The sequence below is a fragment of the Balaenoptera ricei genome, chromosome 1 (genome assembly GCF_028023285.1).
Source record: "Balaenoptera ricei isolate mBalRic1 chromosome 1, mBalRic1.hap2, whole genome shotgun sequence".
Classification (NCBI taxonomy): domain Eukaryota; kingdom Metazoa; phylum Chordata; class Mammalia; order Artiodactyla; family Balaenopteridae; genus Balaenoptera; species Balaenoptera ricei.
Window position 1 is genome coordinate 21283039 of NC_082639.1, and position 261959 is coordinate 21544997.

General features: G+C 47.5%; 8 protein-coding genes across 22 annotated transcripts; 4 read left to right on the forward strand and 4 right to left on the reverse strand.

The window, feature by feature from the left end:
* The first annotated feature begins 17620 nt into the window (after positions 1 to 17620).
* Positions 17621 to 86064, forward strand: WDTC1 (WD and tetratricopeptide repeats 1). 4 transcript variants are annotated; one of them, XM_059916338.1, is made up of 17 exons: positions 17621 to 18021; positions 19903 to 19962; positions 34907 to 35054; positions 36456 to 36539; positions 65582 to 65628; positions 66073 to 66184; positions 68942 to 69132; positions 71583 to 71765; positions 72925 to 73019; positions 73428 to 73543; positions 74861 to 74936; positions 75525 to 75633; positions 76426 to 76599; positions 79680 to 79915; positions 81365 to 81545; positions 82487 to 82679; positions 84075 to 86064. In XM_059916338.1, exons 3-17 carry the CDS (start codon positions 35007 to 35009, stop codon positions 84270 to 84272), a joined length of 2043 nt encoding a protein of 680 aa, XP_059772321.1. In that variant the 5' UTR covers positions 17621 to 18021; positions 19903 to 19962; positions 34907 to 35006; the 3' UTR covers positions 84273 to 86064. The 4 variants fall into 4 exon arrangements, with proteins under 4 accessions (XP_059772321.1, XP_059772330.1, XP_059772312.1 ...); XM_059916347.1 differs by having other exon boundaries at positions 19903 to 19957; XM_059916329.1 differs by lacking the exon at positions 19903 to 19962.
* Positions 86065 to 94826: 8762 nt separating this feature from the next.
* Positions 94827 to 107415, forward strand: TMEM222 (transmembrane protein 222). Of its 2 annotated transcripts, none has more exons than XM_059916367.1 (6): positions 94827 to 95075; positions 101961 to 102045; positions 103338 to 103369; positions 104875 to 104971; positions 105057 to 105187; positions 106322 to 107415. In XM_059916367.1, exons 1-6 carry the CDS (start codon positions 94879 to 94881, stop codon positions 106407 to 106409), a joined length of 630 nt encoding a protein of 209 aa, XP_059772350.1. In that variant the 5' UTR covers positions 94827 to 94878; the 3' UTR covers positions 106410 to 107415. The 2 variants fall into 2 exon arrangements, with proteins under 2 accessions (XP_059772350.1, XP_059772356.1); XM_059916373.1 differs by having other exon boundaries at positions 105057 to 105178.
* A 3611-nt stretch (positions 107416 to 111026) lies between these two features.
* On the forward strand, positions 111027 to 119521 carry SYTL1 (synaptotagmin like 1). 4 transcript variants are annotated; one of them, XM_059896096.1, is made up of 16 exons: positions 112320 to 112334; positions 112679 to 112805; positions 113337 to 113565; positions 114536 to 114684; positions 114907 to 114979; positions 115061 to 115106; positions 115524 to 115596; positions 115822 to 115925; positions 116080 to 116193; positions 116439 to 116605; positions 116878 to 116974; positions 117315 to 117473; positions 117763 to 117841; positions 117965 to 118064; positions 118873 to 119078; positions 119287 to 119521. In XM_059896096.1, exons 3-16 carry the CDS (start codon positions 113375 to 113377, stop codon positions 119424 to 119426), a joined length of 1698 nt encoding a protein of 565 aa, XP_059752079.1. In that variant the 5' UTR covers positions 112320 to 112334; positions 112679 to 112805; positions 113337 to 113374; the 3' UTR covers positions 119427 to 119521. The 4 variants fall into 4 exon arrangements, with proteins under 4 accessions (XP_059752052.1, XP_059752060.1, XP_059752069.1 ...); XM_059896069.1 differs by lacking the exons at positions 112320 to 112334; positions 112679 to 112805 and adding an exon at positions 111027 to 111150; XM_059896077.1 differs by lacking the exon at positions 112679 to 112805 and having other exon boundaries at positions 112291 to 112334.
* A 154-nt stretch (positions 119522 to 119675) lies between these two features.
* MAP3K6 (mitogen-activated protein kinase kinase kinase 6) lies at positions 119676 to 129237 on the reverse strand. 3 transcript variants are annotated; one of them, XM_059896119.1, is made up of 28 exons: positions 129169 to 129237; positions 129057 to 129080; positions 128591 to 128781; positions 128306 to 128474; positions 127820 to 127926; positions 127227 to 127397; positions 127014 to 127126; positions 126458 to 126617; positions 126089 to 126251; positions 125893 to 126012; positions 125734 to 125783; positions 125549 to 125644; positions 125315 to 125393; positions 125090 to 125223; positions 124566 to 124693; positions 124187 to 124323; positions 123753 to 123858; positions 123107 to 123264; positions 122811 to 123003; positions 122567 to 122705; positions 122114 to 122273; positions 121769 to 121945; positions 121384 to 121489; positions 120943 to 121114; positions 120744 to 120856; positions 120583 to 120644; positions 120216 to 120292; positions 119676 to 119993 (listed from the first exon to the last, which is right to left on the reverse strand). In XM_059896119.1, exons 1-28 carry the CDS (start codon positions 129226 to 129228, stop codon positions 119903 to 119905), a joined length of 3456 nt encoding a protein of 1151 aa, XP_059752102.1. In that variant the 5' UTR covers positions 129229 to 129237; the 3' UTR covers positions 119676 to 119902. The 3 variants fall into 3 exon arrangements, with proteins under 3 accessions (XP_059752102.1, XP_059752092.1, XP_059752110.1); XM_059896109.1 differs by having other exon boundaries at positions 125306 to 125393; XM_059896127.1 differs by lacking the exons at positions 119676 to 119993; positions 120216 to 120292; positions 120583 to 120644; positions 120744 to 120856; positions 120943 to 121114 and having other exon boundaries at positions 121453 to 121521; positions 125306 to 125393.
* A 3166-nt stretch (positions 129238 to 132403) lies between these two features.
* Positions 132404 to 137046, reverse strand: FCN3 (ficolin 3). Its single transcript, XM_059921485.1, is given in 9 exon segments — positions 132404 to 132645; positions 133655 to 133691; positions 133693 to 133790; positions 133897 to 134026; positions 135134 to 135261; positions 135484 to 135516; positions 135745 to 135789; positions 136136 to 136231; positions 137019 to 137046. Coding segments are annotated over 9 exon segments (837 nt in total).
* A 2657-nt stretch (positions 137047 to 139703) lies between these two features.
* On the reverse strand, positions 139704 to 143734 carry CD164L2 (CD164 molecule like 2). 3 transcript variants are annotated; one of them, XM_059896147.1, is made up of 6 exons: positions 143572 to 143734; positions 142950 to 143117; positions 142778 to 142849; positions 142246 to 142290; positions 140539 to 140683; positions 139704 to 139978 (listed from the first exon to the last, which is right to left on the reverse strand). In XM_059896147.1, the coding sequence occupies exons 1-6, from the start codon at positions 143657 to 143659 to the stop codon at positions 139972 to 139974; spliced, it is 525 nt and encodes a 174-aa protein (XP_059752130.1). In that variant the 5' UTR covers positions 143660 to 143734; the 3' UTR covers positions 139704 to 139971. The 3 variants fall into 3 exon arrangements, with proteins under 3 accessions (XP_059752130.1, XP_059752122.1, XP_059752139.1); XM_059896139.1 differs by lacking the exon at positions 139704 to 139978 and adding an exon at positions 140166 to 140260; XM_059896156.1 differs by lacking the exon at positions 139704 to 139978 and having other exon boundaries at positions 140535 to 140683.
* A 6652-nt stretch (positions 143735 to 150386) lies between these two features.
* Positions 150387 to 152521, forward strand: GPR3 (G protein-coupled receptor 3). Its single transcript, XM_059896168.1, has 2 exons — positions 150387 to 150467; positions 151524 to 152521. Exon 2 carries the CDS (start codon positions 151529 to 151531, stop codon positions 152519 to 152521), a length of 993 nt encoding a protein of 330 aa, XP_059752151.1. The 5' UTR covers positions 150387 to 150467; positions 151524 to 151528.
* Positions 152522 to 160546: 8025 nt separating this feature from the next.
* On the reverse strand, positions 160547 to 231836 carry WASF2 (WASP family member 2). Of its 4 annotated transcripts, XM_059916395.1 has the most exons (10): positions 231668 to 231836; positions 231375 to 231488; positions 181841 to 182013; positions 174793 to 174927; positions 174113 to 174266; positions 171881 to 171998; positions 170727 to 170857; positions 167830 to 167985; positions 165549 to 166063; positions 160547 to 164588 (listed from the first exon to the last, which is right to left on the reverse strand). In XM_059916395.1, the coding sequence occupies exons 3-10, from the start codon at positions 181968 to 181970 to the stop codon at positions 164431 to 164433; spliced, it is 1497 nt and encodes a 498-aa protein (XP_059772378.1). In that variant the 5' UTR covers positions 181971 to 182013; positions 231375 to 231488; positions 231668 to 231836; the 3' UTR covers positions 160547 to 164430. The 4 variants fall into 4 exon arrangements, with proteins under 4 accessions (XP_059772378.1, XP_059772368.1, XP_059772392.1 ...); XM_059916385.1 differs by lacking the exon at positions 231375 to 231488; XM_059916409.1 differs by lacking the exons at positions 231375 to 231488; positions 231668 to 231836 and adding an exon at positions 194478 to 194567.
* Between the last annotated feature and the right edge of the window lie 30123 nt (positions 231837 to 261959).

Sequence of the window (261959 nt, forward strand, 5' to 3'; positions counted from 1 at the left end):
GTGGGATCTTTCATTGTGGTGCACGGGCTTCTCTAGTTGCAGCACACGGGATTCTCTCTAGTTGTGGCACGCGGGCTCAGTAGTTGCGACGGCGGGCTTAGTTGCCCAGCGACATGTGGGATCTTCGTTCCCCGACCAGGGATGGAACCCGCGTCCCCTGCATTGGAAGGCAGATTCTTAACAATTGGACCACCAGGGAAGTCCTGCAATTATTTTTTAAAGAGATTGAAAATAAGGAAAATGTCTTTTCTGTTTATTTTTCCCATTTTCAATACTCCTCATTTCTTTGTGCAGATCCACTTTCTCTCTGGTATCATACTCTTCCTGCCTGAAGAACTTCCATTATCTTTTCTCATTGTTAGGTCTGCTGACTATGGATTTCCCCAGCTTTTGTTTGTTGCCCCCTCAGCTTTCAGCCACCCCTGCACCCCTGCAACACAGCGGGGGTTCTTCTCCATGCTCTCACCCCTCTCCTTGTGGCAGCCTGCTGGTGCTTGTTACTTGATGCTATGCTGATCACGGTGGCAAGACGTGGGGTGGGTTTCTCTGTTGTCCTGATCCAGCCTCAGTCTTAGGCAAGCTCTATGCATCTGGGCCTCAGCTGGAGCCTTCTCACCATCCCTGTCCCTCCTCCTCGTGGCACTCAAATTCTGCCTTGTGTTTTTGGTTGGTCTGCAGTGTCAGCAGACCTCAGATTGGTGTTGCTGGTAGGATCCTGGGCCTGAGCTGGTTTCTAGCCCCTCCTGGAAAGATAGAGGGTTTCTGCTTCTACTCTTCCCCCACCTGCAGCGGGGCCTTGCTTGTGTCATGGGGTGAGAGTGTTTCCTACATACCCACCACTCCAGGCAGATGGGCTTTGCTGCTATTCCTCCTGCAGAAGCAATAGATCTTTGCTGGGAGAAACACGGGCATGAGAGGGTCTTCTTCCCCTACCCCAGAGGCTTAAGGATTTGCTTTACTGAAAAGAAGGAAGCGTCTGGAAAACTGGAAGGGACTTTATGTCCATCCTTCAGCAGCAGCCAATTACCTCCTGCACACCTATGCAATGAGGGGACTCTCTGGTCTCCTGCTCTGCCTCCAATCTTTCTTGTGAGCACCCACTGGAGGCCCGTGGAAAAGAACCTGGAGTGAGTGCAAACTCCTCTTGTGTCTGGGCCCCAATCCATACCACACTGATATGCTAGCCCACACATGGTCTTTAAAAATTTGTCAAAATTTTAGCTAATTTCTTCTTACCAGCTTCTCTGGCAGCCACCTCTTTCTCTTGTGCGTTGACAAAGGTGACACACTCTCTGTGTCCTAGCTCACCTTTGAGAGGCTTCTCGCTCTTTGGAGTTCGATTGACTTGGTTACTTTACAGCCTGAGCTCTCTGATGGGCTGGAGAAATATCATGACATTGTAGATTACCCATCTTTTTCTCCTTATTAAGGTGGGAGTGATGTTCTTTGCCACGTTCTTCATCCAAAGTAGAAGTAAAAGCCTGTGGAATTTCTTGAAACTTACCTTTTGTTACTGAACAACACTGGCAACAGTAAAGGATTTACGCAGTAAATCAAGACTACTCTGGTGACAATGCAGTACCCCACACAGGAATGTTGCCAAAATTAATTCCTGAACCCTTAAGGGTAGGTCCAACTTTGCTGCATGCCCAGTGTTTGTGCCAGGCACTGTGGGGCAAAATATCTGTTGATTCATTCAATAAGTATTTACTGAGAGCATCCTGTGAACAGGTATCCACCAGGTTACTTAATGGAGATTCTGCAGAATCCTGGTCCTGGCCTTCATAGGGCTCACAGTATAGTGAAAGTCGATACTGAAAAAAATCATGGCAGGTGTGGCAAGTGCCACAAAAGAGGAAGTAGGCGATGCTATGGGAGATCATGACCAGTGATCTAACCTAGTCCTGTCCAGGGAAGCATTTCAGATGAGGGCTGGAGGGTCAGTAGAAGTTAGCCAGGCAAAGAGAGAAGGTATTCTAGTTACTGTGGGTGCATATCAAATTCCCCCAAATCTTATTGGCATTTATTATGATCACAAGTTCCCTGTGTCAGGAGTTCAGACAAGGCACCATAGGATGGCCTGTCTCTACACCGGTGTCTGGGGCCTCAGTTGGAAGACTTAAAGGCGGAGGTCTGTAATCACCTAAAAGTTTGATTACTCACTTGTCTGGTGGTTGATGCAGGCTATAGGCCAGAGGCCTCAGCTCCCCTCCACATGGGCCTCTTCAAGTGGTCTCTCCACATGGGCCAGTTTGGGCTTCCTCAGGTTCCAAGGGCAAACATCCCAAGAAAGAGAGCCAGGCAAAAGCAACACCATCTTTTATGATCCAACTTCAGAAGTCACTCAACATCACTTCTACTCTGTTTTATTTGTTGAAGCGGTCAAAAAATCCCACTCCACTTCAAGGGAAGGGGAAATAGACTCCCATCTCTTGATGGGGGATGGCAAAGTTCTAGAAGAGCATGTGGGACAAGAAATATTGCTATGGACATTTTTGAAAAACACAGTCTGCCCCGGTGGGAAGAGTGTTTCACTTGAGAGAATCCTTGAACAAAAATCTTCCGGTGGAAGAAGGCAGAGCCCATCTGAGGACAAAAAAAGCCTGGCATGTAGCCAAGAGAAGGAGACTAGTATGATGTCTAAGCGGTCAAAAACCAAAGTCCTCATCCTTGCCCTTGAGGAGTTTGTCATCTTAACAGCCATAGTGCCTCCCTTCTGTCTAGTGCTCTACAATCAGCAAAGCAGCACCTCAGTTATTTCCTCATTTGTTTCAAGCAGCCATCCTGTGAGGGATATATTATTAGCCCTATTGTGCAGATGGAGAAACTAAGCATCAGTTGAGGTGAAGTGGAAGGCAACACAGGAGGGTCAGGTATACTCAGTGATTTTAGTTGACACATGGATAAACATTTTAGATGTTAGTAGCTAACATCCATTTTCATAGAAAAATATGTCTAAGACATCAAACTCATCGTTTCAATGATATTATAGCTTGGGACAAATTAAAGAAGGGAATTGATTTAAAGTGGATTTAAGGGAAACTCTTAAATGAATAACAGTATAGAAGGTTTGTGAATATGGTAATAACGATAAAGATGGAAGGTAAATGAGGAGAGTTTGAGAAATACCAGCAAAGGAGTAGGTGTGTTGGATCTGTCTGGAGTCAGATCAAATCCTGGCCAACTCCAAGAGCAAAAAAAAAAAGTCCCAAAAGAGAGCCGGGTAAATTATTTAGCGTCCCTCTGCCTCAGTTTTCTCATTTTAAAAATGAAAATAATCATATGACTTCTCTTCATAGGAATGTCATGAAGAGTAAATTAGTTAATATTTGTAAAGTGCTTAGAAGAATTCCTGACATTTAGTAAGTGCTGTATGAGTATTTATTAAATAACTAAATTAAATCAACTTATTTAAGCATAAAAGGGAATGTATTGGCTCTTGTAACCAAAGAGTTCTTTGGTGTCTGTTTGTCTTCAGTCTGGATCCAGGGGCTCAAAGTGTATCATTAGTTCTCTCTCTCTCTTGCTCCCTCTCTCTCTTTCTCCCTCTCCCTCCCTTACTTCTCCCTCTTGCTCCACATCTCAGCTCCACTGTGCTCTGTCTTGACTCATCTCCGGGTGATCTCCCACCCAGTGTTGGCAAGGTAACCACTGGCAGCTCCAGGGTTAGAGGAGCCTGACATAGCTAACAGCTATCAGTCCAGAGGAAAGAGGCACCTCCTTTCCGCTGCTGTAGGAAAAGCCCCTTTATTAGTTCTGATTGGTCCTACTTGGGTCACATGACCACACCTCAGCTGATCACTGTGGCCCATAGGGAGGACTACTTGGGCCAGTTTAGTTACAAATGCAGCCCTGACCCCAAGAGATGGAGCAAGTTTCCCCAAAGCCTTAGACTAAATGTGTGGGAGGGGTGGTTCTCTAAGGAAAATCCAGTGTTCTTCAAAGAAGAGAAGGGATTAGATATTGGAAGGGCAAACAAGCAAACAAAAAGTCTTCCATACTAAGTTAGCTTGTAAATTAAAGTTGCCAGGCCTCAGTTTCCATGTATGTCAAATGAGTACAATATAAGACACTGCCCACTGGGAATTCCCTGGCAGTCCATTGGTTAGGACTCAGCGCTTTCACTGCCTGGCTTGGGTTCAATCCCTGGTCGGGGAAATAAGATCCCACAAGCCTCGCAGCGCAGCAATAAAAAAAAAAAAAAAATTCCCTCAGAATAAAGTCATGGTAAGGGTTAAATGACATAAACATTTAATAAAGCTTAGCACCATACTAGTCATACAGTAAGCACTCAATAAATATTAGTTATTATTAATAATACCCATGTCACAGAGTTAGTAATGATAGAGCTGGGAATTACACCTATATTTTTTGATTTTAAAGGCTACTGATCTTTATACATTTCAATCAGTTTTTTATAACAGCAAACCCTCTTATCTCTGTAGTATTTTACAGTATACAAAGAGACTTCACCTACATTTTTCTTACTTGATCCTCACAACAACATGTTTGCCCTGTACAAATGTTTCACAGTTGGAGAACTGGAAGCTTGAAGAACAACACATTCACTCCATTCACTTCCTCAGCAAATATTAAGTGTACACCACGTTCTGTTGAGAGAGACCTCTCCTAACGCTCCAGCTTTCTTCTGTATTTACAATGAAGAGAAGTGTTTTTCAAGTTGCAGCTCATTCTCCATTAGTGGGTCATGAAATCAATTTAGTGAACTGTTACCAGCATTTTAATTTTTTAAATGAAATAGAAAACACTGAGTGCATCCCAAAGAGTGAGCCAGAGTTTGTGAAACTCTCATTCAATTACACATCTGCGTATATATGTGGATATTGGACTATGATGAAAAAAGGAGGTTCCTCTGTGAGACCTTGTTTAAAAAGTTTGGGGCTTCCCTGGTGGCGCAGTGGTTGAGAATCCGCCTGCCAATGCAGGGGACACGGGTTCGAGCCCTGGTCTGGGAGGATCCCACATGCCGCGGAGCAACTAGGCCCATGAGCCACAACTACTGAGCCTGCGCGTCTGGAGCCTGTGCTCCGCAACAAGACCACGATAATGAGAGGCCCGCGCACCGCGATGAAGAGTGGCCCCCACTTGCCGCAACTATAGAAAGCCCTCGTACAGAAATTAAGACCCAACACAGCCATAAATAAATAAATAAATAAATTTTTAAAAAAAGTTTGAAAGCCATTGAGCAACAGAGGACCTCAAACTTTTTGACCCTAGGACTCCTTTACAACCTTAAAGATTATTGAGAACCTCAGAAAAATTTTGTTTTTGTAGGTTATATCTATTGATATTTACCATATTAGAAAATAAAACTGAGAAAAATATAAATCACAGGAATACACAGTGGAAAAGGCAGGTAACTTTTTTGCACTGTTATGGATATTACTTTGAATTTGCAGACCCCCTGAAAGGGTCGTGAGGACTGGTCTACAAGATATATGTTTAAATGTTTCTGCCAAATTCTAACTCACCCTTTCCAAAACACACTCATTATTTAATCAATAGATCTTCCCAGGGTGACTGTTTAGTCATTGGCACTACTCTCCTTCAGTGATCCAGGATTCAAACTAAGGATTCTGGGTTTTGGGGGTTTGTTGTTGTTTTTTGTTTGTTTGTTTGTCTGTTTGTTTTTGCCATGCCTCGTGGCTTGTGGGATTTTAGTTCCCGGACCAGCCATCAAACCCCGGCTCTCGACAGTGAAAGCGTGGAGTCCTAACCATTGGACCACCAAGGAATTCCTTAAGGATTCTGTTTGAGCTCTGTTTTCTTCATCCATCAGACATCTACCTCTCTTCTCTCTTCCAGGTGGACCTGGAATTATTATTTGGGAGGTAGTGTAATGATTAAGATCACAGGTTGCAGTTACACAGACCTTGCTGTAGAACTTTGGGCAAGTTACTCATGCATGTGCAAAATTCAGAAGTACTGCAAGATAGAGAATAAAAAGTAAACCTCCTTCCCTCCCCTATCCCAGAGCCATCTTGTCACTCACCTTGGAGGTAGCCATTTCTCGAATATCAGCTCTCAGAGTTTCTAATTTCATGTCATCCCTTAATTTTTCTGTCTGTCAAACTCCAGGCTCACCTTGAACCCCTCCTTGGCTCTCCCCCAACAAAACAAAATCGGAAGGAGCTTTCCTGTTGGCAAACTCTGCAAAAACCTCTACAAACTTACCAAATGTATTGCTTTGAACATAGACACATTTATCTTTCTCACTGTATTTTGAGTGAATAGAACAATCCCTTTTGCCTTTGTAAGCCTGATGTCTACCCAGTTCAATGCTTAATGCAGTATGAGTGTTCAGTGAATCTCTGATGACTGAATGTATTTCCCCTGATCAAGAATTTTCAAAGACTATGCAGTGCCTGTGGGGATATAGGCTAACCTCCTCATATGGACTTCCCAATTTTCTCCATTAGATCTCGAATTCCCTATCCAAACTTGTCCCCTAGGAAATTTGGCTGTAGCCAAGATAGTCTCCTAATTAGAGCCAGTCTGCCAAACTCTGTCCTACTGTTAGGGCTTTGTTTGTGCTGTTGACCATCAGCTGAAATTCTGAAATCAAAAATATATTTTCTAGGAACAAGAAGTATATCTAGGGCTTCCCTGGTGGCACAGTGGTTGGGAATCCTCCTGCCAATGAAGGGGACATGGGTTCGGGCCCTGGTCTGGGAAGATCCCACATGCCGCAGAGCAACTAAGCCCATATGCCACAACTACTGAGCCTGCGCTCTGGAGCCCGCAAGCCATAACTACTGAAGCCCGCGCACCTAGAGCCCATGCTCTGCAACAAGAGAAGCCACCGCAATGAGAGGCCTGCGCACCGCAATGAAGAGTAGCCCCCGCTCGCCGCAACTAGAGAGGGCACGTGCACAGCAACGAAGACCCAACACAGCCAAAAATAAATAAATAAAATTAATTAATTAATTTTTTTAAAAAGAAATATATCTATTTACTTAATATGTAAATGTTTAATATTTCTCACAAGAAATTGTCTGGTTTGGAAAGTTGCATGATATCAGTCTTATTGCAACATTGTTTAAAAACAGCAAAAGGATCCCATTCCTGGGAGAAAACCATGATCTGAAAGGATACATGGACTCCAATGTTTATTGCATCGCTGTTTACAATAGACAAGGCATGGAAGCACCCTAAATGTCCATCAACAGATGAATGGATAAAGAAAATGTACATATATACAATGGAATATTACTCAGCCATTAAAAAGAATGAAATAATGCCATTTGCAGCAACATGGTTGGACCTGGAGATTATCATACTAAGTGAAGTAAGTCAGACAGAGAAAGACAAATATCATATGATATCACTTATATGTGGAATCTAAAAAAAATGATATAAATGAACTTATTTACAAAACAGACTCACAGACATAGAAAACAAACTTTTGGTTACCAAAGGGGAAAGGTGGGAGGGAGGGATAAATTGGGAGTTTGGGACTGACATATACACACTACTATATTTAAAATTGATAACCAACAAGGACCTACTGTTAGCACACGGAACTCTGCTCAATATTTTGTAATAACCTAAATGGGAAAAGAATTTGAAAAAGAATAGGTACATGCATATGTATAACTGAATCACTTTGCTATACACCTGAAAGTAACACAACATTGTAAATCAACTATAGTCCAATATAACATAAAAAAATTTTTTAAAGAATTTTTAAAAATTTAAAAAAACAGCAAAAGACATTGGAAATACCCTAAATGTTTATCAATATAGGAATGGTTACTCAGTGACATACTATACAGCTGTTAAATGAGCTAGATCTAAGTATGTTAATCTGAATAAATTTTAGATAGAATCTTACTGCATGCCAGGCTTCTTTCTACAGTGTTATGTTCCTGACGTTCATCTAGGTTGTTGCTTATGGGAGTAGTTTGCTCCTTCTCCTTGCTATATAGTGTTCCACTGTATGAATACATACATTTTACTATTGATGACTGTTTGGGTTGTTTCCATTTTTCCATTGTTATGATTTTGTTGGCTGTTATGAATATTCTTGAGCATAACTTATGCACATATGTTCACAATCCACCTAGAGTGGAGGATATGCATGTATGTTCAGCTTTACTCGATACTGTCGAATCGATTTCCAAAGTGGTTGTACCATTTTACATTTCTACCAATAATGAATAAACAGTCCAGTTGATTCACACCCTCACCAAAACTTAGTAATGTTGGGAATTCCCTGGCTGTCTAGTGGTTAGGACTCCGCCCTTCCACTGCAAGGGGCATGGGTTTGATCCCTGGTCTGGGAACTAAGATCCCACAAGAAGTGTGGTGTGGCAAAAAATAAATAAGTAAAATAAAATAAAATTTTTTAAAAAGTAAAAAACCTTGGTAATGTCAATATTTTAAATTTTAACCATTTTTGCGGGTAAGTGGTGAGATCTCATGAAGTTTTTATTTTCATTTCCCTGATGACTGAGGTTCAGCAACTTTTCATGTTTAATGGTCATGTGAGTTTTCTCTTTCATTATGCATCTCTTCAACCATCTTGTCTTTTTTTTTCTGACTATGCCACATGGCTTGTGGCCCCTGCTGTGGAAGTGCAGAGTCCTAACCAGTGGACCTCCAGGGAAGTCCCACATCTTGTCTATTTTTACCTTACCCATTATTTTAAAGGTCATCTGTCCTTTCTTATTAGTTTATAAAAATTATTTTATATATCTGAACCAAGCCCTTTTCATTTATATATGTTGCATATATCTTCTCTCTCTTTGTAGTTTGTCATTTAATTTTAGTAGTATGTGAGTTTGCCCATGCTTCCCTACCTTGGTCAGCATCAAAATGCAATTTGAAAAAAACACAAACTTTTGCCCAAAGGTATCTCATTGTTATTTTTTAATAAATGGACTTTATTTTTTAGAGCAGTTTTAGGTTTATAGAAAATTGAGCAGATAGTACAGAGAGGCCCATAAACCCCCTTAACACCCCCCCATTCGCCTATTATTAATACCTTGCGTTAGTGTAGTACATTTGTTACAAATGAACCAATATTGATACATTAACTAAGGCCCATAGTTTATATAAGATTCATTCTTTGTGTTGTATAGCAATAGGGGTTTTGATAAATACATAATGTCGGACTTCCCTGGTGGCGCAGTGGTTAAGAATCCGCCTGCCAATGCAGGTGACAAGGGTTCGAGTCCTGGTCCTGGAAGATCCCACATGCCGCGGAGCAACTAAGCCCATGCGCCACAACTACCGAGCCTGCGCTCTGGAACCCGCGAGCCACAACGACTGAAGCCTGTGCGCCTAGAGACTGTGCTCCGCAACAAGAGAAGCCACCACAATGAGAAGCCTGCGCACCACAACAAAGAGTAGCCCCTACTCACCACAACTAGAGAAAGTCCGCGTGCAGCAACGAAGACCCAATGCAGCCAAAAATAAATAAATTACATTTTAAAAAATACATAATGTCATATATCCACCTTTACAGTATCATATAGAATGGTTTCACTGCTCTAAAAATCCTATTTCATCCCTCCCTTCCTCCTTCCTCCTCAAATTCCTGCTAACCACTGATCTTTTTATTGTTGCTGTAGTTTTGCTTCTTCTAGCACATCATATAGCTGGAATCATATAATATGTAGCCTGGCTTCTTTCACTAAGTAATATGCATTTGTTTCCTTCATGTATTTTTGTGGCTTGATGGTTCCTTTCTCTTATCACTGATTAATATTCCATTGTACAGATTTACCACAGCTTGTTTATCCACTCACCTGTTGTATTTATTTACTTATTTTTTAAAATAAATTTATTTGTTTTTGGCTGCATTGGGTCTTCGTTGTGGTGTGCGGGCTTCTCATTGTGGTGGCTTCTCTTGCTGCGGAGCACAGTCTCTAGGCGCACAGGCTTCAGTAGTTGTGGCTCGCGGGCTCTAGAGCGCAGGCTCGGTAGTTGTGGCGCATGGGCTTAGGTGCTCCGCGGCACGTGGGATCTTCCCGGACCAAGGCTCGAACCCCTGTCCCCTGCATTGGCAGGCAGATTCTTAACCACTGTGCCACCAGGGAAGTTCCTCTACTCACCTTTTGAAGGACATCTTGGTTGCTTCCAGTTCTTGGCAATTATGAATTAAATTGCTGTAAACATCTGTGTGCAGGTTTTTGTGTGGACATAAGTTTTCAACTCATTTAGGTGAATACCTAGGAGTGCAGTCACAGGATCATATATGGTAAGACAGTTTAGCTTTGTAAGAAACCACCAGACTGTCTTCCAAAGTGGTTGTGCCATTTTACATTCCCATCAACAATGAATGAGAGTTACTGTTGCTCCATCCATATCCTCACCAGCATTTGGTACTGTTAGTTTTTTGGATTTTAGCCATTCTAATAGGTATGTAGCGGTATCTTGTTGTTTTAAGTTGCATTTATCTAATAACATCTAATTATTACTTGAGCATCTTTTCATATACTTCTTTGATACCTGTATATCTTCCTTGGCAAGATGTCCAGGTCTTTGTCCATTTTTAAATTGGGTTGTTTGTTTTCTTATGGTTGAGTTTTAAGAGATCATTGTATATTTTGAATACAAGTCCACTACCTGATACCTGTTTCGCAAATATTTTTTCCCCAGTCTGTGGCTTATCTTTTTATCCTCTTAAGTGTCTTTGCAGAGCAGATTTTGTTGTTGTTTTTTAATTTTTTGGCCGCACCATGCAGCATGTGCGATCTTAGTTCCCCTACCAGGGTTCGAACCAGTGCCCCCTGCAGTGGGAGCATGGAGTCTTAACCACTGGACTGCCAGGGAAGTCCCCAGATGGTTTTATTTTATTTGTTTACGTGTTTTTTTTTTTAAACATCTTTATTGGAGTATAATTGCTTTACAATGGTGTGTTAGTTTCTGCTTTATAACAAAGTGAATCAGTTATACATATACATATGTTCCCATATGTGGACCATTTTTAAAGTCTTTATTGAATTTGTTACAATATTGCTTCTGTTTTATGTTTTGGGTTTTTGGCCCCAAGGCACGTGGGATCTTAACTTCCTGACCAGGCATCTAACCCGCACCCCCTGCTTTGGAAGGTGAAGTCTTAACCACTGGACTGCCAGGGAAGTCCCACCAGATGGTTTTAATGAGGTCCAGGTTACCAATTTTTTCTTTCATGGATCTGAAAACTCATCACCCAATTCAGGGTCACCTAAATTTTCTCCTTTGTTATCTTCTAGAAGTTTTATAGTTTCATGTTTTATATTTAGGCCTATGATCCATTATAAGTTAATATTTATGAAAGATGTAAGGTCAGTGTCTAGATTTTTTTCTCTTTTTTTGTATGTGGATGTCCAGCTATTCCAACAGATTATATTCAAAATATTACCTTTTCTCCATTGAATAGTCTTTACTCCTTTGTCAACGATCAGTTGACAATATTTGTGCAGGTCTATTTCTGAGTTCTCTATTCTGTTCCATTGATCTATTTGTCTCTTCTTTCATTAATATCACACTGTTTTGGTTATTGTAGCTTTATAATAAATCTTGAAGTTTGGTAGCATCAATCCTCTGATTCATTGGTGTTTAAACTTTTTTTTTACTTTTTACGTTTACATTTTATTTTTTTTTAGTTGAAGTATAATTGACTTATAATATTATATTAGTTTTAGGTGTACAAGTTAGTAATTAAATATTTTCATACATTACAAAATGATCACCACTTTTGGTGTTTAAAATTTGAATTTCATAATTTCAATGTGTTCCACATGTATACTGTTAAGTTCAACTTGTAACTCTTGTCAAGTAGATGGTGGCATTTCATATACTCTATTTACAGAGGCATAAAGAGCCTAAGTAATCTGTTCATCCAACAGGTCACAGAGCCTTGGCTTTTCAGTGCCTGGGTGCACTAACCTGTTCCCTGGGGAAAAAAACCTTCTCTACTGTCTACAAGGTTAACAACTACTCCTTGTTATACATTAAAACACTGGAATTCTATTTGATCTGTCTTTTGTGAGTTTGATTAGCAAAAGTCATTGCCCTAATTTTGACTGATACCAGGAACCCTGGCACCATTGAGAGTCTAACTGTATAGAACTGGGCTTGGCCCCTGGACTCTGAGTTCTGCCCAAAACTATCACCTTGAAAGTTTCTACAGCAGATACTCCTGGCTGGCTAGCCCCAAATCCATTCACTAATCTCTTTTCCTTTACCTCTTCTTGCAATACAGAGGCTGGACATGCTAAATAATTGTCTTCTGGAATTTTCCAAACCTACCTTGTAGGTAGTTATAAGACATAGTTCTGGCAAGTGAGATATAAGCAGAAATCCTTTGGGAGCTTCTAAAAAGCTTTTGCTTTTTTCATAAAAGACAGCTAGTGCTGTTTCCTTTTCCCCTATTCCTCTTGCCTTGAACATAGATATGATGCTTGGTGCTGCAGCAGCCATTTTGTTAATACATTGAAAAACTAAAACCGAGGCTGCTGGAGCAGAAAAAATAGAAACAAATTATGTTGAACAGCTGAACTAATTACAACAGTCACCTACCTCAGGACTTCTTGTTATGTGAGAAAACTCGACTTCATGTGTTAAAGCCACTGCTGGCCAAGTTATTTATTACTGGCTGCTAAAACAGTCTCAATCAATCTGCTAACTATTCTCGTGGGGCCATCATTGCCTAGACATTTCTTTTGGATGCTTCTTTTGGAAATGTCATAGGATTCTTTGACATAGTCTCTTGAATGTCCCCTTTAGTGGCAATCTCTGTCCCTTTTTTGGCTGGATTAGAAAGAAATGGAGATATCTCATTTAGGAAAGTGGGGACATGAGAGCTGTATTCATTATCTAAAGCTTTTTTAAGAGCAAAAGAGATTATTTTGACGGTCACTCCTGCTCTTACCAAACTGACCCAAGCCTTTACAATTTACACAAGTATCACCTCATTTAATACACAAAATCTATGTTGCCACGGAGAACAGAATTGAGACAAATAAGTGGAAGTAAGAACTTTATTACAAAGAAGAACTTTCTAATGATCAGAATAATGCAAACAAGGAAATGTGTTGCCCTGTGAGAGGGAGAATTGCTCTCCTGGGGAGGGCTGAGCAGAAAGCTGAGGATGCTGAGCAGGGAAGCAGATTAGGGCCCTCTTGACTCTAAGATTCAGACCCAAACTTGGGGCATGAGATTGGCTAATTCTTTCTTAGTCTAGCTAAGCAGGGTTTTAAAGAAGGAACAGAAGATCAATACGATAAATGGGAGGAGAATGATTCCAAGTGGAAGGAATAGTTTGAACACAGGTTCAGTGTGCTCAAGACAAGTTGGGATAGTCTTTTTTTTTTTTTTTGGCTACGTTGGGTCTTCATTGCTGCATGCGGGCTTTCTCTAGTTGCGGCAAATGGGTTACTCTTCGTTGCGATCAGTGGGCTTCTCATTGCGGTGGCTTCTCTTGTTGCAGAGCACGGGCTCTAGGCGCGCCGGCTTCAGTAGTTGTGGCACACGGGCTCAGTAGTTGTGGCTCACGGGCTTAGTTGCTCGTTGGCATGTGGGATCTTCCTGGACCAGGGCTCAAACCTGTGTCCCCTGCATTGGCAGGTGGATTCCTAAGAGTTGGGATACTCTTTTTTTTTTTTTTGGGATACTCTTGATGAACCAGTCGGACAGGAGTGGACAGTTTGGGCCCTTGAGGATTTGTGACTTTAGGCAAGTCACCAGACTGTTCTAAACCAGTTTTCTCTTTGGTAAAATGAAGGGACTAACTGAAATCAGTTGGTCTCAACTTTTCTCACAGTGACCTAGAGTGTACTCCCAAAGGCTTTGCGACCACAAGTCCTAAAGAAAATACAATGAGGGAATACATTTTTAAAAAATATTTAGGGGCTTCCCTGGTGGCGCAGTGGTTGAGAGTCTGCCTGCTAATGCAGGGGACACGGGTTCGAGCCCTGGGCTGGGAAGATCCCACATGCCGCGGAGCAACTAGGCCCGTGAGCCACAATGACTGAGCCTGCGCGTCTGGAGCCTGTGCTCCGCAACAAGAGAGGGCGCGATAGTGAAGAGGCCCGCGCACCGCGATGAAGAGTGGCCCCCACTTGCCGCAACTAGAGAAAGCCCTCGCACAGAAACTAAGACCTAACACAGCCAAAAATAAATATTAAATAAATAAAAAAGAAAAAAGAAAAGAAGACAATTAAAATATATATATATATATTTAATTACAAACTACCTCAAACATTCCGAAAAGTATGATAATAATATAACCACGAAGATAAAAGTGAATGTTTAATATTTTGCTATGTTTACTATTGATTTCTTTTTAAAGAACTATGTTACCACTATAGCTAAAACCCCATCGCTCATCTCTTTTTTCTTCCTTTTTCTCAGAGGTAACCACTTTCCCAAATTGCTATGTGTTTTTCCCATTTAAGTTTTTGTACTTTTATTTCATATAAAAGCATCTATAATATGTGGTATTTTTGTGTTGTTTTACATCAATATCATACTGAATAGATCATTTTTCAACTTCCTTTTTTCCACTGCTTATTATGTTTTTAAGATTTATCTATCTTGATAGCATGTAAATCACTGAATTGGTTGTGTAGTACTTCATGGTACAAACAAACCACAATTCACCCATCCATTCCCCTACAGAGGACAGTTAGGTTGTTCTGACTCTTTTTGCTATTGTGACAGAGTTGGAAGACATATCCTTGCCCATGTTTTCCTGTGCACATGGGCAACAGTTCCTCTAAAATATCAGAAGTTAAGTTGCTGGGTTGTAAAATATGAGCATCTTCAATTTCAGGTTGAATATACCCCCTTTTGTCCAGGAGTCCAATCAGGAAGTGAAAATAGTGGTGTCAGTGAGTATCTCTGTAGAGCTGATCAGCTGGAGCATCATCTGATGCTTTTAGGAGAGGAAAAAAAAACAAGCTGCATTCACTGCCACAAGACTTATTTGAATAATCTTTGTCTACTTCCAAAACCCAAATCATAGAATATTAGAATTCGTCACTTAATTAAATATCTATATAATACAATAATTCCTTCTAGAGTGTCCTGGACAGATGATTATACATCCTATACCTGAATACTACCAAAGACAGAGAGCTCAAAACTTCCCAAGTAGCTCAGCTCTAATGGTTAGAAAGTTCTCTCTTGAACTGATCTGAAAACACCTATGGCTGGGAGGGGGTCTCATTCTGAATTAAACCCCTCTGTGATTCTCTGTTTCTTCTATGTAAAATGAGAGTAAGAATAATACTTATCTCATAAGGTAGCAGTGAGAATCAAATAAGTTAGTGTGTGTTTGAATGTATATATGTGTGTGTACATAGATAAATGCATATATATACATATATGTATGCATATACATATGTGTACATAGATATATGTATATATGTATATGTATGTATACATATGCAATATATAAACATGTCATATATACATATATATTCATAGATGTAGAAAAGAAAAAGAGTACATGAGAGAACAAGTGAGCTCCTTGTAGAAAATAATTACTAATAGATGTAGCTATTATTAATATTCTTCTTCTTGCCGTCATCCACTCTCTACCAACAAAATTTCTTTCTGACAACAAATATTTACCGAGTGTCTGCTGTGTGCCAAAGACTGTGCTAAGAGTCACAGAAACATCAACCACACTTCCCTGTCGGTATTTCTAAGGTCATCTGTGACATTGCCAGCATAGAACAAGGGTTTAAAATGGGGATTCTGGATTCAAATAATCTGGGTTTTAATCCCAACTGTACTAGCTATGTGATTTGTGAGAGTATTGCTTAATTCACTGATAAGCACTTATCTCCCATGGTAAATGTTCAATAAGTGTTAGCAATTATTCAGTTGAATTGACCCAATGTTTCAGCCTGAACCTGGGGAGTCACGGATAGATGATCTCAAAGCTTTCTTCCAGTCCCAAAGTTTATAGTTTTTTAAATTCAGTGGAACATATATCTGTAGGAGAGAGATCAGGAGAAATAAACCATAACATTTTTAGGAGAAAGGCATTTCACAAAGCTGAATTTACAAGTGTAGGCCCTAACTCCTCCAAGTGGGGAGAAATCACACTTAGGGAGCTTACACACTAATTCAACTCTTTTTTTTTTTTTTTTTTACTAGGATTGTTTTTTGTTTTTTTTATAAATTTACTTATTTATTTTTGGCTGCATTGGGTCTTCGTTGCTGCCTGTGGGGGTCACTCTTTGTTGTGGTGCACAGGCTTCTCATTGCGGTGGCTTCTCTTGTTGTGGAGCACAGGCTCTAGGCACATGAGCTTCAGTAGTTGTGGCACACGGGCTTAGTTGCTCCATGGCATGTGGGATCTTCCCTGACCAGGGATTGAACCCGTGTCCCCTGCACTGGCAGACAGATTCTTAACCACTGTGCCACCAGGGAAGTCCCACTAATTCAACTCTTGATGTAAGCAGAAGCAAGAAAAAACAAGCAACTCATGGAGTGATAAACATGGGACAAACACTATAAATGCTAAGTATGTGTATACAGTTCTTCCTGAGGGTAGGTGCTGCCTGGTTCTCACGGGAGGGACAGGTAATGCTCAAAAGCTCAGATTCTAGAGTCAGGCAGATAGGGGTTTGAATCTCAGATTGGTTCCTTATCAGCTATGTGACCCTGGGCAAGTTGCTTTTTAACTCTTTTATGCCTCAGCTTCCTCTACAGCAAAAACAGACATAGTAAAAGGAACTGTACTCAGTACAGTGCTGACATAGTAAGTACACGCTCAACAAAAGCAAATTATGGTTATTATCTGACAGATGACACCCTGTGGGTGAGCGACAAGTTTCCATTCTCAGAAGATGACCTTGTCTTCCTTTGCTGACTTGAGGCTCTTCATGGGTGGGGCCCGGTCTCTACCTACAGAAGTTAGGCATGATGACTCCCTTGTGACCTTGGGAACTTCCTTAGAGAGGAAGTGTCTCCTGCATCAGACTAGGGACTCAACAAGGCTGGAACGGCCTCTTTTTCAGAGGTGGGACCAGCATTCTCAGATGGACCTTTCTCCCAACAAACTGAGTGTTCCCAGAGTGTGTGTGTGGCTGGCTCCCCTCCAGGCCACCCGGTGTAGACTGATTACCTTTTATGCTCTTCCTTCAGGCCGGGCAGCCAAAAGTGAGGAATGTACCACTTCAGCAGCCCCCCAGAGCAGGAAGAAGTAAGGTGAGACTTGGCTCTGGGGTGGCCCTGGGGCCCCAGCCTGAAGAGTCCCGCAATTAACGGGCTCTGAGGGAGTCTTGAGGAGGCTCTTAGGAGACTGTGTCGGGCTCTGGGGGCAATGGGTGAGGGGAGTGTCCCAGAAGCGACAGGAGGGAGCATTTTACGCGCATATAGGGTGGAAGGTGCGTCCGGGTAACTAATGGCAACTGGGCGGGGTGAGCCCGCGCTGCGGGAGCTCTTCGACGGAGAAAAACTACGACTCCCAGGTTGCTCCAGGCTTAGCCCGGCTTTTCCGCCCGCCCACTGGCTGCCGGTCTGGCGAGCGGCGAAGCGGATTGGCCGCGGCCGTGCGGGGCTCCCCAACTAGCAGGTTAGTGGGCGCCGCCGGCAGCAGACGTTGACCAGGAGCGGGGGGTGGAGGGGCCCCTGATCGCCATTCTGGAAACGGCCGGGCGCTGTCTCTGTAGCGTAGCCGCTGGCTGTGAGGCGCGGGGCGGGGGCGGAGACTGCGTGGCGCAGGCGCGGTGCTGGGCTTCTCCTGGGTCCCCAGACAGCTGGAGGAGATAAACAGAGGAGGAGGAGGGAGGGGAGTGCGTGTGTGAGAGCGCGCGAGGGAGTGTGAGTGTGTGTGAGCGCGGGTGTGAGGCGGTGCGCAGGGGCGGGCGGAGGCGCTGTCCGGCCCCGGCCAGGCGCCAGGCCGGGAGCATGGGAAGGGGCTAGAGCTGCCTGGGCCCCCCAGCCCCCTCCCCGGGATCCGCGCCCCCCCTCCGGGGAGAGGGGCCGGGCCCCCCGGACGGACATGGGCTCCTGAAGTTGCGCCGCCACCGGTCCTGGGAAGAGGCCTGACAGGTACGGGTAGCCGCCGCCCCCTGCTCTCCTCGGGCGCCGAGGCGAGGACCGGCTCCGGCAGCCTCGGCACACGGGCCGCCAGCTCTGGGCCGGCCCGAGCCCTGCCGGCCCGGGGGCCTGAACCCGTCCGCCTGAGGGCTCCGGGGTGTCCCGAGAAGGGGCAGGCCTCGCCGGGTCGGAGGGCAGAGTGGGCCGGGGGCGGGGTGGGGACGGAGGGCTGGCAGGGACGTGGGGGGAAGGCTCTGGGAGTTCGGGGAGGTTCTTCCGAGGGAGAGGTGGAAGTCGTCCCATCACGGGACTTTTTTGCGGAGTTTTTGTTTGACATCTGATCTGGCGCGGGTCTCAGGAAGAAGGGGGCAGGTGGAAGTGTCGGGAGGGCAACGTTGACCTGACCTGCTATCTCTTAGTTTCCATCTCTGTGTGTGTGTGTGTGTGTGTGTGTGTGTCCGTCCCCGTGTCCAGTCCAGGCTTCTGGCAGCCGCAGATGCCTTCAGTGGCCCATGCTGGCACCAAGCTGAACTCTGCCGAGGTGTTTCCACCAGGCGACTGTAGCGCCCGTACAAAGGGCCTTTACTTGGGAACTGGCTATTCAGTACCCACTTCAAAGGGCAAATGGGAAGTGTGGAGTAGGAGAGAGACTGCGACCCAGCAGGATCCAATTCTCGTTGCTGAAAGCTGCAGTGAGACGCCCCCTTGCCAGCCAGGTTGAATTCACGTAGTGCCCTCTGGCTCTCTCTTCTGCAGGTGTACTACTAGGGTCTCTAGAAAAGAGGCATCGGGATTTATGACTAATGTCTAACAACCTAATTTGACTATTTCCTCCAAAGGCCTTTCCTTCTATGACTTTCTTTAACTTCCTGAGGTAGTGGTAAAGCAACTTTAAAAAGTTTTCCTCTCAAGTTAGTGAGTTTAAAAGCCTGGTAAGGTGGATGTAGCTTCCCCATTCTTCCCAAAGATGGGGTAGATGATCAGGGCAAAGTGGCAGTTAAGTCTTCCCTTTTAATAAAGCCTGAAACAGTTTTGAGAAAAAGATTATTCTGAGGTCACCTCCTGACTCAAAGGCATTATGAAATCCCCACCTAGGGCACAGGTATGCCCAGTGGCCTCACTAAGCTTTTCTGTACATTGCAGTCCTCCTTGAGTAGCCAGTCTCTGTTCACTAAGTTGAAGGAACTACTAAAGGCTATTTTTGGTTTGAATTCTGGCTGCTTCTTCTTTGTAATTATATTTTTAAAGGGATTGAATTGAATCTTGGCTATTGAGCATAGTGATAACCAGATCCTCTATCACAGGCCAAGGAGTAATTAGTAGGGCTCCTTTGGGCCGAGTCTAAGACTAACAATGGATTTTTTCATTGCAGTTTGTTGTATTTCATCGGCAGGTGGGAAACAACCTTTTCTGCCATAGTTTGTGATCATGATGCTTAATTCTGGAGTCCAGCTATCCTTCCCTCTTAACCTATTTGGGGGCACTTATGTTCAAGTCACATCCCACTTTGTAGAAGCAGTGCTTTGAGTCAACTCTGAAGGATAACTGAACAACAATTCATATTTCTGCCTGGGACTCCTTCCCTTGGGGTCACTGAAGGAAAGAGAATATGTGTAGTGATTGTGGTGATGGTGTTAACATTGACGATTTGCCAGTTTTGAGTTTTAAAGTTGTCAAACAGCTGACAGTTTTTCTAGCTGGTAAGAACTCATGGGACATCCTGTGGAGGGTATTTTCACGCATGTGGGCTTCAGAATCTGGAAGGTTACAACTGAAGAAGCCCCCTGCTAAAATCTGTGGCTCTTGAGGGGCTAACTGCTGGGAAGACCCAAAACTGTGACTTTAATTATTCTTCAATTATTTTTAATTTTCTTCTCTCCTTTTTGAATTAAGGAGTATAGCCCACGTGTGCAGTCCTGGGTCTCAGAGAGGGAGTCATAGACAACGTGTAAGGTGATGATACTTAACCTTTTCTTTTGGGCCCCTGGTTTAATGATCTATTCTGTTTCCTTTCTTCTTTTATCCTTACCTTTCCAGATTCTCCACTGCATCTTTGGGCTGCCAAACCCATATAATTCTTAGGCTGTGCTTTCTTCTCAGCTGTCTAATAAGCTCTTCAAAAACCCAAGCCCTGACAGTTGCGTCAGAAACCAGTCCCTTAGTGTTACGTTTAATTCTGGCTAATTTACTTTGAGGGATATTTACTAATTGGAATACATTCTAAAAAGTGACTGACATTTATTGAGGGCCTGGTATATGTCACGCTCTGTGCTAGGTAGTGTTCTTACTTTATCTAATTTAACCTTCATGACTACCATGTGAAGTGAAAGTTTTTCCTATTATACATATGAAGACACAGGTTCAGAGAGGTAGAATAACTTGCTTAAGGTCACACAGCTAGTTAAGTGAAAGGATCAGAATTCAGACCCAGGTCTGTCTCCTCAGGGACTGTGACACTTGAGCAAGAGCTGAAAGGACCAAAGCTAAGAGCCTGGGGGAACACATACTTGAAGAACTGTCTTTGGAAAGGGAACTGGACTTTCTCTGTGTGATTCTGCAAGGCAGCACTAGGATCAAAGGATGGAAATTCCAAGAGGGTGGATATTGGCTTGACAGGAGAGAATTTGGCTTTCTAAAAACAAAATGGGCTGCCTTGTGGGGGAGTGAGTTACCCATCATTGGAGGTATTCAAGAAGAGGCTTTGCCACGTCTTATCAGGGATACGGTAGAGGAGTTCATACTTATGTAGTTAAATTGGGCTGTTTTTTTTTTTATTTTAAACTCTGTTATTATATAAAAATTATATCAAATTCCTGTCATTTTGATCTGTAAAAAACTAATATGTATTGAATACTTACTTTGTGCCTGGCACTTGCTGAACACTTTTCCTACAATATTTCATTTAATCTTCAGAAGTCCCCTGAGGTAAGTATTATCACTATTCCCACTTTACAAATGAGGAAACTGAGGGTCCAGAAAGTTGAAAAATACGCTGGAGGTTACACAGCTAGTAGTAGTAGGGCTGATATTTGAACCTATGTCTGCACCTTCTTAGCTGTGTAACCTGGAGTAAAGCATGTGTTCTCTCTGAGCTATACTTTCCTCATATGTGAAATGAGCACCTACCTTACAGTGGGTATATAAGTACTAAATGATGTAATACGTGCTTTTCACTAGATCTCATCTTTTGCCCCCGAGAGCCTGGGTTTGGGGGTAAAGGGATGCCACTTTGGTTTCTTCAGGTTGAATTCAGGCCTGACTGAAACCCTGAGAGTTCTGGAGTTCATTCTTGGTGCTATTAGTAACAACTGCTGACTCCACAAAGGGCTTTGTGGCATTAGTAACTAATACCTTAAAAACTTGAGGCCTGAATAAGAGGAGTATTCAGCCAACAGGTTGGAGTATTGAAGGCAGTGTCAGAAGCTGTGTGGAAAGAAAATTCTCACCCTATTGTAGAATCAGATTCAGGGATCACTGTTTGCATTTTTATATTTAATGTCTTACTTTAGGATGAACAAGGTCACAACTGCTAGAGCTGTGACAGAGCTGGATACCAAGAATAATAACCCTTAATCCTCCCTGTAGCCATCTGGGGAGGTATTAACCCCATTTTCTTGGGGAAGGGGGCAGAGCAGGATCAGTCCTTGCCCAGGTAGCTATCTACAAGCTCTCTAGAGGCAGTGTTAGGATCAGGACCTTGGTAAAATTTTGTCCTTGTTCATAAGCCCCAGATTCTATTTTCAGAAAGCATAAAACTGCTTATTCCCGAACCTTTTAGAGAGCCTTTATCAGAATGGGAGGCAGGCGTTTCTGGTCTGGGAGCTTCATCAGTTGAGGCCTGAGTGTTTGGGTGCCAGTGGCGTACCTGGTTCCCTCTTGAGTCAGACATCTGGATGTCACACAGCTGCAAATGAATCAGAAAGGAAGCATTTCCAAATTGATTGGCTTAGTTTTCCTTGACCTTTCTGCTAGGAGTAAAGTTAGAGGGCGAAACTTAAAAGGCTTTCCTGTGAAAGGTACTTTGAGTTGTGGCAGGATTTGGAAAGATGCAAGTTAAAGGCAAAATGCAAGACTGTGGATGCTCTTGAATACAGTGAGAAAGGATAGCATCATCAGAATATGCTTCCATTTCTCTTTCTGTTCCCTTCCATTACCTTAGGGTAATTGTGACCCTAGGAGAAGGCAGATAAATTATCTATGATCACTGAAAAGCAAAGCTCTGAAAACATCAGGAAAATTTTTCACAAAACCCAGATCGTGATATAGAACTATACAGGCAGAGAAGACATCAAGGTGAGTTTTCATCCAGAGCCTCCCACAAGTGAAGCATTTCTTAGGATGGCCTTCCACAGAGAAAGCTTCAGTCAGCCCCATATGGAATCATTTAAGCCAGGAGCCTCAAAGATGGCAGAGGACTTTTCCAAAGATGCTTTGCCGATGGGCTTGTCCTACCATCCACACCTTTCTCAGATGATGTCCTTGTGCCAACTTAGTTCATGACCCTGAAATGCAATCTTTAAATTTGTGTTTGAGCCCGGCAGAGTCAAGGTGATTTTGATTCCTTAGCCTAACCCTAAGAAACGGTAAGAGACAAAGTTTCTATTGGGGAAGACTGCTTGGATGTGGTTTGATTAAAGATAATAGTAGTAACTCTTTTTTAGTGGCCAACAGCCTGGGTCCTGGAGTTAAGCTATCTAGTTTGACTCTTCATTTAATTACTGTAACTTTGGGCAAGTTAACTTCTCCATGCCTCATCCTTCATCTATAAAATGAGGATAATAGTAGTACCTGTCTCACAGGGCTGTTATGAGGAGTCTGTCAGATAACACTTGTAAAATGTTTAGAATGTTCAATAAGTATTATTTACTACGCTCAGTGTCAAGGCATTTTACATACGTGGCTCTTCCATTCCTCATCAGTCTGTGAAGGTAGGCTTTATCATCCCTGTTATTTTTTAAATTTATTTATTTACTTATTTATTTATTTTTGGCTGCGCTGGGTCTTAGTTGTGGCACGCAAGATCTTCATTGCAGCATGTTTAGTTGAGGCATGCGGGATCTTTAGTTGTGGCATGCAGACTCTTAGTTGCGGCATGCATGTGGGATCTAGTTCCCCTACCAGGGATCAAACTTGGGCCCCCTGCATTGGGAGCGTGGAGTCTTACCCACTGGACCACCAGGGAAGTCCTATCATCTCTGTTTTATAGATTGGGAAACTGAGGTTTAGAAATGCTGTCACACAGAAAGTAGGTGGCAGAACTGGATTGAACTTTAGGTCTGTCAGACTCCACAGCCCAACTCTTTTTATTTTATTATATTAGTTCCAATTACCTTTATGCATTGGAAGTGCTTTTTTTTTCCTATAGGATTGCTTCCGTAGGAAAACCATCGCAAATAGAGTGAAAGGAAACTTGCATACATCTTTTGCATAATTCAGAATGTTGAAAGGGGGTCAGCTGTCACTCAGTGGGAGCACCTCCCTGCAGTGGTAGGCAACAAGTCCAGAGGAAGGAGAATACAGATGACCTGGGTTCCATCTCCACTCTACTGCTACCTAGCAGTGTGTCCTTAGAATTATGGGATAAGGGCATTGGAACGGGTTTTGCAGCTCATCTCAGAGTCTACCTCTCATTTTACAGATGGGTAAATAGGCTGAGGGAATGAAATGTCATACTCAGAGTCACACAGCCAGTTAGAGGCAGATCTTGGCCTGGAGCACAAGACCCTAATCCCGGTTTAGTGCTTCTTCCTCAGTACCATATAGCATTGTGCTTCAGTTCTCCCTCGTTAAATGGGGATGATAATAACTTTCTAGCTTCCTCACAAGATTGTTGTGAAGTTCAAATGAAAAGCATGAACAAAAGCATTCTGATAGGTATAAAACACTGTTTGTATGCAAGGTAGTCATGCTGTGATTCATTCAGCAAGTATTTATTGGTACCTGCTAAGCCTACATCACTCCGTGGGGACCCAGGAGGATCAGTAGATGAATCAGGTAAAGAGCTGGCCCTCAGGATGCTTTTAGTCTTTTAAGGAAAAGAAGCCACATAAATAACTACTGTTCAAGTTAGGAGACAGATAAAGGAAAGAGTGAGAACTAAATTTTCTTTTCATAAGTTGTCATTTTGAGGTAGAGAAAAGAAGAAAGGGTTTTGGGACTTTTCCTCCTTTACAATTGAGATATAATTTACTTACCATAAAACCTACCCTCTTAATGTGTGCAAATCTGCACTTTTTAATATATTCACAAAGTTGTGCAATGATCACCAATATCTAATTCTGGAACATTTTCATCACCCCCCAAAAGAAACCCATACCCTTTAGCTATCACTGCCTACCCCCCAATCATCCCATCTTCTCCCTCAACACTAGACAACCACTAATCTACTTTCTGTCTCTATAGCTTTTTCTATTCTTGACATTTCATATAAATGGATTCGTACAATATGTGGCCTTTTGGGACTGGCTTCTTTCCCTTAACATAATGTTTTCAAGTTTCATCCATGTTATAGCATGAATCAGTACTTCATTCCTTTTTATGGAAGAATAATATTCCATATATGGATATACCACATTTTATTTATCCATTGATGGACATTTGAGTTGTTTCTACTTTGGGGATATTATAAACAATGCTGCTATGAGTGTTCATGTACAAGTTTTCATGTGGACATAGGTTTTCATTTCTCTTGGGTATATACCTAGGAGTAGAATTTCTGGGTCATATGGTCACTCTAACTTTAACTTTTTGAGAGGAGGCTTTTCTTAAATGACTTTTTCTTATTGAAAATAATCCTGTCACTCACACTTAGTATTTACAGTGTGCCAGTTATCCCATGTAATCCTCACAACAGTCCTGAGGTAGGTACAATCATTCTCTCTGTGTAACAGTTGAAAAAATAGCCAGTGTTTCTTGAATTATCACATGCCAGGTGTTGTGCTAAGTGTTTTACAATGCATTACCTCATTAATGCTCCCAGTAACCCTGTGAGATAGATATTATTACATATGCGATAGATATTATTACATATGCCTATATAGCAGGTAAAAACAAAAATAAAACAAAAAAACCCAGGAGCTTAAAAGTAAACAGTTTTGCCCAAGAACACAACCTAGTGTGTGGTAGAGCCAGATTCAAACTCAAGTTTCTTTCCATCCAAAGCTAGTTTCTAATGACTATTTCCACATTAACACAAAACAATAAAAGTTTACAGTAGAATACTTGGAAAATACACAGGAACAGAAAGAAAAATATATCGCCTGTTGTCCTACCAGAGACATGACCACTGGCTAACAATTTTTGTGCATATCCTTCTTGTTATAGCATTACATATGTACATTTTTTGGTTTGTATTTTTTCCCCCAAGGCTGGGATGGCTATATATATGTCTTAAACCTGATTTTTAAACTAAAATGATTAATGGTTTTTCCATTTCATTAAGCAGTCTTCCATGTTTTGAATGACTCTATAATAGGAAAAAAAGTGGGTTTTTTTGTTTTTTGGGTTTTTTTTTGCCACATCACGAGGCTCGTGGGAACTTTGTTCCCCAACCAGGAATCGAACCCGGTCCCCCGGCAGTAGAAGCGTGGAATCCTAACCACTGGACAGCCAGGGAATTCCCGGAAAGAAAGATTTTTAAAAGGGCTTTATTAGAATTCCAAATGTATACAAAGTAAACAGAAGAGTATAATAAACCGCCATGTACTCATCATCCTATCTCAATAACTGTCAACATCCTGCCATTCTTGTTTCACCTATACCTCCCCTGCTTTCCACCCACCCATTCTATTTTTTAGGTAAAATTTACAAACATGAAAACACACTAATCTTGATTGTATAATTTTAACAAATGGACATACCCATGTGAACATACCTCCAATATCCATGAAATCATACTCCCATCAATATATAGAGAGCCTTCTGTCACTCTAGAAAGTTCTCAGATGTCCTTTTCTTGCCAATCTCCACACCCCCAGGCAACACTTCTGATTTTTTTTTAACTGTACTTTGCCTGTTTTAGAACTTCATATAGATGGAATCATACAGTATGTAGTTTATGTCTGGCTTCTGTTGCTCAGAATCTAAGAGATTCTTCCATGTTGTTGCCTGTATTAGTAGTCCCTTTTTTTTTTTTAATATAATAACTTTGTTGGGATATAATCCATATGCCATATAATTCATGCATTTAAAGTATACAATTCATTGGTTTTTAGTAGACTCACAGATGTGCAACAATCACCACAGTCAGTTTTAGAACATACTTATCACCTCAAGAAGAAACTCCGAACCACGGTGAAATACCACTTCACATCCACGAAGGTGGCTATGATTTAAAAAAAAAAACAAGTGTTGGTGAGGGTGTGGAGAAAGTGGGACCCTTATACATTGGCTGGTGAGACTGTAAAATGGTGCAGCTACTATGGAAAACAGTCTGGCGATTCCTCAAATAGTTAAACATAGAATTACCATATGACCCAGCAATTCCACTCCTAGGTATATACCCAAAAGAACTGCAAACAAGTACTCAAACAGAGACTTGTACGTGAATGTTTATAGCAGCACTATTCACAATGGATGAATGGATAAACACAATGTGGCATAGCAGTGCAATGGAATAGTACTCAGCCATAAAAAGGAACTAAGTACTGATACGTGCTGCAACATGGATGAACCTCAAAACATTATAATACGTGAAAGAGGCCAGACACAAAAAGGCCACATATTGTAGGATTCCATTTATGTGAAAAACCTAGAATAGATAAATCCATAGATACAGAAAGTAAATTAGTATTTGCCAGGTGCTGGGGGGAGGAGGGAATAGGGAATGACTGCTTAATGGGTATGAGGTTTTCTTTTGGGTTGATGGAAATGTTTTGGAATTAGCTAGAGGGGGTGGTCCCACAACATTGTGAATGTAGTAAATACCACTGAATTGTACACTTTAAATGATTAATTTTATGTTACGTGAGTTTCAATTCAGTTAAAAAAAAAAAAAGGAAACATATCCTTTAGTTATCACCCTTCTACCTCCTGTCCCCTCCAGCCTCAAGAAATCACAAATGTACTTCCTATTTCTATAGATTTGCCTATTCTGGGCTTTTTATATAAATGGACTTACATGGTATGTGGGCTTCTTTCACTTAGCATAATGTCTTCAAGTTTCATCCATGTTGTAGCCATGTCTCAGTACTTCATTCCTTTTTCTGGCCAAATAACATTCGATTGTATGGATAAACCACATTTTGTTTATCCATTGATCAGTTGGTGGACATTTCGGTGGTTTCTACCTTTTACCTATTGTGAATAATGTTACTATATGCATTCTTGTACACGTTTTCTTATGGAGTTTCTTTGTTTTTAACAAAGTCTCTTTTTTCCTTCTGATCTTGCATTTCAAAGCTAGCAGAGGTGATAAAGACATCCTAGTCTCTGTGCCCCACCATCCGCAGTGGAATCCTCAATGTCAGCTTTGTCTCTCTGGTAGGGAATGAAATATGGAAGAAATGTAACCATGCCAGTGAGTATAGGTAACAGGAGTTATCAGATCTTAGTAGAATTCAGGTTTGGTGGAAGTCTATTAATCACCTACCACGATCCAGGTATATATTTTGTACTTTCATATATATTTCATCATTTATTCCTCACAAAGATCCATTGAAGTAGGTTAGTATCCCTATTTTACAAATGAGGAAATTGAAACTCAGGTTAAGTAACTTGCACAACTACGGGGCTGAAATTCAGGCCCAGGTGCCTAAGTATTTCAAGTCTGCTTCTCTTTCTGCTGCGTTAACCAGAGCCTAAACAAGGACTATGGCACACCTGAAATGGGTGGTTCCTCATGTTTGTTTGGATATTACCAATTCAGTCCTTGGTTCCAGATGAGTAATCTTCTCCAGATGTACTTTTTTCTAGGGTTTGTTAACCTTAGGCTCTTATATTACTGGTACGCTTTTCATTTTGAAGTATGAGATTAATTCCTCTAAATTTAACTGTTAGTTGAATTTTATTAGCTTCCTTTGTAACTATATAAAGATGTGCTCATTGAAGAAAGTTTCCCAGTAGCCTAAGTTAAAAGTTTGTGGTTAATCATTAGAGAAACGCAAATCAAAACTACAATGAGATATCATCTCACACCGGTCAGAATGCCCATCATCAAAAAATCTAGAAACAATAAATGCTGGAGAGGGTGTGGAGAAAAGGAACACTCTTGCACTGTTGGTGGGAATGTAAATTGATACAGCCACTATGGAGAACAGTATGGAGGTTCCTTAAAAAACTAAACATAGAACTACCATACGACCCAGCAATCCCACTACTGGGCACATACCCTGAGAAAACCATAATTCAAAAAGAGTCATGTACCAAAATGTTCATTGCAGCTCTATTTACAATAGCCGGGACATGGAAACAACCTAAGTGTCCATCAACACATGAATGGATAAAGAAGATGTGGCACATATATACAATGGAATATTACTCCGCCATAAAAAGAAACAAAATTGAGTTATTTGTAGTGAGATGGATGGAGTTAGAGTCTGTCATACAGAGTGAAGTAAGTCAGAAAGAGAAAAACAAATACCGTATGCTAACACATATATATGGAATCTAAGAAGAAAAAAAAAAAAGTCGTGAAGAACCTAGCAGCAAGATGGGAATAAAGACACAGACCTACTAGAGAATGGACTTGAGGATATGGGGAGGGGGAAGGGTGGGCTGTGACAAAGTGAGAGAGTGGCATGGACATATATATACACTACCAAATGTAAAATAGATAGCTAGTGGGAAGCAGCCGCATAGCACAGGGAGATCAGCTCGGTGCTTTGTGACCACCTGGAGGGGTGGGATAGGGAGGGTGGGAGGGAGGGAGACGCAAGAGGGAAGAGATATGGGAACATATGTATATGTATAACTGACTCACTTGGTTATAAAGCAGAAACTAACACACCATTGTAAAGCAATTATACTCCAATAAAGATGTTAAAAAAAAAAAGAAAGTTTGTGGAAGGGATGGTGTTAAGTTCTAGGCATTTTAGAGCTCTGGGAATAGAATACCTTTTAGAAGGTGTAACATCTGCATAGCAACTCATATTTTCTTTATAACATTAAATCATATCTTTTCCTTTGTGCCTTAGGTATTTTTATATTTCTCATATTCCTGACTCCTAGAAACTGGCTTCCTTCTTCCTCTTTTCCATTGAATATCAGCTAGAGTTTGCCTGAAATATCCTGAATTACAAGTAAATGCCATTCCTAAACCTTTGTATTCTAGCTAGAGGAAGTTTTTATTGAGCTTTCACGTTCTGCCAACAAATTAGCCCTCAGTGTTATTAGAGCTTTAAGTGTGAAAATCAGGGTTTATTCATTAACTGTGCTATCCTTAGGATGAAGAAGATACATTAAAAGTTGCTTGTTGTCTGGGAATTCCCTGGTGCTCCAGTGGTTAGGACTCGGCACTTTTCACTGTGGTGGCCAGGGTTCAATTCCTGGTTGGGAAACTAAGATCTCGCAAGCCATGTGACTCAGCCAAAAAAAGAAAGTTGCTTGTTGTCTGTTAAAGTCCTTATTCTTCATTAGTGATTTCCCAGTTGTCTGTCTAGCTCTACTGTTATATGTTTAGTTTGTTTCCCCTACTGTCATTTTTGTGCTCTCTTCTAAGATGTGTGAATAAATGAGTATAAATAAAATTTAATTTATTATTCCATGTTGTTCCTTCTGAATTTACTGTCCTAGCTATTCATTTTGGTGTTTTGGTTAAATTAGCCTTTTTCAGTCACTCTTTGGAGCTCTGATTACAGTAGCCTTGGTGCCATTGATATACAATTAATGACAACTATATTGTGTGCTCTTGAAGAGACGGGTCTGTGTTCGGCTTGTTCTTTGCTGTATTTTCAAAGTTTAGCACAGTGCCTGGCAAAATAGGCATTGAAGTTTTTACCTTACGGATTCCTTTTTTTTTTTTTTTTTTTTTAATTTGGCTGCATCGGGTCTTAGTTGAGGCATGTGAACTCTTCCTTGCGGCATGCGAACTTTCAGTTGTGGCATGCGAACTTTCAGTTGCGGCATGCGAACTTTCAGTTGCGGCATGTGGGATCCAGTTCCCTGATCAGGGATTGAACCCGGGCCCCCTGCATTGGGAGCTCAGAGTCTTAGCCACTGGACCACCAGGGAAGTCCCCACCTTATGGATTCTTGAAGTCACTTATTTCCGTCTTTTTGCCCCTCAGCAGAACTGAGCATTATGTAATTTGCATGCATACTGCACCAGAGATAGAAATCCCCTTGTTGTAATCTTTTCTAGTGTTTAATCATATATAATATATATAACTTCCTTTTGCCAATTCCAGTCTTTCATTCGTATCATTTCATATCTATGAGTTCTTTACTCTGTAGAATTGACTATTTCCTAACCTTCCTTAAAATAATGCTTTTAAAATTTGACCATGATTAAATCTCCTAATATTCAAATAACTTTTATTTATTGCTCTGATTATTTGTATTTGAGAGACTTTGGACTGAAGTGTGAAACTAGTTATGCCCCCTGTACATTTGAGCATATTTCTCTCCTGAGGTGAGCCTTTCAAATAATCTCTGCTTAGAAGTGTTTCCAGTTATGCTTGTCTGCCTCTAAAAGTTTGTGGAAAGGCACTGTTGCCCTTACGAGAGGAGAGGGTGGGTTGTGCTCCAGAATGAGCTATCTGCCAGTGTGCTATCATTTCTTCTCAGGATGGGAATGGAAATGTTTACCAAAATACCAACTGAGCAGTAGTTGTGTTAAATTTGACATTTTGGGCTTTAAACCTCTGCCTACCAGTCTGATATTGTTTTAAATCCCAGTTTCCATTTTACCATTTACCTGAATTGTAATGGTTTTTGCTTGCCTGGTTTCTCTGCTTTTACCTCCCTTGTTCCTTTTAGTATTTCCAAGCCACACACCAATATTAGCTAAAGTCCCTTGCCTTTTTTTTTTTTTTTCTTTCTTTTTTTTTTGGCCTTGCCATGCGGCTTGTGGGATCTTAGTTCCCCCACCAGGGATTGAACCCGTGCTCTCGGCAGTGAAAGCGCCGAGTCCTAACCGCTGGACTGCCAAGGAATTCCCTAAAGTTCCTTGCGTTTGATTCTTTGCTTTCTTAGTATAGGTACTGTATCTTTCATCTCATTATTCCCCTGTGTCAAGCACAGTGCTTGGTGCTTGGTAAAAACTCAGTTTATGTTTTAGGAAAAATAATGAATGAGTAGTGACAAATTAGTTGGCTCTTTTGGGGATTCTCGTAGTGATCATTACTCTAGGAAATTACATACCGTAGTAATTTATTCATATATACGTAGTAATTCAGAGTATCCATACAGTTCTGGGTTTGAGTCCCGGCTCCACCTCCAGTTTATTAGCTGTGTGACATTGTGAAAATTGTCTCACATCTATGACTCTATTTCTTCATCTATAAAATGATAGTAGCATCTACCATACAAGCTTTTTGAACTAATCTTAGCACTAGTTGTCTCTCTCCTCAGAAGTGTATCCCTCTAGTTCTTTGCGATTTCTTGTCATTCACGGTTCAACTTAAATGTCATCTTCTCAGAGAGCCCCTCTGTATCAGGCAGGATTTGTAGTTGTAAGCAGCAGAAACCAATGCTAGCTGATTCTTGAAAGGATATTAGGGAAACTCACAAAATATCAGGGAAGGCCGCAGAGCAGGCTTGAAGAATGGGCTGGAACAAGGGAAACTGGTTAGCATCCAGGACCCACAGCCAGAATTATTAACGGAACCAGTCCATGAGGTCACTGCTGCCACTTATATAGCTTACACCACCACCAGCTGACTGGACCTTAATGGCAATTATAGCACCTCTTTTTGCCAGCATGGACTCTCCATGGTCCTCTGATTCGTTGACAGCAGATCCCAATTAAGGTCTGGGGCTCATGTGTCTGTTGGCATAGCCTGGGCCGTATGCACACACTCTAGGTGTAAGGGAGCCTCAGAAAGAGAATCTTGTCTCCACCATTCTCACTTCATAGTGAGAGGGCGCTCTGCCTCCCGCCAGACTCGTTAGATGGGGAGTTCCCAAAATACAGGAAGGGAGTTCACATGCTGAGCAGCCAGAAAACTCCAAAATACACTATATTTTCTTTGACCTCAAGTCTAAAAGTAGCCCATCAATCACTCTCTGATCAACTTGTTTTATTTTCATCATAGCTCTTTTCACTACTGGATATATTCTTATTTTATTTGTATTATTATTTGTTATCTATCCCCTCCTGCTAGAATATAGGTACCATGAGAGTAAGGAACTTGCCTATTTTGTTCACTGCTGTATCTCCTGGGCCCGGAATAGTACCTGGCATATAGTAGAAGCTTCTTGTGTTCACCTGTTAAATGAATAAATTAATGAATGAATAAATATAAAGCACTTAGCACAATTCCTGGTACATAGTAAGTACATAATATTTGGCAACTTACTATTTCTTAGCAGATAAAAGTATTTATATTCTTTTCAAAATAAAATTAAAGAAAAAACTTTATACTTACATTATTTTATTTGACCTTCCCAGTAATCTTCCAAGGAAAAGGTGTTGGGAGTAAAAAATGAGCCTTTTTCTGGTGAAGCATGCATGGCCCATTCAGTGTTTGTTCCAATGCTTCCTGTGCCTGTGAGTGACCCGAATGAGGGCCTACTTAGAGAGGTTAAGAGACTTGACCAAGGCCACATCACTGGTCTTACTTTATATCAGATATACTCACTGACTTTGGTGTTTTCCATTGTAATAAGCCTCACCCCATATTATTGGTGATTGTGGGGCAATTACTGTTATTGTTTTGGCTTTGACCATTATATCGCAAATCATAGCCATAAACACAATTGCAGGCCAATGCTTAATTTATGTCAGTTTGTTCAAATTCATAATTTTAATTTGATGGCCAAGGGCCCCTGGAAAAGCCATTGTGGAATTGTAGTTCTCAGATGGCATCCCTGAATGTTCTTGGTGCTTGTAGGTTTTGTGAGCCTAAATAGTGCCAGTGACTTCCATATATCCCTGTTAATGCTCCCTAAGATGCAATGCTGGGTGGCTTCCACACTGTAAGGGAAGGTTCTTGCCCTTTTAAGAGCTTTTAATCCCAAAATAGACCATGGAGGCATAAGCCCCAAAGAACTCGAGCTGAATGGGAACATCTAATCAGGCAGCAAGTTTTTTATAGTCCCACTGTGTGCTTAGCACTAAAGGAAAAATAAATCTGCAATAACATAGTGTTTTATAAATAGAGTCTCCTTTTGTGGTTAAATGCCAAAAGGAAAGGAAGGAGTCTGCTCACAGCTCAGGTGGAGAAGGTTTGGTTTTCGGAGGGTGTGCTAGGAATCTGCAGGAGGCCAGCTGGAGGAAAGCCAGGACCAGGAGATCCAGAAGTGGCCTCGGGAGGTCCTGCTGACTTGGGAGGATTGGCAGAGAGGCCTGATGGGCCTTACAAGCCATCATTAGAGGGCCATCATGGAGAAGGAAGACTAGACCTCCTGTGTGACTCCAGAGGTAGAAACAGGACCAAAAGGTGGACATAACAAGAGGCAGAACTTTCTTTTAAAACATAGTGGTTTAAAATGTAAAATAGATAGCTAGTGGGAAGCAGCCGCATAGCACAGGGAGATCAGCTAGGTGCTTTGTGACCACCTGGAGAGGTGGGATAGGGAGGGTGGGAGGGAGGGAGACGCAAGAGGGAAGAGATATGGGAACATATGTATATGTATAACTGATTCACTTTGTTATAAAGCAGAAACTAACACACCATTGTAAAGGAATTACACTCCAATAAAGATGTTAAAAAAAAACCAAAAAAACAGTGGTTTATGTTTTTCTCTAGTGGGTTTTTTTTTCTGATTGTAAAATAAAATTAATGTGCTTTTATAGAAAAAATTTGAAAACATCAAAAAGTAGAAGGAAAAAATCAGTCATACTATTTATTATCCAAAGATGGCAATTGTTATTTTTTATATTTCCTTTTTTAAACATAGCTGTGATAATAGTGTTTACTGCAAAAGCAAAATATAAACATTTGACATGATGTAAGCATTTTTCCTTCATAAGTAGCATTTCTAATGCTACATAATATCATATGGCTATACATTATTTACCCATTCCTCTATCATTGGAAACTTGGGTGGTTTTATTTTTTTTGCTTTTACGAACTCTGTGATGAATATGCTTCAGTATGGAACTTTTTTATTTCTCATATTTTGTGCTTTCTTATGGCAAATTATCAGAAATGAGATGACTAGGTCTTTCTAACAGAGTTGTATGATAAAGGAATAGTTTGCTTAAGAAGTTCTGAGTCTGAAAGCCTACATATCAGGGTATTGAAGAAGGATTTCTTTATGTTTGACATGGTCACCATTACATTTCCTGTCCGCTCTTTTATTCTGTGCATCTGTTAGAGGGTTGAATATTCTGTTTGTGATACTGATTTGGTTTTGGGGAGAGCCAAGCTGAAGGTCAAGGATTTTGAAGCATAATTAAAAGTTTCAGACTGGTTGCCACAGATGCATGCTGAGCAAGTGAAACTTGACATCCTTCTTGCTGTATGCCTTGTTCTTACTTTGGGATGTGCTTCCATCTTCCTTCATACTCATGTCCACACACACACACCCATTTTCTAGAGAAGCACACATGACTGACTCCTTCAGTGTTTGTTCCAGTACTTCCTGTGGCTGTGAATCATTGTCTCTCCACCCCCCAACCCCCTTCACCCTCCAGAGGTTCTTCAACACTATGGAGCAGGGCCAGCACACCATGTCATAAATCACAGGCAATAGCCAGTTTACTGGGTGGGCTGGTGGGCTATTTTAGGGGTGGAATCAGGGCCCTGAAGCCACCTTACTCCATCCTCCAAGGTTTGATGATTTTTTCCCCCCAGGTAATTAAATGTGTGTCTTGTGGACCTGGGCTTGGCTGGAATGCTCAAGGGTCCTGAAGATCCTTCTATAGCTTCCTTCTGTTGAATCCTTTAAGAGAAGATGGCAAAAGTCAACATAACTAGAGACCTCATCTGTAGGCAGATAAAGGTAAGCAACCCAGACCTATGAACCAGAGCATGAGGTCCTTTTTCCCCACAGATTCATGTTATAGCTGAATAAACTGAGGACTAGAGTCTGTGACTTGCCTGAAATCACATAACTAATTAGTGGCAGACACAGGACTAGAACCAAGGTCTCTTGACTCTGATCTTCTTTTATCCAAGAACATGGAATCATGGAGACTCCTCTATCCAAGCACTTGTACCTGGGCTGCTGAGATTGATGGAGTCTGGTGAAGGAGGGGAGCATGTACGTGCACATCTGTGGAGGAGGCGGGGTGTGCAGCAGAAGTAAATAGAGCTTCTTCATGTTGCTCTGGCTGCTCAGTTGTACATATAACAGAACCTGGGGGAGTCTTAATCCCAGTTTAGCTTAGACTCTTTCTTCTCTTCTTCGAGGGTCTCCTATACCAAAGCCTGCACCTTTTCTCTGCAGTTTGTACCTGGAAGACACTCCAGTACTGTGAGATGAATAGATGACTGGGCAGTCAAGCTCATTTAGTGAGGTAGCCCAGGCTTTGTCAGCGAAGCCCTCAGTAAAGGAGCACAGGTGTTTAATGGAGGAGATTCAACCAAGACAAGATGTGCTTTTGAAGTAAGAACCCCAGGCTGGGGTCAGGAACTTAATCTCACCACTGCCCTAATTAACTACCTATAAGACTTTAGTCACTTTACCTTTGTGTGCCTCAGTTTTCTGTTGTTAAATGATAATAATGTCTGTCTGCCTGCAGGCTGATCTTGAGAATGAAATCCGAAAGAACCTGAGAAAGTTCTTTGTAAAAGTTAAGTGCCAAAAATCTTTTAAAAATTAAGTGGCATGCAGCATAAGCTGTGGTCACCATCCAGAAGGATTGAGTGTATGCCTCTACATGAGCCATGTACCTGGTTCACGTTAGTCTGTGTTTTGTATATTTTCCCCTGCATCCCTAAATCCTTTTGCAGCTTTGTCCATTTGTGGGGGTTTTTGTGTGTGATTTCATTAGGCTGAGTGGCCCCAAGGGCAAGGACCAATTCCTAGAGGCACAGAATCATAGAATTGGAGGGACCATGCAAGTTATTTTTCTCCTTTATATATACCCCACAATATGTGTCCTAAAGATGATGCCCACCTTGTCTAACCTAAATATGGAAACATTCCCTATTTGTTGTTTCAATTTTTTTTTTTTTTTGGTAACCCAACAATTACAACTTAGTCCTTAATTATATCCTCTCTTCTATCGACATTATTCTCTAATCCCTGCCCAAGTATACTGTAAGCTCCTGCAGGCCAATTTCTTGTTCTCTTTTCTAGCTCCTGTGGGGCCCAGCACAATGCTGCATATGTAACAGGAACATAGTAAATCATGTTAAATTGAATCAATGAATCTATGAGTTTGTTTCTGTTCCCCAGGAGCGGGGTGCCCTGAGCTTTGAGCGGCGCTACCATGTCACTGACCCCTTTATCAGACGGCTGGGCCTGGAAGCAGAGCTGCAGGTAAGAGATCCAATTTGCACCCTAGATACAGATGACTGGCTCTCCATTCTCTGCCTGCAGAGAATCCTCTTTGCACTATTCAAGGCATAAACAGTTTTTCTCTGCAAGTCATACCTGAAGGTTACCTCTCCTTTACAGCGGTTTTATTAGGCACATAAATCTGAATCAAGATTAGTGATTGACATGGTCACACACAAATTGTTTTTTCGTCATATTATTTCCTTTGTGCTTGGAAAAAGACTATTGAATTTCATAACACTGTTTTTACTATTGGCTTGGACAATAAAGATTCTTACCTTTGTATAGGAATTTAGAGTTTACAAAGTGTTTTCACACACACACACACACACACACACACACACACACTTGGATTTTAGCTTCAAAGAAATGCTGTGGGTGGTATATAGGAAATAGGTATTTAAAAAAAAAAAAAAAGGTTTAGAAAAACCAAGCACCTTGTCCAGTGTTGTCCTGTCCAATCCATGGGGAGTCAGGCCTACAGTCCAGATGTTCAGCTTTTTAGTTCTGTCTGACACAGAAATACTCCACAATGTTAGCTCCATTCCCTTTCCTTCCTCAAGACCGTGTTTTGAATCCAACTTTTAGCTGTCCTATCCAACTTAGTGTCATCTGCAGGTTGAATAAGAATTCTCTTTGGTTCCTTCACGTTTGTTTGTAAGTAATTATGTTGATCTTAGAAAAAGACTAGAAAGAAATTCATTGCCTACTAACAGTGTTATCTTGAGTTAATGAAATTATAGATGATTGTTATTGCTTTATTTTCATTATAAACTTTTATCCATTATAAAATATAACTACATTAATAGTAATATGGAAAAGATAAGTAAAAATTACTTGTTATTCCCACCTCCCTAGTATAATTACTATGTATATACTTCCTTTTATCTTTTGCATATTTTTACATAATTGTAATCATACTTTACATTGAATTTTGTATCTTTTCTATAATAATCCTTTTCTCCATGTTACCAAGTGGTCTTCACAACTTTCACTTAAAATTTTTTTTCTGACTATATAAGTAGTAAATATCATAGTAGAAAATATGGAATCGACAGAAAAATATAGAGAAGAAAACAAAATCACTTTTAATTCTACCATCCAGAGATAAACATTGTTAATGTTTGGTATATTACTTTCATGTATTATGAAGCAGAATGCTAGTTAAGAGATGGGCATTAGCGCTGAATAAATTTAGTTTCAAGACCTATCTTCTCTACAGCTATATAGCCTTGTTCAAGTTACCCTTAGTTTCCTGATCTGTAAAATGGATCAATAACTGAGAATTGTTGTGATGATTAAATGAGATGATTTTTGAAGTGCTTAATACAATGCCTGGATCATATAAGCTAGTTCAGTAAATAACAATTATTATTATGTCTTCCAGTTTTTTTCATGCTTATGTAATTTTTTTCTGCAAAGTGGAGCTCATACCATTTACACAGTTTGCTAAACCCTTTTATACTTTTATGTCATTATTGTTTCCCCATACCTCTAAAAAGTCTTTGAAAACATGATTTTGTAAATATATTGTATTATTTATCCTTTACTCTATTTTTTTGAATTTCTTTCCATATTTCCTTGAAAAATAAAGTACATGCCTTTAGTGCAGTTGGAGGTGGGGCATGGAAGGTTTTACCTCCAAGGGGACATTTGGCAATGTCCAAACAGTTTTGGCTGTGAAAACTGAAAGGGTACTACTGGCATATAATTAATAGAGTATAGGGATGCTGCTAAACATTCTATAATCATAGTACAACAAAGAATGTGCAACAAAGAATTATGCAAAGCCCAATGCCAATAATGCCAAGGTTGAGAAACCCTGCTCTGGTGGATGCTGAGTAGACTGTTCTGGCTGGTCTTCTCCTTTTAGCTGTGCCTCCACCCAACCCATATTGTCTCTACTATCTCTTCCTGGTTTTATAACTTTGTCCACAACAGACTTGGAAACCTCTGTGAACACAAAACAGGATTCTAGCTATTATTTCCAAAGATTTGGCACTCAAATACAAAAATATGTTAAGGTGGATGAACTGTCTGAATTTGCACTTGGCTGAAGGCCACCTTGGCCGGGACCTATAGTAACAGTGCACAATATGAAGGAATGCCCACAGGTTTAGATGTTAAAACAAAGGCCTAGTTTGGACTTCCCTAGTGGCGCAGTGGTTAAGAATCCGCCTGCCAATGCACGGGACCCAGGTTCGAGCCCTGGTCCAGGAAGATCCCACATGCTGTGGAGCATCTAAGCCAGTGTGCCACAACTACTGAGCCTGTGTTTTAGAGCCCGCGAGCCACAACTACTGAGCCCGTGCACGTAGAACCCATGCTCCGCAACAAGAGAAGCCACCGCATTGAGAAGCCCACGCACCGCTACGAAGAGTAACCCCCACTCGCCACAACTAGAGAAAGCCCACGCACAGCAACAAAGACCCAACACAGCCAAAAATAAATAAATGAAATTAAAAAAAAAAAGAAAGACCTAGTTTAAATCCCAGCTTTGCCACCTGTGAGGCTTAGAGAAGTGAGAGCAGATGGAAAGAAGACTGGGAGAAAAATAGGTTTGTGAGAGAATCGGGGTTGGACCTGTAAAGTTTGAAAGCCTGTTGGATAGCTTTGTGGAGATGTCAGGTAGGCAGTTGATGGTCCTAATCAGGGGAGAGCTCTGGACTATAGGGAGAAATCCGGAGACTTCAGCAATCCACGGAGCCTTAGAGAATAGGGTCCAAGACCTAGCTCTGGAGATACTCCAGCTTTCAGAAATTGATTACAAGCTAAGGAGATAAAAAAAAGTTAACCACGAAAGAGAGTCAGTGAAGTAGAACGGAAACAAAACCAGGAGAGTGTAAGGAGAGTATTTCAAGAAAGGAGTGGTCAGTTCTACTCAGTGCTTCTGAGAGGTTGAATAAGTGAGGACAAAACAGTGACTGTGGTCTTGACTAGAGCAGTTTTATTGGAGTGGTGAGAATAGATACTAAATTGGAGGGGTTGAGAAGTGAATTGGAGGTGAAGGAGTACAACAGCAAGTAGACAACTCTCTATTTAAAAAAAATTTTTTAGAGAATTCCCTGGCAGTCCAGTGTTTAAGACTCGGCGCTTTCACTGCATCAGCCTGGGTTTGATCCCTGGTTGGGAAACTAAGATCCCACAAGCCACACGGTGCAGGAAAAAAAGAAAAATTTTTTTAAAGAGGGTGATGAAAATTTATTTATCTATTTAGTCAGTTATTACAAACTTTTCCCCTAGATGAAAGGAAAGATAGGATGTAAGCAGTAAAAAGGGTAAACTGTTGCAGGAAGGGGGACCCCTTCCAGGGCCCGAGAGTGGGGTCTTATCTAACACTCAGAAATGAATTGTCCAAGGAGACACACATGCTGACAAAGCAAGAGACTTTGTATTGGGAAGGGGTGCCTGGGTGGAGAGCAGTAGGGTAAGGGAACCCAGGAGAATTGCTCTGCCACGTGGCTCACAGTCTCAGGTTTTATGGTGTTGGGTTAGTTTCCAGGTTGTCTCTGGCCAATCATTCTGACTCAGGGTCCTTCCTGGTGGTGTGAGCATCACTCAGCCAAGATGGGTTCCAGCGTGAAGGATTCTGCGAGGTTGGTAGGACATATGGACTGGCGTCTCCTCTCTCCTTTTGACTTCTCCCGAATTCTTCCAGTTGGTGGTAGCTTGTTCCATGTTCTTTACCAGGATCTCCTGCTGTAAGATAAGTCATACAGGTGGTTACTGTTGCCCCTGGCCAGGGTGGGTGGTTTCGGTCAGTGATTCCCCTAACAAAACTGTAAAAGATACCTTCTCTTGCTTTTCTACATCTACTTCTCACCTTTCTTTCTTCGGCTAACTACCTGGGCAGCTGACTTGCACAGATGTATCAATAGTCTCTCTTGTCATCTATCTTCTTGTTGGCTTTAACCAATGAGGAATCATTTCAGGAGATTGGAAGAAGAAGGACAGCTTTTTTTATTCCCCTCACTGCCATCCTTCAGAATCACTTTATTTTGTTTTTGTTTTTGTTTTCCAGCTTTATTGAGTTGTGTTGACAGTTCTTGAAAGACCTTGTTTACAAAAGGAAGCAGAGAAATGGGGCAGTAGCTGGAGGGGCCTTTGGGATCAAAGGAGGGATTTGTAAGAATGGGAAGAAATACTAGAGGTTGTTTGTATGTTGATGAGAGAGAAAGTGGTTGCTGATAAAGGATTAGGACAGAATAACTGAAGGAGCCACATCCTAGGGAAGGTTGGAGGGGATAGGATTTAGAGTTGAAGCAGAGGGCTTGGCCTTTGATAAGTGCGAAGACATTTCTGTCATTGTTACAGGGTCTAGTAGGTTTGGCGAAAAAAGAAGCAGAGACTGGGATAAAAACTGGAAAGTCATCATAATAGTCTATAGTAGCAGTTCTCAAAGTGTGGTCTGCAGACCCCTGGGGATCCCCATGACCTCTTCAAGGGAATTCATGAGGTCAAAACTACTTTCATAGTAATACTAAGACATTATTTGCAAAACAAAACTAAAAAAAAAATAATAATAATTCGTTTAAAAATTTGCGAAAAAAAAAGTGGTAAAACTACTGTTATTTTAGCGTGAATCAAGGCAAGTAGCATCAAAGTCATTGAATTATTTACCCCATGCATTTGCAGTGACCCCCCCCCCCAAAAAAGCCAGTCTTACTTAAAATGTCCTTGATTTTTACATCAATAAAATAATACAAAAAAACTTATTAATTTTAAATTTCAACCCTTAAATACAGATCTCTTCAGTATTCTGTATTATGAGGTGGGAAGAATCCATAAAGTACTGCTGCTGCATGCTGAACTCTGACAGTTGTCTTGAGGAAAAGCACTTGTTCAGTTGTTTTGAGTTGCAAGCTCAACTGGACATTTTTTTCATGGAACACCATCTGAAAGAATGGCTAGCAGATGAAAACTGGTTATTCAAGTATGGGTATTTGGCAGACATTTTCTTTGAAATGAATGAAGTAACCTATCACTTCAAGAAGAACAACTGACAGTATTTGTTGCCAAGGATAAAATTTGAGCTTTAAAGCAAAGAAAAAAAAAAAGAATATAGGAAAACTTGTATCTCCCACCATGAGCTTGATAGCCTCTCAGTACTTCTTAAAAGTCTTTTTGATGAGATCTGTAGTGATATTAACAAATGTCAACTTTATTTTATTGTTCAAATTGAGTGAGTCCTTTTTTTTTAAAATAAATTTATTTATTTGTTTGTTTATTTATTTATTTATTTTTGGCCGCATTAGGTCTTCATTGCTGCACGTGGGCTTTGTTTAGTTGCATCCAGCAGGGGCTACTCTTTGCTGTGGTGCGCGGGCTTCTCATTGCGGTGGCTTCTCTTGTTGCGGAGCACAGGCTCTAGGTGCGCAGGCTTCAGTAGTTGTGGCACACAGGCTCAGTAGTTGTGGCTCACGGGCTCTAGAGCGCAGGCTTAGTAGTTGTGGCGCACGGGCTTAGTTGCTCCGTGGCATGTGGGATCTTCCCGGACCAGGGCTCGAACCCGTGTCCCCTGCATTGGCAGGCGGATCCTTAACCACTGCGCCTTCAGGGAAGCCCAAGATGTTTCTAATATCTAATTCTTTCATGGCTTCAGAGTATTGTGTTGTATGAGTGTACCATAATTTAAATTGTCGCTGTTGATGGATATGTAGATTACTTACAGTATTTTGTATGTACAGTATTATTCCTTGCAACACCATTTGGCATATGTGGGTGTATATTTTTAGAATAAATACCTACAAATGGAATTAGTAGTCAGAGAGTATATCCATCTGTGATTTTAATAAATATTAACAAAATTGTCTTTCATGGAGTTTGTACCAATTTATACTCTCATCACACTTCTTCAATCTTAAACATAGTGTTCAACAAACATTTGTTCTCTCCCCAACCCCAACCTCTTCTCCCTCACATGTCCATCATTATTCTGAGAAATTTCACAAATGAGTGAAACATAATGTGCCAGAGAGATCTCAACTTGGCTTCCTAAGAGAAATGTAGTCTAGGCTGATACCTGAAAGATGGATGGGAGGAGCTAGGTAGATTTGGGGGAGATAGGGAGAGAAAAAAATCCTAGGCTGGGGGAATAGCATATGAGTGATGCAAGAGAGAGTAGAGGGTACTTGGCTCAAGAGACAGATGGTCCCAGGATACAAGTGGAAGAAGGGTGATAGGTGAAGTTGATGAGGTTGGGATGTCCATAATGAAGGATGTTGTAAGCTGTGTTGAAGACTGTTGATTTTATCCTTAGGGCAGTGGAGAGCTATCAAGTGGTCTTTACCATGTGAGCAATATGATCACAGTTAAGGTTTTTGTTTTTGTTTTTTTAATTAAAATTGGCTTCAAAATGAAGATTGCAGAAGTTTAAAATGTGGACAGCTAGACCACTTAAGAGATGATGTCAGTGATTCCGGAAGAGGTGATTGATTACTTGAACCTAGATAATGGTAATTTGGATGGAGAGAAGTCAGTGAATTTGAAAGACATTTAAGAGGTAGAATTAACAGAATTCTTAGTGACTGAATGTGCAAAGTTAGGAAAAGAGAGGAGTCAAGGATGAAAGTTAAGTTTCTATTTGGCGGGGTAAATGGTAGTATCATTCACAGAGTTAGGGAGCACTGGAGAAGGAATAAGTTTGAAGGAAAAGATGATAAGCTTGGTTATGGATGTTCCGGAGCTATAGGCCCATGTGTTGTCTAGTGCTTTCTAGTCAGGTAGTTGGAATACTTGGGTCTGAGCTTAGGAATGAGGTACACACTGGAGATGTTGATTTGGGAGCAGTGAGCAGCATATACATTGGAACAATGAAAGTGAGTTGTGATTGCCTTCGAGGAGTGTGTATAGTAGGAAGAAAGCCTAGGATAGAGCCATAAAGAACACCAATATAAGGGCCAGGTGGACAAAGAGTATGCAAAGGGTATCAAGAAAGAGCAACTAGGGCTTCCCTGGTGGCGCAGTGGTTGAGACTCTGCCTGCCAATGCAGGGAACACGGGTTCGAGCCCTGGTCTGGGAAGATCCCACATGCCACGGAGCAACTAGGCCCGTGAGCCACAACTACTGAGCCTGCGCGTCTGGAGCCTGTGCTCCGCAACAAGAGAGGCCGCGACAGTGAGAGGCCCGCGCACCGCGATGAAGAGTGGCCCCCGCTCGCCACAACTAGAGAAAGCCCTCGCACAGAAACGAAGACCCAACACAGCCAAAAATAAATAAATTAATTAATTAATTATTTTTAAAAAAGCATTGTTTAAAAAAAAAAAAAAAAGAGCAACTAGAGGAGTAGGAAGGAAAACAGAGAGGGTCATGCCACAGAACCCAGAAGAAGAAAGTTTCATTGAAGACGAAGTGGTCAGCACTATCAAATACCACTGGGGACCAAGTAAGATAAGGACTGAGAAGTGTCCCTTTGATTTAGGGCAAGGAAGCCATCATGGTCACCATGGCAAGGGCCATTTTTGTGGTATAGTTAGAAGTGGGTTGAGGAATTATTGGGAAGTGAGGAAGTAAAAATACCCAGTATAGACTACTCTTTCAGTATGGTTATGAAGGGGAAGAGAACTGGAAGGCCACAGCTAGATGTGGATTTGGCATCAAGGGAGGACTTTTTTTTTTTTTTTTTTTTTTTTTTTTTTTTTTTTTTAATTTTTTGGCTGCATTGGGTCCTTGCTGCTGCGTGCGGGCCTTCTCCAGTTGTGTTGAGCAGGGGCCGCTCCTCGTTGCGGTGCTCAGGCCTCCCACTACAGTGGCCTCTCCTGCTGCGGAGCCAGGCCCCAGGCATGCAGGCTTCAGCAGTTGTAGCACGCGGGCTCAGCAGCTGTGGCTCACGTGCTCTAGAGCACAGGCTCAGCAGTTGTGGCACACGGGCCCAGTCGCTCCGCGGCATGTGGGATCCTCCCAGACCAGGGCTCGAACCCGCGTCCCCCGCATCGGCAGGCGGACTCTCAACCACTGCGCCACCAGGGAAGCCCAAGGGAGGACTTTTTAGATTAGAGAAACTTGAGCATGTTTAATCCCAAGGGGAAAGAATCAGTAGAGAAAGGGAAAGTTGAAGATACAGGAAAGCTAAAAGATTATGTGGGGTTCGGATTTTGTCAGATGAAGGTTGCAAGAGAATGACTGTAGTAATGAATCATGGAGTTTTAGGGGGATGAGAAGGAAGTAAAGACATGAGGTAGCATGTAAGGAGAGAACAGAGTGACTGACTGGACTTGGAGGACTTGTTGAGGATAAGAATCATTGAGGAATGATATATATTGTCTTTTTTCACTTAACTAATATATCTTGAAAATCACTCATCAGTTCATAGAGTTCTTTTTTTTTTTGGCCTCGCTGCACAGTTTGTGGGATCTTAGTTCCCTGACCAGGGATAGGACCCAGGCCCACAGCAGTGAAAGCGCTGAGTCCTAACCACTGGACCACCAGGGAATTCTCCACAGAGTTCTTTTTCACAGCTGCATAGTAGTCTAGTGTGTAAATAAAACAAGATTAATCAGTGAATTTCCCATGTATGGGCTCTTAGAGTTGTTTCTAATAATTTGTAATTACAATGCCATAATGAATAACCTTGTACCATATGTATTTTAGTATTGCTAGAGATATATCTTCAGGGTAAAAACCTAGAAGTGGGAGTGCTGGCCAAAGAGTAAATGTATATATGTGGTTTTGTTAGATATTGCCAAATTTCCCTCCGTGGGAGTTGCACCATTTTGCCTTCCTGGTAGCAATGCCTGAGAGTGCCTGTTTCTCCACAGCTCACCGACAGACTAGGGGGTTAAGCTTTTGAATTTTTTTACCATTCTAAAAGATGAAAAATGGTATCTCAGTAGAGTTTTAAATTACATTTCTCTTATGAGTGAAATAGAATATCTTTTTCATATATTTAAGGGCTGTTTTAATATAATTTTGCCAAGTTTGGTGTAACAAAGGAGGGAGAGTAAGAATTTATATATGTACCTGCATATTTTTACAAGCACAAGCATAGAATGGATAAGCAGAAACTAATGAAGTTGGTCACCTCTAGGGGATAGAAGGCATAAAGTGGAGAGGTAGAGAAAAGGGAATAACCCTTTTGGACCTTTTTGTAGAGTTTTTAATTTTATAACCACTTTGAGGTTTTACACATTCAAAAAGTAAAATTAAGTCAGCAGAGATGGGGAAAGGGATGCCACCTAACTCAAGTGATTTTCGACACAGTACTTTGACTATAAATACTCTTTGTATGTATTTTAAAGACAAGCTAAAGAAATCTTGATTGAACTCTAGTTAGTAAATTTGTCATTTGTAGTGGTATTCCTATAGCAATTCTGTAACTATCAGTATTTTGTGTGTGTTGTAGAATTGAGCAAATGAGTAAATATGTCAGTGTTGTTGGGATAAATTTATCAGTTAATATATAATAAATATAATATTTATAATATTGGTATAATATACCAATGTTGTTCCCTTCTCACTATGGGAGAAGGGAAATTCAGATATGGAATAGGCAAAAGAAGAACTCTGAGGTATTGGATTGGAATTAGTAGTATCTGTATGAATTCATGGTTGTTTGTTTGTTTGTTTTGGCTGTGCCACATGGCTTGTGGGATCTTAGTTCCCCGACCAGGGATTGAACGTGGGCCCCAGCAGTGAAAGCGCCAAGTCCTAACCAATGGACCGCCAGGGGATTCCTGAATTCATGGTTTAAAAATACATATATTTTAATATAAATTTTTATATTATTTCCAGCTCTGTCTTCTGAAAGGGTCCAGAAGCAATGATACCTCAATAGCCATGAGTTACTGGTTTCTAAATATCATTCCCCACTAGAAAGAACCAGGGGTCCTTGGAGGAATAACTGATTCAGGTCTGGGACAGCGAGTGTACGAGATGAGCCTACAACATCCTGTGGCAGAAGATCAACAGAAAGTAAAGAAATAAAAATGACAGGAACATATCATAAGGACACAGAAGCCAGCTTGAAAGGCATGCTACTGGCCAAACCCATGACAAGTCGAGCATCAGGATGAATAATGACAATAATGAATTAAAACCCACTGAATAAAAAAATACCTGATTTTGCACTGGTAAGAGAGAGAGGGCGAGAAAGAAGGAGGGTGGGTGGGCGGAGAGAGAAAAGCACTTCATTCTAGTAGATTGATGACCACTAAATGAAGAAATGATAAAGTTGGAAAAAATCACCATTTTATAACTGTCACACCACATCATACCAGTAATTGATTCAGGCAAGAATAATCAATGAATGATTGAACCATTGGGTGAAAACTTGACGGTGGACAGGATGTTTGCACAATGTAGAAGTATTTCCTCACAGATAGCAAAGGGGAAAATAGTAACATTAGAGTGGAGAAACCTGGTAGATACCACCTTAACATCAAGTGACACCTGATAGTGTACACTGAGGAGGACACAAAATCACCTAGGTGGTATTTCTGTCAAAATGCATTATCTAAAACTAATCACGAGGAAATAATCAGACAAATCCAAACTGAGAGACATTTCTCCAGAACAGCTGACATATTCTTCAGAAATGTCAATGTCATAAAAAACAAAGGACTGAGGAACTGTTCCAGATTAAAGGAGACTGAAAAGAAAATGACAACTAAATGCAGTGTGTGATCCTGGATTGGATCCTAGATCAGCAAAATCAAAGGGATAATATTGGGACAGTTGGTGAAATGTGAATATAGACTGTATATTGAATAATAATTGTCAGTGTCAAATTTCCTGACACTGAGATTTAAGTATGTAAAGGGTCCTGAAGTCTGTAACTTATTCTCAAATGGTTCAGGAAAAAAGTGTGTGTGTGTGTGTGTAGAGAGAGAGAGAGAGAAAGAGGAGAAGGATGAGAAAAAGGAATGTTAGCAGTTAATGAAATAGGGGAAAGGTATATATGGGTGTTTTTGTACTATTCTTGTACATTTTTATATGTTTGAAATTGTTTCAAACTAGAGAGTTAAAAATGTTCATTAAGAAAATATAAAGAAGTGTTGTAGTGGCAGCAACTGAGTAAGAGAGCCTGAAGGGAGGTTGAGATTAGAGGATTTAAGTTTAATGTTGATTAGGGTAATTCTAAGGTGTTCTGGTATGTAGACCAAACCACTTCTCTATATTCCTTGGACATCTTTGCTGAGCATTCCACAGCACCCTTTAGTTATATGCACTAGCTCATCTTGTCTCAGTGAGTTTTATTGTCATAACCAGACAGGAGCCAAATATCCTGGGATTTCAGTTTGTGGCCTGCAGTCCTCACTTCGGAGGCAGGGGGTACTTGCTTTCAACATCCCTAGGGTTTTCAAAGTCCACCTTAAAGTTCTAATCTCACTTTGATCCATTCTATTTCTTCCACTTGTGGGATTTCTTGGCATGGTGTTAGGCATTAACACTGAGAGGTAGAGGGAGAGGAAAGTAACCTCACTTTACAAATAAGGAGAGTAAAACAGCACTTCCAAGGTCACATAAGTGGTAGAAATAAGATTAAAAAGATTTATTTCAGGCCTGTCTGGCTTTAGAGTTCACATTCTTTCCAGCTCAACCATGTGTCTACTTTTTTAAAGGGCTTAACAAATAGTTCTTGGCTTGGTGGGTTTATTCTCTTGCCTTATTAGTTTTCTTAATATTGTCCTTAAACAAGTTGAAAACATTATATGTCCCACCTTCACAACTGGCTTGATGGCTTTTTTGTTTCTTGTATAATTTGAGCATAAATTCACTAGAAACAAGTCATATCAAACTAGATTGGTTTTCTTTTTTAATGTAATTAGTATGGTAGACCAGGGCAATTTCGTAGTGTAACCTAATTCTAACAAAGACTTGTCAGAGTTTTATTACAATATCAGTTGAGAGAAGTAAATTAGATAACAAGTTCATCAAATAGCCTGAAAGAAAAAGGTGGAGCAGAGATCTGACTTTGTGAGAGATTTCAAGAGCTATCCTTTAGATCAGGGGTCAGCGAATTATGACTTGCAGGCCAAATCCAACTTGCCACCTGTTTGTTGACTTAGTTTTTTAAGTTCATTTTTATTTTATGTAAGTGTACAATTCAGCATTTTTTTGTTTTTTGTTTTGTTTTAGTATATTCACGAAGTTGTACAACTATCACCATTACCTAACTCCTGACATTTTCATCACCCCAAAATAGAAACCCTTTTAGCAGTTACTCCCCATCCCCTACCCCTGGCTCCACCCCTGGCAACCACTAATCTGTTTTCTGTCTCTATGGATTTTCCTATTCTGGACACTTCATATGAATGGAATCATACAATATGTAGCTTTTTGTATCTGACTTCCTTCACTTAGTATGATAATTTCAAGATTTATCTATGTTGTAGCATGAATCATACTTCATTCCTTTTTATGGCCAAATAACATTCCATTCTGTAGCTATACCACATTTTGTTTATCCACTCATCAGTGGACATTTTGCTTGTTTCCACTTTTTGGCTATTATGAATACTGCTGCTGTGAACAATTTGTGTACAAGATTTTGTATGGACATATATTTTCAGTTCTCTTAGTTATATACCTCAGAGTGGAATTCCTGTGTCATATGGCAACTCTAGGTTTAATTTTTTGAGGAACTGCCAAACTGTTTTTCAAAGTGGCACCACCATTTTACATTCCCACCAGAAATGTACAAGGGTTCCAGTTTCTCCATACCCTTACCAATACTTATTATCTGTCTTTTTTTATTATAGTCATCCTAGTGGGTGTGATGTGGTATTTCATTGTGGTCTTGATTTGCATTTCCCTAATGACTAATGATGTTGAACTTCTTTTCATGTGCTTATTGGCCATTTGTATATCTTCTTCTTTGGAGGAATGTCTATTCAGATCCTTTGCCCATTTTTAAATTGTTATTTATCATTTTATCATTGAGTCATAAGAGTTCTTTGTATGTTCTAGATAATAAACACTTACCAGATATGTGATTTGAAATTTTCTCTCTCATTCTGTGGGTTTTTTCAGTTTCTTGAGAGTGCTTTTGACACACGAATTTTTAATTTTCATGAAGTTCAAATTATTTTTTTTCTTTTGTCACTTATGCTTTTGGTGTCATATTTAAGAAACCATTGCCTAATACAAGGTCACAAAAATTTACACCTGTGTTTTCTTCTAAAAATTTTATAGTTTTAGATCTTATGTGTACATCTTTGATCCATTTTGGGTTAATTTTTATATATGGTGTCACGTAGAGGCCCAGCTTCATTCTTTTGCATGTGCATATTGTTATTACAGCACCATTTGTTGAAAAGACTATTCTTTCTTTCATTGAATTGTCTTGGCACTCTTGTCGGAAATCAGTTAACCTTACATAAATGTAAGGGTTTATTTGTGAACTCGTAACTCTATCCCATTGATCTAAATGTCTGTCCTTTATGTCAGTACCACACTGTTTTGATTACTGTAGCTTTGTAGTAAATTTTGAAATTGGGAAGTGAGTCTTCTAACTTTGTTTTCTTTTTCAAGATTGTTTTGGCTATTTTGGGTCCCTTGCGTTTACATATGAGGTTTATGTTCAGCTTGTGAATTTCTGCAGAGAAGGCAGATGGGATTTCGATAGGGATTGGGTTGAATCTATAGCCACTTATTTTTATAAATAAAATTTTATTGGAACACAGCCACACATTCATTTATGTATTGCCTATGGCTGCCTTAGTAATTCAGCAGCAGAATTGAGTAGTTATAACAGAGACCGTATGGCCTGCAAAGCCCAAAATATTTACTGTCTGGCTCTTTACAGAAAAAGTGCCAACCTCTGCTTGAGATGATGGAGTAAACTTATGCTCTGAAGCACCAGAGGGCAGAACCTGGGAGTCATTCATTAATTCAGTCATATGTTCAAGCATATATTGAGTGCCTACGATATGCCAGAAATGTTCTAGACTCTGGGAGATGAATATAGCAGAAAATAAGACAACATAGTTCCTGGCCTCATGAAGCTTCTTGCTATGGCCTATATGACACCCTTAGAAGATTGCCTCTACTCACCTCCCTGAGCTTATCTTGCCTTACTCTGTCCCTTTTATCACTATGTTCTAGCCACACTGGCCTTCATTCTGTATCTACAGCATACCAAGCCCGTTCCTACCTTTGTACTTTTTCTTTCCTGTGCCTGGCATGCTTCTCCTTCTCAGCATTCAAATTTCTCCTCAAACATAGCTATATCAGAGAGGCTTTCCCTGACCACTGTATCTAAAGTATAACCTTTCACCATGTTTTATTTTCTACATAGCGTTTATCACTATCTGAACTCATTTTATTGATTCCTGTGCTTATTTTTTTTCTCTCCCCCACCACTAGAGTTCTCTCTCTTATTTAGCACTGAAGCCTTTGCATGTATAAGAGTGCCTAGCATATAAAAAATAAAAATAAAATCAGTCAATCAAATAAAAAGATTGAATGAATAAAGAGACTTTGCAGGGATAGACCGCAGATATAGGTCAGCATAAGGAAAAACTTTCTGACATGAGTTATGGTTGTTGACCTGCCCCACTATATTTATACTTAGATTTTTAGCTAGAACATATAGAAGTTGAAATATATTTTAAATCGTTCCTTTTCATGACTTCTAGGAGGATTTTTCCTTCCCCAGTAATCATAGTTCACATCAGGCTATACTATAAGTCTTGAATTATCATGGTGCAAGGGAAAGAACATACTTGGATTTGATTTCCAGTTTTGCTACTCAGCTATCACAGTGCTTTACGACTGTTGAATTGGTTCCCACAACAACCCTATGAGGTTATGTGTATTATCTCCTTTTTTAGAGATATAAAACCTGAAGCACAGAGAGGTTAAAGAACTTGCTCAAGGAAACAGCTTGTGAACATGAAAACACATTAACTGTCCTTTATGGACAGTTTAATGGATTTTGAAGGGTAATTATGTGAAGCAATTAGGACAGGGCCTGACACATAGTTAAGCTAAGTTTTAGTTATTCTTGTTACTCTTACTGCTCCATTTAGTAATTCTAAGGCACACTAAAATTTGAGAAACCATTGAACTAAGTTAAAGAAGCAACAAAAGGATTTTATGGAGATGTCTGGGTATTCAGATCATTCTGCCTTTAAGATAACTGTCAAATTATTAAGTGAATGGAGAGCAAGTGAAGAATTCTCAAGAGTTTTATTTGCATTCAGGACTCACTCCATTCTGTCATATTACAACTATGTAATCTCAATACATGCTAATAAACACGTGTATTGTGAAGTTTAAATGAATCGATATACACAACAGCTTAGCACTTACCCTGGCATTTAGTAGATGCTTAATTAATGTTTGCTGGATTTTCATCTAAATCTTCCTTGCTCAGACTCATACTCACACTATCAAGGAGTTATAGAGAAGCACATGGCCATCTGTTTCCTCTCTTTCCGAGTTGGCATTTCCTGTGGAGGGTCCACTGAACATCTCTAGAGCATTGATCTTTTCAGTGGAACTTCATTATACAAATGTTTAGGTCTGAAGTCAGTGGGTATGTTAAAGATGTATGTGATTTGGGTTGCAGTTAAGAGAGGGCCCTTACATGTATCCATGCAAACTGGGCCACAGTTGTCTCCAGGCTGGACTATGTCCTCAAAGATCATTTAAGCTTGCTCTTAAAGCCTGATGCTCCTGCCTTGTGGGTTTTTTTGGTACCTCTCTCCTTCTTCTGTTATGGTAGACCTTAGTCTCATGTCGCCATAGACATGGACCTGTCTTTGTTTATTCTACTGTCTATTCCCTTTTCTCCCAGTGCCTTATACATAATGGGTGTGGAATAAATGAGTTGTCTGTTTGGTCAGAGCTTAGGGTAGCAATTTAATAGCTGCAGAAATAACCCTTTAGAAAAAGTTAGTAAATAGGAAAGAGTCCAGCTGTTCAAGATGTATATCCTTTGTGAGTATTCTGGCCATGTGGAGGGGTCTTTGAGAGTAGGATCTGGAAGAACACACAGAGGTTGGCAAGAGAAGATACCTGAAGATGAGTTCCACGAATGGGAGCCAGCATTTACAAAAGTGTGCTAGGCACCTTGCATATATTACATCATTTGATCTCCACAGTGATCTTGTCAGGATGACATTATTATCACCTCCATTTCCCAGTGAAATATCTGAGGCTCTGGGAATCTTAAGTGACTGCCCATACACCTAGAAAGAGGCCAAGCTAGAGCTGAACCCAGACTGTTCTTTCACTTTACAATTCTGCCTCATATGTGTGACCCAGCTTCCTCTTGTAAAAGAATTGCTGTAACAATTCTGCCTCATATGCCTCATATGTGTGACCCAGCTTCCTCTTGTAAAAGAATAAATCTGGACAAAAGGATATCCAGTCCTTTGGGTTATGCCAGGATACACATTGGTTGGCAGACTTCCTAGCTCTTTGCTTCTCTTTTCTTATTCCCTTAATGCAATGTGTCCCAACTTTTTCCCTTATCAAGAATGACTTTTATTATTTTTTTCCCTGTAGGTCCTACATTTTGATAGATTGTTGTCTCCTAAATTGTACTAATTAATAATATTTCTTATTTTAATATACTTCTCCACACCGTGACTGCTCAGCAGAGCTCCTGAGTAGCATTGGCTATACCTAACATTACAACACAGATTGTATATATTTCCAGTCAAATGCAAAAAATCATGACTTTGTGCCTAGTCTGGGTTGCCCAGTCACCTGTAAATATTCTTTTCCCACTGGACTTTTAAAATACATCAACTCGGGACTTCCCTGGCGGTCCAGTGGTTAAGAATCTGCGCTTCCAATGCAAGGGGCACGGGTTCGATCTCTGGTCAAGAAACTAAGATCCCACATACCGCATGGCACAGCCAAAAAATAAATAAATAAATAATAAAATAAAATACATCAACTCACCAAAATTGGAACTGATCTAAGTGTACAACACTAAGGTAGAGATGAATATGGTTTAACCTTTGGAGGAATATTCTATAACCATTTGAAGTGATGCTTATGAGATCATAACAACATGGGGAAAGGCTAATGTTGTAAGTTTGGAGAAGAGGAGGAGAAAACAAAACCTCATCAGCTCCTCCAGAGGACAGGAGACGTGTCTGTCTGGCTCAGTTGTGTCTCTCTGATCCAGTACAGTACTGGCAGGCACATAGCAGGTGTTTAAGTTTTGAGGGAAATACCCCGAAATTTAAAAAGGCAAAATGGGGCTTCCCTAGTGGCGCAGTGGTTAAGGATCCGCCTGCCAATGCAGAGAACACAGGTTCGAGCCCTGGTCCGGGAAGATCCCACATGCGCCACAACTACTTAGCCTGCGCTCTAGAGCCCACGTGCCACAACTACTGAAGCCTGCACTCCTAGAGCCCATGCTCCGCAACAAAAGAAACCACCACAATGAGAAGCCCACGCACCGCAACGAAGAATAGCCCCCGCTCGCCACAACTAGAGAAAGCCCGCGCGCAGTAACGAAGACCCTACAACGCAGCCAAAAATAAATAAATAAAATTTTTTTAAAAAGTAGATTGTAAAATAATATTTAAAAATTAATTAATTAATTAATTAATTAAAAAAGCAATATGGCACCATAGTTAAGAGCCAAGCTCTGGAATCTGTCAGACATGAATTCACATTCTTACTATACTGTTTATACAGTATGGGGTATTAACCTTTTCCTCATCTGAAAAATGAGAATAGTGGTGGTGTTTCCATCACAAGGTAGTTGTAAAGTTTACCTCAAAGCATAAATGAAGGGCACAATATTGTTCCTGGTAGATGGTGAGATAGCACTTATTATATATCAGCTACCACTATCACTATTATTATTACTACCTTTTTTCTTCCCTCTCTTTACTGAGGTATGATTTACATGAAAATAAAGTGCATAGGTCTCAAGTGTTGAGTTAGATGAGTTTTGGCACTTGAGTAACTACCACCCACGACAAGATAGAGAATACTTCCATCACCCTGGAAGTTCCCATGGTGCACTTTCCAGTCAACACTCCTACCTCAGAGCAACAACTTTTTGGCTTCTGTCTCCATAGATTAGTTTTGCCTGTTCATATACTTTCTGTAAATGGAATTATATAGTATACATATTTTTGTGTTTGGCTTCTTTTGCTTATCATAACATTTTTTGAGTTTCATCCATGTGGTTGCATGTATCTATGGGTAGTTCCTTTTTATTTCTGAGTAGGATTACACTGTATGAATACACTACTTTTGTGTATTCATTCTCCTGTTGATGATCATTTGGGTTATTTCCAGTGTGGGGCTTTAAAAATTAAAGCATCTATGGATATTCTTATACCAGTCTTTAGGTGGACAAATGTTTTCATTTCCCTTAAGTAAATACCTAAGGAATGGAATTGCTGGGTCATAGGGTAGATATAAGCTTAACTTTATTTATTTATGTATTTATTTATGTATTTATTTTTTTATTTTAAGCTGCGTTGGGTCTTTGTTGTGGTGAGCAGGCTTCTCATTGTGGTGGCTTCTCTTGTTGCAGAGCGCGGGCTCTAGGAGCGTGGGCTTCAGTAGTTGTGTCATGCAGGCTCAGTAGTTGTGGCTCACTGGCTCTAGAGCGCAGGCTCAGTAGTTGTGGCGCACGGGCTTAGTTGCTCCGTGGCATGTGGGATCTTCCAGGACCAGGGATCAAACCCATGTCCCCTGCATTGGCAGGTGGATTCTCAACCACTGCACCACCAGGGAAGCCCATAAGCTTAACTTTGTATCAGACTGACAAACAGTTCTCTAAGGTGATGGCAGCAGTGAGGTCTCTTTTTTTTTTTTTTTTTTTTAATTTATTTTATTTATTTATTTTTGGCTGCACTGGGTCTTTGTTGCTGTGCGCGGGCTTTCTGTAGTTGCGGTGGGCGGGGGCTACTCTTCGTTGTGGTGCACGGGCTTCTCATTGCGGTGGCTTCTCTTGTTGTGGAACATGGGCTCTAGGCACGCGGGCTTCAGTAGTTGTGGCTCGCTGGCTCTAGAGCGCAGGCTCAATAGTTGTGGTGCATGGGCTTCGTTGCTCCGCGGCATGTGGGATTTCCCAGACCAGGGTTCGAACCCGTGTCCCCTGCATTGGCAGGCGGATTCTTAACCACTGTGCCATCAGGGAAGCCGTGAGATCTCTTTTTAATACAGGTGGGAATAAGGGCGACATTTGAGGTAATCCAGCACAGCCAGAGAAATACTTTGGAGTCATATGGACCTGGGTTCCTATCCGGGCTCTGGTGTTTACAATTTGTGTGACCCTGGCTAAGTTATTTAATATCTCTGAGACTTGGTCTCACTTGTAAAAAGGGAGTGATAATGAGATCAGGTGTATTAATAGCTAGTATTCTACCTAGCAGTGGCACGCCAAAGTGGGGGCAGTAGTGCAGACTTGTAAGGGGGTGCATGGTCTGTAAGGAATTTAAAAGCAGTAAGAAAACCACCTAAAAGTCCATTTGCTTTTTATCATCATTCTGCACCTACAATTCTAAGCAGTGTCAGTGGTAAAACGCTTCTCCGTGCCTCCTTTTCCTCCTGTATACCATGCTACCTAGAATTTATAGGAACTTATAATAAATAGTAATTATAATCAATATTTAATAAAGTTAAGCAGGAAGTAAGAGGTTGTAATTTGTAACTTAAGTGAGATTTGTAGCTTTTATTCCAGGTACTTTCTCTGTGCACTTTCTGTTTTCTCCAGATCCCTGGTGTGGAAGGCTCACCCTAAGTAGAAACATTTCCTGGGTTCCAGGGAGGCACACAGAGGTCTATTCCTCTTTAGGAGCCATCTGTAAACAGTCCCTCCTCTCTGTTCCTTTAAAGTTTGAGGTTTTCTCCCCTTTTTACCCAGTGTTTAATTCTGATATGTCATAGGCATATTTTCTTCCATTGTATTTGTCAACGTAATTATAGATCGTGTACCTAATCTAAGCCAGCCTTATTTATCAAGGCCAAAACAAATCCTCTTAAACAGTCTGTGCCTTGTAAATTAGCTTCCCAAACATACATTCTAACTTATGGGGCCCTTTATTAATGTTTTTTGTCAATAGTTACTTTGTATTTATGTAGAATCTGGTTTGGGCTTTCTCTCTACACTTTCTCCAACTTACCTGCCTTTGAGCTATTTTTTACTATGTAAAAATGAATCATAGGTATCATATTTGTCTACTGTGGCCTGTCTTCTGTACTTTGGATGGACTACTGATTTGAGGACAAATACAGTAATTCTGGAAGCATTAATACATTTTTCAGACAGTGCTTAAGAGCCTGAGCTCTTGAGTTAAAATGCTTCCTGATACCACTACTAGCTGTGCCACATTAGCCATGTCTAACATGTGTGTGGGGGGTGTTTATTTGTTTGTTTGTTTACACCACCAAGCAACTCTCTGTTACCAGCTGGGTTCCCTACAGTGTAACTCAATTCTGACAGAATCTACCTGGAGATAGCATCAGATCCCACAGGTTAAGGGCTCAGTCCTACAAGACTGCCCTGCTGTTCCCTACCCCCAACACCTACTTCAGATGCCAGTGGCAAATCCAGGTTGTCATCTGTGCTTTGGACCAACTGGCTATAGATTAGAGGTTCCAAACACCTTCTCCTTCAGTTCAATTAATTTGCTAAAGTGACTCACAGAACTCAGAGAAACATTTTAGTTACTAGATTACCGATTTATTATAAAAGGATATAATTGAGGAGGAGCCAGATAAAAGAGCTGCATAGGGCAAGGTATATGGGAAGGGTGCATAGCTTCTATGCCCTCTCCGAGCATGCCGCTCTCCCCAGATCTCCACATGTGTACCAACACAGAAGCTCTCTGAACCCTGTCCTTTTTGGGTTTTCTTCACATTGGCATGGTTGATTAAATCATTGACCATTGGTGATCAGTTCAACCTCCAGCCCCTCTCCCCTCCCTGGAAGTCAGGGAGGTGGGACTGAAAGTTCCCGCCCTCCAATCATGTGTTTGGTTCTCCATCCTTAGGTGCTTTCCAAAAATCACTTCATTAACATAAACCTCAGGTGTTAGTTGAAAGAGGTTTGTTATGAATATCATGAAACCTTTATCACTCTTATTACTTAGGAAATTCCAAGGGTTTTAGGAACTCTGTGCCAGAAGTAAGGATGAAGACTAAATATATCTTTTTTAAGTATAAATAAGTATATATAAATCACAGTATCGCAGCAGATTACCTAACCTCTCTGAGCGTTGTTTTCCTTATCCATGAAATGAGTAATGATACCTGTTTCTTTTTTTTTTTTTTTGAGACATTCACATTGTATTTCTAGAATATAGATGATCATTCAAGTTAGAAGTTAGTTAATTTTTTTAAATTTTTTAATTTAATTTAATTTTTTTATACAACAGGTCCTTATTAGTCATCCATTTTATACACATCAGTGTATACATGCCAATCCCAATCGCCCAATTCAGCACACCACCACCCCCACCCCCTGCCACTTTCCCCACTTGGTGTCCATATGTTTGTTCTCTACATCTGTGTCTCAATTTTTGCCCTGCAAACCGATTCATCTGTACCATTTTTCTAGGTTTCACATATATGCGTTAATACGCGATATGTGTTTTTCCCTTTCTGACTTACTTCACTCTGTATGACAGTCTCTAGATCCATCCATGTCTCTACAAATGACCCAATTTCATTCCTTTTTATGGCTGGGTAATATTCCGTTGTATATATGTACCACATCTTCTTTATCCATTCTTCTGTCGATGGGCATTTAGGTTGCTTCCCTGACCTGGCTATTGTAATAGTGCTGCAATGAACAATGGGGTACATGTGTCTTTTTTTTTTTTTTTTTTTTTTGCATGTGTCTTTTTGAATTATGGTTTTCTCTGGGTATATGCCCAGTAGTGGGATTGCTGGGTCATATGTAATTCTATTTTTAGTTTTTTAAGGAATCTCCAAACTGTTCTCCATAGTGGCTGTATTAATTTACATTCCCACCAACAGTGCAAGAGTGTTCCCTTTTCTCCACACCCTCTCCAGCATTCGTTGTTTGTACATTTTCTTATGATGCCCATCCTAACTGGTGTGAGGTGATACCTCATTGTAGTTTCGATTTGCATTTCTCTAATAATTAGTGATGTTGAGCAGCTTTTCATGTGCTTCTTGGCCATCTGTATGTCTATTTAGGTTTTAATATTGAGCTGCATGAGCTGTTTATATATTTTGGAGATTAATCCTTTGTCCGTTGATTCGTTTGCAAATATTTTCTCCCATTTTGAGGGTTCTCTTTTCGTCTTGTTTATGTTTTCCTTTGCTGTGCAAAAGCTTTTAAGTTTCATTAGGTCCCATTTGTTTATTTTTGTTTTTATTTCCATTACTCTAGGAGGTGGATCAAAAAAGATCTTGCTGTGATTTATGTCAAAGAGTGTTCTTCCTATGTTTTCCTCTAAGAGTTTTATAGTGTCCAGTCTTACATTTAGGTCTCTAATCCATATGGAGTTTATTTTTGTGTATGGTGTTAGGGAGTGTTCTAATTTCATTCTTTTACATGTAGCTGTCCAGTTTTCCCAGCACCACTTATTGAAGAGACTGTCTTTTCTCCATTGTATATCTTTGCCTCCTTTGTCATAGATTAGTTGACCATAGGTGCGTGGGTTTATCTCTGGGCTTTCTATCTTGTTCCATTGATCTATGTTTCTGTTTTTGTGCCAGTACCATATTGTCTTGATTACTGTAGCTTTGTAGTATAGTCTGAAGTCAGGGAGTCTGATTCCTCCAGCTCCGTTTCTTTCCCTCAAGACTGCTTTGGCTATTCGGGGTCTTTTGTGTCCCCATACAAATTTTAAGATGATTTGTTCTAGTTCCGTAAAAAATGCCATTGGTAACTTGATGGGGATTGCATTGAATCTGTAGATTGCTTTGGGGAGTATAGTCATTTTCACAGTGTTGATTCTTCCAATCCAAGAACATGGTATATCTCTCCATCTGTTGGTATCAACTTTAATTTCTTTCATCAGTGCCTTATAGTTTTCTGCATACAGGTCTTTTGTCTCCCTAGGTAGGTTTATTCCTAGGTATTTTATTCTTTTTGTTGCAATGGTAAATGGGAGTGTTTCCTTAATTTCTCTTTCAGATTTTTCATCATTAGTGTATAGGAATGCAAGAGATTTCTTTGCATTAATTTTGTATCCTGCAACTTTACCAAATTCATTGATTAGCTCTAGTAGTTTTCTGGTGACATCTTTAGGATTCTCTATGTATAGTATCATGTCATCTGCAAACAGTGACAGTTTTACTTCTTCTTTTCCAATCTGTATTCCTTTTATTTCTTTTTCTTCTCTGATTGCCATGGCTAGGACTTCCAAAACTATGTTGAATAATAGTGGTGAGAGTGGACATCCTTGTCTTGTTCCTGATCTTAGAGGAAATGCTTTCAGTTTTTCGCCATTGAGAATGATGTTTGCTGTGGGTTTGTCATATGTGGCCTTTATTATGTTGAGATAGGTTCCCTCTATGCCCACTTTCTGGAGAGTTCTTATTATATATGGGCGTTGAATTTTGTCACAAGCTTTTTCTGCATCTATTGAGATGATCATATGGTTTTTATTCTTCAATTTGTAAATATGGTGTATCACATTGATTGATTTGCATATATTGAAGAATCCTTGCATCCCTGGGATAAATCCCACTTGATCTGGTGTACGATCCTTTTAATGTGTTGTTGGATTCTGTTTGCTAGTATTTTGTTGAGGATTTTTGCATATATATTCATCAGTGATATTGGTCTGTAATTTTCTTTTTTTGTAGTATCTTTGTCTGGTTTTGGTATCAGGGTGATGGTGGCCTCATAGAATGAGTTTGGGAGTGTTCCTTCCTCTGCAATTTTTTGGAAGAGCTTGAGAAGGATGGGTTGTAGCTCTTCTCTAAATGTTTGATACAATTCACCTGTGAAGCCATCTGGTCCTGGACTTTTGTTTGTTGGAAGATTTTTAATCACAGTTTCAATTTCATTACTTGTGATTGGTCTGTTCATATTTTCTATTTCTTCCTGGTTCAGTCTTGGAAGGTTATACCTTTCTAAGAATTTGTCCATTTCTTCCAGGTTGTCCATTTTATTGGCATAGAGTTGCTTGTAGTAGTCTCTTAGGATGCTTTGTATTTCTGTGGTGTCTGTTGTAACTTCTCCTTTTTCATTTCTAATTTTATGATTTGAGTCCTCTCCCTCTTTTTCTTGATGAGTCTGGCTAATGGCTTATCAATTTTGTTTATCTTCTCAAAGAACCAGCTTTTAATTTTATTGATCTTTGCTATTGTTTTCTTTGTTTCTATTTCATTTATTTCTGCTCTGATCTTTATGATTTCTTTCCTTCTGCTAACTTTGGGTTTTGTTTGTTCTTCTTTCTCTAGTTCCTTTAGGTGTAAGGTTACATTGTTTATTTGAGATTTTTCTTGTTTCTTGAGGTAGGCTTGTATAGCTATAAACTTCCCTCTTAGAACTGTTTTTGCCACATCCCATAGGTTTTGGATTGTCGTGTTTTCATTGTCATTTGTCTCCAGGTATTTTCTGATTTCCTCTTTGATTTCTTCAGTGATCTCTTGGTTATTTAGTAATATATTGTTTAGCCTCCATGTGTTTGTGTTTTTTACGTTTTTTTTCCGTGTAATTGATTTCTAATCTCATAGCATTGTGGTCAGAAAAGATGCTTGATATGATTTCAATTTTTTTAAATTTACTGAGGCTTGATTTGTGACTCAAGATGTGATCTCTCCTGGAGGATGTTCCGTGCGCACTTGAGAAGAAAGTATAATCTGCTGTTTTGGGATGGAATGTCCTATAAATATCAAATAAGTCTATCTGGTCTATTGTGTCATTTAAAGCTTGTGTTTCCATATTAATTTTCTGTTTGGATGGTCTGTCTGTTGGTGTAAGTGAGGTGTTAAAGTCCCCCACTATTATTATGTTACTGTCAATTTCCTCTTTTATAGCTGTTAGCAGTTGCTTTATGTATTGAGGTGCTCCTATGTTGGGTGCATATATATTTATAATTGTTATATCTTCTTCTTGGATTGACCCCTTGATCATTATGTAGTGTCCTTCCTTGTCTCTTGTAACATTCTTTATTTTAAAGTCTATTTTATCTGATATGAGTATTGCTACTGCAGCTTTCTTTTGATTTCCATTTGCATGGAATATCTTTTTCCATCCCCTCACTTTCAGTCTGTATGTGTCCCTAGGTCTAAAGTGGGTCTCTTGTAGACAGCACATATATGGGTCTTATTTTTGTATCCATTCAGCAAGCCTGTGTCTTTTGGTTGGAGCATTTAATCCATTCACGTTTAAGGTAATTATCAATATCTATGTTCCTATTATCATTTTCTTAATTGTTTTCGGTTTGTTTTTGTAGGTCCTTTTCTTCTCTCGTGTTTCCCTCTTCGAGAAGTTCCTTTAGCATTTGTTGTAGACCTGGTTTGGTGGTGCTGAATTCTCTTAACTTTTGCTTGTTTGTAAAGCTTTTGATTTCTCCATCGAATCTGAATGAGATCCTTGCTGGGTAGAGTAATCTTGGTTGTAGGTTCTTCCCTTTCATCACTTTAATATGTCATGCCACTCCCTTCTGGCTTGTAGAGTTTCTGTTGAGAAATCAGCTGTTAACCTTACGGGAGTTCCCTTGGGAACTCCTTATGGGAGTTGTTTTTCCCTTGCTGCTTTCAATAATTTTTCTTTGTCTTTAATTTTTGCAAATTTGATTACTATGTGTCTCGGCGTGTTTCTCCTTGGGTTTATCCTGCCTGGGACTCTCTGCGCTCCCTGGGCTTGGGTGGCTATTTCCTTTCCCATGTTAGGGAAGTTTTTGACTATAATCTCTTCCAATATATTCTCGGGTCCTTTCTCTCTCTCTTCTCCTTCTGGGACCCCTATAAATGTGAATGTTGTTGCATTTAGTGTTGTCCCAGAGGTCTCTTAGGCTGTCTTCATTTCTTTTCATTCTTTTTTCTTTATTCTGTTCCGCAGCAGTGAATTCCACTATTCTGTCTTCCAGGTCACTTATCCGTTCTTCTGCCTCAGTTATTCTGCTGTTGATTCCTTCTAGTGTATTTTTCATTTCAGTTATTGTATTGTTCATCTCTGTTTGTTCTTTAATTCTTCTATATCTTTGTTAAACATTTCTTGCATCTTCTCAATCTTTGCCTCCATTCTTTTTCCGAGGTCCTGGATCATCTTCACTATCATTATTCTGAATTCTTTTTCTGGAAGGTTGCCTATCTCCACTTCATTTAGTTGTTTTTCTGGGGTTTTATCTTGTTCCTTCATCTGGTACATAGCCCTCTGCCTTTTCATCTTGTCTATCTTTCTGTGAATCGATACCTGTTTCTTAAACAAGATAATGGATGTAGAATGCTGTATTAGTTTCCTATTGCTGCCACAACAAATTACCACAAACTTAGTGGCTTAAAACAACACAAATTTATTATCTTACAGTTCTGTAGATCAGAAGTCTGACACGGGTCTCACCAGGCTAAAGTCTTGACAGGGCTATGCTCCTTCTGGAGGCTGTAGAGTAGAATCCGTTTTCTTGCAATTCCCGCTTTCTAGAGATTGCTGTATTTCTTCACTCGTGACCCCCTTCTTCCATCTTCAGAACTGGCAATAGCAGGTCAAGTCCCTTTCACACCTACATCTCTCTACTCTCTGCAGCCAGGAAAGGTTCACTGATTTTTTTTTTTTTTTTTGATGTGGACCATTTTTAAAGTCTTTATTGAATTTGTTACAATATTGCTTCTGTTTTATGTTTTGGTTTTTTGGCCCGAGGTATGTGGGATCTTAGCTCCCTGACCAATGATTGAACCTGCACCCCCTGCGTTGGAAGGCGAAGTCTTAACCACTGGGCTGCCAGGGAAGTCCCAAGGTTCACTGATTTTAAGGACTCGTGTGATTATATTGTGCTCACCTGGATAATCTAGGCTGATCTCCCCACCTCAAGGATTTTAACCTTAATCCCATCTGCAAAGCCCCTTTTGCCACCTACCATAACATATTCATGGGTTCCAGAGGATCAGGACATGGACGTTTGTAAGGGGGCCGTTGTTCTGCCTACCACAAGTGCAAGGTACTGTGCCTCGCTCTTTGTAAACCCTCAGTAAGTGGCGCTCGTTTGAGGCCCTCGGTACTCCGGGAAGTTGCAAGCTGAAGATGTGAGCCCTGGGCACAAGTAATTTAAAGCCTGGTAGGAAAATCAGAGGGGTGAGGACAGAAATGATTCTGATCCAGAGTGACCAGAGTCATGTGTGGGGTTTCCACCAAGTGCTGTGGGAAATTGAGAGGCCTCAGGTCAGTAAGTGGTCTGGCAAGTTTGAACAGAGTGAATGTGTCAATAATGTATTTAAGTGCAGAACCCAGAAAGAAATGAGGATCAACTCAAATGAGAATCTTTATAGGACAACGGGTAAGAAGGAAGGAGAAGGCAGAGGAAAAGCCTCTTCTGCCTAGAGAGTCAGGGAATTAGATTTGTTCATGTCTCTTGATTCTTCCCACTAGTCCCCCTGGACTCACTTTTTCATTATGCAGCAGATATGTGCCAGGCACTGTACCTGGCCTAGGGGATACAGTGAACACAGTACACAGAGGCCACTTCCCTGCAGCTCAGTGTGGTGAAGCAAAATAACCGTGTCAACACAGAGCCATAATACAGTGTGACAGTAGGAGCCCACAGGAAGGATGTGCCTCCTTCCCAGATTTACAGGGTGGGAAAGGCATCTTGAGGGAAGTACCGATAAAAAAGAATGAGTTAATCAGGATGCTCTGGGCCACAGGTAACAGCCCAACTCAAGTGACCTTAAACAATAATGAGCAGACTGGCTCCTGACTGGAAGCCCAGGAGTAGGGTAGGCATCAGGGTTGGTTACTCTGGTCACTTTGACTCCATTTTTCTGTGATTCCCTTGGCTGGGCTTTCCTCTCTCTGTTTATTTCACTCTCAGGCTGGCTACCCTCGTGGTCACAAGTCCAGGAGTCACATTAGGACACCCAGCATCCAGAGAAAGAAAGGCATCTCTTTCATAGACTCTCTCCTGAAAATGAGAAAACTCCTTTTCCACACACTCCCAGCAACTGGTCCCCTTGCATCCGATTGGGGTCACAGGCTCATTTCTGAGCCACTCCCTGTGTCCAAGTGCATGCCATGTCCAATTTGGCTTAGATCTAAGTTCCTGAACCTATCACTGTGGCAAGGACAGTGAACTTACACATGAGCTGATTTGGGCTGGGCAGATAATGAAATGAAAATCAAGGTGCCATTAAGAATGAGGGAGGCTGAGGGAAAGAAAGAACAGAGTGTAGGAATGGAAGTGACTTGTTCTCTCCTTCTCCCATGTAAGACTCGTTTCTGCCACTTCATACCTTCTGCTTTCCATGGATTCTGTTTCCTCTTAATTCTAGCTTTGCCATGACTTCTCTCTGCACATGCTTCCAACTTCAGCATCTGTCATTAACTGCCTCACTTCTCCGTGTCTCTCAGTTCAAATCCCCAAGCTTAATTTACCTCACTATACCAGGCTCCACCTACTTGGAAGTAAGCTGCAGAAGATCTAAATACAAGATTTATTTTGTATACTGCTCTGCCCCCAGCATCTGAACAGTACCTGGCATGCAGTAAGTGCTCGATGAATTAAATATGTGCCAAGTGAAAGGAAGATCAGCCTTCTAGCTAATCGGCTGCCTTTCAGTCAGTTGCTCCTCTGCCAGATTTTCTGTGGCTGAGGGGGTGTCCCTTGAAGGGACTGTTGACATGTCCCCTCTAGTGGTAGGAGCAGAAATTTGTTTGGATATAACTTCTACTACTATTATCCGAACTTCAGTTTACTTTTCTGCAGAATAGGATCAATGAAATCTGCCCTTTATGGCTCAGAGGGGTTCAGTATCAAGTGAGATCATGAATATGAAGGTACTTTATATATTGTAAAATGCCAGGCAGTGTAATTCAATCCTGGTGACTCACATACGCCTGGAAAACACTGATGACGGAAAGGCTATTTTACCTGTTCACTTCCACTTCTTGATGTCGAGTTATCCAGGAGAACCTCTAATTGGCTCTCTTCTTGTCCCTCTCCATTTGCTCCCCCAGGGTCACTCAGGATGTGTCAACTGTCTGGAGTGGAATGAGAAAGGAGAGTAAGTATGAGCTCTGACACCTAGGGGGTGCTGGAGAATGGTATGGGGAGGTTGGGAGAAGGGGACTTTCCTTCCTCTCTGTAGATCTAAGGAAAAGAGTGGACCCAAGAGAGGAGACTGCTGCTCTCTGCTATGTGCTTAAGTTTAGTTCATCATTATCAATACACAGTTAAACAATGAATCCCAGATAGATGGAAAGTTGAATGACCTTCCAAACCCTGTTTTTTTGATAAGCTATTGCATTTAAGGAATGATGAGAAATTCTCAGGACAAAATAGAAGAGAATCAATCACTGTTTACAAGATAACCTTATATTCTGTGACATCTCCTGTTCTTCAGGTTCTGTGTAGCCTAAGTCCTTATCAACTGGGAAACATGGGATAGAGGAAGGGGGGCCCAGGAACTTGAGGAGAGGTCAGAACTGTTCCTTCTCTCTACTTGCAGCTTGCTGGCCTCTGGTTCTGATGACCAGCACACGATTGTGTGGGACCCGCTGCACCATAAGAAGCTGCTTTCCATGCACACGGGACACACTGCAAATATCTTTTCTGTCAAGGTGAGCAGGATAAGCCACAAAGCAAGTGAATGGTGTGACTGGGCTGTGCACATGGTTGTGTTTGCATGTGTGTGTCCCATGTATACCCTGGGGTCACAGACATCTTTGTGATCTGAGCATCTGCTGGTGATTCCTGAAATTCCGTCTCTTTTCCATGCTCTGCTTCTTCTCTTAGAGCCAAGAAGCCAGCTCCAAATGAATTTGTACTTATACGTGAGTGGTGATGATGGGAGGTATGGTTCTGAGCATGAACTTCAGTAGCAGGCAGACCTGCGTTTGACTCCCTTATCTGCTCCTTGGAAGCTGTGTGAACTGGGAAAATCACCTGACCCCTCTGGGCCTGTTTACCCATCTGTAAAAAGGAAGTAGCTAAGGAAAATCCCCCACATTCATGAATAAATGAGTAAATAAATAATTTAACTAAATAAGGAAGTAGCAATCCACAGCGCTGATGTTACAGTTCAATGAGATGATCGATTTAAAAAGCACCTGTCACAGGTGATTTTAGCTGTTCTACTTTTCATAGGAAATGAGTCTGCTGATTGTTGGTGGAGGGGAGTTGAGCTGAGAAGAGGCAGCGGACTTAAAAGACTTCAGACCTCTGAAGACCTGTTATGTGGAAGTGACATGAAACTTGTGCCTCTCGGTCCCAGAGAACAGACCTAGGAATAGTGACTGTTAAGTTTTCAGAAGCAAATGTAGGCCTGATGAAGGAAAGAATTGTCTAATGCTTAGAGATATTTGAAAAAGGTAAAATGGGCCTTCTGAGGACGTAGTAAATGTCCTAGCACTGAGGTATTCCTCATTGGGAACTTCCATCTGCTAGGTTGAAGGCTGAAGGAAATGACCTTTAAGGACTTTCCAGCTCTGAAATTCTGTAATGGATGTATGTGAGAGTGAGGCTGTCCTTTGGAAAGCCTCCCTAATCTAAGAAATATTTTCCTAATTAATATCAAGATGAATTGCAAGATACCTGAAGAAGAAGATAGATTCAAGAGCTCAAAACCAACTTATTTCACTAATCAGAGCTTCTTTCCTAAGCTCTGATTCTCATCTCCTGTTCCAGGGACCAATCCTAGATGAATTTCTGTGATTTGAGAGACAGAACAATGCTGATTCACCTCTTGCATGATGAACAGAGACTGCTTTCCTTCCCTGAAAAGTGTTAGGTCCAGTTTAAATCTGTGGGGTCAGATCTGGGAAAGGGACCTAAGCTATCAGTCTGGTATCATAGAACACAAAATGTTGAGTTCAGAGACCAGAATTGGACAATGACCTTGATACTCCTTAATAGTAAGACCCTGGGCAAGGCACTTATATTCACAGACTCTCAGCCTCCTCTTCTGTTATAAAAAGGTATAGAAAAGGGTTCCTCTCTCTTCTGGTAATAAAACACCACAGATCTATTTATTTAACCCACGAGCTCCCCCTGGTGGCATCTATAGTGTGGAACGAGTATGGCAGTGGCCACAAGCTCTTCCCAAGGGTTCTCCTGTTTATTTCTGTTGCGCGTGGGGTATATGTTGTCTCCAGCCAGGATTAAAGACTACTAGTTGTCCCTAAAAACGATCAAATTCCATCTGTTTCATCTAGCCCTTATCCTGGTGAGCTATTAGAGAAGTGCATGTGGAAAGAGTGAATTGTTAAAGTCAAATGGGACTTTAGCTACTTAAATGCAGGAAAATGTCAACACCCTCTCCCCCACCCTCCCAGATCCCAGCACATTCAGCCTTGTTGTGGGTTGGGAGAAACTTTTCAACTAAGAAAAAAAGATAATTCAATCTTTCAAACTTAAGAAAGGAGAGAAGAACTCAACTAACACCAGACCCGAATATTTTTCTTCCTCAACACTAGGTGATAGAACTGTATACATTTTAAAAATTATTATTAATCAAAGTTATGTTTGTGGCTATTTTGACCTTGCCGTATGTGATCTGGAATATTTTGTTCTCAACTTCATCAGAATGATGGGGTTGTCCTTTTGAATAATGGCCACATAAAGATGTATTCTCGTGATGCTCAGCCCTTCCCCAAGTTCTGACTTTTGAGCCATTTCCAGCACTTGCCATTTTAAGGAGTGCTACTTGGAGCATTTCTGCACAGGTCCCTTTTTTCTTTTAGAATTATTTCTCAGAAGTGGAAGTTTTAGGTCAAAAGATAGAAATAGTTTTTATGTTTCTTACCTATTGCCAGATTGTTCTCCAGAAATATTTGAACCAATTTAAAACACCCACTCCCTTATAACACTAAAAGTCCTTTTCATTTCAAGACTAATTTATTACTTAATCCCCAGGTTATTAAATAGCCATCATGAGGCATATAGGAGTCAGACAAACTTGAGTTTGAATTGACAGTCCTACTGAATGCTAGTGCCGAACCTCAATTTTTATTGGGGTTATTGTTAGTATTAATAAGATAAATTACCTGCTCGATGTCTAGCACATGGTAAATGCTTAGTAAATGGTAACAGCTATGATTATCATCCATTCAGCTCTTACCTGGGGAAGAATCAGAGGAAGAGGTTTCCTTAGGTAGTCCAGGTTGGCATAGGTCAGGACCACTCTGGCAAAATAAAGGTGCACATCCTGATTTTGACCTTTAGGCCTACAGGCTGATGCTCGAGATCCAAAGTTTTCTTGGATGGGCTCGTTTTCTTATCTGATATGGAGAGGGAAAAAAAGGTGCTAACATCCAGGCTAGTCTCCTTCCGTGGCCTAGCCCCACCACCTGCCAACCTCTTCTTCAATCTCTCCCAAGCAGTTCCTGCCTCACGCTGGGGACCGCATCTTGATCACAGGGGCAGCTGACTCCAAGGTGCATGTCCACGACCTGACAGTAAAGGAGACGATCCACATGTTTGGAGACCACACAAACCGGGTGAAACGCATCGCCACGGCGCCTATGTGGCCCAACACATTCTGGAGCGCTGCTGAGGATGGGCTTATCCGGTGAGGGCCTGAGGCAGGGAGTGGGGCCTGTGCCTCCCTGGCTCCCACTCCATGTTGGTTCCCCCTTTCTATCTGCCCTACTGCTTCCTTCCACAGGCCTGGCTCCTTCCCTCCAACAGAGTTCCAGCCTCATTTGTCTGCCCAACACAGTTATCAGTGAACAAACTCCACTGATTTACTTACCCTATTCTTCACCTTCCCCACTTCTTACCCTCTCCTGAGCTTTCTTACCGTCTCCACTGGCTTTCTCACCATCTCAGATGCACAGTCTGCCCCCTCTGGGCTTTCATACTTGCTGTTCCCTCTAACTGGTTTTCTCAGTCCCAGCTCTTTCTCAACTCTTTCTTACCCTAAGGAGACAGCTTAAGAGTCACCTCCCGAGAAGCACCTTCTCTGACCATCCTATCTGAAATAGACACCCCACCATTGTTCTTTGTCTCCGTGCCCTAATTGTATCCTCTATAACTCTCATCACCCTCTATAGTTCTTTTATTTTATTTGCTTGATGGTTTACTTGTTTGTCTGTGTCCCTCACTGAGTCGTAAACTCCCCCAGCATTTTGTCTGTCTTGTCCATCTTGTCCACGTCTTTCTTGTCCTCGGTTGTGTCCCTAGAGCCCAGCACAATACCTGGCACATAGACACACTTGATACACTTCCCTTGAACAGTCGCTCAATGGGCATATTCCTGGGAGGGGGATAGCCAGCCAGAAATGGTTAAGTGGACTCTCCCCCTTTTCACTGGCCTATATCGTCACACCTTTGCCTCTACTTCCCTTCTTCTTAAAATGGTCTCATTGCCTTTCTTTAACTCCTTTCTTCAGATATAACCTTAGAACATTTTCCTTATCTCCGCAATCTGCTTTAATTGCCTTCCTTGAGATACTATGAGACTTTGTGCCCTCTTCCCTGTTACAGAGGAGGAGGGGTATCTAAGTCATGCATGAACTAGAACTCAGACAGATCAAGTCAAGTCCTCCCTCTGTCACTCAGTGTCTGGGGCAAATCACTTCACCCCCCAGACCTCAGTTTCCTCATCTATAAAATGGGAATTATCATAATATCTCTTTTGTTGGCCTGAGCATTAAAATTGAGATAGTGCCCGTAAAACTTTAGCATAGTACTTAGCAGACAGAATGCACTTGGTCGGTGGTGGGTCCAACTGTCTGGTGCGCTGGTTGACCCTGACTGACTAGACTGTGCCAGGGCAGCAGGTAGAGGCTAAGCACCTAGGGCATGGGGCAGGAGCCTAAGCACTTAGGGGCAGGCACAGTCAGGGGAGGAGTCCTAGCAGAAGGTGAACACAAGCTGGCCTTCCAGAATAGACAGGATTTGGATGGGCAAGGAAAAGCAGAGTGGACTCCCCAGCTTGAGCAGAGTTTGTGAAGGCATGGGTAAACGTGCCACATACAGGACACAGTTCTGAGGCTGTAACTGACCCACACTTAGAAAACTGAGGAGCAAGGTTGGAGAGGTATGTGAAATCATGTCTTGAAAACCAGACTGAGTAGTTTGATAGAAGTAAACGAAGAGTAAACTCAAGCTAAAAGTATTGAGGAATCTCTGCAATTTTTTGAGCAAGAAAGTGATGCAACAAAAACAATATTTTAGGAAGAGCAATCGGGTGAGGATGGCTTAGAAAGATAAGTGAACAATGAAGAAATTATTGGAGATGTTTAGGCAGAGGTGGGTGAGCACATGAATGATGCCCTCGCCATTCTCTGGATGTGCCTGTGTCCCAGCATCAAAGCAGTTCCCCAGTAGGAGTGTGCTGACGCTGGGTGGATGTTTTGGCATGACCTTTACCACCCAGATGGGACTTGGGCTTGTCCTGGCAGTTGGTGTTTCTAGGTAGGTCTTAGATGATCTCCAGATTTTCTTTTCTGTCACCTCTATACTTCTTTTGTCTCCTGCAAGAAACTAGATTAAGAATAGAATTATTCTTAATCAAGGAGCAGAGCAGAGCAGTTAAAATGCAGTCTTTCCAGCTCTGCACTGTCTCAGCGCTGCACTTACTGCAGTGTCGTCCAGGCAAGTTATTTAGCTTCCTTGAACTTCTAGTGGTACCTAGGGATGGTGTGAGAATTTATTTAGAGAGTACATGTATAACACTTGGGAACAATACTGGACACAAAGCGATTTCTCACTAAGTGTTAGTAGTCAGTAGTAATAGTACTTAGTAGCAATAATATTGATATCTGTTAAAAAAAAAAGGGTTTAGTAGTATCTACCTTAAATAATTATGTTAGAATAAAACAGAATGTGTGTGAAGCCTACTATAGGTGCCTGGCACACTGGGCACTCAAGAAATGGGAGTAGTTTTTGACATTCTTATTATTTACAAACAGGTTCAAAGCCCCTCCCAATTCCTTTGCATTTGGGCCTTGGCTTCTCCCCTGCCTTCCACCCACAGACACAACCCCCAATCCCTAACTGTGTCCTCTCTCACAGCCAGTATGACCTTCGGGAGAACAGCAAACACTCGGAGGTGCTGATTGACCTGACAGAGTACTGTGGCCAGCTGGTGGAGGCCAAGTGCCTCACCGTCAACCCCCAGGACAACAACTGCCTGGCAGTGGGGGCCAGTGGGCCCTTTGTGAGGCTCTATGACATTCGCATGATCCATAACCACAGGTATGAATAGCGCGGCCTCCCATGGGCAAGGGAACCTGGAACCTGCTGCCCCTTTCCCTCATTGCCATGCCCTCTTCTTTTTGAGGTGGGTTTTTTTTGCTTTTTTTTTTACATTTTTTATTTCTTTAATGTTGTATCTATTTCATTTATTTATTTGTGGCTGCACTGGGTCTTCGTTGCTGCGTGCGGGTTTTCTCTAGTTGCGACGAGTGGGGGCTACTCTTTGTTGCGGTGCGTGGGCTAATTGCGGTGGCTTCTCTTGTTGCGGAGCACAGGCTGTAGGCGCGCGGGTTTCAGTAATTGTGGCACATGGGCTCAGTAGTTGTGGCTCACGGGCTCTAGAGCACAGGCTCAGTAGTTGTGGCGCACGGGCTTAGTTGCTTTGCAGCATGTGGGATCTTCCCGGACCAGGGCTCCAACCCGTGTCCCCTGCATTGGCAGGCAGATTCTTAACCACTGTGCCACCAGGGAAGCGCTGAGGTGGGTTTTTTTAATTTTGTGATTCTTTTTTAAAAAATTTAATCCATGCTTATTTTGGAAAATGTGAAAAGTGTATTAAAGAAATTACCCATACTTCATTACCTGAAAGAAATCACTGTATATAGTATTTTCTGCGTGTTCTTTCACTATGAGTGTATGTACAGTTATAACTTTATACATGTAATTCCTTTATTTGTACATATAAATCTACTTTATTCTTTTTTTTTTTTAAACAAAAGTAGAATATACTCAGAATCTCCACAGAAGTCCCAGACCTGAGCGGCTCCGCCAGCTTGGGTTTTCAGTGGACTCCTGGGACAAGTGCAGAAACTTCTGGCCTGCATTACTTTCATTTGTGGATTTGGGTGACCACTATTGCTCTTCACAAACTGCATGACTTAGGGTGGACCTTGAGCTTTTAGCTTCCTCATCTGTAAAATGGGAGTAAAAGGGTGGCCATGAACCAAGACAAGTAAGCAGGACCTACTTATAGAGCACTGTAATGTATGTGTCCACAGCTGTCTAGTTGGTGGACCTTTGGGGGTGCTGAGATAAGAAAGGTACCTCCTCCTGTATCTCTCCAGGGGTATACACTTGGGTTTTTCTCCAGGAAGTGTGGTATGGTCTAGCCAGGAGTAGTGTTAGGCATTATAATCTATATGGTTTGCCTTCCCACCAGAAAGAGCATGAAGCAGAGCCCTTCAGCAGGTGTGCACACCTTCTGTGACCGGCAGAAGCCCCTTCCGGATGGTGCAGCCCAGTATTACGTAGCAGGTAGGGCTCAGCCCAACTCTGGCCCTAAACTCTTGGCAGGGTGTTGTCTCTGGGGCAGTGCAAGGAGGCAGCATGGCATGGTGACCAAGAGCAAGGGGTTTAGAATCAGGCAGACCTGGGCTTTGATGCTGACTGTCAGTGACCAGCTATCATATAACCTCTGGTAAATTACTTACCCTTGAGGAGTCTTAAATTTCTTTTCTGTAAAATGGGGTTGTAATGACTCAATGAGATAAAGCATATAACACAGTTGGCCCAGTTCATACAGTAAGGGCTCAACACTTGTAGTTGCTTTTCTGATGAAGATGATGGCTATCATCATTGATATGGTTGACTTCTCACAACTCCCTGCCCCTTTTGGGAGGGATTGGAAGCCTCACACTAGGGTAACAGGTCTGTTCCCTGCAGGTCACCTGCCAGTGAAGCTGCCCGACTACAACAACCGTCTGAGAGTGCTGGTTGCCACCTATGTGACCTTCAGCCCCAATGGCACAGAGCTGCTGGTCAACATGGGAGGAGAGCAGGTATGGACGGCTGCCCAACGTGGCTCTGCCCTTCCCCCTCCCACCCTCATATCCATCAGCCAGGGCTGTGTACCCCACAACCCCTGTGATGAGGCAGACAAGAAGCCTCATTGTAAATGACGTTACTGTGAAATGTGGAAGTGCCATGGCATCTTTGGAATTCCTAGAGAGGTGCCCTGGCCTTGAGTGTAAGGTTTAGAACTGACAGACTTGTCTTCAGATGCTGGCCTTTTGTTTACTAGCTGTGTACTGTGACTTTGAACAACTCTCTTCATTTTCCTGAACCTTGGTTTCCTCATCTGCTATTTTCCTAGGAGGAAATCCTGGGGCTCAGAGCATGCAGCCAGGCTGCAGTTTAGGGCCAGCTTTGAGAAGTGTTCTTTGATAACGGCAGGTTGCTAACCCTTCTGTTTACAACCTCTCAGTCAGGATATTTAGTAAGCCTTGCATAAATTCATTTACTCTACAAAGTCACTGAGTACTTACTCTGGGGGTAGCATTATCATAAACACGAGGGAAACAAATGTGAAATATGATCCATCCTAGGCTGATGGGAGTGACATGGCAAGTGAAACCGTTGATGACATTTAAAGTCAAGGTGTGACACAAGAGAAATGGGATGGAGACTAGGTGAGCCCTTGAGTTCAGAAGAGGGCTCTGGCTTCAGATTGCTTAGCCGTCACCTGGCTTAAAGGTAGCATAAAGATGAGTGGCGAGACAGTCTAGCAGAATGGTTTGGAGCCAGACAGACTCGGTTTTGGGTCCTGACTCTGCCACCTGCTGCTTTTATGGCCCTGGATAAATTAATTAAAGTCTAAGCCTACATTTCTTCATCTGTTCAGGGGGTGATGATAATAGTACCTTTTCGTGGGGGGGTTTCTAGGATGAAATGAAAAAAAGCCATATAAAACACTTAGCAGAGGTCCTGGAGCAAAGTAAGAATTCAATAAATGGTAAGTAATAATAGCTAATATTTACTGAGGGAAGTAACTAGCAGTGTTACTTTGGGCAAATTGCTTCTCTGCTCTGAGGCTTCAGTTTTCCCATCTATAACATGAGACCTCTGAGAACCTTGTCGACCTCATAAACATGTGATTCGAAGTAAGGACAGTATTTCAAGCCATCCACCCTAAGGGCCAGGAACTGGCGAGATTTTCCTGCCTGAGGTTTGCTGCATAGAAACACCCCTTCTCCCTCACTTGATGGTTCCCTGCTCAACACTCAGCTGTGCTCCTGAGAGCCACCCAGGCCTCGCTCACAGCCCAGCCACATTCTTGCCTCACAGTGTCCATTCTTTTCTTGACCCCTGCACTCTAGGTCTATTTGTTTGACCTGACTTACAAGCAGCGGCCGTACACCTTCCTCTTGCCTAGAAAATGCCACTCCTCAGGGGGTAAGTTCTCTCTTCGGGTATCCTTTAGGGCATCTCTGCTGGGGAGCATGAGTGTATACTGCCTCTGCTGAGAAGCCTGCCACTTACCTTGTGCTGGCTGTGATCCTGCAAAAGGAGTAGATTCTCTGAAATAACACTGTACAGTAAGAAGGAAGGTAATATTAGGTCAGAGAGGTCTGTCAAAGGGGTTTGCGTCACAGCCCTTTTCACTTCCCTCCGAAAAAGCAGGTTCTTTCCGTGGCTTGGCGCTTGAGGGCCTGAAGTAATTGTCTTTCCCTTCTCGTCCCAGCCCAGTCTCCTCATTGATTTCTTCCTGGGGCCTACAGTTGATTGAGGCACCTCCTCACCCCCCACTCCCATCCCCACCCCCAGCTAATGCCAAGTTGAAGTTATGTCCCTCTTCAGCCAGCAGAGGGCGCACAGGCTTTTCTTTATGTCCTTGCCTGCTTTCTGGGAATAGACCTACCCTGGAGGGCTAGCCCCACAGTGGAACCATCAGACCCTGTGGTGGAAGCTGGAGGGCTGCTGAGGAGAAATGAGGACCTCCTCCTAAGTTGTTGCTGTTCCTTTCTGCCCACCCCCTCTCAGAAGTTCAGAATGGCAAGATGTCCACCAATGGTGTGTCCAACGGTGTGTCCAATGGCCTGCACCTTCACAGCAACGGCTTCCGGCTGCCAGAGAGTAGGGGGCATGTCAGGTGAGGCCAGCCTGACTTTCCCAACCTTCCCAGCCCCAGTTACACCCCCACTGGACTGGAGGGAGGGCACGTCCTGTAAACCTTCCTCCTGACCGCCCCCCAGGCATACACCCCAGAGTCAGGGGACTGGGGCAAAGAGGCTTCTGGACTGTGGCTAGTGGTTCCAGTGCCACTTCTTCCTGGTAGGACTCCAGTCATGCTCAATCTGAAGCTCTGGTCCCTTGATACCAGTAGCTGGCGTCAGGACCCAGGGACTAGCTCCTCTTAGCATTGGGCTCCCTCCTATAAAGCGGTCGCACACAGACGGGCCTCCCCCATTATATTTTCTCCATTCATAGCATCTTCTAGCCTCTGTTCACTGCCAGGCCCTGTGCTGGGCTTTGGATACAGAGGTGCCCAGATCCTCTAGCCCTTGAGAGAAACGTAATTTACCTATAGAGAGATCCATGGGAGGCACTTGGGTGGTAACGAGGTTCGGCTCAGCATGGAGGCTGTAGGTGTCAGCTACTTTCATGCCCAGGAGTTTGATTAAGAATTCCCTTAAACCTGTCCAGGACAGCTTCATTTCTCCCTGGTTTTTTTTTTCCCCACTGGCTCAGAGCATCTGGAATTGTGACCATTACCTATCACAATAACCCAGGCCAAGGATAGGAGTGGTACCCTCTTTTAGATGACAGTGCAGATCCCAGGGACCAGGAAAACCTGAGTGGCCTTCAGGCAGGGCTACAGACTTCCTGAGAGGCTTCTCTGGCCTTCCTTGGTTGGCCTGACTTGGCTCTGCTTCCCGCACAGCCCCCAAGTAGAGCTGCCCCCATACCTGGAGCGTGTGAAACAGCAAGCAAATGAGGCTTTTGCCTGCCAGCAGTGGACCCAGGCCATTCAACTTTACAGCAAGGCCGTGCAGAGGGCCCCTCACAACGCCATGCTCTACGGGAACCGAGCTGCTGCCTACATGAAGCGCAAGTGGTGAGTGGACCTGATGGAAACAAGCTGCTGAGGCATCCATGGAAGGTAGCAGTGACATCCTGCTGCCTCTTAGGGCTTCTTAGGCCCAGGTTTCTCCTCTCCACCTCCAGGTTAGTGGTGGGCAAGTGCCTGACTTATTAGTCAGGAAGCCTCAAACACCAAGAAAGCTCACACTTAAGTGGAACATGTTCACAAGTAGCTTCAACATGGTGCTTTGTTAGAAAGTGTTGTGACCACTGGAAGTAGGAATTGGGAGAATGGTTAATCCCCACTCTTGGAGAATTGCGCCTTGAATTGGACTTTGAAGGAGCAGTAGAATCTTGCTAGATGGAAATGAGGCATTTGGTGAATTCAGTTGGTATCTGTTTGAAATGATTCTGCAGCTCCTTGACCTTGGGGCTTGCTTTCCTATGCTCTTGGACCGTTCGGACCAAACACAAACAAGATCCTAGACATCCGAAGCTGTCTGTGGGTCTTGCTGAGTTGTAGTGGCTGGTGGTAAGGGAGTAGGTCCATATCCTGAAGAACCCTTTATCTTTGGAGACCATCAGGGCCCCTGGCCCCTCTGCCTGCAGCACCAGCAGGCAAGCAGGCAGGCAGACCCCATCCCCCAGCCAGGGCCAGGATGGGAGATGGAGAAAGCTGGGCCCACAGCCATTTCTGCTCCGTCTGGCATCCCTCGGCTCTGCCCAGACAGACAGGCCAGCTGGTGTGCCATCGTCTGGCTGCAACTAGGCAGGCCAGAGGGGGAAGCTTAAGAAACCCACCCAAGTCAGCAGGATGGTGGATGGGGGTTCGGAACGATGCTGCCCCCACGGGCCTTAGCTCAGGCATCAGGAGCTCGCCAAGGGCTCAGATGGCAGCCAACCCCAGGAGACGACAGCTTTGGGGCCATCCTGAGGTGTGTTGCCCCTCTTTCCCAGCAGGTGGGTAGAATGCAGTGGTGTTCAACCAGGCTCTAGGCTAAGAGCTGTCTCATTCCTGCATTCTTGCTAAGAGAGACTGATGATTTCCCAATCCATGGGTACCCTCAACATGTTCTCTGAATTCCTACTATGCACTAGGAACTAGGGACACAAAGTTATGTCACTCTGAGTTCTTGTGCTCCAGAGTGCCCAGTCTCTGGACAGGGGATAAAGATGTGGACATGCTTCATCACCAAAGAGGCAGGAAGCAGTAAGTCTTTGAATGATCAGGTGAAGTGCTGTGGGCATCAAGAAAAGTTAGGTCACTTTAACTGGGGATCAGGGAAGCACCAGGAAGATGTGATGTCTGAATGGGCTTTCAGTGTCAGCAGGCTTAGACGGGAGATGCAAGGAGGAGCGGACTGTGGGGGAAGGACATTCCCAGGGAGATGAAATGGTGTGAACAGAGGCGTGGGGGTGGGGGGCTGACTGAAGAGCTTGTTTGCAGAACAACAAATCCATTTGGCTGGAGCCGAGGGTTCGGGCAGGGACTGGCAGGAGATGAGTCTGTGAGGTAGCCTGGGGCCAGCCTGGGAAGGACTTGGAATGCAGAGCGGTGGCGTTTTGGCCTTGATTCAGTGGACAATGGGCAGCTACTGAAGAGTTTTGAGCAGGAGAGGGCTGTGCTGAGGGCTGTCCTTTCAGGGAGATTGATCTGGCAGTGAGTCTGGATGGGTGAGCCCTGGGGCCAGCCTGCTCTCTCCCCAGCCCCACATGCCTGCCAGTGACCCCTAGAATGTCACATTCTGTCCCGGGCCAGTCTCCCCAGGGCTGCCATCTGCTCCTGGATGCAGTGGGAGCGGCCACCCTCTGGCCCCTGGCTGCTCTCTGGTCTGGCTCTCTCCAGGAGCTCTGAGGGGCACCTTGCAGGCAGCAATTGGGTTTCCAAACAGCGCCTGCTCCTTCGTCCCAGCCACCCGTTCTGACTCAGGCCGTGCCATCGAAGCACTCTGTCTCCTGCCCGCCCCCACCCTGGCTGAGCTGCTTGCTCCTGGTCTGAGCATGGCCGCTCCAAGGACCGGGTGCTTCCTCTGAGTGCTGTAGGAGAAGGAGGGTCGGGAGGATAGCGCCCATGTTGGGCCTGCTCTGGCCCCGTGCAGGGGAGTTGTGAGCTGTGCCTTGGTGGCGGGACCGTCAGCTCCAGGGAGTGCTGCTTAGCACAGTTGGGTCCTAGGCCCCCCTCAACCCAGCAGGAAAACAAAAAACAAAGAAACCCCCACAGCTCCCAAAGGAGAAGTGGCTCCTGTGACCCACCTGGCTCTCCAGATAAGAGGTGGGAACTGGTCTGTGGAGCTGGGGGAAGGTGTATTTTATATTCCGGCACAGGGTGGGAGAAGGAGGGGCTTTTTCTTTGGCCCCTCCCCACCCCCCCCAAAACCATTCCCACTTCCCCATATCCATCCTTTGGGAGTTTGGAGAAGTCCGTGTGGGTGATTTGGAGCTCCTGGTGCATGCCCGCCCCCCGCCATCAGCTTCCAGAGAACTGACTCTGCCAGACTGTCAGGCCCCATCCTCCAGCCCTGGGAGGTAGAGGCCACAGCTGCTGTGGATCAGTCAGCCAGGACAGAGGGGGGTCTGGCTGAGGGCTTGCTGCCTGCTGGTCAGACCCTGAGTCCCCAGCCTGGCACTTCTGGCTTCCCCGGACCACGGAACTGTCCTTGAGGGCCCCCCGCCTTGGACATGGCTTTGAAGGCCAGCCGGGGGGATTTGAGGAGGTGGATAGAGGAAGGGAGAAGGAGAGCTTGGGGAGCCTGAGGCGGGCAAGATGCCAGGCCTTCTGCTGCAGAGCTGCGGGTGCCTGAGGTGAGCGGGTGCGCAGTTGCACTCTGTGTCCAGCAGAGGGCAGCCGGACACTGGTTTTTGCCTCCCACCCACCTCCCACTCTCTACCTACCCTGCCAAGACCTCGGGGCTCCTGGCTTGCCTCCTTAACCTAGTCTGTCTCCTGGGGAGCAAGGCCTGGGCTGAGCCAGGATTCTCTTCATCCCCAAGTACCCTTGCCCTGAGATCTCTCAAAGGTGGGCTGGGGTGGCCACAGGAAGCGCAGGAGACGGAATGGGGACTCCCTGCTTGCCATGTGGCCCCACCTCCAAGCCACATTCCCCTGCCTTCCCAGGGATGGTGACCACTACGATGCCCTGAGGGACTGCCTCAAGGCCATCTCCCTAAACCCGTGCCACCTGAAGGCGCACTTCCGCCTGGCCCGATGCCTCTTTGAGCTCAAGTACGTGGCTGAGGCCCTGGAGTGCCTGGATGATTTCAAAGGGAAGTTCCCGGAGCAGGCCCATAGCAGCGCTTGTGATGCACTGGGACGCGACATCACGGCCGCCCTCTTCTCCAAAAATGATGGTGGTGAGTCGGCACTGAGGAGGGGTTGCTGTCACTCTATCTATTTGAGGTGCTACAATGACATTCTGGAGAGGACATAGTTCTGAGATAGGAGAGGCCTAGGCTCACATACTGATTGAGAAGCCACATGACTTTGAGACAGTCACTTGGTCTCTTTGAGACAAGGATTAGCAATACCATGTTTAAGGCACCTGGTGTTTTCCCCCTGGGACTCAGGATAGGAGTCAGCTGAGCCCAGTGTGCCTCGCAGGTCATTCTCTTCTGCTCACAGACAGGGCCTTGGCCATTCCATTGGGATCTGAGTTCGGGGTAGTTGGCTGGGGTGCATTTGCTCCAGTTTGCATGGGTGCAAAAGAAACAGCAGCACAGGGCAGTAGAAATGCCGTGGGCACAGGTGTGGAGCCTCAGTTCCAATCTCAGCTCTGCCATGTGAAACCGTGTGACCTTGGGCAAAGCACAGCCTCTCCGAACCTGCTGCCTTACTTGCAGAGAGCATTCGAGGCCCTGCCCAGCTCACCTGGGTAGCACTGGAGAGTAAACTAGGTAGTTGTGTGGTCTACAAACATGAGAGGGGAGCTCACTGAGGGCAGACGTGGATCCTCCCTGTCTCCTTTGCAGTTTACTAACCACGGGTTGATTCATTAGTCTGAATAGTGCCAGGCACTGTGCTGGGTCATGGGAATATATCTGGGAACAAGTCAGATGGAATTTCTGTATTCATGAGTCGATAGCCTAGTGAAGGAACCAAGCGATGAAGGAGAAACAAAGAATGCCCTGCGGCCCTGCTAGGGTGCAGGTGTGGTGGGGAGGGCTTGATGGCAGTCTGGGGTTCTTGAGGAAGAGACATTCAGGCTGAGATCTTGAGGATGCGGAGGAAGAGTTAACTAGATGCAGAGTGTAGCTGTGGGAGGTAAAGAGTTCCTGGCAGAGGGACCAGCACGTGCCAAGGCCCTGAAGCAGGCAGGAACAAGGCACTAAGAAGACAGGTATGATTTTACCCAAGGCACTTAACCGATTAGTACCTCATTTGGATCCATGATAACTTGTCTTCTAGAGAGGGAGGGCTTGACCTTACTGCCTTCAGACCTATGGATCTATTTAGAAAAATCACCCCCTCAAGGCTCTCTTGGCAGTGCTTTACCCTCCCCTCCCTGCTTCTCACATCCACAGAAACAGACCTTGGGTCTGTGCATCCTTGGGGCTTCCAGACGTTATTCAGGGACCTAAGCCAAGGCCCTCCTGGCATCAGAGGTCTCCTCTTGAACACCCTCAAGGGCAGGATCCAAAGATGCTTCTTTCTCATAGTTGTTCCCAGTTTTCCAGGGAAGAGGTAGAGACGGGTAGCCCTACATTGCTTACCGCTTGGACAGAAAACAGGGTCAAGGGTGGGGAAAAAATGGGGGAGGCGAGAGAGGGACAGGACTCTCACCTTTCCTTGTTCTGTGCCCTCAGAGGAGAAGAAGGGAGCTGGTGGTGGTGGCAGCGGCCCCGTCCGCCTCCGCAGCACGAGCCGCAAGGACTCCATCTCAGAGGACGAGATGGTGCTGCGGGAGCGAAGCTACGACTATCAGTTCCGCTACTGTGGCCACTGCAATACCACCACGGACATCAAGGAGGCCAATTTCTTTGGCAGGTCTGAGGCCCTGAAAAGGAGGAGGGCACAGCCCAGCTGGCAGCAGGAGGTTGGGGTTGGGGGGGGCGGGGCATGGGGACACAATGCTTTCAGAAAAGTCTCACATCCCAGTTCTGCCTTTGTACCCTTGGGCAAATGGCTTCATCTCTGTGCGTCTCAGTTTCTTCACCTATAAAGTGAAAGCAGCCCTCCCCACTCAAGGGGCCATAACGAGGACTAATGAGGTAATCCAGAAAGCATCCAGCGCAGCACCTGGACTCTTCCTTACCCACACCTCCTGCTCCCTGTGTCCCCATGTGCCAGAGCTTGGTTTCTTTATCTGGATGCTTGGAGCCTTGGGCAAGCACCCTCATAGGCTGTCAGTCTTGGCAATCTTTTTTGCCTAGAACTGTGCCGCCGGTACTGAGGGACCTAGCCCATGTCTCAGACACCATCACCCCCAACCCTCCTTTGCAGATGATGTACTTTCTTTGGGTAGGTGGGATACATGAATGTGAATTAAGAATCTCCATCAAGATCCCTTCTAAATGTCAATGGTGTGTCAGGGGCAGATGTGCTGTAGGATTTTAGGGTCTGGATCCAGGAAGGCTAGGACTACTGAGGGAAGGCTTAGGCAGGAGTGTTCCCAGAGACCTAAGAGATGCACGATCTGGTCCTGCACCCAGGGTGCTTATAATGTACTTCGGGGGAGAGTAAGTAGGAGGGACCTAGGCAGTCCCTGACCCTGAGTTTAAGAGAACAGTTGAACAGTGACACCGCTCTGCAGTGTGGAGAGGATTACCATGTGCATGGGAGTTCCGAGTCAGGTAAAGACCCCAGAGTTCAGGGGGCTGAGTGGCTCCAGACTTCCGTGCTCTCCCTTTCCCTAAGCCATGCAGCCTCTGCTTGAGGCCACAGGGCAGTACCCCACCTGACCTCCCTGCCCTTTGCCCCCCCGCCAGCAACGCTCAATACATCGTCAGTGGCTCTGATGATGGCTCCTTCTTCATCTGGGAAAAGGAGACCACCAACCTGGTCCGCGTGCTCCAGGGGGACGAGTCCATCGTCAACTGCCTGCAGCCGCACCCCAGCTACTGCTTCTTGGCCACCAGCGGCATCGACCCCGTTGTGCGGCTGTGGAACCCCCGGCCAGAGGTGAGGGTGTGGCAAGGTGGCAGATGCCAGACAGGGAGGAAGGTAGGGATGGACCCTATGCGCGGCCTCCAGCTGAGCCCATGCGGGTTGGGAAGGGCAGTGAGTCATACAGAGGCTAGGAGCTGCTCGGATGAGTGAGCTCTCACCCCAGGGCCCCAGGCTGCATCAGGGTGGGAGCTAGCAAGCTCTGAAAGCTCCAGATGAAGTGGGCAATTCCAGGGGCAAGAATTGTCTCCTGCCTTCCAGAGGCATATCCTTGAGCCAGCTGGCAAAGGTGAGACTCACATATGGGAAACAGCAACCAAGGACTGGGTGCGGGAGGGCAGGGAGGGAACCAGGTCAGCTCCAACACCACCTCATGAGAACGGTACCTCAGAGGCTCCCTAGGTACCCTGCCCCTCATATACCACTGCCTTGTGTCCCCCAGAAGCTGTGCAGAGGCCTGTCCCTCAGTCACACGAGAAGTATGTAGGTTTTAGAGTCTGATGGGCCTAAGTTTGAGTCCTGGTCCCTTCACTTACTGCCTGAGGGACTCAACCATCTCTGATCCAGGTTTTTTACCATCTGTACATTGGAATGGGAATGACAGCACCACCTCAGAAGGTTGCTTTGAGGATTAAAGAAGTGATGCCTGTGGTGTGTCCGGCCCACAGGGACACTTAGGACGGTGTGGTAGTCAGTGTGGGTAGGCAGGTGGGCTGGTTCCCCTGCCCTCTGCCCCACCTCCTCCCCCTTCCCAGCTGGCAAAACAGAAGTCAAGAGGTGTGTCTAATTTTCTATGAATTTTAAAGAGAGAAACCCTACAGGACCCTCCCCTGGGGGGAGAGGAAAAGGAGGATAAAGGAATCCTCGTTGGGAGTGGCAACAAAGAGTGGGTGGGGGGAGTTGTATCTGTGCCCCCCTCAGGTATATAGTATGTGTGCCCAGCATATCCTGGTGTGAATCCTCCCTCACTTACGTCCACGTATGCCGCCCCCATATATATAACCCTACGTGGTGTGCTCCCTGTGTATGTCTTGATGTGGTATGTCCTCATCATTTTCCAGCGTGGGGTCTCCAGTGTATACCCTATGTGTATTCCCCCCAGTTTATATCCCAGTGTGTAGTGTCTCCTCCAAGTGTATATTACCACGTGCCCCCCAACCCCAATATGTACAACCCTGTGTGGTGTGTCATCTCCCTCACATACAGCCTGGTTGTGTGTGTGTGTGTACGCATGTGTGTGTGTGTCCCATACATATCCCAGGATGCGTTCCCCTCTACGCATGGACACACATGGATATACCCATATACATCTCCTGGTATGTACATGCCCTCTCCATACGTATAGCTCAGTCTGTGTGTGTGTTTCCCCTGCACATATATCCCAGTAGTATGTGTGCCTCCCCCCCACAGAGTGAAGACCTCACAGGCCGAGTTGTGGAGGACATGGAGGGCGCTTCCCAGGCCAACCAGCGGCGCATGAATGCCGACCCGCTGGAGGTGATGCTGCTCAACATGGGCTATCGGATCACAGGCCTGAGCAGTGCGGGCACTGGGGCGTCTGACGACGAGGACAGCTCCGAGGGCCAGGTGCAGTGCCGGCCCAGCTAGGCCCTCCTCACCCTGGTCCCCAGCCCCTCCTACTGGTTGGGTCCTCCGCCCCGGGCAGGAGGTCGGGGGGTTCTGTTTTGGTTTGTCTTCCCCTTCCCCCCATTTTTTCATTTTCCCTGTTTTGTTTGTTAGTTTGGCATTGGGGGTGGGGATTGCTACAACTTGCTGGCTTTTGGACTTTTGGGCAATTGCCCCTTGACTGGCCCCAGCCCTGAGCAGAAGAGCAGGAGGAGAAGCCCCTCCGTATGCCCCCCACCACCTTGCACTTCCATGTCCCTGGAGGGCTCTGGCCTGCCTCAGGTGGGGAGGCAAGGGCTGAGCTGTCTTCAAGGACTGCCCTACCCTTCAGTTGGCAGCAGAAAGGGGAGTGGAATTCCCAGTCCATAAGGGCTAGCCTTGACCTGTTACCATTCTTGCTTCTGGTGGGCAAGGCTAGCTCCCTCCTGGTCTTCAGGGAAGGTTCTGAAAAAGCATAGGGTGCCCCCTTCTTTGCAGAGCCACTCTGTCAGGGTGGAAACAGAAGTAAGGATGGGAGCCCTGGAGGGGCAAGGTCAAGCCACTGCTTCCTTGCAGTACAGCGTCCCTGCCCTCCTCCCAGGCACTGGCTCTGGGTCCTGCGCCTGCCCTCACTGGCCACCCCTGGGGGCTCAGCCTTTCCCAAGGGCCCTGGCAGTGTGGGGCACACCATTCCCCACCCATCTGTGCCAGCCCTTCTGCACTCTGGAGGGCCACTCTTCCTTCGGCGCTCTTCAGCCTCACTGTGACCTTTCTGCCAGAGCTCCCAGCCAGGCCTCCTCTTGCTGAGATGGCACCTCCCTGCTAGGAGCCTTCCAGGCCCTCTGTGCCCTCCCTCCCATCCCACATGCTGAGCCGCCACAAAGACCAAAGAAGTGATGGCTTTTCTCTGTCCCCTGCTGCTCTGGGGGGAGGGGGTGGGGCTCCTGAGCCACTCGGATGGGGAAGTCCCTAACTCAGCCCCCGCCCTCCTCAGCAGCCTGAGCTTTACACTGGATGCAGCGGTCACCCCACCACTCACCAGACCTCCCTCTTTGCCCCCTTGGCTCTCAGCTCAGGAGCTGCTCCTGGTAGTTGGTTCATCCTTCCTCCCCTCTCCCTCCTCATTCCCCTCAGAGCTCACTTGGCTCCAGCCCTCCAGCTGCAGCCTCTGGGGAGAAGCAGCCTCCCTCCCTCGCTCCCTCCCTCCGCCCTGACTCTGCCAGGTGCCTCCTCTCAGTCAGGCTTCAGAAAAGCCCTGTAGACAGCAGGGCCATGTTAAAAGCTTTTTCACAGTTTTGAGAAGATGAGGGGTGGGAGTGGGGGGTGGTGAGGATAGTGGTGGGGGTCTGGCACCATCTCGTCACTGCTTTAATCCCAGCAACACAGGTGGCAGCCTCTCCCCCTTCCTCTCCACCAGTCCCTCTCCCCACCCCTCTCGTCTAGCTTGGTAATGAAGTGTATTTATTGGTGAAGGAAACAGCTGCTGCTGCTTCTCCTGCTGCTGGGACTTGCTCCCCTGTCTCTTCTCCACGACCTTTCTCCAGCCGGGAGGGGAGAGCAGGAGTACTGGGGCTGGGCCCTGGGGCCCAAGGACTAGCAGGGGCCCCTTTGCTTTCCTGTGTTCGAGCCACCCGCCATTTCCTCTGTCCCTGCCTCCTGCCTGCCCAGCCTGGGCCCTGCCGTGTGGAGAGACACATAAGCCTTACTGTCCTCTGGGGGCAGGAGCCGAGCCTTTTTGTTGCTCCGCTCCCAGGAGAGTGAGGGTGACGCAATTGATTAAAACCATTTTGTTCTAGGTGTGGCTGGTGGCATTTGTGGGGTGCAAATGTGTCTTGGGATCAAAGTGAGAGTATCTCACCTCTGTAGCTCTGTGACTTTGAGTAACCACACCTCTACTGGGTAGAATAAGGCCTGCCTTGGAGGGTCACCAGCCTAGCAGGGCCAAGTGCAGAGCCCGGCACTGGTGGCTGTGATTTGCAATAATAATCAGCTTTCACTCTCTGGGCTGTTTTCTCATCTGTAAAATAAGGAGGTTGAAGTCTTAGCGGTTTTTCAAACTTTTAAAATCACAACCCAAACAAGAAATACACATTTTACACTGTGACCCAAGATACCCACGCTAATTTGTATGTATATACTGAACATAAGTTTTACACAATAGTACGCTTGCTACATGCAATGTGTTCTGTTTACCATTCTATTAAGGAGAAAAAAATGCTGACTATAACCCACTAAGTTGATTTCACAACCTGCAGTTTCTTGATGGGCCCTGGATTAGAGGATTTCTTAGACCAGAGGTTCCCAAACTTTCTCAGCTCACTGAACCATTAGTGTCTCAGTAGTTTTTTCATGGACCCCCTAAGCCAAAAGAAATACCTAACATTTCAATGTGTTAGTTAAGCCTGGATCACTTAAGAAGAATTTATGTCCTACCAGGTTAGTCATTTAAAAAATTAATACATATGTTAGAAGAAACTATTTTTATTTCATTCTTGAATAAGTACAATAACTAATGGAATCTGTGTGCTTGTCGGGTGCTGTAAAACTTGTCAGACTTTGTAATCAGATTGGACCCCACCACCCTCATTTCCTGTTCCACATTGACTTTCATTTGCTTTATATCACAGCAACCGCTAAAAACCCAGCTTCTCAAAGATGACATAATCAAAGGAGTGTAGTGCAATCTAATGATAAAACTCTGAACCACCTTGAGCTAGTAGTTCTCTCGGTAGCCAACAGATGCTTAGTAACTCTAAATTTATAATATCCTACTGTGCTCCTGTGACTTTGCTGTGGCACCCTAAGGTGCGCTGATGCACAGTTTGGGAACTGTGGTTCAGTACTGTGGGAACAATAGTTTCACTAGTGAGATTTTGTGATTATTCTGTTTGTGCACTTGGAGAGAACCAGGCTGAGGCCAGCAGGGTATACTCAGTTTAGTACAGGAGACAGAAAGGGAAGAGGTCCTCTCAGAAGCACAATAGGTGATGTTATGAAGCAGGTGCTTATCATTCCTCTGTGTTCCCAAATTGAAATCTGCAGAAGCTTCTTCAGGACATTTACAGACCAGGCAAGGAAGGGACGGTGTACCAGGCCAAGGGAGTAGGGCATAGTCCCAGGTGCCCTCATGGACCCTGAGTGGTTCAGTTCAGCTGCATTGTAGAGGGTTGGGGTGGCCCATGGACTCCAGGGGCAGCCAAACTGTGGAGGACTCCTGTGCTTGATGAGGGATTGTAGGCTTGATCCTGTAAGCAAGGAGGAGCCATTGGAAGACTTTACGAGGGGCTCCATTCCATTTGGAATTGGTACTTTTTTATTAATAGACTTTTTTTTTTTTAGAGCAGTTTTAGGCTTACAGAATATTGAAAAGATAGTACAGAGAGTCCCATATACCCCTCTCTCCCTGGCTTAGTTTCTCCTATTATTAACATCTTGCATTAGTGTGGTACATTTGTTACAATTAATGAACTGATATTGATACATTATTATTAACTAAAGTCCATAGTTTACATTAGGGTTCATTCTTTGTATTGTACAGTTCTATGGGTTTTGACACACGCATAATGTCCTGTACCCACACTGTCAAAAAATAATTGTAAAAAAAAAAAAAAAAAATTGTACTGCCCTAAAAATCCCGTGCTCCACCTATTCAGCCCTCACCAGCACACACACACACACACACACACACACACACACACTCACAAAAGGGAAGAAGAAAAAAGGTACTAAGTACTTAGGAATAAACCTAGCAAAATATGTACAAGATATTTATGAGGAAAACTATAAAATTCTGATGAAAAAAATCAAAGGAAATCAGAATAAGTGAAGAGATATTCCATGCTCATAAATAGGAAGACTCAATACTTTTTTTTTTTTTTTTTAACTTTTGGTTTTCTTTCTTTCTTTCTTTCTTTCTTTCTTTCTGGCTGTGTTGGGTCTTCGTTTCTGTGCCAGGGCTTTCTCTAGTTGCGGCAAGTGGGGGCCACTCTTCATCACAGTGTGCGGGCCTCTCATTATCGCGGCCTCTCTTGTTGCGGAGCACAGGCTCCAGACGCGCAGGCTCAGTAATTGTGGCTCACGGGCCTAGTTGCTCTGCGGCATGTGGGATCCTCCCAGACCAGGGCTCGAACCCGTGTCCCCTGCATTGGCAGGCAGATTCTCAACCACTGCGCCACCAGGGAAGCCCCTCAATACTATTAAATGTCATTTCTTCCCACCTTGGTCCATAGATTCAATGAAATCTCAATCAAAATCCCAGCAAATTATTTTGTGACTATCAACAGGCTGATTCTAACGTTTATATGGAGAGACAAAGACCCAGAATAGCCAACACAAATAACAAAGAGAAAGAACAATGTCAGAGGACTGACCCTACCCAACCTCAAGACTTATAATAAAGCTACAATAACCAAGACAGTGTGTCATTAGCAAAGGAATAGACAAATCAATGGAATGAATTAGAGAACCCAGAAGTAGATCCACACAAATATAGTCAACTGATCTCTGACAGAAGAGCAGAATCAATTCAGTGGAGAAAGGAAAGTCGTTTCAACAAATAGTGCTGGAAGAACTGGACATCTACATGCAAAAAAAAAAAAAAAAAAATCTAAACACTGACTTTACACCATTCACGAAAATTAACTCAAAATGAATCATAGAACTAACTGTAAAACACAAATCGATAAAACTTCTAGAAGATAACATTGGAGAAAATCTAGGTGACCTTGGGTTCAGCAGTGAGTATTTAGATACAACATAAAAAGCACAACCCATGAAAAAAAAAATTGATAAATTGGACTTCATCAAAAACTTCTGCTCTACGAAATCACTGTTAAGAGAATGAAAAAGACAAGCCAAGGATTGAGAGAAAATGCAAGAATTCTTACAAGTCAACAATATGAAACAAGCAACCCAATTAAAAAATGGGCAAAAGATCTGAATAGTCACCTCACCACAGAGGATATACAGGTGACTAACAAGCACATGAAAGATGACCAGCATTATGTCGCTAGGGAATTACAAATTAAACCAACAATGAGATACCACTCCACACCTATTAGGATGGCGATACCAAATGCTGACAAGGATGTGAAGCAACAGGAACTCATTCATTGCTGGTGAGAATGCAAAATGGTAACAGTCTGGCAGTTTCTTACAAAGTTAGATAGTCTTATCATAGGATCCAGCAATTGCTCTACTTAGAATTTACCCGAATGAGTTGAAAATGTATGTCCATGCACAAACCTGTACATGAATGTTTACAGCAGCTTTATGAATAATTGCCAAAAACGAAGCAACCAAGAAGTCCTTCAGAAAGTGAATGGATAAACAAATGGGTACAGCCATACAGTGGACTATTACTCAGTGAAATGAGCAATCAAGCCACAAAGCCATGGAGGAAACTTAAGTGCATATTGCTTAGTGAAAGAAGCCAATCTGAAAGCCATACCGCATGATTCCAACTATATGACATTCTAGGAAAAGCAAAACTATAGACAGTAAAAAGATCTGTGGTGCTCCATTTTAATGTGTTTCCACATGTGACTCAGCCCTGCTGACAGGGAGCCTGGGGCTCGGTGAGATAAGCCTGCGTAGTGAATATGTAGCAAAACAGACGTTAGAATTGGAACCCGTGTGTTTGTGGTGGGCAGCCAGGGCCCTGTGGCCCTGTGGCCCCAGGGGCCTGCTGCGGGTCTCTGTGCTAAGGAGCATGCTGAAATGCATTTGCAGAACTTAAAAAGTGATGAGAGATCAGCTCAGAGGATCCCAGCCCTGGCTATACATCAGAACCACCCAGGATACTCTAAAAACTACAAATAGGGACAATGAGTTCCAAAGAGGGGCAGGAAGAGGGAATGGACTGCCTAAAACCCAAGTTATTAGAAGCAAAACCAGGACTGGATCTCTAATCTCTGATTCCTGGTCCAGTTCTTTAAGAATCACTTTCTTATTTAATGTCATGATATTTTTTGGGTTCCTATTTGCCTAGCACTGGCTTAATGACAATGCACGCAACAGATTAGTCCCTGCCCTCCTGGTGCCTCCACATTATCTGGAAGATGTGGGTGGCAAATATGGGGGTTGCGCACGGTCCCTGAACGTTAGATTTCACTAGAAATCATGAGCCCTGCCCCATACAGTCTGCCGTGGAGTGCCCCACTGCGTGCCAGGCTCTGTGTCTGATGGACATGATGGCAGGCGTGAGGCACTCTGTTGTTCGGCCATGTTCTGCCTCCTGCACCCAAGCCACTTCTTGATATATGTATAAAATAGGTCCTGGTCCTAGTGATGCCACAGTTTGCACCTTTTTTATGACGATTTACAGAATCTCAGGTCTCGTCCTCATCACTCTTTAATGGCCCTAAAAGGGGTCACCAGCAGAGATAGCCCAGGCTTAAGGTGCAGAACCCCAACTCTATCTAATTTATGCTTAGATCTTGGGAAAGTTCCTGAACCTTTCTGGGCTCATTTTTCTCATTGGGAAAATGGGTGCCATGATACCTGCTCTGGTTATTTCACTGCATTGTAAGAAGGCCCCAAATCACAGTGAGAGGATGCGCATCAAAGTGCTTAAGTGGTTAAGAGTCCTATGATGGTGATGAGTGGTTTTAATTGCTGTAACAGCCAACGCTGAGTGTTCATATTGGGCCAGGAGCTGTTCAGCTATAGCCTATCAAATAAACTTTACAAGAACTTTGCAATTTTCGTTTCCCATTTTAGGGATGAGGAAATTGATGCCCTGGCAGGTTCGGTTACTTTCCTGAGGTCTGACAACCACTGACAAAGCTAAGGGTCAATACTGGGCTTGCCGGCTGACACCTGAGTTCATATACTTAACCATCGTGCTTTACTGCCCACCTGGGTGTAGAACACTTAGATTCTGGTCCTAGCTGTGCTTTCTAATTTCTTGGGTAAGTTTGCCCATCTATAAAATGGAATGGAGAAGAAAGTCGTTTTGTAAAACTCTGATGTCTAAAGGGTCAGAGGGTCTGTTCTCAAATGGTTTCTTGCATTGTATCGGCCCCAGTGGTCCCCTCCCCACCACAGAAAGGTTTGGAACCATCCAGGAAGACAGTTTAGGGCTTAATGAGGGGAATTCAATGGAGCAGAAGCAGAAAGCCTGCAGAAGAGAGGACACACACACATGCACACTGCGTCACACCCAGCAGCTCCTGCAACCTGCACTGTGATGGCCCCAGGCTCAGCCCTGCTTCCCTGGATTATTGATTGAGGTGATGCTTCACCAGAGCCATTAAGGCGACCAATCTATGGTCATCAGATAGCTCTGGTGCCATTCCCTGAGCACTTCCTATCTACCCGGTGCCATTCTGACTACAAGGTCCAGTGGATCCAGTCAGTCCCCTTCTCAAGGAGTTTGCCTCTCCTGGGGAAGACAGACATGTAAACAGCTAATGCTAATGCAAGTACACATGAATATTCAATAGGCAGAAACAGCCTTCGTGCTCTGGGAGCAAAGAGGGAGGATTTGCTGGAAACCTTGAAAGTGGTGTAGAGAGTAGGGGAAGGGTGAGAGTAGGGGAAGGAACTCTGCTGAAGGAACAGTGTGAGCAAAGACATGAGGTATGAAGTGCAGGGCTCTTTCTCTGAAGGGCAAACAGGGCAGTGAGTTTAAATCCAAGCAAGTCCCAAGGGAGACAGAGAGAGATGAGGGTGGAAAAGAAGGTTGGGGGTTGGGGCCAGACCATGGGGGCCTTGAATGCCAGGATGAGGAGTGAGATGGCCTGGGGAAGGAAGTGTGTGAGCCCTGGGGACTTTTACATGGGGCCAATTGAGGGGGTGTCCTGACTCATACCAAGAGAGGACGTGCCCTGAGTTCACCCTTCAAGCAAGCAGCATCTTACCCTTGAAGCTTTCCCAGCTTGACTGCTTCCAGCTCTGCCATCCTTCCCTCCCCCAGCCAGTCCTATAAGTGGATCCAGATGGTCATTCCTATTTTAGGTCGGGGTGTGTGTTGGGGGAGGGGTAGCTATGAGCTCTATCAATCCTTTCCTGAGCTCTGTTAGAGGAGCTTCTTCCAGGACCCTGCTGTGATCCTCTGAGCCTGGAAGGGACTGTTAGTCTTTGATGGAGATTTCCCATCTGTCTGTGGGTGATAGGGGTGGCAGCAGCACAGGAGGCAAGGGCACAGGCCAAGGAAGCTTTAACATTGGGTAAGAGAACCTAGGTGACGTGTACATGTGGGAGGGGGTCCTGTGAACGGGCTGCGAAGGGGAACAAGCCTGGGAGAGAGGCTCCAGAGGAGTCAGAGAAAGAGCTGGCTTCTCCCTCCAGGTACCTGGCCCTCCTCCTGCCCCTGTTTCTGCAGCTGCCTAGGCCAAGGAGCTAGGTCTCTCTGGTCAGACCCTACTGAGCACTGTGCCTACCAACGTCCATGGGTCCCTTAAAACTCTTGGGGCACTGCGAGGTAGCAGCTGACAAGCTAGGTTCCTGCTCTCAGACTGTCTATAGTTAGCATAGGATACATACCAAGTTTATAACTATTTGCCATTCATTCAGTTTAGCAAATATTAAGCAAATGCTATGTGCTAGACACTACTAGGCACTGGGTTTACAAAAGTGAACAAGACAAATACAGTGTCTGCCCTCAAGGAGTTTCCAGCCTAGTAGGGGAGTTCAACAATACACAGCCACAAAGGAAAAGAACAAGGTATTCCAGGGGAGATTCACAGGAGCTTTCCAATTTAGATAGGGAGGCCAAGGAAGAGCTCTCTGAGAAAGTGACATTTAATCTGCAACTTGAAGGATGAATGAAGGTTACCCAGTTTTGGAGGGAGAAAGGGCATTTCAGGCAGAAGGGAACAGAGTGTGCCAAGTCCATGGGGTATACAAGAGCATGGCACATGAGAGGAACTGAAAAGAGGCTGTAGGACAGTGAACAAGTTAAAAAAAAAAAGGGCATGATGCAGGGCCTTGTAAGCATGGTATATTTGTGTTTTATCCAAAGTACAATGGGAAACCACTGAAGGTTGTCAGATTAAATGTGGTACTTGTGTTAGTACAACCAAATTTGTGGCAGGCCCTAAGAAAGACTGACTTTGGTTGTGTATTCATCCCTACAAACAATAAATGTTTAAAGGGCACCCACCAGCCCTTTGCTAGAATTATGGGCTGACAGTGATGGTAGAGGAATGTCTAAGGTATAGACCTTCCTCGGAGACCTTCCTCCAGAAGAGATGAGACAGCTATAGTGATTGAATCAAGATGTGATTTATTCATTCAACAAACAGGTACTGCACACTTAATCTATTCCATACACGTGCCAGATGCTGGGTGTTGCCCATCAAGGATCACACACATGGGTCACAGGAGAGGCATAAACGTACTCAAAGAATTTTGAGTGGGTTAGAATCATTTTCAGCTGTGATATCTGTGAGGCCTTTATAAAACATCCAGTCATTCTGTAAATCAGTAAACATCTAGTGGGCATCTGCTCTGCACTAGGAACAGCGCTAGCTACTGAAATTAAGGACCTTAGAGTTCCATAACAGAGATAGACATACCCCCCAAAAATGCATTAAAATATTAGGTGCTAAAAACAGGAGAGCAGGCTTTCTATAGATGAGTGTTGAGGGGGGGTAATTCAATGGAAGAAAAACCTTCCCAAAAAGGCATAGCTCCCACCTTCCTGAGCGAATTTATCCATACCTCCCAGTAGCATGATTTTTAGCTGCTGCCTTCGTTCTTTGTCCCCCCATTTTCACTTCCCACCCCAGCAGATTCCATTTTCTTTGTCTATCTTGGCATCCGTAAAAAAGCCCAAAGAATCCAAGATTTGAGCCTGGCTTCTTTATATTTATAGTGTGTGATCTCAGACAATTACTTTAACTTCCCTGAGCCTCAGTTTTCCCATTTGTACAATGAAGGGATCGGATCACATCTAAGGCTTGTGATTTACTCCAGCCAAGGTGATATTCACACTCCTGCACACTGCTCTGCAAGGCCCTTTTTTCTTTGCACGGCTGCACGCATTCCTCCACCCCCATCCCCGAGCCACCTGGCAAACATCAAGGCTCAGCTCAAACATCTTCAGGCAAGTTTCCCCTATTTCTACACACACGCCACACATTGTTTTAGTCTATCCTTCCTTTATGCCACCACTACCTCGCAAGAGACCACAGAATGAAAAAGGGAGAGAGACTTGGGTTTGAGTCGTGGCCACTTACCTCACCTCTTAAGCCTCAGTTTCTCACTTGTAACTTGAGGGAAATACCTAAATTCGCATGTCTAAGCAGTTTATGGGGATTCAAAACAATGTATGTCAAGTCAAGTGCGTGGCACCTAAGTCGCGCTCAATAAATGGAGACTGTACCACACCTCTTAGGAGCCCTCAGCGTACTGAATTACAGAGTTCTAGGTCAGTCTCCCGCGCTAGATTGAGCGCTGCCTGAGGGAATCCCTTCCGCTGCGGTTCAGTGCTAGCGCGAACCCCCGAGGCTGGCGGGCGCCGAAGGAGGTGGGTCGGGCCAAGAAGGACGCGGCTCCTATTCCCGGCGGGAAGGCCAAGCCTGGCGGACCCCACCTTCGGGAAGTGACGCCACCGAGCGAGCGGCGCTGGAGCAGGGGCAGGCCGGAGCGGGGCGCGCGCAGCATGGCGGAAGCGGAAGGGAGTTCGCCACTTCTGTTGCCGCCGCCGCTGCCACCCCCGCCCGGGATGGCGGAAGTGGAGGTGCCGACGGCGACCGGGACGGACAAGAAGCAGTTTAGCTGTGCTGGCGGCGGCGTCATGGACGTGGAGCGAAGCCGCTTCCCTTACTGCGTGGTGTGGACGCCCATCCCGGTGCTCACGTGAGTCTCCTCCGGCGTCCGCCCGGGGACGGGGAGAACCGGGCCCGCGCGGCGTCCTCCGGCGGCCTGGGGCCAGCCTCCGGCCCCGACACACAGCAAACCCTTCCCGCGGGTCCGGGGTTCACCAGTACCCCGCCACCCGCGCGGTGCCAGCTCTGCTGGTGAATGGGACAAGCTCCCCTCCCTCATTACACCTGGTCTGATCTGAGAGAAAGACAGTTGTTGACCGCGGACAGGTTCTGAGGCTGGGAAGCTAAGGACCTATGGGCGTACAGAAAAGGGGCCCCTAACTGGGTGTGAGAGAGACATCTTCATTCACTCACTGGCTTATTCATTCGTTAAACAAATGGTTGCTGGTCACTTCCTATACGCAAGACATCCTGCTGGGTCTGGAGGCAAGAGTGGGAGTTTGATTGGGACCACACCGACTCCTGGGTTGTCGTCATTGGAAGGGCCCCCAGAGATCTGGAAGTCCAACCCTTTGTCTCACAGATGAGGCTGAAGATCACACACCATCTCAGCTGCAAAGCGCGTTTAAGTCCCAGGCGGTCTGCCTCCCAGACCAGGGTTCTTTCTATGGCATCAGCTTTTGTCAGAAGAGAAAGCAGGTGCACCAATACTGCTGGCGCCTTTTAGCAAGGAGCTTGGGGACAGGGAGGGGGGAGTAGTGAGCTGGTTTGCCCTCGTGCTTCAGCCTTGACAGCTGATAATAAGCACTCCTCACAGTGCTGGACAGTTGGCCAAGCTCTTTCACACCCATTTTCTCTGCATTCCACAGCCACTTTCTAAGGCAGGAATTATATTCTCAGATGATGAATTTGTACCATTAAATGTCTTGATCATGTTCACATGACAATAAGCAAAAGCATCCCAAACTCCGTTTTCTGACTCCATAACTTGCTCTCGTTTGACTACATCCTGTCCCCTCTCACCTGACGAATAGATTTGTTCCCTGTATCAAAAACAGCCAAGTGGTGTGGAGAAGGGATCATTTTTGTCCTTATATGTTGCTGATCCTAAAATGAGCTTAATTCTTGTATTATGTTAAAATACTTCAGTTGTTCTGTTTTCAAATGCTTATGCATTTGTTTAAGAACACCCAAGTCTTGGACTTCCCTGGTGGCGCAGTGGTTAAGAATCTGCCTGCCAATGCAGGGAACACGGGTTCGATCCCTGGTCCGGGAAGATCCCACATGCTGCGGAGCAACTAAGCCCGTGCGCCACAACTACTGAACCTGTGCTCTAGAGCCGGGAACCTAGCTACTGAGCCCACGTGCCTTGAGCCCAGACTCTGCAACAGAGTGACGCCACTGCAACGAAGAGTAGCCCCCACTCACCACAACTAGAGAAAGCCCGTGCGCAGCAACGAAGACCCGACGCGGCCAAAAATAAACAAATAAATAAATAAGTAAATAAATGTATAATTTAAAAAAAGAACACCCAAGTCTGAGTCCTTTAAAAATTTTAAGAAAGTGCTTTCATTGATTAATTCAGTATTCTTTTTTTAAAAAAATAAATTTATTTATTTGTTTATTTTTGGCTGTGTTGGGTCTTCGTTGCTGCATGCGGGCTTTCACTAGTTGCCGCGAACGGGGGCTACTCTTCAATGTGGCGCGCGGGCTTCTCATTGCAGTGGCTTCTCTTGTTGCGGAGCACGGGCTCTAGGCGCACAGGCTTCAGTAGTTGTGGCTCACGGGCTCAGTAGTTGTGGCTCACGGGCTCTAGAGCGCAGGCTCCGTAGTTGTGGCACACGGGCTTAGTTGCTCCACAGCATGTGGGATCTTCCCGGACCAGGGCTCGAACCCGTGTCCCCTGCATTGGCAGGTGGATTCTTAACCACTGCGCCACCAGGGAAGTCCCTCAGTATTCTTTTTAACACACCTGCTAAGTGACTCCTATGTGCCTAGAGTAGTTCTAGGTGATAAGAATATACAGTGGTGAGTAAAGCAGGTATGATCCTTGCTCTCACATAGTTTAAATCATGGTGGAAGGAGATAGACAGTAAACAAGTAAACTAATAAAAGAACTGATAGTGAATCGTGCTATGAAGAAAGTAAAATGTTAATGTGAGAATAACTGGGAGGGAATGTATTGGTTTTGCTAAAACCTGTCTTGTTATCCCGAGATCTCTTTGGTTTTTCCCTGTTCTCAAAAACACGTTTGTGGAGTCCTCTGCTCTTCAGAGAGCTGGTAGCAACATTGAGTGTAGGCACCACGATCCCCAGTCATCTGGGCCGGAAGCAGCACACACCCCATTTCTATTCAGATCTATTTACAGGTGTTCATAAGATGAATAAGGCCTACTGCCCCATCAGAAGGCTCATGTTCCCATCAAAGGACTCGCCTTCCAGCAGGAGAGAGAGAGACAGGTGAACTCACCATTGTAGTGCATTGTGGTGATTGCTGACCTAGAATGCGGAGCTAGGAATAGATGTGGCACAAGGAACTGTCATTGATTTTGGAGGTGGGGGGAGGGGGATCAGAGAGGAGGAAACTGAATCCAGAGATCTGTCTGTCCCCTCAGAAGTGTTGATAATTCTGCATGAAAAGCCAGATAACAGCTATTGCTACTACTAAAAACAGCAAAGATTGGATACTTACTCTGTTCTGGGCTCTGTTCTAAACATTTTATATTCACTGTCTCATTCAGTCCTTTTATCAATGTAATGAAAATAGATACTGTCATCCTCATTTTATAGATGAGGAAATAAAGGCTTAGAAGCCAGCATAGGGCTTTTTCCACTGAAATAGTCTACCTATACCAGGTAGAGCTCCAGAGTCAATAACTCATTCATTCAATAAATAGTTCTTGAGGACCTATTATGTACTAGGTCTGAGTAGACAGTAGTCCACAAAGCAGCTTTGGAGCTTGCCTTCATGGAGCTTCCAGACTGACAAATACTTTGAGAGTTTCTTCTCTGGGGCTTCCCCAGGTGCAGACTCTTCTGTTGTCTGCAGCCTTTATTCTAACTTCCGGTGAAGCCGTGGTATGTGGAGTATTGGTCAAACCCAGACCTTCTCCCCAACCAGATGGAAGGAATTGGGGGTGGGAGGGGGAGATGGGTCTTGAGATTAGGGCCTGAGAAGCCAGAGGAGCTACTTTCCCATTGTTCCGAGTGTCCATCCTGTGGCCACTGTGAGTCTAAAGCAACTTATTGTACGCCAGCCAGTCCAGCCAATCAGATAGCAAGTATTTATTGTACACCTCGTGTTAACAACATTGGGCAACTACCAAGTGCAGGAAAGTGTCATAAGCATTTTGCAGGCATATCCTGTTTGATCCTCACAATCGCCCCCCATTGAGGTCATCATCATCATTGTTCACCTCTCACTGACAAAGATGGGAATGAGTGCCTGCCCAAAACAAAGTCAAGAATCAACCCAGGTCTGACCTCAGAGCCTGACTCCACTCTTAAATGCATGACATTCATTCATGCATCATTTAGTCAACGACTGCTTAGCTCCAGCTACGTGCCAGGCACTGCCCTGGGGGCTACTCTAATCAGTAAGAGAAAATCCCTGCTCTCTGGAAGTTTACATACTAGAGGGGAAAGACAGTAACCATATAAGTAAACAAGATGATTTCAGATAACAGTAGATACTATGACGAAATTAAAGCAGAGTAATAGGATCTGGGGTGCCTGGGGTTGTGTGTGGCTACTCTAGAAGGCACTGTCAAGGGAAACCTCCAAAGTTGACCATTGAGCTGAGGCCTAAATGATGAGAAGCAGCCAGCTATGTGAAGCTCTAGAAGAGTGTCTGGGACGAAGGTAAATGTAAAAAAAAAGTATTGAGGTGGGAGGATTTGGTGTGTCTGACGAACCAGAAGTGGGCAGTGTAGCTAGAGAGAAGAGTGAGGTGACTTCAAGGGATAAGCAGGGCCAGACTGTTGGAAGGAGTTTGGAGTATAAGTGTAATAGGAAGCCCGTAATGGATGTTAGAGCAAGGGAATGACAGAATCTGGATCATGTTCTTAAAAGACCACTCTAGGGAATTCCCTGGCCGTCCAGTAAGGTTGGAACTCGGCGCTTTCACTGCGGGGGGCCCGGCTTCAATTCCTGGTCCGGGAACAGATCCCGTAAGCCATGCGGCACAGCCAAAAACAAAAAGACCACTCTGGCCCCACCATCCTTTCAGGTGCTCAAGCTGCAGACCTGGAAGAGCTCTATCCTATCATCATAAAACTGCCCAGTCTTCCTTTTAAAGATCTTCTCAAGCCATCTGCTTCTCACCTGACCAGTACTCTGGTCAGGATCACCATCATCTCCTCCCAGTATTCCAGAACAGCCTCTGAACTCCTGTCCCCCTCCCATTCTCCAGGCACATGCAGCACTTTGCTGCCTTGGAGTTTTGCTTTCTGCCTATCAACATCCTGTGCTTTCACAGGTCAAGGTTAAAAGTTACCTCCTGTGTGAAGTCTTTGCTGACTCTGCCCCAGCCCCACGTAATTGTTTCCTTGGGCTATATCTCTGTGGCTTTTGCCTCCACCTCCCAGCAGGCAGCCTTCAAATCAGCACGTGGCTGCTGGCCCTGGGAGTCCTTTTTTCTTTTTTTCCCTGTGAGTCCTTCTTAAACTGGATCAGTCTCTCCAGCACCTAGTTCCTGTAGAGCCACGGTTCTCAGACTACAGACAGATCCGGAGTTTCTATGCGTTTTGCATATCGGGGTTCAACTGAGATTTGGGTTTTTTTAAATGCCCATGGCTTTTAAAAATTCAAACTTTCGACTTCCCTGGTGGCGCAGTGGTTAAGAATCCACCTGCCAATGCAGGGGACATGGGTTCGATCCCTGCTCGGGGAAGATCCCACATGCCGCGGAGCAACTAAGCCCGTGGGCCACAGCTACGGAGCCTGCGCTCTAGAGCCCGCAAGCCACAACTACTGAGCCCACGAGCCACAACTACTGAGCCCACGTGCCACAACTACTGAAGCCTGTGCACCTGGAACCCGTGTTCCACAACAAAAGAAGCCACCGCAATGAGAAGCCTGCGCACCGCAACGAAGAGCAGCCCCCACTCGTCACAACTAGAGAAAGCTTGCGTGCAGCAACCAAGACCTGATGCAGCCAAAAATAAATAAATACATAAATAAATAAATTTAAGGAGAATCCGCCTGCCAATGCATGGGACACGGGTTCGACCCCTGGTCTGAGAAGATCCCACATGCCGCGGAGCAACTGAGCCTATGCGCCACAACTACTGAGCCTGCTCTCCAGAGCCCGTGAGCCACAACTACTGAGCCTGCGTGCCGCAACTACTGAAGCCCGTGCACCTAGAGCCGTGCTCCTCAACAAGAGAAGCCACCACGATGAGAAGCCCGCACACCACAATGAAAAGGTAGTCCCCACTCGCCACAACTAGAGAAAGCCCGCGTGCAGCAACGACGACTGAACACAGCCCAAAAAAATAAAAATTAGAATTAGAATTAAAAAAAAAAATCAAACTTTCAGTTCCTGGAATACATCATGCTTTTGTCCTGATTTCTACCCTTGCATGCATTGTTTCTTCATCATTTCCTCAGAGGAGCCTTCTGAACCCCACCCCCACCCCAAGGCGCGCGCACACACACACACACACACACACACACACACGCTGGTTTAAGTGCCCCCCCCCAACACTTTTTTTTTTTTTTTTTTTTTAAGTGAAAGAATTTTTTATTTTTGGCTGTGTTGGGTCTTTGTTTCTGTGCGAGGGCTTTCTCTAGTTGTGGCAAGCGGGGCCCACTCTTCATCGCGGTGCGCGGGCCTCTCACTATCACGGCCTCTCTTGTTGCGGAGCACAGGCTCCAGACGCGCAGGCTCAGTAATTGTGGCTCACGGGCCCAGTTGCTCCGCGGCATGTGGGATCTTCCCAGACCAGGGCTCGAACCCGTGTCCCCTGCATTAGCAGGCAGATTCTCAACCACTGTGCCACCCGGGAAGCCCCCCCCCAACACTTTTTAAAACACTTTTTAAAACACTTTTTAATTGAGGTATAACGTGTACCATAAAGTGTACAAATCTTAAGTATACGGCTCAATGAATTTTGCATGTGTGTGCACTCATGTCACCCAGGTCAAGAGAGAGGACGTTTCCAGTATCCAGTGGGCTGTCAGTTCTGCCACAGAAATAACCCCTCTTCTGCCCTCCAGCACAATAGATTAGTTTTGCCTTTTCTTGAACTTCACATAAACAGAATAATACGCATGCACTTTTTGTAAGTTTTCTTTTACTCTGCCTTGTATATGTGAGAATCCGTGTTGTGTGTAGCAGTTTATTATTTTTCATTGTTACCTACTATTTCACTGTATGACTATACCCCAATTTACTTACCCATTTTACTATTGTTGGACATTTGGATTATTTCTAGGTTTATTTAATCAACTTTATTGGGATATAATTCACATACAATAAAGTGCATACATTTTAAGTGTGCGGTTCAGTGAATTTTGACAACTGTTGTTTCCAGCTATTTTTTAATAAAGGTGCTGTGAACATTCTTGTCCATGGCTTTGGTGGACACAAGCATTTGTTTCTGTTGGGTGTATACTCTGAAGTGGAATTGCTGAGGTAGAGGGTATGGTACCAGTTTTCCAAAGCTGTGGAAACAATTTATTCTCCCAGCAGCAGTGAGAAGACAGTTCCAGTTGCTCCGCCTCCTCGCCACACTCAGTGTTACCGTCCTTTGAGTTTAGCTGTTCTGTGGGCTGCGCTGGTTCTCCGCTCTGCTGTTCACTTGCACTTGCCCCTCTTCTGTACTTCCCCTCCCGCTGCCACCACCCTATTGGACACTTACCACACAACGTTATATTCATAAGCTGTCACTCTGAATGGAGTGTCCCCAGTGTCTGTCTGACCAGCTGAAAGACACCCACAAGCTCTGCCCTTTCCCTGTCCTTTTTTTCACAGGTGGTTTTTCCCCATCATCGGCCACATGGGCATCTGCACATCCACAGGAGTCATTCGGGACTTTGCTGGCCCCTACTTTGTGTCGGTGAGTCCGCATTCAGCCCCCCTCTGGAGGGTTCCAGGGCTCAAGTGGAAGGCTAGCCTATCTTGCCCACAGGCAGCCTTCCTGTCTCCCCAGTATGCAGAAGAATGCAGATGCCATGCAGTCCTGGTCCGGCCCTCTGCTTCTCACCAGTGTTTGACCCCTTTCCCCCTTCTCTTGCCTCCAGGACAGGCCAGGAGGGCAGTGTGGCCAGAAGGATTCTTAAGTAACTAACCCAGCCCTTTGCCCACCCTGGGAGTACCAAGACATGGGTAGGGTTAGAGGCAAGAGTGGAGAATCAGACCATCCTGGTTCCTTGGTCCAGGAACCAAGTGTCTGGACCTTCAGAAGGTGGGAGTCACAAGGCGGGGGCACAGGGGAGGCTGACATGGTTCCCTGGGTGTGGCCATGGAGAAGAGGGGGCGGACCTTCTAGAATGAACCAGCTGTGTTCTCAGGTCTGTTCCCTGGGGATGTGCCCGAGATAGGGCAGTGGCTTGCTCCAGATGAGCGGGCAGCATCCTGCCTATTTCGAGGTTGCAGCTTCCTCTCCATCAGAGGCTAGGATGAATGGGTGTGGTGGCACCAACCTGTTTATATTCATATTTGTCATGATCATCTTAACACCACAAAGGTCTTTCATACCCATTACTTTCACTGTCATATACGTGTATGATAATTCATCTTTGACCAGCTCTGTCAGCAGATTCTGAACTCAGAATCTGTCCCTTTGTAACTCCTGTACCCCACATCTTGTGTGGCAGGTCTAGGACTTGGCTAAAACATCCCCCTCATAGCAGGCCTCTCGAGGCCCAACTGCTGTGTCCACCCCACTCACCCCAACCCACCCCACGTCCTGCTTTGACTGCAGTCACACTGCCAGATTCTGTGTGGGCCACCACAGTCGGGTCAGGAGGTCAGAGGGTGTCCTCATTCACACCACGAAGGAAGCCACTTCCCTGTGGACAAAGACTAGAGATTGACCAGAGAACCTGGAGAAAACAGGCCCAGAGAGAATTACTTGGCAGCCACAGAGAGAGGCAGTCATGGCTGTACCCCAAGTCTTTGGTCTCCGGGTGCAGTGTTCTGTGCACTCCTGCCGCACTGCCTTCTTCACAAAGAAGAGCTGCTGCTGGCCCTTCAGATATCCCGCCAACCCCAGAGCAGGGCCCGGGCCCCACTTCTGCCCACCCACCTTACCTCCTTCTAAGTCACGACACTTCCACCACCAACCCAGGTCTGTCTGCTGGGCTGGATGCGGGTTCCCCACTGACCTCTGCTCTTGTCCCTCAACAGGAAGACAACATGGCCTTCGGGAAGCCTGCCAAGTAAGTGATGAACATCCGTGTGATTGGCCCTAGAGCCAGCTTCCTCCTGCCTGGAGCAGCAGGCCAGGCCTTCTGGGGCACAGCAGGAGCCAGCAGCCTGAGGATGGGGTGAAGGGGGGCAGCCAGGGTCTACCAGAGCATCTGACCTTGTGCCACACGTCTCCTGCTCCAGCCCCTGGCTGGGTCCTTTACCCACAGGCCATCTAGGCCTTGCCTCAGCCCTGCAAGGTCGTGTTTTCAGCTCCATCGGAAAGGTGAAGATAAGGAAGGGACTTGGTCAAGATCACACAGGAAGTGGCAGAGCTGGGACTCACATGCAGGTCTGTCTCACTCCAAAACCTGGACTCTTTCTCCTGCCCCTCGAGGAACAAACACACCATTTAAGGTGTAAGGGAGGCATGGTGTGGAACTCTGCTGGAAAGTTCTGGTTGGAGAGAATAAAGGCAGTTTAGTCTCTCCTGGAGCTATTGCTGGTTTGCATGGGATTTTTGGACTTCATTTTTTCTGTCTTGGGGGCCCACCTCAGTTGTGGGTCTGGTGACAGTGCCTCAGTCTTCAGTCTGCTCAGAACAGCATCAGATGCTCTGTTGCCCAAGGCAGCATCCAGGAGGGTGGAACCCAAGGAGGAGCTGGTGTCCCACACAGCATAGGCGGCCTGGAGCTGGGCTCTCCAAACCCTGCGGACTTCCTCAGGCAGGTGGAAATGTGAGCCAGGGGCCTCTGGTCTGTGTGTCTGCTGCCAGACTGCTCCTCAACGAGAGTTGTAAGGACATCCGTTTCCAGGCAGGAACCCCTGAGCAGCTGAAGTCCCAGCCACGGTGGTTTCTCACTGGTCCCGTCTGTAGGCTCCTCTGTCAAGCCATTCCCCACATAGCAGCCAGAGGGCGCTCTGACCTCCCAGTGCCCCCTGGCCCGAGACCCTTTGGGGTGTCGCCCAGCTTGAGGTTCACAGACTTTAGCTCCACCAGCTATTCTCCCATTCACCCTAGTCTCCCATGTGGGGAGATGGGGAGAATGCTTTCTGACGGATGAACTCCTCAGGATGACCTTCAAGTCCCCCAGAACGTGGCCCCCCTGCATCTCCAGCCTCGCCTTCCAACATCCCTCACCCCGTTCTTCCCTCTGAATCCTCCAGCAGTGCCCAGTTTCTTAATTTCTGGTACACACTGCACAGTTCTGTGCCTCTTCCTCTGTTCAAACTGTTCCCTCTCCCTAGAATATTCACTCCCCATTCTGTGCCTGGCTAATCCTTCCTCCTTCACACTGGACTCAGGTGTCACCCCCAGGAAGCCCCTCTCGTCCCCACTGAGTGAGTTCATATCCTCCCCAGGATCCACATGGCGGTGGGCGTGTCACACTGTTCCAGTTGTCTGCTGTGTGGCCCTTTCCCTGGACCTGGCTCACCCCTGTAGCCTCAGCACCCAGCTCAGGGCCCTGCACAGAGCAGGCGTCAGGGGACATTCGTGGAGCTGAGCCAGTGCCCAGAACCCCTTCTCCCCCCTCAGGTACTGGAAGCTGGACCCTGCTCAGGTATACGCTAGTGGGCCCAATGCGTGGGACACGGCTGTGCACGACGCTTCCGAAGAGTACAAGCACCGCATGGTAGGTGGGCTGCTCCTGAGGGCGGGAACGAGGGTGGGAGGTTTCCCTGCAGCCCAGCCTGACCCAGCCCATCCTGCATCTCCAGCACAGTCTCTGCTGTGACAACTGCCACTCACATGTGGCCTTGGCGCTGAACCTGATGCGCTACAACAACAGCACCAACTGGAACATGGTGACTCTCTGCTTCTTCTGCCTGCTGTATGGGAAGTACGTCAGGTGCGCTGCCTGTCCCCCTGGCCGCCGCCACCCTCCCCGGGGCCGCTCTCCCACGGATCCCAACAGGGCCATTTCTGGGGTCCTTCAGCCAGCAGGGACAAAGCAGGAAAACAACTATCTGAGCTCCTGGTGAAGAGGGCGGTGCCGTCTGAAGCCCAGCTCTGTCGCTTGCTCACTGTGAGGTCTTGGGTAGCTGCCTTGGCCTCTCTGAGCTGCAGCTGTCCTTGGTAAAATGGAAGTAATGATTCTGGCTCCTCAGGGATGCTGCGTGTGTACAGACCCTGTGCTCAGGTCCAGTGAACAGGTGGACCCTCAGAAGAGGGTGGGTGACCCCATAGGGTCCCCTCCCAGCATCCCTCGTCAGAGGCAGGGTTCTGGGCGGGTGGGCCCCAGGGGCGGCCTGGGAGGACCTTTGAAGCCCCCGCCTCATGACTTGTGAGGTCAAAGGCCGTCCCAATTCACAGATAAAGGGAGCTCAGAGAGGTGGAGTGACCCTCCCACCGGGGAGCGAGCACACACCTGGGCTGACCCAGCTGCCTCTCCAGGCTTTCTTCCAGCTGTGCTCATCATTAAGAGCTTCTGAAAAGGAGATTTTCAGGGTCTTTTTTGGTCCAAAGGCTTTTAGAGGTCTCCTGGGAAGACCTTATCTGTGGTCACACACAGACTGAGGCAGAGGCGGGGTTGAAGCCGGGCTGAGCCGTAGCCCCGTGCTAACTCTGCCGACCCCTCCCCGCCCACTGGGCTGTGAGCAGAGGGCACTCCTGGCTTCCCCACCCAGACTGAAGACTTCTGGGTCCTCTCGCTGGCGACCTCTCCCCAGACACAGGGGTGGTTGTGGGTGGAGTCAGGAAGGCCCAGAGGGTGGGCGTGTCTCTTGTACCCACCCAGCGAGGTGTCACATCTCCACCAGGAGCCTGGAACAGCCCCTGCCCAGGACCGTAGCTGGTGCTCCTCCATAGCGGGCACCAGACCTGGCCCAGTCCCTTAGTTGACTGAGTTTGGGGGTGAGGGGGGTAGTTCCAGGAGCTTCCTTGGGGGGAGCGGCCCCGTCTGGGTTTGTGGGAGGACAGTGTGCCGGCCCACACGCCCACTCACTGGGCCCTTCCCTCCCATGCTCCCCTCTCTCTCCATCAGCATCGGCGCCTTTGTGAAGACCTGGCTGCCCTTTGTCCTCCTCCTGGGCGTCATCCTAACCGTCAGCCTGGTCTTTAACCTGCGGTGATGGCTGCCGCATGGCCCTGGGCCCACCAGGCTCCTGAGGAGGCAGCCGCCATCACCTTTCGTTCCAGATTCTTTCTCCTCGCCCCGAAAGGCAGGGATGGGCCTTCTGGTTTTGGCCCAGGGGTCTGGGCTAAGTGAGGTGGAGTAAGGGCTGAGGATGGGCATGGGGTGGAGGTGTTTGCATTTTGTGTCTCACTGGTCGCTCAGAAGCTCCCTGTCCCCTCTTTCCCAGGCTTGTGACTCCCACCCTTGAGGCACCCTTTGTTCATCTGTTGGAAAAGCCTTAGCTTCCCTCTAGAGCTGTGTCTGCCACTGCCTGCTGGGCTCCCTCTGCCTCAGCCCAGTGCCTGGTGTGGGAGGGAAGGATATTTGGACCCACCAGACAAGGCAGCACAGGGGCCGGAGCTGGATTTGAAGCCCATTCTCCTGCCAGGACTCTGGTCCCGGGGTGGAGGTACACTAAGAAGCCTGCATAAACTCAGCCACCCTGGGGCCTTCTCCACTGGCCTCTAGAATGGTCCAGTAGGGCTGACGGGCCCCCTTCAGATGTCTGCCAGAAGCTGCACTAGGGGTAGTTTGTGCCCCACGCCTGGCGGCCTCCAGCCCATGCAGCCCCCTCTTCCCACTCTCCCAGAGCCTCCAAGCACTTGGGCCCATCTCCCCCCTGCAGTTTGGGGCCTGGGCTCCCCCAACCAGGCTGGAGAGATGAGTGACACTGACATATCCAGAGTGACCCCTGCAGATCAGAGCGATGTAACAAAGCTTGGCCTTGGCCCCAGGTACGGGCCTCGCACTGGTGACGGCACCCCTTGGGTCCGAGATGTCGGGGGCCCGTCGGAGCAGCCAGCGCCATCAAGGAGCTGAATGGGAGCTGTCTCCTCCCACCTCCCACGGCTCCCCCTTCTCTTCAAGTTGTGGGACAGGCCTGTGCTGCCCCCCTCACCCCTGCTCCACGGATTCCTTTGTGCGGGGCTCCCTGGGCAGGACAATAAAGAGTTTTAACTCCAGACCGTGCTTGTCCTTGATTTCTCCCTTCGGTGGTCCCGGTTTCACTGAAGACATGAGCTCGCTTCAGCTCCTATCTTCGTGGTGAACTTGGGTTCCTCTGCCCCCGGCAAGGGGTCTGGTTGCCAGGGACATGGTTGGGTCCTCGTCCAGTGCCTGGAGCTTGCAGGAGCCAGCATCCCTCGGGTGTATCCTGCTCTGAGCCGGAGCGCTGCAAGTTCTCCATGCCTCGTCCACCATCCCGAAGCTTTCTCCTTGAGGCAGGCGAATATTGAAACCCCTCCCATATTCCCTGTTGGGAAGAACTTGGCAGTAGGATTGGGAGTCAGCGCTGAAAGACCAGAGCCCTGGACCTGGCCCCCACCATATCCATTGGTCATGTTGCCAAGCTCCTCGTGCTGACCCCCAGTGATCCGGTCGCTGCCCTGCTCCGTGGTGCCTCTACTTCTCCATGGTCTTCGGGACCCTGCACTCTCACTCTCCATGCATCCCACTCTCTACCAAGACAGGGCAGCACCTGCTCTCCAACACCCACCCACTTCTGGTCCTTTGCTTTCCACCTGTTGAAGTCGTGCCCTTCCTTCTCAAGGCCCAGCTTAAAAGCCACTTCCTTGGTGAAGTCTTTCCTAACCTTGCCCTATGCCAGGTATCACTTTAGTTGAACTAGCAAAGGATTTGGTCTCTGAATCCTGAGAGCCCTTTGTGTTCACCCTGACGATGGCCTTGGGGACAGCTCTAGCTGCGGCCCTCAGGGTCCTGGATCAAGTGTCCGTCAGCACATCCCAGACCCTGCGGTGCTGTGGTTTCCAAGCCTGGGGCTTCTCCAGGGCATGACAGAGGTGGCCCCTCCTCTCTTCAGAGCAATTCCATTTTCAAAAATCTGTTTTGCCTATGGGGTCCACCTAAGTGTTGGGGTTAAATTCTGGTACGGAGGACACCACAGCAAAATGGACAGAAAAGCTTTAAGGCCTGTTTTCACCCAGCAGAACTTTAAAGCAGCCGTGTGGTGATGGGACATAAACAGGTGCCATAAAAATCACCAACAGTTAACTGAGTCCTCACTATGTGCTGATAAAGTACATCATTTATCCTCACCACAGTCCCATGAGGTCGGTGCTCTCATCCCCATTTTAAGATGGAAAAAAAGCACAGAGGTGATGTGACCTGCTTGAGGTCACAGAGGTAGGAAGAGTGGAACCATGTTCAAACCCAGCTGCCAGGCTCCAGAGCCCCATTCAGAACCATCCTGCAAGGTGGCCCCACTGGAGCACACGAGGGAAAGTGGGGTGGGGCTGTGACTGACAAGAAGGGAGAGTGGACGCTGGAGGCAAGAGAAAGGAATCTCCTTACGACAGTCCCAGGAGATGGCTGCCATTGTCCCTGCTTCATTAGTGGAGAGAGTAAGGCTTACAGAGATTGTCACTGATCCAAGGCCACAGGCCATGTGGCAGAGCCAGAATTTTAACCCAGGCCTGGGGCCTCTTAGCCAGGGGGTGTTGCCTGGAGACCAGCCGCAGTGCAGAGCATCGAGGCCCTGCAGGGGTGGCGACGGGTGGGGAAGGCATTCTGCAGCTGAGGAGCTGGGAGCACAAATGGGTCTGGGTGTTGAAGGGACAGGAAGCAGAGCCCGTAGGTAGGTCTCTAAGGACGTAGGAGACAGGAGATAAGGACCAGTCAGAGCTAGGCAGGGTCCTGAGGGTTGGGTTGAGAGGCCAGGCAGCCCAAAGGATGATGGCCTGTCTTGGGAGGTGATGAGACTCCTGCTGGTTTGGAGTAGATTTGTTAAAGGGTCAGAGGGGTCCCCTGGTTGTTTGCTGGCACCTTCCAAAGCTGAGGAATGACAAAAGTGGGATGCTGAAAGGGCCCTCTGACAGCTATGCAATAAAGGGCTGGGGTGGGGTGGGGTGGGGTGCTGAGTGTGGAGGCCAGGAGACAGGGAGGAGGAGGCTTCCAGGAGAGGCTGGGCAGGGACTGACACCTGGGCAGTGGGAGGGTGGCGGAGGTGGGGGACAGATGGGAGAGAGTCCAGTGAGTGGCAGCAAGCAACAGGAGGCCTGGGGGCCAGGACATGAGGGCTGTTCACAAAAGTGGAAACTTGGAAATAGGAGGCGGTTTCAGGTGGGGAGGACACAGAGGAGTTGGGGTTGAGATGACAGCAGGAGAGGGGTCCAGGAGAGTCACAGAGGCAAGGACAGGAGATCAGAAAGAGGAAGGGAGTTTAGAAGGCAGAAGAATAGACAGTGAAGTTTGATGCCTTCCATGGTGAGAGCCGAGAGGTGGGAGGGTTAGAGAAGCATCCCTGGGAGGAGCCAGGACAGACAAACGGGAAGGGGTGAGGGTACTGTAGGCCACTCCTCTCCCATTCCGGGAGACTTGACAGAGGAGGCGGACATCACAGTAACCGTTCCCACAGTGGATATTCAATGGCTATTGCATCTACAAATGAATATACATATTTATTAAGGGCCGGTAGGGATCTAACTGAACTGTAGTGAGAGCCATCTGAGGAGGGATTATTACCCCTATTTAATCGATGAGGGAAAGGAGGCTCAGAAAATAAGACTGACTTGCAAAAATAAACGGGGAAGGCTGGACCTTGGGCTGGGGGTGGAGGAGGGACCCTCAGGTGCTCCGAGTGGTGGTAACATTCCGGAGCCGCTTCCGAAGCTGGGGAGGAGGAGTGGGGTTTCGCTTAGAGTCCACTCCTTACCCACCTCCCCTCTTGGGGGTCTGTGAGGTGCCCTCTGATCTTTAAGTCATGGTGCAGGTGGGGCAAGACAGGCAGATTGAAATGAAGCAGACTTGGGGGGATCCGGAAGCTTTGGTGTGGCCTCGGCTCATGGTCCCAAAGCAAATGTAATCCAGGGCCCAACCTATTCTCAGGGTGGGGCAGAATCTGGGAGCAGAATGGGGGGTGCTCAGAGGGGCTCCCCACGGACAGAGGGAGGGTATGGGAGCCTCACTTTGGCCCTGGAAGAGTCCAGCCCTCCTCAGACAGATGGGGCCCAGGGTGGCAGAGGGGACAGAGAGCAGCTCTGCTCTGGCCAGCACTTCCTGGGAGGCACATGTGGACATGGAGGGGACTATGTTGGCCAGGGAACACCTGGTACCTCCCATATGCCAGCTTGTGCCAAGCACTTTCATTTCTCTCAGAGGCTCTTCACACTCTGCTGCCTGCAGTTTGCACAAGAGGAAACTGCAGCTCAGAATGGTTGAGAGACCTGCCTAAGGTCACACAGTGGCACAGCAGGAACTATTCAGGGTTGTCTGGCTATAGTCTGCAATCCTTCCACTACCCTGGTTCTCAGAAATGTTTCTAACTTTGCTTTCAAAGCAAGTTCCTATCAGCTCCTTAGGGGGCAGGGTGGGGCTGCTACCCATCCTACAGATGGGGCAACCAAGGCTCTGAGGGGGTGGGGCCAGCTCGGGTTACAGGAGTTACAGAATAAGTCTGCAGAGGAGCTGGGGCCAAGCCCCAGGCATCTCCTACCCACCAAACCTGCTCTGGGGTTGCTGAAAGCCCAGGCCGCGCCCCTGGGGAGCCGAGAGTCCAGGCCCGGTTTTGTATCAGGCCCTGTGAGAAGGTGTTTCCTCCTCAGTGGGGCAGGCCCTCCGCTGGGCTGCCGGTTGAGTCAGCCTTAGGCCCTCACTGCTCTTCTTCTGGTCCCTGAAACTCAGCTGCCAGGGGAGCCAGAGTTACCCGACAAAGGTGTCCCCTCCATACTGGACCCCTACAGGTAATACACCTCGGGGCCAGAGGGCCCCTGCCAGTGTCCCGAGGGGTGGGCACTGCCACCTGGTAACCTGAGCACCCTCTAGGACCTAGGGGTGGGGGAGGTGGAGCGTGTCTGGGGCTGGAACAGCCAGACAGACGGACAGACCCTTAAACTGACCGATGGGTCTGTCCCATAAGTGTTGAAACAGAGTGGGGAGGACCAGACACTGGATTCTGCCTCTGGAACCAGAGGGGACTGCAGGGAGGGGTGTGCTGCTGGGGACCCTGGGCTCAGATGCCCACAGCCCAGCCCAAGCAGACCTCAGGACAAGGGCGGGCAGGGTCAGTTCTGTGGAACGTCCCTCCACCTCCATACTCATACACACACACCTGGTGGCCCCCAGGGCACCAGAGTACACACCACAACACACAGCCCAGTCACACACACACACACACACACACACACACACACACACGCGCGCGCGCGCGCGCACACACCCCACTGCGCTGTCGCCCAGAAAGTCACAGAACATATCACACAGATGACAGTCCCCCATGCAGCACCACACTGTGACATGACGCCCAGACACACATGCAGTGATACCACATTCACACCCACAAAATATACAGCCTCCCAGATCCCACAGTCCGCAGACGCCTGCTGAACAGAGACTCACAGCGGCACCGGGTAACACAGGGCCAGCCACACAGGCTCACACACAGGCCCCAGAAGAGCCCTCAACAGTGCGTCTGCAACACCCAGGACCTGCACACAGTAGATGTTCAGGAAATGCTGTTAACATGGGTCACACAGGCATTTCCACAGCGTCATACACAACACCCGATAGAGACACCCACCCACCCCCCGGGTGAGGGTGGGGCAGCAGGGGGAGAGGGCTCGCTCGAGGGGCTCGCTGACTCAGCTGGGAGGGCACAGAGCGCAGGCTGGCGGCAGGCACAAGCCAGGACCTGCCTGCTGAGTGTCCTCTTCCCATCTCAGCCCTGCCTGGTGCCCCAGGAGGGCGGGGACTAAAGGGGCGGGAGGAGAAGAGAGACCGCCCAGTGGGCTCAGGCCACGGCTCTGCCCACGGCCCAGTCACAGGCCCCTTGCCACATCCACACGCCCCTCGGGGCTGGGCAAATGTTTTCCTTCCGGAGTCACCGTGGTACCTGAGCTGCTTTGCAGCACTCGGCCTCCACCACCAGGTCCCACCCCAGCCAGGTCCTGGGTCAGGGCGTGGGGAACCCATGTGGCCAGAGTTAAGAGGTCTAGGGAGGGGCTCCAGGCCAGGGGGCAGGGCTGGCAGCAGGGGCAACCTTGGGCTGGAGGCCCCCGTGGGAGTGGGTGCAGCAGTTACCTCCAGGGGAGGAAGTTAGGCTGTGAGCTGGCAGGAGGTTGCCTCAGACAGGAAGGCCCAATAGGCCAGAGCAGGGTGGAGGGAAAGGACCCAAGTTGGGAGATTCCCAGGGCAGGGTGGTGAGCAGATATGTGTGTGCACCTGTGCGTCTGGCTGCGTGTTCATGTGTGTGCATTTCCCATGTGTGTGCAGGTGCATGTATTTCTGCATTTAACTAGTCAAACTTTTACTAACCGTCTGCTGTGTGCACAGTTCTGGCTTTGAGGATGAGGCCCTGTCCCTGACTTCAAGGAGCTCACAATCTAGCTTGGGGGATACGGTATGTGTGTGCAAAAGTGTGTGTGATTTGTATATATCTAAGGACAGGTCTTTGTCCCTGGACTTATTCTTGTATAGGTGAACCCATCCGTGGGTCCTTGTCTCCCCTGTGTGCATGTGCCTGTGTGCAGGTTTAAGGATATGTTACATACATCTCTTGGTCTGGACATGGATCTGGGCCTGTGACTGCATAGGGCCCTTTATGGGGGACCGGGTATGCATGAGCCTGTCTTTATATAGGTGTCAGTGTGCATGTGTGACCAGGTGTGCATCTCACTGTGGGGAACTATATCTACATGTATCAGTGTGCACATGTACATGTCTACATGTCTTTGAGTGTGTCCCTGAGTATGTTCATGGGTCTCTGTATGCATGTGTCCATGAGTGCATCTCATGCCACCTTGATCTCAGCCTTCCTGGGCTTGTACCCTGCCCACCATGGGGGGTGTATATTTGGGCAGAAAAGGCAATTGGCTCCAGGATGTGCCCTGTATATGGGCAGGCCTTTACCTGACCCTTGCTCTGCCCCCAGGGAGCCACGTGTGCCCAGCCTGGGCGCTGCCCCAGCTGATGCCCCAGAGGGGCCACCCATCTGAAAAGGGGCTCTGGTCCCTGCCTGGCCTCCTCATGGCACATGAGCCACAGCCTGAGGCTGATGGGCTATTGGATCTCAGTTTCCTGACAGAGGAGGAGCAAGAGGCTATTGCCAAGGTCCTGAAGCGAGATGCTCACTTGCGCCAGTTGGAGGAGGGACGGGTCAGGTAAGGCAGAGTAGGGGAGCCCCAGAGGAAGGGGCCTCAGGCACTGGGGGGCTTGGGTGACTCCCACCCTCTCTCCTACCAATGTGCAGCCTGTCAGATAACTGGGTAGATCTTGTTTTTGCCCACTGGTCCACTCCACCCTTGGCCGGCTCAGTTCATCACCTCTCCCAGGGTGGCTACACCAGCTCCCTTGCCGGCCTCCCTGCCTCCGGGCTCGCCCTTTCTGGCCCCCCCCTCCATGCTGCAGCTGGGACTCTCCAGATCTGTCTTTAATATCCTCTCCTGAAACCTCACATGGTTCCTCAGCATCTCCTGTCAGGGGCAAGCTCCGAAGCGTGGTCCACAAGGCCTCCCTGGTTGGAACCTGCCAGCCTCTTCCACCAGTAAGCCTCACCCCCTGACACACATACACAAAATGTCCACTGCAGCCACTTGGGTGATCCACAGTCCCCGAACACACCCTTCGCCTTTATGATGTTTCTCCTGCCTGGAAGAGCACAATGGCAGAGCAGCATGGGACTTACTTACAAGTAGTGTTTGGGGACAGACACTTCCTAGCTTGTACCAGCACCACTCTCCTCATCTGTAAAATGGAGCTAACGAGCCCTACCTCATAGAATTAGGAAGGATTATACACAGTCATTTAATGAATAATAATTATTTTTCTTCTCTACCTGGAGAACTCCAATTTGTCATTTAAGAGCAATTCACATGTCACCTCCTCTGGGAAGCCCTCCAGTATTCTCACAGGCAAAGCTGGCCCTCTTACATACATCATGGCTCTACCTCACTATAGTGTACTTGTCTATTCTGGACTCAGTCTCCCCACCAACCTGAGCTCCTCCAAAGCAGGGATCAAGTCTGATTTGCTGTTGTATCCCTGGCCCCAGGTACAGGGCCTGGCACAGAGTGGGTGGCAATAATGTTGATTGCCTGGGTGGTGACAGCCACGCCCTCCCCCATCCTCCAGCAAGCTCCGGACATCGCTGGCAGACCCTGGGCAGCTGAAGATCCTTACAGGGGACTGGTTCCAGGAAGCACGCTTCCAGCGGCACCACCACGCCCACCTTGGCTCTGACCTTGTTCGTGCCTCCATCCGCAGGAAGAAGGGCTCCAGGGGTGAGAGGAGCTCCCCAGAGTGGGGCACGCCTTGGGCAGCCCAGGTCACCGGGTGTATGTGGACAAGGAGAGAGGGCCCCTGGTTTCAGTTCCAGCTGCCCCTGGCACTGTGTGACTTTGAGTGGGCACCACCCCTCCATGGGCTACAGGAGGTGGGTGGGCATCTCCAAGGGCCAGACATCCTGAGAAGAGAGTTTCACAGAACTTCTCACCTGGGTGCAGGAGACCAGGCTCAGGGCAGCGATGCGGAGGCTGAGGCTGCTGGGAAAGAGACCGAAGAGGCGCTGGAGCCCAGGTGAGGAGGAATGGCAGGGAGTGGAGGGTGCCTCCCAGTCACCTGGGGCCCATCTCTGACTATACCTCTCCCTCCTCCCAGGCTCCCCATGGACGAGGCCCCCCAAGAGAGGTTCAGCGAGGCTGAGGTGAGTAATGAATGACTGAATGGGCTAATGAATGAATGTACAGTGTCCCTGGCATGGAGGTGGGATGTGCTGGGGAAAGAGCCCAGCCTGAGAATCAGGAGACCCTGGCCTGGGCCTCTGTCATCCTCCTCTGTCAAATGGGGGTGTGGGCCCATCCTCTAAAGGAAACTCTGAATTGGTTACTAGGGGTGGAGTGTGGACTGAGCTGGGTGAGGTCCAAGACTCAGATGCCACCAAAGGGACCCTGGGAGTTAGGTAGGGCAGGCCCTGAAGTGTGAAGGGGTGTGAAGTACAGGCCAGACTGGTCCTGCAGCTAGTTGCCAGCTCTGCCCTGAGGGCAGTGCAAAATCTGAAGCTGGAACCTCTGACCCCTTCACCACTGGCCCCCCTGTGACTTCTACCCCTTGCTTCTTTCAGGGACCTGATTTCCCCTCACCATATGTCCCCCCAAAGGCTTCAGATCATGAGGAGGAGCCCCAGGCCCAAGAAGGTGAGTGGGAAGGTGTGTGTTGGGAGCACAGAGAGGTTGCGGGGATCAGAGGCAGCTCTAAGTGACCCCAGCCACCTGTGTTCACCTTCCTCATCCTGCTTAGGGGGTGGCGACCGCAGGGCAGCACTGAGGTCTGAATGGGGGTTGTAAACCAGTCCTTCCAAATTTGCTCAGGGGCAGGGCGGGCAGGGGAGGGGCTCACTGAGCTGTTTGTGCCCCTCCCAGCCCCTGGCCCCGGGGGCGTTCAGGTCTTCGCTGCTGAGGAGGCTGACCCCGAGCTGGAGCCTCCGTCGAGGGGAGAGGAGGAGCCGCAGCCCCCGCCTGCCCAGGTAGGCGGGAGCGGCCCGCGGCTGCTCTCAAGACCCGGAGCAGACTCTTGGCGGGGAGTGCAGCTGCCCGAGGCTGCGAGCGGTCCGGGACCGAGAGCGGTCGCGGGAGGGGCGGGGCGTTAGGGGGCGCCCCCGTCACTTACCCCCTTCTCAGACCCAGGAGGCGTCCGAGATCCTGGAGAATGGGGAGGAGGCCCCGGGGCCCGACCTGTCACTCGACCGCGTGCTCAGCAGCAGCTCCTCCATGTCCAGCCTCAACTCCTCCACGGTGAGGGGGTGAGGGGGTGAGGGAGAAGGCCTGGGGTGGGGGTGGGGTGCGCCTCCCCTCCCCGTATCCCGAGGCGTTGCCCCTGCATGACCCCTCCCTTGACCCCCGGACCTGACACTCCAGCCTCCAGGCAAGCTACCTCACTTTACCCCCCTTCCCCCCCATCTGAACCCTCCGCGCTCCCCTTCCCCGGCCCCGACGTGAGCCCCGCAGCCCGCCCTGACCTCCCCACCCTCCGTCCGCAGCTGAGCAGCAGCCAAATGAGCCTGTCCGGGGAGGCGGAGGCGGGCGCGGTGCAGGTCCGCGGCTCCCTGCACTTCGCGCTGCGCTACGAGCCGGGTGCCGCCGAGCTGCGCGTGCACGTGATCCAGTGCCAGGGCCTGGCCGCCGCCCGGCGCCGCCGCTCCGACCCGTGAGTGTCTGACCCCGCGAGGAGGGGCACTAGGGAGCCGCTCTCACTGCCCAACCCCACCGCTTTTCTTGGCCTCAGTTTCCTCATCTTCAAAATGGGAATAACGTTCTTGGTAGACGCGGGAGCTGGGTGAGATAACTCCTGTAAAGCGCTGCACGAGGCCTGGCACGCGAAGCTGCGTTCCCGGCTGTGGCTGGGCAGTAGGCGCTGGAAGGGGCTGGAGGGGTAAAGGGGTCCCCCTTCACCTCCGGTCCTCACCTGCCCCGCTCCAGCTACGTCAAAAGCAAACTCCTCCCGGATAAGCAGAGCAAGCGCAAGACCTCAGTGAAGAAACGGAATCTGAACCCGGTCTTCAACGAGACTCTCTGGGTGAGGCTGCGACGCCAGGGCGGCCCCCCATTAATGAACCGAACGCCCCTTCCTGCGGGGACCGGGTGGCAGGGGCAGCCATGGTGTCGTCATTGCCGGTCGCTCCAATCCTCCATTCTGCGGGAGTAACGGCAGGGAGGGCCTCGCATTAACGCGCTCTCCAACATGTCAGTCTAGAGGTGGGCGCGGCGCTTGTCCAGACCCCCATTAATACCGTCCGGGGCTCCCCAGGATTCCTTCCAGCAAGGAGCGTGGTAGGATAAGCCCCAGCCAACACTCCCGCAACACTGAGGCCGGGGCCATCGACGCTGCTTCTTTAAAGTGCACCTCCTGTCCCCAGTACTCCGTCCCGCAGGCCGAGCTCCGGGGCCGCGTGCTGAGCCTGTCCGTGTGGCACCGCGAAAGCCTGGGTCGCAACATCTTTCTGGGCGAAGTCGAAGTGCCCCTGGACACGTGGGACTGGGACTCCGAGCCCACCTGGCTCCCCCTGCAGCCCCGGGTGAGCAGCTGGCCCGCGCGGGTAGACCCGCGGCACAGATCTCCCGCCTTTACCGCCCTGGGCTTTCCCCCAGTCTCCCTCAGCCTCGAAACCTTACGGCCCCATGCAGAGGTCTGTCCCTGACTGCCGGTGGCGGGGCTCTCGGATTCCCCAGGCCGTTCTCTCGGCAGCCCCCTCCAAGACCCCTCCCCGATAGGCCCGCCCCGTCGGTGTCTGGAGACTCCGCTCCCTTCCGGCCCCTTTTCCCTAGGACTTTGTCCCCACCCCCTGACGAGCCCGCCTCTCGCAGGTCCCGCCCTCTCCCGACGACCTTCCCAGCCGCGGACTGCTCTCTCTGTCCCTCAAGTACGTGCCCGCTGGCTCTGAGGGTGAGTGACTGCCGGCGAGAGGCCAAGCTGGACGGGCCTTGAGAGGCAGGGAATCTCTGTCCCGCAATGGTGAGGGACAAGTGTCTGTCCTTGGGACAGGGCCTGAGCTGAGCCTCTTCGCAGGCGCAGGACTGCCCCCGAGCGGGGAGCTGCACTTCTGGGTGAAGGAAGCTCAGGACCTCGTGCCTCTGCGCCCAGGATCCCTGGATACCTACATACAATGGTGAGGGGCATCGGTACTTCCCCGCTTCCCTTCCCTTCTCATGCAGTGGAGCTCCCCACCTTCAACAAACCCCTTCTAATCACCCACCCTTGATTCACCACTCTGGGTTTTGACCGCTGAGCAGAGGTGGAGGGGACGGCTTGAGCAAAGGCCTGGAGTCAGGAGAGTTGAGCACTCCTCTGAACAGCTGCATTTCAGTGACTGGAGCATAGGACTTGTTGGAGAGCTGAGGCTGAGACCTGGGAGGTCTCAGGGGCCTGTCCATGGAGGACCTGGAAAGCCAGGCTGTGGGGTTTGGTCCTCAACTTGCAGTTCAGTGGTTTTGAAAGTAAGCACCGGAGGAATTCTAGGGGTGCCTCCAGGTGCTGTCCCACCCTCAGAGAGTAAAATAGAGGTAGGCCAATGAGGTTCTGAGTTCCCAGCCTTGATTCAACAAGAGGCATTGTTTTTCTTTTAGGTTTCGTACTTCTGAGTAATATTTTTGTCTTGCAGAAAGGGCTCCAAGGCTTTAAAAAGTTTGGAAACTACTTCTGGGGGGCTGTGAAGGTGATTGAGCTGAGGAGTAGCAGAACTGCATTTCAGAGACATTACTCTGGGGTCCTGTGAATAGGTGTTATAACTTTTAAAGGCAGGAGATCTGAGAGGAGGTTGGCGCAAAGGTCCCAGGATACTGAGGGTTTGAGGCCAGTTCTCAGGCAGGCGCCAGAGGACGTGGACATTGTGAGGAAGTATGGGTAGGACTCGGTGACTGGTTGGTTCTGGGGAGTGTGAGGGGGTGGCCACTTGATGCCACCCCACCTCCCCACAGTTTGGTGCTGCCTGATGACAGCCGGGCCAGCCACCAACGGACAAGGGTGGTGCGACGCAGCCTCAGCCCCATGTTCAATCACACCATGGTTTATGATGGCTTCGGCCCTGCTGACCTGCTCCAGGCCTGTGCTGAGCTCTCTCTCTGGGACCATGGGCCCCTGGCCAGTCGCCAGCTGGGGGGCACACGCCTCAGCCTGGGCACCGGTGAGTGGGGCAGAGCCCTGAGGGGACCCGATGCTAGGAGGCAGGGGCTTGACACGTGGCCCTGGGCACTTCTCTGTCCTTTCCTGAGCTTTGGTATCCACGGAGAATGTGGGGGTGACAGTGCATGATCTGGGACCAGGCAGGTGTTCCTTGGGACCTGGGGTGTCCAGCGTGACCATGTCTTCCACCCCTGCCCGCCCACATCTAGGCAGCAGCTATGGGCTCCAGGTGCCCTGGATGGACTCCACACCTGAGGAGAGGCAGCTGTGGCAGACCCTCCTGGAGCGGCCATGTGTGTGGGTGGATGGCCTTCTGCCCCTCAGAACCAACCTGGCCCCCAGGACATAGCTGCCCTACAAGCCCTACAAAACCCCTCTTTCTGGACCCCCATCTCAGGGCCTGCCCTTGGCTAAAGTCAATAAAGTCTATTCTGAGGGCAACAAGGGGCTGTTGTCGGCTTGGGGGTGGGAGCGTGGGGAGGGCAATGATAGGAGGAAAGTGAAGAGGGCCAGATGAAGGAACTTTAGACTCAGACATAAAGACCTTAGGGAGCTGGTCCTAGGATTCCTCCCCATACTTCAGACATCGCCAAGGCCCAAGGGTACAAAAGTATTGTTTAATAGTCTTTGCCTGCTGGTACTCCGTGAGCTTGAGGCACCTCTCTGGTTGGTTCCCCCCACTGGGGCTAGGCTTGGGCCCTACCCTGCCCCCCGCCCACCTGGCCTCCTCCAGTTGCCCCTGGGTCCTGGGGCAGGTGTGTCAGAAGCCTCTTGTGTTTCCTGCATTCATCCATCCTTGGGTCTGGCCTTCTGTCTCCGATGTCCTCATTCAGCCTCCTGCGGGCCAGGGGTAACTGGCGTGGATCTTGCTCGCTGTGCCAAGATGGCTCTCCAGATGCGGCATATCATCCCTCCCCTGGGGGTACCAGGCTCAATGAGGCTCAGGCAGAAGAAGGCCCTGGGCTCTCTCTCTGGTACCCACTGTCTGCCTGATGCCCCCTCTGTCCCCAAGGGACCCTAGGGTCCCTATAGTTTTCAGAGAGGAACCCAGGCAGGCCTGTAACTAGGGGGGTGGTGTCAGGATCTGGACAGCATGAGGCCATATGTGTGGGTTATCCCTCAAGGGCCCAGGACATACCTGATGCGTGTGTAGATGAGGTCATCTCTAGTGGCACAGGTTAGTAAGGCATGGAGGGTGAAGCTGTGGTTCAGTAGCTAGTTGTGGACAACGACACATACACAGAAACAGGGAGAGGTAAAATCAGAGAAAGGTGGGTCCAGAGACCCAGGAACTAGCTCTGTTCTACTACCAACATGCTAGGACAGATCACACTCCTTTCTGGGCCTCAGTTTTCTCATCTGTCCAATGGGAGGCATATACAAAGTGCTCATTCAGTATTGAGATTCTCTGCATCAGAGGGAGAAAGTGAGAAGAGCTGAAAGATGGGCATAGATGGAGTCTTTGGTTGGTGGGGGTCAGGGACTGCCAGTACTCGCCCACTCACCGTCTGGATGGTGCCTGAATCCACATTCAGTTCCTGTAGCCACCGCACCAGGCCCTGGTCCACTGTGAGAGCAAGTGTCAGGGAGAAGTCAGCTGGTGAACCCAAGGATGCCTCTGCCAAGAAGCTGCCTCACACCCACCATTTGAGCTGCTCCCACTCACCTGGGGGCTCTGAGGCCAGGGCCCAGGTCCTGGCCTCCCCCCTGACGTGCTGTAGGGTTAGCTGCACTAGGACCTGGCACTCCCGTTCCTTCTCAGCCAGGACATCTCGAAGCCTGTTAGAAGGCAGAAGGCAATAGAATGGAGGGGGCGTAGGGGTGAAGCTCCTGCAGAGGCTATGGGCGAGTCCCAGAAGCTGTACCTATCGGTCTCTGCTCGCAAGAGGCCCAGCTGCACCATCGAAGGTGGGGTGCCCTGCTCGGGTTCCCCTGGGAGCAGGTTCTGCTGGACTGGGGTCTCCTGCTGCATCCGCTGGGACTCCTCTTCTTTATTGGACTCCTCCGACTTCGGTGGGACTGTCTCCTTTTCCGTCTCTGCCAATCCGAGTGGGGTGAACTCAGGCAGGGCGAGAATGCCTATTTAGGACCCCAGACATCGGCAGAGGACGCGGGGCTCTGGGCAGGGGCTAGGCAGTGTCAGCCTGGGAGATATCCATTTGGTTACGCCATCCCCCTGCTTGGTGCCGGGTCAAGCCGGGGCCTCACTGACCACGCCCCTACCTGCCCAATTTGTGTTCGCCACGCCCCCAAGGATCACACCCTCGCCCCGCAGGCAGGCAGGCAGGCTCCAATCCCCCACCCACCTGGGGCCAGAACAGCCAGGGCTGCCCGCACAGCACGGCTGAGCAGCGAGTCCAGCACGAACATCCAGTGTGGGCGGATCTGGCGCCTGTGGAGGATCTGCTTCACCTGGAGCAGGAGGAATGGTGCGGCTGAGACTGCTGAGCTTCAAACAGAGATGGGGCTTGAGTTGGAAAGGCCTAGAAAGTCTTCTATCGGAGGCAAGTGGGGTGGGCGGGCTTGGGATCAAAAGAGGGGCTAGGAAGCTAGGACTGGGCAGCTGTCCCTTTCCCGATGGTTCTATCTGGGAAGACATGGAATCTTGCAACATCAAGTCCTTGTACATTCCCAAGCATGGGGAGCTCACTACCTCTTATTGGGCAGCCCTAACTGAGAAAGCTCCCTCACCGCATCCGGGAAGGCGAAGAGCGGTCCTTGCAGAATCTCGGGCTCAAGGCCCTGGACCCGAAGCTGCCCTTGCAGCTCCCGCAGCTGCTGGGCCAGCTGCCGGCGGTTGGGAGTGTGGATGTGCGCCCTGAGGCAGCGCAGTAGCTGTTCCGCATGATTCCTCCCCAGATGGGAACCCTGAAGAGGAAGAGAAGGTCATCAGCGAGTATTCCCGCCTGAGCCGGGGGAGATGCTGGTGGGAGGGTGCGGGGCGCGGTGGGGTGGGGAGCGGAGGGACGGGGGAGGCCTTCAGCAGGAGTCCTGCTGGTGCTAGACCAGCAGGGGGCGCCGGGGCGAGCCGCCCACCTGTTCTTGCTCCAGGCAGAGACTCTCCGCCAGGGCCTGCAGCTCCTGCTCCAGTACTGTGGCCAACATGGCCCGGCGCTTGCTCTCTTGGTGCAGGAGGCTCAGCCCCGAGCTCTCCTCAGGGGACGCGGGCTCCTCGGCCCCAGGCTCCTCAGGCACCCTGGGTGCAGTGAAGAGCAGCTGATGGAGGGAGGGCAGCAACACCAGCCACTTCCACCCCAGAGTTTGAATCCTGGCTTTTACTTTCATGCCCACCTCACAGGGATAAAAGAGATGAACTCAGCATTGAGAGGGCACAATAAATATAAGTAAGAGCATTTGGGAGGAGGGCACCAAATGCCATCCTTGCAAGTGGTCAAAGTGCCCAAGTCCCCAAGGAGGGCTTTTTCTGGAGGGAGTGTACCAGGACAAAACCAGATGAAGCAAACCCACCCCAGGACCCTGGGTTCTTACCGGAGCTGGCAGGTGTCCCCATAACTGAGGCAGCGCTTGGGGGGACTGGGAGGGTGCTGAGAGGGTGCCTGAGGGCGCGGGAATGTCTGGGACTGGGAGGTCAAGTCAGCTGAAGGAGTGGGGCTGGCGGAAGGGGCATCTGAGGGAGGGACAAGGTTGTCAGCCGGGGCCCCCTGAGCCCTCTCACCTCCACAGCTCCTCTGCCCTCACCCCAGCGTGCTCACTCCCTCCACCCACTTAGTACCTGAGGACCTTAGAGCATGTTGGGGGGAGCCGGGGCGGCAGCTCCTCTTCCCAGGTTGCAGGAAGGGGTCCTCCAGCAGTGCTTGAGCACTGGCTCGGAGGCGTGGGTCTGGCTCAAAAGTTCGGAGGAGGAAGGCTTGAGCCTCGGCTGACAGAGAAATGGGCACTGGTGGGTGCACCTTGTACATGCCCACCTGGGAAGAGGGCAGGGAGGGGACACAAGGGACAAGTTTAGAGGTGTTCAGGGCCCAGTCTGTCCCCACCCCACCTCATAAGCCAGGCCCTGAGGGATCTCACCTGAAACATGGCAGCCTGCGGGCTCCCCAGCTCGTGGAAGGGTGGGCGACCTGTGGCCATCTCGATTACAGTGCAGCCCAATGACCAGATGTCCGCCGCCTTCCCATACCCTCGTGGGCCCTGGTCAATGATTTCTGGGGCCATATATTGTAGGGTCCCTAGGACAGGAGCAGTAGCAATAGTGCGCATCTAGGCTTTGTCACTGTGGGGGCGGCAGGGGGCTCTATCATCCTCTGGCCACCTGCATTCACTCTGAACTTTAGTATCCAAAACAGTTCCTATCACCTCCCCTGGTCATCAAACATCTATCCTGAGTCTCCTCACTCATCTCAGGCTCCATCACGTTCGTGGGCTCCATCATCCACAGTAGGTGCCATCATCTATCCTGGATTGCATCATCTGCTTTGACCTTTAGACCACGTCAACACTTCTGGGCTCCGTTTCAGGGACTAAACTCAATGTCATCAGCTATCCAAGCTCCAGTTCTAGATTCTATCACCTCACCCCTGGCTCAATCACCTGCCCCGGGTTCCATCCCCCATTAGGACTCTAACTCCATGCCCAGGAGAAACAGCATTCCCTGGAAGGTCCCAAGAGTTCTCCGCCCCATGTCAGCAACCCCATTCACCACCCCACCCCCTGTTACCTGTGAAGGTCTCAGTGCAGGGTGTGATGCCTGCTAGTCGCTTGGAGGTACCAAAGTCAGAAATCTTGAGCAGCCCGCTGAAGGTGTTGATCAGTACGTTGTCCCCCTGAGTAGAGTGGACATTGTGCTCAGCGGACATCAGGCTGGGCTCCTGGTGCCAGAACAGGACCCTATCCCGGGACCCCGACTCCTGGGACTCCCAGCCTGACCCTGCCTCTATCAGCCTCCTCCCCCTGCCATCCCACTTATCCCCCTCTGGAAGTTAGCTTCCGATCTGAACTTCTTGCCTTCTCTGGGGAACCTTCTTGATGAATTCCCCAACCCTTTGCAAAGGGTCTGCCCACTTAGTCTAAACTGCCAGCCTCTGTCTGGGGCCATATCTCTTCCTCCCCACCGCCCCCCCCCCCACCAGGGTGAGCCAGCTACACGCTGACCTTGATATCTCGATGCACGATGCGGTTGTCGTGCAGGTAGCCGAGTCCCTGCAGGATCTGGCGGGTGTAGAAACTGATGGTGCTCTCGTTGTCCTGCAGGGGTCCCCACACTGACCGCAGCAAGGAGGACAGGCTGCCTGGGAAGATGAGTCCAAGGTCATAATTGGCACCACCTACTCCAGCCCACAGCTCTCTGCTCAAAGGCCAGGCCAGGCCATGGCCCAGACTCCATCACCCAACTGCACTGCCTCAGCTAATTCTGGCTACACCGCCCACACACGCCAGGGTTCATTTTCCCGGAGGGTTCTCCACCCCTGCTTGGCTCCAGCCCCATGCCCCACAACTCCAGTTCCATTCCCATCCCACACAGGGCAGGAACCTCCAGGCACTTCCTCCATGAAGATCTTGAGGTAGCCGCCCTGACTGGCTGAGCCCAGATAGCGCACGATGTTCTTGTGGCGCAGACGTTTGTGCAGAGCGATCTCTTCATGCAGTGGCTGAGAGAACCTGGGGGCAGGTAGGGAGTGAAGAACAGGCCAGCTTGGGGCAGAGATGCTTACCCAACTCCAGCGCCAGCAAGGCAGGCCCCCAGGATCTGCCCCTCCCACCAGCACCCCGGCCCCCGACCTTCCGCAACGTAATCACCCAGCCCACACGCCCCTCCAGACTACAGCCCACCCTCCCGGTCCCTGCAGTTCTGCGTACAGGCCTGGGCCCACTGGGCTCGTACTCTCGCTTCTGTGAGCCCGCGCACTCGGCTCGACCACTTGGGCATCCGCGTCACCCCCGCCTGCAGTCCCGCCCACAGGACCCTCTCAACTCGCGGTCCCGCCCATTTGACCCGCCCACCTGGTCCCCCACCCCGAGCCCTGAGCCCCGCCCGCGTGGCCTCAGGTCCCAGACCTGCTGTCCCGCTCCGGGATCTCCTTGATGGCGATGCGCACCCGCGTGCGCCGATCGCGGCCGGCGTACACCACCCCGTAGGTGCCCTTGCCCAGCACCAGCCGCTCTCCCGACTCCGTGTACTCATAATCAAACTGGGGGGGCGGGTGAGATGCGGGGTTCACCTGGGCCCTCAGCCCTTCCCCCTCCTCAAGCTCCCAGCAACCCCTTCCTCACCTCCAGTACCTCCCCTCTGCCCTCCGCCTCCTCTGCGGCCGCCGTGGAGTCCGGATTCTTCACCAAGGCCTGGATCAGCCCGCAGAACCTGAGGGGCCGAGATCAGACTGATGGGAGGGGCACCTTGGGCGGAAACTGTCCCCTCTTTGCCGAGAGCACCCAGGGAGCATATCCCTTCCTTTCCCTCAATACACCGAGCACCCTTGCCCTCAGAGCACCCTGACCCCGAAGGGCTGCGCGCACCACTGGCAGTGCCCTCCGCTGGGGAAGCACAGCTGGACGTCCTGAGCCGGGGGAAGCCCGTAGAGGAAGCAGCAGCGCTCGTCTCGCTTCGACACGCTGGAAGGGATGAAGAGCCCCAGTGAGCCGGGCAGCCCATCAGCGCCCCCCCCGCCCCCGCCCGACCTCCCCCAGGTCTCCCCTCTCACCTGACACCGCTGATGGAGGCCACCGGGAAGGTCCAGCTGGAGGGAACGTCCTGTGAGAAGAAAAAGGTCCGAGAGGGGTGTGGGGACCAGGAGAGGGGTCTGGGGATGAGGGAAAGGCTGGAGAGAAGGGGTGCATAGATGTGAAAGGGGGTGACTCACCGGCGATATCACCTGCTTACCGGGCTCCAGCAGGCTCACTGTCACTGTGCTCACCGGGTTGGTACCCTGAGCCTCCAGCCTGGCCGGTAGCAGCACCTTATTCATCTCCAGGACCAGCACCTGCAGATGACAGGGGAGAGGGGTTGGTCAAAAGGGGCCTGCCCCTCTCCCAGGTCCCACACCCCACGGGCCTCACCAAGCACTGCGCCCCTTGGGAACAAGTCATCTTGAGTGGCTGGCAGGACTGTAGCAAAAAGTGGAGCCAGAAGTGGGCATGGTGTGGAGTTTCTCCAGGAGGCTCTAGTGTGGGTCTGAAGTGCTGGTACAGCAGGAAGGTTTCCATCACAGACACCAGGTACCTGCAGACACAACCTTGTCCTCAACTCAGCCCAGGCACCAGCTAGTACTGCCAGGGAGAGTAGACTGGCTTGGATGCAGCCAGAATGTGGCCATTGGGTGCCATGGGCACTGGTCTGAAAGAGGTTCAGACTAGATGCCAGTGGATATAGGTGCAGAAGCTGACAGCCCAGGCCAGCCCAGGACCACCACAGAAGGGGCCACCTACCATACGGGGGCATTGAGCTTGTACAGCTGCTCTGCAGCCAGTGCCACCTGGGTGAGGTCATTGGCAAGGATCTGAGCTCCCAGGTAGAAGCCAACATCCCAGTAATACTGCATCTTCTCCACACAGCCTTTTCGGGCCAGCAGGCAGCCCAGCTTCATGCCTGGGAGGGAGGGGCATGGGTTGTATTGAATGTAATTACAACTTTGGGCAAAGCCCAGGTGTAGGCCACAAAATTCATGTGGGCAGGAACATAGAAATGGGTAAAAACTTAGGTGTGGCCAGATCTCAGGTGGGAGTAGGAGCTCAGGCACAGGTGAGGGTTTGGGAACAAGTGTACATGGAATTCAGTGTGTAAGGAACACAGGTGTGAGCTTAGGAACAGCTGTGGGCTCAAGGGCTCACGAAGGCCCAGGACAGGGGTAGGTTCAGGCAGAACAGGTCCAAAAGGGGATGGAGTCGGCCTCAGCTCCAGCCCAGTGTCTTCTCTCCCTGCCCTCTCCCCAGGCCTCTCTGAGCTCCTGTGGGTAGGGGATAGGGGTGCAGGATTGGGGTTCACCTATGAGCCGGAGCTCCTTGGAGTCCTCAAAGCGCTGCCCGGCGGCAATGAGAAGCACAGCTGCGTTGATGCCCGAGTGGAGGCTGGGCTCTACATCAAAAGCCTTGCGATACCTGGGGTAAGGGTGGGAGGACGCAGGGCTGGACTGATGCCCACAGCCCCATTCCTCATCCCTCTAGCTCAGCCCACTGTCCACTTGTTTGGGCCCCTTACCAGTGATAGGCCTGCTCCCGGTGCCCAGCATCCTGGAAGTCAGAGCTGAAGAACATGTCCTTATAGATACGGCCACACATGCAATATAGGTCAGGTGCCACTGAGCCCTCAAACTGTACCAGTGGCAGCAGCACAGCCAGTGCCTTCTCCCGGTCCCCAGGCCTGTTCCTCCTAGGGGAAGGGGAAGAAGGCTGGGGACCCACTTGATGGCCCTGCCTCCACTCTCTGTCTAGGAACCCCCAGACCCTGAACAGCAGGGACCCTTCCAAGGGCCTGACAATCATGAACCCAGAATAGCAGTGACTCTGGTCAGCTCTGATCTTTCTAGAGGTAGTAATCCCAGATGGAAGTGATTTCTAGCTGCAATGACTCTGAGGAGCAGTGACCTTGGATAGCTGTGACCACTCCAAGGGCAGCACCACCACCCCACCCGACCCTGGGCAGCAAGAACAGAACAATAGGGACCATTTGACATCAGTGTGACCTTGGTCAGCAAATTCCTTGAACAGCAGTGATTGCAGACAGCAATGACTTTGCACAGCAGAGACCCATGTCCCCATGTGCTATGACCTGAGCCTTGCTCTGCTACCCACCGGTTGAGGGCAAATGTGTAGTGGAAGCAGACATTGTGCTGCTCGGCCACGTCACAGGTGGGCAAGGCCTGCAGTGTCTCCACCAGCTCAATGATGGCTGAGTAGTCCTGCAGGAGGGAATAGCACGCACTGGCCTGATGGCCGCTGGTGGGTCCCATCGGCCCACAGACCCTGAGGTAAACCTTGAGCTGGGGTCCCCTCCCACCTCGACACCCCATCTTCCCACCCACCATCCTCTGCACACCTCCTTCAGGCCCAGCAGGTAGTGTAGACACCACACCTTACACGGAGAACCCACTGTGTGCCCCAGCCTCCCAGCTGCCCTGGGAGACATGATCATCCCCTATTACAGACAAGGAAACCGAGGCTCAGAGATGTCAGATAATTTGTTCAAAGCCACCAGTGAGCAAGTGAGTCCAGGAGCTGGACTCGGGTTTGTCCGACACTGAATGCCGCTGCCCCCACTGCCCGCCTCTCTGCACACACCTGCACATCACGGTAGGAGAGCAGCAGGTTCATGATGATGTCTGGGCTGAGCAGCTCTATGCTGTCCAGTCTCCGCTGCAGGCGAGCCAGCTCCTGCCGCAGCTGCTGCCCGCTGAACCGCTCCCGCGCCTGCCGGATGTCCCGCCGAATGGTCTCCCGGAAATAGCCACTGACGTCCACGGCAGGGAAAGGGGGGAGAGAGAATGGCCGGGCTTGCCCCTCAGCCCCAGCCCACTGTACCCTCACCAGCCTCCTCCCGGTGCACCTGCTGAGGGCCCCCATTACCAGGAGTCTGTGGGCGTGGCCTCCAGCAGGCGGGCAAGCCGGCCCACCAGGGGTGTGAGCAGCACCTCAGTGCCCACCCCAGCCTGTACCAGGCCGTCAGCCAGGCCCCTCAGGAGGCCCGCATCTCCACATAGCACCCGACCAGTGGCTGTCACCACATAGGGGATCAGCGTGTAGCTGCCAACGGAATCCTGGTGGGAGGGAGGTGGGAATCAGTGGAGGTCAGAGGTCAGTACCAGGTTAGAGAGGGGCAGTGAGGGGGTCAGAGGTCAGCACCAGTGGGGACTAAAATAGCAGGGAAGGGGCACACTTCATGAAGGGAGACAATAGGGAACAAAGAGTCACATGGATGTCAGGGGGCACTAGGGAGGTCAGAGAGGAATGAGGAGGCCAGGAAAGATAGTGGAGGTCAGAGGTCATAATGGAGGTCAAAGGGCACATTGGAGTAGGGGTGGTTTCTGCTCACCGAGTTCTTCTGGAAAATGTCCTCCTGCGGGGGACAGACATTCAGATACTGGTGTTCTGAGTAGGGCCACCCCAGCTCTGTGCCGGCCCCCACCAGCCCGCTGGCCACCTACCCGCAGGGCCTGCAGGTCAGGGAGGTCGGCCTGGGAGCAGAGGAGCACGTTGTTGGTCATGCTGAAGCTCTCCCGCACACCCAGGTGGTAGAACAGGGAGGGCTGCGCCAGGGAGCTGCTCACCTCCAGCACCACCACATCTGCGGGCACACGGGTGGGGGCTCTGAGCCCTGAAGCCCAGCTTGTGGGGAAGGAGCCTGGGGATCCATCCTGGCTCAGCCTGCCTTCCCATTGTGACTCCAGCAGGGTCCAGTTTTGCTCTGGGCCTCAGTTTCCCCCTTTTAGGGTCCCTCTGGCTCATACAGAATTTGTATCTATAGTATTGCAAGGAAAGGAGTGGAGCTCCCTGGGCTATGACTCATATCCCACTGTTCAGAGCCTGCGGACACTGGGCACAGAGAAGGGGAGGCTGTGCACCAGTCTGGAGCCTGTTCTAGGCCATCTGAGAGGCAGGAGTTGTGCAAAGATAAAAGTCCCCTTCCCTGGGTTCTCAGTCCAGTCTCTTGAAAGGGGCTGGCACGAGCAGTGTGCTGTGTGTACACACATGTGTATACACACATGCCCTGTGCGTGTACACTGTGCCTGTGTGTGTGTGTGTGTGTGTGTGTGTGTGCAGCTTGCTGTGTCTGTATCTCTGTGTGTGACAGTGTCTGCGACAGTTTATGTGAATCAAGATATGTACGATTTGTGAGTCTGTGACACTGTGTGTGTGTCTTTGTGTCCTCAAGGTCGAGTCAGCCTTCATTTTTAGGCTGAGGTTTTATGGACATCCTGCAAGTACGGTTACTGGACTCTTGCATGAACAAATAAGTATCGGGGGCGGGGCGTCCGGGACGGCGAGAGGGCGGGGTGACCCGCGCGGGAATAGCCGCCTTCTGGTCCCGCCCCCGGACGACCCTGCTCCGCCTCCAGCACCCCCCAGCTCGGCGCATTCTCTCGGAACTACTGGGGTCTCATAACCCAAGCTCCCTCGCCTGGAATCCAGTGCAGTTGGGCAGTTGGTCCCCTTCACTTCTCTTTCTGCCTCTCCAGCTGGATCCTCGGAGGTAGTATAGGACCCCTGAATTCCAGGCCCACATGTTACGGCTCCTTTCCCCAGTCCAAGTTCCACCTCCCAGGATTCTCCGTCATGAGCTCCGTGCGAGATCATCCCGAGGCTGAGTTCTCCAATCCCACTCCTGAGATACCACACCCTGCCCCGCTCCCAGCCTCTCCCTAGGCACGGTGTCGACTCCAGAGTGCTTAAGCTCCAACCCTGAACCCCGAGCCAGACCTGGACCCGCTAAATCCCTGCCCGAGTCCGGCCGTGCTCCAGATCCCCTAAACTCCGCTTTTATCACGGCCCCGCCTCGAGCCCCTAGACTTTAGCTCACTTTATGCCCGCATAGCCCCCTACACCCCACACCTCGGGGTCTCCCGGGAGTCGCCGAGCCACGCCCCTTCGGCTCCTCCCAAGACCCTAAGCCCCGCCCCAGCGCCCCGCCCCGCCCCCAGGAGCACTCACCCGCGTTGTAGAAGGAATCGAGCGCTAAGGTTTCTCCCAGCGCCAGGGTCCCAAAAGGCAGGCTGCGCAGCTGAGGTCGTGGCCGCGGTCCGGGGAGCTGCGCGCAGGCCTCACGCAGGCAGCGCAGAGGCAGCGGCTCCGCCTCGGCTCCAGTCTCGGGGTCCGCCAAGGGCTGCGGCTCCCGGGTCAACACGTAGACCACGCTAAGCGGCCGGCTTCGCGCGCAGCCCCGGCCCGGGGACGCCGCGAGCGCCCGGCCCCGGCTCAGCGCCTCGGCCAGCGGGTCCTGCCAGCAGCTGCCGGCGCGCTCCGCGGCTTCGGACCTCAGGCACTGCCCCGCCATGCGGGGGCGCTCGGGCGTCGGGCGCCGGGCTTTGGGCACCCGGGGCGGGACAGGAGCCAGGGACAACAGATACCGGGATCTCGGGATCGGGAATCAGGTCAGGATCGGGAACCTCCTACGGGATCTGAAGATCTGGAGATCTGGAGATCCGGAGTCCGGCCGGAGGTCCCGTTTGGGAATCTGGTGTCCAGGGCGAAATCCGGCCTCTGACTTGTAAGGTCCTGAGGATCTGAAATCGGGGATTGGGGTCCCGGGAATCTTGGGCATCCGATGATCCGCGACTCAGAGTCACGTGGGGGATCCCGGGAATCGGTCAGGCAGTGCTCACCACCCGGATTCCGCAGGAGAGCGCCGGCAGTCGCTCTCTCCTGCCCTCACATGTAGGCCGGGCCCAGCCCTTTCCTGGACGACGGGGAAAGCTCCACCCTCGGCCCTGGGGCAGCACCGCTCCCTAGCGGCCCGGGACTCGGCGTCTTCCCTCCCTCCTCTCCCGCCAGAACCTCTAAGACAGGCGGCTTCCCGGACAGCCTGTGCCCCTATGCACGCCAACCACTGTGGACTGCTCACAGCAGGCACTCGTAAGACGTGTGCCCGGGGGACTTCCCTGGTGGTCCAGTGGCTGAGACTCCGCACTCCCAATGCAGGGGGCCCAGGTTTGCTCACTGGTCGGGGAATGAGATCCCACATGCCACAACTAAGAGTTCGCATGCCACAACTAAAAGATCCCACATGCCGCAAAGAAGATTTAAATAAATAAATATTTTATATATATATATATATATATATATATATATATATACACACACACACACACACACACATATATATGAGTGTGTGTGCCCAGGCCAGGGCTAAAGCAGAGGTGGGAATTGCAGGCCCTGCCCCCTGCGGGGTCTGTTGAAAGAAAGGATCTCCAGAGACATTAGTGTGTGAGACAACTTAGAAGGGACAAGGAGGGGGCAACAGAGAGGGTGAGATAGCTGTGCAATTCCCACCACAAAACCATCCACTTGTAGGACCCAGGGGGCCCAAGAGTATTGTCAGTGGATGCCTGAATCCTTCCAAGTCCACCACTCAATGCTCCTCTGGCCTTGGCTTGCACACCTCTTGGGATGGAAGCCTCACTACCTTTTGAGGCCAATTCGTCCGTCTTCCTGACTGGAAGGAATATCTTCCTTGAATGGAACTGAAACCTGTGTCCCTGGCTCTGCCCTTGTGAGTTTTTCCCAATAACTGGAAGAGGTCTGCAAGCCAGGAAAGGGTTAAAGTGATTTTCTTTTTTTTAACGTGGACAGAGGAGCAAAGATGGTTAGCAATGGGGAGGGGTAGCTGAGGGTCCAGAAACTGTATGGGAGAGATAAGATAACCCTGCTTGTTGCCAGGGTGCCCTAGCAAAGCATTATGTGAACCCTGTGGTAAGGGTGGCCCATGCCACAGCCTGAGGCCCAGTCAATGCCATAGTTATGGGCAGTGGCTTCGGACATCCAGTGGCGCCCGTTGAGATTGGACTGATAGCAGGATCTGAAATACCAGGCACCACGAACAGTCACCTCGCAGTTGCTCTTGCTTGTATCATGGTTGGTGTCATAGGTGGTAAAGGGCTTCCTGCTGTGGAAGCTCAGGGAGTCCCCTGGCAGGAAGGGGATGGGAGGCACCTAGGTGCCGGCACCTTGGAGAGATGATCTCACAGGAGCCTCAGAGCAATTGTGAGGTGGATGTTTTCAGGCCCCATGAGAAAACAGCAGTGCCAAGGAGCCAGGGTGTTTGCCCAAGGCTACACAGGGGCACTGGGACTTGAGCTCAGGACTGTGGCTCCAAAGCCACTGGCTCCGCCGCCTACCTTGTCCCCTCCCAGAATCCTCAGCTTCCCTCTTGCTCCTTTGTCTCCTCCCAGCTCCCATCTGCAGCCTGAGCAACTGTGCCAGGGGGAGCTGGGAGGGATTTCTCAGAAGCCTGGGCAGGAAAGGGGGCTCTCCTGAGGCACCTCCTCATAACCACTTCCCTCTTTCAAATTTCTCCTCAACAGCTGGTGTTTCTTTGAAAAAAGCCGTCTCTGGTTCCTCTTCCAAAGCAGATAATGCTGGGGACTTCCCTGGTGGTCCAGTGGCTAAGACTCCGCACTACCAATGCAGGGGGCCCGGGTTCGATCTCTGGTCAGGGAACTAGATCCCACATGCATGCCGCAACTAAAGATCCCGCACACAGCAATGAAGATCCCGCGTGCCGCAACTAAGAACTGGCAGAGCCTAAATAAATGAATGAATAAGTATTAAAAACAAAAAAGGCAGATAATGCTAACACTCAACAGAGCCTCAGAGGTCTCCCACACCCTCCCTCCCTGCCTCCTTACCCATTTTACAGGGGAGGAAACTGAGGCTCTGACCCAGAAGGGACTTGCCCAAGGTCACATAGTTAGTAAATGACAGAGCTGGACTTAAACTCAGGATTGTTTGCCTCCAGAGCCCAGCTTCTTCACCCCCGTGTCTCATGACTGCCATTTTTCAGATGAGGAAACTGAGGCCCACAGAGGGGAAGGAGTTGTCCTGGGTCATTCATGGAGGCCGTGGCAGCCCTGGGAAAGAACCCAGCCTCCCTCACCTTCTTTGCCTACTCCAAGGCCCCACTGTAGGCTCGCTCACCTGCAGTGCCCTCTGAGAACCTGCCAAGCACTAGCTGGGTAGTGACCTGCCTCCCCAAGGAGGTGGAAGGCCCCACAGTGAGCAAAGGTGCAGTTGCCTTTAAAGTCCTCCAGCTCCACCCGCAGCTCCCAGGTACCTGGGGGACAGGGAGGCAGAGATGGAGGAATCCTCAGATCCCAGGTGGGAAGTCAGAATGTCAGGGAAATGCCCCTCCAGCTCCCTGGACCCTACTGAGAACCTACTCTGGAGAGTAAGCTGGGGCAAATTCTCATTACCCAGCCAGAATTCGGACTCCTGGCTCCCAAGACCTGCTTTGTAGGAGGACCAAGAGCAGAAGAAATCCACGAAACCATCCTGTCACCGCTGGAATAGCTAGGGAGGCAGAGAAGGCTAGCACGGCAGCCATTACTCCAGGCTGAGCATGGGATGAGGAGAAGCAGGGGGCAGAGGCAGCTGAGAGTGGATGCACTGTGGGGGGCAGGTGGACAGGCACCCCCTCTTTGGATTGGGGGCTTGTTGATAAAGTGTGAGTCCAAGTGAGCCTTGCTTGTGAATATGCTGACGAGCTCTACACACACTTATTACCTTTTACTGACTCTCAACTTCACACTGTAGCCTCGAAAGCCCTGGGGGAACTGAAATGATAAACATCGTCCCTGTCCTCCCGAGACGGTCAGTCCAGTTGGGGGTCAGATTCAAAATAACCTGCTTTAGTTTACTATCATAAGAATCAAGATATTAGAGCAGAGAGGTCACCTCCAGAGGCCCACCCAGCCTTACCCTGATGCTCCCTCCCAACCCCACTTTCCTCTTCAAGCCAAGCAGACCCCAGGCCCTGCAGAGTTTCTCTCCTAAATATCTTTCAGTCTAAGAGCCTCTACTTCCATTGTTGCCACTGCCCACCCTCTTCTCCTGCCCTGACCCCTGCAGTTGCCCTAACCTGTGTCCCTACCTGCAGTCTGGTCCCCACTCAATGCATCTGCCACAGTGTAGCCTGAGTCTTCTTTCTAAAAAATGTCCGACCTGGTCCCTCCCCTGCTTAAAACTCTTCCATGGCTCCCCACTGCCCTCCACACTCCTCAGTGGGTCATTCAGTGCCCTCTGTGAACTGGTCTTTTCAGGGGCCCTCAGTCCATGCTTGACCCACAGCAGTAGACCTCAGTCAACCGCTCCATCTGCTCTCAGCTCATTCATACAGTCCTCCCACACCCTCGTACTCTCCTGCCTCCTTACATTTGTCTTTCCCTCTACCTGGAATGCCCTCCTGCACCTCATCTATCTCGAGAACTTCTACACAGCCTTCAAGGCCCTCTCATATGGCATCTCCTCTGTGAAGTCTTCTCAGACTTCATTCCTTAGTGAGTTAGGCTTAAGGGGTGCCTTGGCTCTGGTGGGCTCTGGCTCCCCCTAGGGGCCAAGGGGAAGAAGTGCCCACTGGGCCTGACTTCTGAGTCCCTTCTCTCCCTGACACTCACTCACCAGCCAGCCGCCCTCTGTGGTGTCCACGTCACAAAAGACTGGGAGGGCTCGGCCCTCGGGTAGGCACAGATGGTACCAGCTGCTCAAGGTGGCATCCCGGCTCAGCAGCTCCTGGCAGCTCCTGGGGCCTGGGGAAGGGGAGATGGACTGAGGGGGGCCCCCAAGTTATTCCCCAACCCCCACCCCACTCACAGGCAATGGAACAGGCCAAGTGTGGGACCCAGGAGCCCTCTTGATTCCTTTGGACCCCTGAAGAGGGGTTCCGAGGTGCGCTGGGCCACACCTGGGGTCCACCAACACCCCAGCACCAACTGACTCCAAGTGCCTGGCTCCTGTGAAGGCGGCCTCACTCTCCTGGCCCCAGAGCAGGTTTGCTGAATCTCCTGCCCCAGGGAAAGATGAGTGTTGGCTCTGAGGTCTGAGTACCTCCAAGGGAATGCCCATTAACCACCATAGGGGAGGGTGCCCAGGTCCTTCTAATTCTCCCCACTCCTCCCAGCCTTCCACCCCCTCTGCAGGAGAGAAATCATAGCCAATTCCTGAGCAGCAGCCAAGCAGAGGCAGGGACAGAGCAAAGAAAGAAGAGGAGACCTCTGGCCCCACATACTCACCAGGCTCACCCTTGGGGCCCATCTTGCCTGGTGGTCCAAGTTGCCCTGAAATCCCAAGGCAGAGATGCATTACGTCCCACCCCATGTCAGGGGCGAAAAAGCAACGAGGGATTTGGAGCCAGAAATCAAATCCCAGCTGCAGCCTTTCCTGTCTCTGTGAATGTGGGCAAACTGCTTATCCTCTCTGAGCCTCACTTTCCCCCTAGCAAAATGGGGACGGTACCGCCTACCTCACAGGGTCACTCTTCGGATGCTGGGCAACCAGCCTGGAGCCTGGCACGCAGTAGGTTCCTTGCCCTTTTGTCATGGGCTCTCAGCACAGACTGTAACCGCTGCACCCCATCCTCCCCAGCTTGCGCCAGGTCCCTGCCTGCTCCACAGCATCTCTCACCTCGAGGACCTGGCGCTCCCTTCTCCCCAGGGCTTCCTGGGGCTCCAGGACAACTGGGCAGGAGGACAACTTTGCTGGCTTCCAGTTCCCTGGTTTCTGCAGGGAGACATGGGGCTGGGTGGGCACAGGATGGGCATGGGGGGAGTGGGCATTTCTCTCCCAGACCCCTCTGCACTTCTGTTTTCATCCCCCAGATTCTAGCTGTCAGGACACTGGCTTCCGGAGCTGGCAAGGTTTTTCACCATTTGCATCTATTTGCATATGTTTTTGTGCAGAGCCCAGATTATCAAACTCCCACACTGCTCCTTGAGGCTAGTGAGCCTGGGTGGGAGAAGGATACCTAGGGAGGGAATGAGGGCAGATGGGTACAGAGGGCGCCCTAGGCCTCTACCTGGGCAGCTGGGGCATCCTGGGTTCTCAGGCGGGCTCCGCAAACAAGAGGAGCAAAAGGGAGAGTGGGGTCCAGGGTGGGCCCACCTTGCTGGAGCCTCTGAGGGAGGAGGCCAGTTTATAAGGGGCCAGGCTGGTGAGAGGACATGAAACGAGACTTCCTCCTGTTGTCCCTCCCCAGGGACACCCCACCCAGGCTGGAACCAGCAGAAGGTGGGGGCATTTCCTTCCTCAGCCCTGGAGAGAATGGGCATAATCCCTGCCTGCTCCAACCAGGATGGAGTCCAACTTCTGATCCTGGCCTCTAAGGCTCTGCAGCCATCTCTTCAGACTTCTGGATTCACGTAGGGTTTTTCAACCTTTGAACTTTAGCTCAGTCTTTGCCTTCCATCCGGAAGCCTCCTCCTCTTCTCTCCCTGTGAAGCTCTGCCCATCCATGAAGGTCCAGCCCTAATGCCATCTCCATTAGGAATCCTCCCCTGATCCTTGTCACCAGTATCAGGAATGACCGCTGCTACCATCTGTTGGGCACCTACTGCACCCCACGAGTCATGCTGGGTGCGGTACGTCACCTCCCATCATTACACAGCCCTGCTCATGGTCGTTATTACTGGCCCTGGGTTATAGGCTGGTACATAGCAGATGATCAGTTAATGTTGGTTAAACGAATGAATAAAAATGGAGAAACGGGCCCAGAGACAGGACATGATTTGTGTTCTCTCTGGCACTTATATGCCACAGATTTTGCCCAAGCCCATGCCCGCCCCCCTTAGCAAGGTGACTTCATGCCCACCCTCAGGTCCACTGAGAAGCCCCTGGCAGTGCCTAGAAAATAGCTGCTAATATAGGCCATCGAATGGGCAGACCGTGCAGGGCAGGCGTGGAGGCTGGGAGGCCAGTGAAGAGGCAGCAGCCTTGGTCCAGATGTGAGTGGTGAGGTCTGAGCTGGAGAGGGACCTCTGGTGATAGGGGAGGGGAAGAGAGGAAAGGCTCATTCATTCATTCACTCATTCATTCCTTCATCAAACCCTCCCTGAGAGCCTCCTTTTTCCAGGCCCAGTGCTTGTGGGGGTGGGGAAGGCTGAGGTTCAAGAGGGTGTAGGGAAGGTAGAGGCCAAGTTTGCCAGACAAGATGGATCCATGAGATGGACGCTGAGACTCTGCAATTCCAATTCTAGGAATCTGTCCTCCCTACTCTCTCTCACAGGTGTGCCAAGATCTGCAGACAAGCCCCTTTACCATGATGCTGTTTATGATAAAGTGGAAATGACCCAGCTGCACATTGATAGGATGCAGGCAAATAAATCATCACCATCTGTATAAGTCATAGGGCAAATCTGATCTATAATGAAAGCGGCAAAATTGCAGAACAATATGTAAAGCACGCTCCCACTTTGTATTTTAAAAACGCTAAATGTGTTTTGTGAATTCATAGAAAAAGGTCTGACACATCCTGTTAAGCATAGTTATTTCTGGGGAGTGGGACCAGGGGGAGAGTGATTCTCTCTCTTTATATAAAGTTCTGTGTAGTTCTCTTGTTCCTTACAGGCATTTACTACTTTTTTGGGGGGGGCCGCACAGCTTATGGGATCCTAGTTCCCCAAACAGGGATCAAACCCGTGCCTCCTGCAGTGGAAGTGTGGAGCCCTAACCACTGGACCGCCAAGGAAGTCCCGGCATTTACTACTTTTGAAAAAGAAAACATTCAATAGAGTAATTTCCTTAACTGGGTGGAAAGCCACAAAGATATAGGGGCATTTCCTCCCTTGGCCTGGGAGAGAATGGGCATTATACCAGCCAGGATTAAGTGCTGGGTGGAGAAGCCAAGGGAGGGTGACCCAGGCAGGAGAAACTGCGTGTGCAGGGGCTTGAAGAAGAGAGAGCAAGGCAGGCTGGGTAACACGAGGTAGATGCAAGGAGCTGGAGGGGAGGCTAAAGGGGAGGCTGATGGCTGAAAGGAGGGGGGTGTTGATGGAAGTGAGAATGGAGGGGGAGGGACGAGGAGGTGGACTGTTTGGCATTGTCCATGGTGGTGCGATGTCTAGGCAGGTGAGCCCTCTGTGAGGCCAAGGAGTAGCTGGAACTCCCTGTGGAGCCCAGGGGCCCTAAAGCCCTTCCAGCTGCAGCTGGAGACCCTGCACGGAGACTAGGCCTGGGGCAAGAAGAGGTGCAGGTGGCTGATCACAGGCTGCCCAGCTGGAAGGGTGGATGGGCGCCCTGGAATGAAGCAGACGGAGCACATGCACCTGCTCTGAACCTTCCCCATATCCCACAGAGATGCAACCGCTGTTACCCAGCTTTACAGACGAGGAAACTGAGGCCAAGAGATGTTCAATTAACTTGTTCCCGTTCACACAGAGCAGTCAGGCTCCACAGGCTGAACTTTCACCCATGACTCTCTATTGCCTCTCAGCTTCCTAGGACAATCATGGGACTAAATCAGATACTGATGTCAGACTCTCAGCCACATGCCTGGTTTCCAGCAAGTGCCCCATTGATAGGAGATGTTATTAGTCAGGGAAGACTTCTGGGCCCAGGGATGGGGGGTGAAGAGGGGGAGGTGGGCATGGGTGGAGCTTTCCAGAAGGGCCTGCTCAAGGAAGGCCAGAAGTACCCTGTGGAGGGTCCCAGGGGCATCTCCACCTTGGCACTGGGGCAGAGACCCAACTTTAGAAGCCAAAAGAGCCTGGAGATGCCTCTGCAGAGGAGTTCTGAAGTTCTGCTCATTCTAGAGTCAGAAAAACCTGGAGTCAAATCCCAGCCCTGCCCCATTCCACTCTGTGTGCTCTTAAGCAGGTGTGCTTACCTTTCTGTGTCTCTGTACCCTTATCGATAAAGTGGTGGAGGAGGGGATTAAACACATGTAACAAATAAAAAATTTTTTTGTTTTGGCTGTGCTATGCAGCTTGTGGGATGTTAGTTCCCCAACCAGGGATTGAACCCGGCCCCAGCAGTAAAAGCGCTGAGTCCTAACCACTGGACCACCAAGGAAATTCCCCCAAATAAAAATATTTTAAAAGGTGACAGTATCAGTTCAAGTCTGAATTTACATTAAGGAGAGGACAGTGGCCATACCCCCACCCTATCCAATCCACACACAGCCCAAGACATGGGACATAAAACACAGTGCTGGAAAGAGCTCCTTTATTTGGGGGCAGTGTCCAGGCCAGGTTGATGGGAGGAGGCAGGCTCCAGACCTAGTACCAGGCAGGGGGCCCGCAGGGATGATGGATGAGACAGGAGGTGGTTGAAGGATGCTCTCATCTGCAGGTACCAGGCCCAGACAGGAGGGGATGTCAGGTATTGGGCACCGAGCCTGCTCGGTGCCCACAGGGGCCAGAATTTGGTGACCAAAGTTTCTCCCACCCCTAGCGCCCACAAGCAGGCCAAGAGGGCAGCCTCTTCATCCTTTTTCCCCTGAGTGTGGAATCCAGGCCTGAAGGGGGTCAGATTCTGCAGAGGCCAGACAGAGAGGGCACTCAGGGCAGTGGTCCCACCTCAGCCAGGCCAAGGACGCCCACCCTCAGAGAGCAGGCGGTGGTCAAAAGAGCAACACTTTAATGGAGGCTGCAGCGATCCGCCCCACAGCACACATGGGGCCGCAGCACACGGGGGCCTCAGAGCAGCTCCCTTCTCGGAGGAAAACCAAACCGCACACATGGCCCAGGCTCCTGCCCGTGGCCACAGAGCTGCAGGCCGAAGGCTGCCTGTGCTGTCACCTACTGGTTCTCCTCCCTGCTGGCAGCATGAGGGGACAAAGACAGGTGGGCTCAGTTGGGCTCGCAGACGCCGGGCCCAGGCTGAGTCCTGCCCCAGCCAACACCCAGCAGAGAGAACCCCACAACTGGAGGAGGGAGAAGGGGTGTGGCTCACATGGGGGAGGCTGGGAGGGACTCATCGCCCCTAAGGCTGCCCCACGGGGAAGACAACACACCAGCGCTAACAGGGACCTGAGGGGCAAGAGAGGGGGGCGGGTGGGCAGTGAGCTGGGACTCGGCGGGCTAGGTACTCACAGTGTCTGGTAGGTGCTGTCCTTGGCCTTGAGGAAGCGCAAGACAAAGAAGGCCACTGTCTGCAGGCTCAGCACCAGCACGACGCCACCAATGAAGCTGGCCCCATCAAAGCCAGGGCCGTGGGCCTCAGGGACCGAGGGGCTCTCTGCAGGGTGGAGGTCACAGCAGGCCACTGTGGGCCAGGAGCCCAGCCCCACCCCAGTACCCGGCACAGGTCATCTGGGGGCCCCAGTCCTCACTATGGGAGGCTTGAGCAGCAGGCTCAGAAGTTCAGCCCAGACCCTGTGGGCGGCTGGGAAGTGCCTGGTGGGAGGGACAGTGCCTGGCTGGGGAGGCAGGGCCTTGGCTCGGCCCTGGCTCTGCTCCTGAGCTGCTCGGTGGCTTGATGTCTCTTACGCCCTCTCTGAGCCTCCTGACTGCAGGGACCAGATGGTGACTGAGCTCCCTGCCAGCCTTCCTCTGCCACAGCGGCCCAGCAGGGTGAGGATGGACCCAGAACTTGGACATCCACACCCGCTTCAGCTCAGAATCCCTCTCAGCCTTGGGTCTTGGGGTTTGAAGCCCAGATACAGATGCTGTGGTCTCCTTTCAGGGCTCCTAAGTCCTGAGACCCTGGAGTCACTCAATGCCAGAGCCCTTACTTAGGGAGGGAAGGAGCAGAGAAAGAAGTGGAGGCCCACACCCTACCAAGTAGATAAATGAAGACTTGACGATGTACGTCAGAGGGAGAAGCCAGGCTCTGAGTGCCAGGCCTGTCCAAAGCCACCCCACAGTTAGGGCATAGCCAGACTCACACAGCATCCCCTGACCCTTTCCCCTGCCCCCGCCTTGTGGCCCACGGTTGCCAGGACGTCTGGGTGGCTCCCAGCTGGGCCACGTTAGCCATCAACTCCCACCAGGGATTCAATTTCAGGCCCTGGGCCAGGTGCCCAGAGCAGGGCAGGGCAGGGCTGGTGGTGGAAGATCATTCTGGGGCAGTGAAAGGGGCCCAGTTGGGAGCTGGGTCCACCTCCCAGAGGGAGTAGCTTGTGGAAGGGGGGGTCTGAGAATATGAAGGGCAAAGGGTAGTCCCAGCTGCAGCTCAGGGAGCCCCAGAGAAGGGCACTGGGGAAAGAGGAGCAGAAGAGGGAAGAAATAAGCTGTACAACACTGATCTGGGGCTCAAGCCGGAGGGAGCTGAGCCATCAATAATTCAGCCCCTAAGATCACGTTTCTGGCTTTAATTAACCAAGAGCCTCTTCAGCCATCCTTGCCAAGCCTGCTGACCTCCAGGCCCTGAGGGGCAGTGGGAACCAAGGGGTGGGGTTCTTGCCTCTGTTTTGCCAGGAACCTGCTTTGTGACCCTCTCTGAGCCTGGATGTTGCAGTAGGTAGTCACTGAGGACACCTTGGCAACCTGAGCCATACACCCTCAGCACCAAGTAGGTCCGGAGGGGGTCATCCTGAGTTCTCTGGTGTGGGAGAAGGGATGGGAACCATCATTTCTTGATCACCTCCTATGCATCAGAAACTGAACTAGGTGCTATACATCGTCTCATAAAATCCTCACAGCAACTTTGTGAGGTATTATCCAACCCACTTTACAGATGTGGAAACAGCCTCAGGTGGAGAAATCACAGGGCTGAGGTCATAGATCTCGTCAGTGCCTGAGCCCAGCTCTGTCTTTCCCTGCACCTCTAGACCTCCCATTCCCCCAGGTAGTACCTACCTGTTGTGATGGTCTTCGGTTCATAAGTGGGGTGGTGATGCACAGCTGAAGAGACAGGGAATCCATAATAATCCAGATCCCCACTCCCAATTCCCATCAAGACCCCAGCCCAGGCCCACCCAACACACTTTCAAGCCTTAGTTCACACAGTTCCTTCCACCAGATATGCCCTCTTTCCACTCTACCTTTAAGTGTCATCTGTGATGCCACCTCCTCCAGGAAGCCCACCCCCATTCCCTTCTGAACTTCCAAAGTCCTCACTATGGTTTAAAATAGAAGAGCTAGCTCCCCCATCCTCTCTACATGCTTGTCCTAGATCCTCTGGCCGTACCAATTTACAGAGGAGGAAACAGGCTAGAGAGGGGAAGGGACTTCTCAGTGAGCTAAAGGCAGAACTGAAGCTGGACCCTGGTGTTCGTGGGCATAGTCTACTCTCTGGGAGAGGCCAATTCCATACTGGAGGCAGGCTCTGGCTGGGGACACCTCAGCCCCCTCCCTCCAACTTGACTTAGGCCAGCAGGAGCCCCCTTACCTGGACATGACTCTGAGCGGTTGTAGACAGAGCAACCTTCCTTGACCACCTCGGCTTGGGCCACACAGTGTCCTGGTGGGAGAAGGTGCAGGGAAGAGGTTTAGGGGGTGGGGTCAAGGCCTTGGCGTTCATAACTGGGGGCACTAAACTTGGGGAGGGCCTGACTCCATACCTGGCTCCTCCGGCTGACACTGCTGCCACACGCAGCCAGAGAGGTTGTGTGCTCTGTTCCCCTCCACACAATGCTCACAGAGCTTCAGCTGTTTGCAGGCCCCTCGGACAGCTGGCCAGATGTTCATGCGGAGCAGGGCTCCCCGCCCAAAGCCTCGAGCTCCTTTACCTGGGAGTGGCATGGGTGCAACACTTTGAACCCAAGCTACAGGCCCCCTTCCCCACTACGGTGGATCTCACCCCTCTGCACACATACACTCACCTGGATCTCCCAAGCCCCACTGCCCATCTGCAGTTTCCACAAACACATGGTTACACACACCAAGAACCTCCCTGACATTCACCCAGAGCACCCTCCCTTTGCATACATCGGGAGCTACCCCCCCCATACACCTGGGGCCGCTTCACTTCCATACACCTGGGGCCGCTTCACTTCCATACACCTGAAGCTCCCTCACACCTGGCGCCTATATGTACACACAGGGCTCCACACACAGCTGGAGTCCCCTTCTACCCACCCCAGGAGCCAGCCCCGCACACATGTGGAAAACTCCCCTCCCGCCCCCCAACCCCCGACTTGCTCCTGGCAGGCGGCTGGGTGAAGGGTGAAGGGCACGCGTTACCAGCCACAGCGAGCTGGGCACACAGGAGGAGGCAGCAGCAGCCGCCACAGAGCGCAGCCCGTAAGGCGCGGGGTCCCGGCGCGGCCATGGCGCGGAGGCGGAGCCTGGGGGGTCGGGGTCTGCGGAGTGCTGGTGTGGCGCGTCCCTTCTGGACTCGGCTCCGCCGGGGTGTAGGGAGCGAGACCCGGGCAACCTGGGCGAGGCCAGGTGGGCGTGGCTCTGGCAGGGAGAGGCTAGTGACGCCACCAGGTGGGGCGGGGTTTTGTGGTCTGAGGCGGAGCCAGATAGGGCGTGGGTAGGGGGCGCGGTCTGGTGGGGGCGGGGTTCGGGGATCTGGGGCGGGGCTCCGGCAAAAGGAGGTGGAGTCCAGGACCGGTAGCCGGCTAGGTCGCTGGATTCCGCCACCCTCAGTTTCACGAAAACTCTGCTGCATTATTATCCCTACTTCACAGGTGAGGAAACTGAGGCTCAGAAAAAGTGACTAGTCGGAGGTCACAGAGTTAGTGGCAAAATCTGGATTTGAAGCGAAGTCACTTTCCTGACTTCCGGGCTTGCGTCAAGTGCGTCCTCCAACCAGGCCCCAGGACAGCGAGGATCGGCCTCCAGGCTCTGGCAGCCCACCTCGCTTCACCCGTTGCACCCTCCTGTCTTCTGCCCCTCAACACACCGCGTCTACCTCTGACCCACCACATCCCCTCTGGCCAAGTCAGCGGTCTCATTGTTACTGGGACAAGTGGGCCTTTCCACAGCCTTCCTCTCTGCCTCTTCTGGTTCTTCTCCCTCTGCAGCCACTTCTCAGGTTCCTTAGAAGACACCTCCTCTTCCTCTTCTCCCCATCCTCCATTCTCCCCTTTCCCCTCCCCTCCCCTCTCCTTCTCCCCCTTCTCTACTTCTCCTTTTCCTCCTTTCCCCTCTTCATCTCTGGTGGCCCAGTTCAGTCCTGAGCTCTATTTCTCCTCTCCTGGGGTCATCTCATCCATTACTCTGCCATCAGTTCCCAAATGAAAGCCAACGAGTCCCATATCTCCATCTCCAGCCCAGTGCTCGCTCCCCAGCTGCCACACCTGTAACTAATAATACATAATTAACATCTATTAACGACTTACTACTAGCAGAATGTACATTCTACTAAGCAGTTTCACTAGCAGCTTCTCTTCTGACGTCCTCAACTACCCTCTAAGCATGGGTTTTGTTATCTCCAGTTTGCAGGCCTCTAGTAAAATCACTTGCTCAGGGGCACACAGTTAGGAGGGGAGCCAGGATGTGGACCCAGGATCCAGTGAGGCCAGAGGCTACTCTCCCCTCTGCTATGCCTCCTGAGGGTCCATCTGCTTCCTGGGCACCTTTACCTGAGTGTGCCTCAGGCCCCTGAAACTGCCCGGTCCCTCTTCCCCACTCAAGGAGACCCCTTCATTCCTCCCGGCACCTGATTGGAAACCATGGTCTCATCCTCACTCCCTCCCTCTGTCTCAGCCCCCAGACTAAAGTCCTGCAGATTCTGCCTCTACGTCTCTCCTGTGTCCTGCTCCCTCATCTTCCCTTTGCTGGCCTCACACTGCCTCTCAGCCTCCAGGACCCTCCCAGCTCGGCCCTCACAGTGCAGGGCTGTCCTGAAAACATGGATTCAACCATGAAACAATTTTCAATTCAGCTTGGCCTTCACAGCCCTGTGATTCCTGGCTCTTGAAGTCTTTAGAAGTCTTGTGCTCACCCCAACATCTTCTTACCCTCTGAGAAAATAGAACAGCCTTTCCCCCAACACACACCCTCTTTTTTACCTCCTTGCCTTTATCCTATAGCTGTTCTCTCTCCTGGAGGGTCCTCCTCTGCTCCTGACTACATGTGTCTGGCAAACTAATCCTTCAGGACAATGCAAAATGGGCACCACCTGCAGGAAGCCCTCTGTGACTGTCGTGGAGCAAGGCTGAGCTGCTGTGGCACTTGTCCCAGGTGGTAGATCCAAATCCGTCTGCTTTCCCACACCCAAGCCCTCATCCCCTCACCATCTCTTGCCTTGGTGACTGCAGTGGCCTCCTGGTAGGGCTTCTGCTTCTGCTCCCCACCTCCAGTCTGTTCTCCACTCAGCAGCCAGAGCAATCCTTTGAAAATGTAAGTCAAATTGTACCATTCCCATGTTTAAGCCCACCAATGGCTCATTGCTCTCCAATACTGGCATGATCTTCCCCCTGCCTACCTCTCTGAGCTCAACTCCTACTCTCCCCATGGCTCCTTTGGCTCCAGACACACTAGCCTTCTCTCTGTTCCTCAAACACATCAACTCTTTTCCTCCTAAGACTTGGTACCTGCCGTGCCCTCTCCTTGAAACTGTTCTATCCTCTCTTCAACTGACTTGCTCCATGACTTCCCTACTTAAAACAGGTCTCCTGGTTATTCTACATCATCATGCCTCCTTTTTTCCTTCAGAACACGTATCAACTGTATAATTAATTACTCATTTGTTTCTTAGGCTATAAGTGAGTTCCAGGAAGGCAGGGACCATGTTTATCTTCATCTGTAGTTAACTCCCTGCACACATAAAAGCTAAGCAGGTGGTTACCAAATAACCATACTGTACCATCTTGTGACTGTGTACATGTTTGCCTGTCTCACTGGTCTGTGAGACCCTCAAGGGCTCCCTACTTAATATCGTATTAAGTATTTACTTGTAGATTGTCCATCTCCCCATCAGAATGGAAGCTCCATGAAGAAGGCAGAGATTTTTGTTCATTGCTGTATCCTCTGTGCCTAGAACGGTGCCTGGTAAATAGTATATGCTCAATAAATATTTATTGAATGTTGAAAATGCAGGGATATGGCCACATCATCTTTCTGTCTGCAGCACCCTCTCAAACCCAAGCCCAGGGGAACTGTCAGTGAATATTGGCTGAATGAATGAGTCAGTGCTAAGAATGTGTGCGCTGATGATGCCCAGATTCTTGAGGCTTGGACAAGGAGCTTGTGTAGATAGTATCTGTGTCTCTCACACACACACCTCCCTCCAGAGCCTAGGCCCATAGGATTCTGCAGATTGGTGAAGAGAGAAGAGGTAAGAAGTCTTACCTGGAGGTGAGCGCTCACAGCCATCTGGTGGTCACCTGGGGAACTGCAAGTACTATCAGCCCTAGTTCAACTTCACTCCCAGCCCCTTCTGGGGAGATGGTGACATCTAGGCTAGAATGAAGGCACACTGGATTTGGTTGCAGATGGAATGGCTTCAGATCCCAGCTCTGCCATTTACTGTGCAATTTGGGGCAAGTCCCTGGCTTCTCTAGGCTTCACCTGTGAAATGGGGTTGCAGGACTCTTGTAAGCACTGGGCTCTGGTCTGGCACCTGGTAGGTGGGAAGGACTGGAGGGGGGTGTCAGTGATGGGAAGGAATCAAGGAGGCATGGCAGAGGGCATGAATAGGAGAGAAGAGGAAGGGCTGCCCCTTCCTCTAGACAGCAGATCTTTGGGGAAGGGAGACCTGGTTGGCAGTGATGGCCTCAATTGTCCTGTTGACATGGGGCAGTTTTGGAGCATGAGAGAGAGTATTCACATGAAAATCCACAGCCCCACTTGAGTCTCTTAGGTCCCCAGCATTTCTCATGGTTAGAAATATCAGTGCACCCCCCGGCTGGCTGAGGATTGTCTCCATCATGAATGACACCGTACCTATCTGGATCAGGAAGTTCTGGCCAACCAACTACTTCAGTGGAAGCATGGTCATTGATGTTCTTCACCCTGGAAGGGCAACAGTATCCAAGACAGAAATTTGGGGAAAACTAGCCAAAATCTACAAGACCACATCAGATGTCATCTTTATACTTGGAGTCAGAACCCATTTTGGTGGTGACAAGACAACTGGCTTGGGCATGATTTACGATTCCTTGGGTTATACAAAGAAAAGTAAACCAACACAACCCTGCAAGACATGGCCTGCCTGAGAAGAAAAAGAACTCAAGGAAACAGCGTATGAAATGCGAGAACAGAATGAAGGAGGTTGGGGGACCACAAAGGCCAGTGTTGGTGCTGGCAAAAGGAAGGAGTAAAGATTCTGCAGTGACTTTATCTGTGGTGATTTTGCCAATTTTTCATGAGAGGATTAATAAACTATGAAAAAATAGAAAAGACCACTGCTGCACAGAATAGAAGATAGTCTCTCATACACCCTTTCTTTCCTTCTCCCTCCCTCCCTTCCTTCCTTCCTTCCTTCCTTTCTCTCTTTCTCTCTCTCTCTCCCTCTCTTTCTTTCTTTCTTCCAAGTGCTTGCAGGATCTTTGTTCCCCGACCAGGAATGGAACCCGTGCCCCCTGCAGTGGGAGCACAGAGTCCTAACCACTGGACTGCCAGGAAATTACCTCTCATACACCCTTTCATGCCAACCTCCCAGCAGCCTTCACCCTTCTCTGAGACCAGCTGGACAGTTGTTGGAACCCGGCTCTGATGGGGACGAAAGTGAATACCTGGGTTCTGGGGCGCTAATGCCCCTGTATTCTCTCTGATGCCCCCGCCTTCCTTGACACCATGAGTATTACAACTCTCTCTCTGTTTTCCTTCTCTTTCTCTAGATGTTGCTTTTTGTTTAATCATCCAGTCAGCAAGTATTTATTGAACACTTACTCCATGCCAGGCATTGTTCTCCAGCACAGAACAGAACAAAGTCTGTTCAGTCCTGGTGGGGCTGACACGTACTTTTTTAGAAAAGAATAAATTTAGAATTTCAGGAGTGCTAAGTGCTCTGAAGAATAATAAATCAAGGAAAGAGGGCAGAGAGTGATGGGGAGGGGAGTGGTAATCTAGGGTAGAGGTCAGGAAAGCCTGCCCCTGACGAAGTGACTTGGGTTCAGAGACCGGAATGAAGTGCAGGGGTTCCAGGCAGAGGGAACAGCCAGTGCAAAGGCCCAGGAGCAGCAATATTCTCATCCACAGTCTGTGCTCTCAACGGCAGGGTTCCCTGAGGCTCCTCCTCACTCTCTGCTCCCTCCCCTGGGTGATGTCATCTACCCCTAGAACCTGCACATCTATGCCTCCCAGGTGTCCTCCTCCTGCCAGATATATTGGCAGCCAACACAGCCAGTGCTGATAATGTGCCAGGCCCCTCCCAACAATCCCATGAAGAAGATACTAACATTGTCTCTATCTTATAGATGAGAAAACAGGCACAAAGAGCCTAAGACACTCACCCAAAGTCACGCAGCTAGGAAATGGAGGAACTGGGATTTGAAACCAGTCTAGACTCCTGACCACACCACCTGCTAAACACCCCAAACTCACCATGTCCAACCTGAAGTGCATTATCTTCCCCAGCCTTGACCCTATCCTCTCCCCATGTACCCTGCCACCGCCTGTCACCTCCTTCTCCCTGCCCTACACTGACTGTGGGAGCTGTAGTGGTTCTGTGTTGCAGGGAGAAGTTGGTGGGGCCTGCGATCTGGGCTGCCTTGGTTTCCTCAAGCCCTCACCTGGTCCCTGCCCCCCATCCCCATCCCACAGGGCTGGTTGATTCCAGTGAGGATCAAAGCTAGAGACAGAGGGAGGAGGAGCAGCCAGTTCCCCTCCCCCAGAACTGGCCATATCTGTCACATCTGGAGAAGTCAGCTGAGAGAGGTTCCCTGGGGACAGGCAGGGTTGGGGAAGAGGGAGCTCCTTCTCCATGCCCTACCCTGCCAAGGTGTCTAAGATGGGAGGTTGAGAGGGGCCTGCCCTGGGTACTGAGCTGCTAGGTTTCCTGCTTCCAAGTTCCTCCCGGCTCCACCACTCCTGCTGCTTCGGGGAAGTGCCCCCTACCGCCACCCCGCTGGCTTTCCAGATCCTTGAATAAATAATTCAGGTTTTGAAATCTTGCCAGGCCCACTCCTCCCATGCTGTGAGGGCGCTATTGGGCTGACATGATTGACGTCACCCAGCTCCTTATGCCAGCCCCAGCGTCACGAGGACCTGCCCTGGCAGCAACTTACCTGCCTGGTCACTGTCAGTCCAGACCCTCTACGCTGTCCTACTTACCCTGGGGTCCACTCACCACAGTCACCTAGTATCTTTTTTTTTTCCACCTGGTATCTTCATTCCAGGACCCTACAACCCTCATCACAGCCTTGTCACTTCAGCACTTGTGAGAGGGTCACGGTGACCTGAAGTCCTATCACCTGGACACTCCATCTTCCCTTTCCTTTGCCACCGCCTTTTGCCACCCTGCAATCCCTGAACCCCATCATGCCACAGAATCACCCTGACATTGCTGTGGTTGCCTTGGGGGCTTCCCTCTCTACCTCAGCGTCCCACTGCCACCATCCCCCAAGATCCTGTCATCATGCTCATACCGTCACTGCCACCCACCTCCCTGCTCCCTCATGCTCCTGTCACCATCACCTCAGGGCCGTTTCATCTTGGCAACCCCTGCCATCCTCACCGGGGACGCCCATTCAGCCCCATCACTCGGTTTCCGTCACCTGAATTCCATCAGCCTTTGCCACCCGAGAGTCCCATCACCCCAAAGTCTATCCGCGTTCCCTTTCCGCTCCCCCTACACATCCCCCTCAACCTCCCGTGGACTTCCAGGCTCTCGCACCAGCGCCCCCGAAACCCCCGGCCCCTAGAGGGCGCCGCGTCAAGGACAGCGCGGGCCGACTCAGGAGGGGGCGGGGCCGCAGCCACGGTCGCTTTTTATGAATGGGGGAGCGGGCGGCACGAGGCCTCATTACTATGCCGAGCGGCGCGCGCTGCGCCCCAGCGCGGCTCACCCATTGGCCAGGCGGGCCGCTGACGTCACCAAACCGGTGGCCGGGGGCGGGACGGGGCGGGGTGACTCACGTCGCTTCTCCCGCGGCCGTGGGGGCTTCTCGGGGTCTGCATACACCCTGCGCAGCCTGGACCCGAGCGGAGCCTCTCCGGGGCCCGGCCGCGCCCGGTCCCAGGAGGTGAGTAGAGGGCCACGCCGCGGGCACAAGGCGTCCGGGAGGGCACTCAGGATTCTGGGGCGCTGGGCAAGCGGTAAGGCTCGCAGCGGCTGACTGGGGTCGGAGGTCGAGACCAGGAACCCTGAGTCTGGGCTAGCAGGAGGGGAGCCAGTGTCTGAGTGCTGAGAGCCGTCAGCTGGGTAGCCTGGCGCCGGGTGAGCCCTCCTGCAGGGACCCGAGGCCCTGAAGGGACTGATGGTCATCTGAGTTTCGGCCGGCAGGAGGCGTCTGCGGCAAGGACCCAGGCGTCCGAGCAGGAGGAGGTGTCTGACTTAAGAATCCAGACCTCCGGGCAGGAGGCGGAGTCAGGCCCAAGATCCAGGTGTCCGGGCAGAGGGAGGGGTCTGACTCAGGGATCCAGGCTTCCAGCAGGGGGTGTCTGTTCCAAAGACCCAGAGGTTCAGGCAGAAAGAGGGGTCTGGCTGGGGACAGAAGTCTGGGCGGGTGTGTGTTGGGGGAGGCTGAGTTCCCAGGTGTTGTTACCCCAGGAGTGCAGGGTGGGGGCTGGCGGGAGCTTCACGAGCATTCTCTGGGGGCGGAGTCTGGGTTTGGCAGTACTGAGAATCGCGAGGGGTCTGGTGAGCCTCAGAAACTGAGCGTCATCCTCCCTGGTGGGGAGGGAGCAGAGCTGCTCTCAGTCTTAAGATGTTTTTCCCTCCCCCAGTCCTGGGCCTTTCCCAGCTTCTCCTGGATCCTATGGGCCTCCATCCACTTATGGTAGTCCTTCATCTTGTCCTCCTCTGGTCACACATGTGGGAGAAAGAGACCTGCAGGACTCAGGGAGTTGGAAGGGAGAATGAAGAGACCCAGGACAGGGATCCCCAGGAAAAGAGACTCCTGCTAGCCTGGCGGCATAGGAGAGGTTAAAGGTACCCTGGAAGGAGCTTCAGGGCAGGAGTGGGGGCGACAAGGCATTGGGACTCAGCCAGGTATCCTGAGGTGAGACTCCCACTGTTTCCAGACCCCTCCACTTAGCACCCAGCCCTGCCAGCTTCTCACAGGGCCTTTCTCCTACAGGTACCATGATGTGGGGTGCAGGCAGCCCCCTGGCCTGGCTCTCTGCTGGCCCAGGAAACATGAACATGAGCAGCGTGGGCTCAGCAGAGGGGCCCACAGGCCCAGCCACACCACTGCCCTCACCTAGGGCCTGGGACGTAGTGCTGTGCATCTCAGGTACCCTTGTGTCCTGTGAGAATGCGCTGGTGGTGGCCATCATCGTGGGCACTCCCGCCTTCCGCGCCCCCATGTTCCTGCTGGTGGGCAGCCTGGCTGTGGCAGACCTGCTGGCAGGCCTGGGTCTGGTCATGCACTTTGCTGCTGTCTTCTGCATTGGCTCGGCGGAGATGAGCCTGGTGCTGGTCGGCATGCTGGCCATGGCCTTTACTGCCAGCATTGGCAGCCTACTGGCCATCACCGTTGATCGCTACCTTTCTCTGTACAATGCCCTCACCTACTACTCAGAGATGACAGTGACGCGGACCTATGTGATGCTGGCCCTAGTGTGGGGATGCTCATTGGGCCTGGGGCTGCTGCCTGTGCTGGCCTGGAACTGCCTGGAGGCCCGGGCCACGTGTGGCGTGGTATATCCGCTCTCCAAGAACCATCTGGTGGTCCTGGCCGTTGCTTTCTTCATGGTGTTTGGCATCATGCTGCAGCTCTATGCCCAGATCTGTCGCATCGTCTGCCGCCATGCCCAGCAGATTGCCCTCCAGCGGCACCTGCTGCCTGCCTCCCACTACGTGGCCACCCGAAAGGGCATTGCCACCTTGGCTGTGGTGCTTGGCGCCTTTGCCGCCTGCTGGCTGCCCTTCACCGTCTACTGCCTGTTGGGCGATGCCCACTCCCCACCCCTCTACACCTATCTCACCCTGCTCCCTGCCACCTACAACTCCATGATCAACCCCATCATCTATGCCTTCCGCAACCAGGACGTGCAGAAGGTGCTGTGGGCTGTCTGCTGCTGCTGTTCCTCTTCCAAGATCCCCTTCCGATCTCGTTCCCCCAGTGATGTCTAGTCGCATCCTGGTGACCTTTCAGCCCTGATCACTACAGAATTCCAGAATGTTAGGTCCTCCACGGCTTTGTTCCAACCCTCCAGCTCCGCACCCCAAGACCCAGCTGGTTCTGGAGTTCTAGGACTTTGGGTGTTTCACAGGATTCTGTTCAGATCCCTGCAGGGCCCAGCTGGCTCCATGGTTCTAGAATGTTCAGGTGGTCAGGGTTCCACTCAGAAATGTCCCACAGCCCAGCTGGCTTGGAGTTCCAGTATGCTGCTGGGTGTTTTACAGTGCCATTCCAAGTCCCTGATCTTCCCCCTCCCTTGACCTTGACCATGTCGCTTTACTTTTGAGTTTCTGAACTAAAGAGTCAGAGAGGTTAGTTACTCCGTTGATAGATAAGAGAAAGATTTATCTGTATATATGTGCACATACAAGGAGAGTATCTATTTATTATTTATTTATTTATGAATTTATTTATGGGTGTTAAGGGGAAAAAAAGAGACCCACACCTTGAAATCCAGGCCATACCAGGGTACTCCCAGTCCCCAACACCCTCATTTCTGACCTCAGTTCCTAGACGGGGGAAAGGGAGAGAGAGAAACCACGTATTTTGTTATTATTTTTGCTTGTTTTTTATCAAAGAGATCATAGAAACCAGAGCCTTCTCCCAGGGCCCGCCACCCTCGGGTTTGCAGGGGGAACACACCAGCCTCTGGTTTTTTATTTTTTTAAGAAACCATCACCTGAGAAACCGAGAATTCCTCTGCGCTGGGGGCCGGCTGCCCTCTGGTGGCCGTTTTGGGGAAACTGCAGCCCGGCCGGCAGCCGGGACCAGGCCAAGCAACCCCAACTCCACTCCAGCCTGGTGTCCAGCGCCACAGCCAGAGCCTGGCGGCCAGGCCTCACCCTGCGGTGCCCTAGAGGAGGCAGGGTGTGAGCCAACACCAGACCCCTCTGCCAACTGGGGTATGGTCCCCAGTGCAATCCCTATTCCTGTCCCTGACCCAACCCTCAATAAAAAATGATTTTGTGATAAATTTGTCTGTGTGTGTGGAGGGGGTGGAGTGGGACCTGATGGGGGACAGCCTGGAATGGGAGGATTATGCCAGGCCTGGGGGCCTGTGGGGTATATGAGGAGCTGGAGACCCAGGTGGAATGTGGCCGGCAGGTGACACCTCCCACCCCAGGATGCCAATCTGATGGGTCCCCCTGCTCAGACACAGGCACCGCCAGGCAAGAACGCCACCTCCCCCTGGGGACTGGAACCCCTGTTTCTAGACCCTTTTGGGGTTGAAGATGCCTACATCCTGCCCACATGAGCTTGAGCCTGGGCTTTGGCATGAAGTATATACTCAAAGCATGTAGGTGTTCTTGACAACAGCCCTTTCCAGTCATGGGTGTTTGCTGCGTGCTAGGCACTGCACTAAGTGCACTACATCCATTACCACATTTATGCCTAACAAGCATCCCATGGCACAGGTAATAATAACTTCTCCATTTTACGGATGAGGAAACAGGCCGAGGGAGATTCAGTGGCCAGCTCAAGGTCATACAGCTAGGAAACGATAGAGCCAGGATTCAAACCAGGAACACTTGTTTCCAGAACCTGTGCACTGTCTACTGGCCAATGCCCCCCCATCTCCTTCCTTCCCAACCCTAGGGCTTACGACATTCTGGACTCAGATTTGTGTTGGGGTTCATTCTCACAGCCAGCAGCCACATTTTGGGAGGTGGCTGGATGGGGTCTGTTCATTCAGGAGCTGAAAGAGCTTTTTTGCTATGCAAAGGTGAGTGATGGTAAGTGTGTGCGCGTGCCCTTGTGTGCATTTGAGGATGGAAGTGTTCAGGACCCTGAATTTCGGTGTTTTGGAACCAGAAAGGACATGTTCAACAGGCAAGGGCGGGAGCAGGTTTGGGGTGTGGCTGAAGAGGAAGCTCTAACTACCCAAACGCCCCATCTTCCTGGGTGGGCAAAGCCTGGAGGTGGGGCCCTCAGAGCATCTCCACTGTACAGATGGGGAGACTGAGGCCCAAAGAACAGCCACTTGCTCAAACTCACACAGCTGTACCAGGCTAGGACTCAGGTCTTTCTCCATTTCCCTGGCCAGAGATTTTTGCCTGGTGTTCAAGACCCCTCCCCAGTAGTAGCCACAGGAATCCAAGGGGAGTGGACACGCCAACAGGGGCTGGGTCAGAGCTGGTGGAGGGCGGCCCTGGGCCTAGGTACACATAGCTCCAGCCCAGGCACAAAGTGGGGAGGGTCCACCAGATCTGGCTGAGGCTTATCTCTCTCCCCACCTTCCTGGAAGGTCCCTGGGAAAAGACCCCCACTCAGGAATCACCTGTTCTATGCCAAACATCGCACACAACATCACCGTGGTCCACTGGGTGGTACTATTGCTCTCCCCACTTTACAGAAGAGAAAGTTGAGGCTCTGAGAGTAATGGGTTTTCATTTATTCACTGCTGTCCTTGTGGACAGCTTAAATTCTAGCCAGGGGAGACAGTAATAAAGAGATAAGCTAAAACATGGTAATGTCAGAGAGTGATGAGTCCTCAGAGAAAAACAGAGAAGGGGCACAGGGAGCGCGTGTAATCTCTAAATGAGGGTGCCCCCAAAAGGCCTTCCTGAAGGTGACATTTGATTTGCCTAAAGTCACATAGTTAGTAAAAGAGTTGAGCTGAGATTTGAACCCAGGTCCATTTGACTCCAAATCTGTTTCTTTCCTAGGTGAGGGAATGGGTTTCAGGAGTAGCTCAGAAACAGCAAGCAAGGAAACCAGGGCAGGGAGCTCTGTCCCCGGGCTAGGGAAAATTTGGGGCTCTCCAGGCTACCCGTAGACCTTTGGGAGGGGCGGTGTAGGAACAGGCCTCCTTGCTGCCTCTGCCTCACTCCCAAGGAGCACCCACCAAGGACCAGAAGGAGAGGGGCCAGGTGCCTCTCCTACCCTGGGTGGGCTTGGCCCTTTGCCTCCCCATCCTAGCTTCTGGCTCCAGGGCCCAGCAGGGCCGAATGCTGGCCAGCCTCATGTCTGCGAGGGCCTGTGATGGACCCCCATACTGTGAGTCCTCCTCTGTCTGTCTGGGTGTGGTTGTGTGGTGGACCTGAGACATTTCTGGGAGCCTGTATCTGCGGTCTCTGCCTTGGGTCCTGGGCCCACCCTGAGGGTGTCTGAATCTGTCCCTGGGGTGGGGCCTCTGTGCATGGTGGGGCTAGCTGGCTTCTCCCTACTCCTGGGATTCTTCAGATACACCTCAGGTCTTCCCTGTGCTCCCCGCTCTGTGTTTCCTCCAGGAAGCCTCCTTGGCTAAGCCCTCCTGTGGCTGTAAAGATGCAGTTTATACAACACACCTTGCTACCCTTCTCCTTAGTAAATATTTATAGAGAAGTCTTGCCTTCCTCGTTGGAATGGGGGCCCCTAAAGGCTGTGTCCCCTCTCCAACTGAGGGTCCCTGAGAGAAGGGATATGTCTGCCCCCCCAAACTGAAGCCTCTATGTCTCTTTCAGCCTCAGACTCATCTGGTGCTCGGCCTGGGGCTGTCCAGCACCACATGCCTGTGTGTGTGCGCGTGCGTGCCTGTGTGTGTGTTTTTTGGGGGGGAGTAGTCAAGCCTGCCAGCCTCTCTGCCTTTGCCAGTTGTCCAACCCCATGCCTGACTCCACCCAGTTGCAGAGGCCTGGGAGGGTGAGCTGGGCAGTGGGGGCTCCCTGGCTTGGGGGAGGCAAAGGCTGGGGCGCAGAACCCTGCCTCTCTGCCGGGGTAGGCCTTGGGGTGAGGGTGGGGCCCATCTGTCCTCCCCTCCTTCCCAGGTCCTGTGTAGAGCAGGGGGGCAGCCCCCGCCAGGGCCATGACCGCCTCTCCCTGCAATAAGTGAGGAGACAGCAGCTATTAATATAAGATGAGTTCACGGGCTCGCAGCTTTTGCAGGGTGGAAAACAGGCTCCCGGGGCCGGGGGCTACGGCAAGTCTCGTCTGTCAGATTCTCTCCTGGAGCCTGGAGCCCATCAGCCCCGCATCCCCCAGCTCCCTACATGCTGAGACCTGGGCGAACACAGGCACGTGCACACAGGCACACACGTGGGTGTCCAGGTCTCTGGCTGCTCAGAGAACACACACACATGCACACATATCCAGACATGCACGTGTACCCAGATATATCTGCATACTGGTATGCACACCTGTGCACACAGATATATCATGGTACACATGTACACAGATCATGTCAACTTCATGTGCATATGTTCACATATGCAGAAGCATACTTAAATGTATGCAATGCCCTTGCACACACATGGATACACACAGACACACTTACCCTTATATATACATGTGTGCACACAGGTCCAGACATGCTTACATAGCCAGACCCATCTGCATACCACTGCACACGCACATATACACAGGCACAAAACTGCACACGTGCATACAGATGGCATCCATAATCATGTCCATACCTTTGCATACAGGACTACATTCAAGGACTTGAATGCACGTACATGTATTTTGCACACAGTGTACACACAGTCACACAGGCTCCTCACTGTGAGTGCTCGGCAATCATGAATTCACAGGCAGATCCTTGGTTTCCAGCACCATCCGGCTGGCTCAGCCTCCCCTCCCCCAGCCTCATGACAGGCAGCTCATGCTCCTGCCAACCCCAATGCCCGCCTTTGGCTTCCCGCCCCCCGGGGGTCCCCAGATCCCTGATTAACCCCCTCACTAATTGGCCACCAGCCCCTTGACTTTGCTGCAGGCCTTCTCGGGAGCTGGGAGCGAGAGGCTGCAAATTGGCCAAGCAGGATGGGTCTGGGGAATAGACTGCGAGGCGGGGGTGGGGTGCTACGAGCTCAGGGCCTGGCTGGAGCCAGGCAGGGCACCCCCTATACCAGGGCTGGGGGGGCACTGGTATTGTATTCTCATGGGAGGGCACTCTAGGATTCATGTGTACCCAGTCACCTGAGCTTTCCCTGAATGCACTTTTACACACACTTACCAGTCATGTGGGTGGACATGCCCCACCCCACTTCTCCACACAAATGCATGTGAACATTTGCACACACCCAAGTACACTCATGAACAAATGCAATAAGCATACAAGCAAAATCTTGCCTGTTCATAAATTCATCCGCCAGATACGCAGACCATTTACGTACATACATCCAAACACACTTCACTTAAACACACAAATGTATCACATGTAACACACGCCTATGAATGTACACCTAAGTATACCTGCAGGCATGCAAGAACATACATCCACATCTGTGCGTGCACGCCTGTGGAGTCCAGGCATGCGCGCACACACCACTCCGGTGTGTGCCTACCTTGATGAACTAGCAAGTAGCCACAGAATAGGGAGAACCCCCATAGGCAGCCACTGGCTTTGCAGAGGAATAGGGAGCTTGAGGTTCCTGCAGTCTATAGGCAGTGGTGGGGAGAGGTGGAACTCAACTAATGCCTAAGCCTGGTACTTCCTCTGGGTTCTCCCCAGCCTTCAGGGCAGAGGTTCTGGCTTTTGCTTCTGTAGTTCCTGTCTCCTTGGCTCTGGACCCAAGCCCATACGGTGTTCTACTTTCTTGTAGGCAGCCTGGGGCATTGGAAAGAAGAGGGTTTCTATTTCCATGCCTGCTGTCAACTTGCTGTGTGACTTTGGACAAGTTGCTGTATCTCTCTGTGCTTCTGTTTCCTCAACTATAAAATAGGAATAAAAAGCTTTGTGTTGGTAATCCTTCCACAACTGGCCTGAGGAGTCCATGGGGTCATGTTTATGGATGTGCTTTACTCAGGAACACGTCTGGGAGAGGTTAGTTTCCGAGATAGTGAGATACGGGGGGGGGGGGGGACGGTGGCGGGGGGCGGGCAGCATACATCATCCTGGTCAACCTCTCATCCAATAGTGGAAGAAGCTGAGGCCCAGAGAGGGAGCAGCAAGGTGGGAGCTAGAAGAGCTGACCTCTGACTTCTCAGCCAGGAAATCTACTCCTCTTTAAATATGTATGCAGAGCGTGAGCAGGTGTGTGCACAATTCCCCAGGTAAGGGTGGGGATGGCCGCCTGCTGTGGTGGGAAGGTGTCTCCGCAGGACTCCTGCCACCATGGTACTGACAATTCTACCATGAAGAGATTCTTTTGGGTGTGAAAGGCTTATTTTTTTGTCTTCCAGCTTCAGACCCCACACTAGACACCTCTTCTCCTGGGGCTAAGGCTGGCTTTGGGGAGCATCTGAAACAGCTCCTAGCCTCATGATCTGGGAGGGAACTAGCTGACAACCACCCCAGAGCAGAACTTACAGGAAGTGGTGCCAGGTTGCCCTGGCCACTGGGTGACCAGGAGGGGGCAGTGAGGAACTGGCGGAGGCAGCACGAAGGGAGGGGTGGCTCCTGAGGACTTTGTGTGAGGTCTGCTTGCACCTATGTGTGTTCCTGTAACTGTGTGCTGATCTGTGCCCTTGTTTGCACAAGGATAGGACTGTGTGCAGTGTGTGCACGTCTCCGCGTGTATCCATGTCCGAGTGTGCATAGATGCACCCATCTGAACAGGTGTGTGCACATACTGAAGGCATGTCTGACGGAAGCCCCAGCCCATACCTAGGGAACCCACTTTGTTCCAGGCAGTTGAGGGCACAGGGTACTTCTAAGTCTAGGATAGCCGAGCCCTCAGTCTAGCCCACTTGATTTCAAAGTAAGAGCAAAAATAACCATCACCTATAAAACTGGGCACCAGTGGGTAGGGTAGACCGTAACAGAAAACCTTTAGCACACCCCCTCACACCAAAGACCATGATGCTAGGTGGAGAGATTCTGAAAACGGTTTAAGTTCCATGGTGGACAGAGCACAAGAGACCCATGTGCGAACTATGGCTCTGCTCCTGGCCAGCTATGTGATCTTAAGCAACTCAACCTCTCTGAATCTTTTTCTCATGTGTAAAATGGGAGACCCTTAGGTTCATGAGGTTGAAATAAAGTGTATGCAGTCTTGGGCAGGTAGTAGTAAATGCTCATTCTTCTCAGGATTAGCCCAAAGAGCTGAAGCTCCCAAGCGGAGGAGCCGGAATTCAAACTCAGGCCTCCTTCTTCCCAGAACCACATTACTTCCCTCCAATTCCCCACCAAGGGCGGCTCCTGACACCACCATTTTGTCCTCTCCCAGGGCGGGCGTCTGGCTGCCTGTCAGTCACCGGCCTTGGGAAGCCAAGTGCTGACTAAACACAGGCCCGAGCAGGAGGGTGGAGCGAGGGGCTCCGCCCGGGGCGAGCTGGCTCCCGCGCCCCCTCCCCTGCACCCCACCTCCAGCGATGAGCTCAGAGTGGCTGGCGCAGCACTTGCTGACAGTTCAAAACTTCTGCCCCCTCTCCTGGGATGCCAGCGAGTGACTCTCTCTGAAAAGCAGGCGTGACCAGCCGAGTCACCAACCCTGCTCCCAACCCTCTCCCGGGGCCACCCCACTGTGTTTGCTGGGCCCAGAACTGGGTGTCTACTCATAAATTACCCCCAGGGACAGTCACTGGCAGCAGCTGGGCTCGGAACAACCGTTGCTTCCTGGGTAGGTCATTTTTTTGGGTCAGAATATAAACCCAGCTCCCTCACCTTCCCAGGCAGGAGAAGGGGCGTGCAGCACCCTAAACCTTTTATCGGATTCCATTGTAAATCATTCTATTTAAGGTAGGTTGCTTGGGTCTGAGAGGCAGACAAGATGCCGGCCAGATGTTGGGAGGCAGCATCAGCATTCAGCCTGTGCTCCTCTCCTGCCTGATGCAAAGAGTCTCCCTGGCCCCAGCACACCCCTCTCAGCCAGCTGAGGACCTCTAGGTCCCCCAATTGGGTCTCGCCCTAACCCAAAATGGTTTCCGGCCTTCACCCCCTCCTCCTCCCGCGCAGGGTGCACCATCCAGACCCAGAGGCCTCCCGCCCTCCAAGCCCACCCACACTGACCTCCCTCTGGAGCTCTGGCCACCACCACCTGTGGCTATCAGTCGCGCCCTTATAAATGCTTCTCCCATTACACACATATACGTGCACACACACACACCCCAGAGGTGGCTGCGTGGTTACAAAGACTTTATCAAATTATTTAAGATGTTGGCATTTATGCATTCGCATGTATACATAAAACAATTACACAGAATCTTCAGGTCACTGGGGTGCTAATGTGGTACACACATGAGCCTGGCAGGGACTCAAGTAGGACCAGGCTTGGAGGCATGGGGCTCTAAAAAACTAGACCTCCTTCTAAGGACCTGAGAGGAATAGGGTGACAAGGAAAGGGTCACTTCAGGGGTCTGGCTTAACCCCTGAAGGTTAGAGCTCAGAGCTCCATCTCAAGCTCCTTTCCCATCTTCAGGGGAAGGGGACTCATTTTCAGACTGTAACCCCACTACGTAACAAGCCCAGTCCCTAAAATCTTGATGTGGCAAACACACCCAAGAATCCACTGGACCAGATCCTTATAAATATATTTATATCAGAGAAAACAAGGCACTTCGGGAGCATGACGTCTCACTCTCCTACACATACATCATTCTAGACAGAAAGTAAAAATTGGTTAGTTTCTCAAGTGAGTTAAGTGAGTAAAGTTAATACAATAACAAAATTGTTCCCTAGCCCTTCCTGAGGCACAGGATGAGGCACATCTCTGGGTGACACCTGGTCCCAGGTCAGCTGAACCCCGGTAGAGCTCAAAGCCCCCAGGAAGCCTGACCTCTCTCCTGAGCAAAAGCCCCTGGCCTTGGGGGCACTGCCCCCCTCCTCAAGCCCTGAGGTCAGGTGAGGGGGGTTGCAGGGGGCGGCAGGCTGAAAGCAGAGCTGGGACACGGTGGGAATGCTTAAGCAGGGTCACCAAAGCCACAGAGACCTCAATCTGTCCGAGCTGGCGCTGCCGAGCCGGAGGATCGGCGCCACGGGAAGAGATTTCACATTAGCCCTGACAACACCGCCTCAGCTCTGCGGTGACATTGGCCAGGGTCGTTTCTGAGGGCGCTTGAGCTTCCGTTGGAGGCGAGCTGGAGCTTGGGCCAGCTGCTCTGAGCCTCCAAGGGATCGCTGAGCCTGCCCCCTCCCCGTGGCTGCTCCTTTGGAATGTACTCATCTCACAACCAAGGCAGAGTCACAACTCACTTCTGACACTGCCGAGTGGAAGCTGGGCCCCTGGGCCACAGGAATGGGGGCAGGTCCCCTGGGCTGGGCAGAATGGGGAAGGGAGGCGGCTCCTTGGCTTCAGCCCTTAGAGTCCTTAGGGGCCATTGCTCCATACTCTTACCAGCCTCAGCCCAGTTTAAATAATCACTAAACTTTGCATTCTACAATTACAGGATTCCAAAGATACACAATTACCTGCACAGGGTCCTTTATCATCTTAAAGGGCTCTGGGTTTAAAGAAGCTTTTTTTTTTTTTTTTTTGGTGCACACATGCATTAAGTAGAGCCCAGAGGGCCTCTCGGCTGACTGGGTCCCCAGCCCCCCGAGCTGAGGAGGCTTCGCAAGGCCGGCTGCTACAAAGCGCCGAGCTTGGCTGCATAGATTTTAATGAGAGCATCGGGCAGAGCTGTGCTGTTGCTCTCCGGGACTTTCAGATCATTACCAAACCAGCTGTAGGATGAGAACACAGCATATCGAAACCCTAGGAGGTCACTGAGCTAATGATCTAATCCTACCTTCTGCAGGCAGTGGCCCTCCCCACCTCCTCCTGCCCCCAGCCCTTTCCAAGGCAGACTCCGTCCATTCCAGAAGCCAGGCCAACACCGCCCCCTTCAAGGTCAGAGAAGAATGATAGTGAGTAGTGCTGGCTCCCCCTTCTCCGGAAAGGAGGGGGATGGGGGTAATTTAGTCAAAGCCATTAGGCCCAAACCCTGGCCTAGCCAGGCCCCAGGACTCCTATTTGGGAGAACCACTGCCCTCCTCCTGCCACTTTGGTCACTGCTGGGCTGCAGCCGGGGGCACCTTCGACAGCCATTTTAGAGTTCTGAAGAAAGCACCTTCAGCTTCCAGAGTGCACAGCGGGAGGCAAGGAGGGGGTGCACACCGTCTGGTACGCTCAGCACTGGGGCCTGACGCCAGCCCTGTGCCAGAGATGCGTGATCTGGGAGAGGAAGGAGGGCACACGCTGGAGCAGCCCCTGCAGGAGGGCACGCTGGCCTCTAAAGACTCGGTCCCCACGCCCCAAGTTCACAGAAAGAAGGCTGAGGGGCAGCATTCAGCCAGGGCACAGCGGCAGTACCCACGATTACACCCTCTCCTCAAGCCAGAGGGGTTGATGAGGGCTTTGGCAATTACTATAACCATTTGCTGTGCTGGGTAGAGACAGATCCTGTTTCTCTTTGTTTCAGGGCTCGGGAAGCCAGAAGCCAGTTTCAGCACAAGAGGCTACACAATCGTTAGGGCAGAAGAGAAGAAACCTCACTGTTGGCCAGAGTTGACCAGTTTTTTTCTGAATAATAGCACCTGTGTATTAGCTCTGGGAAAAAGGGGGAGTGAGGGAGGGAACGTCACTGTGCAGTGAGGAGGGGAGCTGGAAACAAGACCCAGAGTCCTTCTGCCTTTCGACCCTCCTCACGGCCTCCCGCACCACCCCCCACCCAGGGCAGCTACCTGCAGCGGCTGCCAGCCTGAGGGACTGAAGTTTCTACAGTTGGAAGGACCTATGCTTAAACTGGGGAAATAAAAGGGGGAGGAGTTGCAGAGGAATTGAAAGCAGCACCTGTCACGCTGCCTACCCGCTTCCTTCTCTCACTACCTCTGGTCCCCCAAAAGGGCAGCTCTCAAGGCCAGGTGCTTGGCTGGTGATAGGAAAGGGGGAGCAAACAATTACAAGAGAGGCCATGAGGGTCTGAGCAGCACTGATAGGCCTGGCACAGGCCCTGAGCCCTTCTACTGGGACCCCCACCTCTGGTGAGGTCTGGAGTAGCACAGAGCCAAGAACTGCTCTGCCTGGGCTCCAGCAAGTGCCCACCATTTGGTCCCAGAAAGCACAGGTGACTTGGAATCAGGAACTCTGGGCTCTAGCTCTGTCATCATCCAACTGTGTGACCTTGAGCAAGTCACTTCCCATCTCTAGGCTTCATTCAGCATCATTCAACCCAAGGAGTTCCACCTTTTTCCAGTCCTGCAGTTGCAAGTCTCTAAGCTTGGCTCCCGAGAGCCAGAAGAGGCCCAGATCCCGGTGTGTCAGGGCTAGTTTGGTCATGAGTATTAGAGGTTAGAACCGGGCTGTGGTGCTTGGAGGCACCTGGTGGTGAGGGAGGGGCATTTAAGGGACGTGGAACACCACGTTCAGGAGAGGGACCCTGGGAGGGAGGGAACCACCCCTGCCTCCAGAAAGGCATTGTTTCTGAGCAGAGGGGTAAGACATTTCTTTAGGGGCTTGATGGCTCCTGGAATAAAGGGCATCCAGACATAGAGATGGCTTAGCAAAAGGCAGCCTCACCCTGCTGATGAGGGCATAAGGGGGAGGCACTGGGTATGCGGCTGCTCCGCCCTCTCAGTGCATGGGAAAGGGGCCAGCTGTGTCCAGCCAGGCTTTAAGACCAGAAGATGGCTGGCATTATTCAAAGTAGCTGAGGGCAAGGATTCTAGAAGAAGACCACAGAATATGGCTCCTAGGGGAAGGCACCAACTCCAATTTAAACCCAATCAAAGGGATCTGCTTTGGGGTTTTCCCTTCTCTTCAATATGCAACAGTCATTTGAAGGGAAGAAGGAACATCTCAGCTACTGAACCTCAGGAGCCCCATGGGGCCTGACCCTGGGGAGATGGGAAATACATGTTGATTTGGAGGAAGCACTTGGATATATCTTTGGTTGCTTCAGGGAAGGCTCTGGCCCCTTGAGATTCTTTTTTTCCTCCCTTTTTTCCCCTTGGGACTGTCGGAGTAGGCATCAAAGGAGGCAGGTAGGAAGGAAAAAAAAAGGAAGTGGGTAGCAGGCAGAAGAGTTAATCCGACCACTCGTCCTCATCAAACTCAGAGGAGTCATCTTCTGAGTCGCTGTACTCCACAGCAATGCGACGTGACAGGATAGTGGCCACGTCGTTGCCCACAACATCCCGCTTCTCTTGTTCCCGCTGCTCCTCAACCCTGCGCAGCTGAAAGCCTGGTGGGAGAGAGAGAAGGGTTAAGAGGTGCGTCAGTCTCCGAATCCATCCAGGACTGTGGAAGAGGGAGCAGCCCCTGGTGGTGGTGGGTATTGGAAAGGATAGTGAAAAAGAAGGACCCTCTGGGAAAGCAAGATCCTCAGGACAAGAAGTAAAGACAGGTTTTATGAAATTGTGGCCCCAGTGCTATAGGTGTGTCTGAAAGGAGCCTGCCATTCTTCCCAGTTTCCACGCTTCCCAGTTTCTCAGGCTGGTGAGGATGGTACTTCTCCCAAGACTGAGTGGGGAGTGGCCGCCAATCCCCGCCTAGTGGGCACTCAGTCTGCCCAAGTCATTGATTTTCATGAAGCTCAGCTGCCTTAGGTTGTCTCCACTAGACAACCCTTCAGTTCCTTGAAGATCAGACAGAAGAAACCACTCCAGTCCCTTGGGACCAGAACCGGCCTCTGACAGAAAGAGAATAAATGCCCCATGATGGTGAGATGATGATGAGGGAGGGGAGGAAGGTAGGGTGAAAGGAAGGGAAGGGGATAGGAGAAAAAGGGGAGAAGGAAGGGGGTGGGAAGCGGGGGAGAGTAGGGAGGAAGGGTATGGAAGGCAAAAAAGTGGAGGACAAGGAGTGTCTGAGTCCAGCTGAGGAAGTACCTTCTAAGACAGTGATTCTTGTTTTTCTCTGGGGCACAAAATGGATGCAAACATACACAAAGCATAAATTTCCAAGGAGTTCAAAGATCCCAGGTTAAGAAGTCTTTACTTTAAACCAAGATGGAAAGAAATATAAACCTCTGTATTTTTAGAGTGAAGCCTTTCTTCACGCTGATCTGAGGTCTTAATCTCTCCCCACCCAACGAAAGCTATTCCCTTGGAAGGCCACAGAACCCCTTGTCCACCCTCCAATCAGTCTCCCAGCTGCAGAAAGACAAGGCCTCATGATCCCGGACCCACCACTGGGATTTTACCTTGACGGATGGCTGAAAGCAAGTCGCTGCGGGCATCGCTCACAGGAGGCAAGGAGGACTTGGGCTTGGTGGTGTCAGAAAGTGGCGAAGGTGCAGCAGGCTGGCCATCTGCACCACTGAAAGGGGGAGGAGGGGGCCCCGGAGGAGGGGGAGGCGGGGGAGGCGGAGGTGCTCCTCCTGCTGGTTGGGACAAGGGAGGTGGTGGCAGAGGTGAGTAGTCAGCTGCTGGCGGTGGGGGAGGAGGTGGAGGGGCAGCAAAATCGGGGTGAGGTGGGAAAGATGGGGGTGAAGGTGGTGGTGGGGTCCCTGGAGACCCAAATCCTCCAAGCGGTGGTGGGGGTGGAGTGCTCATCATCGGAGGTGGAGGCGGAGGGGCAGGTGGTGGAGCAAACCCAGGTTTGGGGCCTGAAGGAGAGCCCAGAGGAGGAGCTGGTGGTGGATGGCTTGGGCTGACCACACTGGATCTTTTGGGTCCAGCTAAGCCAGACCCTCTTTGGTTATTGTCTGCTGGGTAGCTAAAAGGACAAAGCAAAAAAAGACCCACCATTACTCTCAGGATGCAAACCTCCACCTTTAGTTAAGCTTATCTATAAGCCTAGGTTCATTTTGGTTGACAGTATCATTTCATTTTGGCTCAAACAGAAAGAAGAACCCGGGGATGGTCAGAACAGACCAACAATGGAATGGGCACCCTTTTAAGGTAATGAGCATCCCATTAGCAGAGGAGTATAAGCAGAAATTGAGAAAAACTACATGAAAAAAGTGGACTTAGGATTTCTCCAACAGGTAAGGGCTGGCCAAGATCATCTCTTAGGTCCCCCTCAAACTTTTCAGCTCTCCAAGGGAAGGCACCCTTCTAAGAAGAAGGGTCAGTTCAATCCTGGAGCCAGGACTAAGAAAGCACACAAGAAAGAACTGGAATAAAAATTCAAACACCACTACCCACAGGCTCTGCTCCACAGGCTATTAACATTCACCAGATCTTATGAGGGCAGGAAATCCAAGCCAAGCTGACCGAACCTGAGCGGGGTACAGATTTAGGTGAATGTACCTTCAGTGCTCATGTGGAAAAACTTGAGAGAGAATGAGGGCCTGAGGGCCAGCAGAGATGGGAAATGAATGTGCTGCCAGACTTGACCCGGGTTGAGAGAGAATTAAGGTGCACCTCTCCTGGGTCAGGCATACTTGACTGAGGCTGCAAGGTCTCAGGCCATGTGTGAGAATGAAGGGATTCTTTTTCCACCTTTTTATCTGCCCTACACTAATAGCTACTCCTTAGAAAAGCATCCATCTTGGAATTTTCCACAGACCTTCGAGCCTTAGCTGCATCCGACACGGCAACCAGCAGGAAGTGATTTAGGAGGCAGAAGGAGACTTGGGATTAGTGGTTTCAAGCGCCAAGAATGGGGCGGGCGGTGGGGGTGACAGCACTGCTTTAGGTCTCCATCTGAGGGGTCCTCAACATACCCAATCTCTGATTAAACAGTGTCCAAGGAGACAAGCATACTTTTCAAAGCTCTCACTTGTCAGGCATCAGAAAGAAAAGTAACTATGAGGAAACACTGAAATCTAACACTCCTCACATCTCTTCCCCTTTCAGCCATTACTTGCTAACTCTTCCTCTATACACCTCTGCCAGGGACACTGACAAATACCAAAATGGTCAGATTCTAAGTTTCATCTCTTTTTGTTTTGTTTCCTTCTTTCTGGAGATTTTATCCACGGTGAAATGGACCAGAGGCGACAGGAGAAAAGGGTGACTATCTGCTAGGTTCCTAGATAACTGGGGAAGGAGGCTGTTCAATATTTTATGGACAGCAGATTATACCACTTTATGTCATGCTGAGTCAGAGCCAAGTAAAAAAACAAGAGATAAGTTGGTGACTTCTATCTGCTCAGGTGTAGCTAGTAGTTAAGAACACAGGCTCTGGAAAGAAAGCCTGACCTGCTTTCCAATCATGACTGACCTGCTTTCCAATCATGACTCTGCCTCTTACTGGCTGTGTGATCTTAGGTAAGTTTATTGACCTCTCTGTGCTTCACTGTTTACTCATCTGTAAAATGGGTACCTATCTCAAGAGGACTCTTGTGGGGATTAAGTAACATATATAGTGTTTGGCATAATGCCTGGCACTTTACAAACAATAAATACTAATTATTTCTATTATCTAGACACACTTGTCTGGAATCACTTTAGTGGTCCTGGCCTGGATTTAGAACTCTTACTTTGTTCTTGAGCATTTAACCACCCAGAGTAGAGGGAAGAGGTATCACCGTTTACCTGAATTCTGCTGGTGGGGGAGGCAAGCTGTCCTCAGAGAAGGCAGGAGAAGGCGGAGAAGTGGAGTCTGACTGCGGTGGTGGCGGGTAGTTGCTTGCATCCACGTTTTCAACAGACCCAACGCTGCCATTCTGGTACACCAAGGCGGGTGGATACCTGACAATGAACCCAATGCCAAAACTGTCATTTAAAGTCTGAGTGGTACTCTCTTGTTTTCTTAAAAGACCCCATAAAAATGCATCTGATACAAAAGCTATTAGGGAGAAATAAAATTAGTATATTTCTCATATAGTTTCTGTTGTACTGAAATTTTATTTTAGGACTAAATATTCTATTGTTAAATATCTCCCAGGACTTCCCTGGTAGCGCAGGGGTTAAGAATCCGCCTGCCAATGCAGGGGACACGGGTTCGAGCCCTGGTCCGGGAAGATGCCACATGCCGTGGAGCAACTAAGCCCGCGAGCCACAACTACTGAGCCTGCGTGCCCCAACTACTGAAGCTCGTGCATCTAGAGCCCGTGCTCCGCAGCAAGAGAAGCCACCACAATGAGAAGCATGCACACTGCAACGAAGAGTAGCCCCTGCTCGCCACAACTAGAGAAAGCCTGTGCATAGCAACAAAGACCCAACGTGGCCAAAAATAAATAAATAAATAAATTTAAACAAACAAACAAACAAAAAACTCCCAGCTATTTCTTTTGTTTTTTCCCCAACTTGCTGTAGTTGTAATTGTTTTATTTAAAAAAATTTTTTATTGGAGTATAGTTGATTTACAATGCTGTGTTAGTTTCAGGTGTACAGCAAAGTGAATCAGCTATACATATACATATATCCACTCTTTTTTAGATTCTTTTCCCATATAGGTCATTACAGAGTACTGAGTAGAGTTCCCTGTGCTATACAGTAGGTCCTTATTAGTTATATATTTTATACTTAGTAGTGTGTATATGTCCATCCGAATCTCCCAATTTATCCCTCCCCTCTCCCAGATATTTCTGTTGGATTGTCTGTAGAAATGGGACTGAACCCAGATTATCAAAACCATGCTGTTCCTTTCCCAATGTTGGCCTTGTCAAACCCAGCAGTTCTTTGAAATTCTCTCCCAAATGTTAGGAGCAGCCCAGACCCAAATCCCAAAGTCTGTCTTGCGGCAAAGGGCAAAGCCAAGCCCCAAGGCTAGTGAGCTGCATGCACGTGACTGGCACACAGCCTGGTTTTGAGGGCGGCAAGCCTCTGGGGTGCTCAAAGGCCAAGGAGGCATCTGATTGCAAAACCAAGCTGAGGACAAATGCAAGTTGCTGTGTGGTAGTTAGACGTGGTCTCTTATCTAACAAAACGAGCTACTGATTAAAGTGGGGTGCTAGGGCTTGCCTCATGAAAACCTGTCCCTCATAGCACTGGGCCTTGGGTGAATTTGCTCTGGGTGAACAGCAACAAACTTCTAAACAAGCACGAACGCACCAAGCAGCAGCTAACAAAATGTGGTCTGTTCTGCTCCACCTCCCGCTTCTTTCCACCACTGTTGGGTTAGAAGGAACTCATCTAAAGCAGACCCCAGGGAGAACAGAGTTGGAGAGAACTAACTGAATCAAATGATGCTCTGATGTGGAAAGTCCCCAAGGCCTGAAGCCCTGCAGACCTGGCATATCTCTTTACAGGCTCACCAACAAGCATGTCCAGGTAGAGCAGCCATGCAGCCTGATCCCAAACCTCTTGGACAACAGGAAAACGGGAGGCAAAGTCCTTATTTTCACCACCCCAATACACACACACACACACACACACACACACACACACACACTTGGTCGGCATCCTGAACATGCTTCTGGCCTTAGAGTCACTGAACCTTCATACAACAAGGGCCTGTCTGAACAGGAGGGACCACGGAACAAAATGGCCCCTTTTTATTGGGAGGTGAAGATAATGGAGGTACCCTCAGGGCTGATTCCCCTGTAGAAAGAAAGGCTCATTTTTCCCCTCATCATCCTCATCACTCTTTAAAACAAACCTCTTAATCTAGGAAGAACAAGTGTCAGAAGTGTCAAGATTTCTAAAAGTCAAGATTTTCATGGTAGAATTATTCCTAAAAGCAAGAACAACTCAACTCTTCCCTTTTATCATTCCTAGACACCCGGCATGGGCTGGCATGGTTCTCTGACAGCCAGGATGCAAGGTATTTAGGGGAAAAACCAGGGCGACATTTATGCCAAGCAATCCTGGTGACTTGGCTTTGAATGTCACACAGGTCGGACACCAGGATAAGCATCAAACCAAGCTTTAAAACCATTTTTTTCCTTTTAAACCTCTAGTGTGATTTGGTATTGGGAAATGGGGTCAGACTGACATCTACCATTTCTTCACGGAAATATATAGCCTCAATATTGGCCACGCGACCTTTCCCACACTGTCTCTAAGGTCTGCTTTCAGTCCCTTGGCCAGCCTCTCTCCCGAGACTGACAAAGGCTGACTGAAAAGTTGCTTTGGTGATGTGCACAAATTCTCTGCCTTGCCCTCCCCACGCCCATGAAATGACCAGCTCTTTAGCCACAACCTTCAAAACAATGCTCTGGAGGCAAAGGCCTCCCAAAGCCACTTTTCTTCCCTTTCTAGTCTTTCCTTTGAGTCCCTCAGACATACCAGTGTCTGGCAGAGCAAGGGCACTAGAAGCCATAGGCTTTATTTTCCAGACCACTCTCGTCACCTCATTTAAACTGCCAAGTCTCTTGATTTTTTTAGCAATTTTAATCACCAGATGGAGGCACTTTAAAGTAGCTGATTAACAGTGGTATTGATTTAAGCCACACAGCAAGACTTCAGGGGGTATGAAAGGTGTCAGGCTGTCACCTGTGCCCAGCCCCTTCAAAGAATGCTACCAAGAGGACAGAAGTATCACCTACCCAGAAGGCCCCAGCTTTTCTTTGGATTCTACAAATTCTTGACCCATCTTCATTTTCTCCCACTCTTCCTTACGTGTCTTGATTTTACGTGGGTTTACATTTCCTCGATTTGGATTATCTTTCTTCTCTTTCTACAATGAAAAAAACCAGAAAAGCCTTAATAAACATTTCCCAAAGTTCTTCATTAAAATTCCACCCAGCTTCATGGATATATACCCAAGAGAAGATTTGCCTAGACAACATACAGTAACTATAGAATTTATAGAACTGCTGGCTTTAGAATGACCTAGAGGTCATCTAATCCAAACCACCTCCTGGGCTCAAACACATTTCCTCAATCCCATACTCAAACACTTCTACCCACTACCTCTTTGGGTAATTCATTCATGTTTTTGAGAAGCTCTAATTGTTAGGAAGTTAGTAAATAGCTATTTATTATTTGTTATGCCGCAAAGGTCAGTCAAGAGAGAAGAGAAATAATGATAGCTGTAGATATATGGGACAGATATAAGGAAATAGTTAAAAAACAAACCAAAACAACCAATGAAGAATTCTTCTGCCTGTGCAGCTGCACTAGCCCCTGGCGCTCTCTTGGGCCTCCCGGCAGCCATGCTAATGGGATTGTGAGGTTGCAACTGGTAGGTCATATGCTTACACACATCACTGGCAGCCTAAGGGGAGGGGAGCACCTACCAAAACTAGGCCTATGCCCCCACCACTGCCCCACCCAACCAGTAGTCAAGGTGTTAAACCGCTCCTGTTGCAAATCAAACACTGTAGAGCCTTGTGCTGATCTCTGAGAAATGAGCTGCAAAACTGACAGGGAAGGGAACTAGCCTAGCTTGAGTGTCCAGCAGAGTCAGGTGCAAATTGCAAGAGAAATAAATGGTGAATAGAAAAGTCAATTTCTAAAACTCAGCCTGAATATACTCAATTGTTAATAGCACTGGGAGGAACAAACACATTTTTGGTGTGATTTATACTTTCATCTTGGTTGTGCTTGGAGTGGACACATTTTTTTTTTAAGAGTCTCACCTGGCATCCACGCAAGCAGCCACTCGGAATGATTACTTAACATGAGACTGGCTTCCTTTTTATCCCCCCTCCACAATCGTGCCTACTGATGTGTAGAACAGAGGCCCCTTTCCCCTCACCCTATGCTTTCTCTTCTCTTTCATGATATCCTTGGTGTCCTGCAGCATCTTCTCCTTCCAAAGATCAAAGAAGTACGAAGGGTCTGTGTAGAATTTGAGTGCCTCTTTCCCATCGTCCCTTGGACAGAAATGAAGACAAGTAGCTGTCAGTAGACAGATGAGCTCCCAACCAAATCCAATATTCCAAACACCTACCAGTTAGCAGTTTTTACACTGAGGAATCAAGAAGTCATTCAAATTGACTGCATATTTCCTCTCCCATACCAGCGTTCCAAAGCCCCTGAATGGCACGGCACCTCTTTACTTATCTGGCTTTTTAAGAACCTTAGCCTTACTTTCAATTCCTGGTAGAGGAATTTGCATGGTCAGGGCAAGAATGGGCTACAGCAGCAGGGATCCTGATTATGGCTAATGATCTCCATGGCCGCAGACATCTCCCTGAGGACATTCTGATATCTTGGCACATCAGATGGGATTTCTGTCACTGGTTCCCCTACCACCATCAATTGCCCAGGACTCTCTAAGAAGCATTAGTGGCTTTCTACCCACCCAAAACCTGTGCACACATGTGCAGGTTCACATGTGTACATATATATGCATATACACACATGAATGTGTGTATGTGTGCAGCTGTTATTCTTCTGTAAGTACAGACAACCACAGCACTCCACCTACTTGCTCCCTTCCAGAATAGCTCAGCATCCACCCCCACCCCCCAGCCACAAGGGGGCCCCAGTGAGAAAAGATGGCCAGCTGTTTTATGACCACAGGATTTCATTACCATCTCTTAGTGGCTGTGAAAGAGGTACAGAGTGAGCTACTGAGTGTCGATGTAAGAGTCATCTGCCAGACTCAATAGCCCTGGTTGGAATCCTACACTTTGGCATGGCTAAGTCTCTCCCACTCTCCAGAAAGCATGCACTTAGGGGTGGATATTTATTTTAACACTACTCTGAACTAAAAAGAATTGGAAAGGTAATTCTTTCCTAACCTCCAATCCTATCACAACACACAGAAACCATTTCCTAATCAAGCACTAATGATTTTTATATTAAATCTTATTCTGAGTTAGCCACACCACCACTCTTTTCTGTTAGGCTAAATCCAGAAAACTGAGAGGAGAATGTTAAAAAGGAAACTACCCTACATTAACTGAAAAATAAACTTGTCTTATCATAGTCCCTTCAATATTATCAGGTGTGTAGTCTTTTCCTGCCCTACAACCCCTCTGCCCAGATCCAACTAGGCTAAATGATTCAGGCTACAGAGTCAAATCTATGCCCTGCTATGTTAGCTGGCCCCTTTGAGAGCCAAGGGGCAAACATAATTTCACACAGTAACAATAATAGGATAGATGCCATGTACTTCCTCTGTATCTGTGTGAGAAGCGACCACGCTCCTATTCTGGCTCTGTGGATCAGGTGGGCATCCTTGAATTTCACACACATATTCTACTTTGCAGTACATCCATGTCTCACAGAAGACATCTGCCTCCAGCTATCTGTAATTACTTTTACCTGTTCCAAAGATATTTATGGATGTGAGCAAGATAAATATTCGCTTTCTGCCCCTGCTTGGAAATTTTTTACACGATAACACTAGAAACCACTAGAGGGGAGGGGCTTTAAGTTGTCTATAAGACTACCTTTTTCAAGTCCAGCCACAGCACTGTAGGTCCTTTCAGAGGAGAATGATGAAAGGATGTTCAAAACGAAGTGAACGACACTCATTTGGAAGAATGCCAATTACTCCTTAAGCTCTGGAAGGACCCTCAGGGCCCAGAGCAGCCAGTCCACAAGGCTGGCCCCACTAACACGCCCAAACATCTGGTAATCTAGTGGTTTCAGAGTAAGTGGGAGCCTTGCTAGAATGTTGCCCCTGGGATGCATGCTACAGGACTGCCTTGTAACAAAGTCCTTTTGGTTCTATAATAACTAAATTCCTTGGATGGAATCCAAGATGGACCTGGCTTATACCAAAGTAAATTCTGCAGCATGCAATGCTATAGCAAACTTTCAATATATATTATATTCACTATGAGTTTAAGAAACCAAACGATAATAAGTGGCAACTGTTTATATGGTAAACGTTACATTCTGCTGCCACAAGCAACTCTGGGGTACGTAGTACGCTTTTTGATACAATCCTCTGATGTAAACAACATCTTTAAATAAAAACACAATCTAGTGTTGTTAACCACAGGCTGAAAAAGGTAGAAGCTAGCCAGGTTACCTGTAAGGGGTCAGATTGTTGAGAGGTGGAGGAGTATCACAGGTGTTGTATGTTTCCAAGACAGGTATGGGGAGAGAGTTTCTGTCAAAAAGCTTCTGGTCTTGAACAGTAGAGCTTCTGAAGGCCTTTCGGGTGTTGATTCCTTGTAGTGACACTGAAAGAAGATGGAAGGCATTAGAAAATGGATGACAGGCTATTTGAGCAAACACTGAGTCACACCAGTCGGAGAGGCCTCAGCTGCTGCATTTCTTGGCTGCGGCTGTCTGCAGCCAGGTTTTTTTTTTTTCCTCCCCCTCTGGGGAAGCCCCACAAGGCTGTCAGCAGCCCAGCCATTTCATGACTGAACAAAATGAGGCAACACAAAGGTTTACTATGTGGCCAGATCTAGCAGGCCCCTCCTTAGGAGGAATGAATCTTCCAAGTACTTTTATGGTAGCAAAATACGATTGGGGGGAAGGGGAATTTGAGAAAGAGGGAATTGGGGGAACGGGAGAAAGGGAGTGTGTGGAGGTGTGGTAGAGATTAAAAGGTTTCTTTACATCACCCAGGCTTGTGTCGTTTCAAAGCAGAACTCCATAGGTCTCTGTGATTTCTCCCCTCACTTTTTTATAAATCAGGAAAAAAAAAATTCTAAGCAACTGCTCAGCAGAACCTGCAAATGCTGAGCTCAGCTTCCTTACCTTCTTCTTCCTTGGGATCCAGCTGAGTGACTTTAACTTGTAGGCGGTCGACCCTCTCAGCAAGGGAGCTTACTCGAGAGGCAAAAGTATTTGCCTGAGTGAAGAGCTCTCCAAAAATGTCCTCAGCATATTTACCTGAGAGAGCAAAGAAACCAAGTCACTAGTGCCTAAAAGTGACATACATGGTCAGAAAAACTGGCTACTAAAGACTGTATTTCCCACCTCCCAAACACACCCACCCACCCCTCTAAGATGGTTCAGGCTACATGCAGAGCTTGCTCCTGGAGACAGAGACACACCCTCCAGAGCCTGGGCAGCCTGCATGTGCTCTCTAACTAATAGAGTCTTCTTGGCAAAATGAACTGACATGAAACTCAAAACAGGATGAATAAAATCAAAAGGTGTGATACAAAAAAAACTAATCCTAGAAGAGTGGAGAGTATGTCTATACATTTGCCTATAGCCCTTAGCCCTTTGCTGCTCTGTAAAAGCACCTTGTAAAAGTGCTTCTGGAAAACAGATTGGGAGTTAGAAGGACCTTCTATGTGTTTACAATTAACATGAAAAACAAGAAATTACATCCTCAGTGGAGCCCCAAAAGTACGCTGAACAACCATGATGAGATGTGGTATCTTTCAGGGGCCCTGAACTTACTAACAACTCATAATAGAGACATAACTTCTTCTAAGAGGTGAAAAGGTTATTTTATGTTTTATGACCTACAACTCTGAAAGTCTTTGCTTTAGGTTATAATCCTTCAAATCTACATCTCAGGGAACAAGTGGAAAGCTGAAACATTCAAGCTCTCCCTGAAAAACAACATACCAGTGGTCTCATTCCACAATGTCTTGTTTTTTAGAAAAAGAAAAGAGTTCCGTACTTTCAACCCTGGAATGCAAGGAGAATTTGCAGCCAAAGAAACATAAAAGCAATCTGACACTACCTCCATATTGTCATTCCAAGCCACAAAGCACATTCTTGCTAGAATGAAAAGTGGTGCATACGAATAAATATACCATCTGAGTTTGTTACTTGCAAGGTGAAGGCAGGCATAAGTTACTGTGCCCAACCAAAAGATCATTTCTTTGAGAACTATTTAAAGTAGGCTCTTACTTTAGTTTCTGAACTACATTTATTCTTAGTCCATACTTGAGGGGAAAAAATTAGTTCAAAAGGCCAAAACTGCACCTTCAGGGTGAAATCAGCTCACTCAATGTAACCTGGAAGGTAAGGATAAGACCAATCAACAGCATATTTTGAATTGCTGGTAAATTTAGTCAATAAAGAGTTTCTAATCAAGGAAGAAGCAAGTCTTTGCATACTGAATGGTTTTGTGATCTAAACAATCATGGGAAGCTCCTGAGCTCAAAGGACTGAAATTGGCTAACAAGCTGCACTTCTACTGGGCAGGTTGAGAATCCAATCTGATCCCTGATAATATGTCTAAGTCCTATAAGAACGATACTGTACTGACTCACAGATATAGAGAACAAACTAGGGGTTACCAGTGGGGAGAGGGAAGGGGGGAGGGGCCAAGACAGGGTAGGGGATTAAGAGGTACAAATTACTGTGTATAAAATAAACAGGCTACAAGGATATACGGTACAGCATAGAGAATAGAGCCAATATTTTATAATAACTATAAATGGAGTATAACCTTTAAAAATTTTGAACCACTATGTTGTACACCTGACACTTATATAATATTGTAAATCAACCATATCTCAAAAAAAACACCCAAAAACCAAAAACCATACTGCATCATGCTTGCCTAGGTAACGAATAACTGTGATCGGAAGACTGTAACAGAGAAATACACATTAAGCATGGAAAATAAACCAGGCTCAAAAATATCTGTTAACCATCCAGCTGTTCTGGAGGAAAAGAAAACCCTATATCAATTTACCCTTAGGTCACCACGAGAGTACGCAGGATTTCCTGCTCCTCAGTGAAGGGAGCAGTGATAGTGGGAGTAGAGATCAGTGTGGCACAATGGTTTAAGATGAAATCATACAAAGAACCCCACCATATAAAAATGGTAACATTGAGAATTCTATTTGAAGGGGGAGTGAGGTGGAGTGAAGGCTTCCCCGCTGTCACATTATGTCACGTCAGGCCCTAGGTATACTTAGAACTGCAAGATGAGACATGGAAGAAGCAGTAGACTTCAAACCAGAAAGTCTGAATTTAAGTCTCAGTTCTTTCTATCTACACCTGCGTACTTTTCAGCAAGTCAAATTCTCCCAGCCTCAGTTTCCTCATCTGCGAAATGGGAACAACTATATCTATCTCACCAAGTTGTCACAGGATTAAACGAGCCAAAAATGTAAACTCTTTTTTTAAATTAATTAATTTATTTTTGGCTGTGTTGGGTCTTCATCGCTGTGTGCAGGTTTTCTCTAGTTGCGGCAAGTGGGGGCTACTCTTTGTTGCGGTGCAGTGCACGGGCCTCTCATTGCGGTGGCTTCTCTTGTTGCAGAGCACAGGCTCCAGGCACACAGGCTTCAGTAGTTGTGGCTCGTTGGCTCTATAGTGCAGGCTCAGTAGTTGTGGTGCACAGGCTTAGTTGCTCCGTGGCATGTGGGATTTTCCCGGACTGGGGCTCGAACCCACGTCCCCTGCACTGGCAGGCAGATTCTTAACCACTGTGCCACCAGGGAAGTCCCTGTAAATTGTTATAATGAGACTCCTCCTTATATTGCTCAACCATATCAGATGACTTTTTTTTTTTTTTTTTGGCCGCGTTGGGTCTTTTATTTGCTGCACGCAGGCTTTCTCTAGTTGCAGTGAGCAGGGGGGCTACTCTTTGTTGCGGTGCACGGGCTTCTCATTGCGGTGGCTTCTCTTGTTGCGTAGCACAGGCTCTAGGCATGCGGGCTTCAGTAATTGTGGCACGCGGGCTCAGGAGTTGTGGTTCATGGGCTCTAGAGTGCAGGCTCAGTAGTTGTGGCGCATGGGCTTAGTTGCTCCGTGGCATGTGGGATCTTCCCGGACCAGGGATCGAACCCACGTTCCCTGTATTGGCAAGCGGATTCTTAACCACTGCGCCACCAGGGAAGTCCCAGGTGACTTTTAAGAGTATGACTATCTAAGAATCCTAAGTTTTATGCTCAGAGGAAATTTAAAATATAATTCCAGTCAGTAATGTGATAGCCCTGTTCTTTCAGTACTAAAAAGTACTCCAACCTCTGAAAACAGAAGTGTGATACTTATAAAGGAGAAAACCAAAGTGCCTTGCTCAGAGTTAAATTTCACTTATTCAGATTACCAAGATAGATCCACTATCACATCAGGACATTCATAATAGACATCTACCCATTTTGCAAAAGATTCCAGAAGCAGTCTTCAACTTTTTTTTTTTCTCTTAGCAGTACAGTCTTTCAAATGAAATCTTATGTGGAAATGGAACAAGTAAAACTGATTTTTAAAAATATGAAGCTGCTCTTGTTTGAATTTGAGTGGGAGTCTTGGAGCCCCCCAATGGCATGGACCCACTGTACTCAGAAAACCCAATATCACAACATATCTTTTTAAAAATTTATTTATTTTATTTGGCTGCGCTGGGTCTTAGTTGTGGCATGCGGGATCTTTTAGTTGTGGCATGTGGAATCTTTAGTTGCAACATGTGGGATCTAGTTCCCTGACCAGGGATAGAACCCGGGCCCCCTGCCCTGGGAGTGTGGAGTCTTAGCCACTGGACCACCAGGGAAGTCCCATAACACATCTTAATGACCCAAGAGGGGGTTCCCTTTTCCTAGGTGGTCAGGATACTGATTCAGAAGTGCTGGCTGGCTGGCTGGGCCCACATTTCCTAAGATATGGCAACCTAATATGTGAAATGCCAATCTCACTGCACTGAGGGAAAATGAGAATCCTGGATATGCTATCAGGGAGCAATTCATGGCTGTGAAATCTTAGTTTTGTGCTTTATTCATTCCATAATCAGACTTTCCCTACTAGACCAAGCACTTCCGGCTAGAGTACAATACATGAGGTCAAGGTCATGAGCCTGAAGCACATATGAGCCCATTCCTGCACCTCTCTCTACTAGATGAAATCCTAGTCCTCTTTCAAGGCTCGGTTCAAATGTAACCTCTTCTGTGAAGCTTTCCTTGACTCTCCCTATTCCCGCTATGTTCCCATTCCCCATAGGAAATATTCCTTCCTTCCCTGTATTCTCTGTGCACCAACAGCATGGAAAGAGTACATGCATGAATCATTCAACAAGTATTTACTGAGATCCTACTGGGTGCCAGGTACTATACAAGACAGACACTGGGGTTCAAGGACAAACAACACATGATTTCTGCCTCCAAAGAACTTTCAATTTAATATAGGAGATAAATTTCAATATAATGTGGTGGGTAATAATACAGGCATGTAATAGGATCTCAGAGGGGTACTCAGTCCAACCTGGAGGAGGAGATCCCTGAGCTGGGTGGGCCTTGAAGATCAGCTACAAGGATGGCAAGGGCTCTCCAGGCAGTGGGAACAACAAAGCCACCGCGTTGAAGTATGAGAGAATATGGTCTGTCTCAGAAGCTACGAGTAGTTGGTAATTCAGTTTTTCTCCCTTATTTTTTTCCCTTTTTAATTTTAAAAGAATCCCTTAAAAAGACTGTAAAATGGGAGAAGATAGATTACAGAAAATGAGGCTGAAAAGAAAGGCAGGTCTTAAAAGTCTTGAATGCCAGGCCAAGGAACTTAAATAATTCCATAGTGAGGAAAAGCAGAGATAAATACATAGCTAACATTTATACTCTTATTTTAAAAACACTTTTTAAACTGCAAAAGTTAACACAGACTTAACTTTTAAAAATTCAAACAATTCAGAATTATAAAAGTAAAAAGTAAGATTTTAGTTTTGGGCAGACCACTCTGGCAAGAGTATAGGTTTAAGATTTATAAGATTTTATACAATTTTTAGGTTTATAGATTTAAGGGGGTTGATCAGAGAAAGGGAGGCCAGAGGGAGGCTAGGACAACAGTTTAGGTGAGAGTTAAAGTCGTTCTAAACCAGAGCAGTGTTGGTAGAGACAGAGAGACAGGAGACAGAACTGAGAAATTCTTAGGAAGTCTGACTTTGCCTCTGACTGCTGTGTCTGCAGGCAAGTTACCTTACTTTTCTGAGCCTTCATTTCTTCATCTGAAAAATGGCAATGCCAACATCTAACGTCATAGGATTATTAAGAGGATTAAATGAGATAATCTATGTGAAGATCCTATTAAAACCCGGCTTCAAGTAGGCAATCAACAAACGTGAGTTCCCTTCTCATCCTCTCCCCATTCTCCCCTTAAGAATTATTTATTTCTTTCTCCTCTGGTAGAGTATGAGCTCCTGGAAGGCAGAGACCATTTCTTACTATTGCGGTATCCTCTCAGCATCTGGCACATAAAATATGTTCAATACATGTTTACTGGATGAATAAAGGGTCAGCTAGCTCTACAACCTGAGGAAATCTTGTTTCCACAGGCACAAGCCAACCCTGGCCCTCAGATCAGCTTCCTCAAGATAGGAATGCTCTGATCACAAGTGGGAGAGTGAGCAATGGCATCCAGCAACACTACCCTGGAAAAACACCTGAGAGAGAGCATTACTCCTGCTGAGTGAGAATAAGAAGCATCATTAGCTAGATGTCCTTTGTCCTATAGAAAAGGAACCAGTGTGTGACTGACTTCCACCCATTTGGCCTTCTCAGGGTGACAGAAGCAGAAATGATGCTTTTAAGAAGCAGTGAGGCTCTCTGCAGCCTTCATGTGCTTCCTTGTCAGCCGTACTGCTGTTGCACTGCTGTCAATGTTCCTTTGTGTAAGACAGACACTGGCGGGGTTTCATTTCTTTCTTGACGCCCCATCCAGGTTTCCCTAAGCCCTGGATCAACTGAGATGGCCTCTTGAGTTAGGTGATGGCTTAGGAATCTCAGACCCCATACATCATATGGTCACAGACCTCTGTCTCCTCAGGCACCTATTTTCAAGGCAGGGCCTATTACTATCTGGGGGGATGCAGGCTTTCTTGATATTCCACTGTTTTCACTAAGGGCAGTGATGCGATAGGAGAGGTGAATGTCTGAAATAATTCACACCAAGATGCTTTTGCTAAGGAAGATCACTAAAATGGCATTTTGACAGAGGTTCTTATGGGAGCTGGAATGGCACTAGACAAATGCAGAGCCTATCCAAGCATCTGTCCTTCTCATATCTCGGCTCCAAGCAAACAAAGTCAACTTAATTCAGAATGAAATCCAAACCCATGCATGTACCCCACCCAAGGCAGTCTTATTCATTCTTATCAATTAAAAAAAAAAATTACAGTTGAGCTGGCTTTCCCTCAGCTCCAAAACAGACTGGGTTAACCCCCATTCTTCCTCCTAGAGAAGAATGGCTCCAGCTACAATTTGTGTCACTGTGTTCACACAGCTTGCAAAACTCCCAATACCCCAGAGACTACAGAAGTAATTTGTACCCTGAACTTGGACCTGGGGGCTTGCAGCACAATTAAATGTGTACCAAGGCAGACAAGTCAGCCAGAATCTCTCTGAATTCATGTTTGCTTTACTTCTCTTTGGGAAGAAAAGTGGGGGGGGGGGGGGGGAGGCTGTTGGGTAGATAAAGACTATTGGCACATTTGAGGCTTCAACAAAGTCAGGCTACATCGAATAGCTTTGTGCAATTACAGGCACATTCCCCAACCCAAGATACTGCTCTGTGAACCTCCCACTTTACACACAGAGAATTCTGCTCTGTCATTCCATCTGCAGTTTCTGCTGCAGCCCTTCCTGCCACCCTTCCCACAGATTTCTTTTGAAGCAGGTGGAGGGGGAGGGGGAGGGAACCTAGAGGGTGGTGGTAGATGAAGAAAGGGTTGAGGGGAAGAATCTGTACCAAAAAGGAGCCTCTCTTTGGGGAGGGGGTGGGAGTGGGATAAATTTTCGCACTACCTAGGGAAGGCAGATGGGGGAGAAATAGGAACACGGAGGAGAAGGAAACAAAATAAAGAGCACCAACGACCCCTGAGGGCAAAGCACAGGCTCTCTGCGGCACTCACTCAGGCTGCCCAGCTGTCGGATGACATTTGCCAGGGTGATGTTGGTCATGCATTCCAGCTCGCTTCTAACGCTAGGCAACGTCTGACGGCACAGGTGCCTTGGCTCGATGTTCCTCGTTACTAACGGCATGGTGGACCTGCTTCAGGCAACGTTCTGAATGATGAAAAACAACCTAAAAAAGAAATAACAGGAAAGTATTACTCAACCACAAATTCCAGGCACACCAGGGCTGTGTGAGTCTTTTTTCCTTTTGTTTTGCTCTGATCTGAACAGCTTTAAAAATCTTCTATCTTTTTTCTGTTTTAAGCCCTCCCTTACCCCTACCACCCCTTTTAAAGGTTTGCCATCAGAGGCTTGCTGGATAAGTTTAGAAATTCTGAACTGGTGTCTGCTGACTGAGGGTACACAGGCAGCATAAAAACCTAAAAACCTTAAAAAAACAACTATGCTCCAACTAACAAGAGTCTGCAGAGGCAGGGACGCATGGTAAGAAAACAGCCCATTCAGCAGGTCCTGGATGGTATAGATTCTAACCTTGGGGGGTCCACAACCAGAGCAGATCAGATTCCAGATAATCAATTATAAGAATCAAAAAAGAGCTTTTGTCATCTGACAGTCTCCACAATGAAATTAAGTTGCCAATAGTGATTCTACTGATCTGCAACAGGACATAACTTCTCCAGTCCTTCCCTGATGGAGGACTGTTAATGTACAGCTAAATACTGCCAGTATCTATTAACACTACCAAAGTTTAGTCTGTAAATTGACAGAATGAAAGAATATGAAGGAAAATTTTACACGTTCAATGTATCAAACATGATGCCAAGCACCCTGTGCTGTAAGATTCCCTAGTCCCTTCTCTTCTACCCACAGCTCCCTTTCTCTCTCCCATCCGGTTCAACACACCTGGGCCAAAAGGCTCTTGAGACAGCAGGAAGTGGAGCAGATCCGGAAACCTTCCAGTTACAGTTTCTTATCCTGTCGGCTGAGCCCCTTTCCCTAGGAAATCCCCCAGCACTTTAGGTTCATGCTGAGCTATTGTTTTAGAGTTAGATTACCAAATTCCTAGCTTTACAAGGACAGGAGGAGGTTTTTTATCCAACAAAATGGATATGACTACAGCCAAGGCACATCGGGCTGGAACTGTTTCCCTATCTTGTGAAACTAAAGAAATTTAAAACAGCCTAATGGTTTTTGTGCTAGGGAAGATGGCAAATTAAATGGTAAAGCACAAAGGTAACATACCCAAGTCCCCAAGATTGCAAATTCCTCTTTAAAAAAACAAAAAACAAAAAAACAACCCACAGAGGTTTACTTACATCAAATCTCAAAACACCAGCTCATCACCAAAAAAGTTGACTGTGAATACGAAATGCTTAAACCAAGCTAAACATCATAGATCTTAAAAGTGAACCAACATATTGTCTGACCAAAAGAAAAAAAAAAAAAAGCCCTTCAGGCTCAGAGAGGGAGTAGAACCCTTTGGAACAGACTGCTCCTTGTTATGGACATTCTGATCTGCTAAGAGTAAAAATAAAACAGGAAGCCAGCAGCTTGGGGAACAAGATTTCCTGTCACCAACAGCAACAGCCTAAGAACCAAGAGAATCAGCTGTTTGCTCATAACTTAGAACCTCCCTTTAATAGTCACTGTGTGGCAGCTGTTCCTATCTTTGGGGTGCAGAGGTGTTTCCTGAATGTTTGTCTACTGTCTAAGGAAATCATTTTCATTCTGTTCCTCAGCTAAGTTCCCCTTTGACTAAACAGGTTTTCTAATCCAAACTCTGGACTTTCCCTCCCAGTCTACCTCTTCTCCTCTTTTACATAATCTAAAGGGTACTGGGTACTAACATGCAAGCTTTATTAACTCATACTGAAAAGAGAGTTTAGAACAGCAAAGGAGGCAAGGTGTTACAAATAAAAGAACCTCACAGGACTCTGCATCCTCTGAATGCCCTTAGACTCCCAAACTTGAAGCTTTTAGGAAGAACCAGAAATTCAGGGGTACAGCCAGAGATGAGTGAAAATAGCCATTATGCCTCCCTCCATTAGCAATCATTTCAGAACTTGTTCTAGCTTCTTAGAGGAGCTACAGGAGCCAGATCCCCTTGAAATTCTGCACTGAATGGCCACTGACAGGGCATTCCAGACATTCTCTTTGGACACCTAATGGAAACTGGATTCCAGATGGCTAGGTAAATGTCAGATTGGAGGTGGAGCTGGGGAAGCCACTCTGACACCTTGGTACTTTAGCATTTATGCTTTCCCAAGTACCTTGGGTAAGTGGACACAAATGGAGTCAACTCTATGTCTTCTGGGGTGGGGGAACCAAGTTTTCAATAGCAAGATAGCTACCTCTTGCCAAAAAAAGCCAGCTCCCACAACCAGCTAGAGTACTCAAGAAATTACAATATGTCAGTATCTATCAAGACAAAACAATTAGAAAAGTGAATCTGCTACTAAAAAAAAAGTCATTTTATATGTTTCAGAGTCACCAGAGAAAGACAAGATTCCCTATTATATGGAATTACCTGCATCACTGCTCATTTTTCTTTTGGATAATCAAGGTTAGTTGTATTATGCCAAAGAAGTACGGAATTACGCATGATCTGAACCACAATACTAATTTGACCAAGAAAAATAAAACCCTCTATTCCAGTGAAGATAAACTTAGAAATGGGGCAAAGACTTCCAAGGCTCTTGACTCAACTCAGCTTCAAGTTGTGTAGTTGAGACATACTTCCCTTGCCCTGAGTCTTGACACCTTACTAACTGTGTTATCTTGGGCAATTTTCCTAGAGACATTAAATAAGGTAACATGTATAAAATGTCCACTACAGGGCTAAGAAAAAAGGTAGTTATTTTTAGTTCCATGGACCTCAGGCAAATCCTCCTGTAAAATCAATTTTATTCATTGACAAATATTTTAAAACACTTTTAACAATGGACATATTATGCAGTAGAATACAATATTCACATAAATTTAAAGATGAAACCCTAGGGGCTCCCCTGGTGGCGCAGTGGTTAAGAATCCGCCTGCCAATGCAGGGGACACGGGTTCAAGCCCTTGTCTGGGAAGATCCCACATGCCGTGGAGCAACTAAGCCCGTGTACCACAACTACTGAGCCTGCGCTCTGGAGCCCGCGAGCCACAACTACTGAAGCCTGCTCACCTAGAGCCCGTGTTCTGCAACGAAAGAAGCCACCACAATGAGAAGCCTGTGCACCGCAAGGAAGGGTAGCCCCCGCTCGCCACAACTAGAGAAAACCCGCATGCAGCAACAAAGACCCAAAGCAGACAAATAAAATAAATTTATAATAAATAAATAAATAAGTGTGTGTGTGTGTGTGTGTGTGTGTGTGTGTGTGTGTGTGTGTGTATTTTAAAAAATAATAATAAAGTTGAAACCCTAGACTTCAATGAAATTTGTGGGGGTTTTTTCTGGAGATTGCTCCCAGCCATGCTTCTGGACCTCTTGAAGAACATACATTCTCTCTCTCCTCTGCTCTTTTATACTGGGTTCCTCATCTGAACCACAGAACAAAGAAAAGAATTTGAGTGACTATTTCCTCAATTCTCTTCAAGAGTGTAAACAACTAGGACCATTTCAGAGGCACTGGAAAAAAGTTAATACATTATATACAATGGATGCCTAATAACACTAGGGTTTAATTTTCTTATGGGAATGCAGTTGAGAAAAGCTCATCTATCATCAGTAGTCATTTAGTGGAAAATTTGTGGAGCACTGGGTGTTGACGAACCACTAAATTAAGGAAGTGACATGGGCAAATCTGCATTTTTAGATAAATCATTCTAACCGAAGTAGGAAGCTGTATTTGGGCAGGAGAAGACTGGAGGTAAGAAGACCAGTTGGGAAACTCTTCCCAGGCTGAGAAGCAGACAATAGAAATGGAGAGGCCCACCACAGCTAGCAAATATGAACTGAGAAACCACAGACAGGCTGCAGGGGTGAGTCCAACCCTTCAGGCCTATCTGTAGCTCTCTCCTGATAGCTTTGTACAGTTATACTCACAAAGTGATAAAATGATGTTTCTTTATTAAAAGTATTATGAGGGAGTTCCCTGGTGGCCTAGTGGTTAGGATTTGGCACTGTCACTGCTGTGGCCTGGTTTCGATCCCTGGCGGGGGAACTGAGGTCCTGACTTTTATAAAAAATTTTAAAAAAATAAAAGTATTATGAAAAGAGCTAAATGTTAGTGCCAGTAATGAAAAGAAAGTGAAGAAAACCAAGAAAGTAGTCGTTCTTGGCTGGAAAAAGAAGTTTGGACACATGAAAGTGGAATGCCCTGTCTTTATAGAATCAGTAAAGTTCTTTTTCAGTTATACTTTATTTTGATTAGGGAAATTATATGCTACAGTGATATTTGCTAACTTGGGAGTCTGAGAAGGTCTTACCTTGGGGGATGTTACATAGGAGAGGAATTAAATTAGAACCACTGAGAAGATAAAAGTTACAGGGAAGTAGATTTCAATTAAGTTAGTTCCTTTTTTTTTTTTTTTTTTTATAAATTTATTTATTTATTTATTTATTTATTTATTTTGGGCTGTGTTGGGTCTTCGTTTCTGTGCGAGGGCTTTCTCCAAGTGTGGCGAGCGGGGGCCACTCTTCATCGCGGTGCGCGGGCCTCTCACTATCGCGGCCTCTCTTGTTGTGGAGCACAGGCTCCAGACGCGCAGGCTCAGCAGTTGTGGCTCACGGGCCTAGTTGCTCCGTGGCATGTGGGATCTTCCCAGACCAGGGCTCGAACCCATGTCCCCTGCATTGGCAGGCAGATTCTCAACCACTGCGCCACCAGGGAAGCCCAAGTTAGTTCCTTTTAATTAGAGCTGTTCTATATTAGAATGGGTTCTCTTCAGAAGTTATAAGTTCCCCAGTATCATCCTCTGGATACCAGCTATTGGGCATGTTGGGGGAGAGATTCTTAGACTGTAAGAAGATGATGTTGAGAGATCAGACTGGATGACTTCTACAATGCCTTTTAAATCAAAGATGATATAATTCTCACTCTGGGCTTCAGTTTCCTCATCTGCAAAATAAAGAGACTAAGCTAGATGATCTTTAAGAAGTTCTAAAATTCCTGGATTTGCTTCTACCTAAGCTGCCATAACCTCTTCACTTGGCCAACAGCCACCTGCATTCTGAACAGAAGGCCAGAGGGAGGTCTAGGGACTGTAGAGAAGGGCGGATCATGACCATGAATCAAACCCTTTGCCAGATCTAGATTCATCTAGTTACCAGGACGGCTAGGATCCAGAATGGTAAAAAGGACATTCCAGACAGAGCCCTGGGGTTAAGTTATTTACACTCTGGGAGCCTCCCAAGCCCATCTGGGAGTTGGCTACCCAAAGAAGTCCAAAGGAAAAACTGGCTTTGGACCAGTTCCAGATATCCAGCCAGACTCAGCAGCAACCCCCATCTTTACCCCTGGCTATTTTCAGCCTAAGAAACTTGAGAATGAGTCTGAGAATAAATAAAAGACTTCAGGCATCCCCTCCTAGCTATGGCCTGGAGTACACTGACCAGTCTAGACTGCCAGTATCACTATGGGATTCATGCTTTGAATTGGAAACTGGATGAGGTGTTCTTTGAGGTCCCTTCATAACAGTAAGATTCTACAAGTCTTTATATTTGAAGTTATCATGAAATATTTATATATCACATTTGGTCAGTGTAAAGGCAAAAGGATACTTTGACATGTGCCCTACACTCTGAACTCTCAACTCTGTTCCCAACAGCCTGTAGCAGGAGTGGGGTGAAGTAGGTGAGAGGTAGGGATTGGGAGGGTGGAAGAAGGTAATAAAGGAAGGCTGCATGTGAGAGGGAGGATGCACTCATCTGTACCCTACACTCTGAATTCCTATTATCACCAGGACAGAAAACAGATGACTGCTCATTCTGGCAATGATATGTACTACTAGCTATTTATTATAAATAAATAAACAATGCTTCATTTAGAGCCACGGTCACTGATAACACCTGCAGATTTCTATGGCCACATCCAAAAGCAAGTATATCTGAGCTACAGCAAAAACCGTAACAACAGAAATGCTTCTCAAGGCAGTTCCTCTTTGAAACATACCCCCAAAATGCTGATCAGCAGTAGCAGGGGATGAGAACATGTGGGGATATTGTATGTGTGGCAATTAGGACTTCTGCTTTCACTTCAGCATTTCCCACTGTTCTATAGTTAACAGCACTTTGGATGGGGGCATATGAGAAGAGCTTTGCTTTGTAGGCCAGTTTCCTCTTTCAAGAGATAAATTTCTTTATGTTAAAGAATGTATATTTCACAGCAGTTCAAGAATCTCAACTGAGGGCTTCCCTGGTGGCGCAGTGGTTGAGAGTCTGCCTGCCAATGCAGGGGACACGGGTTCGAGCCCTGGTCTGGGAAGATCCCACATGCTGCGGAGCGGCTGGGCCCGTGAGCCACAATTACTGAGCCTGTGCGTCTGGAGCCTGTGCTCCACAACAAGAGAGGCTGCGATAGTGAGAGGCCCGCACACCGCGATGAAGAGTGGCCCCCACTTGCCGCAACTGGAGAAAGCCCTCACACAGAAATGAAGACCCAACACAGCCATAAAAATAAATTAATTAATTAAAAAATAAAAATAAAAAAGGAGCAGGAGAGAGGGGAGGATTATCCTATAAAAAAAAAAAATTCTTAAAAAAAAAAAAAAAGAATCTCAACTGAAAAGTCAAATAATCATTTGACTTCAAAATAATACACAACACACAGGTTTACTGTAATCTAAGTCTGTCTGTTAAAATGTTTAAAGAAGTATGAATTTACTGTTGCATATAGCAGTCCTCACTATCATGCAACAATCACGAGGAGGAATGCCTCATTATAGACTTAAGCACCTACCCACTTCCTATTGAAATACAGGGTGGGGCTAAACCTACAAATATAACCAGACTCTCTCCAAACATAAGAAGTTACTGACAAATCAGTTTAGGTCACTAGAGTAATGTTCAAAAGAGCTAGCAAGACAAATGGAACTCCTAGGGTGGACAAAGAAACTATCTGACTGGGAGAACCAAGAAAAAAAGCTTATCTGTGATCTAAAACCAGGAGAAATTTCCAATTTCATAAAGGAATGATACCAGCTATGGACCTACATTCAATAAATGTAAAGCTCCTTCTTGTCCTAATTTGGCTTTGGGAAAGCAGCCCAGGGAAACAGGACTTCCAAACTACAGTATCTTACTCCTTGAACACACTGTATATCATGGACCATTCACATCTGGTAATTCCATAACTTTCTGTTATCTTTTGGGAGCAATACCACCTTTTGTTCTTACTTTTATTACTCTTCAGGCTCTAACCATAGCTTTGCTCTTAAAGCTAAAATTGGGGGATAACTTTTACTTCAAAATTAGTTTCTTCTAGTATCAACTATTCCATAGAAAACTCCTTTTATTTTTAAATTTATTTATTTATTTTTGGCTGCGCTGGGTCTTCGTTGCTGCACGCGGGCTTTCTCTAGTTGCAGCGAGTGGGGCTACTCTCCATTGCGGTGCGCAGGCTTCTCATTGCTGTGGCTTCTCTTGTTGTGGAGTACAGGCTTTAGGCGCGCCGGCTTCAGTAGTTGTGGCACGCAGGCTCAGTAGTCGTGGTGCACAGGCTTAGTTGCTCCGCGGCGTCTTCCCGGACCACGGCTTGAACCCGTGTCCCCGGCGTTGGCAGGCGGATTCTTAATCACTGTGCCACCAGCGAAGCCCGAAAACTGCCTTTTAAATGGCCAAAATTAGACTCCCTTTTTAGTAGGATCTGTCTGGTTGTCCAAAAGAAAACACACTTAAACTGTGAGTTGGAAACCTGGATTCTAGTTCTTAGTCTAATGATGACTAGCAATTGGGGAAAAACTTTTAATTCACCTTTCTAGTTCGGCTGTGAGCTGCACTAAAAAAAATGCTTGAGAGGAGCTATACGAAACTGAGATTTTGTTTGCAAAGTATTCTGAGCTCCAAAGAAATGATTTATTAACGTAAAATATTTCCTGGATCTCCACCTTTGCCCAAGTTCCCTGTTCTAAGACCCCAATTACACAGGGTCTACAATGTTATCACTGATAACTTCCAGTAACAGACACAAAGTTCATTCTACTTTCTCAACCTAATGCCAATTTCTAGCAATACCTAATTCACCAAAATGGAATGGTCTAGGGGACTTCCCTGGTGGCGCAGTGGTTAAGAATCCGCCTGCCAATGCAGGGGACACGGGTTCGAGCTCTGGTCCGGGAAGATCCCACATGCTGCGGAGCAACTAAGCCTGTGCGCCACAGCTACTGAAGCCTGCGCGCCTAGAGCCCATGCTCCGCAACAAGATAAGCCACCACAATGAGAAGCCAGCACATCGCAATGAAGAGTAGCCCCCGCTCGCCGCAACTAGAGAAAGCCCTTGTACAGCAAGGAAGACCCAACGCAGCCAAAAATAAAAAAATAAATTAAAAAATTTTTAAAAATGGAATGGTTTGAAATACCCCAAACTATCCATCTAAAAGGGCTTACTTTTGATCCAGCAATTCCACTCCTGAGTATTTATCCAAAGGGGAAAAAAAAAACCCCACTAATTCGAAAAGATATCTGGGGCTTCCCTGGTGGCGCAGTGGTTAAGAATCTGCCTGCCAATGCAGGGGACACAGGTTCGAGCCCTGGACTGGGAAGATCCCACATGCTGCGGAGCAACTAAGCCCATGTGCCACAACTACTGAGCCTGCGCTCTAGAGCCCGCGAGCCACGACTACTGAGCCTGTGTCCCACAATTACTGAAGCCTGCGCACCTAGAGCCCGTGCTCTGCAACAAGAGAAGCCACGACAATTAGAAGTCTGTGCACTGCAATGAAGAGTAGCCCCCTCTCGCCACAACTAGAGAAAGCCCATGCACAGCAACGAAGACCCAACACAGCCAAAAATAAAAACAAATAAATAAATAAATTTATTAAAAAAAAAGAAAAAGATATCTGCACCTCTAAGTTCATTGCAGCATTATTTACAATAGCCAAGATATGGAAGCAACCCAAGTGCCCATCAATAGATGAACAGATAAAGAAGATGCGATAAGGGACTTCCCCGGTGGTCCAGTGGTTAAGAATCTGCCTTCCAATGCAGGGGACGCAGGTTCGATCCCTGGTCAGGGAACTAAGATCCCACATGCTGTAGGGCAACTAAGCCCACGCTGCAACTACTGAGCAATTGAGCCACAACTAGAGAGCCTGCATGCTGAAACTACAGAGCCCACATGCCACAACTACTGAGCGCCTGAGCCACAACTAGAGAGAAGCCTGCGCGCCCCAATGAAAAGATTCTGCATGCTTGACCTGGTGCAGCCAAAAATAAAATAAAAAAATATTAAAAAAAAAAAAGAAAAAAAAAAGAATGAAATCTTGCCTTTGCAACAACATGGATGGACCTAGAGGGTATTATGCTAAGTGCAATAAGTCAGACAAATACTGTATGATTTTACTTATATATGGAATCTAAAAAACAAATGAACAAACGTAACAGAAACAGGGAGTTACCCGGTGGTCTGTGGTTAGGATTCGGTGCTTTCACTGCTGTGACCCAGGTTCAATCCCTGGTCGGGAAACCAAGTTCCCACAAGCTGCATGGCGGGGCCAAAAAAAAAAAAGTAACAGAAACAATTACAGATACAGAGAACAAACAGGTGGTTGCCAGAGGGGAGGGGGGAAGAAAGAAATAGGTGAAGGAGGGACTTCCCTGGTGGTCCAGTGGCTAAGACTCCATGCTCCCAATGCAGGGGACCTGGGTTCGATCCCTGGTCAGGGAACTAGATCCCACATGCTGCAACTAAGAGTTCTCATGCTGCAACTAAAGATCCTGCATGCCGCAACTAAGACCTGGCACTGCCAAATAAATAAATAAATATTAAAAAAAAAATACTAACTCACAAAACAAAACAAAGTATCAAATCTCAACCAAAAAAAAAAAACAAACTCAACAAATCAGCTCACAAGATTATTAGAAATGTGTCAATAGCTCACATAAGCCCTAATAAAGTCTTATTTTTAAGAGCTTCCCTTATTTATAGCCAATAACAGAAAAGTGTGATCACCAGTTGATAGTGGTCAAAAATTTTAGATGAGGATAGATACAAAATGCATTCCTCTCCAAGTACATGCGCTTGAGTAGCTGGGAGGAAGCCTAACCTGGACATGTGCTACCGTATGGGAACACACAGTGGGGTTTTTTTGTTGTTGTTTTTTTAATTTATTTTATTTATTTATTTTTGGCTGCGTTGGGTCTTTGTTGCTGTGTGCGGGCTTTCTCTAGTTGTGGTGAGCGGGGGCTACTCTTCGTTGCGGTGCGTGGGCTCTAGGCATGCGGGCTTCAGTAGCTGTGGCACATGGGCTCAGTAGTTGTGGCTCACAGGCTCTAGAACACAGGCTCAGTAGTTGTGGCGCACGGGCTTAGTTGCTCCGCGGCATGTGGGATCTTCCCGGGCCAGGGCTTGAACCCGTGTCCCCTGCATTGGCAGGCAGATGCTTAACCACTGCGCCACCAGGGAAGCCCCACACAGTGGGTTTTTATGGAAGTGTCTAATCCCAGTTTACTACCTTACCCAGGGATGGAGAAAATGGGGCTAGGATGTAACCTTTCTTTCCTGGTTCTTGCAAGTAGTCTACTGCACTGGGTTAAGCTCCCTACAGACAAGGCACTGGAGCACCCACCGGTGGATTAGATACAGAGGCAAGTTTGAAAATGAGGGAGGAAGGAGATAATCAGGGCCAAACAGCACGTCAGGCACTGAGTAAGTCTCATTTCAACCTGCTAGCTCTCTAACTATGCGTGTTAGTCTCTATGATACTTCTCTTCATATTTCAAGCTTCTCTCTGCAGTAACTACTCCGTCTCTGGGATAAAAAGGCCAAAAAAGAAACCAGTTTTACACAAATGAGAAAGGCCGGGGGGAAAAAGGTATAGAGAAACAACAAAAAAGGAAATTCAGCAAAATGTTTCGCTGACAGCTCAGGGCAATACACAAACACACCGTGTGGTCATGGAGCAGACAGAAGCAGTAGTCCTGGATGTGACTGTTAATATACTAACTTAAGTGAGGAGAGAGACCTAGCAATCACAACTACATCTGAACACCAGGGAGTGGAATTATGAAGCAAACTGCCATGAAATTCCACATCAACTATTCTATTCTGCCAGCTGTAACAAGAATTCATTGCTGAAAAAGGGTCACACACTCATCTATCACTAACAGCCAAGCTGCCAGCAACTAAGAGCAGCAAAGGGCAGCTGTACATCTACTTCCTCTCACAAGGTCTACTCACCATTCAAAACATGGGATTTATAAGGAAAAGTCCTTGAACAGAGTGAAAAGTAAGTGCCCATTTCTTTTCTTTCTACCCTCAGTTTACTAGGTTACCAAAGCCCTCAAAACCTAATAAGCAGTGATGTAGAGCAGCAAGAGCATGGACATTAGAGAAAGAGGTGTGGATGTCAACCCACTACTGCCAAATTTCAGCTTTGGGACCTTGGCAAGCAGTCAATCTCTTAGTCTTTTTCCTAATCTGTTAAAATTAGTACAATGATCCTTAGTTTTTAAGGTTGTTGTGAAGAAAAATGAAATGATGCATGTATAAAATGCTTAACATAGTACCTAGCTCAGAATAATTACAATAATAGTAGTAGTGACTGTAATAGTAGTACTAGTAGTAGCAGCAGCAGCAGTAATAGAAGTACTAATTCTACATCTATCTAGCACTTAGTTCTGGCACATAGTTAACCATTAAACAACACTATTAATAAGCTTCAGGTTGTATAAATGGCTAATTACTAATTATAGCACCCTTATCAATCAATGAATATTTATCAAGTAGACACTAGAAAACACAAAGAAATATAAAATCTCTCCCCTGACTCTAAGAGCTTATAATTTAATTGAGACAGATAAAACAGTTAAGTAACAACATAGCAAACAGAAGTTCAGTTATCAAACGAATGATGCAATGATGACAATAGAAAGGATGAAAAGATCACTTTGAACTGAACAGACTTCCTGGAATAAAGATCTGAACTGGGCAGGATCTGGATATAAAGAATAAAGAAGGGAAGTTTTCTAGGAAGTCTTGAATTCTACCACTAAGAATTTACGGAAAAGTCACAATTCTAATGGGCTTTTATGGTATTTCATCAAATCTAAAATGCATCATGATTCAAGAAATGTTAAAATGTAGGGAAAATGTACATCTCAGAATCAATGAAATATAATATTTCTTTTTCTACACTATGAGAGGGTGAACAAGATGATCTTTAAAAGTTCTTTCCGGGCTTCCCTGGTGGTGCAGTGGATAAGAATCTGCCTGCCAATGCAGGGGACACAGGTTCGATCCCTGGTCCGGGAAGATCCCACATGCCACGGAGCAACTAAGCCCGTGTGCCACAACTACTGAGCCTGCGCTCTAGAGCTCTAGAGTTTTCTGCATAGCTCCCTCTTTTCCAGAACTCTACCTCACAGCTTCCCTTGAACTACAATTTCTGTCTCTTCAGTTCAGTAAGACTAATGTGCTCTGCTTGGGATCCCCCTCCTTGCTCCATGGTTAGAATATACATCTAGACAGAAAGGGTAATCACGGGGCTCACCTCCTTATTTCCCTTCTCCCAGCGATTAAAGCCACAAGCTTCCAGTTTAAGTCAGAATTGATTTCCACTCTAGTTTTGCAAGGTCCCAAATCATAAAGATGTACTGTAAAATTCTTAAAGTCAGATTAATTTCAATTTATCTTCAATAAGTGTATACCATGGAGTACTTTTAAAAGGAATAACAGGTATCCTGAAATCAAACAAATAAGAAAGCACTGCAAGTAGGTAGGATATCATCATCATATGCATATAACATATTTGAATAACATTTTTTTTTTTTAATTTGGCTGCGCCAGGTCTTAGTTGCGGCATGCGGGATCTAGTTCCCTGACCAGGGATCAAACCCAGGCCCCCTGCATTGGGAGCGCGGAATCTTAACCACTGGACCACCAAGGAAGTCCCTTGAACAACATATTTAATTAATTTTCTGAATAATCATAATTAATAATGACAGACAATTTCTCTTTTCTTTTTTAAAGTTAATACTCATATAGGTGCTTACCACATTCAAAAATCAATACAGCTTGGTGAACCCAGAGGCAAGTTCAGTCAAGAGACTCAAGGATTCCCTGAGCCACTAGTTAGATATGATTTTGGGCTGGTTAATCTCCCTAAGCCTCATCTGTAAAATGGGGAAAATAAAACCTACCTCACAGGATGGTTCTAAGGATAAAATGAGATAACATACGTAAGCCTTCTACAGAGGTATCTAGCACCCAGTAGGTACTCAATAACTGAGAGCTCTCATTATTGCTAATTCAAAGGAAAGCTGAGTTTGTTTGGACTTACCTCCTAGTGGTAATAAAATAATTTAAGGAGAACAGGTCAAATTAAACAGCACTGAGCATTACACAAAGGGCTCTCCTAATTGGTTCTCTTTTCTTTGGTCTCAGTGGAAACCAAGCAGTAGGTGGGCCTCTTACCTTCTGAAACAGGTTCTCCGGGAGTGTGAAGACAAGTGCTGAGAAAGAAATGGATGGCCTCTGCTTACATTATACCAATTTTAAGGATTAAGACAAAGGGTATCAGTCTTCCAAATGATAGTCAAGAGTCAATTCAATATTTTCACTTTATGTACTTTGAAAGCAAATAGTCTCAAAGGTACTATTATTTGGATTGTGGCATTTCTTAAAAATTAAAAAAAAATTTTTTTAAATCCTTTCATCTTAAAGGCCCAAGGCAAATGTCACCACTTGTAAGAAGTCTTCCTTGACTCTTCTTGTCTGAAGTCATTTCTCCCTCTCTGAAAGTGGCAAAAAGTATGCTGAACCTTTTATGGCAGTCACTACATTCTATATTGTAGCACAGATTTTGGGAGTGCATAATTCTTTAAATATAGGAACTGAAAAACAAAATATCCTTAAACCTAACAGAAACAGTAGTAACAGCAGCAGCTATTGGGAGCCAAGGGTGGGATTCTTAAAACTTCTTTGTATTCTGTAGTGTCTACCGAACATGTGTCAGGTATTCATTCACATTTTCTTGAACAAATCTAATCTTTAAAACACTTCTGAAAGGTTAAGTAGTAGCATTCTGATTTTACAGATGAGAGAACTAAAAAACTAAAAGCAGTTCTGTAACTTTATCAAAGTCACACAGTCAGCTTTTAAACCCACGTCCATCTGTGTCCATGACACCACAATGACTCTTCACAAAACACCCAAACCAAGACTATGCCCGTATTTCTCATTTTCATACACAAGTGCCACCAAACCACAGACCAGTTTCTTCCCCCTCGAAAAAAAGACTACGTGCTAACCTAAGAAAGCCTTCCTGACATATTTACCCTAGAACTGAAATGGTGTTAATGAGAATAACACACTGCTTTCTTCGTCTCTACACCCAGTTTTAGCCAGCTGCTCAGGGGCTTCACATCTTTCACTTTAGACAACATAAACACTGGCTCATTTAAAGTGCCAGCCTCAGATAACATGTTCAGATGCTATTGCTTTTCAAACAAACTCCTGTTTTCAAACAGCTAGGCATCTGGGGTTCTGTCACTTCTGATGGGTTACTTTTACCTACGGGGTCCCTGAAAGTCACTAAGCTTCATTCTCTGTGCACTGTTGAGCTCATGAAATCTTGTCATCATGGACTTTTTTTTTTTTTAAGTGCCTAATCTTTCATCTTCTTTTACAATGAACCACAAAACACATTCCTATGGGTATTTCCTAAACTGTATACAGTAGTCCCCCTTTCTCCAAGGGTGATACATTCCAAGACTCCCCCAAGGATGCCTGAAAGTACTGAACCCTATATATACACGATATTTTTTTTCTTTCCTTGCTAAGTCGAGAACTTTCACCTTTTCACTTAAAGGAAGCACTTTACGGCCTCTCTTTGGCATATCTGAATTGCCAGTATCACTACTCTTGCGCTTTGGGGCCATTATTAGGTAAAATAAGGATTACCTGAACACAAGCACTGCGACACCTCAACAACTGATCTGATAACCGAGATGGCTGCTAAGTGACTAACGGGCAGGTAGCATACACAGCATGGATATGCTGGACAAAGGGATGATTCATGTTCAGGGCAAGATGGAGCAGGATGGTGTGAGACTTCATTATGCTACTCAGAATGGTGTGCAATTTAAAATTTATGAATTGTTTATTTCTGTAATTTTCCATTTAATAATTTTGGGCTGCTGTTGACTTCGGGTGACTGAAACCGTGGAAAGTGAAACTGCAGATAACGGGTGATGACTGTATGTATATTTTAAAATAATATTCTTAAGATGAAAAAAAATTAATTACATGGGACTGAGTGAACTGATGAGGATGATTATAATTTTTGTGACTTTGTTTGAATAAAAAAATAAATTAAATCCCCCCCCAAAAATATAAAATAAAATAAAATAATATTCTTCTGATCATTTTTCTAAAAAGCACAATTGTTTTTCATTTTTAGCCCAAGTAAAGATAATTATATCAGAAATGAGTCTCCCCCCACCAATCTCTTTCTGCATATGGGGAATACTGAAAAGATGTCTTTTTTTAATTATTAAATGTAAATAGCTCATTAAATATAATCCAATTACTTTAATTGTAAAAAGGAAGTAATTACAATATGTACATGTATTCTTGCCTAGTAGGTTTAATATCTTAAATTAATCTTTTCAGCATTAATATTTTAAATTAACCTTTGACGTTAGAAAAATTCAAGACACTGATGTCTATTTTAAATATATATATAAAGCTGTACTTTATGGATCTTTGTTGTGATTTCACCCACAAACAATTTTAGTGGGAAAAGCCCCACTCCCAGAGAGAAGGGTAATTAAATAACACCTGCCCTAACTGAACTGGTATTTCTTGTCTACCATAAATCATGTCAAAGAGTCTGTTTTAAATTCTAATGCCTTCGTGGGACAAAAAGCCAAGAGATGAATTCTGTGGCATTCCAATAATTACAAAAGCTTTACTTAGAAAGACAATTCCAAGCCAAAATTTGTTAGGAGCATCTCTCTGGTATAGTAGCCTACATTTTCCACTACCTAATTTCTATTCTGTTACTAGCAATTATAGTTCCCTGAGACTACCCCCAAGTATTCTTCTCTTGCTCTCTGGTCTAGCCCCTCAAGTTTGCTGTTACAACATTTTCCCTTAGCAGCCATCTGGTTCTTTCATTTTTACTCCTTCTTGGTGACCAAGAGTAAGTAAACTGCGTACCTAAATCTCTATGAACTGCTTTGAAAAGGGGATCTGCCATGGTCTGTGCACTGAATAATTTCTATAAACAGAGGCAAAAGGCTTACACAGATGAGGAATTAAGAAGACTGAGCTTTGTTTTTCTACCTCCTACCAAAATCTATCAATGAGTGTTAAGATATGAATATGTGTTTAGAAAAATTAAAATTGTATTTAGATTAACACAGAACTTTTTTCAAACTTTAGAAATAGCAAGAACTGTATGAATATATATGTTGTACTAGTAACAACTGGGGCTATGTTTGTACAGCACTTTCCCTCCAAAGTAGAAAAGTTCTATTTAAAGTACAAAGAGGGGGACTTCCCTGGTGGCGCAGTGGTTAAGAATCCACCTGCCAATGCAGGGGACATGGGTTTGAGCCCTGGTCCGGGAAGATCCCACATGTCGTGAAGCAACTAAGCCCAAGTGCCACAACTACTGAGCACGCGCACCTAGAACCCGTGCTCCGCAACAAGAGAAGCCACCGCGATGAGAAGCCCGCGAACCTCAACGAAGAGTAGCACCCACTCGCCACAACTAGAGAAAGCCCGCGTGCAGCAACAAAGACCCAGAGCAGCCATAAACAAACAAACAAACAAATAAATAAATAGTTAAAGTACGAAGAGGGACTTCCCTGGCGGTCCAGTGATTAAGAATCCAAGCTTCCAATGCAGGGGGCACGGGTTCGATTCCTGGTCGGGGAACTAAGATCCTGCAAGCCGCGAGGTGCGGCTGAAAAAAAAAAGTACAAAGAAGCATCATGTGTTTTCAGCAACTCTCAAGGATTTCACTGAAATAAATTTTTCTGTTCAGACCCCTGTATTAATGAGCCAAAGGTGCAGCTCTCCCTCACTGATGCGACTTCTCAAAACAAATTAATGAAATGGGTAAGCCTAACTATGACTAACTCCTTTGGTCATTCATACTGTAGCCACGTTGAAGCAGTTCCTGACTACCTAAGGCTGGCTTCTGCTGTCATCCAGGCTAACTATGGAAGGCTACTTTATGGTCCAAAAGGATAGTGACATGGGTCACTGTGGGTTCCCTCATTCCAAACACTGTAATGAATTTTGAACAGTTACCAAGGGTTAGCAGAAGGAATGGAGCCTGATATCTGATGATGCTCACAGAACTCCAGAAGGGCAGTGCCATTAAAAGACAACAAGAAGTAATTTCACAGGTAAAAGGTGTACTAGCAGCCAAAACTAAGCCCCTTTCAAGATTTAAATGATTCAAGTCTCACCTTGGTAACACTGGTATTTTTGTACAAAATATATCTTATTAGGCCAGCCCTTGAAAGTTAAAAGGTGTCTTTAAATGCCTGCTGACCTAAAATTGCCATGTTCCATGCTTTAAAGGGATTGATTTTCTGGAAAAGAACAATAAGATGCCAAATTCTGTTCAATGGAGATCAGAATACTATTTGGTGAACCTATTCTGCACCTGTGAAAGCAAAAGAATAAGACTGGCTCACATACCCCAGAGGGAGGATGGTATTTATGTGGGCTCTGCCTATGACCTCTTTGGCAGCAAATGTAAGAAAGTCCTTTTTTGAGGCTAAGGGGCGGATGCAGGACTTTCAACTACCCATTCAAGCCGGTTACGATTCCCCTCCTCCATAATTAAGTTCCCTTTCCCACTCTCCATGCATGCATGAATTGCAGTGACATTGACGTGGGGGTCTGACATTCGTCTTTGAAGGTCATTTAAATTCTCCTCCTTCCAAGCTGCCTTAAAAGCAATGCATCGTCCTCTCCACAATGCCTGAGTATGGGGTTTGACTAGACGGTACTAAAGTGGAGTTAACCTAAAGAATAAAAGGAAAGAGGGCTCCAAATTCAGGGATCATAAAAAGAACAAACCAAAGAAATAAAACATTAGATAAAACTCAGTTGCTCAAGAGACAACAATAAAAGAAACAGTAAACATCTAACATTAGATGAATGAAAACACTTCTACTGATAACCCTTTTTATTTAGGAAAGTAGAAAAGGTCATTCACAGTATGGTCTCTTTCTCTGGCTCCAGTCTCATCTCCTGTCACATCTTCATATGTACATACCCTTCCCTGAAGTCCCAGGGACCTTCCCATGGCTCCCCATTGCATCACATTCCCTCTTGCCTCCATACTTTTGCTCAAGTCTAACCACCTACCACAACCCCCAACTTGTAGGGTCTTCCAAAACTGAGCTCAAGTGAAACATCTCTTGACATGCCTTGCCCCAAAGGAGCTTGGTGCCCCTCCCCCACACACTCTTTAAAATTTCATAACATCCTGTGCATGCCCATCCCATCACACTGCTTTAAAATGACTGATTTTCTTACTGCTCTCCCACGAGACTGGATTCTTTTTTTTTTTTTTTTAATATTATGGCGTTTTCTGGTTGTTTTTTTTTTAATTTATTTACTTTATTTTTTATTTTTGGCTGCATTGGGTCTTTATTTTTGGCTGTGCGTGGGCTTTTCTCTGGTTGCGGCGAGCAGGGGCCACTCGTTGCGGTGCGCGGGCCTCTCATTGCAGTGGCCTCCCTTGCTGCAGAGCACAGGCTCCGGGCATGCGGGCCCAGCAGCTGTGGCCCACGGGCTCAGCAGTTGTGGCTTGCGGGCTCCAGAGTGCAGGCCCAGTAGTTGTGGCGCACGGGTCCAGTTGCTCCGCGGCATGTGGGATCCTCCCGGACCAGGGCTCGAACCCGTGTCCCCTGCATTGGCAGGCAGATTCTCAACCTCTGCGCCACCAGGGAAGCCCGAGACTGGATCCTTTGAGGCTGGTGATCAGTCATCTATAATCTTAGTGCCTACCACCATACTAGGCACAGAGAGAATGCTCAATAAGTATTTACCAAGTGAATAAAGTTACAGGTAGTGGCTCCTGTGCTTTGGCCCTCACGAAGGTGAGGATGGGGAGAATGTCTGGACCTCCAGTCTTATAGCACTGCTTCCTGAAGGAAGAGAACCCAATCTGAACAGTCCAAGTTTAAACTCTGTTTTAGACTAAGATTCCTAGTAGCTCACCAGATCACAAGACAGGATCTACATACACTCCCCAAGCCCTAGAAAATATCAGGGGTCTAATCGTACAGAGTGAGACGTTAAAAATTAAAAACCAAGGTAAAAATTAAAAAAAAAAAAAAAAAAGCAAGGCCACCCTGACCAACATGCGCAATCTGCCACCTCCCTTCTAGTCACGCACCTCAAAGCTCTTACTTCCTAATGTAAAGAGAGATGAATGATACAGTTATCAGCCAAAGAAGATAAATTTTCTAAAAGGCTAAGGAAGGTTAGAATAGGGTAAGTCATGAAAATCAGCACATGTCCACAGCCTGAAAGAAATCCAGGCTGTTATTAAAATCTCCAGGCACTTGGCCTAAAATGTTAATAAGCCTCTGAACCTTTCCTAGCTTCCCTCCCCTCAATACTTCTTCCCCATCTCATCTACTCACTCACCAGCCTGCCTGCCTTTCTTTCGTTCCCTTCTTTCCTTTCCTTCTTGCATTTATAAATACAGATAGAACTGGTGAGAATTTGTCAAACAAATGACAACTTCAAACTACATGTGGCATTCGTATAAAGTGATATCCAATTATTCGTCTGTTCGTTCATTCATTCATTCATTCATTCAACGAACCTGACATACCAGACACTGTGCTACACACTGGGGATAGAATTCAACACTGCCCCTATTTTCACAAAGCTCAAAAGCTACTGAAGGAGACAAATTAAAAAGGGGAACAATAATACTCAGTGATAAATGTGACCACAAATGTTAAATTCAAGGTGTTATGGAGGCATCCAGCTCAGATCAGGGGTGGAGGGGGTCATTAAGAAAGAGTGCCTTAGGGACTTCCCCGGTGGTCCAGTGGCTAAGACTCCACGCTCCCAATGCAGGGGGCCCGGGGTCGATCCCTGGTCAGGGAGCTAGATCCCACATGCCGCAACTAAGAGTTTGTATGCCGCAACTAAAAGATCCCGCATGCCACAACGAAGATCCCGCATGCAGCAACTAAGACCCCGTGTGCTGCAACTAAGACTCGGCGTGGCCAAATTAATTAAAAAAAAAAAAAAGAGTGTTTTAAAAGACAAAAAGGGTTAGTTAAGAGAAGTTTCAGGTGGAAGGAGCAATGTGTGCAGAGGCAAACAGCGTTCCAAGAACAGCAAATAGCTTGGTGTGGCTGAAGTGCAGGAAGTCACGAGTGGTGAGGCTAATAAGGCAGACAGAAGCCCAGGCACAGAGAGCCTTGTATGCTGCACTATAGCACTTGGAGTGTGCTGAAGGCTACTGGGAACTATTTAAGATTGAGGCCAGAGAGTGACATGATCAGATTTGCATTTAGAAAGCTCTCTCTGGCAGCAATGTGGAGAATGTATTACATGAAGGGGAGAAAGACTGAGGCAGTAATCCAAGTGGAAGCACTTCTAATTGATCGATAGAATCTACAATGGGAAAGTTGCAACATAGGATGATAGAAATTGCTCTATACTGCGTTTGAGACCAGGTTGTCACTGATAAGCTTTCTCTTTTGAACAATTAAATTACTTAATCTCAGTTTTTACATTCTGAAAAATGTGTTTGTGTGTGAAAGCAGAACTGGGGGAACACTAGACTAGAGCAGGTATCACCAAACTTTTCTTAATGCTTTAAAATTTATAGATATAAAATATTACTATTAGCTTTAAAGTCCCCTGCATGTCTCTCCCCAAACCCATCTCCCTCGGTCACCATGAGATAACACTACTCCAAATAGTGATAACTTTATCACATCTTATCTCTAAACATTATATTTTGAGTCTCACATGTTTCTTTATAGGGATCTAATCATAATGTATATTCTGCAATTTTTCACTCTACAATTTGTTGAGATTCATTCATGTTGCTATAGTTGCAATTTACTCATTTCCACGGTTACATAGTGCTCTACTGTATGGCCACACTGTGATTTATTTATCCGATCTAGAGTTGATGGATACTGGGATTTTTTCCCAGTTTGGATTTTTTGTTTGTTTTTGCTAATGCCAACAGTGTTGCTATGGACTTTTTTGTACATGTCTCCCACTGCACATGTTCAAGAGTTCTTTAGGGTAGATATCCAGGAGTGGAATTGCTGGGTCAGAGGGTATGCACTTCTTCAATCATGAGATAACGCCAAATCGTTTTGCAAAACAGTTGTACCCATTTACACTACTGTTTGCTGGGTTCTGGTTGCTTCATATCCTAGCTGACATTTTTTGTCAGACTTTAATTTTTGCCCATCTGATAGACACAAAACAGTACATCACTGTAGTTTTAATGTGCATTTCCCTGCTAATGAGGCTGAGCATCCCCAATGCTTTTTGTAGAAAGGAGCTACTTTTTATTTTTCAGAAACCTCTGAAAGCCTAGAATGGCTGGAGGTCATTCAGAATGCTGCCTCCCAACAATGAACAAGATGAAGATTGGTCTCTCTTAGCACTAAGCTAAAACAGTATGACCAAATCTCAGCCACACTGACACCTGACACACAGGCAAACCTGAAATTTTTCATCTGAGAATTGAAGATGAGTTAGAGATTTTAGAAGGACTAGACTGAGACAGAAAAATCAGAGAGGGGCAAATATTGTGGTACTTAAGGCCTGTGACTATCTGACATCAACACACTTCTTCAGCCTCCTTTCTGGTCACACCTTTACAATGCTCTACACTGCATCCACTATTGTACTCATGCCTGTGATTTCAGTCAAGATACTTCCTGCTTCTTGGAATACCTTTTTTTCAGTTTTTTTTCCCCCTGCTTCTTGAAATTTATTAATCCTTCCCTGCCCAGTTCAAATGTAATTGCTTCCATGAAACCATCCTGACCCTGTTCCCCAGAAAGAATTAATCAAGCTCTCTGCTGCTTCAATAGCACTCTATATTATTCCTCTATTATGACATCCATCCCATATTACAGTTGTAACAGGGGTAGACTGTGAACTCTTTGAAGGAAGGTACTATCTCTTAAATCCTGAGGTGCTGAGCAGCACTCGGTCACCCATCAATTCTTCATAAAATACTGGAGAAGTGGACAGAAGGATGAACAGAATCTGCTAAGAAAAAATCTCTAGGGAATTCCTTGGTGGTCCAGTGGTTAAGACTCCGAGCTCTCACTGCCAAGGGCCCAGGTTCAATCCCTGGTCTGGGAACTAAGATCCCGCAAGCTGCACAGCGCAGCCAAATAAGTAAATAAAGTAATTCTTTAAAAAAAAGAAAAGAAAAGAAAAAATCTCTAAACAATGAAAAGGTCCTTTCTGACTCTTGCTGACTATGAAGAAAAAAATCAGAGAAAAGGCAAGGTAGGAGAAAAGGAGTGAGAGCTAATGAAGAATAAATTGTAACAATCCACTCCCCTTAATAGAAATCCATGTCAGGAAGGCCAGGAAGTGAAAATGTAAACCATACAGTCACCTTCTTAATGGGGGACAATAGCATGAAAAAGTGGGATTTATAACTGAATCTAAAACCTTAGGCTGTATCTTGAAATTCATCTGGAAATTATTTGGGCCTGGTGTTCTCTGTGGGAGAAGTTGTTTAACTATAAATTCAATTTATTTAATAGTTAAAGGTTTTCAATTTTTTCTTGAGTCATCTGGTTAAATTTTCTTTTGCTGGAAGTTTGTCCATTTTATCTAATTTTAAAATAAACTGGCATAGTATTCTTTAAATTGATTAGCAAAAACTGTTATTAGGAAAAACCGGCTAGAAGGCTAGATAGAATAAGGGCAGAGATAAGAATCCAGAACAAAGATCTGAGATTTCACAATACTGGGACATGTTCATGTGTCTCTGTGTTCCTAGAATATAAGGCTTCTTTTGGACAGGGATCACGTCTATCATAGTCTTTTGTACATAATGTGTTCTAAAAGTATTTCTTAATTTCCTATATCAAATAAAAAAATACAAGGACTTCCCTGGTGGCGCAGTGGTTAAGAATCTGTCTGCCAATGCAGGGGACACGGGTTCGATCCCTAGTCCGGGAAGATCCTACATGCCGTGGACCAACTAAGCCTGTGTGCCACAACTACTGAGCCTGCGCTCTAGGGCCCGCGAGCCACGACAACTGAGCCCACGTGCCACAACTACTGAAGCCGGCGCACCCTAGAGCTGTGCTCCACAACAAGAGAAGCCATCACAATGAGAAACCCGTGCACCGCAACCAGAGAAAGCCCACGCCCAACAATGAAGATCCAACACAGCCATAAATAAATAAATAAATTTATTTTAAAAAGATACAATATTGATAGTTCAAGTCAATAGGTATTTTATTATTTTAATAGTTGATTTTGATTAATACATGGTTGACCTGAGTAATATCTGTAGCTGTCTTTAAAATTAAAAAAAACCTTTTTTCAATCAAGTAAAAATTGGTTTCAGAGGTTACTCTCATTCATTAAACTAGATGTTAAAAAAAAAAACTATCCAAGGACTTCCCTGGTGGCGCAGTGGTTAAGAATCCACCTGCCAATGCAGGGGACACGGGTTCAATCCCTGGTCCAGGAAGATCCCACATGTCGCAGAGCAACTAAGCCTGTGCGCCACAACTACTGAGCCTGCGCTCTAGAGCCTGCGAGCCACAACTACTGAGCCTGCATGCTGCAACTACTGAAGCCCGCGAGCCTAGAGCCCGTGCTCTGCAACAAGAGAAGCCACCGCAGTGAGAAACCCGCACACCGCAACGAAGAGTAGTCCCCGCTCGCCGCAACCAGAGAAAGCCCACAAACAGCAACGAAGACCCAACGCAGCCAAAAATAAATAAATAAATTTATTTAAAAAAAAACAAACTATCCATTTAAATATAGCAATTCCTTGAATTTAAAGAAAATAAAACAGCAGGAATAAGAAATTTAACAGCTTTGAACTACAAAATACACATTACTTTAAAAAATAAAAATGTAATTATTATTAAGACTATTGCTACTATAAAAGCACATTTCATGATTTAAGGAAAAAAAAGTCATTTTAGTGGTTTAAAAAAAGTTATGTTAGTCATCAGTTTTATCCACTCCTTCCTCAAACCTTATAACATAGTAGGTAACTGGAAGGAAAACTATCTGATTTACATTTCAGAGTCCCTGCCCTGTCCCACCCTCTCCTGCCCTAGTGGATGTGCACTTGGTTAAATGCATTCTGTATGAGAAAGGAGAAGCAAAGAGGTAGTTTGAGCTTTAAAAATCCAGAGACTGTATTGGAATAATTTTGAAAGCTTCTTTAGAGATTGACCAAAAAATACTAGTCCTCTATTAGTGAAGGTCAACATCTTTAATTGGACACAGTCCAGGAGAGTGTTATTGCAAATAAGTACAATTAGAAGAACGGCAATGGACACTACCTGGGCAACAGATCAGTGAGGCAATACATACACCTTTGATTCTAGATTGGTATAATCCTTTTTAACAGGCATTATCACAGCCTCCAGTACCATACAATAAGGATTTCCCAAATACCTATGGGAAGTTGACAGTAGTTAATACTTCTCTACCTATCTCATAATACAGATGCATTTTACTACTACTTTTCCTTTTAGAAATCACATTAATAAAGATGTTTGGAGGAATTTCTTGGCGGTCCAGTGGTTAGGACTCTGCGCTCTCACTGCGGAGGGCCCGGGTTCAATCCCTGATGGGGGAACTAAGATCCCACAAGCTGCACAGCGTGCAGCCAAAAAAAAAAGATATTTGGGGATTTCTGGTTTTAAATGCCAGTATTTTAAAAAACTGGACAAGTGTTACAGAAATTTTTGTTGGCATTTTTCAGACTTGGAGGAAACAGAATTTGACAAAGAATATTTCCCAAGTGGTCTGGAAGGAAGCAAAAGAATTAGCAAAATCTAGAGAAGAAAAAATGAAAATGCATCAGGTGAAGGCCTGAGGTTTGCTGGCAGGAGAAAAAAGTGTGGACGCTGTGTAAACAAGAATCCATGGTAAACAAAATTTAATTAAAATGAAGCAATTATCATGTTTTGTCACATTTGTTAAAACTAAACTCTGCCAACAGGTGTCCTTTTAGGGTGTCCATCGTCTTGATTTCCATCAATTGTCCCAGAGAAATTATTAATAGTGTTCCCCCTTACTCTTAAAAGTGAACTGTTTTAAAAAATAGCAAACCACTATGTTGTACACCTGAAACTAATATAACACTGTAAATCAACTATACTTCACTTAAAAAAGATTTTTTTAAGTGAATTGGTTTACACAATAAATTATATGATCACCCTTTCCTTGAAGAACCAGGAGGCAGAGCTGCTAAAACAGCTCAATGTTCAGGATCCAATCATAGTCCCAATTATTTAATATTCATTACAGATTTACCTCATTTATCTAGCACCATGAATATAACAGCAGAATAGCAGAGTGACTAAGAACATGGATTCTGGAACCAAATGGCCAGAGTTCATATCTCAACCCTGCTATATAAACTCTAGCTGTGTGACCAAGAAAATTTTTTGCTGTTTTACTTTTTACTTTGAAATAATTTCAAACTTGGAGAAAAGTTGCAAGAATAGTACAAAGGACTCCTTTATGTCCTTCACCTAGGTTCACCAATTATGAACATTTTGCCATATTTACTTTTATCTCCCCCACACACAATTTCATTACTAATTTTTTAACCATTTTGATAATAGGTTGTAGACATGGTGCCTCTATGACTAAATACTACAGAGAACAACTCCTAAGAACATACTACAGTCCAATTATCACATTAGGAAATTTAACAACAATATAATATTATTATGTAACATAAAGTCCATATCTAAATTCTACCAATTGTCCCAATAATGCTCTTTATAGGAATTTTTTTCCTCAACCCAGAATCCTAATCCAGAATTGTGGGCACGTTTCTTAATCTCTCCCTCATGGGATTATTGGGAGAAATAAAGGGGTAAATATAAAGAATTTAGAACAGTTTTTGGCATTTAGTGCAGGTGTTAGCTGCTTTTAGGGAGTGACAGACTCCATACAAGGTAGAATTGTCAGATAATGGAAATAACTCTTTAGACACTATACTCCTTAAAGCCATTTTAATGAAAACCTCTGTAAAATATGTTGTGCTTATCCATTATTTCTTAAACAGAATATGTTAAATATAATTTAACCTTTTCTTAGTAACTCAGGGTCTTCACATCAGCAGTGGTACTATGCTATAAAACCATGATGTTGTCAAAGGCTCCTAAGGTATGAGGTGCTATACGCCTCTGTAGTAAAACAGCTATAAAGTCTGGACAGACATCTTGAATCTCTTCCTTCTGCTGTCATGCTTTTGATCATTAGTATGTATTAGTGCATCTAATCTATATTATTCTAATAATGTTTACGGTCAAACAAGGTTTTTAGTTTAAAAAGCACTTTCATGTCATCTCTCATTAATTCAATAAATATCCACTATGTCATTTGATTAATTAGCTGATTTGAATTTCACAAGAAGTCTGTGAGGTAAAAAGAACATGTATTACTGCTCCCAATTTTAATTACCTCATTATAGATGAATAAATTAAGGCTCAGATAGGTCAAGTGACTTACTCTGGGCCACAGAGCCAACAGGCAACACTGATAGCCCTGGAACAGCTAGATCCTCTGTCCCTCAATATACACAGTTGTCTCTGAGTGAAGTCCTAGGATGATACGACTTTTTAGATAGTGAACGAGCTTTCTGAAAGCTTTTTTTGACTTTTAAAAGTACTTTCAGACACAAAAAGTTGCATTCTGGTTGGCTGAAAATGCCAGATGTCTGACTTTCAGATGCTCTTCCTCTGCACTTTCTCAAATATTCTTTCCAAAATCTCTGAACTTTATGGCAACAATTTATTAATATAGACTCCACACCCATTTGAAAACTTGAGACAAATTCAGACCTGAGCTAAAGTTTACCTCTGTACTCTAATAAAGAAAAGCCTGGCTAAGAAAACAGTGTAAATAAGATTGCAGGGAGAAATGTTTAATGAGCTGTTTTTAAGCATTTCAGGAGTCTAATTTACATACAATTAAAGTTAAATTGCACATCATTCTCAGCTATTCATTAAACCAGGTACAGGGACCTCTACCTAACAAAATAACCTGGTAACACTAATAGCCTAGTTTCAGTTATGACTCAAAGTAACAGTCGCACCTAGAGAAAAACAAAACACAACACTCTCACTAGGATTTACCTCAATTAGCCCAAATTAATGAGGTCTGATTGTACCTCCAATGGTGACCCACAAAACCTATCTTCCCCTGATGGCCTAGAGTAGAAGCTCAAATGCAGTTAAAACTCCTGTCACAGAAACTAGGTAGAGGAAGCAAGACAAAATGGCAATGGCATAGAGTTAAGAGCCACAGCCTCAGGTTCTAGGTCGGATGATGCTGCTAAATCTGTGTGACCTTGGTTAAATCGCTCTACTTCTCCAGCCTTCAGTTTCCTAAGCAATAAATGTGGTCTTTAAATACCATATCTCACTAAAAGCATCCAGAGCTCCTTGACTAAAGGGCAGGAAATGTACAAGATGAGTCTGGAACATCTTATCATAACTAGAAAGCAAGGAACACTATCAAAGACTACTGCAGTTATGTCAAAAGAAATCAGGAGCCAACTTGAAGAGGCTCCCGTTGGTCCAAGATGAAACAAATTGAACATCAGTAAGAATAACTACAATAGGGCTTCCCTGGTGGCACAGTGATTAAGAATCCACCTGCCAGTGCAGGGGACACGGGTTCGAGACCTGGTCTGGGAAGATCCCACATGCCACAGAGGAACTAAGCCTGTGCGCCACAACTACTGAGCCCGTGTGCCACAACTACTGAGCCCATGTGCCACAACTACTGAAGCCCACGTGCTCTAGGGCCCGCGTGCCGCAACTACTGAGACCGCGTGCTGCAACTACTGAAGCCCATGCACCTAGAGCCCGTGCTCCGCAAAAAGAGAAGCCACCGCAATAAGAAGCCCGCGCACCGCAACAAAGAGTAGCCCCCGCTCGCCACAACTAGAGAAAGCCTGCACGCAGCAACGAAGACCCAACACAGCCAAAAATAAACAAATCAAATAAATAAATCTATTTAAAAAAAAATAACTACAATAGATTAAAATATGTCAAACATGTTAATACTCATAAATTCATAATGATACTTTTAAAAAAATCTAACAACTCACTGATTCCCTTTGGAGTATATCAGGGAACCAACTTACCATTTTGAAAACTTGCAAATAAAGGACTAAAGGTAAAGAATCAAGTATTTATGCTGCCTTTCCTGTACAAATCAAAAACTTCAGAGTAACCAAAGAGTTGATTAGGGAAAGTTTTCTTTTATGAAGTATTCCAGCTCATAAATGAAGAAAGAATGATAACACTAGAATATCACCATTTTGCAAACACCTAGGTAATCATTATCCATGACCACTTACAACACAAAAAGAGACATCTGTACATTATAGGCCTCCTGACAGAATACAACAACACTTATGAAACATTATACTGCCAAAGCAGGAACCTGATTTAGGTCAAGCCGCCTCTAGAGTTGTGCTGACCAACAGGCGGCCACTACACACATGTAGCTATCAAGCACTTAAAATGTGGCTGGCTCATATGAATTGATATGTGCTGTAAGTGTAAAACACACGCTGAATCACAAAGATTTAGTATGTAAAACATCTCAATAATTTTTATATTCATTATGTGGTGAAATGATAGTAAATGATAGAAATGATAGAAAATTTAAATTTCATTTGAGGCTTGAATATTTCCATTAGACAATGCTGTTCTAGATCTAACAACCAGTTTACAGGGAATACAAGGGACAGAGAAACAAATAAATCATAGAAATTCAATTAGCAAAATCTAGAATGGGAAAACTTGCTTTCTTCAACAACAACAAAAATATAAAGGAAAAAAGGCAAGAGAACCGAAAGATTAAAAGAAACTTAAGAGCCACAGAACCCAAAGATTAAAAGAGATTTAACAGCCATATAAATCAAATCAATGTATGGATATTTTTTGGAACCTGATTCAAATAAAGCAAATGTTTAGAGAGAAAGGAGGGCACAGATGAAGGGAAGAGGGAAAAGAGAAAGCAACTGTGGAAATAAGAACATTAACTGGCTATCCAATGATGTTACTGTGTACTGTGTTACGTTTTTTTTTAAAAAGAGTATCTTTTATAGCTACATAATGAAATTATTTACAATTTAAATAATATGGTGTCTGGGATTTCTTTCAAAAGAATCTTGTGAGGATGAGACAGTAGGTAATAGTACAGATGAACAAAATTGACCATGAGGTGATAACTGTTGAAGTTGAGTGATGGGCATGTAGAGGTTCATTATATCATCTTCTCTACATTTGTATATGTTTGAAATTTTCTATACATACTTTTAAAAAAATTATTTATTTATTTATTTATTTATTTATTTATTTATTTATTTATGGTTGCGTTGGGTCTTCGTTGCTGCACGCGGGCTTTCTCTAGTTGCGGCAAGCGGGGGCTATTCTTCGTTGTGGTGCGCGGGCTTCTCATTGCGGTGGCTTCTCTCGTTGCAGGGCACGGGCTCTAGGCATGCAGGCTTCAGTAGTTGTGGCACGTGGGCTCGGCAGTTGTGGCTCACAGGCTTAGTTGCTCCACGGCATGTGGGATCTTCCCGGACCAGGGCTCAAACCCGTGACCCTGCATTGGCAGGCAGATTCTTAACCACTGCGCCACCAGGGAAGCCCCCATACTTTTTTTCAATGACAGAAAATTTTATCTATACGGACACTTGTAGCTCTTGAATCTACAAAAATCTATGAAAATAAATGATGGGGTTGGCAAGTACCTCAAGAAGTTTTCTCAATCTAGTTTTCTGCCTCCAGGAACATTACTTGCAATATTACCTCACTCAGCAAACATTTATTGAGTAACCACCAAGTGCAAAGGCCATAGCATTGTAGAAGATGTATACAGATACAAGAAACAGTTTCTGTTTAAAGAGTTTCCTAATATAGGAGAGACAAGAAAAGAACATAAATATAAAACAAAGTAAAAGTGATGAAGTTATGGTTTACTCCTGGTTAAGTAAATCACGAAAGGCATCGTAGAGGAGTGTCATATAACTGGGTGTTAAAAATAGGCAGGAGGGACTTCCCTGGTAGCGCAGTGGTTAAGAATCCACCTGCCAATGCAGGGGACACGGGTTCGATCCCTGGTCCGGGAAGATCCCACATGCCGCAGAGCAACTAAGCCCGTGTGCCACAGCTACTGAGTCTGCACTCTAGAGCCTGCGAGCCACAGCTACTGAAGCCCGCGTGCCTGGAGCCCATGCTCCACAACAAGAGAAGCCACCACAATGACAAGCCCGTGCACCACAACGAAGAGTAGCCCCTGCTCACCGCAACTAGAGAGAAAGCCTGCGTACAGTAACAAAGACCCAGTGCAGTCAATAAATAAATAAATAAATAAATATAGGCAGGATTTGGACATGTAAAGACAAGGAGCATTATGTCTAAGGTGGACAGACAGTGTGAGCAGAGGTACATAAGCAGAAAATAATGAGACATTTCTGGGGAATGAAGATGAGTACGTTATTGCAAAAGTAGTAGGAAGCAAGCCTGGAAAGACAAGTAGGGCCAGGTCACAGAATCTTAAATATCAGGTTGAGTTTGTACTTCAGTCAATAAGTGCTAGGAGTCACACAAGTGGAGTTATAGATTACAGAATATTTAGGAAGATGCTACACATCTCACTTAAGCAGAGAAAAGAATGGAGCTGGGTGGGGGGAGACTGGAAGTAGAAGCAGCAGTCAAGGCAACCGGTAACAAAGGACCGAAACTGACCTAGTGGGAGAAAAAGACAGGGAGGGACCTGAGAGTGTGTTGGCATGAAATGAGATCCGGAGTTCAGGGAAGTCAACAGCAACTAAGGCCTTACATCTGAATGAACTGGGAAAACAGCGGAGCCAATGTTTGGTATGTCGGCAGACCTATACTAGCCCTGAAATGTGCTGAATACATGACTGAGTGAATAAGTAAATAGAAATATGTGAGTCAGGATAAAAGGCAGCAACTCAGGGGATTGGGGGCGGCGGGGGGCGGGGGGCAGGCAGAAGAAAAGCTCAGCCTTACCGTTTTAACTTATGAGGAAGTCAAGGTGCTGAAAGAAAATGCTGTCCAGGTGTGCTAAGCATCTTTCTCAGAAAAGCAAAGGTTCCATCGTTAAAATCTGTATAAAATCCATCCTTAAAACCTATAAACAAGTCTCCCAAGCAAGAAGGAAACAAGCTGCACCAATCTGACCACTGGTTCCCAAAATCAAACAATCCATGAAAAGATAAAGGTGCAGAAGGGATATCCGAGTGGAGGGATTCAATAGGAACTCTAGGACTGAGGTTCAGAGGTAGAAATACAGATTTGGGAGTTACTATTGATACATGAAGGCTGTAGTCAGAGACATGAGAGAGGAGATGACCTCCTAACACAAAAGCATAAACAGAGAGGCAAGAACAGAGGACAACCTGGAGACTGACAAAGAAAGAAGCACCAAGAAATGTAGGAGAATCAGAACAATGCCTTGTCATAAAAGCTAAGAGAAGAGTTTCCAGAAGGAAGGCATGCTCAATCCTTGTTTTCTTCCTTGACCCACACATCCAATTCATCATCAAGCCTATCAGCTCTACCTCCAAAATACATACTAAATACATCTACTTCTTTTCATTTCTTTTTCCACCAACCTAGTTGAAGTCTACATCATTACCTGGACTTCTGTTATTCACCTTAGTCAATTCCTGCCCCCAAATAATCCATTTTCTTTGCAGCAATTGGATTAATCTTTTAAAAATGGAAATCATATCACATACTCACCCCCTGCTTAAAACGTTTTAACTGACTGGATATTTAAAGATACTGGGGTGTGACAATGTTGATATAATCATGTTTCAATAGGGGAAATACTTGTATTTTAGAGATGTATGCTGAAATATTTACAAATGAAATGAAGTCTGGGATCTGCTTCAAAAATAAGGGCAAACAAGTCTGAATTTATTCTATGAGACCAGTATTACAGTACTATCAAAACGAGACAAAGGGGGCTTCCCTGGTGGTGCAGTGGTTGAGAGTCTGCCTGCTAATGCAGGGGACACGGGTTCGAGCCCTGGTCTGGGAGGATCCCACATGCTGCGGAGCAACTAGGCCCGTGAGCCACAACTACTGAGCCTGCGCGTCTGGAGCCTGTGCTCCGCAAAGAGAGGCCGCGACAGTGAGAGGCCCGCGCACCGCGATGAAGAGTGGCCCCCGCTTGCCACAACTAGAGAAAGCCCTCGCACAGAAACGAAGACCCAACACAGCCAAAAATAAATAAATAAACAAATTAAAAAAAAAAAAAAAAAAAAAAACGAGACAAAGACTTCCCCCTAAGGTCAGGAACAAGACTACAATACCCATTCTTATCACTTCTGTTCAGTACTGTACTGGAGGTTCCAACCAGGGCAATCAGGTAAGAAAAAGAAACAAAAGGCATGAGATTGGAAATGAAGAAGTAAAACTCTATTTGCAGATGACATGATCTTATAATATATCAATAGAAAATGCTAAGGAATCCACCAAAAAAACTGTTAGAACCAAGGTAGCAGGATAAAAGATCAATATACAAAATTCAATTTTATTTCTACACATTAGCAATAAACAATCCAAAAATGAAATTAAGAAAATAATTTCACTTACAAATGCATCAAAATAAATAAGTTTAGGAAGATTTAGGAATAAATTTAATAAAAGAAATGTAAGACTTGTACATTAAGACTTCAAAACCTAGAAAAAATTTAAAGACCTAAATAAATGAAAAGACATCCCATATTAATGGACTGAAAGACTTAGTATTGTTCAGATGGCAATACTCCGTAAATTAATCTACAGATTCAATAAAATCCCTATCAAAATCTCAGCTGGTTTTTTTTGCTGAAATTGACAAGCTGAGCCTAAATTCATATGGAAGTGCAAAGGACTCAGCAAAGTCAAAACAATACTGAAAAAAGGAACAAAATTGAAGGACTCATACTGTTTTTATTTCAAAACTTACAAAAGAGCTGCAGTCATCAAGACTGTGTGATACTGGCATTAAGAACAGACATCCAGATCAGTGGAATAGAACTGAGAACCCCAAAATAAACCCATACATCTATGGTCAATTTATCTTTGAAAAGGATGCAAGAAAATTCAATGGGGAATAACTTATCTTTCCAATAAATGGTGCTGCGACAACTGGATATTCATATGCAAAAGAATAAAGTTGAACCCCGGGACTTCCCTGGTGGTGCAGTGGTTAAGAATCCACCTGCCAGACTTCCCTGGTGGCGCAGTGGTTGAGAGTCTGCCTGCAAACGCAGAGGACACGGGTTCGAGCCCTGGCCTGGGAAGATCCCACATGCCGCAGAGCAGCTGGGCCAGTGAACCACAGTTACTGAGCCTGCGCGTCTGGAGCCTGTGCTCCGCAACAAGAGAGGCCGCGATAGTGAGAGGCCTGCGCACCACGATGAAGAGTGGTCCCTGCTTGCCGCAACTAGAGAAAGCCCTCGCACAGAAACGAAGACCCAACATGGCCAAAAATAAATAAATAAATAAATTAAAAAAAAAAAAAAAAAAAGAATCCACCTGCCAATGCAGGGGACATAAGTTCGATCCCTGGTCCGGGAAAATCCTACATGCTGTGGAGCAACTAAGCCCATGTGCCACAACTACTGAGCCTGCGCTCTAGAGCCCGCGAGCCACAACCACTGAGCCTGCATGCCACAACTACTGAAGCCTGCGCGCCTAGAGCCCGTGCTCCAAAACAAGAGAAGCCACCACAGTGAGAACCCCGTGCACCACAATGAAGAGTAGCCCCCACTCGCCACAACTAGAGAAAGCCCATGCGCAGCAACGAAGACCCAACACAGCCAAAATTAAAAATAAATAATTTAAAAAAATTCTTTAAAAAAAAATAATTGAGCCCCTACCTAACACCATACCAAAAATTAACTCAAAATGGATCAAAGGGGGCTTCCCTGGTGGCGCAGTGGTTGAGAATCCGCCTGCCAATGCAGGGGACACAGGTTCGAGCCCTGGTCTGGGAAGATCCCACATGCCGCGGAGCAACTAGGCCCATGAGCCTACTGAGCCTGCGTGTCTGGAGCCTGTGCTCTGACACAAGAGAGGCCGCGATAGTGAGAGGCCCGCGCACCGCGATGAAGAGTGGCCCCCGCTTGCCGCAACTGGAGAAAGCCCTCGCACAGAAACGAAGACCCAACACAGCCATAAATAAATAAATAAATAAATAAATAAATAAATAAATAAATAAATAAATAAATTTTTTTAAAAAAAATGGATCAAAGGCTTAAATATAAGATCTAAAAGTATAAAACTCTTAGAAGAAAACACAGGTGTAAATCTTCACAATCCTGGATTAGGCAATAGTTTCTTAGATACGACACCTAAAAGCACAAACAACCAAAGAAAAAGTACATAAACTGTACTTCATCAAAACTGAAAAACTTCTGTGTTTTAAAGGTCATGGTCAAGAAAGTAAAAAGACAACCCACAGAAATGAAAAGAAAATATTTACATATCATATCTGATAAGGGACTTGTAACCAGAATATATATAAAACTATTACAACTCAATAATAAAAGGATGAATGAACCAACTTATGAATGGGTAAAACATTTAAATAGACATTCTCCAAAGAAGATACACAAATAGCCAACAAATACATGAAAAGTGTTCAACATCACTAGTCATTAGGGAAATGGAAATCAAAACATGAGATACTGGGGGGAGGATAAACTAGAAGTTTGGGATTAGCAGATACAAACTACTATATATAAAATAGATGAACAGGGACTTCCCTGGTGGTCCAGTGGTAAAGAATCTGTCTTCCAATGCAGGGGACGTGGGTTCGATCCCTGATCAGGGAAGCAGGTTCCCACATGCCACTGGGTAGCTAAGCCAGCGTGCCACAACCACTGAGCTCGCATGCCTCAACTAGAGAGCCCACATGCTGCAAACTACAGAGCCCAGGAGCTCTGGAAGCTGTGCACCGCAACTACAGAGCCCACGCATCCTGGAGCCTGCGTGCCACAACTAGAGAAGAGAAAGCCTGCGTGCCACAACTAGAGAAGAGAAAACCTGCACTCCACAACTAGAGAGAAGCCTGCGCGCCACAACAAAAGATCCCGCATGCCTTAACGAAGACCCCGCATACCGCAACTAACACACGACGGAGCCAAAAAATAAGTAAATAAATAAAATAAGTGAATATTAAAATAAAATAGATAAACAACGAGATCCTACCGTATAGCACAGGGAACTATATTCAATATCCTGTAATAAACTATAATGGAAAAGAATTGGAAAAGGAATATACATATATATGTATGTATAATTGATTCACTTTGCTGTACACCAGAAACTAACACAACATTGTTAAATCAACTATACTTCAAAAAAAAAAAAAACAAAAAACAAACAAAAAAACCCCACGAGATATCATTTCACACCCACTAGGATGGCTATCATCAAAAAAACAGATAAGAAATACTGGTGAGGATGTGGAAAAACTGAAATCATACACTGCTGGTGGAAATGTAAAATAGTGCAGCTACATTGGAAAACAGTCTGGCAGTTCCTCAAAAAGAGTTATCATATGACCCAGCAAATCCACTCACAGGTACATACTCAAGAGAAATGAAAACATATGTCCACACAAAAAATCTGTACAAGAATGCTACAGCACCATTATTCATAACAGCCAAAAAGCAGTAACAACTGAAATGTCCATCAACTGATGAATAGATAAATAAAAGTGTTACATCCATACAATGGAGTACTGATACAAGCCTACAACATGATGAACGCTTGAAAACATTATGCTAAGTGAGAGAAGCCAATTACAAAAGACCACATATTGTATGACCGAATTTATATGAAATGTCCAGAATGGGCAAATCCACAGACATAGGAAGTAGATTAATGGTTGTGTAGGGCATGGGGAGGGGGGAATGAGGAGTGACTGCTAATAGGTATGGGGTTTTTTTCTGGGGTGATAAAAATGTTCTGGAATTAAACAGTGGTGATGACAGCATAACCTTGTGAATATACTAAAAACCACCGAATTCCATACTTTAAATGGCTAAATTGTTTGGCATGTAAATTGTATTTCAATTTTAAAAATTAAAAAGAAATGTCTCGGGTTCGATCCCTGGTCCGGGAAGATCCCACATGCCATGGAGCAACTAAGCCCATGTGCCACAACTACTGAGCCTGTGCACCGCAACTACTGAAGCCTGCGCACTCTAGGTCCTGCGTGCCGCAACTACTGAGCCCACGTGCTGCAGCTACTGAAGCCCGCGTGCCTAGAGCCCGTGCTCCGCAACAAGAGAAGCCACCGCAATGAGAAGCCCGAGCACCACAACGAAGAGTAGCCCTCATTCACCGCAACTAGAGAAAGCCTGCGCACAGCAACAAAGACCCAACACAGCCAGAAATAAATAAATAAATAAATAAATAATTTAAAAAAAAATGTCCACAAAAAGACTTGTACACAAATGTTCACAGCAGCTTAATTTGTAACAGCCCCAAACTGGAAACCACCCAAATGTCCAGCAACAGGTGAATGGATGAACAAATTAATATATTCATGTAATGCATTATTACTCAGCAACTAGTGAAACTTGCAACAACATGGATGAATCTCAAAATAATTATCCCAAATGAAAAACACCAGACCTTCGCCCCTTGTCAATGAGCACATACTGTATGATTATATAAAATTCCAGAAGATTTAAAATAATTTATAGTGATAGATAGCAGATCAGTGGTTGCCTATGGACTGGGGGTGTGGGGAGAGGCATCGGAGCAGGAGGGAGTGATTACAAAGGAGGAAAGATTTAAGGGTGATGAATATGTTCATTATCTTGATTATGGTGGTGTCTTTAATGGTATATACATATGTCAAAACTTATCAAATTTTATATTTTAAATGTATGGGGTTTATTGTATGCCAATAATATCTCAATAAAACTGTTGTAAAAATGAAACGAAAGCACTGTTAATTCAAGTATTTAAACTGCTGCAGTCTACAGGCTAGATAGTAATTTTAAATAAAAGTTACATTATTAATGGTTACTACCTGAGGTGATGCATCAATATGGTTACTACATGAGGTGATGTATCAACACGTGTTAACTGGCTTGATTGTGGTTAATCATTTCACAACGTATACATGTATCAAATTATCATGTTGTATACCTTAATATATAAGATTTTTGTTTGTCAATTATATCTCAAAGCTTAAAAAATAAAAATAAATAAAAGCTACATTAACTGTTGAAAAAAATAACATTAGGGGAGGAGATAGGATATTAGAAAAAAGATTAGTCATGCATTAATAATTGTTGAAGTTAGGAAACATACACAGGGGTTCATTATACCATTTACTTTTATATATGCTTGAAATTTTGCATTAAAAAGTTTTTTTAGGGAATTCCCTGGCGGTCCAGTGGTTATGACTCCATGCTTTCATTGCCGAGGCCTGGGTTCAATCCCTGGTCAGGGAACTAAGATCCCACAAGCCTCGCAGTGAGGCCACCAAAAAAAAAAAAAAAAAAAAAGTAAAAAAAAAAAACTTTTCAAGCACCTCAATTAAAAAAAAAAAACTCACCAAGACTCCCCATTTTACTTAAAAATAAAACTCCTTTATCAGTCCTACAAAGCTTTGAAATACCTTTGCTCTTAGTTCCTTCTATCTTGGAACTCTTTCCTCACCTCTTCATTTGGCTCATTCATGTTCATTCTTCAGTTTTGGTTTGTCACCTCCTCAGAGAAGCCTTTCCTGACCATCTCTAAGTTCCTCTATTATCTCTATTATAGCACCCTATTTTATTCTCTTCCTAACATATCACAATCTTTCAATATTTTATTTATGTGTTTGTTTATTGTCTACCCAAGGCTTCTTAAACTGCATGAGAGCAGGGACCTTGCCTCTCACAGTCACTGAGTTGTATTCTTCGTACTTGGCACATAACAGATACTCAATAATTATTTATTGAATGTTAAACTAATAACCCAATACTGGGCATTATCTTATTGTTGAACATTTAATATATCAAAGCCTTGATATATTAAAAACAGAGAGCCTACTGTTTGCAAGGCTTCAGGTAAAACATATGCATATCTGAAGTGAGAGGATACGTGATATAAGGTAAATTAAATAGAATTAAAATTAAAAAAAAAAAAACTCTTCCAAAGGCTACTGAAAGCAGTAAATAAATATTATTTAAGAAGACTAATTTTTTTCCCCAGAGCCTTCATTTAGAAACAGAAATATAGTACCTTCTCTAGATAAAGATGTATAAACAAAGGGGTCCCCCAAGGATTAATGCTGAAACCTATCACAAGTAACATTTTTAGAAATTATCTAGAAAAAACTGTGTAGTGAAATCTTCTCAGTTTGCAGATGATTCTAAAGCAGTAGCTAGAAGTATGATGGTACAAAGTTGTGTGTTGAGAAATGTGGAAAATAGCTTCCATGTAGACAAAAATAAGGTAATGCAGTAATGGAAAAATAGTCCAAATTATAATTATCAGATGATGAGCTTTAAAGCTACCTGTTACAATACAAGAAAAGGGTTTCAGAGTCCCTGGACTTACGCTGAATACAGCTACAAAAAGGCAACAAAATGCTGGCTGTTATTACGAAAGCTTTGGAAACACAGAACACATTATCCTGCCCTTGTACAAACCAAAGCGTATCTGTACCTAGAATAGAATGTGCAGTTGTGGCCATCATAGCACAAAAAAGGTAAAATAGATACACAAGGCCTAGAAAGGTATCCCAAAAGACCAAAGGACAGAGGAGCTTATGTATGCATACATATTTTTTAATATAGATATAGATATATAAAGGACACATTAGTATGAAACAAAAAGGGTGTGAAATGGTAGAGGCTGCATCAAATCTTAGAAGTTAAAATGTAGTTAGAAGTCTAAAGAAACAATAAAGTATATTGAAAAAAAAATTTTAAACCCAGGTTTTAGAATTAGAAAGACAGAAGTTTTATGTAGAAAAAGGGAAGGGAAGGGGTAAGAAGAAGGGAAAGGAAGTGGAGGGAGGAAAGAACTGAGTTCTAATCCCAGTAGGTTTAGCTGTGTGACAGTGCGCATGTTGCTTAATTTCTTTGAGCCTCGCTTTTCTCATCTGTAAATAACTAATTTGAAGGATTGCTATGAGGATAGAAATATGCACAATGCCTGACACATAGTATACACTTACTACTTTTATTAGGACTAATAAAAAGTAATAGTTTACTGCCCAATCCAGTGTATAAAGTAATAAAACTCATTACTCAGATGGGGAGTACAGAACGTAAGAAAAAATAATTCAAAGATAGTCTAGATAAATTCATAGGCAACATTTCCATAAGAACCTCCTTCCTAAGAGAAATTATAAACTTTGGGCAACATAGCCCTAAATTTTGAAGTTGACATTTTCATCCCTTTCCCACAAGCAGCAGAATTCTGGGCTAGATAGATGACATATCCAACCAAACATGTCATTGATTGTCTTAATTTATAACAACTGTTAACATTACTTGAGCAATGGACTAAGTAATGATGTCATTTAATCCTTCTAAAATCCTTTGAGATATGCTCCATATTTTACAGTAAAATTAGCCAGGTCCCCATCTTTACAGATGAGAAAACTGAAGCTAAGAGAGTCATTGCCTAAGGGTACATACAGAGCTAGTAAGTGGAGGAGCTACATTTGAAAACGGATGGACTGACTCCAGAATCTATACTCATAATCACAGAACTAACTGCCTCCTACTTTGCAAGAAATGTTGGGTGTTGGGTATGCAAGAATGAGGTGAGTGATGAAGGAGTGTACAGTCTGCTTGATGAGTCCAGACCAGCCAAGGTCACACTGCCAGGTAGATACTCAGATTTAGGGTGGCCACAAGCATGAACACTGAAATAATAAGAACTGATTAATGAGGATGTGACAAACCTAATATAAGGGAAGGCTCGGACTTCCTTGGTGGCACAGTGGTTAAGAATTCGCCTGCCAATGCAGGGGACATGGGTTCGAGCGCTGGTCCGGGAAGATCCCACATGCCACGGAGCAACTAAGCCCGTGCGCCACAACTACTGAGCCTGCACTCTAGAGCCCGTGAGCCACAACTACTGAGCCCGCATGCCACAACTACTGAAGCCTGTGTGCCTAGAGCCCATGCTCCACAACAAGAGAAGCCACCACAATGAGAAGCCCGTGCACTACACCACAACAAAGAGTAGCTCCCACTTGCTGCAACTAGAGAAAACCTGCACGCAGCAACAAAGACCCAACACAGCCAAAAATACATAAATTAAAAAAAAAAAAAAAAGTAGGGAAGCCTAAAAATCCCTAAACTGTGGTCTCAGCCATGTTAAACAAAGTGCAGAGAAAGAGGAAAAGATATCAAAATGCTAACTAGTGGGATTATGAACGATTCTTATTCTCTGCTTCATATTTTTTGAATTTGGCTTTTTTTTTTTAAACAAAGAGCACTCGTTATTTTCATAATTGGAAAAAGGCCCAAATAAAAATAAATCTGAGGGCGCTTCCCTGGTGGCGCAGTGGTTGAGAGTCTGCCTGCCAATGCAGGGGACACGGGTTCGAGCCCTGGACTGGGAAGATCCCACATGCCGCAGAGCAGCTGGGTCCGTAAGCCACAGTTACTGAGCCTGCGCGTCTGGAGCCTGTGGTCCGCAACAAGTGAGGCCGCGATGGTGAGAGGCCCACGCGCCGCAATGAAGACTGGCCCCCGCTTGCCACAACTAGAGAAAGCCCTCGCACAGAAACGAAGACCCAACACAGCCATAAATAAATAAATAAAAATTAAAAAAAATAAATAAATCTGAGGAAACTTTCACGCTTTATTCACTTCTAATTGTGTAATTTGTTGCAATGATCATGTATTACTTTTGTAATTTCAAAGAGATTTTAAAAACAAATACATCTAAAAAAAAAAAAAAAGGATGTGCTGTAAGAATTAGCAAATGAGCAGTTGTAGTTTGTTGGAAAGAACTCTAGACATGCACCAAAAGGCTCGGGTTGATACTGATATACACATCAACATGGATTAATCTCAAAAACTTTATGTTGAACAGAAGAATTCAGACACAAGCGTGCATATTCTATGAGTGAAGAACAGGAAAAATTAATATGTGAGGATAGAAATCACAACAGTGGTTGCCTATAAGATAGCAGGGACTGACGGGGAGAGGGTATGAGGGAACTTTGGAAGGTTATGGAAACATTCTATCTCTTGATTGGGTATTGGCCACACAGGTCTTTACATCTGTCAAAACACATCTAATTATATACTTGCATTTTTATGCATTCCACTGTATGTAAATCTTACCTTAAAAAAAACTCATTAAAAAAAAAAAAGACAGGGTTCAATCTCAAATCTGTTATTTATTAGTTGAGTGACTTTAAGGAAGTTACTTAACCTCTCTGAGCCTGTTTATCTGTATAAAATGTAGCTACTGGGAGTTCCCTGGTGGTCCAGTGGTTAAGACTCCGAGCTCTCAAAGCAGGGGGCCCGGATTCAATCCCTGGTCAGGGAACTAGATCCCAAATGCCACAACTAAAGATCCCGCATGCCGCAACTAAAAGATTCCCGCATGTCGCAAGGAAGACCCCACATGCCGCAACTAAGACCCAGCGCAGCCAAATACATAAATAGATATATATTTTTTAAAATGTAGCATAACATAATTTATCTCAATGCTGGGGACTGACTGTAACAATACATATCACTGTGCTTTGCAAATTATCACCCAATGAATGTTGAAGGAACTTTAAAGGTAAAGAGGGGGCAAAGTTGGTCTTATACTTCTCATAATTCCACAAATGGCTTTGTTATCAGGAAAACTATTCTTTAAAGACTAGCAGTATTCTAAAAAGGGAAATTTACTTACAGTTCTCAATTGTGAATGGAAGGGAACATCATGTACATGACCTAAGACCTCCTTCTACACAGTTAAAAACAATTACTCAAGATACGATTTGAAGAAAGCTTTCTAGACTGAGGACTTGCTAGAACAATGGCATAATCACAGGAGAAAAAGGTCTCAATTCTAAATACGTGAGAGTAAAAGAATTGCTCATTACTTTACTACGTCAATTACAAAATTTAAATGTCCCCGTAAGCCACATCATAAATATGTGTGTAAGTATGTATGTGTGCATATACACACACATATTCACTCAAACTGGAACTGAGTTGAACCACTGCTTCTTCCCAAAAGGGCCTCTATATTCTAAAAATAAGAAACTTGGACTTCCCTGGTGGCGCAGTGGTTAGGAATCCGCCTGCCAATGCAGGGGACATGTCAAGCCCTGGTCCAGGAAGATCCCACATGCCGCGGAGCAACTAAGCCCACACGCCAAAAACTACTGAGCCTGTGCTCTAGAGCCCGTGAGCCGCAACTACTGAGCCCGCGTACCGCAACTACTGAGGCCCACGCACCACAACTACTGAGGCCTGCGTGCCTAGAGCCCATGCTCCACAACGAGAGAGGCCACTGCAGTGAGAAGCCCACACACCGCACGAAGAGCAGCCCCCACGCGCCGCAACTAGAAAAAGCCCGCGCGCTGAAACGAAGACCCGATGCAGCCAAAAATAAATAAATAAAATAAATAAATTTAAAAGTAAGAAACTTAACCTGGTTCAACTAGAATTAATCTTATAACTAAGAGGCTATGTCTCGAGCTTTTCCATATTTTACCAGAAAAGAAAAACAGCTTGAAAGGTAATATCATAGGCAAAGTTTAATAGCCTCTCCCATCAACCTCGAACTGTTTTTCTTTATTAGTGTATAGAAATCATGATGGAGACCAAAGTTTTCTGAGGTACTTCTATATCTGAACATTATTTCCTCTGCAAGCATTCAACAATTCTTGTTTCTATTCTTCTCTTTTCTAATTCAATTCTGTTTGGTTTCTAAGTTAAGAAGTGTGTCTCACTTGCATAAATGGTAACTATTCTGAGATACCATTCATAACTATACATTTGAATTCTCTAGAGTACTATTCATAACTTCAAATGGAACAGGAAAAAAAACACTCATTCAACTTCACTTTAATGGTGACTAAGACATGAATGATTATGTTATATTGTAGAAGGCTGGCCAAAGGAGTGAAGTTCCCCAGTGTTACTACTAATCTGTCATCATTTTATGAATGCCCACTGGGACCAAGGACCACTGCCTTGACCAATCTACCTATCACAAAAAATATTGAGCTTAGAAAAACATGCTCATTAGCTAAACACGTTTTTTAGAGTTATAAAGTATCTATGTAGGAACACTAAAAGATATATTATATCTTAGCCATGAAGCTCAAAAGTTAGCTGAGAAGAATCCTGACAAGTCCTGGCAAGTTCTCTATAAAACCAATGCTGGTTATTCTTTAGGTGTTAAACAGCTTTTCTGAGAAAAGCTGAGTCTTTTATTCAAGGTAGTAATATTCTAGTAGTTCTTTACTCCACCTAATCAGTGGTGGAAACTGAATTTACAAAAATCTGTGTAAATAATTCAGCTGTCTGTACTGCTCTAATATATTTAAACCAAATAAAATAAAATTTAGACAGAAAAAAAATAATGGTGCTTTTTTAAGGCTGTCACCTCCTGATTTCCCTCATTTTTCTTTCTTATCCAAAAGTCAGAGACAAGAGACTGTATAACCAGAAAGAACGAATGAAAGGATAGTGCACACGTGAGGACATCTACACTTATTTCCCTCTATGAACCCACTACCCCTACCCTTGACATAGTTTTCAACAGGGGGCAAGTCTGCTCCCCAAAGGACATTTGACAATATCTGGAGACATTTTTGGTTGTTACAGCTGGGGTGGGGGTTGGGGGGGTGATACTAGGTAGTGGGTAAAGGTCAGGGATACTGCTAAATATCCTACAATGCACAGCACAGCCTATCACAATACAGGATATTATCCAGCCCAAATGTCAACAGTACCGAGGATGAGAAACCCTACCCCAAGGCCCAACAAAGACCTACCTCTCAATAAATGTTTGCTGATCTGAACTGAAAAGTAAAGACCATGAACTGGAAGAAAGAGAAGCCTACAAGAATGAAGTAGAAGACAGAGGCTTAAATTAAACATTACTAGAATCTATTTTGCCTTTATTGGGACTTCCCTTGGCGGTTCGGTGGTTAAGACTCCTCGCTTCCAAAGCAGGAGGCATGGGTTCAACCCCTGGTCGGGGAACTAAGATCCCACATGCCACATGGGCAAAAAAAAAAAAAAACCCTTTATTGTGTGTTGCACACCAGTCATACAAAAATGAACAATACAGCCCAGCTCTTATGGAGCTCATTATTAGGTAGGGGAAAGAGTTTTATAATTTGTCTGATATCTGATTTGACAATATCTGATAAATGCTTTAATGAAGGAGAAGACATACAAGGGAGTCACTCAACTTTTCCTAGGAATGATTCACGGAACAGATGACATCTTATTTCAGTTCTGAAGGATGAGTAGGAAGCATCTTATTTCACAACTTATATGCCTCTTTTCAAACAAAGAGCCATTCATTTCTTCAGTCAACAAAAACTATGGAACACCAATTATGTTCCATACATTGTGTTATGTGTTGGAGACACAAATTATAACTTTCTACTTCTTCCTGGCATTGCTGGTGCCCAGCAGCCTACCTCCCCAACCCAAATCCCCAAGAATTCTTTCAATTTAGCGACTGTCACCCCAACCAATCTTATTCATCAGTAAGGCCACTACCCAAGGATTAAATAAAACTTTCAGTTGCCTGTTGACAAGACTGTATTCAATCTGGCCTAGATCACAAAGTCAGGGTGGTTATGCTGGCAGAGTAACTAGCAATGAACTGACTATGGATCCAGATCTGCCAACTGTTGGATGTGTGCTGGTATCCTGGAAAGCTATTTTACTTTATAAAAAATCTGGGTCCTCTTCCACCCTATGCAATTCATGCCAGAACCAAGAGCAAATTAATCAACATATATTTATTGAACACCTACCATGTGCTTACCTCAATGGTTCTCAACCCTGGTTGTTTACTGACAAAGGAGTTCCCAGATATAATTTATTTTTTGATGGTAAATTCTGATGCAACAAGTCTGATGTCCTGGCCTTTAGGCATTAAAGAATACAAAAGAAGTATAAAATACAGTTCTTGTGCTGAAGAGCTTATCCACAGTCACAACAGAGTAACTTGTAATAGTATGTTTGTTCACTAATTTGTAACCCCTTTTGCAATATTATCAATCCTTATGAAACAAAAGAAACTGAGGTAGTCTGGATAACAACTGCTCTTATTCCCCAGTCCAGTCACACACCAACTGCACCTGCAACTCCTGATACACTGTTCCATACCCCTTCTATCTCCCAGACAGTGAAAGTACCATTCTCAGGAACTATGGAGATAACCCAAGTAGGAAGATGAACTGAGACCCTCAAAAGAGGTGGTTGTTTGTCCTGAAGACCAGAATCTGTCAAATTCATGCCGTCAAGGGCCTTCTTTTAAAGAGAAGAAATAGAGGGACTTCCCTGGTGGTGCAGTGGTTAAGAATCCGCCTGCCAATGCAGGGGACATGGGTTCGAGCCCTGGTCCAGGAAGATCCCATACGCCACGGAGCAACTAAGCCCGTGCGCCACAACTACTGACGCTGCACTCTAGAGCCCGCGAGCCCCAACTACTGAGCCCACGTGTCACAACTACTGAAGCCTGCATGCCTAGAGCCCATGTTCCGCAACAAGAGAAGCCACCGCAATGAGAAGCCTGTGCACTGCACCGCAACAAAGACCCAACGCAGCCAAAAATCATTAAATAAATAAATTTATAGGAAAGAAAGGGAGGGAAGGAAAGAAGGGAGGGAGGGAGGGAGAGAGGGAGGGAAGAAACAGGGACTTCCCTGGTGGTCCAGTGGTTAAGAATCCGTCTTCCAATTCAGGGGACGCAGGTTCGGCCCCTGGATGGGGAACTAAGATCCCACATGCCATGGGGCAACTAAGCCCACGCACTCTAGAGCCCGTATGCCACAACTAGAAAGCCTGAGCACCGCAGCTACTGAGCCCGCACACCACAACTAGAGAAGACTGCACGCCGCGATGAAAGATCCCGCATGCCTCAACTAAGACCCGACACAGCCAAATGAATAAACAAATATTCTTTAATAAATAAATAAAGAGAAGAAATAATTCTTTAACCTCCAACAATACCAGTCCACTTCACTCTATAGTTGAAGTGCCCAAGAAAAGCAAAGAGTAGACTGAATTTTTGTAAATTTGCTCCTAGAGGTCCTTGGTCATTTAAAAAAATCACCCAAATTCATAAGACTGGTAAACTCTAGTTTTTCAAATAGCATAAACTTGAAATAAAAAATACTCTAAATATATTTTAGTAAACTCCTTACAAAGATGAACAAATTGTGGAGGCTTAAAAAATTAAAAATTAAAAAATTTTGCTCTAAATCTCATCCAGCAGCAATGACCTCATACTAAAGAACACCTGGAAGGGAACATCAGCTTTAAAATTCTGCAAACATGAATCTACAGATCCTCACCTGATTTGTCTCTCTCTGAATTATATGGGAAAAGGTACAATTCTCTTAACTGCTGTACAAAAATTGATGAGCACAAGACCCTATAAATTACTTTTTAAAAAAAGAGGGCAGGGTGTCATTCAAACATCTAAAACAGGGCCCAATGACGGTATTAAAAGGTAAAATTTGGTACTTAAGGAAAAATGAATATTGGCATATATTAATTAGAATAAGACTGCCACATGAAAGAAAGAAAAAAATGTGTCTTCTATGTAATACTGTTTTTAGGATCCGTGACTTTAAAATTAGCTTGGTTTACAATATTTGTCCTTGTAATTGTTATTGTTATAAGTTTTATCCATAAAAGTCCCCAATCCCTTAACTTCAATTCCAAAATCCAAAAGGCTATAAAAAACAAGTTTTTCATTATTCATTTGGCGGCAAATCCTGACATGAAATGACATGAGGCTATGTATAGTATTTATTTATCCCAGTTGGTGTGAACATTCTGATATTTTACTGAAGAAATAGTAATGCATTTGATTACAAGGTGCTGCCCCACACCTTTCTGGGATGTTACATAACATACAGTATACGTACCATATTCCTTTTCCAAAATTCAAAAAATTCTAATTTCAGAAGCACAACTGGCCCCAAGAACCTTTTTTTTTTTTTTTTTTGGCCCCAAGGTACTGTAGACTGGTATACTAATTAAGACTAAATCTTACATAGAAAATATAACTAATACTGAGAGTGAATGTAGATTTTACACGCAATAAACTCAGTGTCTTAACTATTCACACATACACAATCCGGTAAAATAAAGCATTATAAAGACTTAACAAACGTCAAAAAACGAACACACCATTACGTGTTTTTCAGGTGATGGGGACATTTGCATCATGCAATACCTAGATCAATTCTTCTTAGATTGAAATCCACTAATTTAAATCACAGTTTAAAAAAAAAACCAAAAAACCCAAAGACTGCGATTGGTAATTATGTTGAAAGAATCATCCACTAATAAACAACATATTCGGTTCTGATTTTTTAAAAATTATCTCAGAAAGTTTAAGATTTAAAATTCTTTCATTCTAGAATACAACTTCTGAACGTTGAACAAATTACAACTGACTTTTTCTGTGAAAGCAGAGCCTTGGACAGAGGACAGCAACAGAACAGTCCTTAAAGATATTTCAAAGGTAAGAAGAGTTTCACAGTTCTTTCCTTCCTTCTTCCTTCAGTTGCTGCTTTTCTGGTTTTAGAATTTCAAACAAAGAAATACATATTGGCTCCAATGCTAAGAAACGCCCTCTTTCTCAGCAACTTCCTCTTCCAATTTTCTTCCCTACCGTTGACATATGAGAACAATACACACAGCCGTCCTACCATTTTGATTAACAAAAAGCTCTGAGGCTTGGAAAAATTAAGGGCTGCAATTTATCTATAGTACCCACTCCAAGTCCACAATCTTCACTCATCTAGAAGTCAAATAACAGGGAGCACAAAGAAAGGAGTATTTCACTTAATCAAGAGGCCGGCTATTGAACCTTTCACCCCAGGAATCCAAAGACTTTGGATTGCACTAACAAATGGGAAATTTCTTCCATCCCAGGAAAACTTGGCCTTCTTAGGGAAGAGAAAAAGCTACTGGGCTAGCACCACTCTGAACCAAGAGTCAAGTCTATGCACCAACAGTTGGTGAACTTTCTTCCACAGGCCATGCAGTCAGGATTCAAACTGAGTTCTCCGAGGTTCTAACCCACTTCAAAGTGACTTTTACAATTTAGTAACGGTCCTTTCCAACTCAGACTGAACAAAGGGGATGTACTTATAATTAACCATCCAGAGATCAAGACCCATCCTGTCTCCATGCCAGAAGTCAATTCAAGTGTCTGGGACCGGAACCTGCCCCCCATCTGTGACAAAGCAAACTTCCTTTAAGTGGACAATTCCCCCTTGCCCAGTGACTCTCAAAGGAAACATCTTAATGTTGGTAAGCTGTGTACCTTACTGTGTGACCTTGGGCAAGTTACTTAACTCCTCTGAAACTTAGTTTCCTTATGTGTAAATTCTCAAGTGAGGCTGTAAAAATTAAACAAGAACATATGCTTGACGCATAGTAGGAGCACCATAAATGTTCCCCCTCCTCCTCCTCCTAACCCGCCTGAATTCTTTGGGGCCTAAATTTCAATCATAGCCCCAAAAGGCTCCAAGGATTCTTTCCTCTTCTCTGATTCTATGGAGAACTAACTGTATAAAACTTCCCCCATCTCGGAGGCTCTAGGATCCTGGAGGACCAAGACAACCGGACTCCACCTCATCATAGCCTAGGGTCCATCCAGAGCGTTCCTCAATGGGCCCCTTTAGCTAACTCTCCTCCTTACTCTGCAGACCATCTTGTACACACACGTACGTACACACACACACACACACTCCTCTCCTCCACTCCGCAATTTAGGCCAGAGGTCTCAAAGACCACTTCAACGCCTTCATGGTCCAGATATGGAGACTGAGGCTCCGCCTGGAGAAGAACTTGCCCAAGACCTCAGACAACGTCTGGGATCCAACTCATGTACATCTGCCTGCAAAGCCTTCGTTTTACAAATGGGTAAAACGAGGCCCAGAGAGGGAAGTGACTTGCCCAAGGTCACGCGGCGAGCTGGTGGAAGAGCTAGGTCAGCTTGGGACACTTTCGCAGCTTCACAGACTCGCGGGCCCCTCCAAGCCTCTGAGGGGATCTCCGGTACACCTCTCCCTGGGGAGGAGAGTGTATTGTAAGACACCACCCCGCGCTGACCGCTCACCGGGTCTCTGCCGGTCTGCGGCAGGAGGCGCGGCACCCACTCCCCCAGGACCCTGCGCTGCTTGGGAGGGGCGGCCCGACCGGGCCCGGCGCCTCACGGCCGGGCCAGCCCGCGGGGACTTGATGCTCACCTGGTCTCGCGCGGTCGCCCTCAGCAACAGAGGGGCTGGCCGGCCGCCCTTCTCCGCACGGGGTCTGTTCTCGCCGGCCGCGTCGCGGGCTGCCACACAGCCAGACCCCCCTCAGCGCGCTACGCCCCCAGCCGCGCCAACCCGGCCCGCGTCCGCCATTACGCGATTCCCCGCCCCGGGACGCAGCCACACCCCGCCAACCGCCCTGATTGGCTCTCTGCCCCACCCGCCTGGGGCTTCCGGGCATTCCATTGGCCTGAGTAGAATGTCAGTTAAATAGGTACGCAAACGACGTACTCAAGGGTACTGTCCCGGGAGCTCCACCCGAGCTACTTCCGTAATCGGAGTAAACAGCAAGGGGCAAACCAAGTGAAGTGGGGGTGGATTTTAAACTAAACCAACTCCTAAATTCAAAGTAGGAAAATCCCACCTAAGAAAGTGTAAAAACGCGTACAAAGTGTATTGAGAGGCTAATTCGTTTTGTTAGAGTTCAAATAACCAGTACCTTTGGTGGCAGGAAGGGGCCAAGCCTATGAACTTTCTGTGGACACCCCTAAAGTTGGTGGTAGTTTTATCCCTTCCCTCCCGGTCTCAGGCCGGGCAAAAAGTAGGGTGGGGAGAGTGAGTCATACGCTCCAGCCCGCTGGTAAAGGATCCGTCCGGGGGCGAGTCCCGGGGTCCTGGGATTGGGAGCTGTTTCTGAAAGGCCAGGGTCAGGTGAGTTGGACCCTGGTTCAGCCGCCACCGCACTCTGCGACCTCAGACAGCTCTCTGAACTTACCTGAGTCTCAGTTTGAACTGCAAAGTAGGAGCAGTCATATCTGCCTCGTGTCCTGAGGTATTTGTTAAGGATTCATGCATGAGTGTGTATATGAGCGCCTTGTCGATTATAAAAGGTTGCAGGCTGGGTATCAGTGTGACAGATTCACCTGTACCTCAGTTAGTTCTCTAGAGCAACTTTGTAAGGCAAATATTGTCCTCGTTTTGCAGAAGAGAAAACTGAAAACTCCATGACTTACCCTGAGTCACCTAGGGAATTTGAAACGACCCTGGGACTCAAACCTGTATCTTTTGGCTTCCATTCCCGTATTTCTCCCTTCCAGGTCTGGTGTCCCCTGAGAGAGACTTCCCTCCCCCAACCCCTTAGCATTCCAGGGAGGGACTTGAGGGTGCCAGGCCAGTCCCCCATCTCTCTGGTCACCATAAACTTAGGCACAGGCCACCCCCCAGCTATTGTTAATCACCAAGGTTCCTGGGAAAAGTGATCCTAGGGGTGCACCCGAGCTGTTTCTGGGGGCCTAGGAATCAGGAAGTGGGTAAGGGATGACAGGTGGTTCAGAAACCCAGGTAGAATCCAGAAGAAGGATGCAGAAGCTCCAAGAGGGGCAGTCTCCATTCCAGGACTTAAATCCATGTGTCTCTGCTCTCAGAACTGGGCTCTTTTCACCACAGAATTGTTTTCCTCAGAAGGGCTGCCTTGGCTATAATTCCTAGTCCTTTTCCCTCTCTGGAAAGGAAGGAAGCCAAAAAGGGAGTGGGAGGGAGAGCAGCCTAAGACTTTAGAAGGGCAGAAACTACCAAGTGGGTGGTGCCGACAAGGCCCCAGTGCCTGCTGAGTCAGTGACCTCCAGGCTCAAGTTGGGCAGTGTGGTCTGACAACCAATGACTATTTAAATCCTGACTGTGGCCACTGGGTGCTGGGAGGCAGCAGGTGCTATGCAGAGGTCAGTGACTTTAGGGGCAGACTGACCCAAGATTGAATCTAAGCTCCACTACTTTCTAGTTCTCAGCCTCACCTAAGTCTTCTCTGAAATGGGAACAACAGAGCAGTTGTGAGGATTCAATGAGTTAATTGTGGAATTAATGAGTCATGTGTGTAAAGTGCCTGATAGCTATTCATTCATGGATTCATCCATTCAGTAAAAAATTATTACACACCGACCATGTGTAGGGCAGCCTGCCAGTGGTGCAGCTACAATGGGGAGCAAAACAGACTCAGACCCTCATGGAACTTACAGTTTGATGAGGAAACAAGTTGTTAAACAAATGATCAGACAAAACACAGTTAGAAACCGTGATAAGGAACAAGAGGCAAAGTACAATGTGTTTATGAGAGTAAATGTCAGGGAATGGGGTGGGGACACAGGAAGCTTCCTGAAGAGGTGAGTTGGTGAGTGGGGGTTGACTAAGCAGCTGGTGGTTGGGAGAAGTGTTGCAGGCCAAGAGAAATGGTGTGGAAGGCATCTAGGCCAAGGGGGATAGTGGCATTGGGGAGGGAGGGCAGAGCTGTTGCTCAGAGCCTAAACAAATAAGGTGTTACAGGGGAGGGAACCGGCCTTGAAAGTGAGGCAGTTCTCCAAGGGTCTCTGTTCTTTTCTGATAGTCCCTGCTTTGAGGCCAACCCACCTGGGTTTGAATCTTGGCTCTGCCATCTCACCTTGGACTGTATGACCTTAAGCAGTCACCACACGTCTGTGCCTCAGCTAATCTTCTGAGAAATGGGAATAGTGATAGAAGGGCATAAGGTGGAGAGTGAGGATTCAGTGTGGAAATGTGTATAAAACATTCTGGCGCATAAAAGTCACTCCATAAATGATGCTTGGTCTTCGCAGCATGGAAGGAGGTGAGCCTGAGGCAGCAGATACATTTGGAGATGTATTTGGGAGAGAGCTGATATAAGCACCTGTGCACTGGGCAAGTTGTCATCTGACCTTAATTGTCATAGAAGACTTTGAAGTCAGGCAAGCCTGGGTTCAAACCACATCTATACCAATTCCTAGCAGTGTGACCTTGGGCAGGTGACTTCACCTCTCTGAGCCTCAGTTTCCTTATCTGTAAACTGGGGATCATAATTGCTTCTATTTCCCAGAGCTGTGAAGATTAAATGAGATAATAAATGTGAAGTAGCTAGCACAGTAGTTGGCACATAAGTAGCAGTTGTTGAATGTTCACCTTAATAATAGTTATTATTATTATTGATGTCAGCAGTTACTACCCATACTAGATAAGATTCTGGGGCTTTGCTTGAAGGTTGTCTGGCAACAGGAGCCTTCGTTTCTCCTTTTAGGCAATGGAGGTAGATTGCTTTCAGAGGGAGTGGTGCTGTGCATCTTAATACTGGGAATTCCCTGATGGTCCAGTGGTTAGGACTCCGCGCTTTCACTGCCGAGGGCGTGGGTTCAATCCCTGGTCAGGGAACTAAGATCCCACAAGCCGCACGGCACTGCCAATAAGCACTAACATTGAGCATTTGCTATGTGCCAGCCATGTGCTAAGTGTTTTATAGATATTAACTCATAAATTCTTACAGCAGTCCTATAAATTAGGTCCTGTTATTATCATCATTTTACAAATGAGATAAAGGAAGCACAGAGAGGTTAAGTGACTTGCCCAAGGCCAGCCAGTCAAGAAGCAGCATGGCTGGAATTTAAACCCAACCTTGGAACTTGAGAGGGCTTGCTGGTCTTGAGGGGCAAGCCCTCCCTCTACTACCCAAGGAGTTATCACCTGGAAGGATGAAATAATTCATTGCCCATAAATCCCAGGTTCTGAAGACCAAGCCCCATTCCTTTCCCCCCAATTCTAAAAAATAACCCCTGCCTGTTTCCTGTCCCCCCCCTGAGGCTGATAAGATCAGGGAACAGAACTTCTCCCTCTGCAAGGGGAAGCAAAAAGACATGTAGAGTCACCAGAACTGGGTTTGAGTCCCAACTGTGCCACTTAATGGTTCTGTCTTAGCCAAGTCACACCCTCTCTCTGAGCCTCAGTTTCCTTATCTATCAAATAGGGATGATAATAGCTCTGCCTACAGGGCTGTTGTGAGGAGCAGAAAAAACAAGTCCTGCATAAACTATAAAGTGCTCTCAGCACAAGCCTTCCTCTCCTGTTGCTATGGGGATGGCAAGCACTCCAGGAAAGCAGCTGAAGCCAGTATAGCGGATAGCAGGAAAATTGCCATCTCTGGAAACAGTCCTGGATTCGAGTCCCAGAACTCCCTTTTATGCCTGAGTGACCTTGGGGAAGTCTTAGCCTCAGTTTTCTCATCTGTAAAATAGAGTGAATAATACTGATCTTGTAGGGCTGGAGACAAAACATAGTGAAAGAATGCATAAAAAGCCATGAGCCAATGCCTGGTACAGAGCTGGCAGAGCACAGTCGGCTAAGGGATTCTAGGGATTCAGAGCAGAGGGACCAAGGAGAATCACCCTGACCGCTCCACACCACCCCTGCCTGAGGGCAAGAGGGTGGAGAGTACTGTGCTCAGAGCCAGAATGGACTCCAGCCACTGCCCTGCCTCTGGCATCCTCAGCTCTGGCTGGGTCCACTGCATCTCTCTCTCTCTCTCTCTCTCTCTCTCTCCCTCCCCCCTTCTCGTCAAACAAGTTCTTCTCCACTGAGCAATCCCAGGGGGCCCCCGAACCTCAGTTCCAGCCAAGCTTGCAGGCTTTCCCCGCCTCCACATCCTGAATCCACAGCCTTTGCATTTGCCATTCCTTCCACCTGGAATGCTCTCTCCTCCCGGAGCGACTTTGATGGGGAAGGTGGGGGGCGGTGCTGGAGGGAAAGGATCTGGAATGATGCTCCCCCACCACCTCACTCCCCTTTCCTGCATCTCCCACACTGCAAGCCTGACCTCCCCCCTCCCAGCGTGGGGGACGAGGCAGCGTTGGGAGGGGTAGGGGAAGGGGGAGGGCTCAGTGAAGGGCCCTCTATGGGGTTTTTCACCTGCTCAGAAGAGGCAGACAGAAATGAAAGCTCTAGAAAAACGCCTGCCGCTCTGCTCCCGAGGCCCCAGCTCGGTGAAGCCTCCCTGCCTTCCCACTGTGCCATCTTCTCTCCCTCCCCCTCCTCCTGCAGGCAGGTGCCACACAGTCAAGGAACATGTGTGGGTGGCAGGCCAGAAAGACTTGAGTTCAAATCCCATTCCTGCTGCTTACCCAGTGAGTGGCCTTAGCAAGCTGCTTGGCGTGCTAACACCTGATTTCTTTGTAAAAGGACACAACAATCCCTTCTTCTGAGGCTGCTGTGAGGACTAAGTAAGATGCCAGATGAAAGTGGCGGGGCACAACCAAAGCGCTCAGCAATGGAGATAATAACAATGATGGCAAACACACCCAGTGCCCATGTGTGCCTGGTACAGCTCTCAGTACCTTGCATATATTAGCCTATTTAATTCCTGGTGAGGTGGATACCATTACTATCCCCATTTTACAGATGAGGACACTGAGGCACAGAGAGGTTCTATAACTTACACGAGGCCACACAGGCAACGAGAAGCAGAGCTTATTTCTGTTCTTACCCATCATACTATGATGCTCTCAGTAGTAGTTTTATTTGCTTTTATCTGTACTGACTCTATGCCCTCAGTAAGTACATGTTATTCTTTTTTTCCTCCCACCTTCAAAATCCTGCCTGAATTTTCCCTCCTTTGTTACATCTTCCAGTCTATTCATTTAATGAGCATCTATTGCTGACTGCTCTGGCCAGGCCTGGGCAGGGCACTGGGGACCCAGGGATCAATCCACTCAGTCTCTGCCTCGAGTGGCTCCCAATCTGGTGAGGGAGAAAACACATACATAAAAATTACAGTAAAAGAGGAAGACACCAATTGCAGCAGGAGCTGTGAGCTCACAGAAGCATAGAACTTAACTGGAGGATTGGGGCAGGCTTACCAGAAGAGGAGTCATTTGAGTGGGGTCTTGAAGGGTGAGTAGGAGTTCCTCAGACAGTTATGAAGTAGAGACATAGAATATGATGTATAGTGCAGACCCTGCAAGGGAGACTGAGTCAATAAAGGCTAGAGAATAACATGCTGGGGTCAGTTCTATGCCAGGTCTTGCACTGGGCACTGCAGATACAGAGGTGGAAAGAAATTAACTGGGCCCCCAGGGAGCTTACAGACTTGGCGTCAGGGGATGGAAAGCAACAAGTAAAGCAAAAATAGCAATATTAAAGAAAAATCCAGAGGGGCTTTGGGACTACCAAAAAAGAGACCTAAACTTGTCAGTGGGTCAGTGAAGGCTTCCTGGAGGAGTAGTTGATGTCTAGGCTGAGATTTAAAGATCAGAGCCAGATTATGTCACCTACCACCACCCCAGCCCATACGTAAACTCAACATAAAGACAAAACCAACTGTAAAATGAGAGTAAGGAACTCCAATAAACTTCAGATTTTCCCCATGAATACTATTTAAATGTTTTTTAAATTATCAAACATCAAATTATTTTTTTTAAATAATGTTTTTAGTGCCCCTCCTTTGCTGGTGTTCTAAATACGTGTTGCTCTGCTCATTGGGTAATCTGACGGGGTGACAGGCCAGAGGGAGTCAGCCAGGGGAGAGTTGGGGAGGGTGTGGCGTGTGGCGGGCAGGGGGAATTTCGTGAAAGTACAAAGGCCCAGAGGCAAGAGAAAAGATGGCATGTTGGGGAAAAGAGGAAATCCTTTGATGAGAGCTGGCAAATGGGACGAGGTAGGGACGGAGAATCGCACTGGATTCTAAGGGTGCTGGGGAGGCACGGAAGGGTTTTAGCTGGATGTGCCATGATCAAATGTCCCTTTTGCAAGATCATTCTGAGTATTGCTAGAGACCTTTTTGTGGTTTGAATTCATTCATGCAAGAGACACCAAGTACCCACTATGTTTCAAGCACTGACCCAGATGCTGGGGCTGCAAGAGATAATTAATTAAGGGTTCTGCAGACAGAGCAAGATGTGGCAGGGACATTGAGTGCCGCTTCTACAGAGCGGTCTGAGCGTGAAAGGGTATGGCTTTCACAAAAAGAAAGCCAAGCCCTGTGCTGGACAACGAAGCAGTGAGATGGGAGATGGCACTCAGGGAACCTGCAGGGTACTTGCAATGGAGAGACCGACGACTCCTAGGAGAGAAGAAGGAAGGAATGAAAGCAGGAGTAGAGGCAATGGGTTTGGGGTGGAAAATCCTGATCCTGTAACCTCCCTAGAAGGTGGCCAAGTGGGCAGAGGGGCAGAGGCCCTGGCCAACCCCGTCAGCACCCCCATGCTTTCTTAGCCCTGCTGAGCCTTGCAGCTTGTCTCCTCCTGGCTCCAGAAGTCAGACCAAACCCTGAAGGAGAACAGAGGCGGGTGAGGAGGGGGCGGGCGGGAAACAAGCCCAGGCCTCTCACCCCAGCAGGGCCTTCCTTCCCAGTGGCTGGAGCCAACCCTGCTGAGGAGCCAGAGGTTACAGGGGAGGATTAAGGAGTTGGTTGCTTTTTTACCCAAATTGTGGCTGCATTTCTCTCTCTTTCTTTCTCTCTCTCTCTCTTTTTTTTTTTTTTTTAAGAAAGAAAAATGTTCCTGTACACGCACCCGGAGGCTTTTGCAGGAGGCGGCTATTGGAGAACCAGGAAAACAAGCCAAGAAACAAGAGAGAGGAAAAAGACCACGCCTCGCTTGGCAGATTCCTAATGGCCCAGGAGACCTGAGGCTTTACAGTGGGAGGCCGGTGGGGGCTGGCTCGGGTGGGAGGGAAGGGCAGGCCGAAGGACAGCCACTTGCTGGCCAGTGACCTTGGGCGGGATGCTGCCTGCTTCCCTCTGGTGAGAATGGGGAGGAGGGGGCAGGGGCAGGGCTGGCTGGCTGAGGTCACAGGAAGGCCTCTTCCAGCCTGAAACGCGATCTCGGGATGTGGGGCCTGCCAACCTGCAGCGACCCTGGGCCAGCAGAGATGAAAGGCTGCCTGTCCCCAGCTTCCGGACCCCCGAGGCCCCAGTGCCTCCAACTTGAAGGGCAGCAAAGCTGCTGCAGCTGGCTGAAGCCAGTTGCTGGGCTCTCCCCCCACCACCCCACCTGATGTCATCCAACCCTCCCTTCCCTGTTTTGCAGAGGACACTCAGGCCCAGAGAGGGCTGGTGGCCTGCCCGAGGTCACACAGCAAGTTGGAGGCTGAGCCAGGACTCGCCACAAAGTCTTTGGACTCCAAGTCCAGGCCTCATTCCCTTTCCCCGAAACTTGGCTGCCTGGGGGCTTACCCTGGGGAGTTGGAGAGACCCAGGGTTAGGGAGGACAGTTGGGAGCTGTGTCTGTTTGAAGTCACGACTTAATGTTGATTAAAGTGCCTTTTCTTTTTTTTTTTTAAAACAAAAAGAACGTTCCCAGCCCTTGCCATGAGCCTGGACTTGCTCTGCTGGCAGGGGAAGGAATGCAGCTCTGGCCGCCACAGCTGCTGGTGGCCAGCTGCGGCCTCAGCTCCTGCCGCTCCCACCCCAGCAGGCAAAGGGACAAAGGCCTCTTCTCAGCCTGTCCCCTCCAGCCCCCTGGATCAGTGGGGGCAGAGCAACAATCAGGAGGCTCTGTCACTGACCAGCTAAGTCACTGTTCCTCTCTGGGCCTTAGTGCCCTTTCTGGAAAATGGGGGCAGAGTATCTGCCTGACCTACTTCTCAGCACCATTTTGAGGTTTCAAAGAGGTAAAGTTGCAGAAATACAGACCTCTCAGCACCTTCTTCTGCCTGAGGGTCCGCCTACTCAGAAACCCCTCTGCCTCAAATGCCGCTCCCTACCTCACGCTTCACCTGGCCAGCCCCAGCTTGCTCAGCTCAGCTCAGCCGGACCATCCCTCGCTCTGGGGAGCCCTCCCTCACCTCCAGACCGTGATGCTCCTTCAAGGTATTTATCACTGTTGTAATTAAATAATTAATTGTGTAATTGGATCTGTCTCCCCACTAAAATGTGAATTCTGTAATAATAATAGCTGACACAAAAGGCTTACCCAGTGCCGGAGACTTTCCACGTACTAACCCATTTAATCCCTGTGCCAGGTACGATTAGTTTTCCCATTTTACAGATGAGGAAACTAAGACAATGAGAGATTTAGTAAATAACCTGAAGTCACAGCAAGCTGGAGGCTGAGCCAGGACTCAAGACAAAGAAGTTGCAGAACCAGGATTCAAATCCAGACCCCAGGCTGCCCCACTAGTCAGGCAGATTCAGCTTGTTCCTTGTCCATCCCAGCTCCCAGAACATCTGGCATACAGTAAGTGCTCCATATACATTGGGTGAATGAGGACACAAACGGGTTATGAATATACACATGAGTATTTGGAGAAGACTAAAGCACCTTCCAGGAGAGAGTTTTGCAGGTGCCATGTATAGGGCCATGGTGATGGGAGGGGGTACCCAATATATTGTTATAGACCAGTTATTGGGCTTCTTTCTCGAACATACAGGCCAAAAACCTGAGACATCATCTCTGATTCCTCCTTCCACTTCATCTGCCAGAGCCATTCAGTCCCCCAGTTCTGCTCGATGTCTCCCAGTGTACCCCTTCTTCTCCGTCCTTCAACCCCCATCTTTTCCTTGGATTTTTATAGCAACTTTTACACAGGTTTCTCTGTCTCTAATTTCTCCTCCTTCAAAGTGGGCCTCTAAAAACAGAAAGCTAATTGTGGGTGCTACCCCTCTTCACCACCTCCCTCACTAATGAACCTTCTGTGGCTCCCCTTTGCTCTCTGGATAAAGCCCACCCTCCTCACTAAGGCTTCTACCACCCAACTCCTGCCTCCACCTGTCCGGTCTCACTTCCTGCCCCTCTCCTCCACGTGTCCTTTGCCCAAGCCACTCTGTGCAGTAGAAGTTAAGAGCATGGAAGAAGAAAGACCTGGGTTCGAGTCTGAATTTTGCCACTTACTAGATGTGGAAGTTTGTAAACAAATCAGTTCCCTTCTATAAGGCTCAGTTCCCACATCTGGGAAAATGGGCATAATTATGATACCTCTTCATAGAGTCAGTGTAAGGATTAAGTGAATACATACAGTGCTGAGCACAGCACCCGACATGCCCAATAGTTCCTGTAATTCTTATCCTTTCCTCTGCTACAAAGAGCATTTCTTTTATTTTTTATTATTTATTTTTAATTTTTGGCTGCGCTGGGTCTTCGTTGCTGCGCGCGGGCTTTCTCTGGTTGTGGCGAGTGGGGGCTACTCTTCGTTGTGGTGCGCGGGCTTCTCATTGCAGTGGCTTCTCTTGTTGCGGAGCACGGGCTCTAGGCACGCGGGCTTCAGTAGTTGTGGCGCGTGGGCTCAGTAGTTGTGGCTCGCGGGCTCTAGAGCGCAGGCTCGGTAGTTGTGGTGCACAGGCTTAGTTGCTCTGCGGCATGTGGGATCTTCCCGGACCAGGGCTCAAACCCGTGTCCCCTTCATTAGCAGGCGGATTCTTAACCACTGTGCCACCAGGGAAGCCCAAGAGCATTTCTTACTGTCAGTCTTACTATTCTTTATGACCCAGCTCAAATGTCACCTCTCGGAGGAAATTTTTCTTGATATTCACACTCTGTTCCCTAAGTGAAATCAGTCTCACTTTCCAGACTCGCTTGCACTTTGCACCTCTGTAAAGCACTTGTAATATTGTTGTTGCACTCTTTCCCCCATTACCGCAAGACTTCCAGGAGAGCAGGAGCAATATATTCTTTTTTTTTTTTTTTATAAATTTATTTATTTTTGGCTGCATTGGGTCTTCGTTGCTGTGCGCCGGCTTTCTCTAGTTGCGGCGAGCGGGGGTACTCTTTGTTGCGGTGCACGAGCTTCTCATTGCGGTGGCTTCTCTTGTTGTGGAGCATGGGCTCAAGGTGCGCAGGCTTCAACATTTGTGGCTCACAGGCTCTAGAGCACAGGCTCAGTAGTTGTGGCGCACGGGCTTAGTTGCTCCACGGCATGTGGGATCTTCCCGGACCAGGGCTCGAACCTGTGTCCCCTGCATTTGCAGGCGGGTTCTTAACCACTGTGCCACCAGGGAAGCCCAAAACAATACATTCTTAACTCTAGCCCATGCCTGGCATGCAGCAGGTGCTCAAACAGTGTTGGTAGAATTGAATGGAGTCACCACTTTCAGTGCTTTTCTTGAGCGCCTTGCAGGGAGGAGGCCTGAGGGATGCTGGGACCTGGTTGCCTGAGTCCCACTCCAGCTCTGGTGTGGGTATGTTGGTACGTGTGTGGGAGTGGAAGTGGGTAGAAGAAACCCCTGACCTCTGGGCTCATTCTTCTGGCCGGGACTCTTCAGTCCTCTGAGGGAGGAAGAGGAGGTGAGGAGGTCCAGGTGCTGAGCAGGGGTGAGGTAGGGCTATAACAGGAGCTGGCGCGTGGGTGGGAGCTGGGAGACTCCAGCTGCTCTAAGACCAGGGCTGGGCCCGCCAGGACAGGGCCTCATAGCCCAAGTTGCCACCTGCCATGCCCCGCCTCATCCTGGCACCTGGCTTAAGTGACTTTTCAGGTTGTAAAACTACATCTTGATTTGCAAGGAAGCAGAATCCAAGCCTGGCCTTGTCTGGTTGCTGAGCAGGGAGGAAGGGGAGTGTTCCCTTTTATTCTCCTTTTTGTGTTGGCAACCCCTTGCAATCCTGGGCACATCAAAGAAGGTAGTACTCTTTGTAAACCCAGGTTAAGGTCACGTTATCCCCAACTGTTGCTTCAGTTGCTGCTCCTGTCACTAACCCTATTTAAATGCTTCTCTCACTGCTTAGTACCCTCAGGATAAAGTCCCGACTCCTAACACAACCCAGAAAGTCCTGGGTAGTCTGGGCCCTGCCTCCTCGTGGACTTTCTCTTGCTTCCCTCTCCCCCTGCCTCCACATCTTCTGGCCCTTTCTCAGTTCTCTCAAGCATACCTTGCCCCTTCCTCTGGGTCTTCACACATACTGTTTTCTCTGTCTCAAAGGCTTTTCCCCATCACCTGATAATTATGTTTTATGTTGAGTGCTTTTGATGCCTAAGAAATCTTTGCCTATTCCAAGATCATGAAGATATTGCCATATGTGTTCTTCTAGAAGTTTATAGTGTTAGGTTTCACATTTAGATCCATGATTCATCGTGGATTAATTTTCGTGCGTTGTCAGATAGAGGCTGAGACTCATTCCCGCTTTAATTCCTACTCATTCTTGACAGTTCAGCTTATCCCTCACCTCCTTTGAGAAGCCTTCCTTGACTGCTCCCAGACTAGATCAGTTCCTCCCACTCCACAGCCCATAGCACCCTGTACTTTATTGTAGCACTTGTCACAATTGTAATTAAACAATTATTTGTGTAATTATTTGTTTAACATCTCATCTCCTCTTGTATACTGTAGCTCTCTGAACTCAATGTTTGTGACGGTCTTCTTAAAAAACTTTGTACTGAAATATACATTCAGAAAACTGCACATATCAAAATATATAGCTTGATGGATTTTCACAAACTGAACACACTATATAACTGGTACCCAGATCAAGATGCAGACCATTATGATACTAAACATTTTCTGTACCCAGGAGTCCCCTCATGTCCCTTCCAGCTATGGCTGTCTTTTTTTACCCTTATATTCTTAGCACCCAGCACAGAGCTAGGCATTATTAAGCTCTCAGAAAAACCAAAAAAATCCCAACTCTTTGTTGAATGAATGAATTAGTTGATAACGCTTAATTCTTCTTCAAAGAACTAGACATGGAATCCAATTTTGGCTCTAGGTCTAGCTCAGTGTGACCTTGAGGCGGTCCCTCTGCTTTCTGGGTCTCAGGTTGCTTGTTTACAAAATGGGTGGGGGGGATGGTGGAGGGAGTTTGGATAATAATCCCTTTGGGCCTTTTACAGATATGGCATTTGGGGCAGAATTAGCCCCCTTAGGTTCTGACAGTACATTGTCAGGAACTATTTTGGTTTCCTGCCTGGAAATGAGGACCTGGTAGGATTAGAAACTATATCCACGTAGAGCATCAGGAGTCTGGGCCTAAGAGGCAGAGGACGTAGGTTTGAGTCTTGGCCTGGCCTCTGGGTGACCTTGGGCAAGTCCCTTCCCTTCCCTGGGTCTCCTTGGTTTCTTCCCTTAAAATGCGGGGTAGGTTGACCTCAAAAGCTTGACGAACAGTGATGCTGGCTCCAGGCCTCTGAGCACCAAGTTTCTGTTCCTGGAGCACGGGAAACTGGCTCTGGGCTCCTCCCTGCCGGGCACTGTGCGGGGAGAGGAAAGCGCTCGATGTGATAACCACCCTGCAAAGGGAACTCGCAGTCTGGCCAGGGGGACCCAATGTTCAGCCAGGAACCGAATGGAAAATGGGCTGATGGTCCAAGTGATTCTCTACGTGTGGGGCTGAAGGGAGAGGAGCTGGAGTGTTCCAAGTAGGGGTAGGAGACCTGGCAGTGGGGGTTGGGAGAAGACAGAGATGGCTTCCTGGGGGAGAAGCCTTTGGAAATTGGCAGGGCAGCCCAGGGGCGCTTCCCAGAGATGGGAGGAGGCAGGAAGGAGGAAATTGGGTCCAGGTGACCACAGAGCAGCAACTTGGCCAGGGAGTAGGAGAGGCGGGAGCTTGGGCAGCCGCCCCACAGCTGAGCCTTGAAGGGGAAGCGGGGGCTGCTGCCTCTGCCTTGGCCTTGGGAAAGCGCCATCTTCTCAGGCCACAGGCTAGGAAGGAGGGCATTGTTGTGAGCTCAGGCTAGAGGGGCCTCTCTTGGAGCAGCCCCCCAGGGCCCTGCCCAGCTATTCTGGGGCTGCAGGACAGAGGGTGAGAAGCAGAGTCAAGCCCCAGCCCCCAGTTCCTTCCACAGGGCCCTCCCTTCAGCTTGGATCACATTTCTGACTCTTCCTGGCTTTACAACCAGGGGGCACTCGGAGCATCTTTACTGCATCCCATTCTTCAGACCGATGACTGAGGCAGAGTGGTCAGTGGCCAAGTTAAGGAGCTGAGTTACAACTATGCAGATGGTAATAGACAGCAGAGCCTAGAGTTAAGAGCTTGACTGCCGGGGTTCAACTCCCAGCTCTGCCACTTACGAGCTGTGTGACCTTAGGCAAATCCCCTAACCTTTCCGTGCCTCAGCTTCCTCATCTGTAAAGTAGGATGATAATATTACTTATATCATAGGGTTGTTGTGAGGATTAAATGAGGCAATAGATGTAAAGCATTAAGATATAAAGCACTGCCACCTCAGAGGCAGCAAAACGGACAGGCTTTGGAGTCACTCCTCTAGTCCAAGCCTTAGTTTCTTTATCTCTAAAATGGTGCTAATAATTCCTGCCTCTTGGGGCGTATGTGAAGATTAGTAAGGACAAGCTGGCCCCTAATAGGAGTCCACTGGAGGCCTCTCTCTCGCATCCCTTCCCTGCCTCATCATTAGCATGTTCAAGCTCTATTCACCTGTCCCCAGCAAACAGCTGCCCCTTGGCCACCTTGCAGGCCTAGGAATCTACCCTGGCAGTGGGGTTTGGATTAGACAAGGGTCATTCAGGCTCTGGGACCTAGCTCAAGGGATTCTAGGATCTGGGTGCCCAGAGGTGGTCTAGAGGGGGTGGAGGTGGGCTCCAGGTGGGCATGGCCTCTTGGCCTCTCTCTGACTCCTCATTCCATGGGGAAGGGTCCAGTAGAGGAAGCCTAGAGTGGGCCCTCTGAAAGGGGGGGTTCCTACCTCCCTGGTGGCCTGGGCCTAAGGGCCAAACTAATTAAGAATAAATGAAAGTGAATTCCCTGGCGGTCCAGTGGTCAGGATTGCACGCTTCCACTGCAGGGGGCACAGGTTTGATCCCTGGTTGGGGAACTAAGATCCCACAAAAAACAACAACAACAAAAACTCTAAAAAACAAAAGAATAAATGACAAAGCGCATAGTAGACCCTTGGGAAATAGTAAGAATGGCTGCCATCCATTATCTTCACAACATTCCTGAAAAGCAGGCACTATTGAGCCCATTTTGAAGATGAAGAAACTGAGGCTCCAAGAGGTAAAGTCACTTGCTTGGGGGTCACACAGCTATATCTAAGGGCAGAGCTGAGATTCAAAGCTGGATCTGTCTGATACCAAAGGGGCTGCCAGCCAAAGGCTAGGAATCCCAAGGTCACCAGCAGACTCTTGTTAGGGCTGGACCAGAAGCCAGGTGCTGGACTGGGCATGGTGTGGTCCCAGGATGATGAGCAGATCCACTCAGGACAGAGGGGTTTAATGTACCCTCAGAAACCTGCCTGTGAACCCAGCTCCCAACCCTCTAGTAGCGTTCTTACTAAAGTTATTTATTCACTCTATACACATTTGCACACCCCTTCCCTAAGTGTAGCCATATGCTGGGCCCTGGGGACCCTGGATAAGTCAGACTTGGACATTGCCCTCTGAGTGCTGCTAGTCTGCTAGGGGAGACAGAGGCATGGCTAGAAACTGTACTATAGGGTGAGATGGACTAGAGAGTAAGCACATGAGCTGTGGCAACCAACTCCCTGGGCCCCAGCTCTATCACTTATTACCTTTAGAAATGGGGCCAGTTACTAAACCTTTCTGAGCCTCAGTTTCATGTGTGTAAAATGGGGATGATGATAAGATATTTTCTTTATTTTTTTTTTTGGCCGTGCCACACGGCATGCAGCATCTTAGTTCCAGGACCAGGGATCGAACCCGTGCCCCCCTGCCATGGAAGCACGGAGCCCTAACCACTGGACCGCCAGGGAATTCCAAGATATTTTCTTTTAAGATAGCCATGAGGATTAAATAATATCATGAACATGAAATGCTTATATAAAGTCTAGCACATAGAAAGAAGCATCCAGGGGACTTCCCTGGTGGTCCAGTGGGTAAGGCTCCACTCTCCCAATGCAGGGGGCCCGGGTGGGTTTGATCCCTGGTTGGGGAACTAGATCCCGCATGCATGCCGCACCTGAGAGTTTGCATGCCGCAACTAAGAGTCCGCATGCCGCAACTAAGAGTCCACATGCTGCAACTAAAAGATCCTGCATGCCGCAACTAAGACCCAGCGCAGCCAAAATAGATAAATAAATAAATATTTTTAAAAAAAAGAAGAAGTATCCAATGAGTATTAGCTGTCTGTAATTAAGTGTAATGGGGGCATAGAGGAGAAACCTATTTTTTGTTGGAGAACAGGGGTCAGGAGAGGCTTCTTGGAGGAAGGGACATCTGGATTGGGCCCTGAAGGATGAAGACTTCACCTGGAGAAGTGAGAGAGGGCACTCCAGGAGGATGTACCACAGGGACAAGAGCCCAGAGACCGGGAGGATATGACCTGTTTGGGTGTGGCTGAGCAGAGTCAGCTGGGAGGAGTGACTGGAAGTGAGGCTGGAAAGGCGGTTTCAAGGACCTCGAGTGCCTCGCTGCCCAGTCTGGACTTTAAAGGGCTGGGGACGGAGCAGGCCTTTAAGAGCTGGGAAGGGACATGATTGTGCCTATTTTAGGAAGATGACTCTCACTGTAGTGTGGAGAGTGAACCGGAAGGGGAGAGACTGGATGTCAGGGAGAGGATCTGAGTTTGTGCCCCCCGTGGGTGAAAGTCCCCCAAGGGCTCCCCAGCAGCCTGCAGATCAGGCTCTGACCTCTTACTTCCCACCTGCCCACAGGCTCTCTCCTTTACATGCGACATCGACATCTTCCCCCTCGGTTCGCCCACTAATTCCTGGTCCTCCCTCTGGTCTCCGTCTAGCCATGCTTCCTCCTGGAAGCTGTTCTGGGCACCCCAGGTCTAGATTAGGTCTTCCTCCTCCTCCTCGGGACATGTAAACTTGCCCAGACTGGACTCTGGCCGAGGGCAGGGACTGTGTGGTCCTGCTCAGGCCTGCGTCCACAAGGCCCAGCAGAGCGTGCCCAGCACATAGGGGGCGCTTATCCCGCAATTGGAGGAATGATTGAACCGCTGAGTAAAGGGACAAGCCCGTTAGGGGGCAGGTGTGATAGTCAAGTGAAAATGATGAGGCCTGCAGTGTCGTGAGGAGAGAGATCCAGCGGGTGAATTGACAGGACACACGATTGATGAGAAGTGAGCACAGGGGGAAAAGAAAGAGTTGGCGATAACTCAGAGGTCTCTCCCTCTGATAGCCTGATGCCTTTAACCAAGATAGGAAACATGGGTGGGGGCGGAGGTGGGGAGGAGGAGAAAGCCTAGGCGGGAGATGGGGCCCCGGTGCAGGCTGTTCCCCGGAATGCCCTTCCTCCCTATCTCCCCACTGGTGGGTCCCCATCAATGTCTGTGACTCTGTCAAAATGTTGCCTCCTCAGAGAGGCCACTCTGACCACCCTAGGTAGGCTGGCCCCCTGTGGATCACTCTCTACCAACGTACCCTCTCCATTTCCTTCCCAGCCCTCTTCATGATTGTCATCGTGTATCTATTGATTTGTATTTTGTTTGTAGTGTGTCTTTCTCAATAGATGGGAAGTTCCACGAAGGCAGGGATCTTGCTTGTTTCATTGACCATGTATACCTGGCAGGTTTCGTGAAACACAGTAGGTGCTCAAAACAAGATTTATTGGTATGAATGAGTGAATGAAGGAAGGAAGGAAGGCCGTGAATGCCATGATAAGGAATTTGACTCTTAGCCTCAGAGGAACAGGGAGCCATGGAAAGTTCTTAAGGGAGGCAGTGTCAGGGTTCAGCTTGTGTTTTAGAAAGCTCACCCTGGGGGCTGTGTAGAAGATGAATTGGGGAGGGAGGCAGGGGGAATTGAGACAAAGACAGTACCTGGGGCCAGGCTTGGAAACCCCCTGCCTGTGGGGGCCTGGAGGCCCCTCCCTGTCCTTCCCCACCCCCGGCCAGGCCTGTTGTCTCAGACCCCAGCGGCGAGCAGGCGGTGGGAAGAGCAGGGCTGGCAAAGCTGACACTCACTAATCACGGCCCTCACCCCGGAGCCGCACTGACTGTCTGGTCTCCATGGAGACACGGCAACCTCCGGCCACTTGTTAATGGCAGCTCAACAAGGCTGCAGCAACAGGGACGGGCCTGACCAGCATGCCCCAGCCCGGCACCACCTGTCCCAGCCTGGGCCTCTGTAGCAAACCCCAGGGGCGCCTGAGCTGGGGGACAGGACTGGAGGTCTGGTGGCTGGGAGGCTCCCCCCACCCTTCCGGAGCCCCACCTCTCTTGGCACTGCCCAGCAGTGAGAGGGCAGAGGCAGCCTCTGCCCTGGCTGACTCCTCCACGGGGCTGCTGGGAAGCTGAGCTCATGCAGGTCACCGAGGCAGGGCCAAAGGGCTGGAGGGGGATGGTGAGGAGAGTGTGGGTGGGGGACCTGCCTGCATCCCACACACAAGAGGAATGGAGGAGAGGTCGCTTCGCCTGCCACGACAAACCTCTGCTCTGCTAGCCCACGGCAGGGACCCGATTGGGAACCATCTGTCCAGAACTCTTCCCTAGTTTGCTGTCACTACATCTGAAATCTGAAATGCCACCATTAGCAATTCACTCCTTCGGGAGGCAGCGTGGCATAGCACAAAAACACTGGCTTTGCAGTCAGGCAGTCCTGGATGTAGGGCCTGGCTCTGTCTCACCACCTCTGAGCATCGATCTCCCCATCTGTAAAATGGGATAGTAATTGCACCCACACAGACACACATTCGAACGTGCACACTTCTCTGGGCTTACTCTGAGTTATCCTAGGAGGCTGAGCTCAATACCTGTGACTCCTCCTCCCACAGCCTTTCTTCACCCCCACAGCTGAGCTGGGCGTCTCCTCCATGGTCCCCAGGACAGCGTTCACCCTCCTCCTGTAACTGTCTGTCCCACCTTTATCCTCCCCACAGACTGCCCTGTAGGGCAGGGCAAAGTGAGCAGCAGGAGAGGTTTGTCTAGTAAACAAAGGAGGCGGGTAGGGGGAGCCTCCCTCTGCCTTTTGTCCTCCTTCCTCCGCAGGGTGTGCTCAACCCCTAGAGCACTGCTTGAGGGCCTCCTTTCCCTCTCTCCTTCATACCTTTGACCATCTGTCAGTCCACCCAGCCATCCTGCAAAGACGTGTGAGAGGGCCCAGACGTGACCCCCGCAAGCAGGTGAGGCAGAGACCAGATTCCTCGGGTCAGACACCTGAGGCCCACCCACGGCCGCCCCCAACCGTGTTTCTCCTCAGTCACTCCCTAGGCAACATTCCAAGCTGAGAGGGCCCTTGGAAATCAGCTGGTCTAATCCACTGCAGCCAGATGAAGAAACCAAGGCCCAGAGAGGACTGGGGCTTGCCCAAGATCCCACAGCAGCTCTGTTTTTGAGTTGACAGTGTACCAATTATGTGGGCCTGCTTGGGAGGTGGCTTTTGGCTCTCTTGGCCCTGCGGACAGCCATGTTCCCAGTGGCAGCTGGAATGCTGGTGGGAGGCCTGTCTGGCCTTTGCACCCTGACTCCCCAGGGCAGAACCAGGTGGCTCTGAGGGGGCTCAGGGCCTTGGGGGGTGGGGGGTGGGGAGTGGGAGGATCTCAGAGGGGCAGCCCGGATACCAGCAGGGGCATGGGATGTCTGAAAGATAAAGGAGGCAACATTGATTTTAAAGACTAAATCAGAAGCCCTGAGTGGCTGTCCCAGCTCTGCCACACTCACTTGCTGGGCAACCTTGGGTGCATCATTTGACCTCTCTGAACCTTAGTTTTCTTATGTGTAAAATGGTGCCACCTTTGTAGAATGAAAACCGTATTGTCAATGGTGACAGCAGTTCAGAGGTGAGGAGTTCTTAACTGTTGGACTGAAAAGCTAAATCTCTGAAAGGGAAAGGGACTAGCTCCAGGCCACAGAGTGAACCCACATCTCCCTCCCATGAGGTCTTTGCACTGAATTGGATACAAGGTTTAGGAGCTGGAGGAAGCATCCAGACCAGGCTGTTTGCTTGTTGAAGGAGAAGGAAACAGGATCAGAGAAGGGGAGCAAGTTCCCCAAGGTCACCCAGTGAGTCTGGGGCCAATGTGGGCCCAGAGCCCGGGCTGGGCACGAAGTCCCCTTGCCCAGCTGCCTCGCTTGCTCATCCAGCCCCCTTGGTTTTGTCTCCCCCAGTGAGTGGGCGCAGAACGGGCCCAGCTTCCTTCCTGCCGCCCTGCCCGCCGTCTGCCACGTTGGCAGCCGCCTGCAGCCTTCTCGCCCCTGCTGCTGCTGCTGATGCGCATCAGCCGAGACCAACCCGCCGAGAGTTTGCCCAGAACAGCCAGGGCTGCCGGAGCCGGGGCTGGGCTGGCTGACTCTGCCAGACAGGAAGGAGCGAGCCAGCCGGTGTAGGGAGGGAACAAGGGTTGAGCCAGCCCCCAACCTTCCCAGTCCTTCCGCACCCTCACCAGCCAAGAAAGGGAGGCAGGAGGCTTGGGTTGGGGGCCTGGGGCTGGGGTGTCTGTGTGTGAGGTTCAGATAGCCGGGTCTGTCTGTGGGAGCGTGCACACTTAGGTGTGCAGGGAGGGGCATGTTGGGGGTGATTCGTGAGTCTGTGTTTGCCTCAATGCGCACAGGTGACTCTGTGTGTGAGTTTGTGCTGGTTTGTGATACACAGGGGCCACTGCGTGTTTGTGTAAGCACAAGGGAGGATGACAAGACGACGACTGTTAGTGATAAGGAATCTGTGTGCGTAAAACGCTCAGCATGTGTGTCTGAGTCTGTGTACTCACCTCATGCCTGGGTGCGTTGGGGCCCCTGTGAATTTGTTATTGTGTGCAAGAGGATAATGACGTAACTGTGAGTTTGAGCTCCTCTGTGTGTGCCCAAGGGACGGCGATTGTACGTGCACAGCAGAGTCATGCGTGCAGCTGGGATTTTAGGCAGGTTTCCGTGCCCAGGAAGACACTGTGTAACAGAGCGGGCTGGTCCAAATGTCCAGGGCATGGGCACGGGGTGTCTCTGTGCCCTGCGGGCTTTGTAAGCGTGGTTATCTCTGGTGATGCAGGGGATGACCGTGTGTGATTGTCGATGCTCGGCTGTGTGTGCAGACAACAGGCAGCACGGCTGTTGTGTTCCTGGGGTTGCATCCGCACGGGGCCAAAGCAGCCGTGGCGGAGGTGGCAGTTGCACTATGCAGGGAGAGACAGTATGCTACGGGTTTGCACTTGTTTCTCTGCTCGGCAGGGCCCTGTGTGTGACTGTGTTTGTGCGTGTCTGTGAGCACCGCGTGCTGGAAACTGCGTGCTTCTGAGTCTGTGGTGAGCTGAGTGTAGGAAGGGGGAGTACATGGCCGTGTTGGTACTTGCCTGTGAGCCCCGGGTCAGATGCGCTCCATGTGCTGCCTCCTGTGTGCACAGGTGGCCGCTGTGTCCAACCGTGTCTTTGTGTGTTTCGGGTCGTCTGAATGTGCACAGGAGGAGGACATGGAGGGGGGGATTTGAGTGCGTGCCTGTGCAGGCCCCTTTAACGTGGCAAGTCGAAGAAATGTCGGCCTTCTTGGCAGCAAATCTGGGCTTGGTTCCACTGGGGGTGTCTGCAGAGAGGGGCTCTTAGAAGGGACGTGCTTGAGCGAGAGAGACAGGAAGGGAAGGGGGGGCCAGCCCCAGCTCGGGGTTTCCAGGAGGGAAAGCCAGACATTGGAACTTGTCAACGCTACCTCCTTCCCCGCCCCCACCTCCCCGACTGCTGCCTCCCCTCCTGGCGCCTGAAGGCTGCTGGCAGCCGGACAGACAGACAGACAGTGCACACATAGACTGGCTCACCGGCACAGAGCCCGAATGTGAGCCCCTAAATACACGAGCCTGGACGCCTAAGGTCCAGAGAGGGCAAAAGACGTGGGCACATGTGTTTATACGTACTGGGGGGCAGGGGTGCTGTTGGCCTCTGGTGCTTCAACCCAGACTAGAGCCCAGGCCTAGAGCGGGGAGGAGGCTGTCGGGGAGCCTCTGAGGAGGGGGCTCTTGTTACTCTGATCAGACTCCCAAGGCTCCCAGGCCCCCGCCCTGTTTATACAACTGCTGCAGTGACTTTGAGAATCTCATTGCCTCAGAAATCACCAACTGCAGCTCTCTCTTTGTTAGAAGCAGAAGAGAGATCCAGAGAGGGGCAGCAGCTGATCCAGGGTAACACAGCAGTCGGAACTGGAAGCCAGGGCTGCTTCTTCCCCTAGCTGTGTCTGCTGTGCCCACTGGCCCGTGGCCCAGTCCGTCCTATCCTAGCCTTCCCATGGCCCATTGAGCTGGTTCTCCCTCCCAGTTCTTCATGATACGACAATGACCTCTGGCTTTTGCTTTTCTTTTCTTTTTTTTTGTCCCAAGTGATGTGTTTGTGTGCTTGATAGTCCATCTGTTTATCACAAGGGCTCCAACACCCTCTAGGGCAGCAGAACCTGGAAGAGAAAAGGAGAGTTTGGTTCTGGGCCAAGGGCTACTGGGGAGGTGGCGGTGGGATGGGGAGATAGAGAAAAAGAAGGAAAGGAACTCAAGAAGAGAGGGAGGAGGGGAGGAGAGCAAAGCAAGGAGGGGCTTGGTGGCGCCTCTGAGAAGCATAGACTCTCCTGGGTCCACCTCCAGTCTGGGCACCAGGGGCAAACTCTGAGCTCGGAGGGAGTCCTGCCCCTTGCTGGGTTTCTCTAGGGCCTGGCCTCAACCCCCAGTCCCTGGGGTCAGCAGGGTTGGAATCTTGGGGGCAGAATTTTGGGTGCACGTATGGTGTGCAGTGACCACACTCACCTTGAGAAAAGAGGGAAGGGGCTGGGGGTGGGAGGATGGGCGTGAACCTGGGTCTGTGGCCTCTTTGGAGCTTGGGAGTTAGGTGTGTATGTGAAGTTGTGTGATAGGGCTCTGTGTGTATATCTGTGAACATAGGCAAACAGGCTTGGACTTCACTGGGTGGGGGGAGGATTGTGGGAATGTGTGCATGTGTGTGTCTGCTATAGGCAGGGAGAGGAATTTTACCCTGAGGGGATAGTTGTGAGCATGTGTGTGTGTGCACGCAGGCATGTAGAGGGGCGTGTGTGAACCTGCACTTACATGCTTTTGTAGAGGCTATAGTCTGTGTACGAAGGTAAGTAAATTATATAGCTATGCACAGTGTGTGTGGGGTTGGATTTGTGCGTGTGTATCGTGTGTTTGATTGCATGAGTATTTACACGTGAAGTGTATAACTGCATATGTGCACAGCTGTGTACACATCTGTGATTGTTTTGAGGGACAAGGTGGAGTTGTCTGTATGAGTCATGACTATGGGTGGTGTGTGCAGTTGTGTATATTTGTGGGACAGTGACTGTTCACACGTGTGGTTGTGTATTTGGGGGGATTGGGTTAAATGGGTGGTTCTTGAAGCAATCCTTTATTTTTTGTTTATGGTCAAACATTCCCCCACCAGGATGTAAACTCTCTGAGGGCTGGAATTTTGGTCTGTATGTTCACAGTACCCTTTGTGTCTAGAATAGGGCCCAACACACAGTAGGCACTGAATCATACTTCTCAACTGAATGATGAGCGAGTGTGTGCATGCTTGGCTAGGTGTGGGAAGTGTGTTATATGTCTGAATTGTGTGTGCGTGTATCTGGGTGTGTGAACAGGTACATTTCGTGTTGTCCGGGTGTGTGAGGTTTTAGGCATAAGTGGTACATGGACCAAGTGTGTGCACAGGTGCATGTGTGTGTGTCTAGATCCGCACATAACTGTGTACCTGAAGCTGTGCCCCTTAGGTGAGCATTGCGAGTGTTGGGGGACGTGGCTGTGTGCGTGCACAGTTGTGTGTGCATGTGCAATGGGGGCGGGAAGGCGCTGGCGGCTTCTCCCAGCCTTCAGCACTCACTCAGCTTCACCCCAGGTCGCCTGCTGCGAAATGTCAGTGGCAGAGAAGCTAAAAATACCCGCTTTCCTCCTCCTGCTCACTGCTTGGGCTGACAGGGCTGTGGGGCCCCAGCAGGCCCCTTGGGCCCTGGTGGGAGGAGGAGCTGCTGGGTGAGGGGCGGGTGTGGGGTAAGATAAGGAGGCCCTCCTCGGCACACTCCCTTCCCCTTTCCTCCTGGGCTCCAAAACCAGGCCCCAGGCTCACCTCTGTCAGGAAGCCCTCCAGAACCCCCCAGGAGGTGCCACATGCTGGTGTGTGTGGATATGTGTCGGTCTGTAGTGTCCAGAGCTGCCTGGGAGGGAGATACGGCCTCCGTCAGACCGGAGCTCATCTGGGCAGGACAGTGCCTCTTCTGTCAATCCAGGCAGGGACTGGGGAGGACAGAGCTTCATACAGGGCCTCCTGGGGATGGGCTGTTATCTTTCCCCTCAGTCTGAGGGTTCCCAGGGAAAGAGCTGGTGCTGTTTCCTCCCTAGTGCTGAGGGTACAGCCCAGGCTGTATGGGTTCATCTGGAGCTGGTACTGAAGCCACTAGGGCCCTCTGACCTCAAGGCACATCTGCTGCTCCTCAGGGCTTTTGGGCAGGGAGGAGTCTCCGCTCCGCTCACACCCTAGGCCGGCATGTGTTTGTGCTACGGGTATTTGTGTGGGTGCGGGTGGGACGTGTCAGGGCCCATGGTCCTTCAGGGACTTGTGTCTCTTCACATGTTGGGCTCCTGGGTGTGTCTTTGCTTACATCCGTGCTGTCAGCAACTGCCTGCCTTAAGCATTGTGGGCAATCAATAGAAGTTTGGGGAGTTGTGTGTTTCTCAGTGTGCGTGTGGGTGACTCCATATGTGAGGCTGGGTTTCTTTCATAATGCAGACCTGCAAACTCTAGCTGGAATGAACTGCGTTAGTGTGATAGCTGCTGGTGTTACCACATGGGGATTTTGGTGTGTCAGTGTTTTGGAGTGTGTGTCTCTTATCAGATGGTCAGTGCCTGTTTGTCCTCTGTATCAAGAGGTCTGTGCGTATGTCTGTGTGTTGGGGTTTCAATCACTTGATTACTGCACTTCTGTGTGTCTGTGTGTGTCTACCTGGATGTCATTATGTCAGTGGGCATCTCTGTGCCTGTGTGTGTGCCTATGTCAGTTTGATTTTGTGGGTCTCTGTGTCCATGTGTCCCTGCAAATGCTGGAGTTGTCCGTGTGGGTTGAAATCTGTGCACAAACTGGGCACCCTCATCCCCCAGCCCTTTCTCAAGGAATTTTTTTTCCGGCCATGCCACACGGCTTGCAGGATCTCAGTTACCCCACCAGGGATGATTGAACCTGGGCCATGGCAGTGAAAGCCCAGAACCCTAACCACTAGACCACCAGGGAACTCCCCCAAACCCTTTCTTAGTCTCCCACCATTTCTGTGTTGAAGGCCTTGGGTTTTGTGTGTGTGTGTGTGTGTGTGTGTGTGTGTGTGTATCAACTGTCCCCAGCCCCAAAGCCTCCAGCTCTGCGCTCTGCCCTCCCACTCTCTCTCCAGTTGGACTTGAGGTAGGAGCTGAAGCAAAGAGGGCAGGCAGGCACCAGGCACGGAGCCCACCACAGCCAGGGGTTGGGGCCAGGCTGCCACCAGGGCACTGCCTCAGCTTTCCTCCAAGCAAGCGGGTAAGCCAGAGCCTCGGTTACATGTAAACACCAGCTGTGTCAAGACAGCGCCGCTTCTTCTAGGTCAACAGACAGCTGTGGGGTTGCTAGGCAACCACCTGGCTCCCCCCCATTAAGCCCCCCCACCCACTGCCTCTACCTGCAAACCCTCTGCTGGCTCCCCGCACCCCAGAATACCGCCACGCCCCTCCATGCCAATTAAAACAGCGGGCCTGAGTGGGTAGGGGGTCAAGGCTGTGTGAAAGGGGGGCTCTGGGACTGGGATTAAGGTACGGGGAGTTGTAACCCTTCTGGTGCCAATGCCCCCCTGCCCTCAGTCCTCAGCACACTCATCCACCCCCCCACCTCACCAGTCAGGCGAGCAGAACTGGAGTGATGGTAACTGATGCTCCCCCCCCACCCCATAGGCCAAGCCAGAACTGGAGAGATGCTGGAAGCAGATGGAAAGTGAGGGGTGTAGATTGTATTAGTGATTGGTCAAGTCCCCTCCCTCTCCCCAGCCAAGCCTGGGGAAGACTGGCTGGAGGGACCTCTGGCAACAAAAGGGTTAAATTCCCCCTTTATTTTCCCCCCTCCCAGGATTGCCACCCCGGTTTCCAAGACAGCACCTGCGCTCCCAGCTGCCGTGCCCGTTTGGTGCCCGTGCCCAGGCCGGGCAGCGCCCCAGGCCCTCGCCCCGCGCAGCCTTTCACCCGGCCTCCTCCGGGGGTCCCGCAGCCCCGGGCTTCCCGACCGCCCCAGGCCCCAGGCCGGCATGGGGGGGCGGGGGGAGGCTCTGGCCCTCTGAGTCGGGTACGCGGGCCAAGCCGCGGGCCGGGGCGACTCGGGCTGAGCTGGAGGAAGGAGTGGGAGGAGGGAGCGGGGCGGACAGGGGGCAGCGCCAGTGGCCGCCCCATTAGTATGCGGCCGCGCTCTGCGCACCATGGCAACCGCTCCCCCAGCGCCGCGCCGGCCAGGCAGCCCCGGGCGCAGCGCGCACCTCTCCTCCCACAGGTGGCGGCGCGCGCGGGGCGGGCACGCTCGCACGGGTACGCACGCGCGGGCACGCACGCTCGGGGCGCCTGGGGCCGCCTGGGGGCGAGCCAAGGGCGCCAGGTGCGCCGGGCCGCCCGGGCCCCGCTCCCGCCGCCTGTGGGCGTGTCCCCAGGTGCTCCAGAGTGAGCCCCGAGGGGGAGCTGTACCTGAGGATGTTCTTCCTGTGCCTGGGTGTGTCCCTCAGTGTGCCTGTTGTGCCTCTGTCTCTGGTTGTCCTTGAGGCTATTTGCCTGTCTGTGCTCATTTGCCTTCTTACTCCTGACTGTATGTGGAACTGAGTGTGCTTGTGCCTCTGTATATTTGTGTTTCAGTTTGTGATTGTGTCTCCTATCTTTGCGCCTGTGTGTCTGTATGTTCCTTAGGGTGTGTGTACGGTTGTGTCCGTGTGCGTGCCCATGGCCCTGGGTTTTCCTCTGGAAGAATGCCCCGGGTGCCTGTGACTGTGTATCCCCGTGTGCCTAGATGAGTATTTGTCAGTGTGTGTGTGTGATTTCTTTGCATGTGACCCTTGGTGTTTGGCATCCGTGTGTTGTGGGGTGCAGCTGTGTGTTGAATTGTGTACCTGTATGTCCCCGAGGACCCATCTCTCCATGTATGACACTGCGTTCCTGTGAGCTCCCTGAGTATGTGTCCTGGAGTGTGGCTGTGTGTCCAGGGGCTCCTGGCTCTGTGACCTTCTCAACTTCACTCCCTGCTGCCTGAGTGAGCTGACACCTGCTCCCTGAGCACTGGGCCCCCTCCTCCCACCTGGCAAGGACAAGGAAGGACACGGAGACAGAGGCGGACATAGAGGCATAGACAGACAGACTTGGAAGGGGACACAGAGAGCCAAGTAGGCTGGAAAGGTGGTGACCCAGAGTCATGTGATCAGCCTCAGAGCCCAAGACCCAGAAGAGAGAAACAGATCCAAGATCCAGACATTAGAGAGAGGGAGACCCAGAGTCACAGAGAGACCCAGAGCACTAAGTCTGGAACTGCTGAAACAGACCAGAGATCAAGGATGTGGCTCCCCAGCCTCCCTCCCTGTCTCTCCCTCCCTTCCTCCCACTCTAGAGTTTCCAGCCCCAGCTGTGCCTCCTCCACACACCCAAAGCAGAATTCTCTTGGCCCTGGGAGTTTGTGCCCTGGGACTGGCACCCAGCCTCCTCTTTGCAGCAGCTGGCTGTGTGTGTGCGCTTGAGTGTGCATGTGCCACCATCTGTGTGCTGTTCTAGGCTGGTGCCTACTTTGCACACAGCCCTCCCCCATCACCCCCTCCTACTCACACACACACACACACACACACACACACTGTTGTCCACACTTCACTGGCCCAGATCATGCACACCTTTATACACATGCCACATAGTCAGCCACACTCATTCAAACCCGGAAACATGCCTTGGGTCTCCCTCTCTCAAACACATCTGCACACAGGGCCGGAAGATCCACCCTGCACACAGCCAACCAGCAAGTCTCACCTTCCTAAGCCCTCCCAGCCAGCCATTCACCCCTTAGCAACCCCTGAGGGGTTCCCAACCCCTGCCACTCACAGGGAAAGACATAAGACCAAATTTGTCAATACCATCAGACCATACACACAAAGGCAGGGACCCCATTTGTCTTGTTCACTGGTGTATCCCCAGGTGCCTGGGACAGTGCTTGGAACCTTATAGATGCTTAAGAAATATCGGTTGAATTAATGTGTTCACACAGTGTCTCTAACAGTCACTGAGACGAACCCATGGTAATTTACAACCAGCCACTCAGTGATAAACACTGATGGATACCACAGTGTACACACAAGAAAGCATCTTATGCACACCTAGGACAACTCATTAAATATAGGTGTGTGCACACAGGTGGCTGCTTGTGCGCACTCAGCACAATAGCTAGATTAGAGGTTCTCAACTTTGGCTGCACATTAGAACCACCTGGGGAGCTTTTAAAAATCCCCATGCCCAGGCCCCACCCAGACCAATAAAATCTCTGGATTGAGAACCACCGATCTAGATGAATGGACTCGAAAATGTTGACACAAGGATTGTTACCAGGAATGGGGGTAGAGTGGGTTTTCACCTTGAACAGTATAGTGAAGCAGACTTCTGAAGATTGCTTGGGTTTCAACCCTAGTGTCATTATTTACTCACTGAGTGGTCTTTGCAAATTACCTCTCTGCACTTGAGTTTCCTGTCTGTAAAATGGGAATGATAATCATTACAGTAAAGCCTCACGGGATTGTTGTGGGGATGGAATGAGTTTATATATATGGTTTAGAATAGTAAGTAGTACATAGTGTTATATAATTATTTCTTACTCTTATTTCTATCATTTAAAAATTTTATTATAGATGAATTTGGGGATGAATTTTATAAGCAAGATTTTTTTCCTTTAAATTGTTATGAAAAAGCAAGGGCTCAGAGCCAGACTATGGGCCAACCTACTTCTGCCACCTCCTGTGGGATCTTGGACAGGTCACTTACTCTGTGTCTCTGAACCTGTCTTCCCATCTGTAAATGAGGTGAATATTTTTCTCTACCTCAAGGATTGTCTTGAGGAATAAAAACCTCAGGGAAGCGTTTAATAAATGGTGGCAAAACCCAAATATCTAGGAGCCACATTGCCTTGATGTATTCCGGGATCAGGTGTGGGATTGTGGCTGCGAAGGCCCTTCTCCCAGAAGCCCCAGGGCCCAAGGGCCAAAAGAAGCTTCCATCCCAAAGGCTGGGCCCTTGGCCATGGCAGATGTCCCTGAGCCTGCTCTCCAAATACACCTCGGCCCTCCTCAGCCCTCTTCAGCCCAGACTAAGCCACAGACCCTAGACTGAGACCCCTCCCCTTCCTGTGCTCCATTCTCTCCAGGAGCCCTCCCTTAACCTTTCAAGGAGCCCCAGTTCTCCTCACCAAGCCTCCCTCCCATCCCGGAAACCACAAGGCCCTCTCTGGGTTCCATCCCTCTCCAGGTGCCCTTCTCTTTTCAGTGAATCCCCACCCCTCCTACAAAGCCCTCTTCAAGTTACAGAGCCCCCTTGCTGGGCTATAATTTCCTCCCTAAACTCCCATTTCCTTCCTGGGTCACCCCTCTCCACCCCCACCCCAATTCCTGGGCACACAAGCCTTCACTGTCCCTCCTCCCCACCTTGCAGAGCCGCAACAATCCCTTCCACGGAATAATCCCCCCACTACCCCTTCCCCGCTGCACCTCCATCGCCCAGCCCTCAACCGCCTCACCGGGCCCCACCCTCTACCCAGCCTGCCCCACCTGGACAGCCTTCCCTGATCTCTTCCGCTTCCTCGGCAGCCGCTGAACACACTCATTTTCTCCCTGCGGGCGATTCTTGGGGCTGAAAACAAACTTCTCCTGGCCTCTCCCACTGGTGCCTTTGAAGCCACCCACCCCTTCCAACCAGCCTCCCCCCTGCCCAGGGGTGACCTTGCCAAAGCCCTCTCCCCTCCCCAAACACACACACAGTGTCTACTCCAAACAGACCTAGCCACGTGCGGGCTTCCACCCCCTGCCCTGCTCTTTCCTCCTCTGGGAACTCCCTCATTCTTCTGCCTCGCACCCTGGTCTTGGCCTCCAGGAAACCCTCGCCGGGTCTTACTGCCCCTGCCCCGACTCCCAGCCCCACCCCGGGCTGCAGCTTGAGTGCAGTGGATGCCTCCACCCTCACCGCGCAGGAGGGTAGGAACAACGGCGTCTTCAGCTGAGTCTTGGGGCTGCACAGGGGGCTTGGTGGGAGGCTGAACCTTCACATCCAGCACAGAGAATGCAGTTTTAGGGACTGTTACCTGCCCCTGTCTGAACCCTCCAGCGTCCTCTTTCAGACAGGGGTGCCCAGAAGGTGGGGGTCTGTCTCCCGCCTCAGGTGGAGGGTTCGTCTGACCCTCCCAAGGCCTGGGCCTTGCCGGTAGGGTCGGGGACGGGGGCAGGTGGTGCGGAGCTGTCCCTTGGGGTCTCCTTGAGCTTCAGCAGGGAGGGACATAGAGCAGAGCTTTAACATAAACTGGGTCTATGGGAAAAGCTGCTTGCTAAGGACCAGGCAGCCCAAAGTGGGCTTATTTGGTCAAGGGCAGCCAAGAGCTCCCCAAGGTCAGGGGGTGTGATACAGTTCGGCCCTTCCAGGTCCACCAGAAATAGGCACAGGATTAGGAGTCTTCTTTTTCCAAAGTTTACAAAAGCTGGGAGGAAATA

Bases quoted from the DNA above. Each gene is read 5' to 3' on its own strand.
- WDTC1 (XM_059916338.1), top strand. From the start codon at position 35,007: ATGGCAAAAGTCAACATAACTAGAGACCTCATCTGTAGGCAGATAAAG. The intron at 36,540-65,581 runs GTAAGAGATCCA...TTGCTCCCCCAG, and splicing joins GCCTGGAAGCAGAGCTGCAG to GGTCACTCAGGATGTGTCAA. The intron at 81,546-82,486 runs GTCTGAGGCCCT...CCCCCCCGCCAG, and splicing joins GAGGCCAATTTCTTTGGCAG to CAACGCTCAATACATCGTCA.
- TMEM222 (XM_059916367.1), top strand. From the start codon at position 94,879: ATGGCGGAAGCGGAAGGGAGTTCGCCACTTCTGTTGCCGCCGCCGCTG. The intron at 103,370-104,874 runs GTAAGTGATGAA...CTCCCCCCTCAG, and splicing joins GCCTTCGGGAAGCCTGCCAA to GTACTGGAAGCTGGACCCTG. The intron at 104,972-105,056 runs GTAGGTGGGCTG...CTGCATCTCCAG, and splicing joins AAGAGTACAAGCACCGCATG to CACAGTCTCTGCTGTGACAA.
- SYTL1 (XM_059896069.1), top strand. From the start codon at position 113,375: ATGCCCCAGAGGGGCCACCCATCTGAAAAGGGGCTCTGGTCCCTGCCT. The intron at 115,597-115,821 runs GTGAGTGGGAAG...TGCCCCTCCCAG, and splicing joins GGAGCCCCAGGCCCAAGAAG to CCCCTGGCCCCGGGGGCGTT. The intron at 117,842-117,964 runs GTGAGTGACTGC...GCCTCTTCGCAG, and splicing joins CGTGCCCGCTGGCTCTGAGG to GCGCAGGACTGCCCCCGAGC.
- MAP3K6 (XM_059896109.1), bottom strand. From the start codon at position 129,228: ATGACCAACAACGTGCTCCTCTGCTCCCAGGCCGACCTCCCTGACCTG. The intron at 126,013-126,088 runs GTGAGGCCCGTG...TGTCATCTGCAG, and splicing joins CCCAAGGGGCGCAGTGCTTG to GTGCTGGTCCTGGAGATGAA. The intron at 121,115-121,383 runs GTGGGTGGGGGA...TCGGATTGGCAG, and splicing joins CCTGGCTGTTCTGGCCCCAG to AGACGGAAAAGGAGACAGTC.
- CD164L2 (XM_059896139.1), bottom strand. From the start codon at position 143,659: ATGGCCGCGCCGGGACCCCGCGCCTTACGGGCTGCGCTCTGTGGCGGC. The intron at 143,118-143,571 runs GTAACGCGTGCC...TGCCACTCCCAG, and splicing joins TGCCCAGCTCGCTGTGGCTG to GTAAAGGAGCTCGAGGCTTT. The intron at 142,850-142,949 runs GTATGGAGTCAG...TTCTCCCACCAG, and splicing joins GTGTCAGCCGGAGGAGCCAG to GACACTGTGTGGCCCAAGCC.
- GPR3 (XM_059896168.1), top strand. From the start codon at position 151,529: ATGATGTGGGGTGCAGGCAGCCCCCTGGCCTGGCTCTCTGCTGGCCCA.
- WASF2 (XM_059916385.1), bottom strand. From the start codon at position 181,970: ATGCCGTTAGTAACGAGGAACATCGAGCCAAGGCACCTGTGCCGTCAG. The intron at 174,928-181,840 runs GTGAGTGCCGCA...TTGCTCTCTCAG, and splicing joins CCGACAGCTGGGCAGCCTGA to GTAAATATGCTGAGGACATT. The intron at 166,064-167,829 runs GTAAACGGTGAT...TTGTCCTTTTAG, and splicing joins CCCCCACCAGCAGAATTCAG to CTACCCAGCAGACAATAACC.